This window comes from Rhinoderma darwinii, assembly GCF_050947455.1.
Source record: "Rhinoderma darwinii isolate aRhiDar2 chromosome 5 unlocalized genomic scaffold, aRhiDar2.hap1 SUPER_5_unloc_2, whole genome shotgun sequence".
Classification (NCBI taxonomy): Eukaryota; Metazoa; Chordata; class Amphibia; order Anura; family Rhinodermatidae; genus Rhinoderma; species Rhinoderma darwinii.
Genome location: NW_027461776.1, coordinates 1,180,059 through 1,435,058, shown reverse-complemented (window position 1 = coordinate 1,435,058; position 255,000 = coordinate 1,180,059). Strand labels below are relative to the sequence as shown.

General features: G+C 44.6%; 3 protein-coding genes across 10 annotated transcripts in view; 2 read left to right on the top strand and 1 right to left on the bottom strand.

Annotated features, from left to right (window-relative positions):
• Positions 1 to 31,410: 31,410 nt before the first annotated feature.
• LOC142687180 (uncharacterized) lies at positions 31,411 to 212,175 on the top strand. 8 transcript variants are annotated; one of them, XR_012856441.1, is made up of 15 exons: positions 31,411 to 31,658; positions 40,391 to 40,517; positions 46,260 to 46,361; positions 53,097 to 53,180; positions 174,930 to 175,208; positions 175,482 to 175,544; positions 177,428 to 177,673; positions 180,022 to 180,156; positions 188,501 to 188,548; positions 194,036 to 194,191; positions 203,380 to 203,460; positions 203,540 to 203,818; positions 204,097 to 204,156; positions 210,821 to 211,315; positions 211,423 to 212,175. XR_012856441.1 is itself a non-coding variant. In XM_075847543.1 (15 exons), exons 1-14 carry the CDS (start codon positions 31,641 to 31,643, stop codon positions 210,746 to 210,748), a joined length of 1,695 nt encoding a protein of 564 aa, XP_075703658.1. In that variant the 5' UTR covers positions 31,412 to 31,640; the 3' UTR covers positions 210,749 to 210,789; positions 211,423 to 212,175. The 8 variants fall into 8 exon arrangements, 5 of the variants coding, with proteins under 5 accessions (XP_075703659.1, XP_075703658.1, XP_075703656.1 ...); XR_012856440.1 differs by having other exon boundaries at positions 210,821 to 211,319; XR_012856439.1 differs by lacking the exons at positions 210,821 to 211,315; positions 211,423 to 212,175 and adding exons at positions 205,439 to 205,904; positions 205,981 to 207,351 and having other exon boundaries at positions 31,412 to 31,658.
• A 2,144-nt stretch (positions 212,176 to 214,319) lies between these two features.
• On the bottom strand, positions 214,320 to 245,539 carry LOC142687179 (uncharacterized). Its single transcript, XM_075847540.1, has 4 exons — positions 245,456 to 245,539; positions 219,322 to 219,442; positions 218,839 to 218,958; positions 214,320 to 218,347 (listed from the first exon to the last, which is right to left on the bottom strand). Exons 2-4 carry the CDS (start codon positions 219,386 to 219,388, stop codon positions 216,225 to 216,227), a joined length of 2,310 nt encoding a protein of 769 aa, XP_075703655.1. The 5' UTR covers positions 219,389 to 219,442; positions 245,456 to 245,539; the 3' UTR covers positions 214,320 to 216,224.
• A 243-nt stretch (positions 245,540 to 245,782) lies between these two features.
• LOC142687181 (uncharacterized) overlaps positions 245,783 to 255,000 on the top strand; it is a 27,541-nt gene continuing 18,323 nt past the window's right edge. The window contains exons 1-2 of the mRNA XM_075847546.1: positions 245,783 to 245,854; positions 246,109 to 246,187. Coding sequence (XP_075703661.1) covers positions 246,115 to 246,187 — 73 coding nt within the window. The 5' untranslated portion in view covers positions 245,783 to 245,854; positions 246,109 to 246,114. The remainder of the gene's footprint in view (positions 245,855 to 246,108; positions 246,188 to 255,000) is intronic.

Here is a 255,000-nt window from a genome sequence, read left to right as displayed (position 1 = left end):
TACTGTGCAGCAGATAATACAAGGACGTGTATCACGAAGAGGCAGTCTACTGTACAGCAGTGAATACAAGGACGTGCATCACGAAGAGGCAGTCTACTGTGCAGCAGATAATACAAGGACGTGCATCACGAAGAGGCAGTCTACTGTGCAGCAGATAATACAAGGACGTGCATCACGAAGAGGCAGTCTACTGTGCAGCAGATAATACAAGGACGTGCATCACGAAGAGGCAGTCTACTGTGCAGCAGATAATACAAGGACGTGCATCACAAAGAGGCAGTCTACTGTGCAGCTGATAATACAAGGACGTGTATCACGAAGAGGCAGTCTACTGTGCAGCAGATAATACAAGGACGTGCATCACGAAGAGGCAGTCTACTGTGCAGCAGATAATACAAGGACGTGCATCACGAAGAGGCAGTCTACTGTGCAGCAGATAATACAAGGACGTGTATCACGAAGAGGCAGTCTATTGTACAGCAGATAATACAAGGACGTGTATCACGAAGAGGCAGTCTACTGTACAGCAGATAATACAAGGACGTGTATCACGAAGAGGCAGTCTACTGTACAGCAGATAATACAAGGACGTGTATCACGAAGAGGCAGTCTACTGTACAGCAGATAATACAAGGACGTGTATCACGAAGAGGCAGTCTACTGTACAGCAGATAATACAAGGACGTGTATCACGAAGAGGCAGTCTACTGTACAGCAGATAATACAAGGACGTGCATCACGAAGAGGCAGTCTACTGTACAGCAGATAATACAAGGACGTGCATCACGAAGAGGCAGTCTACTGTGCAGCAGATAATACAAGGACGTGTATCACGAAGAGGCAGTCTACTGTGCAGCAGATAATACAAGGACGTGTATCACAAAGAGGCAGTCTACTGTGCAGCAGATAATGCTAGGACGTATATCACGAAGAGGCAGTCTACTGTGCAGAAGATAATACAGGGATGTGTAACAGAGGCAGCCTACTGTACAGCAGATAATGCAAGGACGTGCATCACAAAGAGGCAGTCTACTGTACAGCAGATAATACAAGGACGTGCATCACTAAGAGGCAGTCTACTGTGCAGCAGATAATACAAGGACGTGTATCACGAAGAGGCAGTCTACTGTGCAGCAGATAATACAAGGATGTGTATCACGAAGAGGCAGTCTACTGTGCAGCAGATAATACAAGGACGTGTATCACGAAGAGGCAGTGTACTGTACAGCAGATAATACAAGGACGTGCATTACGAAGAGGCAGTCTACTGTACAGCAGATAATACAAGGACGTGTATCACAAAGAGGCAGTCTACTGTACAGCAGATAATACAAGGACGTGCATCACGAAGAGGCAGTCTACTGTGCAGCAGATAATACAAGGACGTGTATCATGAAGAGGCAGTCTACTGTGCAGCAGATAATACAAGGATGTGTATCACGAAGAGGCAGTCTACTGTGCAGCAGATAATACAAGGATGTGTATCACGAAGAGGCAGTCTACTGTGCAGCAGATAATGCTAGGACGTATATCACGAAGAGGCTGTCTACCGTGCAGAAGATAATACAGGGATGTGTAGCATGAAGAGGCAGCAGATAATACAAGGACGTGTATCACGAAGAGGCAGTCTACTGTGTAGCAGATAATACAAGGACGTGTATCACGAAGAGGCAGTCTACTGTACAGCAGATAATACAGGGATGTGTAGCATGAAGAGGCAGTCTACTGTACAGCAGATAATACAGGGATGTGTGACAGAGAGGCAGTCTACTGTGCAGCAGATAATACAGGGATGTGTGACAGAGGCAGTCTACTGTATAGCAGAGAATACAGGGATGTGTAGCATGAAGAGGCAGTCTCCTATGTAACATGGATAGACAGTCTACTGTACTGTAAATAAGTCTGTGTAGCATGGAAAGGCAGTTTACTGTACAGTAGATAAAGATGAGCGCATTGACAACAGAACGGCAAACTTCACTGCATGACAGGTATATACTATGACCATATATGAGACAGGTAAGGAATGACGCTGGGAGAGAAACTGCAGAAGGGGGGGGGTGACTCTACATTGAGAACTGCACGTGTGGTGGGATTGTTGTAGAATGAGGGGGATTACAAGGGGCAATTCAATGAATGACTGTCCATTAAACTATCATGATGAACTTCAGGCATTTTGGCGCATTCTAAAACACCTTCCATGAGCTCTAAATGAGCCCTTAATGTGAGACTGTGCAGTAATGTCAGCCAGTCTATTGTATAGCATAGAAGAGAGATCGTAACCTGTATATTTAGCATGGAGAGATCGTAACCTGTATATTTAGCATGGAGAGATCGTAACCTGTATATTTAGCATGGAGAGGCAGTCCACTGTACAGCATATACAACACGTCTGGTCAGTATTGACAGGCAGTCTATTATACAGCAGACAGAACTTCCACACAAGAAGTCTAGTTGTTTTCTAGGCAGACGCTGCAGATGACATGTAGGAGAGCTGCAGGTATATAGATAAACAGTTGGGCCCAGTGGTAATTGGGCAGTGACATCATTTTTACACCTCAATGGACATGAAGCAAAGGAAGAGCAGAAAATTTAGGAGCTGCCAAATCAACAATAAAAGGAGGAACACAGCAGGAGCTCAGCGACACCAAGAGCCTGGAAGACCCCGGAGGACACTAGAGAGGAGGATCCAGAATTCCACCCCTTCAAAACATCTCGAAGGGTCAGTCACACTCTGGAGGAGGACTCCCATCATTGTCACATCTACAATCAAGAGACGTCTTCATGAATGCAAACGCAGAGGGAACATCTCAAGATGCAATAACCAGTGACACTCCAAGACAAACAAATGACTCCACTTTACTAGAAAACATCTAAAGAAGGCATCAGATCTGGAACAAGATTCTGTGGTCGTCACACATGGCGGGGGCAGGGATGTGACATCACATCTGTCACGCATGGCGGGGGCAGGGATGTGACATGGGCATCATACATCCTCTGTCACACATGGTGGAGGTAGGATTATAGGGTGGCAGCGGAGGTGGGTGACAGGTGATTTTTGATGTTGTGACTGCGGGGAGATGGAACAGTGTGATTTCTGAAGATTAAAGAACAAGAATTTCTGCTCAAACTCCGTCACCTGCTGCGTCATTGATAGAACGGAGCTTCACAGTACAGAGGACGACACGAAACATCCTGCGAGGGCACCGTCTGGCACGGACACTATACGGGGCACTGTAAGGGCACAAACACTATGCGGGGCACTGTCGGGCACTGACACTATGCGGCGCAATATCAGGTCCCCGTCACTATGTGGCGCACTGCGTGGCACTGACACTATGTGGCGTGCAGGTTATATGTGGCGCTCTGTCTGGCGCTGACAGTATGTCGCGCACTGCCTGGCACTGACACTATGTGACGCTCTGTCTGGCACTAACACTATGCAGCACACTGTTTGGCACTGACACTATGCAGGTAACTGTCTGGTACTGACACTATGTGGCGCACATCCCGGCACTGACACTATGTGGCGCGCAGGTTATGTGGTTTACTGTCGGTCACTGACACCATGCGGGGCACTGTCTGGCACAGACACCATGCGGGGCACTGTCTGGCACGGACACCATGCGGGGCACTGTCTGGCACGGACACCATGCGGGGCACTGTCTGGCACGGACACCATGCGGGGCACTGTCTGGCACGGACACCATGCGGGGCACTGTCTGGCACGGACACCATGCGGGGCACTGTCTGGCACGGACACCATGCGGGGCACTGTCTGGCACGGACACCATGCGGGGCACTGTCTGGCACGGACAACATGCGGGGCACTGTCTGGCACGGACACCATGCGGGGCACTGTCTGGCACGGACACCATGCGGGGCACTGCCTGGCACGGACACCATGCGGGGCACTGTCTGGCACGGACACCATGCGGCATACAGGTTATAGGTGGCGCACTGTCTGGGATTGACACCATCTGGCGCTCTGTCTGCCACGGACACCATGCGGGGCACTGTCTGGCACGGACACCATGCGGGGCACTGTCTGGCACGGACACCATGCGGGGCACTGTCTGGCACTGACACCATGCGGGGCACTGTCTGGCAATGACACCATGCGGGGCACTGTCTGGCACTGACACCATGCGGGGCACTGTCTGGCACTGACACCATGCGGGGCACTGTCTGGCACTGACACCATGCGGCATACAGGTTATAGGTGGCGCACTGTCTGGCATTGACACCATGTGGCGTTCTGTCTGGCACGGATACTTCATGTGACGCACTGTCTGGCACTGACATTACGTGGCGCACTGTCTGGCACTGACACTACGTGGCGCACTGTCTGGCAATGACACTACGTGGCGCACTGTCTGGCACTGACACTACGTGGCGCACTGACACTACGTGGCACACTGTCTGGCACTGACACTACGTGGCGCACTGTCTGGCACTGACACTACGTGGCGCACTGTCTGGCACTGACACTACGTGGCGCACTGTCTGGCACTGACACTATGTAGCACTCCGGTTATATGTGGCGCACTGTCTGGCGCTGACAATATAATAATAATAATAATAATAATCTTTATTTATATAGCGCCAACATATTACGCAGCACTTTACAATTTAGAGGGAACATGAAACAAACAATATCAGACATTACATAGTGACAAAGTTCATTTACAATTCAAACCTGGGGAGTGAGGACCCTGCTCGCAAGAGCTTACAATCTATGAGGACATAAGGGAGACACAAAGTGTAACAGTGTTTGTTCTGCACAATAGTCCGGCCATTTTTATACACATGCGGTGGTAACATAAAGCTGCATGAGCCGGTCACCAGCCAGTATCCGTGTATGACGGACATGAAGAGAAGGAGTGTGAGGGAATCTTATTCTGATGACTAATCTAAATGGAGGGCCATGGAAAGGAGTCAGATTAGGGAATGTTATAGGCCTGTCTAAATAGATGTGTTTTCAGGGCACGTTTAAAACTGTGGATATTGGGAATTAATCGGATTGTCTGGGGTAGCACATTCCAGAGGACGGGTGCAGCACGAGAGAAATCCTGGAGACGGTAGTGGGAGGTTCGGATTATGGAGGATTTTAATCTAAGGTCGTTGGCAGAACGTAGAGCCCGAGTAGGGTGGTAGACAGAGATGAGGGAGGAGATGTAAGGAGGTGCAGCACTGTGGAGAGCTTTGTGGGTGAGAGTAATAAGTTTGAATTTTATTCGGAAGGGGATGGGCAACCAGTGCAGTGACTGGCACAGATTAGAGGCGTTGGTGTAGCGGTTGGTCATAAAGATGAGCCTGGCTGCTGCATTGAGGATAGATTGGAGAGGGGAGAGTTTAGTGAGGGGAAGACCGACTAGTAATGAGTTACAGTAGTCAAGACGAGAGTGAATCAGAGCAACAATGAGAGTTTTGGCAGTTTCCTCCGTAAGAAAAGAGCGGATTCTGGAGATGTTTTTGAGGTGAAAATGACAGGAGCGTGAAAGTGATTGTATGTGAGGAGTAAAGGAAAGATCTGAGTCAAAAATAACCCCGAGACAGCGGGCGTGCTGCTTAGGAGTTATGATAGTGCCACACACAGAGATGGAGACATCAGGTTTAGGGAGGTTAGTAGATGGTGGGAACACAAGGAGCTCAGTTTTAGAAAGATTCAGTTTCAGATAGAGAGAGGACATGATGTTAGAGACAGCGGACAGACAATCACTGGTGTTCTGTATTAGAGCAGGGGTGATGTCACGGGAAGAGGTATATAATTGGGTGTCATCAGTGTAGAGATGGTACTGGAAGCCAAATCTGCTGATGGTTTGTCCAATAGGAGCTGTGTAGAGAGAAAAGAGGAGCGGACCTAGGACTGATCCCTGAGGAACCCCGATATCAAGGGGAAGAGGAGAAGAGGTGGAACCAGCAAATGACACACTGAATGAGCGGTCAGAGAGATAGGAGGAAAACCAAGAGAGAGCCGCGTCCTTGAGGCCAATAGAGTGGAGCATGTTAAGTAGGAGTTTGTGGTCTACAGTGTCAAAGGCTGCAGAGAGATCCAAAAGAATCAGGAGAGAGGATTTACCGTCCGATTTAGCCGCCAAGAGATCATTTGAGACTTTAGTAAGGGCAGTTTCTGTGGAGTGTAGAGTGCGGAAACCAGATTGTAAGGGGTCAAGAATGGAGTTAGCAGAGAGATAGCGGATAAGGCGAGAGTAGACCAAGCGTTCCAGGAGTTTGGAGATGAAGGGCAGATTAGAGACTGGTCGGTAGTTGGCAGCGCTGGATGGGTCAAGTGTTGGTTTTTTCAATAATGGGTTTATAATGGCATGTTTAAAAGCGGAGGGAAAGATACCAGAGGAAAGAGAGAGGTTAAATATTTTAGTGAGGTGACTAGTGACAGCTGGGGAGAGGGACTGGAGGAGGTGTGAGGGGAGAGGGACTGGAGGAGGTGTGAGGGGAGAGGGACTGGAGGAGGTGTGAGGGGATAGGATCACTAGGGCAGGTAGTAGGACGAGAAGAAGAGAGGAGCCTCGAGACTTCTTCTTCAGTTATTGGGTCAAATGCTGAGAGTGAAGAAGAGGGAGTGCGGGGGGGAAGGGGATCGATGTTACTAGGGGACTGGGAGATAATATCATGCCGGATGTTGTCAATTTTAACTTTAAAATAATTGGCCAGGTCTTCAGCACCGAGATCTGTGATTGGCGTCTGCACTTTAGGTGGCACACTGCCTGGCACTGACACTATGTGGCACGCAGGTTATATTCCTCCCATCTGCGGCTTTACTGTGCTTCCGGGGGCTCGTTTCGTGCAGGTGACATCATCGCGTGTGCTTGGCCAGCCGTGCGCCGTGTCTTCATACGGTGGGAGGGGCTATGACTATATCAGGTCGGCGTTCACTCTGCTAGTGTTCGACCAGCTGACTTGTGTCGTGCACGAGCCGGGTGAATGTCAAATCACGCAACCTGTGCTAACCGGCCTCGTGGTGTTTTAAATCAATAAACACTGTGAAACCCGATGATGTACCCTGCTAATTGGGGGTGCTGAAACGCGTTGGGGCACAGCTCTAGCCGATTTTTAGTCATTGATGTCTATAATAAAATTCAATTTTAATCGTTCATTAAGGCAGTGATATCCATGCGGCGCACTGTTTGGCACTAACACTATGTGGCACACAGGTTATAGGTGGCGCAATGTCTGGTGCTGGCACGACGTGGCGCACTGCCTGGCGCTGGCACGACGTGGCGCACTGCCTGGCGCTGACACGACGTGTCGTCACTGCCTGGCGCTGACACGACGTGTCGTCACTGCCTGGCGCTGACACGACGTGTCGTCACTGCCTGGCGCTGACACGACGTGTCGTCACTGCATGGCGCTGACACGACGTGTCGTCACTGCATGGCGCTGACACGACGTGTCGTCACTGCCTGGCGCTGACACGACGTGTCGTCACTGCCTGGCGCCGACACGACGTGTCGTCACTGCCTGGCGCCGACACGACGTGTCGTCACTGCCTGGCGCCGACACGACGTGTCGTCACTGCCTGGCGCCGACACGACGTGTCGTCACTGCCTGGCGCCGACACGACGTGTCGTCACTGCCTGGCGCCGACACGACGTGTCGTCACTGCCTGGCGCCGACACGACGTGTCGTCACTGCCTGGCGCCGACACGACGTGTCGTCACTGCCTGGCGCCGACACGACGTGTCGTCACTGCCTGGCGCCGACACGACGTGTCGTCACTGCCTGGCGCCGACACGACGTGTCGTCACTGCCTGGCGCCGACACGACGTGTCGTCACTGCCTGGCGCCGACACGACGTGTCGTCACTGTCTGGCGCTGACACGACGTGTCGTCACTGACTTAAGGTATGTTTGATGTCTTTGCCATCTATGACCTCCCACCACCAGTAACCAATAAGAGATCACAACTTGAAATTGGTGTAAAGGCCACAGCAGCCATTTATTAAATACACAACTGTATGCAATAAAATAGCAGAACCAGAACATATCAGAAAAAACACTCCATAAATGCTGCAATATTCATCACACATTCTCCAGTTACAGGATCCTGGAAGGCACTTCAGCCATTATATTTAACTCCATCCTTTCCTTGTTAGGTCTGGACTTATTGCCCTACAGCCGTGCTGCACCTGACCCGAGGGCACCAACCATCTCCAAGACCTCTCTCTCCCTTCCTGGGGACCCTGCCCATCAGGAATATATGAAAAACCAGCTGGGTAACCCCTCCCCAGCCCCTCCAATACTACCCAGGGTTAAACGCCCCGAGTTCTTTCCCAAAAATCTTCTATGTTGTTCTTCTTCCCATTACATGCCTTCAAAGACCCCTCCTCCTGCCGCCACGACAATCATGTGTGACCCCTTACACATGATTGTCCCTCCACAACGGCAGGGCTTTTTCCAGGCCGTCCTTAATGCCCAGGGTCCACATATCCAACCCTACTTCATTCAAATGGACGCCGTCCGTTCGCAGAAAGCCGACCTCATCCCCCTCCAACTCTCTATGACGCACCACAACACCACCATTGCGAGCCACAAATTTTCCAACCCCTTTGTTAACCTTCGCTCTGGCCCGATTCAAACTCTGCACTGAACGCGCGTGCCGCCAAACCCTGCGAGCAACGATATCCGACCAAATAATAATCAAGACCGGAAACTCCGAGCGACCGCTGATGCCGACAAACTCCGAGCGACCGCTGATTCAGACAAACTCCGAGCGACCGCTGATTCAGACAAACTCCGAGCGACCGCTGATTCAGACAAACTCCGAGCGACCGCTGATGCCGACAAACTCCGAGCGACCGCTGATGCCGACAAACTCCGAGCGACCGCTGATGCCGACAAACTCCGAGCGACCGCTGATGCCGACAAACTCCGAGCGACCGCTGATGCCGACAAACTCCGAGCGACCGCTGATGCCGACAAACTCCGAGCGACCGCTGATGCCGACAAACTCCGAGCGACCGCTGATGCCGACAAACTCCGAGCGACCGCTGATGCCGACAAACTCAGAGCGACCGCTGATGCCGACAAACTCAGAGCGACCGCTGATGCCGACAAACTCAGAGCGACCGCTGATGCCGACAAACTCCGAGCGACCGCTGATGCCGACAAACTCCGAGCGACCGCTTATGTAGACAAACTCTGAGCGACCGCTGATGCCGACAAACTCCGAGCGACCGCTGATGCCGACAAACTCCGAGCGACCGCTGATGCCGACAAACTCCGAGCGACCGCTGATGCCGATAAACTCAGAGCGACCGCTGATGCCGATAAACTCAGAGCGACCGCTGATGCCGATAAACTCAGAGCGACCGCTGATGCCGACAAACTCCGAGCGACTGCTTATGTAGACAAACTCCGAGCGACCGCTGATGCCGACAAACTCAGAGCGACCGCCGATGCCGACAAACTCCGAGCGACCGCTTATGTAGACAAACTCAGAGCGACCGCTGATTCAGACAAACTCCGAGCGACCGCTGATTCAGACAAACTCAGAGCGACCGCTGATTCAGACAAACTCTGAGCGACCGCTGATTCAGACAAACTCCGAGCGACCGCTGATGCCCACAAACTACGAGCGACCGCTGATGCAGAGAAACTACGAGCGGCCGCTGATGCAGAGAAACTACGAGCGACCGCTGATGCAGACACCCCCTCACTTAAGAATTCCCTATAAAGTATAACAAGCACGCCGTTCGATCCGAACTACCCACCTGCGCATCCCCTAACAAAGCCTCCCATACCCGCCATACCGCACTGTACCGATTCCACGTAAACGCACTAACTGACTTCCCAACGAGCGACATCGCCATAGTCATACCAGCTTCCAAAGATGCTCCGGGCAAGCAAGGCCATGAGTCTCCGCCCCCGGCGCCAGCAGACGAAACCTGTCCCACTGTTGACAAGAAAGGGAATCAGCCACAGAATTCAGCACCCCAGGAACATGAACTGCCACAAAATGCGAATTCAAACCCAGCCCCCTCAAAACCAAATGTCTCAACAATCGCACGACTAGCGGAGAATTGGCCGTCTGCGCATTAACGGCCTGAACCACTCCCAAGTTGTCACATACAGAGCACACTCTCCTGTCCCTCAGACAATCCCCCCACAACTCTGCCGCCACCACAATCGGGAACAATTCAAGCAAAGCAAAATAATGGACTAAACCACGTTCAAGCCATGCACTGAGCCAAACCCCCGCACACCACTGCCCCTGGAAATACGCCCCAAACCCACAAACACCTGACGCATCTGTAAACAGCTCCAAGTCCACACTAGACACCGGCTGATACATGAGCACCGACCGCCCATTGTAGCTCTGCAAAAACTCCCCCCACACCAACAAATCCGCTTTTATCTCACCCAACAACCTAATGAAATGATGGGGAGAATGAACTCCTGCGGTAGCACCAGACAACCGCCTACAAAACACCCGCCCCATGGGCATAATCCTACATGCGAAATTCAGACGTCCCAATAATGATTGCAAGTCCCGCAACTGAATCTTCTTCCTGCGCAGCGCACTCGCCACCAACTCTCTCATCTCCAGCAACTTATCATCAGGCAAGCGACATTCCATTCTGTCCGAATCAATAATTATCCCCAAAAACTTGATTACTGTTGTAGGTCCCTCAGTTTTCTCCGGCACTAGGGGTACCCCAAAGTCCATCGCCACCCTTTGCATAGTATGTAGCAACCCCGCACACACATAGGTAGCTGGCGGACCGATAAACAGAAAATCATCCAAATAATGCAGTGCCGATGACACCTGCGCCTCCCGCCGAAAACGTGCTAAACATAAGCGCAGGAAATGGAGCAGCCCATTGGGAGGCAACAATCCATGAAATACCCCTCCTGCCAATAACAACCTAACAAACAAAAACTGTCCGGGTGCACCGGCAATAGACGAAACGCGGCCTCAATGTCAGTTTTCGCTAATAGTGAGCCCTTCCCATACCTGCGGACCCAAATAACCGCCGCATCAAAGGAAGTGTAACTAACCGCGCACAGGGCCGGATCAATGCCGTCATTCACAGACTCCCCTTCCGGATAAGACAAATGATGAATAAGGCGGAATTTGTTAACCTTTTTAGGAACCAAACCCAACGGGGAAACCCGCAAACTAGAAACAGGCGGGGAGGAAAACGGGCCAGCCATGCGTCCCAACGCCACCTCCTTCATCAACTTATCAGTAACCAGATCAGGCCGCACTAAAGCAGACGACAAATTCCAAAAAACCGCTTCCCGTACCGCCGACGTACAAGGAATCCTAAAACCCTCAGAAAACCCCAGAAACAACTCAGCCACTTTCTTATTTGGATGCTCCCTTAAAAACAGAAGCCTCCTTCCCACCCTCACCGGCGTCGGCCCGCTTCTGCTCAGCATCTCCCTGCCTGCCCTTATACTTCCTGAAGCATCTGGACAAACCATGGGCGCCTCCGCAACCGGAGCACTCGTGCTTGTACTGACAGTCCGGTCCAAACTTACAATGCCCCTCGTTGTACTGCCAGCAACATCGATTCCCGGAGGAAGCTGACCGACCCGTTGCTGACCCCTGCCCGCCGGCCGCATCCCGAAAGGGCTGATACCCCTGTTTTGGAGCCGACATTAATCTTATCCACAGACTAATGTCCTTGTGATCCCATCGTAACGAAGGGCGCACCGACTTCCACTGACGAAACTGTTCGTCATACCTCAACCAAGCATTACCGCCGTATACCCTGTACGCCACCCCGACTGAATCCATGTAACAAAACAGTGCCGAACAATTCTCTGGTGCCCTTTCACCCACCACGCTAGCCAAAAAAGCGAAGGCCTGCAGCCAATTCGCAAACGTCCGAGGAATCAAGCGATAACGCCGCCGCTCCTCCTCCTCCTTCTGACTCTCATCCGGCTTCGGTCCAGGTTAAACTTTTCTAACGGCAATAAAGAAAAAATCTCCACATATTCATCCTTCCAGATCTTCTCCCTAATCTCAGCCTTCAAATGCGCCCCCAGCGGGCCCTCAAAACACACATACACCTCAACCCTATCAGCATCAGCCAAGCGCACGTCCTCCACCACTTTCTTGGATGTACCAGCGCCCGCATCCACCGCCTTATCCACCTCCACCACAGCGCCCGCAACCGGCGCCACCTCACTAGCAGCCGCAACCCCCGCCACAGCCGCAGTACCACACACCTCACTAGCAGAGCCCCACACCCTCACTGGAGACGGCCCTACATCCCCCATACCCTTAGCAAAATATTCCTGCATACCCTTAAAAAACATTTGCATATGAGACACAGAAAACAGCCCCCCCCACATCACCCCCATCCATCCCCGGCACCACATCAGTGTTAGACTCACCCGGCCGTCCCTGAGGTGACCTCCCAGCGGCCGTATCCACCGATCCAGATGCTCTCTCCCTCAATCGCGGCGTTCCAGGGAGGTGATGGTCCGGCACAACTCTCTCCCTGCAGCTCGCTGACATCCTGGCCGATGCAGTCCTAGGCCCAGCAGACCCCGGCCCGTCTAATGTACGGCTACCCGCTTCTGCCGTGGCATAACGGGAACTACAGCCCTGGCTCCCATGTAGCTCTGCAGGGCTGTCCCCCGATTCTTCTTCCTCCCATTCAGGCGGGCAAGATGGCCGCCACCCCCACCTTTCCGGAAGGGGCGCGACGTCACTACAGTACTTGGACCAGGTACTTCCAGTCCCCGCCGCACGCCTCCCTGCTCCAGCCACCCAGGACCGTGCTGCAGCACCGCGTCCCTGATCTTGGCCAACATGGACTCCATGATCAGGTGAGTGAAAAATAATTATTTTTTTAAACACTGCTCTGTAATGTACAGAAAATCTTCCTCCTGTGTCCAGCGGGAAAGAGGACGGCCCCTATCCCACCTGGACTTATATACACTATACTCCTCCCACCACATATAGATACATCCCCATACCAGCCCCCTGTACTTAACCCTTTAAATCCCTGTACACAGCCTCGCACTTAATAGCCTCGTTACAAAACATCAGTGTAAATAAAAAGGCCCAATTAATGTCAAATCACATTTCTGATAATAAAAGTTAAAAACTGACAGGCAAGTTAAAGTGTATGTTCACAAATGCCAGAAGTCTAGCAAGCAAAATGGGGGAGCTGGAGGCCTTGATACTGGAAGAAAATATAGATATAGTTGGTGTTGCTGAAACATGGCTGGACTCTTCACATGACTGGGCTGTAAATCTACAGGGTTTTACACTTTTTCGGAAAGACAGGACAAATAGGAAAGGTGGTGGTGTATGTCTGTATGTGAGAAGTGATATGAAGGTGGTGGTGTATGTCTGTATGTGAGAAGTGATATGAAGGTGGTGGTGTATGTCTGTATGTGAGAAGTGATATGAAGGTGGTGGTGTATGTCTGTATGTGAGAAGTGATATGAAGGCGGTGGTGTATGTCTGTATGTGAGAAGTGATATGAAGGTGGTGGTGTATGTCTGTATGTGAGAAATGATATGAAGGCGAGTGTGAAAGAGACAATAGTGGGTGAAGACTGTGAGGAGGTTGAAACCTTGTGGGTGGAACTAGAAAGGTAGGTAAACACTGAAAAAATTACTTTTGGTGTAATCTATAGACCCCCCAATATAACTGAGGAGATGGATGTTCAGCTATATAAACAGATGGAGCGGGCTGCACAGGCGGGTACTGTAGTGATAATGGGAGATTTTAATTTCCGGGATATTAATTGGTGTCATGGTTCGGCTTCAACTGCAAAGGGGAGACATTTCCTCAACCTGTTGCAGGAAAATTTTATGGGCCAGTTTGTGGAAGACCCGACTAGAGGTGAAGCTCTGTTGGATCTGGTCATTTCTAATAATGCAGATCTTGTTGGGAATGTCAATGTTCGTGAAAACCTCGGTAACAGTGATCATAATATAGTTAAATTTTACCTATACTGTAAAAAACAAACGCAGGCTGGGAGGGCAAAAACATTTAATTTTAAGAAAGCCAATTTCCCCAGGATGAGGCTGCAATTCAGGATATGGACTGGGAAGAACTAATGTCAAATAATGGAACAAATGATAAATGGGAGATTTTCAAATCTACTTTGGGTAATTATAGTGTAAGATTTATTCCTATAGGTAACAAGTATAAACGACTCAAATTAAACCCCACATGGCTTACACCTTCTGTGAAAGGGGCAATACATGACAAAAAAAGGGCATTTAAAAAATACAAATCTGAGGGTACAGCTGTAGCCTTTGTAAAATATAAAGAGCTTAATCAAATCTGTAAAAATGTAATAAAATTAGCAAAAATACAAAATGAAAGGCAGGTGGCCAAGGATAGTAAAACAAATCCCAAAAAATTCTTCAAGTATATAAATGCAAAAAAGCCAAGGTCTGAACATGTAGGACCCCTAGATAATGGTAATGGGGAGTTGGTCACAGGGGATCAAGAGAAGGCAGAGTTACTATATGGGTTCTTCCGCTCTGTATATACAACAGAAGGAGCAGCTGATGTAGCCGCTGCCAGTGCTGAGGAGCTGATGTAGCCGGTGCCAGTGCTGAGGAGCTGATGTAGCCGCTGCCAGTGCTGAGGAGCTGATGTAGCCGCTGCCAGTGCTGAGGAGCTGATGTAGCCGCTGCCAGTGCTGAGCAGCTGATGTAGCCGGTGCCAGTGCTGTTAATATATCAGTTGATATACTGAATTGGATGAATGTAGAGATGGTCCAAGCTAAATTAAATAAAATAAATGTGCACAAGGCCCCAGGACCAGATGGGTTACACCCTAGAATTCTTAAAGAGCTTAGTTCAGTTATTTCTGTCCCCCTTTTCATAATATTCAGAGAATCTCTAGTGACTGGTATAGTGCCAAGGGACTGGCGCAGGGCAAATGTGGTGCCTATTTTCAAAAAGGGCTCTAGGTCTTCCCCGGGTAATTATAGACCAGTAAGCTTAACATCCATCGTGGGGAAAATGTTTGAGGGGCTATTGAGGGACTATATACAGGATTATGTGACAATAAATAGCATTATAAGTGACAGCCAGCACGGTTTTACTAAGGACAGAAGTTGTCAAACTAACCTAATCTGTTTTTATGAAGAGGTAAGCAGAAGTCTAGACAGAGGGGCCGCTGTGGATGTAATGATTATATGAGGGGTGAGGAGAAGCCTAGACAGAGGGGCCGCTGTGGATATAATGATATATGAGGGGTGAGGAGAAGCCTAGACAGAGGGGCCGCTGTGGATTTAGCGATTATATGAGAGGTGAGCAGAAGTCTAGACAGAGAGGTCGCTGTGGATTTAGTGTTTTTGGACTTTGCAAAGGCATTTGACACTGTCCCCCATAGACGCCTAATGGGTAAATTAAGGACTATAGGTTTAGAAAATATAGTTTGTAATTGGATTGAGAATTGGCTCAAGGACCGTATCCAGAGAGTTGTGGTCAATGATTCCTGCTCTGAATGGTCACTGGTTATAAGTGGTGTACCCCAGGGTTCAGTGCTGGGACCACTATTATTCAACTTATTTATTAATGATATAGAGGATGGGATTAATAGCACTATTTCTATTTTTGCAGATGACACCAAGCTATGTAATATAGTTCAGTCTATGGAAGATGTTCATGAATTGCAGGCAGATTTAAACAAACTAAGTGTTTGGGCGTCCACTTGGCAGATGAAGTTTAATGTAGATAAATGTAAAGTTATGCATCTGGGTACCAACAACCTGCATGCATCATATGTCCTAGGGGGAGCTACACTGGGGGGGGGGGGGGGGGTCACTTGTTGAGAAGGATCTGGGTGTAATAATCTGCAGGCATCATATGTCCTAGGGGGCGCTACACTGGCGGATTCACTTGTTGAGAAGGATCTGGGTGTTCTTGTAAATCATAAACTAAATAACAGCATGCAGTGTCAATCAGCTGCTTCAAAGGCCAGCAAGATATTGTCGTGTATTAATAGAGGCATGGACTCGCGGGACAGGGATGTAATATTGCCACTTTACAAAGCATTAGTGAGGCCTCATCTAGAATATGCAGTTCAGTTCTGGGCTCCAGTTCATAGAAAGGATGCCCTGGAGTTGTAAAAAATACAAAGAAGAGCAACGAAGCTAATAAGGGGCGCGAAGAATCTAAGTTATGAGGAAAGATTAAAAGAATTAAACCTATTTAGCCTTGAAAAAAGACGACTAAGGGGGGACATGATTAACTTATATAAATATATAAATGGCACATACAAAAAATATGGAGAAATCCTGTTCCTTGTAAAACCCCCTCAAAAAACAAGGGGGCGCTCCCTCCGTCTGGAGAAAAAAAGGTTCAAGCTGCAGAGGCGACAAGGCTTCTTTACAGTGAGAACTGTGAATCTATGGAATAGCCACCGCAGGAGCCGTCACAGCAGGGACAGGAGACACCGCAGGAGCCGTCACAGCCGGGACAGGAGACACCGCAGGAGTCGTCACAGCAGGAACAGGAGACACCGCAGGAGCTGGTCACAGCAGGGACAGGAGACACCGCAGGAGCCGTCACAGCAGGGACAGTAGACACCGCAGGAGCTGGTCACAGCAGGGACAGGAGACACCGCAGGAGCCGTCACAGCAGGAACAGGAGACACCGCAGGAGCTGGTCACAGCAGGGACAGGAGACACCGCAGGAGCCGTCACAGCAGGGACAGTAGACACCGCAGGAGCTGGTCACAGCAGGGACAGGAGACACCGCAGGAGCTGGTCACAGCAGGGACAGGAGACACCGCAGGAGCTGGTCACAGCAGGGACAGGAGACACCGCAGGAGCCGTCACAGCAGGGACAGTAGACACCGCAGGAGCTGGTCACAGCAGGGACAGGAGACACCGCATGAGCTGGTCACAGCAGGGACAGAAGACACCGCAGGAGCTGGTCACAGCAGGGACAGGAGACACCGCAGGAGCTGGTCACAGCAGGGGCAGTAGACACCGCAGGAGCTTGTCACAGCAGGGACAGTAGACACCGCAGGAGCTGGTCACAGCAGGGACAGGAGACACCGCAGGAGCCGTCACAGCAGGGACAGTAGACACCGCAGGAGCTGGTCACAGCAGGGACAGGAGATGGCTTTAAAAAAGGGTTAGATAATTTCCTAGAACAAAATAATATCACCTCCTATGTGTAGAAATTTTTCCTTCCCCTTTCCCGTCCCTTGGTTGAACTTGATGGACATGTGTCTTTTTTCAGCCGTACTAACTATGTAACCCAAACACCTTGTCATGCGCGCTCTCTCCATTACCGCTGCGCCTACATTACGTTGTGCTTACTGGGGTGTTATATCAGGGGCAGCAGTGTCACGTGGGTCATATAAAGGACGCTGCACGTATCAGGGGTGTTATATCAGGGGAGCAGTGTCATGTGGGTCATATAAAGGACGCTGCACGTATCAGGGGTGTTATATCAGGGGCAGCAGTGTCATGTGGGTCATATAAAGGACGCTGCACGTATCAGGGGTGTTATATCAGGGGCAGCAGTGTCATGTGGGTCATATAAAGGACGCTACATGTATCAGGGGTGTTATATCAGGGGCAGCAGTGTCATGTGGGTCATATAAAGGACGCTGCATGTATCAGGGGTGTTATATCAGGGGAGAAGTCACGTGGGGTATATAAAGGACACTGCATGTATCAGGGGTGATATATCAGGGGGCAGTGTCATGTGGGTCATATAAAGGACGCTGCATGTATCAGGGGTGTTATATCAGGGGAGCAGTGTCACGTGGGTCATATAAAGGACACTGCATGTATCAGGGGTGTTATATCAGGGGGCAGTGTAATGTGGGTCATATAAAGGACGCTGCATGTATCACGGGTGTTATATCAGGGGAGCAGTGTCATGTGGGTCATATAAAGGACGCTGCATGTATCAGGGGTGTTACATCAGGGGAGCAGTGTCACGTGGGTCATATAAAGGACGCTGCATGTATCAGGGGTGTTATATCAGGGCAGCAGTGTCATGTGGGTCATATAAAGGACGCTGCATGTATCAGGGGTGTTATATCAGGGGGCAGCAGTGTCATGTGGGTCATATAAAGGACGCTGCATGTATCAGGGGTGTTATATCAGGGGAGCAGTGTCACGTGGGTCATATAAAGGACGCTGCATGTATCAGGGGTGTTATATCAGGGGAGCAGTGTCACGTGGGTCATATAAAGGACACTGCATATATCAGGGGTGTTATATCAGGGGGCAGTGTAATGTGGGTCATATAAAGGACGCTGCATGTATCACGGGTGTTATATCAGGGGAGCAGTGTCATGTGGGTCATATAAAGGACGCTGCATGTATCAGGGGTGTTACATCAGGGGAGCAGTGTCACGTGGGTCATATAAAGGACGCTGCATGTATCAGGGGTGTTATATCAGGGCAGCAGTGTCATGTGGGTCATATAAAGGACGCTGCATGTATCAGGGGTGTTATATCAGGGCAGCAGTGTCACGTGGGGTATATAAAGGACGCTGCATGTATCAGGGGTGTTATATCAGGGGAGCAGTGTCACGTGGGGTATATAAAGGACGCTGCATGTATCAGGGGTGTTTTATCAGGGGAGCAGTGTCATGTGGGTCATATAAAGGACGCTGCATGTATCAGGGGTGTTATATCAGGGGCAGCAGTGTCACGTGGGTCATATAAAGGACGCTGCATGTATCAGGGGTGTTATATCAGGGGAGCAGTGTCACGTGGGTCATATAAAGGACGCTGCATGTATCAGGGGTGTTATATCAGGGGCAGCAGTGTCACGTGGGTCATATAAAGGACGCTGCATGTATCAGGGGTGTTATATCAGGGCAGCAGTGTCACGTGGGGTATATAAAGGACGCTGCATGTATCAGGGGTGTTATATCAGGGGAGCAGTGTCACGTGGGGTATATAAAGGACGCTGCATGTATCAGGGGTGTTTTATCAGGGGAGCAGTGTCATGTGGGTCATATAAAGGACGCTGCATGTATCAGGGGTGTTATATCAGGGGCAGCAGTGTCACGTGGGTCATATAAAGGACGCTGCATGTATCAGGGGTGTTATATCAGGGGAGCAGTGTCACGTGGGTCATATAAAGGACGCTGCATGTATCAGGGGTGTTATATCAGGGGAGCAGTGTCATGTGGGTCATATAAAGGACGCTGCATGTATCACGGGTGTTATATCAGGGCAGCAGTGTCACGTGGGTCATATAAAGGACGCTGCATGTATCAGGGGTGTTATATCAGGGGCAGCAGTGTCATGTGGGTCATATAAAGGACGCTGCATGTATCAGGAGTGTTATATCAGGGGCAGCAGTGTCACGTGGGTCATATAAAGGACGCTGCATGTATCAGGGGTGTTATATCAGGGGCAGCAGTGTCACGTGGGGTATATAAAGGACGCTGCATGTATCAGGAGTGTTATATCAGGGGAGCAGTGTCACGTGGGTCATATAAAGGACGCTGCATGTATCAGGGGTGTTATATCAGGGGCAGCAGTGTCACGTGGGTCATATAAAGGACGCTGCATGTATCAGGAGTGTTATATCAGGGGCAGCAGTGTCATGTGGGTCATATAAAGGACGCTGCATGTATCAGGGGTGTTATATCAGGGGCAGCAGTGTCATGTGGGTCATATAAAGGACGCTGCATGTATCAGGGGTGTTATATCAGGGCAGCAGTGTCATGTGGGTCATATAAAGGATGCTGCATGTATCAGGGGTGTTATATCAGGGGAGAAGTCACGTGGGGTATATAAAGGATGCTGCATGTATCAGGGGTGTTATATCAGGGGCAGCAGTGTCATGTGGGTCATATAAAGGACGCTGCATGTATCAGGGGTGTTATATCAGGGGCAGCAGTGTCATGTGGGTCATATAAAGGACACTGCATGTATCAGGGGTGTTATATCAGGGGCAGCAGTGTCATGTGGGTCATATAAAGGACGCTGCATGTATCAGGGGTGTTATATCAGGGGCAGCAGTGTCATGTGGGTCATATAAAGGACGCTGCATGTATCAGGGGTGTTATATCAGGGGAGCAGTGTCATGTGGGTCATATAAAGGACACTGCATGTATCAGGGGTGTTATATCAGGGGAGCAGTGTCATGTGGGTCATATAAAGGACGCTGCATGTATCAGGGGTGTTATATCAGGGGAGCAGTGTCACGTGGGTCATATAAAGGACGCTGCATGTATCAGGGGTGTTATATCAGGGGCAGCAGTGTCATGTGGGTCATATAAAGGACGCTGCATGTATCAGGGGTGTTATATCAGGGGAGCAGTGTCATGTGGGTCATATAAAGGACACTGCATGTATCAGGGGTGTTATATCAGGGGAGCAGTGTCATGTGGGTCATATAAAGGACGCTGCATGTATCAGGGGTGTTATATCAGGGGCAGCAGTGTCATGTGGGTCATATAAAGGACGCTGCACGTATCAGGGGTGTTATATCAGGGGCAGCAGTGTCATGTGGGTCATATAAAGGACGCTGCACGTATCAGGGGTGTTATATCAGGGGCAGCAGTGTCATGTGGGTCATATAAAGGACGCTACATGTATCAGGGGTGTTATATCAGGGGCAGCAGTGTCATGTGGGTCATATAAAGGACGCTGCATGTATCAGGGGTGTTATATCAGGGGAGAAGTCACGTGGGGTATATAAAGGACACTGCATGTATCAGGGGTGATATATCAGGGGGCAGTGTCATGTGGGTCATATAAAGGACACTGCATGTATCAGGGGTGTTATATCAGGGGGCAGTGTAATGTGGGTCATATAAAGGACGCTGCATGTATCACGGGTGTTATATCAGGGGAGCAGTGTCATGTGGGTCATATAAAGGACGCTGCATGTATCAGGGGTGTTACATCAGGGGAGCAGTGTCACGTGGGTCATATAAAGGACGCTGCATGTATCAGGGGTGTTATATCAGGGCAGCAGTGTCATGTGGGTCATATAAAGGACGCTGCATGTATCAGGGGTGTTATATCAGGGGGCAGCAGTGTCATGTGGGTCATATAAAGGACGCTGCATGTATCAGGGGTGTTATATCAGGGGAGCAGTGTCACGTGGGTCATATAAAGGACGCTGCATGTATCAGGGGTGTTATATCAGGGGAGCAGTGTCACGTGGGTCATATAAAGGACACTGCATATATCAGGGGTGTTATATCAGGGGGCAGTGTAATGTGGGTCATATAAAGGACGCTGCATGTATCACGGGTGTTATATCAGGGGAGCAGTGTCATGTGGGTCATATAAAGGACGCTGCATGTATCAGGGGTGTTACATCAGGGGAGCAGTGTCACGTGGGTCATATAAAGGACGCTGCATGTATCAGGGGTGTTATATCAGGGCAGCAGTGTCATGTGGGTCATATAAAGGACGCTGCATGTATCAGGGGTGTTATATCAGGGCAGCAGTGTCACGTGGGGTATATAAAGGACGCTGCATGTATCAGGGGTGTTATATCAGGGGAGCAGTGTCACGTGGGGTATATAAAGGACGCTGCATGTATCAGGAGTGTTATATCAGGGGAGCAGTGTCACGTGGGGTATATAAAGGACGCTGCATGTATCAGGAGTGTTATATCAGGGGAGCAGTGTCACGTGGGTCATATAAAGGACGCTGCATGTATCAGGAGTGTTATATCAGGGGCAGCAGTGTCACGTGGGTCATATAAAGGACGCTGCATGTATCAGGGGTGTTATATCAGGGGAGCAGTGTCACGTGGGGTATATAAAGGACGCTGCATGTATCAGGGGTGTTTTATCAGGGGAGCAGTGTCATGTGGGTCATATAAAGGACGCTGCATGTATCAGGGGTGTTATATCAGGGGCAGCAGTGTCACGTGGGTCATATAAAGGACGCTGCATGTATCAGGGGTGTTATATCAGGGGAGCAGTGTCACGTGGGTCATATAAAGGACGCTGCATGTATCAGGGGTGTTATATCAGGGGCAGCAGTGTCACGTGGGTCATATAAAGGACGCTGCATGTATCAGGGGTGTTATATCAGGGCAGCAGTGTCACGTGGGGTATATAAAGGACGCTGCATGTATCAGGGGTGTTATATCAGGGGAGCAGTGTCACGTGGGGTATATAAAGGACGCTGCATGTATCAGGGGTGTTTTATCAGGGGAGCAGTGTCATGTGGGTCATATAAAGGACGCTGCATGTATCAGGGGTGTTATATCAGGGGCAGCAGTGTCACGTGGGTCATATAAAGGACGCTGCATGTATCAGGCGTGTTATATCAGGGGAGCAGTGTCACGTGGGTCATATAAAGGACGCTGCATGTATCAGGGGTGTTATATCAGGGGAGCAGTGTCATGTGGGTCATATAAAGGACGCTGCATGTATCACGGGTGTTATATCAGGGCAGCAGTGTCACGTGGGTCATATAAAGGACGCTGCATGTATCAGGGGTGTTATATCAGGGGCAGCAGTGTCATGTGGGTCATATAAAGGACGCTGCATGTATCAGGAGTGTTATATCAGGGGCAGCAGTGTCATGTGGGTCATATAAAGGACGCTGCATGTATCAGGAGTGTTATATCAGGGGCAGCAGTGTCACGTGGGTCATATAAAGGACGCTGCATGTATCAGGGGTGTTATATCAGGGGCAGCAGTGTCACGTGGGGTATATAAAGGACGCTGCATGTATCAGGAGTGTTATATCAGGGGAGCAGTGTCACGTGGGTCATATAAAGGACGCTGCATGTATCAGGGGTGTTATATCAGGGGCAGCAGTGTCACGTGGGTCATATAAAGGACGCTGCATGTATCAGGAGTGTTATATCAGGGGCAGCAGTGTCATGTGGGTCATATAAAGGACGCTGCATGTATCAGGGGTGTTATATCAGGGGCAGCAGTGTCATGTGGGTCATATAAAGGACGCTGCATGTATCAGGGGTGTTATATCAGGGCAGCAGTGTCATGTGGGTCATATAAAGGATGCTGCATGTATCAGGGGTGTTATATCAGGGGAGAAGTCACGTGGGGTATATAAAGGATGCTGCATGTATCAGGGGTGTTATATCAGGGGCAGCAGTGTCATGTGGGTCATATAAAGGACACTGCATGTATCAGGGGTGTTATATCAGGGGCAGCAGTGTCATGTGGGTCATATAAAGGACGCTGCATGTATCAGGGGTGTTATATCAGGGGCAGCAGTGTCATGTGGGTCATATAAAGGACGCTGCATGTATCAGGGGTGTTATATCAGGGGAGCAGTGTCATGTGGGTCATATAAAGGACACTGCATGTATCAGGGGTGTTATATCAGGGGAGCAGTGTCACGTGGGTCATATAAAGGACGCTGCATGTATCAGGGGTGTTATATCAGGGGCAGCAGTGTCATGTGGGTCATATAAAGGACGCTGCATGTATCAGGGGTGTTATATCAGGGGAGCAGTGTCATGTGGGTCATATAAAGGACGCTGCATGTATCAGGGGTGTTATATCAGGGGCAGCAGTGTCATGTGGGTCATATAAAGGACGCTGCATGTATCAGGGGTGTTATATCAGGGGCAGCAGTGTCACGTGGGTCATATAAAGGACGCTGCATGTATCAGGGGTGTTATATCAGGGGAGCAGTGTCACATGGGTCATATAAAGGACGCTGCATGTATCAGGGGTGTTATATCAGGGGCAGCAGTGTCATGTGGGTCATATAAAGGACGCTGCATGTATCAGGGGTGTTATATCAGGGGAGCAGTGTCACGTGGGGTATATAAAGGACGCTGCATGTATCAGGGGTGTTTTATCAGGGGAGCAGTGTCACGTGGGTCATATAAAGGACGCTGCATGTATCAGGAGTGTTATATCAGGGGAGCAGTGTCACGTGGGTCATATAAAGGACGCTGCATGTATCAGGAGTGTTATATCAGGGGCAGCAGTGTCATGTGGGTCATATAAAGGACGCTACATGTATCAGGGGTGTTATATCAGGGGAGCAGTGTCACGTGGGGTATATAAAGGACGCTGCATGTATCAGGAGTGTTATATCAGGGGAGCAGTGTCACGTGGGGTATATAAAGGACGCTGCATGTATCAGGAGTGTTATATCAGGGGCAGCAGTGTCATATAAAGGACGCTGCATGTATCAGGGGTGTTATATCAGGGGAGCAGTGTCATGTGGGTCATATAAAGGACACTGCATGTATCAGGGGTGTTATATCAGGGGAGCAGTGTCACGTGGGGTATATAAAGGACGCTGCATGTATCAGGAGTGTTATATCAGGGGCAGCAGTGTCATATAAAGGACGCTGCATGTATCAGGGGTGTTATATCAGGGGAGCAGTGTCATGTGGGTCATATAAAGGACGCTGCATGTATCAGGGGTGTTATATCAGGGGAGCAGTGTCACGTGGGTCATATAAAGGACACTGCATGTATCAGGGGTGTTATATCAGGGGAGCAGTGTCACGTGGGTCATATAAAGGACGTGTAATGGACGGGGGTAGGGAAACAGACAAGTGAGCCCTAATCTACCCACCACTCAGTCCCTGCCTACTTGCAACGACCCGCCCTAGGCGACGGGGGTACAACTGGGCGACGGTCCCTACGCTCAATAAGTGCACGACAAACAGACAAGGGACAGAAGCAAGGGAAATGGGGCAGTTGCCCACGGCAACACCGAGCAACAAGAGTAGAGAACGAGCCGAGTCAAACCAGGAGAGAACGAGGTACCAAACGCAGAGCAGGAGAGTAGTCAGTAAGCCAGGGTCAATATGAAGCAGGGTCAATAGTACAAGAAGCTGCAGCAGGGCCAGGAAACCAAACGAGAAGAATCACAAGCAAAGGAGGAACAGGAAAGGCAGGTATAAATAGACAGAGGGCGGGAGCTAGCTCCGTCTGGCCAGGCTGTGATAGGCTCTCCCACTCCTAAGCCTGCCATCCTGAGTGGTGGAAGATGGAGTCAGTCTCACAGACATAGAAACAGGTGCAGACTGATTGCCTATGGGCGTAGACACAGAAGCTGTGCCTGGCAGATCCTTTACAGGACGCTGCATGTATCAGGGGTGTTATATCAGGGGGCAGCAGTGTCATGTGGGGTATATAAAGGACGCTGCATGTATCAGGGGTGTTATATCAGGGGCAGCAGTGTCATGTGGATATCTGTGCTCCACCTCATAGCCTCACCACTGCGCAACACTATGCCATTACCAGAACATGGAGGTACCCTCCGCCTTCACACACGCACCGCTCCACTTACACACACGCACCGCTCCACCTACACACACGCACCGCTCCACCTACACACACGCACCGCTCCACCTACACACATGCACCGCTCCACCTACACACATGCACCGCTCCACCTACACACGCACCGCTCCACCTACACACGCACCGCTCCACCTACACACGCACCGCTCCACCTACACACGCACCGCTCCACCTACACGCACCGCTCCACCTACACGCACCGCTCCACCTACACACAAACCGCTCCATCTACAGACACACCGCTCCATCTACACACACACCGCTCCATCTACACACACACACACTGCTCCATCTACAGACACACCGCTCCATCTACACACACCCCGCTCCATCTACACACACACACACACACACACTGCTCCATCTACACACACTGCTCCATCTACACACACACACACACACACATACACTGCTCCATCTACATACCCAATGCTCCATCTACACACACACTGCTCCATCTAAACACACTGCTCCATCTACACACACACACACTGCTCCATCTACACACACCCACTGCTCTATCTACACACACACACTGCTCCATCTACACACACACACTGCTCCATCTACACATCCACTGCTCCATCTACACACACACACACACACACACACACTGCTCCATCTACACACCCACCGCTCCACCTACACACGCACCGCCCCATCTACACACGCACCGCCCCATCTACACACACACTGCTCCATCTACATACACACACTGCTCCATCTACATACACACACACTGCTCCACCTACACAGACACACTGCTCCATCTACATACACACACTGCTCCATCTACATACACACACACTGCTCCACCTACACACACACTGCTCCATCTACACACACACACTGCTCCATCTACACACACACACTGCTCCATCTACACACACACTGCTCCATCTACACACACACTGCTCCATCTACACGCACACACTGCTCCATCTACACGCACACACTGCTCCATCTACACGCACACACTGCTCCATCTACATACACACACACTGCTCCATCTACACACACACACTGCTCCATCTACACGCACACACTGCTCCACCTACACACACACACTGCTCCATCTACATACACACTGCTCCACCTACACACACACACACACTGCTCCATCTACATACACACACACTGCTCCATCTACATACACACACTGCTCCATCTACATACACTGCTCCATCTACATACACACACACACTGCTCCATCTACATACACACACTGCTCCACCTACACACACACACACACTGCTCCACCTACACACACACACACACACACACACTGCTCCATCTACATACACACACTGCTCCACCTACACACACACTGCTCCACCTACACACACTGCTCCATCTACATACACACACACTGCTCCATCTACATACACACACTGCTCCACCTACACACACACTGCTCCATCTACATACACACACTGCTCCATCTACATACACACACTGCTTCACCTACACACACACACACACACACTGCTCCACCTACACACACACACTGCTCCACCTACACACACACACTGCTCCACCTACACACACACTGCTCCATCTACATACACACACTGTTCCACCTACACACACACACACACACACACACACACACTGCTCCATCTACATACACACACTGCTCCACCTACACACACACTGCTCCATCTACACACACACTGCTCCATCTACACACACACTGCTCCACCTACACACACACACTGCTCCATCTACATACAAACTGCTCCATCTACACACACACACACACACACACACACACACACACACTGCTCCATCTACATACACACACTGCTCCACCTACAAACACACTGCTCCATCTACATACACACACTTCTCCACCTACACACACACTGCTCCATCTACACACACACTGCTCCATCTATACACACACACACACACACACACACACACACACACACACACTGCTCCATCTACATACACACACTGCTCCACCTACACACACACACACTGCTCCATCTACACACACACACACTGCTCCATCTACATACACACACTGCTCCACCTACACACACACTGCTCCACCTACACACACACTGCTCCACCTACACTGCTCCATCTACATACACACTGCTCCACCTACATACACACACTGCTCCACCTACACACTGCTCCACCTACACACACTGCTCCACCTACACACACACTGCTCCATCTACACACACACACACACACACTGCTCCACCTACACACACACTGCTCCACCTACACACACTGCTCCATCTACATACACACTGCTCCACCTACATACACACACTGCTCCACCTACACACACACTGCTCAACCTACACACACACTGCTCCATCTACATACACACACTGCTCCACCTACACACACACTGCTCCATCTACATACACACACTGCTCCACCTACACACACACACTGCTCCATCTACACACACACACTGCTCCACCTACACACACACACTGCTCCACCTACACACACACTGCTCCATCTACACACACACTGCTCCATCTACACACACACTGCTCCATCTACATACACACACTGCTCCACCTACATACACACACTGCTCCACCTACACACACACTGCTCCATCTACATACACACACTTCTCCACCTACACACACACACACTGCTCCATCTACATACACACACTGCTCCACCTACACACACACTGCTCCACCTACACACACACACTTCTCCACCTACACACACACTGCTCCATCTACACACACTGCTCCATCTACATACACACACTGCTCCACCTACACACACACTGCTCCACCTACACACACTGCTCCACCTACACACACACTGCTCCATCTACATACACACTGCTCCACCTACATACACACACTGCTCCACCTACACACTGCTCCACCTACACACACACTGCTCCATCTACACACACACACACTGCTCCACCTACACACACACACTGCTCCACCTACACACACACTGCTCCACCTACACACACACTGCTCCATCTACATACACACACTGCTCCACCTACACACACACTGCTCCATCTACATACACACACTGCTCCACCTACACACACACACTGCTCCATCTACACACACACACTGCTCCATCTACACACACACACTGCTCCATCTACACACACACACTGCTCCATCTACACACACACTGCTCCACCTACACACACTGCTCCATCTACATACAAACTGCTCCATCTACACACACACACACTGCTCCATCTACATACACACACTGCTCCACCTACATACACACACTGCTCCACCTACACACACTGCTCCACCTACACACACACACTTCACCTACACACACACTGCTCCATCTACACACACACACTGCTCCATCTACACACACACACACTGCTCCATCTACACACACACACTGCTCCATCTACACACACACACTGCTCCATCTACACACACACTGCTCCACCTACACACACTGCTCCATCTACACACACACACACTGCTCCATCTACATACACACACTGCTCCACCTACATACACACACTGCTCCACCTACACACACTGCTCCACCTACACACACACACTTCACCTACACACACACTGCTCCATCTACACACACACACTGCTCCATCTACACACACACACACACACACACTGCTCCATCTACATACACACACACTGCTCCACCTACACACACACTGCTCCATCTACATACACACACTTCTCCACCTACACACACACTGCTCCATCTACAAACACACACTGCTCCATCTACATACACACACTGCTCCACCTACACACACACTGCTCCATCTACACACACACTGGTCCATCTACACACACACTGCTCCATCTACACACACACACTGCTCCATCTACATACACACACTGCTCCACCTACACACACACTGCTCCACCTCCACACTGCTCCATCTACACACACACACACTGCTCCACCTACACACACACTGCCCCATCTACACACACACACACTGCTCCACCTACACACCTACACACACTGCTCCACCTACACACACAGCTCCACCTACACACACACACTGCCCCACCTACACTGCTCCACCTACACACACACAGCTCCACCTACACACACACTGCTCCACCTACACACACACACACACACAGCTCCATCTACATACACACTGCCCCACCTACACTTCTCCACCTACACACACTGCTCCACCTACACACACACACACACAGCTCCATCTACATACACACTGCCCCACCTACATACACACACTGCTCCATCTACATACACACTGCCCCACCTACATACACACTGCTCCACCTACACACACACACACACACACACACTGCTCCATCTACACACACTGCCCCATCTACACACACACACACACACTGTTCCACCTACACACACACTGCCCCATCTACACACACTGCCCCATCTACACACACACTGCTCCATCTACACACACACTGCTCCATCTACACACACACTGCTCCATCTACACACACACACACACACACTGCTCCATCTACATACACACACTGCTCCACCTACACACACACACTTCTCCACCTACACACACACTGCTCCATCTACACACACTGCTCCATCTACATACACACACTGCTCCACCTACACACACTGCTCCACCTACACACACACTGCTCCACCTACACACACTGCTCCACCTACACACACTGCTCCACCTACACACACACTGCTCCATCTACATACACACTGCTCCACCTACATACACACACTGCTCCACCTACACACTGCTCCACCTACACACACACTGCTCCATCTACACACACACACACTGCTCCACCTACACACACACTGCTCCACCTACACACACTGCTCCACCTACACACACACTGCTCCATCTACACACACACACACACACACACACACACTGCTCAACCTACACACACACTGCTCCATCTACATACACACACTGCTCCACCTACACACACACTGCTCCATCTACATACACACACTGCTCCACCTACACACACTGCTCCATCTACACACACACACTGCTCCATCTACACACACTGCTCCATCTACACACACACTGCTCCACCTACACACACTGCTCCATCTACACACACACTGCTCCATCTACATACACACACTGCTCCACCTACACACACACACTGCTCCACCTACATACACACACTTCTCCACCTACACACACACACACACACTGCTCCATCTACATACACACACACTGCTCCACCTACACACACACTGCTCCATCTACATACACACACTGCTCCATCTACACACACACACTGCTCCACCTACACACACACTGCTCCACCTCCACACACACACTGCTCCACCTCCACACACACTGGTCCATCTACACACACACTGCCCCATCTACACACACACACACTGCTCCACCTACACACACACACACACACAGCTCCACCTACACACACTGCTCCACCTACACACACACAGCTCCACCTACACACACACACAGCTCCACCTACACACACACACACAGCTCCACCTACACACACACACTGCCCCACCTACACTGCTCCACCTACACACACACAGCTCCACCTACACACACACACACACACACACACAGCTCCATCTACATACACACTGCCCCACCTACACACACTGCTCCACCTACACACACACACACACACACAGCTCCATCTACATACACACTGCCCCACCTACATACACACTGCTCCACCTACACACACACACACACACACACACACACACACACACACACTGCTCCATCTACACACACTGCCCCATCTACACACACACACTGCTCCACCTACACACACACTGCCCCATCTACACACACTGCCCCATCTACACACACACTGCCCCATCTACACACACACACTGCTCCACCTACACACACACTGCCCCATCTACACACACTGCCCCATCTACACACACACTGCCCCATCTACACACACTGCTCCATCTACACATACACACACTGCCCCATCTACACACACACACACTGCTCCACCTACACACACACGCAGCTCCATCTATACACACGCACACTGCCCCACCTGCACACTGCCCCACCTACACACACACACACACACACACACACACACACACACACACACACACACACACACACACACACACACACACACACACACACACACACACACACACACACACACAGCCCCATCCATCCACGCTAATGTAATGAGAGAAAGGTCATGTGATTATCTTCCGGTCATGTGATTAGCTGTTTGTCATGTGATCTGGCTGTGAGTTCGTGGGCTCGCAGGGCACAGTGCGGGAGTCAGCTGTTCAGCGCGGGTTTTCTTGGGATTTGTAGTTCCGGCTGTGTCGTCAGGGACCACAAGTTAAATAGAGTCACAGCTTTAAAAACTACGAGTCCCAGTATGCACCGCAGCGGCCGTCTGTGTGAGGGGAGCTTAAAGTTGTGTGGCTGAGTGGAGCCTGCAGGGGGCAGGATGGAAGACAGAGGACAGGTAAGAGGGGGAGGGGGGACATCAACGCTGTATACAAGACTCCGGGGATCTGTGATCTCACTGTGTCCTGCTATACATAGAGGTAGTCACTGCCCTGCCCCCTGTGTATGATGTCACTGTATCCTGCTAAATATAGAGGTAGTCACAGCCCTGCCCCTGTGTATGTCACTGTATCCTGCTATACATAGAGGTAGTCACAGCCCTGCCCCCTGTGTATGATGTCACTGTGTCCTGCTAAACAAAGAGGTAGTCAAATCCCTGCCCCCTGTGTATGAGGTCACTGTATCCTTCTATATATAGAGGTAGTCAGCCCTGCCCCTGTGTATGATGTCACTGTGTCCTGCTAAGCAGAGAGGTAGTCACATCCCTGCCCCCTGTGTATGATGTCACTGTGTCCTGCTAAGCAGAGAGGTAGTCACAGCCCTGCCCCCTGTGTATGATGTCACTGTGTCCTGCTAAGCAGAGAGGTAGTCACAGCCCTGCCCCCTGTGTATGATGTCACTGTGTCCTGCTAAGCAGAGAGGTAGTCACAGCCCTGCCCCCTGCGTATGATGTCACTATGTCCTGCTAAGCAGAGAGGTAGTCACAGCCCTGCCCCCTGTGTATGATGTCACTGTGTCCTGCTAAGCAGAGAGGTAGTCACAGCCCTGCCCCCTGTGTATGATGTCACTATGTCCTGCTAAGCAGAGAGGTAGTCACAGCCCTGCCCCCTGTGTATGATGTCACTGTGTCCTGCTAAGCAGAGAGGTAGTCACAGCCCTGCCCCCTGTGTATGATGTCACTGTGTCCTGCTAAGCAGAGAGGTAGTCACAGCCCTGCCCCCTGTGTATGATGTCACTGTGTCCTGCTAAGCAGAGAGGTAGTCACAGCCCTGCCCCTGTGTATGATGTCACTGCGTCCTGCTAAGCAGAGAGGTAGTCACAGCCCTGCCCCCTGTGTGTAATGTCACTGTGTCCTGCTAAGCAGAGAGGTAGTCACAGCCCTGCCCCCTGTGTATGATGTCACTGTGTCCTGCTAAACAAAGAGGTAGTCACAGCCCTGCCCCCTGTGTATAATGTCACTGTGTCCTGCTAAGCAGAGAGGTAGTCACAGCCCTGCCCCCTGTGTATGATGCCACTATATCCTGCTAAGCAGAGAGGTAGTCACAGCCCTGCCCCCTGTGTATGATGTCACTATGTCCTGCTATATATACAGGTAGTCACAGCCCTGCCCCCTGTGTATGATGTCACTGTGTCCTGCTAAGCAGAGAAGTATTCACAGCCCTGCCCCCTGTGTATGATGTCACTGTGTCCTGCTAAACAAAGAGGTAGTCAAAGCCCTGCCCCCTGTGTATGAGGTCACTGTATCCTGCTAAGCAGAGAGGTAGTCACAGCCCTGCCCCTGTGTATGATGTCACTGTATCCTGCTAAGCAGAGAGGTAGTCACAGCCCTGCCCCCTGTGTATGATGTCACTGTGTCGAGCTAAGCAGAGAGGTAGTCACAGCCCTGCCCCCTGTGTATGATGTCACTGTGTCCTGCTAAGCAGAGAGGTAGTCACAGCCCTGCCCCCTGTGTATGATGTCACTATATCCTGCTAAGCAGAGAGGTAGTCACAGCCCTGCCCCCTGTGTATGATGTCACTATGTCCTGCTATATATACAGGTAGTCACAGCCCTGCCCCCTGTGTATGATGTCACTGTGTCCTGCTAAGCAGAGAGGTAGTCACAGCCCTGCCCCCTGTGTATAATGTCACTGTATCCTGCTAAGCAGAGAAGTATTCACAGCCCTGCCCCCTGTGTATGATGTCACTGTATCCTGCTAAGCAGAGAAGTATTCACAGCCCTGCCCCCTGCGTATGATGTCACTGTGTCCTGCTAAGCAGAGAGGTAGTCACAGCCCTGCCCCCTGTGTGTAATGTCACTGTGTCCTGCTAAGCAGAGAGGTAGTCACAGCCCTGCCCCCTGTGTATGATGTCACTGTGTCCTGCTAAACAAAGAGGTAGTCAAAGCCCTGCCCCCTGTGTATGAGGTCACTGTATCCTTCTATATATAGAGGTAGTCAGCCCTGCCCCTGTGTATGATGTCACTGTGTCCTGCTAAGCAGAGAGGTATTCACAGCACTGCCCCCGTGTATGATGTCACTGTTTTCTGCTAAGAAGAGAGGTAGTCACAGCCCTGCCCCCTGCGTATGATGTCACTGTATCCTGCTAAGCAGAGAGGTAGTCACAGCCCTGCCCCCTGTGTATTATGTCACTGTGTCCTGCTAAGCAGAGAGAGATAGTCACAGCCCTGCCCCCTGTGTATGATGTCACTGTGTCCTGCTAAACAGAGAGGTAGTCACAGCCCTGCCCCCTGTGTATGATGTCACTGTGTCCTGCTAAGCAGAGAGGTAGTCACAGCCCTGCCCCGTGTTTGATGTCACTGTATACTGCTAAGCAGAGAGGTAGTCACAGCCCTGCGTATGATGTCACTGTATCCTGCTAAGCAGAGAGGTATTCACAGCCCTGCCCCCTGCGTATGATGTCACTGTGTCCTGCTAAGCAGAGAGAGATAGTCACAGCCCTGCCCCCTGTGTATGATGTCGCTGTGTCCTGCTAAACAGAGAGGTAGTCACAGCCCTGCCCCCTGTGTATGATGTCACTGTATCCTGCTAAGCAGAGAGGTAGTCACAGCCCTGCCCCCTGTGTTTGATGTCACTGTATCCTGCTAAGCCGAGAGGTAGTCACAGCCCTGCGTATGATGTCACTGTATCCTGCTAAGCAGAGAGGTAGTCACAGCCCTGCCCCCTGTGTATGATTTCACTGTGTCCTGCTAAGCAGAGAGATAGTCACAGCCCTGCCCCCTGTGTATGATGTCACTGTGTCCTGCTAAACAGAGAGGTAGTCACCGCCCTGCCCCCTGTGTATGATGTCACTGTGTCCTGCTAAGCAGAGAGGTAGTCACAGTCCTGCCCCCTGTGTATGATGTCACTGTGTCCTAAGCAGAGAGGTAGTCACAGCCCTGCCTCCTTTGTATGATGTCAATGTATCCTGCTATATATAGAGGTAGTCACCGCCCTGCCCCCTGTGTATGATGTCACTGTGTCCTAAGCAGAGAGGTAGTCACAGCCCTGCCTCCTTTGTATGATGTCAATGTATCCTGCTATATATAGAGGTAGTCACAGCCCTGCCCCCTGTGTATGATGTCACTGTGTCCTGCTAAGTAGAGAGGTAGTCAGAGCCATGCCCCCTGTGTATGATGTCACTGTGTCGAGCTAAGCAGAGAGGTAGTCACAGCCCTGCCCCCTGTGTATGATGTCACTGTGTCCTGCTAAGCAGAGAGGTAGTCACAGCCCTGCCCCCTGTGTATGATGTCACTGTGTCCTGCTACACAGAAAGTTAATCACAGCCCTGCCCACTGTGTGTAATGTCACTGTATTTTGCTTCAAAGAGACATAGTCACAGCTCCGCCCTTCAGATTTATGATTTCTCATGAGGACTCTATGGCCCCGGTTGGAGATTTCTCATGGGGACTCTATGGCCCCGGTTGGAGATTTCTCATGGGGACTCTATGGCCCCGGTTGGAGATTTCTCATGGGGACTCTATGGCCCCGGTTGGAGATTTCTCATGGGGACTCTATGGCCCCGGTTGGAGATTTCTCATGAGGACTCTATGGCCCCGGTTGGAGATTTCTCATGGGGACTCTATGGCCCCGGTTGGAGATTTCTCATGGGGACTCTATGGCCCCGGTTGGAAATTTCTCATGGGGACTCTATGGCCCCGGTTGGAGATTTCTCATGGGGACTCTATGGCCCCGGTTGGAGATTTCTCATGGGGACTCTATGGCCCCGGTTGGAGATTTCTCATGGGGACTCTATGGCCCCGGTTGGAGATTTGTCATGGGGATTCTGGTCCTGGTTGGAAATTTGTCATGGGGATTCTGGTCCTGGTTGGAAATTTGTCATGGGGATTCTGGTCCTGGTTGGAAATTTGTCATGGGGACTCTATGGCCCCGGTTGGAGATTTCTCATGGGGACTTAATGGCCCTGGTTGGACATCATACACAGGGGGCAGGGCTGTGAATACCACTCTGCTTAGCAGGACACAGTGACATCATACACAGGGGGCAGGGCTGTGACTACCTCTCTGCTTAGCAGGACATAGTGACATCATACACAGGGGGCAGGGCTGTGACTACATCTCTGCTTAGCAGGACACAGTGACATCATACACAGGGGGCAGGGCTGTGACTACCTCTCTGCTTAGCAGGACACAGTGACATCATACACAGGGGGCAGGGCTGTGACTACCTCTCTGCTTAGCAGGACATAGTGACATCATACACAGGGGGCAGGGCTGTGACTACATCTCTGCTTAGCAGGACACAGTGACATCATACACAGGGGGCAGGGCTGTGAATACCACTCTGCTTAGCAGGACACAGTGACATCATACACAGGGGGCAGGGCTGTGACTACCTCTCTGCTTAGCAGGACACAGTGACATCATACACAGGGGGCAGGGCTCTGACTACCTCTCTGTTTAGCAGGACATTTATCATGGGGACTCTATGGCCCTGTTTGGAGATTTCTTATGGGGACTATATGGTCCTGGTTGGAGACTTCTCATGGGGACTCTATGGCCCTGTTTGGAGATTTCTCATGGGGACTCTTTTTTGCTCTTGTTGGATATTTCTCCTGGGGACTCTATGGCTCTGGTTGGAGATTTCTCATGGGGACTCTATGGTCCTGGTTGGAGATTTCTCATGTGGACTCCATGGCCCTGGTTGGAGATTTCTCATGTGGACTCCATGGCCCTGGTTGGAGATTTCTCATGGGGACTCGATGGTCCTGGTTGGAGATTTCTCATGGGGATTCGATGGTCCTGGTTGGAGATTTCTCCTGGGGACTCTATGGCTCTGGTTGGAGATTTCTCATGGGGATTCTATGGCTCTGCTTATAGATTTCTCATGTGGACTTTATGGCTCTGGTTGGAGATTTCTCTTGTGGACTCTATGGCTCTGGTTGGAGATTTCTCATGTGGACTCCATGGCCCTGGTTGGAGATTTCTCATGGGGACTCTATGGCCCTGGTTGGAGATTTCTCATGGGGACTCTATGGTCCTGGTTGGAGATTTCTCATGTGGACTCCATGGCCCTGGTTGGAGATTTCTCATGTGGACTCCATGGCCCTGGTTGGAGATTTCTCATGGGGACTCGATGGTCCTGGTTGGAGATTTCTCATGGGGATTCGATGGTCCTGGTTGGAGATTTCTCATGGGGATTCGATGGTCCTGGTTGGAGATTTCTCATGGGGACTCTATGGCCCTGGTTGGAGATTTCTCATGGGGACTCTATGGCCCTGGTTGGTGATTTCTCATGGGGACTCTATGGCCCTGGTTGGTGATTTCTCATGGGGACTCTATGGCCCTGGTTGGAGATTTCTAATGGGGACTCTATGGCTCTGGTTGGAGATTTATCATGGGGACTCTATGGCCCCGGTTGGAGATTTCTCATGGGGACACTATGGCCCCGGTTGGAGATTTCTCATGGGGACACTATGGCCCCGGTTGGAGATTTCTCATGGGGACTCTATGGCCCCGGTTGGAGATTTCTCTTGTGGACTCCATGGCCCCGGTTGGAGATTTCTCTTGTGGACTCCATGGCCCCGGTTGGAGATTTCTCATGGGGACTCTATGGCCCCGGTTGGAGATTTCTCATGGGGACTCTATGGCCCCGGTTGGAGATTTCTCTTGTGGACTCTATGGCCCTGGTTGGAGATTTCTCTTGTGGACTCTATGGCCCTGGTTGGAGATTTTCATGGGGACTCTATGGCTCTGGTTGGAGATTTTCATGGGGACTCTATGGCTCTGGTTGGAGATTTCTCATGGGGACTCTATTGGCTCTTTCCACAAAGTACGTTTTAGAAAACCATCTATAACAAATAATTTTATTTGCTTTGTCTGCACAACATGAACAAGTTTTTTCCCTCCAAACCCTCCGGTTTACCCCCTATACACAAGTCACACCGTGTTGACCGGTTTTCTCAGGCGATCCCTTTTCTTTCAGTCTTGTCTCATCCAGTTTCTTGTTTAGTTTATATGGAGGGTCAAGACCGGCTTTTTAGTGACTCATTAAACAAACCCGTCACCCACCGGTCTGCGCAGTGAGTATAGAGATTGTTGGCGCCACCGTGTGTCCAAATATCCTCTCTCACTTTATTCATCAAAACAGTTACAAGAATATCTTCCAAAAAGGAGCGGCTGGATATCGGCCAATCATTTACAACTAAGATATGTTTGTCCTGAACCAATCATAGGCCTAGAAGACGTTTTAAATGTAAAACCGTGAAATATGCCACGTCATGAAGGCTAAAAGTCACAATGCCCCCTCCCGTACAGTAAACAGAAGCATTCATCGCGGCTCCGCTTACTGGACTCCTCCCCTCAGAATGAAACGGGAGAATATTTATCTAAAGTCTCCATAGGAAGAACCACTAAACCTGCAACCTAGGAACCAAACAGGCAATGCTGACAGAAATATTCACCTCTTAATCTCAAAATGGATCCTTCAGGCTACAAGATGGATGCCAGATATACAAGATGGATGCCAGATATACAAGATGGATGCCAGATATACAAGATGGATGCCAGATACACAAGATGGAGTCTACACAGAATGGAATCATTTAAACATCTTGGATTCGCTTTCTCAGAGGTGTTTTAGGGAGGGCTCTTCAATGTCTTCTGCCAGGTCCACACAACAGAGACATCACCAGCATCGCTCCTCCTGTCAGGAATAAAGACCAGAAATGTTTCGATTTTCTATAATCCTCCCTGTAGTAACAGAAAGATGGGGGGGGGGGGGCTTGTAACTTTGGTTTATTTGCGTTCAGTTTTCACCCTCAACCCCCTGGTTACACTTGGCCTTGTGTTGCCCGTCTGGTTCATGTCTCTGCGGTCATCAGGATTGTCCCCCCGGTTACACTTGGCCTTGTGTTGTCCGTGTGGTTCATGTCTCTACGGTCAGGATTGTCCCCTCTGGTTACACTTGGCCTTGTGTGGTTCGTGTCTCTACGGTCAAGATTGTCCCCCCTGGTTACACCTGGCCTTGTGTTGTCCGTGTGGTTCATGTCTCTACGGTCAGAATTGTCTCCTCTGTGTAAAGGATCTGCCAGGCACAACTTCTGTGTATACGCCCATAGGTAATCAGTCTGCACCTGCTTCTATGTCTGTGAGACTGACTCCATCTTCCACCACTCAGGATGGCAGGCTTAGGAGTGGGAGAGCCTATCACAGCCTGGCCAGACGGAGCTAGCTCCCGCCCTCTGTCTATTTATACCTGCCTTTCCTGTTCCTCCTTTGCTTGTGATTCCTCTCTGCTGGTTTCCTGGCCCTGCTGCAGCTTCTTGAACTTCTGATTCTCTGCTTGTGATTGACCTTGGCTTTACTGACCACTCTTCTGCTCTGCGTTTTTGTACCTCGCTCATCTCCTGGTTTGACTCTGCTCGTTCACTTCGCATGTTGCTCACGGTGTTCCCGTGGGCAACTTCCCCATTTCCCTGGCTTCTTTGTACCCTTGTTTGTCTGTCGTGCACCTATTGAGTGTATGGACCGTCGCCCAGTTGTACCCCGTCGCCTAGGGCGGGTCATTGCAAGTAGGCAGGGACTGAGTGGCGGGTAGATTAGGGCTCACCTGTCTGTCTCCCTACCCCGATATTACACTCTGGTTACACTTGGCCTTGTGTTGTCCGTGTGGTACATGTCTCTACGGTCAGGATTGTCCCCCCTGGTTACACTTGGCCTTGTGTTGTGCGTGTGGTTCATGTCTCTACGGTCAGGATTGTCCCCCCCCCCTGGTTACTCTTGGTCTTGTGTTGTCCGTGTGGTTCATGTCTCTACGGTCAGGATTGTCCCCCCCCTGGTTACTCTTGGTCTTGTGTTGTCCGTGTGGTTCATGTCTCTACGGTCAGGTTTGTCCCTCTCTGGTTACGCTTGGCCTTGTGTGGTTCATGTCTCTACGGTCAGGATTTTCCCCCCTGGTTACACTTGGCCTTGTGTTGTCCGTGTGGTACATGTCTCTACGGTCAGGATTGTCCCCCCTGGTTACTCTTGGCCTTGTGTGGTTCATGTCTCTACGGTCAGGATTGTCCCCCTCTGGTTACACTTGGCCTTGTGTGGTTCATGTCTCTACGGTCAGGATTGTCCCCCCCTGGTTACGCTTGGCCTTGTGTGGTTCATGTCTCTATGGTCAGGATTGTCCCCCCGGGTTACACTTGGCCTTGTGTTGTCCGTGTGGTACATGTCTCTACGGTCAGGATTGTCCCCCCTGGTTATACTTGGCCTTGTGTAGTTCATGTCTCTACGGTCAGGATTGTCCCCCCTGGTTATACTTGGCCTTGTGTAGTACGTGTGGTTCATGTCTCTACGGTGAGGATTGTCCCCTCTGGTTACTCTTGGCCTTGTGATGTCCGTCTGGTTCATGTCTCTACGGTCAGGATTGTCCCCCCCCCTGGTTACACTTGGCCTTGTGTTGACCGTGTGGTTCATGTCTCTACGGTCAGGATTGTCCCCCCTGGTTACACTTGGCCTTGTGTTGTCCGTGTGGTTCATGTCTCTACGGTCAGGATTGTCCCCCCTGGTTACAGTTGGCCTTGTGTTGTCCATGTGGTTCATGTCTCTACGGTCAGGATTGTCCCCCCTGGTTACCCTTGGCCTTGTGTTGGCCGTGTGGTACATGTCTCTACAGTCAGGATTGTCTCCCCTGTTTTTTTTTAGGAACCTCTGATGTTCGATGATGTGGCCGTATACTTCACCCAGGAGGAGTGGGGGAGCTTGGAAGAATGGCAGAAGGAGCTGTATAAGGAGGTGATGATGGACAATTACCACACGCTCCGGTCACTGGGTAAGAAGAGTCTTTATACTGTGTCCTGAGGGGGGTAGACAGCACACGTGACATGAAGTTCTGGGCTCCTACACGGGGCCAGGAGAAAGCTAAGCCGAGGCAACACTGCAACCGGGAAAGACCGAGCTTCACCTAAGCATGCTCCACCAGTGGTCACAATACAGCGCTCCTGTAGTTCTAGAATACCCTTCCCACCTGATAGTAGAAATGATCTGTCTATCCCCTTCTCTAGTAGTAAGGCCACATTCACATGGGGCAGAAGTGGTGCAGCATAGTCAATAGTCACAGAATCCCCCCAAAATTCTCCAGTAGACACAGCAACACTAGCCACATCCCACCCCAACTCAGTAGTCCCAGCAACACTAGCCACATCCCACCCCCTCTCAGTAGTCACAGCAAGACTAGCCTCATCCCACCCCCTCTCAGTAGTCACAGCAAGACTAGCCACATCCCACCCTCTCTCAGTAGTGACAGCAAGACTAGCCACATCCCACCCCTACTCACTTGTCACAGCAAGACTAGCCACATCCCACACAGCCACAATGCCCCCCCATCCCACCCCCTCGCAGTAGTCCCAGCAAGACTAGCCACATCCCACCCTCTCTCAGTAGTCACAGCAAGACTAGCCACATCCCATCCCCACTCAGTAGTGACAGCAAGACTAGCCACATCCCATCCCCACTCAGTAGTGACAGCAAGACTAGCCACATCCCATCCCCACTCAGTAGTGACAGCAAGACTAGCCACATCCCACCCCCACTCAGTAGTCACAGCAAGACTAGCCACATCCCACCCCCACTCAGTAGTCACAGCAAGACTAGCCACATCCCACCCCCACTCAGTAGTGACAGCAAGACTAGCCACATCCCACCCCCACTCAGTAGTCACAGCAAGACTAGCCACATCCCACCCCTACTCACTAGTCAAAGCAAGACTAGCCACATCCCATCCCCACTCAGTAGTCACAGCAAGACTAGCCACATCCCACCCCCACTCAGTAGTCACAGCAAGACTAGCCACATCCCACCCCCACTCAGTAGTCACAGCAAGACTAGCCACATCCCATCCCCACTCAGTAGTCACAGCAAGACTAGCCACATCCCACCCCCACACTAGGCACAGCAAGACTAGCCACATCCCACCCCCACTCACTAGGCACAGCAAGACTATCCACATCCCACCCCCACTCACTAGGCACAGCAAGACTAGCCACATCCCACCCCAACTCAGTAGTGACAGCAAGACTATCCACATCCCACCCCCACTCAGTAGTCAAAGCAAAACTAGCCACATCCCACCCCAACTCAGTAGTGACAGCAAGACTAGCCACATCCCATCCCCACTCAGTAGTCACAGCAAGACTAGCCACATCCCACCCCCACTCAGTAGTCACAGCCACAATGTCCCCCATCCCACCCCCTCTCAGTAGTGACAGCAAGACTAGCCACATCCCACCCCCACTCAGTAGTGACAGCAAGACTAGCCACATCCCACCCCCACTCAGTAGTGACAGCAAGACTAGCCACATCCCACCCCCACTCAGTAGTGACAGCAAGACTAGCCACATCCCACCCCCACTCAGTAGTGACAGCAAGACTAGCCACATCCCACCCCCACTCAGTAGTGACAGCAAGACTAGCCACATCCCACCCCCACTCAGTAGTGACAGCAAGACTAGCCACATCCCACCCCCACTCAGTAGTGACCGCAAGACTAGCCACATCCCACCCCCACTCACTCGGCACAGCAAGACTAGCCACATCCCACCCCCACTCACTAGGCACAGCAAGACTAGCCACATCCCACCCCCACTCACTAGGCACAGCAAGACTATCCACATCCCACCCCCACTCACTAGGCACAGCAAGACTATCCACATCCCACCCCCACTCACTAGTCAAAGCAAAACTAGCCACATCCCACCCCAACTCAGTAGTGACAGCAAGACTAGCCACATCCCATCCCCACTCAGTAGTCACAGCAAGACTAGCCACATCCCACCCCCTCTCAGTAGTCCCATCAAGACTAGCCAATTCCCACCCCTCTTAGTAGTCACAGCAAGACTAGCCACATCCCACCCCCATTCACTAGGCACAGCAAGACTAGCCACATCCGACACTCTCTCAGTAGTCACAGCAAGACTATCCACATCCCACCCCCACTCACTAGGCACAGCAAGACTAGCCACATCCCACCCCCACTCACTAGGCACAGCAAGACTAGCCACATCCCACCCCCACTCAGTAGTGACCGCAAGACTAGCCACATCCCACCCCCACTCAGTAGTGACAGCAAGACTAGCCACATCCCACCCCCACTCAGTAGTGACAGCAAGACTAGCCACATCCCATCCCCACTCAGTAGTGACAGCAAGACTAGCCACATCCCACCACCACTCACTAGGCACAGCAAGACTAGCCACATCCCACCCCCACTCACTAGGCACAGCAAGACTAGCCACATCCCACCCCAACTCAGTAGTGACAGCAAGACTAGCCACATCCCACCCCCACTCAGTAGTGACAGCAAAACTAGCCACATCCCACCCCAACTCAGTGACAGCAAGACTAGCCACATCCCATCCCCACTCACTAGGCACAGCAAGACTAGCCACATCCTACCCCCACTCACTAGGCACAGCAAGACTAGCCACATCCCACCCCCACTCACTAGGCACAGCAAGACTAGCCACATCCCACCCAGTAGTCACAGCAAGACTAGCCACATCCCACCCCCACTCAGTAGTCGCAGCAAGATTAGCCACATCCCACCCCCACTCACTAGGCACAGCAAGACTAGCCACATCCTACCCCCACTCACTAGGCACAGCAAGACTAGCCACATCCCACCCCCACTCCGTAGTCACACCCCCAGCTTTCCCCAGTCCCTTCCCCTCTCAGTAGTCACACCAAGCTCTCCACCAGTCCCACCATCTGTCTGTGGTAATAAGTGGACAGCGCTGTCTTTTATATGTCATGGTGTAACAGTCCAATAAATGGTCGGCAGTCCTGATACATGCGTGGTGCTCGTGGAAGGGAAATAATCCAAAAATACTGAATAAACGAAATCCCGGCACTCACTGGATCAGATAATCACTTTTTCAAATTTTTTTAAACCAGCCGCGTTTCGGTTTTCTTTAGAACATAGGTTATAAAACGCTCCTATCATTTATGATCACATGATCAAATTAACATATCCACAAACCGGAATCACATTTACAATTAATTCAAATGATTAACACATGATGAGCTGGTAGTAAATGTAAACGTAGTCCCTGTCAATGAAAACTGGGAATCAACAAAGAATTCAGCCATAAAACTCAGCGAGAAGGTGAAGTATCAGCAAACATAGAATATATCACTTGCTATAAGTATTCTACACCTATATGCCTCGAGCTTTACTTATTACCAGTATTCTACACCTATATACCTCGAGCTTTACTTATTACCAGTATTCTACACCTATATACCTCGAGCTTTACTTATTACCAGTGTTCTGCACCTATATACCTCGAGCTTTACTTATTACCAGTGTTCTGCACCTATATACCTCGAGCTTTACTTATTACCAGTGTTCTGCACCTATATACCTCGAGCTTTACTTATTACCAGTGTTCTGCACCTATATACCTCGAGCTTTACTTATTACCAGTATTCTGCACCTATATACCTCGAGCTTTACTTATTACCAGTATTCTACACCTATATACCTCGAGCTTTACTTATTACCAGTGTTCTGCACCTATATACCTCGAGCTTTACTTATTACCAGTATTCTGCACCTATATACCTCGAGCTTTACTTATTACCAGTATTCTACACCTATATACCTCGAGCTTTACTTATTACCAGTGTTCTGCACCTATATACCTCGAGCTTTACTTATTACCAGTGTTCTGCACCTATATACCTCGAGCTTTACTTATTACCAGTATTCTGCACCTATATACCTCGAGCTTTACTTATTACCAGTGTTCTGCACCTATATACCTCGAGCTTTACTTATTACCAGTATTCTGCACCTATATACCTCGAGCTTTACTTATTACCAGTATTCTGCACCTATATACCTCGAGCTTTACTTATTACCAGTGTTCTGCACCTATATACCTCGAGCTTTACTTATTACCAGTATTCTGCACCTATATACCTCGAGCTTTACTTATTACCAGTGTTCTGCACCTATATACCTCGAGCTTTACTTATTACCGGTATTCTGCACCTATATACCTCGAGCTTTACTTATTACCAGTATTCTGCACCTATATACCTCGAGCTTTACTTATTACCAGTATTCTACACCTATATACCTCGAGCTTTACTTATTACCAGTATTCTGCACCTATATACCTCGAGCTTTACTTATTACCAGTATTCTGCACCTATATACCTCGAGCTTTACTTATTACCAGTGTTCTGCACCTATATACCTCGAGCTTTACTTATTACCGGTATTCTGCACCTAAAGAGTTTTCTGGTAATATCTTATAATAATAATAATAAACGTTGTATTTATTTGACATTTATTTCTGTGGGTCTCGGGGTTTGCGTAGTTTTTTCGCTGAATATCATATTGAAGAGCGCAGTCATTTACGGACCTCATGGTCTAGAAAAGAAAGGAAAACTATATTTATCAAACGTTTATTGGTTATTACCTGTATATCGCCTCCTTCTGATGATATTATTAGATTATTTATCATCCGCTTGGAAGATTTGTGGTGTTTTTGAACAACATCCAATTTAGTAACGTAAAGAAAATATCGTGTATACATTAAATTTATCAAAAAGTAACCGGTGTACACAACATGAATTTAACACGCCTAACGAGATATACTGGATATTAGTGATCTCGTGGTCCGGATTTAACCCCTTCGGGTGTAATGTTTGGGGAGTGTCGGTCCAGTACGCTTCTCCACGTAACAATAGCCCCCCCTCCTGTTCCCTTTCAGTGACTTGTTAATTCAATTGTGTAATTTTGTGTCTTTTGCAAGAAGTGGCGCAGTAACGGAAGCACAAGGTTTTCTCGCCTGACCGTGGACTTTGCGTATACGATCTTTGATCCTTTGTGTTGTCTCAGCCACATATAGGAGGCCACACGGACACTTTATTAGATAAATAACATGGGAAGAGCCACAAGTGTGATATCCATGAATATTATACCGGTGGATTAGAGACTTGTGCTCCCTGGATTACATTGGAGCTGACAATTAGGACAAGGAAGGTGCCCATTCATGTTGAACGTGAGAAAGACTATGAAATAGATGGTTTGTCAGTGCCTGGATCTGCCCGAACTAATCTGCAAGCCAAAAATCTTCAAGATCACCTGGTCCGAGCAGATCTAGGCAGTGACAAACCATCTATTCCACAGTCTCTCACGTTCAACACGAATGGGAAATGACTTGATATAAAATGCTCCTTCTATTTCATGTATGCGCAACTGAGAAAGCCGAAACGCGTCTTGTTTGAAAAATAAAAAATGTGATTATCTGATCCAGTGAGTGCCGGGGTCTCGTTTATATGACATGGTATGACTGCCGCTAACACTTACTCTGCCCTACAGGAGGGGTCAGTGACTACATCCGGCTCTATGCATTCAGTACCAGATTGAAGCACCCGACCCCCAAATGTTTACAATGCAGGGTGCAAAACCCTGAAAGACAGGGGTGTCTAGTCCTGCCATTTATGTAAAGTCCTCGTGGCCTAGTGACCCTTCATCCACCATTAAATTATTATTTTTTGCCAGGGATTCCCATGGTGAAGTCGGAGCTCCTGTTTCTGACGGAAGGTGGAGCGGAAGGTCATCTTAGATGGGAAGAGCTGGGGTTGGAACCAACAACCCCGCCAGGTACATGCCGACCTGAGACTTACAATGTACTATAAAATGGTTTATTAAGGAGGGGAGCATGTGATTAGACCAGCGTGTGTCATATGATGGGACCGATAAACGGGGGACATAAAATAGGGCAGATGTGGGGGGAACATACACTATATGGAGAAAGCATGTGTCCCCTCTTAAACATGAAATTCTGGTGTTTCCGTCAGTCCCGTTCCCCCAGGTGCACAACGTCAGTCACCCGTCCTGCAGTCACGATACAGACATTAGAGATATCCCCCACATTGGTCTCAAAACGGACGGTTATTCGTGGGCTAGGAGTCCTTAAATCCAGATTGCCACCTCCCAAGTATTAAATAGAAACTCTGCACTTGTATATATACACAAAGAAAGGAGTCCTATACTATTACCAGTAGAAAAAAAATCACAATCTCATGAAATAACACTTATTAAAATATCACAAACGGGATTGGAATCAGTGACTGTATATGGGCTACATACGGTGCGAGAACACATGAAAAACGCAACAGAATCTCCCGTCCAAGAGGCCAATGCCCCATATAGAGGTTAGCTGTAATTATAGCATTTAACACAAAGTATATATATATATAGGTAGAAAACAAAGGGAGGAATCCTCCAGCTCACCTGACACAGTATGAGTGTCGCTGTCTGCGCCTGGATCCTTTTCGTGTCGGCACACGTAGCAGAAGCAGAGGTAGAAAGGAAGTTAGATCCAGCGCTTTGGTAGAGGTAAAACGGAAGGAATTTCCAAGTTTAATGAAGTTCCATTAAAAAGTCCATTGGAGTATGGTCCTGGTGTGTGGGTAATGGGAGGAATGATCCTGTAAAGCCTACGCGTTTCGGACGATAGCGACGTCCTTAGACTTGGCTGTAGTGTGATTTGAAACTGGCGCCCTGGCCCATTTATACTATATCCGGTGGTAACAGCTGGGTCCTGATTGCGTTCCACGGCTCAACACGTCACTTGGAACGCAATCCGGAAGTGGAAACATGTTGAAGTTAGATGCGCCTGTCTGGTGAGTACTAATCATGTACAATACTACATATGCAGCAAGAACATCTTATTGTCAGTTATTGGTGATGTTTGAGATTTATGTCTTGTTTGATGCAATACTGAAATGTAGGTGAGAGCTTTGTGGTATGAATCGTGATTGGTGGTCACATGTGCGTTCCAGATCTCGTGACCATATGGAACGCAAGATGCAGGACGCATATATATATATATATAAGGTGCCTGGCCAAGAAAGATTTGTATATAGCAGGTAGTTACCAAAAGAGAGAGAAACTGCATGTAAAGTAAGTCTATAGAGGAGATGACGTGGTCCTATAAGTGTAACAGATCATGGACAATAACTTGCTTGGTGGGAATCTTTATGCACTAAGTTTTTTTCTGAGAATAAATGTGTGGACAATTGTGAATAGAATAGCTTACCCATACTGTTCATGTGTCCTGTGTGCCCAGGAGGCGCCTGACGCGCGTTTCGCGTGGTAACTTTATCAAGGGGTAGACAAGTTTAAAAATGGTGTGAGATTAATCAGGTGGTGTGTAGAGAACCAATGAGATGCCTGATCAGCAGCGCATGCGTGTCATACAAAATATCGCGAGAGCAAAGCCCCAAGCCGTCCAGACCATACTGCGCACGCGCCGCTCCGGAAACCGCGCAGGCGCAGAACGGTGCAATTGATAGCCGGGGTGAAAAACTCAGAGAGAGATCACGTGAGAAACAACGCACGGCCAAAGGTACTTCATGTCATATCCCAAATATTATGTGTACCTCAGATGATGTTAAAGGTCACATGAAGCCAAACAAAGGGGGGGATATAATGCAGAAAAAGATATAATGTGTAATATTCTAACCCACAACATCTCCTCATTCATAAAAGCCGAGTCACTCAAACAATACGAGAATACAGGTTGTTTGATGCATCTACGGCTATAGCCCCTCTCCAAAAACCTCTCCAGATCCCTGGACTGATTTTCAAATTTGGCCTCGGGTGAGCAGATCTGCCTCACCCTGAGGAATTGACCCACTGGGATGGCTGTGATCGTGGGTTGGTTGTGTGCTGATGTCGCATGCAGCAAAGAGTTGACCCACGTCTTTTTCCTAAAGTCATCGGTCTGTAAAGATCTTTCCTTATCCACCTCTATGGAAACATCCAAAACGTCTATCGGAAACATAAGTTAATTTGACGTTAAGATCATTGGTATTTAATTGCTGCATAAATTGCATCAGCTGTACCTCAGTACCCTGCCAGATAATCAATATATCTCATCCAACACTGCACATGGTCAGCGGCGCAGACGCCATCGCCATGAAAATCCTGCCTCTCCCATAAACCAAGAAACAGACTTGCATACGATGGCGCGCACGCCGCACCCATGGCAGTGCCCTGTTTTTGTAAATAGAATTAATCTTTGAAAACAAAAAAATTGTGAGTCAAAATGTTCTGTAAAAGATCTAACACAAGTTCACAAATTTGGCCGTCCCAGTTGCTCATGCCCAGGAAGAAGCGAACCGCATTGATTCCTTCTGTATGTCGAATACTCGTATAGAGTGACTCCACGTCTACCGTGACTAGGATCATATCGGAGTCCAGAAAGACCCTATCCAACCTTGTCAACACATCTGTAGTGTCTTAAACAAAGGAAGGCAAACATTCTACCAGTGGCTTTAAGTAATGGTCCATAAATGTACACACTGGATCACAGTCCACCAATGCCCGACACTATGGGGCATCCCGGGGCGTCCAGCAAATTTTTGTGGACTTTCGTGAGAAAATAGATAGTGGGGATCTTAGGGTACTGGACCATTAGACCATTAAGAATATTTTTAGGGATTCTACCTTTCACATGGGCTATATTGAGTATCTTAAACAATTCCACTGAAAAAGAACCTTCCGGATTATGAGACAATTTACTGTGTGTTTGTCCCTTGTGTAACGACCTCCTTTTCATACTTCTCAATTGGCCGGATCACGATGTTCCCACCCTTGTTGCTCTTTTCATGTGTTTATCGCACCGTATTTAGCCCATATACAGTTAGGGTATGTTCACACGGCCAAATTTCAGACATATACGAGGCGTATTATGCCTCGTTTTACGTCTGAAAATACGGCTCCAATACGTCGGCAAACATCTGCCCATTCATTTGAATGGGTTTGCCGACGTACTGTCCAGACGACCTGTTATTTACGCGTCGTCGTTTGACAGCTGTCAGCGTAAAAATACAGCCTCGTCAAAAGAAGTGCAGGACACTTATATACATTATATGCAGGACACTTATATACATTATATGCGGGACACTTATATACATTATATGCGGGACACTTATATACATTATATGCGGGACACTTATATACATTATATGCGGGACACTTATATACATTATATGCGGGACACTTATATACATTATATGCGGGACACTTATATACATTATATGCGGGACACTTATATACATTATATGCGGGACACTTATATACATGATATGCGGGACACTTATATACATTATATGCAGGACACTTATATACATTATATGCGGGACACTTATATACATTATATGCGGGACACTTATATACATTATATGCGGGACACTTATATACATTATATGCGGGACACTTATATACATTATATGCGGGACACTTATATACATTATATGCGGGACACTTATATACATTATATGCGGGACACTTATATACATTATATGCGGGACACTTATATACATTATATGCAGGACACTCATATACATTATATGCGGGACACTTATATACATTATATGCGGGACACTTATATACATTATATGCGGGACACTTATATACATTATATGCGGGACACTTATATACATTATATGCGGGACACTTATATACATTATATGCGGGACACTTATATACATTATATGCGGGACACTTATATACATTATATGCGGGACACTTATATACATTATATGCGGGACACTTATATACATTATATGCGGGACACTTATATACATTATATGCGGGACACTTATATACATTATATGCGGGACACTTATATACATTATATGCGGGACACTTATATACATTATATGCGGGACACTCATATACATTATATGCGGGACACTTATATACATTATATGCGGGACACTTATATACATTATATGCGGGACACTTATATACATTATATGCGGGACACTTATATACATTATATGCGGGACACTTATATACATTATATGCGGGACACTTATATACATTATATGCGGGACACTTATATACATTATATGCGGGACACTTATATACATTATATGCGGGACACTTATATACATTATATGCGGGACACTTATATACATTATATGCGGGACACTTATATACATTATATGCGGGACACTTATATACATTATATGCGGGACACTTATATACATTATATGCGGGACACTTATATACATTATATGCGGGACACTTATATACATTATATGCGGGACACTTATATACATTATATGCGGGACACTTATATACATTATATGCGGGACACTTATATACATTATATGCGGGACACTTATATACATTATATGCGGGACACTTATATACATTATATGCGGGACACTTATATACATTATATGCGGGACACTTATATACATTATATGCGGGACACTTATATACATTATATGCGGGACACTTATATACATTATATGCGGGACACTTATATACATTATATGCGGGACACTTATATACATTATATGCGGGACACTTATATACATTATATGCGGGACACTTATATACATTATATGCGGGACACTTATATACATTATATGCGGGACACTTATATACATTATATGCGGGACACTTATATACATTATATGCGGGACACTTATATACATTATATGCGGGACACTTATATACATTATATGCGGGACACTTATATACATTATATGCGGGACACTTATATACATTATATGCGGGACACTTATATACATTATATGCGGGACACTTATATACATTATATGCGGGACACTTATATACATTATATGCGGGACACTTATATACATTATATGCGGGACACTTATATACATTATATGCGGGACACTTATATACATTATATGCGGGACACTTATATACATTATATGCAGGACACTTCTTTGGACGTTTTTGAAGCTGTTTTCTCATAGACGCCAATGAAAACAGCTCCAAAAACGGCGCGAAAAATTCAAGTTGTAAAAAAAACGTCTGAAAAGCAGGGGCTGTTTTCCCTCTGGATTTTCAGACGTTTTTGTTGACTATGTGTGAACATACCCTTACTGATTCCAATCCTGTTTGCGATATTTTAATAAGTGTTATTTAATAAAATTGTGATATTTTTTTTTCTACCAGTAATAGTATAGGACTCCTTTCTTTGTGCACAGACATTAGCGGTAGAACGGGTCGTGGTAAAGAGATCAGTGACCCCCAGCGTGGTCCTGTAATAGGACGTCACCGGGGGAACACGTCCGTTCCAGAAATATCTTTCCCCATCACCTGTGCCTGATATTATTATAAAGTGGAAGGAACCACCGCAACTCAGCCACGAAGAGCAGACCACGTGAAGTAACAGAGCGGGGGGGGGGGGGAGTGCTGAGGAGCAAGTGCAGAAAAGTCACCAACACTCCGCTGACTCCATAACTGCAGAGTACAGACCTCCCCTGGTATTAACATCCGCACAAACACTGTGCCCGGGAGCTTCATGGTACGGGGGCCGAGCAGCTTACATCACAAGCACAATGCCCAGCGTCAGATGGAGGGGGGTAAAGCCGCCTCTCTATCTGGCGTGTTCTGTGGAGTGACGCTTCTCTATGTGACGTGTTCTGTGGAGTGACGCTTCTCTATGTGACGTGTTCTGTGGAGTGACGCTTCTCTATGACGTGTTCTGTGGAGTGACGCTTCTCTATATGACGTGTTCTGTGGAGTGACGCTTCTCTATGACGTGTTCTGTGGAGTGACGCTTCTCTACGTGACGTGTTCTGTGGAGTCGGCCCCTTAGTTCCACTGAAGGGTTAATTCTTCAGCACACAAGACATTCTGGATAAATGAGGCTTCCATCTTTGTGGGAACAGTTTTGGGTTCGGTCTTTTCTGTTCATCATGACGGCGCCCGGGACACAAGGTCCATATAGACAGAGCTAGTTGGTTAGTTGGGGGAGTTTGGGGTGGAAGAACTTGATTGGCCACACAGAGTTCTGACCTCAGCCCCATCCAACGCCTTTGGGGTGATCTAGGACGGAGATTACAAGCCCGATCCCCTCCTCCGATACCCGCAGATGTTTAGATGTGTTTACCCTTAAGTTTATTTACATTTTGTGAAGTGTACATTTGATGGGACAGAGGTACGATGTGGAACGCGTGGTGGGACAGAGGTACGATGTGGAACGCGTGGTGGGACAGAGGTACGATGTGGAACGCGTGGTGGGACAGATGTTTGATGTGGAACGCGTGATGGGACAGATGTATGATGTAGAACGAGTGGTGGGACAGAGGTATGATGTGGAGCGCGTGGTGGGACAGAGGTACGATGTGGAACGCGTGGTGCGACAGATGTTTGTGGAACGCGTGATGGGACGGAGGTACGATGTGGAACGCGTGGTACGACGGAGGTAAGATGTGGAACGCGTGGCGGGACAGGTGTGTGTGTGTGTGTTACATCCATATTAAGTGTCGGGTACTTTCCTTATTAGAGCGCTGGTGTCATCATTATCATTTTCCTTCTGTCATGTGTTGATTGTAGATCGGCAGAGCAGGAGAGACGCAGAGGAACTGACTGAGTATCACAGAGAGCGGAAGGATCGGAGGCTGCTCACATACGGCAGAAGTAAGTGCAGGACGGACTGTATCTCCTCATTACATGACAGCGGGGGGTGATACCCCAGATATTACCCATGTTTTCTATTCCTTTTAAAACTTTTGTATAAATAATTTGTTATAATATCCGTTTATTGCACTAAACTAGAATAAAAGGGAAGTCAAAACCATGCCCGAGCCCCCCCTGACTGATATCTACATCATTATATCACTGCCCCCCTGATATCTACATCATTATATCACTGCCCCCCTCCTGATATCTACATCATTATATCACTGCTCCCCTGACTGATATCTACATCATTATATCACTGCCCCCCTGATATCTACATCATTATATCACTGCCCTCCTGATATCTACATCATTATATCACTGCCCCCCTGATATCTACATCATTATATCACTGCCCCCCTGATATCTACATCATTATATCACTGCTCTCCTGATATCTACATCATTATATCACTGCCCTCCTGATATCTACATCATTATATCACTGCCCCCCTGATATCTACATCATTATATCACTGCCCCCCTGATATCTACATCATTATATCACTGCTCCCCTGATATCTACATCATTATATCACTGCCCTCCTGATATCTACATCATTATATCACCGCCCCCCTGATATCTACATCATTATATCACTGCCCTCCTGATATCTACATCATTATATCACTGCCCTCCTGATATCTACATCATTATATCACTGCCCCCCTCCTGATATCTACATCATTATATCACTGCCCTCCTGATATCTACATCATTATATCACCGCCCCCCTGATATCTACATCATTATATCACCGCTCTCCTGATATCTACATCATTATATCACCGCCCCCCTGATATCTACATCATTATATCACTGCTCTCCTGATATCTACATCATTATATCACTGCCCTCCTGATATCTACATCATTATATCACTGCCCTCCTGATATCTACATCATTATATCACTGCCCTCCTGATATCTACATCATTATATCACTGCTCCCCTGATATCTACATCATTATATCACTGCTCCCCTGATATCTACATCATTATATCACCGCCCTCCTGATATCTACATCATTATATCACTGCCCCCCTCCTGATATCTACATCATTATATCACTGCCCCCTCCTGATATCTACATCATTATATCACTGCTCCCCTGATATCTACATCATTATATCACTGCTCCCCTGATATCTACATCATTATATCACTGCCCCCCTGATATCTACATCATTAGATCACTGCCCTCCTGATATCTACATCATTATATCACTGCCCTCCTGATATCTACATCATTATATCACTGCTCTCCTGATATCTACATCATTATATCACTGCCCCCCTGATATCTACATCATTATATCACCGCTCTCCTGATATCTACATCATTATATCACTGCCCCCCTGATATCTACATCATTATATCACTGCTCCCCTGATATCTACATCATTATATCACTGCCCCCCTGATATCTACATCATTATATCACTGCCCTCCTGATATCTACATCATTATATCACTGCTCTCCTGATATCTACATCATTATATCACCGCTCTCCTGATATCTACATCATTATATCACTGCCCCCCTGATATCTACATCATTATATCACTGCCCCCCTGATATCTACATCATTATATCACTGCTCCCCTGATATCTACATCATTATATCACTGCCCCCCTGATATCTACATCATTATATCACTGCCCCCCTGATATCTACATCATTATATCACTGCCCCCCTGATATCTACATCATTATATCACTGCCCTCCTGATATCTACATCATTATATCACTGCTCTCCTGATATCTACATCATTATATCACTGCCCTCCTGATATCTACATCACTATATCACTGCCCCCCTGATATCTACATCATTATATCACTGCCCTCCTGATATCTACATCATTATATCACTGCCCTCCTGATATCTACATCATTATATCACTGCCCCCCTGATATCTACATCATTATATCACTGCCCCCCTCCTGATATCTACATCATTATATCACTGCTCCCCTGATATCTACATCATTATATCACTGCCCTCCTGATATCTACATCACTATATCACTGCCCCCCTGATATCTACATCATTATATCACTGCTCTCCTGATATCTACATCATTATATCACTGCTCTCCTGATATCTACATCATTATATCACTGCCCCCCTGATATCTACATCATTATATCACTGCCCTCCTGATATCTACATCATTATATCACTGCCCTCCTGATATCTACATCATTATATCACTGCCCCCCTGATATCTACATCATTATATCACTGCTCTCCTGATATCTACATCATTATATCACTGCTCCCCTCCTGATATCTACATCATTATATCACTGCTCTCCTGATATCTACATCATTATATCACTGCTCCCCTGATATCTACATCATTATATCACTGCCCTCCTGATATCTACATCATTATATCACTGCCCTCCTGATATCTACATAATTATATCACTGCCCCCCTGATATCTACATCATTATATCACTGCCCTCCTGATATCTACATCATTATATCACTGCCCTCCTGATATCTACATCATTATATCACTGCTCTCCTGATATCTACATCATTATATCACTGCCCTCCTGATATCTACATCATTATATCACTGCCCTCCTGATATCTACATCATTATATCACTGCTCCCCTCCTGATATCTACATCATTATATCACCGCCCCCCTGATATCTACATCATTATATCACTGCCCTCCTGATATCTACATCATTATATCACTGCCCCCCTGATATCTACATCATTATATCACTGCTCCCCTCCTGATATCTACATCATTATATCACTGCCCCCCTGATATCTACATCATTATATCACTGCTCTCCTGATATCTACATCATTATATCACTGCTCCCCTGATATCTACATCATTATATCACTGCCCCCCTGATATCTACATCATTATATCACTGCCCCCCTGATATCTACATCATTATATCACCGCTCCCCTGATATCTACATCATTATATCACTGCTCTCCTGATATCTACATCATTATATCACTGCCCTCCTGATATCTACATCATTATATCACTGCCCCCCTGATATCTACATCATTATATCACTGCCCCTCTGATATCTACATCATTATATCACTGCCCTCCTGATATCTACATCATTATATCACTGCTCTCCTGATATCTACATCATTATATCACTGCCCTCCTGATATCTACATCATTATATCACTGCTCCCCTCCTGATATCTACATCATTATATCACTGCTCTCCTGATATCTACATCATTATATCACTGCCCCCCTGATATCTACATCATTATATCACTGCTCTCCTGATATCTACATCATTATATCACTGCTCCCCTGATATCTACATCATTATATCACTGCTCCCCTGATATCTACATCATTATATCACTGCCCCCCTGATATCTACATCATTATATCACTGCCCTCCTGATATCTACATCATTATATCACTGCTCTCCTGATATCTACATCATTATATCACTGCTCTCCTGATATCTACATCATTATATCACTGCCCTCCTGATATCTACATCATTATATCACTGCCCTCCTGATATCTACATCATTATATCACTGCTCCCCTGATATCTACATCATTATATCACTGCTCTCCTGATATCTACATCATTATATCACTGCCCTCCTGATATCTACATCATTATATCACTGCTCCCCTGATATCTACATCATTATATCACTGCTCTCCTGATATCTACATCATTATATCACTGCCCTCCTGATATCTACATCATTATATCACTGCCCTCCTGATATCTACATCATTATATCACTGCCCTCCTGATATCTACATCATTATATCACTGCTCCCCTGATATCTACATCATTATATCACTGCCCCCCTGATATCTACATCATTATATCACTGCCCTCCTGATATCTACATCATTATATCACTGCTCTCCTGATATCTACATCATTATATCACTGCTCCCCTGATATCTACATCATTATATCACTGCCCTCCTGATATCTACATCATTATATCACCGCCCCCCTGATATCTACATCATTATATCACTGCCCCCCTGATATCTACATCATTATATCACTGCTCCCCTGATATCTACATCATTATATCACTGCCCCCCTGATATCTACATCATTATATCACTGCCCTCCTGATATCTACATCATTATATCACTGCTCTCCTGATATCTACATCATTATATCACTGCTCCCCTGATATCTACATCATTATATCACCGCCCCCCTGATATCTACATCATTATATCACTGCTCCCCTGATATCTACATCATTATATCACCGCCCTCCTGATATCTACATCATTATATCACTGCCCTCCTGATATCTACATCATTATATCACTGCCCTCCTGATATCTACATCATTATATCACTGCCCCCCTGATATCTACATCATTATATCACCGCCCTCCTGATATCTACATCATTATATCACTGCCCTCCTGATATCTACATCATTATATCACTGCTCTCCTGATATCTACATCATTATATCACTGCTCTCCTGATATCTACATCATTATATCACTGCCCTCCTGATATCTACATCATTATATCACTGCCCCCCCTGATATCTACATCATTATATCACTGCTCTCCTGATATCTACATCATTATATCACTGCCCCCCTGATATCTACATCATTATATCACCGCCCTCCTGATATCTACATCATTATATCACTGCCCTCCTGATATCTACATCATTATATCACTGCCCCCCTGATATCTACATCATTATATCACTGCTCTCCTGATATCTACATCATTATATCACTGCCCTCCTGATATCTACATCATTATATCACTGCCCCCCCTGATATCTACATCATTATATCACTGCCCCCCTGATATCTACATCATTATATCACTGCTCTCCTCCTGATATCTACATCATTATATCACTGCTCTCCTGATATCTACATCATTATATCACTGCTCCCCTGATATCTACATCATTATATCACTGCTCTCCTGATATCTACATCATTATATCACTGCTCCCCTGATATCTACATCATTATATCACTGCCCCCCTGATATCTACATCATTATATCACTGCCCTCCTGATATCTACATCATTATATCACTGCTCCCCTGATATCTACATCATTATATCACCGCCCCCCTGATATCTACATCATTATATCACTGCTCCCCTGATATCTACATCATTATATCACCGCCCCCCTGATATCTACATCATTATATCACTGCCCCCCTGATATCTACATCATTATATCACTGCCCTCCTGATATCTACATCATTATATCACTGCCCTCCTGATATCTACATCATTATATCACTGCCCTCCTGATATCTACATCATTATATCACTGCCCCCCCTGATATCTACATCATTATATCACTGCTCTCCTGATATCTACATCATTATATCACCGCCCCCCTGATATCTACATCATTATATCACTGCCCTCCTGATATCTACATCATTATATCACTGCCCCCCTGATATCTACATCATTATATCACTGCTCCCCTCCTGATATCTACATCATTATATCACTGCTCCCCTGATATCTACATCATTATATCACCGCTCCCCTCCTGATATCTACATCATTAGATCACTGCCCCCCTGATATCTACATCATTATATCACCGCTCTCCTGATATCTACATCATTAGATCACTGCCCCCCTGATATCTACATCATTATATCACCGCCCCCTGATATCTACATCATTATATCACTGCTCTCCTGATATCTACATCATTATATCACTGCCCTCCTGATATCTACATCATTATATCACTGCCCCCCTGATATCTACATCATTATATCACTGCTCCCCTGATATCTACATCATTATATCACTGCCCTCCTGATATCTACATCATTATATCACTGCCCTCCTGATATCTACATCATTATATCACTGCTCTCCTGATATCTACATCATTATATCACTGCTCTCCTGATACCTACATCATTATATCACTGCCCTCCTGATATCTACATCATTATATCACTGCCCTCCTGATATCTATATCATTATATCACTGCCCCCCTGATATCTACATCATTATATCACTGCTCCCCTGATATCTACATCATTATATCACTGCCCCCCTGATATCTACATCATTATATCACTGCCCCCCTGATATCTACATCATTATATCACTGCCCCCCTCCTGATATCTACATCATTATATCACTGCCCCCCTGATATCTACATCATTATATCACTGCTCTCCTCCTGATATCTACATCATTATATCACTGCCCTCCTGATATCTACATCATTATATCACTGCCCTCCTGATATCTACATCATTATATCACCGCTCTCCTGATATCTACATCATTATATCACTGCCGTCCTGATATCTACATCATTATATCACTGCCCTCCTGATATCTACATCATTATATCACTGCCCCCCTGATATCTACATCATTATATCACTGCCCCCCTGATATCTACATCATTATATCACTGCCCTCCTGATATCTACATCATTATATCACTGCCCCCCTCCTGATATCTACATCATTATATCACTGCCCTCCTGATATCTACATCATTATATCACTGCTCTCCTGATATCTACATCATTATATCACTGCCCTCCTGATATCTACATCATTATATCACTGCTCCCCTGATATCTACATCATTATATCACTGCCCCCCTGATATCTACATCATTATATCACTGCCCTCCTGATATCTACATCATTATATCACTGCTCCCCTGATATCTACATCATTATATCACTGCTCTCCTGATATCTACATCATTATATCACTGCTCTCCTGATATCTACATCATTATATCACTGCTCTCCTGATATCTACATCATTATATCACTGCTCTCCTCCTGATATCTACATCATTATATCACTGCCCTCCTGATATCTACATCATTATATCACTGCCCCCCTGATATCTACATCATTATATCACTGCCCCCCTCCTGATATCTACATCATTATATCACTGCTCTCCTCCTGATATCTACATCATTATATCACTGCCCTCCTGATATCTACATCATTATATCACTGCTCTCCTGATATCTACATCATTATATCACTGCCGTCCTGATATCTACATCATTATATCACTGCCCCCCTGATATCTACATCATTATATCACCGCCCTCCTGATATCTACATCATTATATCACTGCCCCCCTCCTGATATCTACATCATTATATCACTGCCCCCCTGATATCTACATCATTATATCACTGCTCTCCTCCTGATATCTACATCATTATATCACTGCCCTCCTGATATCTACATCATTATATCACTGCCCTCCTGATATCTACATCATTATATCACCGCTCTCCTGATATCTACATCATTATATCACCGCTCCCCTGATATCTACATCATTATATCACTGCCCTCCTGATATCTACATCATTATATCACTGCTCCCCTGATATCTACATCATTATATCACTGCCCTCCTGATATCTACATCATTATATCACTGCCCTCCTGATATCTACATCATTATATCACTGCTCTCCTGATATCTACATCATTATATCACTGCCCTCCTGATATCTACATCATTATATCACTGCTCTCCTGATATCTACATCATTATATCACTGCCCCCCTGATATCTACATCATTATATCACTGCCCCCCTGATATCTACATCATTATATCACTGCTCTCCTGATATCTACATCATTATATCACTGCCCCCCTGATATCTACATCATTATATCACTGCTCTCCTCCTGATATCTACATCATTATATCACTGCTCTCCTGATATCTACATCATTATATCACTGCCCCCCCTGATATCTACATCATTATATCACTGCCCTCCTGATATCTACATCACTATATCACTGCTCTCCTGATATCTACATCACTATATCACTGCTCTCCTGATATCTACATCATTATATCACTGCTCCCCTGATATCTACATCATTATATCACTGCTCTCTTCCTGATATCTACATCATTATATCACTGCTCTCCTGATATCTACATCATTATATCACTGCCCCCCCTGATATCTACATCATTATATCACTGTCCTCCTGATATCTACATCATTATATCACTGCCCTCCTGATATCTACATCATTATATCACTGCTCTCCTCCTGATATCTACATCATTATATCACTGCTCTCCTGATATCTACATCATTATATCACTGCCCCCCTGATATCTACATCATTATATCACTGCTCTCCTCCTGATATCTACATCATTATATCACTGCCCTCCTGATATCTACATCATTATATCACCGCTCTCCTGATATCTACATCATTATATCACTGCTCTCCTGATATCTACATCATTATATCACTGCCCCCCTGATATCTACATCATTATATCACTGCCCCCCTGATATCTACATCATTATATCACTGCCCCCCTGATATCTACATCATTATATCACTGCCCCCCTGATATCTACATCATTATATCACTGCTCTCCTGATATCTACATCATTATATCACTGCCCTCCTGATATCTACATCATTATATCACTGCCCTCCTGATATCTACATCATTATATCACTGCTCCCCTGATATCTACATCATTATATCACTGCCCTCCTGATATCTACATCATTATATCACTGCTCTCCTGATATCTACATCATTATATCACTGCTCCCCTGATATCTACATCATTATATCACTGCCCTCCTGATATCTACATCATTATATCACTGCCCTCCCCTGATATCTACATCATTATATCACTGCTCTCCTGATATCTACATCATTATATCACTGCCCTCCTGATATCTACATCATTATATCACTGCCCCCCCCCTGATATCTACATCATTATATCACTGCCCTCCTGATATCTACATCATTATATCACTGCTCCCCTGATATCTACATCATTATATCACTGCCCTCCTGATATCTACATCATTATATCACCGCCCCCCTGATATCTACATCATTATATCACTGCCCCCCTGATATCTACATCATTATATCACTGCCCCCCTGATATCTACATCATTATATCACTGCTCTCCTGATATCTACATTATTATATCACCGCCCTCCTGATATCTACATCATTATATCACTGCTCCCCTGATATCTACATCATTATGTCACTGCCCCCCTGATATCTACATCATTATATCACTGCCCCCCTGATATCTACATCATTATATCACTGCCCTCCTGATATCTACATCATTATATCACTGCCCCCCTGATATCTACATCATTATATCACTGCCCTCCTGATATCTACATCATTATATCACTGCCCCCCTGATATCTACATCATTATATCACTGCCCTCCTGATATCTACATCATTATATCACTGCCCTCCTGATATCTACATCATTATATCACTGCCCCCCTGATATCTACATCATTATATCACTGCCCCCCTGATATCTACATCATTATATCACCGCTCTCCTGATATCTACATCATTATATCACCGCCCTCCTGATATCTACATCATTATATCACTGCCCTCCTGATATCTACATCATTATATCACTGCCCTCCTGATATCTACATCATTATATCACTGCCCTCCTGATATCTACATCATTATATCACTGCCCCCCTGATATCTACATCATTATATCACTGCCCTCCTGATATCTACATCATTATATCACTGCCCCCCCCTGATATCTACATCATTATATCACTGCCCCCCTGATATCTACATCATTATATCACTGCCCCCCTGATATCTACATCATTATATCACCGCTCTCCTGATATCTACATCATTATATCACCGCCCTCCTGATATCTACATCATTATATCACTGCCCTCCTGATATCTACATCATTATATCACTGCCCTCCTGATATCTACATCATTATATCACTGCCCCCCTGATATCTACATCATTATATCACTGCTCCCCTGATATCTACATCATTATATCACTGCCCCCCTGATATCTACATCATTATATCACTGCCCCCCTCCTGATATCTACATCATTATATCACTGCCCCCTCCTGATATCTACATCATTATATCACTGCTCCCCTGATATCTACATCATTATATCACTGCTCCCCTGATATCTACATCATTATATCACTGCCCCCCTCCTGATATCTACATCATTATATCACTGCCCCCCTGATATCTACATCATTATATCACTGCCCCCCTGATATCTACATCATTATATCACTGCCCTCCTGATATCTACATCATTATATCACTGCCGTCCTGATATCTACATCATTATATCACTGCCCCCCTGATATCTACATCATTATATCACTGCTCTCCTGATATCTACATCATTATATCACTGCTCTCCTGATATCTACATCATTATATCACCGCCCCCCTGATATCTACATCATTATATCACCGCCCCCCTGATATCTACATCATTATATCACTGCCCCCCTGATATCTACATCATTATATCACTGCCCCCCTGATATCTACATCATTATATCACTGCCCCCCTGATATCTACATCATTATATCACTGCCCCCCTCCTGATATCTACATCATTATATCACTGCCCCCCTGATATCTACATCATTATATCACTGCCCCCCTGATATCTACATCATTATATCACTGCCCCCCTCCTGATATCTACATCATTATATCACTTCCCCCCTGATATCTACATCATTATATCACTGCCCCCCTCCTGATATCTACATCATTATATCACTGCTCTCCTGATATCTACATCATTATATCACTGCTCTCCTGATATCTACATCATTATATCACTGCCCCCCTGATATCTACATCATTATATCACTGCCCCCCTGATATCTACATCATTATATCACTGCCCTCCTGATATCTACATCATTATATCACTGCTCCCCTGATATCTACATCATTATATCACTGCCCCCCTGATATCTACATCATTATATCACTGCCCTCCTGATATCTACATCATTATATCACTGCCCTCCTGATATCTACATCATTATATCACTGCCCCCCTGATATCTACATCATTATATCACTGCCCTCCTGATATCTACATCATTATATCACTGCTCCCCTGATATCTACATCATTATATCACTGCCCTCCTGATATCTACATCATTATATCACTGCTCCCCTGATATCTACATCATTATATCACCGCTCTCCTGATATCTACATCATTATATCACTGCTCCCCTGATATCTACATCATTATATCACTGCTCCCCTGATATCTACATCATTATATCACTGCTCTCCTGATATCTACATCATTATATCACTGCCCTCCTGATATCTACATCATTATATCACTGCCCTCCTGATATCTACATCATTATATCACTGCCCTCCTGATATCTACATCATTATATCACTGCTCCCCTCCTGATATCTACATCATTATATCACTGCCCCCCTGATATCTACATCATTATATCACTGCCCTCCTGATATCTACATCATTATATCACTGCCCCCCTGATATCTACATCATTATATCACTGCCCTCCTGATATCTACATCATTATATCACTGCCCTCCTGATATCTACATCATTATATCACCGCTCTCCTGATATCTACATCATTATATCACTGCTCTCCTGATATCTACATCATTATATCACTGCTCCCCTGATATCTACATCATTATATCACTGCCCTCCTGATATCTACATCATTATATCACTGCCCTCCTGATATCTACATCATTATATCACTGCTCCCCTGATATCTACATCATTATATCACTGCCCTCCTGATATCTACATCATTATATCACTGCCCCCCTGATATCTACATCATTATATCACTGCCCCCCTGATATCTACATCATTATATCACCGCCCCCCTGATATCTACATCATTATATCACTGCCCCCCTGATATCTACATCATTATATCACTGCCCCCCTGATATCTACATCATTATATCACTGCTCTCCTGATATCTACATTATTATATCACCGCCCCCCTCCTGATATCTACATCATTATATCACTGCCCCCCTGATATCTACATCATTATATCACTGCCCTCCTGATATCTACATCATTATATCACTGCCCCCTCCTGATATCTACATCATTATATCACTGCCCTCCTGATATCTACATCATTATATCACTGCCCTCCTGATATCTACATCATTATATCACTGCCCCCCTGATATCTACATCATTATATCACTGCCCCCCTGATATCTACATCATTATATCACCGCTCTCCTGATATCTACATCATTATATCACCGCCCTCCTGATATCTACATCATTATATCACTGCCCTCCTGATATCTACATCATTATATCACTGCCCTCCTGATATCTACATCATTATATCACTGCCCTCCTGATATCTACATCATTATATCACTGCCCTCCTGATATCTACATCATTATATCACTGCTCTCCTGATATCTACATCATTATATCACTGCCCTCCTGATATCTACATCATTATATCACTGCCCTCCTGATATCTACATCATTATATCACTGCCCCCCTGATATCTACATCATTATATCACTGCTCTCCTGATATCTACATCATTATATCACCGCTCCCCTGATATCTACATCATTATATCACTGCTCCCCTGATATCTACATCATTATATCACTGCCCCCCTGATATCTACATCATTATATCACTGCTCTCCTGATATCTACATCATTATATCACTGCCCTCCTGATATCTACATCATTATATCACTGCCCTCCTGATATCTACATCATTATATCACTGCTCCCCCTGATATCTACATCATTATATCACTGCCCTCCTGATATCTACATCATTATATCACTGCCCCCCTGATATCTACATCATTATATCACTGCTCTCCTGATATCTACATCATTATATCACTGCTCCCCTCCTGATATCTACATCATTATATCACTGCCCCCCTGATATCTACATCATTATATCACTGCCCTCCTGATATCTACATCATTATATCACTGCCCCCCCCTGATATCTACATCATTATATCACTGCCCTCCTGATATCTACATCATTATATCACTGCCCTCCTGATATCTACATCATTATATCACTGCCCTCCTGATATCTACATCATTATATCACTGCTCTCCTGATATCTACATCATTATATCACTGCCCTCCTGATATCTACATCATTATATCACTGCCCCCCCTGATATCTACATCATTATATCACTGCCCCCCTGATATCTACATCATTATATCACTGCTCCCCTGATATCTACATCATTATATCACTGCCCTCCTGATATCTACATCATTATATCACTGCCCTCCTGATATCTACATCATTATATCACTGCTCCCCCTGACTGATATCTACATCATTATATCACTGCTCCCCTGATATCTACATCATTATATCACTGCCCTCCTGATATCTACATCATTATATCACCGCCCCCCTGATATCTACATCATTATATCACTGCCCCCCTGATATCTACATCATTATATCACTGCCCTCCTGATATCTACATCATTATATCACTGCCCTCCTGATATCTACATCATTATATCACTGCCCTCCTGATATCTACATCATTATATCACTGCTCCCCTGATATCTACATCATTATATCACTGCCCTCCTGATATCTACATCATTATATCACTGCTCTCCTGATATCTACATCATTATATCACTGCCCCCCTGATATCTACATCATTATATCACTGCTCTCCTGATATCTACATCATTATATCACTGCCCCCCTGATATCTACATCATTATATCACTGCTCTCCTGATATCTACATCATTATATCACTGCTCCCCTGATATCTACATCATTATATCACTGCTCTCCTGATATCTACATCATTATATCACTGCCCCCCCCTGATATCTACATCATTATATCACTGCCCCCCCCTGATATCTACATCATTATATCACTGCCCCCCTGATATCTACATCATTATATCACTGCCCCCCTCCTGATATCTACATCATTATATCACTGCCCCCCTGATATCTACATCATTATATCACCGCCCCCCTGATATCTACATCATTATATCACTGCTCTCCTGATATCTACATCATTATATCACTGCCCCCCTGATATCTACATCATTATATCACTGCCCCCCTCCTGATATCTACATCATTATATCACTGCCCCCCTGATATCTACATCATTATATCACCGCCCCCCTGATATCTACATCATTATATCACTGCTCTCCTGATATCTACATCATTATATCACTGCTCTCCTGATATCTACATCATTATATCACTGCCCCCTCCTGATATCTACATCATTATATCACTGCCCTCCTGATATCTACATCATTATATCACTGCCCCCTCCTGATATCTACATCATTATATCACTGCCCTCCTGATATCTACATCATTATATCACTGCCCTCCTGATATCTACATCATTATATCACTGCCCTCCTGATATCTACATCATTATATCACTGCTCCCCTCCTGATATCTACATCATTATATCACTGCTCCCCTGATATCTACATCATTATATCACTGCTCCCCTGATATCTACATCATTATATCACTGCCCTCCTGATATCTACATCATTATATCACCGCCCCCCTGATATCTACATCATTATATCACTGCCGTCCTGATATCTACATCATTATATCACTGCCCCCTCCTGATATCTACATCATTATATCACTGCCCCCTCCTGATATCTACATCATTATATCACTGCCCTCCTGATATCTACATCATTATATCACTGCTCTCCTGATATCTACATCATTATATCACTGCTCTCCTGATATCTACATCATTATATCACTGCCCTCCTGATATCTACATCATTATATCACTGCCCCCCTGATATCTACATCATTATATCACTGCCCTCCTGATATCTACATCATTATATCACTGCTCTCCTGATATCTACATCATTATATCACTGCTCCCCTCCTGATATCTACATCATTATATCACTGCCCCCCTGATATCTACATCATTATATCACTGCCCTCCTGATATCTACATCATTATATCACTGCTCCCCTGATATCTACATCATTATATCACTGCCCCCCTGATATCTACATCATTATATCACTGCCCTCCTGATATCTACATCATTATATCACTGCCCCCCTGATATCTACATCATTATATCACTGCCCTCCTGATATCTACATCATTATATCACTGAACCCCTGATATCTACATCATTATATCACTGCTCTCCTGATATCTACATCATTATATCACTGCCCCCCTGATATCTACATCATTATATCACTGCCCCCCTGATATCTACATCATTATATCACTGCCCTCCTGATATCTACATCATTATATCACTGCCCTCCTGATATCTACATCATTATATCACTGCCCTCCTGATATCTACATCATTATATCACTGCCCCCCTGATATCTACATCATTATATCACTGCCCCCCTGATATCTACATCATTATATCACTGCCCCCCTGATATCTACATCATTATATCACTGCTCTCCTGATATCTACATCATTATATCACTGCCCTCCTGATATCTACATCATTATATCACTGCCCTCCTGATATCTACATCATTATATCACTGCCCTCCTGATATCTACATCATTATATCACTGCCCTCCTGATATCTACATCATTATATCACTGCCCTCCTGATATCTACATCATTATATCACTGCCCCCCTGATATCTACATCATTATATCACCGCCCTCCTGATATCTACATCATTATATCACTGCCCTCCTGATATCTACATCATTATATCACTGCCCTCCTGATATCTACATCATTATATCACTGCCCCCCTGATATCTACATCATTATATCACCGCCCTCCTGATATCTACATCATTATATCACCGCCCTCCTGATATCTACATCATTATATCACCGCCCTCCTGATATCTACATCATTATATCACTGCCCTCCTGATATCTACATCATTATATCACTGCTCTCCTGATATCTACATCATTATATCACTGCCCCCCTGATATCTACATCATTATATCACTGCCCCCCTGATATCTACATCATTATATCACTGCCCCCCTGATATCTACATCATTATATCACTGCTCTCCTGATATCTACATCACTATATCACTGCCCCCCTGATATCTACATCATTATATCACTGCCCTCCTGATATCTACATCATTATATCACTGCCCCCCTGATATCTACATCATTATATCACTGCCCTCCTGATATCTACATCATTATATCACTGCTCCCCTGATATCTACATCATTATATCACTGCCCTCCTGATATCTACATCATTATATCACTGCCCCCCTGATATCTACATCATTATATCACTGCCCTCCTGATATCTACATCATTATATCACTGCTCTCCTGATATCTACATCATTATATCACTGCCCTCCTGATATCTACATCATTATATCACTGCCCCCCTGATATCTACATCATTATATCACTGCTCTCCTGATATCTACATCATTATATCACTGCCCCCCTGATATCTACATCATTATATCACTGCTCCCCTGATATCTACATCATTATATCACTGCCCCCCCCTGATATCTACATCATTATATCACTGCCCCCCTGATATCTACATCATTATATCACTGCCCTCCTGATATCTACATCATTATATCACTGCCCCCCCTGATATCTACATCATTATATCACTGCCCCCCTGATATCTACATCATTATATCACTGCCCTCCTGATATCTACATCATTATATCACTGCCCTCCTGATATCTACATCATTATATCACTGCTCTCCTGATATCTACATCATTATATCACTGCTCCCCTGATATCTACATCATTATATCACTGCCCTCCTGATATCTACATCATTATATCACTGCTCCCCTGATATCTACATCATTATATCACCGCCCCCCTGATATCTACATCATTATATCACTGCCCTCCTGATATCTACATCATTATATCACTGCCCTCCTGATATCTACATCATTATATCACTGCCCTCCTGATATCTACATCATTATATCACTGCCCTCCTGATATCTACATCATTATATCACTGCCCTCCTGATATCTACATCATTATATCACTGCCCCCCTGATATCTACATCATTATATCACTGCCCTCCTGATATCTACATCATTATATCACTGCCCCCCTGATATCTACATCATTATATCACTGCCCCCCTGATATCTACATCATTATATCACTGCCCTCCTGATATCTACATCATTATATCACTGCCCCCCTGATATCTACATCATTATATCACTGCTCCCCTGATATCTACATCATTATATCACTGCTCCCCTGATATCTACATCATTATATCACTGCCCTCCTGATATCTACATCATTATATCACTGCCCCCCTGATATCTACATCATTATATCACTGCCCCCCTGATATCTACATCATTATATCACTGCCCTCCTGATATCTACATCATTATATCACTGCCCTCCTGATATCTACATCATTATATCACTGCCCTCCTGATATCTACATCATTATATCACTGCCCTCCTGATATCTACATCATTATATCACTGCTCCCCTGATATCTACATCATTATATCACCGCCCCCCTGATATCTACATCATTATATCACTGCCCTCCTGATATCTACATCATTATATCACTGCCCCCCTGATATCTACATCATTATATCACTGCTCTCCTGATATCTACATCATTATATCACTGCTCCCCTGATATCTACATCATTATATCACTGCCCTCCTGATATCTACATCATTATATCACTGCCCTCCTGATATCTACATCATTATATCACTGCCCCCCTGATATCTACATCATTATATCACTGCCCTCCTGATATCTACATCATTATATCACTGCCCCCCTGATATCTACATCATTATATCACTGCTCTCCTGATATCTACATCATTATATCACTGCCCCCCCTGATATCTACATCATTATATCACTGCCCCCCTGATATCTACATCATTATATCACTGCTCTCCTGATATCTACATCATTATATCACTGCCCCCCCTGATATCTACATCATTATATCACTGCCGTCCTGATATCTACATCATTATATCACTGCCCTCCTGATATCTACATCATTATATCACTGCCCTCCTGATATCTACATCATTATATCACTGCTCTCCTGATATCTACATCATTATATCACTGCCCTCCTGATATCTACATCATTATATCACTGCTCTCCTGATATCTACATCATTATATCACTGCCCTCCTGATATCTACATCATTATATCACTGCTCTCCTGATATCTACATCATTATATCACTGCCCTCCTGATATCTACATCATTATATCACTGCCCCCCTGATATCTACATCATTATATCACTGCCCTCCTGATATCTACATCATTATATCACTGCTCTCCTGATATCTACATCATTATATCACTGCTCCCCTGATATCTACATCATTATATCACTGCCCTCCTGATATCTACATCATTATATCACTGCCCTCCTGATATCTACATCATTATATCACTGCCCTCCTGATATCTACATCATTATATCACTGCTCTCCTGATATCTACATCATTATATCACTGCTCTCCTGATATCTACATCATTATATCACTGCCCTCCTGATATCTACATCATTATATCACTGCCCCCCTGATATCTACATCATTATATCACTGCCCTCCTGATATCTACATCATTATATCACTGCCCCCCTGATATCTACATCATTATATCACTGCCCTCCTGATATCTACATCATTATATCACTGCCCCCCTGATATCTACATCATTATATCACTGCCCTCCTGATATCTACATCATTATATCACTGCTCTCCTGATATCTACATCATTATATCACTGCTCTCCTGATATCTACATCATTATATCACTGCCCTCCTGATATCTACATCATTATATCACTGCCCTCCTGATATCTACATCATTATATCACTGCTCTCCTGATATCTACATCATTATATCACTGCTCCCCTGATATCTACATCATTATATCACTGCCCTCCTGATATCTACATCATTATATCACTGCCCTCCTGATATCTACATCATTATATCACTGCCCCCCTGATATCTACATCATTATATCACCGCTCTCCTGATATCTACATCATTATATCACTGCCCTCCTGATATCTACATCATTATATCACTGCCCTCCTGATATCTACATCATTATATCACTGCCCCCCTGATATCTACATCATTATATCACTGCTCCCCTGATATCTACATCATTATATCACTGCCCTCCTGATATCTACATCATTATATCACTGCTCTCCTGATATCTACATCATTATATCACTGCTCTCCTGATATCTACATCATTATATCACTGCCCTCCTGATATCTACATCATTATATCACTGCCCTCCTGATATCTACATCATTATATCACTGCTCCCCTGATATCTACATCATTATATCACTGCTCCCCTGATATCTACATCATTATATCACTGCCCTCCTGATATCTACATCATTATATCACTGCCCCCCTGATATCTACATCATTATATCACTGCCCCCCTGATATCTACATCATTATATCACTGCCCTCCTGATATCTACATCATTATATCACTGCTCTCCTGATATCTACATCATTATATCACTGCCCCCCTGATATCTACATCATTATATCACTGCCCTCCTGATATCTACATCATTATATCACTGCCCTCCTGATATCTACATCATTATATCACTGCCCCCCCCCTGATATCTACATCATTATATCACTGCTCCCCTGATATCTACATCATTATATCACTGCCCCCCCCTGATATCTACATCATTATATCACCGCTCCCCTGATATCTACATCATTATATCACCGCCCCCCTGATATCTACATCATTATATCACTGCCCCCCTGATATCTACATCATTATATCACTGCCCCCCTGATATCTACATCATTATATCACTGCCCCCCTGATATCTACATCATTATATCACTGCCCTCCTGATATCTACATCATTATATCACTGCTCCCCTGATATCTACATCATTATATCACTGCCCCCCTGATATCTACATCATTATATCACTGCCCCCCTGATATCTACATCATTATATCACTGCCCTCCTGATATCTACATCATTATATCACTGCTCTCCTGATATCTACATCATTATATCACTGCCCTCCTGATATCTACATCATTATATCACTGCCCCCCTGATATCTACATCATTATATCACTGCTCTCCTGATATCTACATCACTATATCACTGCTCTCCTGATATCTACATCACTATATCACTGCTCTCCTGATATCTACATCATTATATCACTGCCCCCCTGATATCTACATCATTATATCACTGCCCTCCTGATATCTACATCATTATATCACTGCCCCCCCCCTGATATCTACATCATTATATCACTGCTCCCCTGATATCTACATCATTATATCACTGCCCCCCCCTGATATCTACATCATTATATCACTGCTCCCCTGATATCTACATCATTATATCACTGCTCCCCTGATATCTACATCATTATATCACTGCCCCCCCCTGATATCTACATCATTATATCACTGCTCCCCTGATATCTACATCATTATATCACTGCCCTCCTGATATCTACATCATTATATCACTGCCCCCCCCCTGATATCTACATCATTATATCACTGCTCCCCTGATATCTACATCATTATATCACTGCCCCCCCCTGATATCTACATCATTATATCACTGCTCCCCTGATATCTACATCATTATATCACTGCCCCCCTGATATCTACATCATTATATCACTGCCCCCCTGATATCTACATCATTATATCACCGCCCTCCTGATATCTACATCATTATATCACCGCCCCCCTGATATCTACATCATTATATCACCGCCCTCCTGATATCTACATCATTATATCACTGCCCCCCTGATATCTACATCATTATATCACTGCCCCCCTGATATCTACATCATTATATCACTGCCCCCCTGATATCTACATCATTATATCACTGCCCCCCTGATATCTACATCATTATATCACTGCTCCCCTGATATCTACATCATTATATCACTGCTCTCCTGATATCTACATCATTATATCACTGCCCCCCTGATATCTACATCATTATATCACTGCCCTCCTGATATCTACATCATTATATCACTGCTCTCCTGATATCTACATCATTATATCACCGCCCCCCTGATATCTACATCATTATATCACTGCCCCCCTGATATCTACATCATTATATCACTGCCCTCCTGATATCTACATCATTATATCACTGCCCCCCCCCTGATATCTACATCATTATATCACTGCTCCCCTGATATCTACATCATTATATCACTGCCCCCCCCTGATATCTACATCATTATATCACTGCTCCCCTGATATCTACATCATTATATCACTGCTCCCCTGATATCTACATCATTATATCACTGCCCCCCTCCTGATATCTACATCACTATATCACTGCTCTCCTGATATCTACATCACTATATCACTGCTCTCCTGATATCTACATCATTATATCACTGCCCCCCTGATATCTACATCATTATATCACTGCCCTCCTGATATCTACATCATTATATCACTGCCCCCCCCCTGATATCTACATCATTATATCACTGCTCCCCTGATATCTACATCATTATATCACTGCCCCCCCCTGATATCTACATCATTATATCACTGCTCCCCTGATATCTACATCATTATATCACTGCTCCCCTGATATCTACATCATTATATCACTGCCCCCCTCCTGATATCTACATCATTATATCACCGCCCCCCTGATATCTACATCATTATATCACCGCCCTCCTGATATCTACATCATTATATCACTGCCCCCCTGATATCTACATCATTATATCACTGCTCCCCTGATATCTACATCATTATATCACTGCTCTCCTGATATCTACATCATTATATCACTGCCCCCCCCTGATATCTACATCATTATATCACTGCCCCCCTGATATCTACATCATTATATCACTGCTCCCCTCCTGATATCTACATCATTATATCACTGCTCCCCTCCTGATATCTACATCATTATATCACTGCCCTCCTGATATCTACATCATTATATCACTGCCCTCCTGATATCTACATCATTATATCACTGCCCTCCTGATATCTACATCATTATATCACTGCCCCCCCTGATATCTACATCATTATATCACTGCCCTCCTGATATCTACATCATTATATCACTGCTCTCCTGATATCTACATCATTATATCACTGCCCCCCTGATATCTACATCATTATATCACTGCTCCCCTCCTGATATCTACATCATTATATCACTGCTCCCCTCCTGATATCTACATCATTATATCACTGCCCTCCTGATATCTACATCATTATATCACTGCCCTCCTGATATCTACATCATTATATCACTGCCCCCCTGATATCTACATCATTATATCACTGCCCCCCTGATATCTACATCATTATATCACTGCCCCCCTGATATCTACATCATTATATCACTGCCCCCCTGATATCTACATCATTATATCACTGCCCTCCTGATATCTACATCATTATATCACTGCCCCCCTGATATCTACATCATTATATCACTGCTCTCCTGATATCTACATCATTATATCACTGCTCTCCTGATATCTACATCATTATATCACTGCCCCCCTGATATCTACATCATTAGATCACCGCTCCCCTGATATCTACATCATTATATCACTACCCTCCTGATATCTACATCATTATATCACTGCTCCCCTGATATCTACATCATTATATCACTGCCCTCCTGATATCTACATCATTATATCACTGCCCTCCTGATATCTACATCATTATATCACTGCTCCCCTCCTGATATCTACATCATTATATCACTGCCCTCCTGATATCTACATCATTATATCACTGCCCTCCTGATATCTACATCATTATATCACTGCTCTCCTGATATCTACATCATTATATCACTGCTCCCCTCCTGATATCTACATCATTATATCACTGCCCTCCTGATATCTACATCATTATATCACTGCTCTCCTGATATCTACATCATTATATCACTGCCCCCCCTGATATCTACATCATTATATCACTGCTCCCCTGATATCTACATCATTATATCACCGCTCTCCTGATATCTACATCATTATATCACTGCCCCCCTGATATCTACATCATTATATCACTGCTCTCCTGATATCTACATCATTATATCACTGCCCCCCTGATATCTACATCATTATATCACTGCTCTCCTGATATCTACATCATTATATCACTGCTCTCCTGATATCTACATCATTATATCACTGCTCTCCTGATATCTACATCATTATATCACTGCTCTCCTGATATCTACATCATTATATCACTGCTCCCCTGATATCTACATCATTATATCACTGCTCTCCTGATATCTACATCATTATATCACTGCCCCCCCTGATATCTACATCATTATATCACTGCTCCCCTGATATCTACATCATTATATCACTGCCCCCCTCCTGATATCTACATCATTATATCACTGCTCCCCTGATATCTACATCATTATATCACTGCTCCCCTCCTGATATCTACATCATTATATCACTGCCCCCCTCCTGATATCTACATCATTATATCACTGCCCTCCTGATATCTACATCATTATATCACCGCCCTCCTCCTGATATCTACATCATTATATCACTGCCCCCTGATATCTACATCATTATATCACTGCCCCCCTCCTGATATCTACATCATTATATCACTGCCCCCTGATATCTACATCATTATATCACCGCCCTCCTGATATCTACATCATTATATCACTGCCCTCCTGATATCTACATCATTATATCACTGCTCTCCTGATATCTACATCATTATATCACTGCCCTCCTGATATCTACATCATTATATCACCGCTCTCCTGATATCTACATCATTATATCACTGCCCCCCTGATATCTACATCATTATATCACTGCCCTCCTGATATCTACATCATTATATCACTGCTCCCCTGATATCTACATCATTATATCACTGCCCCCCTGATATCTACATCATTATATCACTGCTCCCCTGATATCTACATCATTATATCACTGCTCCCCTGATATCTACATCATTATATCACTGCCCCCCTGATATCTACATCATTATATCACTGCTCTCCTGATATCTACATCATTATATCACTGCCCCCCTGATATCTACATCATTATATCACTGCCCTCCTGATATCTACATCATTATATCACTGCCCTCCTGATATCTACATCATTATATCACTGCCCCCCTGATATCTACATCATTATATCACTGCCCCCCTGATATCTACATCATTATATCACTGCTCCCCTGATATCTACATCATTATATCACTGCCCTCCTGATATCTACATCATTATATCACTGCCCCCCTGATATCTACATCATTATATCACTTCCCTCCTGATATCTACATCATTATATCACTGCCCTCCTGATATCTACATCATTATATCACTGCCCCCCTGATATCTACATCATTATATCACTGCCCCCCTGATATCTACATCATTATATCACTGCTCCCCTGATATCTACATCATTATATCACTGCCCTCCTGATATCTACATCATTATATCACTGCTCTCCTGATATCTACATCATTATATCACTGCTCTCCTGATACCTACATCATTATATCACTGCCCTCCTGATATCTACATCATTATATCACTGCCCCCCTGATATCTACATCATTATATCACTGCCCCCCTGATATCTACATCATTATATCACTGCCCTCCTGATATCTACATCATTATATCACTGCTCCCCCCTGATACCTACATCATTATATCACTGCCCCCCTGATATCTACATCATTATATCACTGCCCTCCTGATATCTACATCATTATATCACTGCCCCCCTGATATCTACATCATTATATCACTGCTCTCCTGATATCTACATCATTATATCACTGCCCCCCTGATATCTACATCATTATATCACTGCTCTCCTCCTGATATCTACATCATTATATCACTGCTCCCCTCCTGATATCTACATCATTATATCACTGCCCTCCTGATATCTACATCATTATATCACTGCTCCCCTCCTGATATCTACATCATTATATCACTGCCCCCCTCCTGATATCTACATCATTATATCACTGCCCTCCTGATATCTACATCATTATATCACCGCTCTCCTGATATCTACATCATTATATCACTGCCCCCCTGATATCTACATCATTATATCACTGCCCTCCTGATATCTACATCATTATATCACTGCTCCCCTGATATCTACATCATTATATCACTGCCCCCCTGATATCTACATCATTATATCACTGCCCTCCTGATATCTACATCATTATATCACTGCCCCCCTGATATCTACATCATTATATCACTGCCCCCCTGATATCTACATCATTATATCACTGCTCTCCTGATATCTACATCATTATATCACTGCTCCCCTGATATCTACATCATTATATCACTGCCCCCCTGATATCTACATCATTATATCACTGCTCTCCTGATATCTACATCATTATATCACTGCCCTCCTGATATCTACATCATTATATCACTGCTCCCCTGATATCTACATCATTATATCACTGCCCCCCTGATATCTACATCATTATATCACTGCCCCCCTGATATCTACATCATTATATCACTGCCCCCCTGATATCTACATCATTATATCACTGCTCCCCTGATATCTACATCATTATATCACTGCCCCCCTGATATCTACATCATTATATCACTGCCCTCCTGATATCTACATCATTATATCACTGCCCCCCTGATATCTACATCATTATATCACTGCCCCCCTGATATCTACATCATTATATCACTGCCCCCCTGATATCTACATCATTATATCACTGCCCTCCTGATATCTACATCATTATATCACTGCTCTCCTGATATCTACATCATTATATCACTGCTCTCCTGATATCTACATCATTATATCACTGCTCTCCTGATATCTACATCATTATATCACTGCTCTCCTGATATCTACATCATTATATCACTGCCCTCCTGATATCTACATCATTATATCACTGCTCTCCTGATATCTACATCATTATATCACTGCTCTCCTGATATCTACATCATTATATCACTGCCCCCCTGATATCTACATCATTATATCACTGCCCCCCTGATATCTACATCATTATATCACTGCCCTCCTGATATCTACATCATTATATCACTGCTCTCCTGATATCTACATCATTATATCACTGCCCCCCTGATATCTACATCATTATATCACTGCCCCCCTGATATCTACATCATTATATCACTGCTCCCCTGATATCTACATCATTATATCACTGCCCTCCTGATATCTACATCATTATATCACTGCCCCCCTGATATCTACATCATTATATCACTGCCCCCCTGATATCTACATCATTATATCACTGCCCCCCTGATATCTACATCATTATATCACTGCCCCCCTGATATCTACATCATTATATCACTGCTCTCCTGATATCTACATCATTATATCACTGCTCCCCTGATATCTACATCATTATATCACTGCCCCCCTGATATCTACATCATTATATCACTGCCCTCCTGATATCTACATCATTATATCACTGCCCCCCTGATATCTACATCATTATATCACTGCTCTCCTGATATCTACATCATTATATCACTGCCCCCCTGATATCTACATCATTATATCACTGCTCTCCTGATATCTACATCATTATATCACTGCCCTCCTGATATCTACATCATTATATCACTGCTCTCCTGATATCTACATCATTATATCACTGCTCTCCTGATATCTACATCATTATATCACTGCTCTCCTGATATCTACATCATTATATCACTGCTCTCCTGATATCTACATCATTATATCACTGCCCTCCTGATATCTACATCATTATATCACTGCTCTCCTGATATCTACATCATTATATCACTGCTCTCCTGATATCTACATCATTATATCACTGCCCCCCTGATATCTACATCATTATATCACTGCCCCCCTGATATCTACATCATTATATCACTGCCCTCCTGATATCTACATCATTATATCACTGCTCTCCTGATATCTACATCATTATATCACTGCCCCCCTGATATCTACATCATTATATCACTGCCCCCCTGATATCTACATCATTATATCACTGCTCCCCTGATATCTACATCATTATATCACTGCCCTCCTGATATCTACATCATTATATCACTGCCCTCCTGATATCTACATCATTATATCACTGCCCCCCTGATATCTACATCATTATATCACTGCCCTCCTGATATCTACATCATTATATCACTGCCCTCCTGATATCTACATCATTATATCACTGCTCTCCTGATATCTACATCATTATATCACTGCCCCCCTGATATCTACATCATTATATCACTGCTCCCCTGATATCTACATCATTATATCACTGCCCCCCTGATATCTACATCATTATATCACTGCCCCCCTGATATCTACATCATTATATCACTGCCCCCCTGATATCTACATCATTATATCACTGCCCTCCTGATATCTACATCATTATATCACTGCCCCCCTGATATCTACATCATTATATCACTGCTCTCCTGATATCTACATCATTATATCACTGCCCCCCTGATATCTACATCATTATATCACTGCCCCCCTGATATCTACATCATTATATCACTGCCCTCCTGATATCTACATCATTATATCACTGCTCCCCTGATATCTACATCATTATATCACTGCCCCCCTGATATCTACATCATTATATCACTGCCCTCCTGATATCTACATCATTATATCACCGCTCTCCTGATATCTACATCATTATATCACTGCCCTCCTGATATCTACATCATTATATCACTGCCCTCCTGATATCTACATCATTATATCACTGCCCCCCTGATATCTACATCATTATATCACTGCCCCCCTGATATCTACATCATTATATCACTGCCCTCCTGATATCTACATCATTATATCACTGCTCCCCTGATATCTACATCATTATATCACTGCCCCCCTGATATCTACATCATTATATCACTGCCCTCCTGATATCTACATCATTATATCACCGCTCTCCTGATATCTACATCATTATATCACTGCCCCCCTGATATCTACATCATTATATCACTGCCCTCCTGATATCTACATCATTATATCACTGCTCCCCTGATATCTACATCATTATATCACTGCCCCCCTGATATCTACATCATTATATCACTGCCCTCCTGATATCTACATCATTATATCACTGCTCCCCTGATATCTACATCATTATATCACTGCCCCCCTGATATCTACATCATTATATCACTGCCCTCCTGATATCTACATCATTATATCACTGCCCCCCTGATATCTACATCATTATATCACTGCTCCCCTGATATCTACATCATTATATCACTGCTCTCCTCCTGATATCTACATCATTATATCACTGCCCCCCTGATATCTACATCATTATATCACCGCTCTCCTGATATCTACATCATTATATCACTGCCCTCCTGATATCTACATCATTATATCACCGCTCTCCTGATATCTACATCATTATATCACTGCCCCCCTGATATCTACATCATTATATCACCGCTCTCCTGATATCTACATCATTATATCACTGCTCTCCTGATACCTACATCATTATATCACTGCCCTCCTGATATCTACATCATTATATCACTGCCCCCCTGATATCTACATCATTATATCACTGCCCCCCTGATATCTACATCATTATATCACTGCCCCCCTGATATCTACATCATTATATCACTGCCCTCCTGATATCTACATCATTATATCACTGCCCTCCTGATATCTACATCATTATATCACTGCCCTCCTGATATCTACATCATTATATCACCGCCCCCCTGATATCTACATCATTATATCACTGCCCCCCTGATATCTACATCATTATATCACTGCTCTCCTGATATCTACATCATTATATCACTGCCCTCCTGATATCTACATCATTATATCACTGCTCCCCTCCTGATATCTACATCATTATATCACTGCTCCCCTGATATCTACATCATTATATCACTGCCCCCCTGATATCTACATCATTATATCACTGCTCCCCTGATATCTACATCATTATATCACTGCCCTCCTGATATCTACATCATTATATCACTGCTCCCCTGATATCTACATCATTATATCACTGCTCCCCTGATATCTACATCATTATATCACTGCCCCCCTGATATCTACATCATTATATCACTGCCCCCCTGATATCTACATCATTATATCACTGCCCTCCTGATATCTACATCATTATATCACTGCCCCCCCTGATATCTACATCATTATATCACTGCCCTCCTGATATCTACATCATTATATCACTGCCCCCCTGATATCTACATCATTATATCACTGCCCTCCTGATATCTACATCATTATATCACTGCCCCCCTGATATCTACATCATTATATCACTGCTCTCCTGATATCTACATCATTATATCACTGCCCCCCTGATATCTACATCATTATATCACCGCTCTCCTGATATCTACATCATTATATCACTGCCCCCCTGATATCTACATCATTATATCACTGCCCTCCTGATATCTACATCATTATATCACTGCCCCCCTGATATCTACATCATTATATCACTGCTCTCCTGATATCTACATCATTATATCACTGCCCCCCTGATATCTACATCATTATATCACTGCTCTCCTGATATCTACATCATTATATCACTGCTCCCCTCCTGATATCTACATCATTATATCACTGCCCTCCTGATATCTACATCATTATATCACTGCTCCCCTCCTGATATCTACATCATTATATCACTGCCCCCCTGATATCTACATCATTATATCACTGCTCCCCTGATATCTACATCATTATATCACTGCTCTCCTGATATCTACATCATTATATCACTGCTCTCCTGATATCTACATCATTATATCACTGCTCTCCTGATATCTACATCATTATATCACTGCCCCCCTGATATCTACATCATTATATCACTGCTCCCCTGATATCTACATCATTATATCACTGCCCCCCTGATATCTACATCATTATATCACTGCCCCCCTGATATCTACATCATTATATCACTGCCCCCCCTGATACCTACATCATTATATCACTGCCCTCCTGATATCTACATCATTATATCACTGCCCCCCTGATATCTACATCATTATATCACTGCCCCCCTGATATCTACATCATTATATCACTGCCCTCCTGATATCTACATCATTATATCACTGCTCCCCCCTGATATCTACATCATTATATCACTGCCCCCCTGATATCTACATCATTATATCACTGCCCTCCTGATATCTACATCATTATATCACTGCCCCCCCTGATATCTACATCATTATATCACTGCCCTCCTGATATCTACATCATTATATCACTGCCCCCCTGATATCTACATCATTATATCACTGCCCTCCTGATATCTACATCATTATATCACTGCCCTCCTGATATCTACATCATTATATCACTGCCCCCCCTGATATCTACATCATTATATCACTGCCCTCCTGATATCTACATCATTATATCACTGCCCCCCTGATATCTACATCATTATATCACTGCCCTCCTGATATCTACATCATTATATCACTGCCCTCCTGATATCTACATCATTATATCACTGCCCCCCTGATATCTACATCATTATATCACTGCCCTCCTGATATCTACATCATTATATCACTGCTCCCCCCTGATATCTACATCATTATATCACTGCCCCCCTGATATCTACATCATTATATCACTGCCCTCCTGATATCTACATCATTATATCACTGCTCCCCCCTGATATCTACATCATTATATCACTGCTCCCCCCTGATATCTACATCATTATATCACTGCCCCCCTGATATCTACATCATTATATCACTGCCCCCCCTGATATCTACATCATTATATCACTGCCCCCCTGATATCTACATCATTATATCACTGCCCTCCTGATATCTACATCATTATATCACTGCCCTCCTGATATCTACATCATTATATCACCGCCCCCCTGATATCTACATCATTATATCACTGCTCCCCTGATATCTACATCATTATATCACTGCCCTCCTGATATCTACATCATTATATCACTGCCCTCCTGATATCTACATCATTATATCACTGCCCCCCTGATATCTACATCATTATATCACTGCCCTCCTGATATCTACATCATTATATCACTGCCCTCCTGATATCTACATCATTATATCACTGCCCCCCTGATATCTACATCATTATATCACTGCCCCCCTGATATCTACATCATTATATCACTGCTCCCCTGATATCTACATCATTATATCACTGCCCTCCTCCTGATATCTACATCATTATATCACTGCCCCCCTGATATCTACATCATTATATCACTGCTCTCCTGATATCTACATCATTATATCACTGCCCTCCTGATATCTACATCATTATATCACTGCCCTCCTGATATCTACATCATTATATCACTGCCCTCCTGATATCTACATCATTATATCACTGCCCTCCTGATATCTACATCATTATATCACTGCTCCCCTGATATCTACATCATTATATCACTGCTCTCCTGATATCTACATCATTATATCACTGCTCTCCTGATATCTACATCATTATATCACTGCCCTCCTGATATCTACATCATTATATCACTGCTCCCCTGATATCTACATCATTATATCACTGCCCTCCTCCTGATATCTACATCATTATATCACTGCTCCCCTGATATCTACATCATTATATCACTGCCCTCCTGATATCTACATCATTATATCACTGCCCTCCTGATATCTACATCATTATATCACTGCCCTCCTGATATCTACATCATTATATCACTGCTCTCCTGATATCTACATCATTATATCACTGCTCCCCCCTGATATCTACATCATTATATCACTGCCCCCCTGATATCTACATCATTATATCACTGCCCCCCTGATATCTACATCATTATATCACTGCTCCCCTGATATCTACATCATTATATCACTGCTCCCCTGATATCTACATCATTATATCACTGCTCTCCTGATATCTACATCATTATATCACTGCTCTCCTGATATCTACATCATTATATCACTGCTCCCCCTGACTGATATCTACATCATTATATCACTGCCCTCCTGATATCTACATCATTATATCACTGCTCCCCTCCTGATATCTACATCATTATATCACTGCCCTCCTGATATCTACATCATTATATCACTGCTCCCCTGATATCTACATCATTATATCACTGCTCTCCTGATATCTACATCATTATATCACTGCTCTCCTGATATCTACATCATTATATCACTGCCCCCCTGATATCTACATCATTATATCACTGCTCCCCTGATATCTACATCATTATATCACTGCTCCCCTGATATCTACATCATTATATCACTGCTCCCCTCCTGATATCTACATCATTATATCACTGCCCTCCTGATATCTACATCATTATATCACTGCCCCCCCCTGATATCTACATCATTATATCACTGCTCCCCTGATATCTACATCATTATATCACTGCCCCCCTGATATCTACATCATTATATCACTGCCCCCCTGATATCTACATCATTATATCACTGCTCTCCTGATATCTACATCATTATATCACTGCCCCCCTGATATCTACATCATTATATCACTGCTCTCCTGATACCTACATCATTATATCACTGCCCTCCTGATATCTACATCATTATATCACTGCCCCCCTGATATCTACATCATTATATCACTGCTCCCCTGATATCTACATCATTATATCACTGCTCCCCTGATATCTACATCATTATATCACTGCCCTCCTGATATCTACATCATTATATCACTGCCCCCCTGATATCTACATCATTATATCACTGCCCTCCTGATATCTACATCATTATATCACTGCCCTCCTGATATCTACATCATTATATCACTGCCCTCCCCTGATATCTACATCATTATATCACTGCCCTCCCCTGATATCTACATCATTATATCACTGCTCCCCTCCTGATATCTACATCATTATATCACTGCTCTCCTGATATCTACATCATTATATCACTGCCCCCCTGATATCTACATCATTATATCACTGCTCTCCTGATATCTACATCATTATATCACTGCCCTCCTGATATCTACATCATTATATCACTGCTCCCCTGATATCTACATCATTATATCACTGCCCTCCTGATATCTACATCATTATATCACTGCTCCCCTGATATCTACATCATTATATCACTGCCCTCCTGATATCTACATCATTATATCACTGCCCTCCTGATATCTACATCATTATATCACTGCCCTCCTGATATCTACATCATTATATCACTGCTCCCCTCCTGATATCTACATCATTATATCACTGCCCCCCTGATATCTACATCATTATATCACTGCTCTCCTGATATCTACATCATTATATCACTGCCCCCCTGATATCTACATCATTATATCACTGCTCTCCTGATATCTACATCATTATATCACTGCCCCCCTGATATCTACATCATTATATCACTGCTCCCCTGATATCTACATCATTATATCACTGCTCCCCTGATATCTACATCATTATATCACTGCTCCCCTCCTGATATCTACATCATTATATCACTGCCCTCCTGATATCTACATCATTATATCACTGCCCTCCTGATATCTACATCATTATATCACTGCCCTCCTGATATCTACATCATTATATCACTGCTCCCCTCCTGATATCTACATCATTATATCACTGCTCCCCTCCTGATATCTACATCATTATATCACTGCTCCCCCTGACTGATATCTACATCATTATATCACTGCTCCCCCTGACTGATATCTACATCATTATATCACTGCTCCCCTGATATCTACATCATTATATCACTGCCCCCCTGATATCTACATCATTATATCACTGCCCTCCTGATATCTACATCATTATATCACTGCCCTCCTGATATCTACATCATTATATCACTGCCCCCCTGATATCTACATCATTATATCACTGCTCCCCTGATATCTACATCATTATATCACTGCCGTCCTGATATCTACATCATTATATCACTGCTCCCCTGATATCTACATCATTATATCACTGCCCTCCTGATATCTACATCATTATATCACTGCCCCCCTGATATCTACATCATTATATCACCGCCCCCCTGATATCTACATCATTATATCACCGCTCTCCTGATATCTACATCATTATATCACTGCCCTCCTGATATCTACATCATTATATCACTGCTCCCCTGATATCTACATCATTATATCACCGCCCCCCTGATATCTACATCATTATATCACTGCCCTCCCCTGATATCTACATCATTATATCACTGCTCCCCTCCTGATATCTACATCATTATATCACTGCTCTCCTGATATCTACATCATTATATCACTGCCCCCCTGATATCTACATCATTATATCACTGCTCTCCTGATATCTACATCATTATATCACTGCCCTCCTGATATCTACATCATTATATCACTGCCCCCTCCTGATATCTACATCATTATATCACTGCCCTCCTGATATCTACATCATTATATCACTGCTCTCCTGATATCTACATCATTATATCACCGCTCCCCTGATATCTACATCATTATATCACTGCTCTCCTGATATCTACATCATTATATCACTGCTCCCCTGATATCTACATCATTATATCACTGCCCTCCTGATATCTACATCATTATATCACTGCCCCCCTGATATCTACATCATTATATCACTGCCCCCCTGATATCTACATCATTATATCACTGCCCTCCTGATATCTACATCATTATATCACCGCCCCCCTGATATCTACATCATTATATCACCGCCCCCCTGATATCTACATCATTATATCACCGCCCCCCTGATATCTACATCATTATATCACTGCCCCCCTGATATCTACATCATTATATCACCGCCCCCCTGATATCTACATCATTATATCACTGCCCCCCTGATATCTACATCATTATATCACTGCCCTCCTGATATCTACATCATTATATCACTGCCCTCCTGATATCTACATCATTATATCACTGCCCTCCTGATATCTACATCATTATATCACTGCCCCCCTGATATCTACATCATTATATCACTGCTCTCCTGATATCTACATCATTATATCACCGCCCTCCTGATATCTACATCATTATATCACTGCCCTCCTGATATCTACATCATTATATCACTGCCCCCCTGATATCTACATCATTATATCACTGCCCTCCTGATATCTACATCATTATATCACTGCTCTCCTGATATCTACATCATTATATCACTGCTCCCCTGATATCTACATCATTATATCACTGCCCTCCTGATATCTACATCATTATATCACTGCCCCCCCTGATATCTACATCATTATATCACTGCTCTCCTGATATCTACATCATTATATCACTGCTCCCCTGATATCTACATCATTATATCACTGCTCTCCTGATATCTACATCATTATATCACTGCCCTCCTGATATCTACATCATTATATCACTGCCCTCCTGATATCTACATCATTATATCACTGCCCCCCTGATATCTACATCATTATATCACTGCCCCCCTGATATCTACATCATTATATCACTGCCCTCCTGATATCTACATCATTATATCACTGCCCTCCTGATATCTACATCATTATATCACTGCTCTCCTGATATCTACATCATTATATCACTGCCCTCCTGATATCTACATCATTATATCACTGCCCCCCTGATATCTACATCATTATATCACTGCCCTCCTGATATCTACATCATTATATCACTGCCCTCCTGATATCTACATCATTATATCACTGCCCCCCTGATATCTACATCATTATATCACTGCCCCCCCCCTGATATCTACATCATTATATCACTGCTCCCCCTGACTGATATCTACATCATTATATCACTGCCCTCCTGATATCTACATCATTATATCACTGCCCCCCTGATATCTACATCATTATATCACTGCTCTCCTGATATCTACATCATTATATCACTGCCCCCCTGATATCTACATCATTATATCACTGCCCTCCTGATATCTACATCATTATATCACTGCCCTCCTGATATCTACATCATTATATCACTGCCCTCCTGATATCTACATCATTATATCACTGCCCTCCTGATATCTACATCATTATATCACTGCCCTCCTGATATCTACATCATTATATCACTGCCCTCCTGATATCTACATCATTATATCACTGCCCCCCCTGATATCTACATCATTATATCACTGCCCTCCTGATATCTACATCATTATATCACTGCCCCCCTGATATCTACATCATTATATCACTGCCCTCCTGATATCTACATCATTATATCACTGCCCTCCTGATATCTACATCATTATATCACTGCCCCCCTGATATCTACATCATTATATCACTGCCCTCCTGATATCTACATCATTATATCACTGCTCCCCCCTGATATCTACATCATTATATCACTGCCCCCCTGATATCTACATCATTATATCACTGCCCTCCTGATATCTACATCATTATATCACTGCTCCCCCCTGATATCTACATCATTATATCACTGCTCCCCCCTGATATCTACATCATTATATCACTGCCCCCCTGATATCTACATCATTATATCACTGCCCTCCTGATATCTACATCATTATATCACTGCCCCCCCTGATATCTACATCATTATATCACTGCCCTCCTGATATCTACATCATTATATCACTGCTCCCCCTGACTGATATCTACATCATTATATCACTGCCCCCCTCCTGATATCTACATCATTATATCACTGCCCCCCTGATATCTACATCATTATATCACCGCCCCCTGATATCTACATAATTATATCACTGCCCCCTCCTGATATCTACATCATTATATCACTGCCCTCCTGATATCTACATCATTATATCACTGCCCCCTCCTGATATCTACATCATTATATCACTGCTCCCCTGATATCTACATCATTATATCACCGCCCCCCTGATATCTACATCATTATATCACTGCCCTCCTGATATCTACATCATTATATCACTGCCCTCCTGATATCTACATCATTATATCACTGCCCTCCTGATATCTACATCATTATATCACTGCTCTCCTGATATCTACATCATTATATCACTGCCCTCCTGATATCTACATCATTATATCACTGCCCCCCTGATATCTACATCATTATATCACTGCCCTCCTGATATCTACATCATTATATCACTGCCCTCCTGATATCTACATCATTATATCACTGCCCTCCTGATATCTACATCATTATATCACTGCTCCCCCTGACTGATATCTACATCATTATATCACTGCCCTCCTGATATCTACATCATTATATCACTGCCCCCTCCTGATATCTACATCATTATATCACTGCCCTCCTGATATCTACATCATTATATCACTGCTCCCCTGATATCTACATCATTATATCACTGCCCCCTCCTGATATCTACATCATTATATCACTGCTCTCCTGATATCTACATCATTATATCACTGCCGTCCTGATATCTACATCATTATATCACTGCCCTCCTGATATCTACATCATTATATCACTGCCCTCCTGATATCTACATCATTATATCACTGCTCTCCTGATATCTACATCACTATATCACTGCCCCCCTGATATCTACATCATTATATCACTGCCCCCCTGATATCTACATCATTATATCACTGCCCCCCTGATATCTACATCATTATATCACTGCCCTCCTGATATCTACATCACTATATCACTGCCCTCCTGATATCTACATCATTATATCACTGCTCCCCTGATATCTACATCATTATATCACTGCTCCCCTGATATCTACATCATTATATCACTGCCCTCCTGATATCTACATCATTATATCACTGCCCTCCTGATATCTACATCATTATATCACTGCCCTCCTGATATCTACATCATTATATCACTGCCCTCCTGATATCTACATCATTATATCACTGCTCTCCTGATATCTACATCATTATATCACTGCCCCCCTGATATCTACATCATTATATCACTGCCCCCCTGATATCTACATCATTATATCACTGCTCCCCTCCTGATATCTACATCATTATATCACTGCCCTCCTGATATCTACATCATTATATCACTGCCCTCCTGATATCTACATCACTATATCACTGCCCCCCTGATATCTACATCATTATATCACTGCCCCCCTGATATCTACATCATTATATCACTGCCCTCCTGATATCTACATCATTATATCACCGCTCTCCTGATATCTACATCATTATATCACTGCTCTCCTGATATCTACATCACTATATCACTGCCCCCCTGATATCTACATCATTATATCACTGCCCTCCTGATATCTACATCATTATATCACTGCCCTCCTGATATCTACATCATTATATCACTGCTCTCCTGATATCTACATCATTATATCACTGCTCTCCTGATATCTACATCATTATATCACTGCTCTCCTGATATCTACATCATTATATCACTGCTCTCCTGATATCTACATCATTATATCACTGCTCCCCTGATATCTACATCATTATATCACTGCTCTCCTGATATCTACATCATTATATCACTGCTCCCCTGATATCTACATCATGATATCACTGCCCTCCTGATATCTACATCATTATATCACTGCCCTCCTGATATCTACATCATTATATCACTGCCCTCCTGATATCTACATCATTATATCACTGCTCTCCTGATATCTACATCATTATATCACTGCTCTCCTGATATCTACATCATTATATCACTGCCCCCCTGATATCTACATCATTATATCACTGCTCTCCTGATATCTACATCATTATATCACTGCCCCCCTGATATCTACATCATTATATCACTGCCCTCCTGATATCTACATCATTATATCACTGCCCTCCTGATATCTACATCATTATATCACTGCCCTCCTGATATCTACATCATTATATCACTGCCCTCCTGATATCTACATCATTATATCACTGCCCCCCTGATATCTACATCATTATATCACTGCCCCCCTGATATCTACATCATTATATCACTGCTCCCCTGATATCTACATCATTATATCACTGCCCCCCTGATATCTACATCATTATATCACTGCTCCCCTGATATCTACATCATTATATCACTGCTCCCCTGATATCTACATCATTATATCACTGCTCTCCTGATATCTACATCATTATATCACTGCCCTCCTGATATCTACATCATTATATCACTGCCCTCCTGATATCTACATCATTATATCACTGCCCCCCTGATATCTACATCATTATATCACTGCTCTCCTGATATCTACATCATTATATCACTGCTCTCCTGATATCTACATCATTATATCACTGCTCCCCCTGACTGATATCTACATCATTATATCACTGCTCTCCTGATATCTACATCATTATATCACTGCCCCCCTGATATCTACATCATTATATCACTGCCCCCCTGATATCTACATCATTATATCACTGCCCTCCTGATATCTACATCATTATATCACTGCCCTCCTGATATCTACATCATTATATCACTGCCCTCCTGATATCTATATCATTATATCACTGCCCTCCTGATATCTACATCATTATATCACTGCTCCCCTCCTGATATCTATATCATTATATCACTGCCCCCCTGATATCTACATCATTATATCACTGCTCTCCTGATATCTACATCATTATATCACTGCCCTCCTGATATCTACATCATTATATCACTGCTCTCCTGATATCTACATCATTATATCACTGCCCCCCTGATATCTACATCATTATATCACTGCCCTCCTGATATCTACATCATTATATCACTGCCCCCCTGATATCTACATCATTATATCACTGCCCTCCTGATATCTACATCATTATATCACTGCCCTCCTGATATCTACATCATTATATCACTGCCGTCCTGATATCTACATCATTATATCACTGCCCCCTCCTGATATCTACATCATTATATCACTGCTCCCCTGATATCTACATCATTATATCACTGCCCCCCTGATATCTACATCATTATATCACTGCCCCCTCCTGATATCTACATCATTATATCACTGCCCCCCTGATATCTACATCATTATATCACTGCTCCCCTGATATCTACATCATTATATCACTGCCCCCCTGATATCTACATCATTATATCACTGCCCCCCTGATATCTACATCATTATATCACTGCTCCCCTGATATCTACATCATTATATCACTGCTCTCCTGATATCTACATCATTATATCACTGCCCCCTCCTGATATCTACATCATTATATCACTGCCCTCCTGATATCTACATCATTATATCACTGCTCCCCTGATATCTACATCATTATATCACTGCCCCCCTGATATCTACATCATTATATCACTGCCCTCCTGATATCTACATCATTATATCACTGCCCTCCTGATATCTACATCATTATATCACTGCCCCCCTGATATCTACATCATTATATCACTGCTCCCCTCCTGATATCTACATCATTATATCACTGCCCCCCTGATATCTACATCATTATATCACTGCCCCCCTGATATCTACATCATTATATCACTGCTCTCCTGATATCTACATCATTATATCACTGCCCCCCTGATATCTACATCATTATATCACTGCCCTCCTGATATCTACATCATTATATCACTGCCCTCCTGATATCTACATCATTATATCACTGCTCTCCTGATATCTACATCATTATATCACTGCCCCCCTGATATCTACATCATTATATCACTGCTCCCCTGATATCTACATCATTATATCACTGCCCCCCCCTGATATCTACATCATTATATCACTGCCCTCCTGATATCTACATCATTATATCACTGCCCTCCTGATATCTACATCATTATATCACTGCCCCCCTGATATCTACATCATTATATCACTGCTCCCCTGATATCTACATCATTATATCACTGCCCTCCTGATATCTACATCATTATATCACTGCTCTCCTGATATCTACATCATTATATCACTGCCCCCCTGATATCTACATCATTATATCACTGCTCCCCTGATATCTACATCATTATATCACTGCCCTCCTGATATCTACATCATTATATCACTGCCCCCCTCCTGATATCTACATCATTATATCACTGCCCCCCCCCTGATATCTACATCATTATATCACTGCCCTCCTGATATCTACATCATTATATCACTGCTCCCCTGATATCTACATCATTATATCACCGCTCTCCTGATATCTACATCATTATATCACTGCCCTCCTGATATCTACATCATTATATCACTGCCCCCCTGATATCTACATCATTATATCACTGCCCCCCTGATATCTACATCATTATATCACTGCCCCCCTGATATCTACATCATTATATCACTGCCCCCCTGATATCTACATCATTATATCACTGCCCTCCTGATATCTACATCATTATATCACTGCCCTCCTGATATCTACATCATTATATCACTGCCCCCCTGATATCTACATCATTATATCACTGCCCTCCCCTGATATCTACATCATTATATCACTGCCCTCCTGATATCTACATCATTATATCACTGCCCTCCTGATATCTACATCATTATATCACTGCTCTCCTGATATCTACATCATTATATCACTGCTCTCCTGATATCTACATCATTATATCACTGCCCCCCTGATATCTACATCATTATATCACTGCTCCCCTGATATCTACATCATTATATCACTGCTCCCCTCCTGATATCTACATCATTATATCACCGCCCTCCTGATATCTACATCATTATATCACTGCCCCCTCCTGATATCTACATCATTATATCACTGCTCCCCTCCTGATATCTACATCATTATATCACTGCCCCCCTGATATCTACATCATTATATCACTGCTCCCCCCTGATATCTACATCATTATATCACTGCCCCCCTGATATCTACATCATTATATCACTGCCCTCCTGATATCTACATCATTATATCACTGCCCCCTCCTGATATCTACATCATTATATCACTGCTCTCCTGATATCTACATCATTATATCACCGCCCTCCTGATATCTACATCATTATATCACTGCCCCCCTCCTGATATCTACATCATTATATCACTGCCCCCCTGATATCTACATCATTATATCACTGCCCCCCTGATATCTACATCATTATATCACTGCCCCCCTCCTGATATCTACATCATTATATCACTGCCCCCCTCCTGATATCTACATCATTATATCACCGCCCCCCTGATATCTACATCATTATATCACCGCCCTCCTGATATCTACATCATTATATCACCGCCCTCCTGATATCTACATCATTATATCACTGCCCCCCTGATATCTACATCATTATATCACTGCCCCCCTGATATCTACATCATTATATCACTGCCCTCCTGATATCTACATCATTATATCACTGCTCCCCTCCTGATATCTACATCATTATATCACTGCCCCCCTGATATCTACATCATTATATCACTGCCCCCCTGATATCTACATCATTATATCACCGCCCTCCTGATATCTACATCATTATATCACTGCCCCCTCCTGATATCTACATCATTATATCACTGCTCTCCTGATATCTACATCATTATATCACCGCCCTCCTGATATCTACATCATTATATCACTGCCCTCCTGATATCTACATCATTATATCACTGCCCCCCTGATATCTACATCATTATATCACTGCCCCCCTGATATCTACATCATTATATCACCGCCCTCCTGATATCTACATCATTATATCACTGCCCTCCTGATATCTACATCATTATATCACTGCTCCCCTGATATCTACATCATTATATCACTGCCCCCCTGATATCTACATCATTATATCACTGCTCTCCTGATATCTACATCATTATATCACTGCTCTCCTGATATCTACATCATTATATCACTGCTCTCCTGATATCTACATCATTATATCACCGCCCTCCTGATATCTACATCATTATATCACTGCTCCCCTGATATCTACATCATTATATCACTGCCCCCTCCTGATATCTACATCATTATATCACTGCTCCTCTCCTGATATCTACATCATTATATCACTGCCCCCCTGATATCTACATCATTATATCACTGCCCTCCTGATATCTACATCATTATATCACTGCCCCCCTCCTGATATCTACATCATTATATCACTGCCCCCCTGATATCTACATCATTATATCACTGCCCCCCTGATATCTACATCATTATATCACTGCTCTCCTGATATCTACATCATTATATCACTGCCCCCCTGATATCTACATCATTATATCACTGCCCCCCTGATATCTACATCATTATATCACTGCTCCCCTGATATCTACATCATTATATCACTGCCCCCCTGATATCTACATCATTATATCACTGCTCCCCTGATATCTACATCATTATATCACTGCCCCCTCCTGATATCTACATCATTATATCACTGCTCCCCTCCTGATATCTACATCATTATATCACTGCCCCCCTGATATCTACATCATTATATCACTGCCCTCCTGATATCTACATCATTATATCACTGCCCCCCTCCTGATATCTACATCATTATATCACTGCCCCCCTGATATCTACATCATTATATCACTGCCCCCCTGATATCTACATCATTATATCACTGCTCTCCTGATATCTACATCATTATATCACTGCCCCCCTGATATCTACATCATTATATCACTGCCCCCCTGATATCTACATCATTATATCACTGCTCCCCTGATATCTACATCATTATATCACTGCCCCCCTGATATCTACATCATTATATCACTGCTCCCCTGATATCTACATCATTATATCACTGCCCCCCTGATATCTACATCATTATATCACTGCCCTCCTGATATCTACATCATTATATCACTGCCCTCCTGATATCTACATCATTATATCACTGCCCTCCTGATATCTACATCATTATATCACTGCCCTCCTGATATCTACATCATTATATCACCGCTCTCCTGATATCTACATCATTATATCACTGCCCCCTCCTGATATCTACATCATTATATCACTGCCCCCCTGATATCTACATCATTATATCACTGCTCCCCTGATATCTACATCATTATATCACTGCCCTCCTGATATCTACATCATTATATCACTGCCCCCCCCTGATATCTACATCATTATATCACTGCCCCCCTGATATCTACATCATTATATCACTGCCCCCCTGATATCTACATCATTATATCACCGCCCTCCTGATATCTACATCATTATATCACTGCCCTCCTGATATCTACATCATTATATCACTGCTCTCCTGATATCTACATCATTATATCACTGCTCTCCTGATATCTACATCATTATATCACTGCCCCCCCCTGATATCTACATCATTATATCACTGCCCTCCTGATATCTACATCATTATATCACCGCCCCCCTGATATCTACATCATTATATCACTGCTCTCCTGATATCTACATCATTATATCACTGCCCTCCTGATATCTACATCATTATATCACTGCCCTCCTGATATCTACATCATTATATCACTGCCCTCCTGATATCTACATCATTATATCACTGCTCTCCTGATATCTACATCATTATATCACTGCCCTCCTGATATCTACATCATTATATCACTGCTCCCCTCCTGATATCTACATCATTATATCACTGCTCTCCTGATATCTACATCATTATATCACTGCTCCCCTCCTGATATCTACATCATTATATCACTGCCCCCTCCTGATATCTACATCATTATATCACTGCCCCCCTGATATCTACATCATTATATCACTGCTCCCCTGATATCTACATCATTATATCACTGCCCTCCTGATATCTACATCATTATATCACTGCCCTCCTGATATCTACATCATTATATCACTGCCCTCCTGATATCTACATCATTATATCACTGCCCTCCTGATATCTACATCATTATATCACTGCCCTCCTGATATCTACATCATTATATCACTGCCCTCCTGATATCTACATCATTATATCACTGCCCCCTCCTGATATCTACATCATTATATCACTGCCCTCCTGATATCTACATCATTATATCACTGCTCTCCTGATATCTACATCATTATATCACTGCTCTCCTGATATCTACATCATTATATCACTGCCCCCCTGATATCTACATCATTATATCACCGCCCCCCTGATATCTACATCATTATATCACTGCCCCCCTGATATCTACATCATTATATCACTGCTCCCCTGATATCTACATCATTATATCACTGCCCTCCTGATATCTACATCATTATATCACTGCCCCCTCCTGATATCTACATCATTATATCACTGCCCTCCTGATATCTACATCATTATATCACTGCTCTCCTGATATCTACATCATTATATCACTGCTCTCCTGATATCTACATCATTATATCACTGCCCCCCTGATATCTACATCATTATATCACCGCCCCCCTGATATCTACATCATTATATCACTGCCCCCCTGATATCTACATCATTATATCACTGCTCCCCTGATATCTACATCATTATATCACTGCCCTCCTGATATCTACATCATTATATCACTGCCCTCCTGATATCTACTTCATTATATCACTGCCCCCCTGATATCTACATCATTATATCACTGCTCCCCTCCTGATATCTACATCATTATATCACTGCCCTCCTGATATCTACATCATTATATCACTGCTCTCCTGATATCTACATCATTATATCACTGCCCTCCTGATATCTACATCATTATATCACTGCCCTCCTGATATCTACATCATTATATCACTGCTCCCCTGATATCTACATCATTATATCACTGCCCCCTGATATCTACATCATTATATCACTGCCCTCCTGATATCTACATCATTATATCACTGCTCCCCTGATATCTACATCATTATATCACTGCCCCCCTGATATCTACATCATTATATCACTGCTCCCCTGATATCTACATCATTATATCACTGCCCCCCTGATATCTACATCATTATATCACTGCCCCCCTGATATCTACATCATTATATCACTGCTCCCCTGATATCTACATCATTATATCACTGCTCTCCTCCTGATATCTACATCATTATATCACTGCCCCCCTGATATCTACATCATTATATCACTGCTCTCCTGATATCTACATCATTATATCACTGCTCCCCTGATATCTACATCATTATATCACTGCCCCCCTGATATCTACATCATTATATCACTGCCCCCCTCCTGATATCTACATCATTATATCACTGCCCTCCTGATATCTACATCATTATATCACTGCTCCCCTGATATCTACATCATTATATCACCGCCCCCCTGATATCTACATCATTATATCACTGCCCCCCTGATATCTACATCATTATATCACTGCCCCCCTGATATCTACATCATTATATCACTGCCCCCCTGATATCTACATCATTATATCACTGCCCCCCTGATATCTACATCATTATATCACTGCCCTCCTGATATCTACATCATTATATCACCGCCCCCCTGATATCTACATCATTATATCACTGCCCTCCTGATATCTACATCATTATATCACTGCCCTCCTGATATCTACATCATTATATCACTGCCCCCCCTGATATCTACATCATTATATCACTGCCCTCCTGATATCTACATCATTATATCACTGCCCTCCTGATATCTACATCATTATATCACCGCTCTCCTGATATCTACATCATTATATCACCGCCCTCCTGATATCTACATCATTATATCACTGCTCTCCTGATATCGACATCATTATATCACTGCCCTCCTGATATCTACATCATTATATCACCGCCCCCCTGATATCTACATCATTATATCACCGCCCCCCTGATATCTACATCATTATATCACCGCCCTCCTGATATCTACATCATTATATCACTGCTCTCCTGATATCTACATCATTATATCACTGCCCCCTCCTGATATCTACATCATTATATCACTGCCCCCCTGATATCTACATCATTATATCACCGCCCCCCTGATATCTACATCATTATATCACTGCCCTCCTGATATCTACATCATTATATCACTGCCCTCCTGATATCTACATCATTATATCACTGCCCTCCTGATATCTACATCATTATATCACTGCCCCCCTGATATCTACATCATTATATCACTGCCCCCCTCCTGATATCTACATCATTATATCACTGCCCCCCTCCTGATATCTACATCATTATATCACTGCCCCCCTCCTGATATCTACATCATTATATCACTGCCCTCCTGATATCTACATCATTATATCACTGCTCTCCTGATATCTACATCATTATATCACTGCCCCCCTGATATCTACATCATTATATCACTGCCCCCTCCTGATATCTACATCATTATATCACTGCCCTCCTGATATCTACATCATTATATCACTGCTCTCCTGATATCTACATCATTATATCACTGCCCCCCTGATATCTACATCATTATATCACTGCCCTCCTGATATCTACATCATTATATCACTGCTCCCCTGATATCTACATCATTATATCACTGCTCCCCTGATATCTACATCATTATATCACTGCCCTCCTGATATCTACATCATTATATCACCGCCCTCCTGATATCTACATCATTATATCACTGCCCTCCTGATATCTACATCATTATATCACTGCCCTCCTGATATCTACATCATTATATCACCGCCCTCCTGATATCTACATCATTATATCACTGCCCCCCTGATATCTACATCATTATATCACTGCCCTCCTGATATCTACATCATTATATCACCGCCCTCCTGATATCTACATCATTATATCACTGCTCCCCTGATATCTACATCATTATATCACTGCCCTCCTGATATCTACATCATTATATCACCGCCCTCCTGATATCTACATCATTATATCACTGCCCTCCTGATATCTACATCATTATATCACTGCCCCCCTGATATCTACATCATTATATCACTGCTCTCCTGATATCTACATCATTATATTACCGCTCTCCTGATATCTACATCATTATATCACTGCCCCCCTGATATCTACATCATTATATCACTGCCCCCCTGATATCTACATCATTATGTCACTGCTCCCCTGATATCTACATCATTATATCACTGCCCTCCTGATATCTACATCATTATATCACTGCCCCCCTGATATCTACATCATTATATCACTGCCCTCCTGATATCTACATCATTATATCACTGCCCTCCTGATATCTACATCATTATATCACTGCCCCCCTGATATCTACATCATTATATCACTGCCCCCCTGATATCTACATCATTATATCACTGCCCCCCCTGATATCTACATCATTATATCACCGCCCTCCTGATATCTACATCATTATATCACTGCCCCCCTGATATCTACATCATTATATCACTGCCCCCCCTGATATCTACATCATTATATCACCGCCCTACTGATATCTACATCATTATATCACTGCCCTCCTGATATCTACATCATTATATCACTGCTCCCCTGATATCTACATCATTATATCACCGCCCTCCTGATATCTACATCATTATATCACTGCCCCCCTGATATCTACATCATTATATCACTGCCCCCCCTGATATCTACATCATTATATCACCGCTCTCCTGATATCTACATCATTATATCACCGCCCTCCTGATATCTACATCATTATATCACTGCCCCCCCTGATATCTACATCATTATATCACTGCTCTCCTGATATCTACATCATTATATCACTGCCCTCCTGATATCTACATCATTATATCACTGCCCCCCTGATATCTACATCATTATATCACTGCCCCCCTGATATCTACATCATTATATCACTGCCCTCCTGATATCTACATCATTATATCACTGCTCCCCTGATATCTACATCATTATATCACTGCCCCCCTGATATCTACATCATTATATCACTGCTCTCCTGATATCTACATCATTATATCACCGCCCTCCTGATATCTACATCATTATATCACTGCTCCCCTGATATCTACATCATTATATCACTGCCCCCTCCTGATATCTACATCATTATATCACTGCCCTCCTGATATCTACATCATTATATCACTGCCCCCCTGATATCTACATCATTATATCACTGCCCTCCTGATATCTACATCATTATATCACTGCCCCCCTGATATCTACATCATTATATCACTGCCCCCCTGATATCTACATCATTATATCACTGCCGTCCTGATATCTACATCATTATATCACTGCCCCCCTGATATCTACATCATTATATCACCGCCCTCCTGATATCTACATCATTATATCACTGCCCTCCTGATATCTACATCATTATATCACTGCCCTCCTGATATCTACATCATTATATCACTGCTCTCCTGATATCTACATCATTATATCACTGCTCTCCTGATATCTACATCATTATATCACTGCCCTCCTGATATCTACATCATTATATCACTGCCCTCCTGATATCTACATCATTATATCACCGCCCTCCTGATATCTACATCATTATATCACTGCCCCCCTGATATCTACATCATTATATCACTGCCCTCCTGATATCTACATCATTATATCACTGCCCTCCTGATATCTACATCATTATATCACCGCCCTCCTGATATCTACATCATTATATCACTGCCCTCCTGATATCTACATCATTATATCACTGCTCCCCTGATATCTACATCATTATATCACTGCTCCCCTGATATCTACATCATTATATCACTGCCCCCCTGATATCTACATCATTATATCACTGCCCCCCTGATATCTACATCATTATATCACTGCCCCCCTGATATCTACATCATTATATCACTGCCCTCCTGATATCTACATCATTATATCACTGCTCCCCTGATATCTACATCATTATATCACTGCCCTCCTGATATCTACATCATTATATCACTGCCCTCCTGATATCTACATCATTATATCACTGCCCCCCTGATATCTACATCATTATATCACTGCCCCCCTGATATCTACATCATTATATCACTGCCCCCCTGATATCTACATCATTATATCACTGCTCTCCTGATATCTACATCATTATATCACCGCCCTCCTGATATCTACATCATTATATCACTGCTCCCCTGATATCTACATCATTATATCACTGCTCCCCTGATATCTACATCATTATATCACTGCCCCCCTGATATCTACATCATTATATCACTGCTCCCCTGATATCTACATCATTATATCACTGCCCTCCTGATATCTACATCATTATATCACTGCCCCCCTGATATCTACATCATTATATCACTGCCCTCCTGATATCTACATCATTATATCACCGCCCCCCTGATATCTACATCATTATATCACTGCCCCCCTGATATCTACATCATTATATCACTGCCCCCCTGATATCTACATCATTATATCACTGCCCTCCTGATATCTACATCATTATATCACTGCTCCCCTGATATCTACATCATTATATCACTGCCCTCCTGATATCTACATCATTATATCACTGCCCTCCTGATATCTACATCATTATATCACTGCTCTCCTGATATCTACATCATTATATCACTGCCCTCCTGATATCTACATCATTATATCACTGCTCCCCTGATATCTACATCATTATATCACTGCCCTCCTGATATCTACATCATTATATCACTGCTCCCCTGATATCTACATCATTATATCACTGCTCCCCTGATATCTACATCATTATATCACTGCTCCCCTGATATCTACATCATTATATCACTGCTCCCCTGATATCTACATCATTATATCACTGCTCCCCTGATATCTACATCATTATATCACTGCCCTCCTGATATCTACATCATTATATCACCGCCCTCCTGATATCTACATCATTATATCACTGCTCCCCTGATATCTACATCATTATATCACTGCCCTCCTGATATCTACATCATTATATCACTGCTCCCCTGATATCTACATCATTATATCACTGCTCCCCTGATATCTACATCATTATATCACTGCTCCCCTGATATCTACATCATTATATCACTGCCCTCCTGATATCTACATCATTATATCACTGCTCCCCTGATATCTACATCATTATATCACTGCCCTCCTGATATCTACATCATTATATCACTGCCCCCCTGATATCTACATCATTATATCACTGCCCTCCTGATATCTACATCATTATATCACTGCTCCCCTGATATCTACATCATTATATCACTGCTCTCCTGATATCTACATCATTATATCACTGCTCTCCTGATATCTACATCATTATATCACTGCCCCCCTGATATCTACATCATTATATCACTGCCCCCCTGATATCTACATCATTATATCACCGCCCCCCTGATATCTACATCATTATATCACTGCCCCCCTGATATCTACATCATTATATCACTGCCCTCCTGATATCTACATCATTATATCACTGCCGTCCTGATATCTACATCATTATATCACTGCTCCCCTCCTGATATCTACATCATTATATCACTGCCCCCCTGATATCTACATCATTATATCACTGCCCTCCTGATATCTACATCATTATATCACTGCTCCCCTCCTGATATCTACATCATTATATCACTGCCCTCCTGATATCTACATCATTATATCACTGCCCCCCTGATATCTACATCATTATATCACTGCCCCCCTGATATCTACATCATTATATCACTGCCCTCCTGATATCTACATCATTATATCACTGCCGTCCTGATATCTACATCATTATATCACTGCTCCCCTCCTGATATCTACATCATTATATCACTGCCCCCCTGATATCTACATCATTATATCACTGCCCTCCTGATATCTACATCATTATATCACTGCTCCCCTCCTGATATCTACATCATTATATCACTGCCCCCCTGATATCTACATCATTATATCACTGCCCTCCTGATATCTACATCATTATATCACTGCCCTCCTGATATCTACATCATTATATCACCGCTCCCCTGATATCTACATCATTATATCACTGCTCTCCTGATATCTACATCATTATATCACTGCTCTCCTGATATCTACATCATTATATCACTGCCCTCCTGATATCTACATCATTATATCACTGCCCCCCTGATATCTACATCATTATATCACTGCCCCCCTGATATCTACATCATTATATCACTGCCCCCCTGATATCTACATCATTATATCACTGCCGTCCTGATATCTACATCACTATATCACTGCCCCCCTGATATCTACATCATTATATCACTGCTCCCCTGATATCTACATCATTATATCACTGCTCCCCTGATATCTACATCATTATATCACCGCCCTCCTGATATCTACATCATTATATCACTGCCCCCCTGATATCTACATCATTATATCACTGCCCTCCTGATATCTACATCATTATATCACTGCTCTCCTGATATCTACATCATTATATCACTGCCCCCCTGATATCTACATCATTATATCACTGCTCCCCTGATATCTACATCATTATATCACTGCCCTCCTGATATCTACATCATTATATCACCGCTCTCCTGATATCTACATCATTATATCACTGCCCCCCTGATATCTACATCATTATATCACTGCCCCCCCCTGATATCTACATCATTATATCACTGCCCCCCTGATATCTACATCATTATATCACTGCCCCCCTGATATCTACATCATTATATCACTGCTCTCCTGATATCTACATCATTATATCACTGCTCTCCTGATATCTACATCATTATATCACTGCCCCCCTGATATCTACATCATTATATCACTGCCCCCCTGATATCTACATCATTATATCACTGCCCTCCTGATATCTACATCATTATATCACTGCCCTCCTGATATCTACATCATTATATCACTGCTCCCCTGATATCTACATCATTATATCACTGCCCTCCTGATATCTACATCATTATATCACTGCCCTCCTGATATCTACATCATTATATCACTGCCCTCCTGATATCTACATCATTATATCACTGCTCCCCTGATATCTACATCATTATATCACTGCTCTCCTGATATCTACATCATTATATCACTGCCCCCCTCCTGATATCTACATCATTATATCACTGCTCTCCTGATATCTACATCATTATATCACTGCCCCCCCCCTGATATCTACATCATTATATCACTGCCCTCCTGATATCTACATCATTATATCACTGCCCCCCTGATATCTACATCATTATATCACTGCCCTCCTGATATCTACATCATTATATCACTGCCCTCCTGATATCTACATCATTATATCACTGCTCCCCTGATATCTACATCATTATATCACTGCCCCCCTCCTGATATCTACATCATTATATCACTGCTCTCCTGATATCTACATCATTATATCACTGCCCCCCTGATATCTACATCATTATATCACTGCCCCCCTGATATCTACATCATTATATCACTGCCCTCCTGATATCTACATCATTATATCACTGCCCCCCTGATATCTACATCATTATATCACCGCCCCCCTGATATCTACATCATTATATCACCGCTCTCCTGATATCTACATCATTATATCACTGCCCTCCTGATATCTACATCATTATATCACTGCCCTCCTGATATCTACATCATTATATCACTGCCCCCCTGATATCTACATCATTATATCACTGCCCCCCTCCTGATATCTACATCATTATATCACTGCCCCCCTCCTGATATCTACATCATTATATCACTGCCCCCCTCCTGATATCTACATCATTATATCACTGCCCTCCTGATATCTACATCATTATATCACTGCTCTCCTGATATCTACATCATTATATCACTGCCCCCCTGATATCTACATCATTATATCACTGCCCCCTCCTGATATCTACATCATTATATCACTGCCCTCCTGATATCTACATCATTATATCACTGCTCTCCTGATATCTACATCATTATATCACTGCCCCCCTGATATCTACATCATTATATCACTGCCCTCCTGATATCTACATCATTATATCACTGCTCCCCTGATATCTACATCATTATATCACTGCTCCCCTGATATCTACATCATTATATCACTGCCCTCCTGATATCTACATCATTATATCACCGCCCTCCTGATATCTACATCATTATATCACTGCCCTCCTGATATCTACATCATTATATCACTGCCCTCCTGATATCTACATCATTATATCACCGCCCTCCTGATATCTACATCATTATATCACTGCCCCCCTGATATCTACATCATTATATCACTGCTCTCCTGATATCTACATCATTATATCACCGCCCTCCTGATATCTACATCATTATATCACTGCCCCCCTGATATCTACATCATTATATCACTGCCCTCCTGATATCTACATCATTATATCACCGCCCTCCTGATATCTACATCATTATATCACTGCTCCCCTGATATCTACATCATTATATCACTGCCCTCCTGATATCTACATCATTATATCACCGCCCTCCTGATATCTACATCATTATATCACTGCCCTCCTGATATCTACATCATTATATCACTGCCCCCCTGATATCTACATCATTATATCACTGCTCTCCTGATATCTACATCATTATATTACCGCTCTCCTGATATCTACATCATTATATCACTGCCCCCCTGATATCTACATCATTATATCACTGCCCCCCTGATATCTACATCATTATGTCACTGCTCCCCTGATATCTACATCATTATATCACTGCCCTCCTGATATCTACATCATTATATCACTGCCCCCCTGATATCTACATCATTATATCACTGCCCTCCTGATATCTACATCATTATATCACTGCCCTCCTGATATCTACATCATTATATCACTGCCCCCCTGATATCTACATCATTATATCACTGCCCCCCTGATATCTACATCATTATATCACTGCCCCCCTGATATCTACATCATTATATCACTGCCCCCCCTGATATCTACATCATTATATCACCGCCCTCCTGATATCTACATCATTATATCACTGCCCCCCTGATATCTACATCATTATATCACTGCCCCCCCTGATATCTACATCATTATATCACCGCCCTACTGATATCTACATCATTATATCACTGCCCTCCTGATATCTACATCATTATATCACTGCTCCCCTGATATCTACATCATTATATCACCGCCCTCCTGATATCTACATCATTATATCACTGCCCCCCTGATATCTACATCATTATATCACTGCCCCCCCTGATATCTACATCATTATATCACCGCTCTCCTGATATCTACATCATTATATCACCGCCCTCCTGATATCTACATCATTATATCACTGCCCCCCCTGATATCTACATCATTATATCACTGCTCTCCTGATATCTACATCATTATATCACTGCCCTCCTGATATCTACATCATTATATCACTGCCCCCCTGATATCTACATCATTATATCACTGCCCCCCTGATATCTACATCATTATATCACTGCCCTCCTGATATCTACATCATTATATCACTGCTCCCCTGATATCTACATCATTATATCACTGCCCCCCTGATATCTACATCATTATATCACTGCCCTCCTGATATCTACATCATTATATCACTGCTCTCCTGATATCTACATCATTATATCACCGCCCTCCTGATATCTACATCATTATATCACTGCCCCCCTGATATCTACATCATTATATCACTGCTCCCCTGATATCTACATCATTATATCACTGCCCCCTCCTGATATCTACATCATTATATCACTGCCCTCCTGATATCTACATCATTATATCACTGCCCCCCTGATATCTACATCATTATATCACTGCCCTCCTGATATCTACATCATTATATCACTGCCCCCCTGATATCTACATCATTATATCACTGCCCCCCTGATATCTACATCATTATATCACTGCCGTCCTGATATCTACATCATTATATCACTGCCCCCCTGATATCTACATCATTATATCACCGCCCTCCTGATATCTACATCATTATATCACTGCCCTCCTGATATCTACATCATTATATCACTGCCCTCCTGATATCTACATCATTATATCACTGCTCTCCTGATATCTACATCATTATATCACTGCTCTCCTGATATCTACATCATTATATCACTGCCCTCCTGATATCTACATCATTATATCACTGCCCTCCTGATATCTACATCATTATATCACCGCCCTCCTGATATCTACATCATTATATCACTGCCCCCCTGATATCTACATCATTATATCACTGCCCTCCTGATATCTACATCATTATATCACTGCCCTCCTGATATCTACATCATTATATCACCGCCCTCCTGATATCTACATCATTATATCACTGCCCTCCTGATATCTACATCATTATATCACTGCTCCCCTGATATCTACATCATTATATCACTGCTCCCCTGATATCTACATCATTATATCACTGCCCCCCTGATATCTACATCATTATATCACTGCCCCCCTGATATCTACATCATTATATCACTGCCCCCCTGATATCTACATCATTATATCACTGCCCTCCTGATATCTACATCATTATATCACTGCTCCCCTGATATCTACATCATTATATCACTGCCCTCCTGATATCTACATCATTATATCACTGCCCTCCTGATATCTACATCATTATATCACTGCCCCCCTGATATCTACATCATTATATCACTGCCCCCCTGATATCTACATCATTATATCACTGCCCCCCTGATATCTACATCATTATATCACTGCTCTCCTGATATCTACATCATTATATCACCGCCCTCCTGATATCTACATCATTATATCACTGCTCCCCTGATATCTACATCATTATATCACTGCTCCCCTGATATCTACATCATTATATCACTGCCCCCCTGATATCTACATCATTATATCACTGCTCCCCTGATATCTACATCATTATATCACTGCCCTCCTGATATCTACATCATTATATCACTGCCCCCCTGATATCTACATCATTATATCACTGCCCTCCTGATATCTACATCATTATATCACTGCCCTCCTGATATCTACATCATTATATCACTGCTCTCCTGATATCTACATCATTATATCACTGCCCTCCTGATATCTACATCATTATATCACTGCTCCCCTGATATCTACATCATTATATCACTGCCCTCCTGATATCTACATCATTATATCACTGCTCCCCTGATATCTACATCATTATATCACTGCTCCCCTGATATCTACATCATTATATCACTGCTCCCCTGATATCTACATCATTATATCACTGCTCCCCTGATATCTACATCATTATATCACTGCTCCCCTGATATCTACATCATTATATCACTGCCCTCCTGATATCTACATCATTATATCACCGCCCTCCTGATATCTACATCATTATATCACTGCTCCCCTGATATCTACATCATTATATCACTGCCCTCCTGATATCTACATCATTATATCACTGCTCCCCTGATATCTACATCATTATATCACTGCTCCCCTGATATCTACATCATTATATCACTGCTCCCCTGATATCTACATCATTATATCACTGCCCTCCTGATATCTACATCATTATATCACTGCTCCCCTGATATCTACATCATTATATCACTGCTCTCCTGATATCTACATCATTATATCACTGCTCTCCTGATATCTACATCATTATATCACTGCCCCCCTGATATCTACATCATTATATCACTGCCCCCCTGATATCTACATCATTATATCACCGCCCCCCTGATATCTACATCATTATATCACTGCCCCCCTGATATCTACATCATTATATCACTGCCCTCCTGATATCTACATCATTATATCACTGCCGTCCTGATATCTACATCATTATATCACTGCTCCCCTCCTGATATCTACATCATTATATCACTGCCCCCCTGATATCTACATCATTATATCACTGCCCTCCTGATATCTACATCATTATATCACTGCTCCCCTCCTGATATCTACATCATTATATCACTGCCCTCCTGATATCTACATCATTATATCACTGCCCCCCTGATATCTACATCATTATATCACTGCCCCCCTGATATCTACATCATTATATCACTGCCCTCCTGATATCTACATCATTATATCACTGCCGTCCTGATATCTACATCATTATATCACTGCTCCCCTCCTGATATCTACATCATTATATCACTGCCCCCCTGATATCTACATCATTATATCACTGCCCTCCTGATATCTACATCATTATATCACTGCTCCCCTCCTGATATCTACATCATTATATCACTGCCCCCCTGATATCTACATCATTATATCACTGCCCTCCTGATATCTACATCATTATATCACTGCCCTCCTGATATCTACATCATTATATCACCGCTCCCCTGATATCTACATCATTATATCACTGCTCTCCTGATATCTACATCATTATATCACTGCTCTCCTGATATCTACATCATTATATCACTGCCCTCCTGATATCTACATCATTATATCACTGCCCCCCTGATATCTACATCATTATATCACTGCCCCCCTGATATCTACATCATTATATCACTGCCCCCCTGATATCTACATCATTATATCACTGCCGTCCTGATATCTACATCACTATATCACTGCCCCCCTGATATCTACATCATTATATCACTGCTCCCCTGATATCTACATCATTATATCACTGCTCCCCTGATATCTACATCATTATATCACCGCCCTCCTGATATCTACATCATTATATCACTGCCCCCCTGATATCTACATCATTATATCACTGCCCTCCTGATATCTACATCATTATATCACTGCTCTCCTGATATCTACATCATTATATCACTGCCCCCCTGATATCTACATCATTATATCACTGCTCCCCTGATATCTACATCATTATATCACTGCCCTCCTGATATCTACATCATTATATCACCGCTCTCCTGATATCTACATCATTATATCACTGCCCCCCTGATATCTACATCATTATATCACTGCCCCCCCCTGATATCTACATCATTATATCACTGCCCCCCTGATATCTACATCATTATATCACTGCCCCCCTGATATCTACATCATTATATCACTGCTCTCCTGATATCTACATCATTATATCACTGCTCTCCTGATATCTACATCATTATATCACTGCCCCCCTGATATCTACATCATTATATCACTGCCCCCCTGATATCTACATCATTATATCACTGCCCTCCTGATATCTACATCATTATATCACTGCCCTCCTGATATCTACATCATTATATCACTGCTCCCCTGATATCTACATCATTATATCACTGCCCTCCTGATATCTACATCATTATATCACTGCCCTCCTGATATCTACATCATTATATCACTGCCCTCCTGATATCTACATCATTATATCACTGCTCCCCTGATATCTACATCATTATATCACTGCTCTCCTGATATCTACATCATTATATCACTGCCCCCCTCCTGATATCTACATCATTATATCACTGCTCTCCTGATATCTACATCATTATATCACTGCCCCCCCCCTGATATCTACATCATTATATCACTGCCCTCCTGATATCTACATCATTATATCACTGCCCCCCTGATATCTACATCATTATATCACTGCCCTCCTGATATCTACATCATTATATCACTGCCCTCCTGATATCTACATCATTATATCACTGCCCCCCTGATATCTACATCATTATATCACCGCCCCCCTGATATCTACATCATTATATCACTGCTCTCCTGATATCTACATCATTATATCACTGCCCCCCTGATATCTACATCATTATATCACTGCCCCCCTGATATCTACATCATTATATCACTGCCCTCCTGATATCTACATCATTATATCACTGCCCCCCTGATATCTACATCATTATATCACCGCCCCCCTGATATCTACATCATTATATCACCGCTCTCCTGATATCTACATCATTATATCACTGCCCTCCTGATATCTACATCATTATATCACTGCCCTCCTGATATCTACATCATTATATCACTGCTCTCCTGATATCTACATCATTATATCACTGCTCTCCTGATATCTACATCATTATATCACTGCTCCCCTGATATCTACATCATTATATCACTGCCCTCCTGATATCTACATCATTATATCACTGCCCCCCTGATATCTACATCATTATATCACTGCCCCCCTGATATCTACATCATTATATCACTGCTCCCCTGATATCTACATCATTATATCACTGCCCTCCTGATATCTACATCATTATATCACTGCCCTCCTGATATCTACATCATTATATCACTGCCCTCCTGATATCTACATCATTATATCACCGCCCCCCTGATATCTACATCATTATATCACCGCTCTCCTGATATCTACATCATTATATCACTGCTCTCCTGATATCTACATCATTATATCACTGCCCTCCTGATATCTACATCATTATATCACTGCCCTCCTGATATCTACATCATTATATCACTGCCCTCCTGATATCTACATCATTATATCACTGCCCCCCTGATATCTACATCATTATATCACTGCCCCCCTGATATCTACATCATTATATCACTGCCCCCTCCTGATATCTACATCATTATATCACTGCCCTCCTGATATCTACATCATTATATCACCGCTCCCCTGATATCTACATCATTATATCACCGCCCCCCTGATATCTACATCATTATATCACTGCCCTCCTGATATCTACATCATTATATCACTGCCCTCCTGATATCTACATCATTATATCACTGCCCCCCTGATATCTACATCATTATATCACCGCCCCCCTGATATCTACATCATTATATCACTGCCCCCCTGATATCTACATCATTATATCACTGCCCCCCTGATATCTACATCATTATATCACTGCCCCCCTGATATCTACATCATTATATCACTGCCCTCCTGATATCTACATCATTATATCACTGCCCCCCTGATATCTACATCATTATATCACCGCCCCCCTGATATCTACATCATTATATCACCGCCCCCCTGATATCTACATCATTATATCACTGCCCTCCTGATATCTACATCATTATATCACTGCTCTCCTGATATCTACATCATTATATCACTGCTCCCCTGATATCTACATCATTATATCACTGCCCCCCTGATATCTACATCATTATATCACTGCCCCCCTGATATCTACATCATTATATCACTGCCCCCCTGATATCTACATCATTATATCACTGCCCTCCTGATATCTACATCATTATATCACTGCCCCCCTGATATCTACATCATTATATCACTGCCCCCCTGATATCTACATCATTATATCACTGCCCCCCTGATATCTACATCATTATATCACTGCCCTCCTGATATCTACATCATTATATCACTGCCCTCCTGATATCTACATCATTATATCACTGCCCTCCTGATATCTACATCATTATATCACTGCCCTCCTGATATCTACATCATTATATCACCGCTCTCCTGATATCTACATCATTATATCACTGCCCTCCTGATATCTACATCATTATATCACTGCCCTCCTGATATCTACATCATTATATCACCGCTCCCCTGATATCTACATCATTATATCACCGCCCCCCTGATATCTACATCATTATATCACTGCCCTCCTGATATCTACATCATTATATCACTGCCCTCCTGATATCTACATCATTATATCACTGCCCCCCTGATATCTACATCATTATATCACCGCCCCCCTGATATCTACATCATTATATCACCGCCCCCCTGATATCTACATCATTATATCACTGCCCTCCTGATATCTACATCATTATATCACTGCCCTCCTGATATCTACATCATTATATCACTGCCCCCCTGATATCTACATCATTATATCACTGCCCCCCTGATATCTACATCATTATATCACTGCTCTCCTGATATCTACATCATTATATCACTGCCCCCCTGATATCTACATCATTATATCACTGCCCCCCTGATATCTACATCATTATATCACTGCCCCCCTGATATCTACATCATTATATCACTGCCCTCCTGATATCTACATCATTATATCACTGCTCTCCTGATATCTACATCATTATATCACTGCCCCCCTGATATCTACATCATTATATCACTGCCCTCCTGATATCTACATCATTATATCACTGCTCTCCTGATATCTACATCATTATATCACTGCCCCCCTGATATCTACATCATTATATCACTGCTCTCCTGATATCTACATCATTATATCACTGCTCCCCTGATATCTACATCATTATATCACTGCCCCCCTGATATCTACATCATTATATCACTGCCCCCCTGATATCTACATCATTATATCACTGCCCCCCTGATATCTACATCATTATATCACTGCCCTCCTGATATCTACATCATTATATCACTGCCCCCCTGATATCTACATCATTATATCACTGCCCCCCTGATATCTACATCATTATATCACTGCCCCCCTGATATCTACATCATTATATCACTGCCCCCCTGATATCTACATCATTATATCACTGCCCCCCTGATATCTACATCATTATATCACTGCTCTCCTGATATCTACATCATTATATCACTGCCCTCCTGATATCTACATCATTATATCACCGCCCTCCTGATATCTACATCATTATATCACTGCCCTCCTGATATCTACATCATTATATCACTGCTCTCCTGATATCTACATCATTATATCACTGCTCCCCTGATATCTACATCATTATATCACCGCTCTCCTGATATCTACATCATTATATCACTGCCCTCCTGATATCTACATCATTATATCACTGCCCTCCTGATATCTACATCATTATATCACTGCCCCCCTGATATCTACATCATTATATCACTGCCCCCCTGATATCTACATCATTATATCACTGCTCCCCTGATATCTACATCATTATATCACTGCCCCCCTGATATCTACATCATTATATCACTGCCCCCCTGATATCTACATCATTATATCACTGCTCTCCTGATATCTACATCATTATATCACTGCTCTCCTGATATCTACATCATTATATCACTGCCCCCCTGATATCTACATCATTATATCACTGCTCCCCTGATATCTACATCATTATATCACTGCCCTCCTGATATCTACATCATTATATCACTGCCCCCCTGATATCTACATCATTATATCACTGCTCCCCTGATATCTACATCATTATATCACTGCTCTCCTGATATCTACATCATTATATCACTGCTCTCCTGATATCTACATCATTATATCACTGCCCCCCTGATATCTACATCATTATATCACTGCTCCCCTGATATCTACATCATTATATCACTGCCCTCCTGATATCTACATCATTATATCACTGCCCCCCTGATATCTACATCATTATATCACTGCCCCCCTGATATCTACATCATTATATCACTGCCCTCCTGATATCTACATCATTATATCACTGCCCTCCTGATATCTACATCATTATATCACTGCCCTCCTGATATCTACATCATTATATCACTGCCCTCCTGATATCTACATCATTATATCACTGCCCTCCTGATATCTACATCATTATATCACTGCCCTCCCTGATATCTACATCATTATATCACTGCCCCCCTGATATCTACATCATTATATCACTGCTCCCCTGATATCTACATCATTATATCACTGCCCTCCTGATATCTACATCATTATATCACTGCTCCCCTCCTGATATCTACATCATTATATCACTGCCCTCCTGATATCTACATCATTATATCACCGCCCCCCTGATATCTACATCATTATATCACTGCCCCCCTGATATCTACATCATTATATCACTGCCCTCCTGATATCTACATCATTATATCACTGCCCTCCTGATATCTACATCATTATATCACCGCCCCCCTGATATCTACATCATTATATCACTGCCCTCCTGATATCTACATCATTATATCACTGCCCTCCTGATATCTACATCATTATATCACTGCCCTCCTGACTGATATCTACATCATTATATCACTGCTCTCCTGATATCTACATCATTATATCACTGCCCCCCTGATATCTACATCATTATATCACTGCCCTCCTGATATCTACATCATTATATCACTGCTCCCCCTGACTGATATCTACATCATTATATCACTGCCCCCCTCCTGATATCTACATCATTATATCACTGCCCCCCTGATATCTACATCATTATATCACCGCCCCCTGATATCTACATCATTATATCACTGCCCCCCTGATATCTACATCATTATATCACTGCCCCCTCCTGATATCTACATCATTATATCACTGCCCTCCTGATATCTACATCATTATATCACTGCCCCCTCCTGATATCTACATCATTATATCACTGCTCCCCTGATATCTACATCATTATATCACTGCTCCCCCTGATATCTACATCATTATATCACTGCCCCCTCCTGATATCTACATCATTATATCACTGCCCCCCTGATATCTACATCATTATATCACTGCCCTCCTGATATCTACATCATTATATCACTGCCCCCCTGATATCTACATCATTATATCACTGCCCCCCTGATATCTACATCATTATATCACTGCCCCCCTGATATCTACATCATTATATCACTGCCCTCCTGATATCTACATCACTATATCACTGCCCCCCTGATATCTACATCATTATATCACTGCTCTCCTGATATCTACATCATTATATCACTGCTCCCCTGATATCTACATCATTATATCACTGCTCTCCTGATATCTACATCATTATATCACTGCCCTCCTGATATCTACATCATTATATCACTGCTCCCCTCCTGATATCTACATCATTATATCACTGCCCTCCTGATATCTACATCACTATATCACTGCCCCCCTGATATCTACATCATTATATCACTGCCCTCCTGATATCTACATCATTATATCACTGCTCCCCCTGATATCTACATCATTATATCACTGCCCCCCTGATATCTACATCATTATATCACTGCCCTCCTGATATCTACATCATTATATCACTGCTCCCCCTGATATCTACATCATTATATCACTGCCCTCCTGATATCTACATCATTATATCACTGCCCCCTCCTGATATCTACATCATTATATCACTGCCCCCCTGATATCTACATCATTATATCACTGCCCTCCTGATATCTACATCATTATATCACTGCTCTCCTGATATCTACATCATTATATCACTGCCCCCCTGATATCTACATCATTATATCACTGCCCCCCCTGATATCTACATCATTATATCACTGCCCCCCTGATATCTACATCATTATATCACTGCCCCCCTGATATCTACATCATTATATCACTGCCCCCCTGATATCTACATCATTATATCACTGCTCCCCCTGATATCTACATCATTATATCACTGCTCCCCCTGATATCTACATCATTATATCACTGCCCCCCTGATATCTACATCATTATATCACTGCTCCCCTGATATCTACATCATTATATCACTGCTCCCCCTGATATCTACATCATTATATCACTGCCCCCTCCTGATATCTACATCATTATATCACTGCCCCCCTGATATCTACATCATTATATCACTGCCCTCCTGATATCTACATCATTATATCACTGCCCCCCTGATATCTACATCATTATATCACTGCCCCCCTGATATCTACATCATTATATCACTGCCCCCCTGATATCTACATCATTATATCACTGCCCTCCTGATATCTACATCACTATATCACTGCCCCCCTGATATCTACATCATTATATCACTGCTCTCCTGATATCTACATCATTATATCACTGCTCTCCTGATATCTACATCATTATATCACTGCTCCCCTCCTGATATCTACATCATTATATCACTGCCCTCCTGATATCTACATCATTATATCACTGCTCCCCTGATATCTACATCATTATATCACTGCCCTCCTGATATCTACATCATTATATCACCGCCCCCCTGATATCTACATCATTATATCACTGCTCTCCTGATATCTACATCATTATATCACTGCCCTCCTGATATCTACATCATTATATCACTGCTCCCCTCCTGATATCTACATCATTATATCACTGCCCTCCTGATATCTACATCATTATATCACTGCTCCCCTGATATCTACATCATTATATCACTGCTCTCCTGATATCTACATCATTATATCACTGCTCCCCTGATATCTACATCATTATATCACTGCCCCCCTGATATCTACATCATTATATCACTGCCCTCCTGATATCTACATCATTATATCACTGCTCCCCTCCTGATATCTACATCATTATATCACTGCCCTCCTGATATCTACATCATTATATCACTGCCCTCCTGATATCTACATCACTATATCACTGCCCCCCTGATATCTACATCATTATATCACTGCCCCCCTGATATCTACATCATTATATCACTGCCCTCCTGATATCTACATCATTATATCACTGCCCTCCTGATATCTACATCATTATATCACTGCTCCCCTGATATCTACATCATTATATCACTGCCCCCCTCCTGATATCTACATCATTATATCACTGCCCTCCTGATATCTACATCATTATATCACCGCCCCCCTGATATCTACATCATTATATCACCGCTCTCCTGATATCTACATCATTATATCACTGCTCTCCTGATATCTACATCACTATATCACTGCCCCCCTGATATCTACATCATTATATCACTGCCCTCCTGATATCTACATCATTATATCACTGCCCTCCTGATATCTACATCATTATATCACTGCCCTCCTGATATCTACATCATTATATCACTGCCCCCCTGATATCTACATCATTATATCACTGCCCCCCTGATATCTACATCATTATATCACTGCCCTCCTGATATCTACATCATTATATCACTGCTCTCCTGATATCTACATCATTATATCACTGCTCTCCTGATATCTACATCATTATATCACTGCTCTCCTGATATCTACATCATTATATCACTGCCCCCCTGATATCTACATCATTATATCACTGCTCTCCTGATATCTACATCATTATATCACTGCCCCCCTGATATCTACATCATTATATCACTGCCCTCCTGATATCTACATCATTATATCACTGCCCCCCTGATATCTACATCATTATATCACTGCCCTCCCCTGATATCTACATCATTATATCACCGCCCTCCTGATATCTACATCATTATATCACTGCTCCCCCTGACTGATATCTACATCATTATATCACTGCTCTCCTGATATCTACATCATTATATCACTGCCCCCCTGATATCTACATCATTATATCACTGCCCTCCTGATATCTACATCATTATATCACCGCCCTCCTGATATCTACATCATTATATCACTGCCCCCCTGATATCTACATCATTATATCACCGCCCCCCTGATATCTACATCATTATATCACTGCCCTCCTGATATCTACATCATTATATCACTGCCCCCCTGATATCTACATCATTATATCACTGCCCCCCTGATATCTACATCATTATATCACTGCCCTCCTGATATCTACATCATTATATCACTGCCCCCCTGATATCTACATCATTATATCACTGCCCTCCTGATATCTACATCATTATATCACTGCCCCCCTGATATCTACATCATTATATCACTGCTCCCCTGATATCTACATCATTATATCACTGCCCCCCTGATATCTACATCATTATATCACTGCTCCCCTGATATCTACATCATTATATCACTGCCCTCCTGATATCTACATCATTATATCACTGCCCTCCTGATATCTACATCATTATATCACTGCCCCCCTGATATCTACATCATTATATCACTGCCCCCCTGATATCTACATCATTATATCACTGCTCCCCTGATATCTACATCATTATATCACTGCCCTCCTGATATCTACATCATTATATCACTGCCCCCCTGATATCTACATCATTATATCACTGCCCCCCTGATATCTACATCATTATATCACTGCCCTCCTGATATCTACATCATTATATCACTGCTCTCCTGATATCTACATCATTATATCACTGCCCCCCTGATATCTACATCATTATATCACCGCCCTCCTGATATCTACATCATTATATCACTGCCCCCCTGATATCTACATCATTATATCACCGCCCCCCTGATATCTACATCATTATATCACTGCCCTCCTGATATCTACATCATTATATCACTGCCCCCCTGATATCTACATCATTATATCACTGCCCCCCTGATATCTACATCATTATATCACTGCCCCCCTGATATCTACATCATTATATCACTGCCCTCCTGATATCTACATCATTATATCACTGCTCCCCTCCTGATATCTACATCATTATATCACTGCCCCCCTGATATCTACATCATTATATCACTGCTCCCCTCCTGATATCTACATCATTATATCACTGCCCTCCTGATATCTACATCATTATATCACTGCCCTCCTGATATCTACATCATTATATCACTGCCCCCCCTGATATCTACATCATTATATCACCGCCCCCCTGATATCTACATCATTATATCACTGCTCCCCTGATATCTACATCATTATATCACTGCCCCCCTGATATCTACATCATTATATCACTGCTCCCCCTGACTGATATCTACATCATTATATCACTGCCCTCCTGATATCTACATCATTATATCACTGCCCCCCTGATATCTACATCATTATATCACTGCCCTCCTGATATCTACATCATTATATCACTGCCCCCCTGATATCTACATCATTATATCACCGCCCCCCTGATATCTACATCATTATATCACCGCTCTCCTGATATCTACATCATTATATCACCGCCCCCTGATATCTACATCATTATATCACCGCCCCCCTGATATCTACATCATTATATCAATGCCCTCCTGATATCTACATCATTATATCACTGCCCTCCTGATATCTACATCATTATATCACTGCCCTCCTGATATCTACATCATTATATCACTGCCCTCCTGATATCTACATCATTATATCACTGCCCCCCTGATATCTACATCATTATATCACTGCCCTCCTGATATCTACATCATTATATCACTGCCCTCCTGATATCTACATCATTATATCACTGCTCCCCTGATATCTACATCATTATATCACTGCCCTCCTGATATCTACATCATTATATCACTGCCCTCCTGATATCTACATCATTATATCACTGCCCTCCTGATATCTACATCATTATATCACTGCCCCCCTGATATCTACATCATTATATCACTGCCCCCCTGATATCTACATCATTATATCACTGCCCTCCTGATATCTACATCATTATATCACTGCCCTCCTGATATCTACATCATTATATCACTGCCCTCCTGATATCTACATCATTATATCACTGCCCTCCTGATATCTACATCATTATATCACTGCCCTCCTGATATCTACATCATTATATCACTGCCCTCCTGATATCTACATCATTATATCACTGCTCCCCTGATATCTACATCATTATATCACTGCCCCCCTGATATCTACATCATTATATCACTGCCCTCCTGATATCTACATCATTATATCACTGCCCTCCTGATATCTACATCATTATATCACTGCTCCCCTGATATCTACATCATTATATCACTGCCCTCCTGATATCTACATCATTATATCACTGCCCTCCTGATATCTACATCATTATATCACTGCCCTCCTGATATCTACATCATTATATCACTGCCCCCCTGATATCTACATCATTATATCACTGCCCCCCTGATATCTACATCATTATATCACTGCTCTCCTGATATCTACATCATTATATCACTGCCCCCCTGATATCTACATCATTATATCACTGCCCCCCTGATATCTACATCATTATATCACTGCCCCCCTGATATCTACATCATTATATCACTGCCCTCCTGATATCTACATCATTATATCACTGCCCTCCTGATATCTACATCATTATATCACTGCCCTCCTGATATCTACATCATTATATCACTGCTCCCCCTGACTGATATCTACATCATTATATCACTGCTCTCCTGATATCTACATCATTATATCACTGCCCCCCTGATATCTACATCATTATATCACTGCCCTCCTGATATCTACATCATTATATCACTGCCCTCCCCTGATATCTACATCATTATATCACCGCCCCCCTGATATCTACATCATTATATCACTGCCCCCCCTGATATCTACATCATTATATCACTGCTCCCCCTGACTGATATCTACATCATTATATCACTGCCCCCCTGATATCTACATCATTATATCACTGCCCTCCTGATATCTACATCATTATATCACTGCCCTCCTGATATCTACATCATTATATCACTGCCCTCCTGATATCTACATCATTATATCACTGCTCCCCTGATATCTACATCATTATATCACTGCTCCCCTGATATCTACATCATTATATCACTGCTCCCCTGATATCTACATCATTATATCACTGCCCCCCTGATATCTACATCATTATATCACTGCTCCCCTGATATCTACATCATTATATCACCGCTCCCCCTGACTGATATCTACATCATTATATCACTGCCCCCCTGATATCTACATCATTATATCACCGCCCCCTGATATCTACATCATTATATCACCGCCCCCTGATATCTACATCATTATATCACTGCCCCCCTGATATCTACATCATTATATCACTGCCCCCTCCTGATATCTACATCATTATATCACTGCCCTCCTGATATCTACATCATTATATCACTGCCCCCTCCTGATATCTACATCATTATATCACTGCTCCCCTGATATCTACATCATTATATCACTGCTCCCCCTGATATCTACATCATTATATCACTGCCCCCTCCTGATATCTACATCATTATATCACTGCCCTCCTGATATCTACATCATTATATCACCGCTCTCCTGATATCTACATCATTATATCACTGCTCTCCTGATATCTACATCATTATATCACTGCCCCCCTGATATCTACATCATTATATCACTGCCCTCCTGATATCTACATCATTATATCACTGCCCCCCTGATATCTACATCATTATATCACTGCCCTCCTGATATCTACATCATTATATCACCGCTCCCCTGATATCTACATCATTATATCACCGCCCCCCTGATATCTACATCATTATATCACCGCCCCCCTGATATCTACATCATTATATCACTGCTCTCCTGATATCTACATCATTATATCACTGCTCCCCCTGACTGATATCTACATCATTATATCACTGCTCTCCTGATATCTACATCATTATATCACTGCCCCCCTGATATCTACATCATTATATCACTGCCCCCCTGATATCTACATCATTATATCACTGCCCCCCTGATATCTACATCATTATATCACTGCCCTCCTGATATCTACATCATTATATCACTGCTCCCCTGATATCTACATCATTATATCACTGCCCCCCTGATATCTACATCATTATATCACTGCCCTCCTGATATCTACATCATTATATCACCGCCCCCCTGATATCTACATCATTATATCACTGCCCCCCTGATATCTACATCATTATATCACTGCCCCCCTGATATCTACATCATTATATCACTGCCCCCCTGATATCTACATCATTATATCACTGCTCTCCTGATATCTACATCATTATATCACTGCTCTCCTGATATCTACATCATTATATCACTGCCCCCCTGATATCTACATCATTATATCACTGCCCTCCTGATATCTACATCATTATATCACTGCCCCCCTGATATCTACATCATCATTATATCACTGCCCCCCTGATATCTACATCATTATATCACTGCCCCCCTGATATCTACATCATCATTATATCACTGCCCACCTGATATCTACATCATCATTATATCACCGCCCTCCTGATATCTACATCATTATATCACCGCTCTCCTGATATCTACATCATTATATCACCGCCCCCCTGATATCTACATCATTATATCACTGCCCCCCTGATATCTACATCATTATATCACCGCCCTCCTGATATCTACATCATTATATCACTGCCCCCTCCTGATATCTACATCATTATATCACTGCCCCCTCCTGATATCTACATCATTATATCACTGCCCCCCTGATATCTACATCATTATATCACCGCTCTCCTGATATCTACATCATTATATCACTGCCCTCCTGATATCTACATCATTATATCACTGCCCTCCTGATATCTACATCATTATATCACTGCCCCCCTGATATCTACATCATTATATCACTGCTCTCCTGATATCTACATCATTATATCACTGCTCTCCTGATATCTACATCATTATATCACTGCTCTCCTGATATCTACATCATTATATCACTGCCCCCCTGATATCTACATCATTATATCACCGCTCTCCTGATATCTACATCATTATATCACTGCTCTCCTGATATCTACATCATTATATCACTGCTCTCCTGATATCTACATCATTATATCACTGCCCCCCTGATATCTACATCATTATATCACTGCCCTCCTGATATCTACATCATTATATCACTGCCCCCCTGATATCTACATCATTATATCACTGCCCTCCCCTGATATCTACATCATTATATCACTGCCCTCCTGATATCTACATCATTATATCACTGCCCCCCTGATATCTACATCATTATATCACTGCCCCCCTGATATCTACATCATTATATCACTGCCCCCCTGATATCTACATCATTATATCACTGCCCCCCTGATATCTACATCATTATATCACTGCTCTCCTGATATCTACATCATTATATCACTGCCCTCCTGATATCTACATCATTATATCACTGCTCTCCTGATATCTACATCATTATATCACTGCTCTCCTGATATCTACATCATTATATCACTGCCCCCCTGATATCTACATCATTATATCACTGCTCCCCTGATATCTACATCATTATATCACTGCTCTCCTGATATCTACATCATTATATCACTGCCCCCCTGATATCTACATCATTATATCACTGCTCCCCTGATATCTACATCATTATATCACTGCTCTCCTGATATCTACATCATTATATCACTGCTCTCCTGATATCTACATCATTATATCACTGCTCTCCTGATATCTACATCATTATATCACTGCCCCCCTGATATCTACATCATTATATCACTGCTCCCCTGATATCTACATCATTATATCACTGCCCCCCCCTGATATCTACATCATTATATCACTGCCCTCCTGATATCTACATCATTATATCACTGCCCTCCTGATATCTACATCATTATATCACTGCCCCCCTGATATCTACATCATTATATCACTGCCCTCCTGATATCTACATCATTATATCACTGCTCCCCTGATATCTACATCATTATATCACTGCCCTCCTGATATCTACATCATTATATCACTGCTCTCCTGATATCTACATCATTATATCACTGCCCCCCTGATATCTACATCATTATATCACTGCTCCCCTGATATCTACATCATTATATCACTGCCCTCCTGATATCTACATCATTATATCACTGCTCTCCTGATATCTACATCATTATATCACTGCCCCCCCCTGATATCTACATCATTATATCACTGCCCCCCCCTGATATCTACATCATTATATCACTGCCCTCCTGATATCTACATCATTATATCACTGCCCCCCTGATATCTACATCATTATATCACTGCTCCCCTGATATCTACATCATTATATCACTGCTCCCCTGATATCTACATCATTATATCACTGCCCTCCTGATATCTACATCATTATATCACTGCCCCCCTGATATCTACATCATTATATCACTGCCCTCCTGATATCTACATCATTATATCACTGCCCCCCTGATATCTACATCATTATATCACTGCCCTCCTGATATCTACATCATTATATCACTGCTCCCCTGATATCTACATCATTATATCACTGCCCTCCTGATATCTACATCATTATATCACTGCCCCCCTGATATCTACATCATTATATCACTGCCCCCCTGATATCTACATCATTATATCACTGCCCTCCTGATATCTACATCATTATATCACTGCTCTCCTGATATCTACATCATTATATCACTGCCCCCCCCTGATATCTACATCATTATATCACTGCCCTCCTGATATCTACATCATTATATCACTGCCCTCCTGATATCTACATCATTATATCACTGCCCTCCTGATATCTACATCATTATATCACTGCTCCCCTGATATCTACATCATTATATCACTGCCCTCCTGATATCTACATCATTATATCACTGCCCCCCTGATATCTACATCATTATATCACTGCTCCCCTGATATCTACATCATTATATCACTGCCCTCCTGATATCTACATCATTATATCACTGCTCTCCTGATATCTACATCATTATATCACTGCCCTCCTGATATCTACATCATTATATCACTGCTCTCCTGATATCTACATCATTATATCACTGCCCCCCTGATATCTACATCATTATATCACTGCTCCCCTGATATCTACATCATTATATCACTGCCCTCCTGATATCTACATCATTATATCACTGCCCTCCTGATATCTACATCATTATATCACTGCCCCCCTCCTGATATCTACATCATTATATCACTGCCCCCCCCCTGATATCTACATCATTATATCACTGCCCTCCTGATATCTACATCATTATATCACTGCTCCCCTGATATCTACATCATTATATCACCGCTCTCCTGATATCTACATCATTATATCACTGCCCTCCTGATATCTACATCATTATATCACCGCTCTCCTGATATCTACATCATTATATCACTGCCCCCCTGATATCTACATCATTATATCACTGCCCCCCTGATATCTACATCATTATATCACTGCCCCCCCCCTGATATCTACATCATTATATCACTGCCCTCCTGATATCTACATCATTATATCACCGCCCCCCTGATATCTACATCATTATATCACTGCCCCCCTGATATCTACATCATTATATCACTGCCCCCCTGATATCTACATCATTATATCACTGCTCTCCTGATATCTACATCATTATATCACTGCCCCCCTGATATCTACATCATTATATCACTGCCCCCCTGATATCTACATCATTATATCACTGCTCTCCTGATATCTACATCATTATATCACTGCTCTCCTGATATCTACATCATTATATCACCGCTCTCCTGATATCTACATCATTATATCACTGCTCTCCTGATATCTACATCATTATATCACTGCCCTCCTGATATCTACATCATTATATCACTGCCCCCCTGATATCTACATCATTATATCACCGCCCTCCTGATATCTACATCATTATATCACTGCCCCCTCCTGATATCTACATCATTATATCACTGCTCTCCTGATATCTACATCATTATATCACTGCCCCCTCCTGATATCTACATCATTATATCACTGCTCCCCTCCTGATATCTACATCATTATATCACTGCTCTCCTGATATCTACATCATTATATCACCGCCCTCCTGATATCTACATCATTATATCACTGCTCTCCTGATATCTACATCATTATATCACTGCCCTCCCCTGATATCTACATCATTATATCACTGCCCCCCTCCTGATATCTACATCATTATATCACTGCTCTCCTGATATCTACATCATTATATCACTGCTCTCCTGATATCTACATCATTATATCACTGCCCTCCCCTGATATCTACATCATTATATCACTGCCCCCCTCCTGATATCTACATCATTATATCACTGCTCTCCTGATATCTACATCATTATATCACTGCTCCCCTCCTGATATCTACATCATTATATCACTGCCCCCCTGATATCTACATCATTATATCACTGCTCTCCTGATATCTACATCATTATATCACTGCCCCACTGATATCTACATCATTATATCACTGCCCTCCTGATATCTACATCATTATATCACTGCCCCCCTGATATCTACATCATTATATCACTGCCCTCCTGATATCTACATCATTATATCACTGCTCTCCTGATATCTACATCATCATTATATCACTGCCCTCCTGATATCTACATCATTATATCACTGCCCCCCTGATATCTACATCATTATATCACCGCCCTCCTGATATCTACATCATTATATCACTGCCCCCTCCTGATATCTACATCATTATATCACTGCCCCCCTGATATCTACATCATTATATCACTGCCCTCCTGATATCTACATCATTATATCACTGCTCTCCTGATATCTACATCATTATATCACTGCCCCCCTGATATCTACATCATTATATCACCGCCCTCCTGATATCTACATCATTATATCACTGCCCCCCTGATATCTACATCATTATATCACTGCTCCCCTGATATCTACATCATTATATCACTGCCCTCCTGATATCTACATCATTATATCACTGCCCCCCTGATATCTACATCATTATATCACTGCTCCCCTGATATCTACATCATTATATCACTGCTCCCCTGATATCTACATCATTATATCACTGCCCTCCTGATATCTACATCATTATATCACTGCCCCCCTGATATCTACATCATTATATCACTGCCCCCCTGATATCTACATCATTATATCACTGCCCCCCTGATATCTACATCATTATATCACTGCTCTCCTGATATCTACATCATTATATCACTGCCCCCTCCTGATATCTACATCATTATATCACTGCCCCCCTGATATCTACATCATTATATCACTGCCCTCCTGATATCTACATCATTATATCACTGCTCCCCTGATATCTACATCATTATATCACTGCCCCCCTGATATCTACATCATTATATCACTGCTCTCCTGATATCTACATCATTATATCACTGCTCTCCTGATATCTACATCATTATATCACTGCTCTCCTGATATCTACATCATTATATCACTGCTCTCCTGATATCTACATCATTATATCACTGCTCCCCTCCTGATATCTACATCATTATATCACTGCTCCCCTCCTGATATCTACATCATTATATCACTGCCCCCCCCTGATATCTACATCATTATATCACTGCTCTCCTGATATCTACATCATTATATCACCGCCCTCCTGATATCTACATCATTATATCACTGCCCTCCTGATATCTACATCATTATATCACTGCCCCCCTGATATCTACATCATTATATCACTGCCCTCCTGATATCTACATCATTATATCACTGCCCCCCTGATATCTACATCATTATATCACTGCCCTCCTGATATCTACATCATTATATCACTGCTCCCCTGATATCTACATCATTATATCACTGCTCTCCTGATATCTACATCATTATATCACCGCCCTCCCCTGATATCTACATCATTATATCACTGCTCTCCTGATATCTACATCATTATATCACTGCTCCCCTGATATCTACATCATTATATCACTGCTCCCCTGATATCTACATCATTATATCACTGCTCCCCTGATATCTACATCATTATATCACTGCCCTCCTGATATCTACATCATTATATCACTGCCCTCCTGATATCTACATCATTATATCACTGCCCCCCTGATATCTACATCATTATATCACTGCCCCCCTGATATCTACATCATTATATCACTGCTCTCCTGATATCTACATCATTATATCACCGCCCTCCTGATATCTACATCATTATATCACTGCCCTCCTGATATCTACATCATTATATCACTGCTCCCCTGATATCTACATCATTATATCACTGCTCCCCTGATATCTACATCATTATATCACTGCTCCCCTGATATCTACATCATTATATCACTGCCCTCCTGATATCTACATCATTATATCACTGCCCTCCTGATATCTACATCATTATATCACTGCCCCCCTGATATCTACATCATTATATCACCGCCCTCCTGATATCTACATCATTATATCACTGCCCCCCTGATATCTACATCATTATATCACTGCCCCCCTGATATCTACATCATTATATCACTGCCCCCCTGATATCTACATCATTATATCACTGCCCTCCTGATATCTACATCATTATATCACTGCCCCCCTGATATCTACATCATTATATCACCGCCCTCCTGATATCTACATCATTATATCACCGCCCTCCTGATATCTACATCATTATATCACTGCCCCCCTGATATCTACATCATTATATCACTGCCCCCCCTGATATCTACATCATTATATCACTGCTCTCCTGATATCTACATCATTATATCACTGCCCTCCTGATATCTACATCATTATATCACTGCCCCCCCTGATATCTACATCATTATATCACTGCTCTCCTGATATCTACATCATTATATCACTGCCCTCCTGATATCTACATCATTATATCACTGCCCTCCTGATATCTACATCATTATATCACTGCTCTCCTGATATCTACATCATTATATCACTGCCCTCCTGATATCTACATCATTATATCACTGCCCCCCTGATATCTACATCATTATATCACTGCTCCCCCCCTGATATCTACATCATTATATCACTGCTCCCCTGATATCTACATCATTATATCACCGCCCTCCTGATATCTACATCATTATATCACCGCTCTCCTGATATCTACATCATTATATCACCGCCCTCCTGATATCTACATCATTATATCACTGCCCCCCCTGATATCTACATCATTATATCACTGCTCTCCTGATATCTACATCATTATATCACTGCCCTCCTGATATCTACATCATTATATCACTGCCCCCCTGATATCTACATCATTATATCACTGCCCCCCTGATATCTACATCATTATATCACTGCTCCCCTGATATCTACATCATTATATCACTGCTCCCCTGATATCTACATCATTATATCACTGCCCCCCTGATATCTACATCATTATATCACTGCCCCCCTGATATCTACATCATTATATCACTGCCCCCCTGATATCTACATCATTATATCACTGCTCCCCTGATATCTACATCATTATATCACCGCCCTCCTGATATCTACATCATTATATCACTGCCCTCCTGATATCTACATCATTATATCACTGCTCCCCTGATATCTACATCATTATATCACTGCTCCCCTGATATCTACATCATTATATCACTGCTCCCCTGATATCTACATCATTATATCACCGCCCTCCTGATATCTACATCATTATATCACTGCCCTCCTGATATCTACATCATTATATCACTGCTCTCCTGATATCTACATCATTATATCACCGCTCCCCTGATATCTACATCATTATATCACTGCTCCCCTGATATCTACATCATTATATCACTGCTCCCCTGATATCTACATCATTATATCACTGCCCTCCTGATATCTACATCATTATATCACTGCCCCCCTGATATCTACATCATTATATCACTGCTCTCCTGATATCTACATCATTATATCACTGCTCTCGTGATATCTACATCATTATATCACTGCCCCCCTGATATCTACATCATTATATCACTGCCCCCCTGATATCTACATCATTATATCACTGCCCCCCTGATATCTACATCATTATATCACTGCTCTCCTGATATCTACATCATTATATCACCGCCCTCCTGATATCTACATCATTATATCACTGCTCTCCTGATATCTACATCATTATATCACTGCTCTCCTGATATCTACATCATTATATCACTGCCCCCCTGATATCTACATCATTATATCACTGCTCCCCTGATATCTACATCATTATATCACTGCTCCCCTGATATCTACATCATTATATCACTGCCCCCTCCTGATATCTACATCATTATATCACTGCCCCCTCCTGATATCTACATCATTATATCACTGCCCTCCTGATATCTACATCATTATATCACCGCCCTCCTGATATCTACATCATTATATCACTGCCCTCCTGATATCTACATCATTATATCACTGCTCCCCTGATATCTACATCATTATATCACTGCTCCCCTGATATCTACATCATTATATCACCGCCCTCCTGATATCTACATCATTATATCACTGCTCCCCTGATATCTACATCATTATATCACTGCTCCCCTGATATCTACATCATTATATCACTGCTCCCCTGATATCTACATCATTATATCACCGCCCTCCTGATATCTACATCATTATATCACTGCCCTCCTGATATCTACATCATTATATCACTGCTCCCCTGATATCTACATCATTATATCACTGCTCCCCTGATATCTACATCATTATATCACTGCCCCCTCCTGATATCTACATCATTATATCACTGCCCCCTCCTGATATCTACATCATTATATCACTGCCCTCCTGATATCTACATCATTATATCACTGCCCTCCTGATATCTACATCATTATATCACTGCCCCCCTCCTGATATCTACATCATTATATCACTGCCCCCCTCCTGATATCTACATCATTATATCACTGCCCCCCTGATATCTACATCATTATATCACTGCCCCCCTGATATCTACATCATTATATCACTGCTCTCCTGATATCTACATCATTATATCACTGCCCCCTCCTGATATCTACATCATTATATCACTGCTCCCCTCCTGATATCTACATCATTATATCACTGCCCTCCTGATATCTACATCATTATATCACTGCCCCCTCCTGATATCTACATCATTATATCACTGCCCCCTCCTGATATCTACATCATTATATCACTGCCCCCCTGATATCTACATCATTATATCACCGCCCTCCTGATATCTACATCATTATATCACTGCTCTCCTGATATCTACATCATTATATCACTGCTCTCCTGATATCTACATCATTATATCACTGCTCTCCTGATATCTACATCATTATATCACTGCTCTCCTGATATCTACATCATTATATCACCGCCCTCCTGATATCTACATCATTATATCACTGCTCTCCTGATATCTACATCATTATATCACTGCCCCCCCCTGATATCTACATCATTATATCACTGCCCCCCTGATATCTACATCATTATATCACTGCCCTCCTGATATCTACATCATTATATCACTGCCCCCCCCTGATATCTACATCATTATATCACTGCCCCCCTGATATCTACATCATTATATCACTGCTCCCCTGATATCTACATCATTATATCACTGCCCTCCTGATATCTACATCATTATATCACTGCCCTCCTGATATCTACATCATTATATCACTGCCCTCCTGATATCTACATCATTATATCACTGCCCTCCTGATATCTACATCATTATATCACTGCTCCCCTGATATCTACATCATTATATCACCGCTCTCCTGATATCTACATCATTATATCACCGCCCCCCTGATATCTACATCATTATATCACTGCCCCCCTGATATCTACATCATTATATCACTGCTCCCCTGATATCTACATCATTATATCACCGCCCTCCTGATATCTACATCATTATATCACTGCCCCCCTGATATCTACATCATTATATCACTGCCCTCCTGATATCTACATCATTATATCACTGCCCTCCTGATATCTACATCATTATATCACTGCCCCCCTCCTGATATCTACATCATTATATCACTGCCCCCTCCTGATATCTACATCATTATATCACTGCCCCCCTGATATCTACATCATTATATCACTGCCCCCCTGATATCTACATCATTATATCACTGCTCTCCTGATATCTACATCATTATATCACTGCCCTCCTGATATCTACATCATTATATCACTGCCCTCCTGATATCTACATCATTATATCACCGCTCTCCTGATATCTACATCATTATATCACTGCTCTCCTGATATCTACATCATTATATCACTGCCCCCCTGATATCTACATCATTATATCACTGCCCTCCTGATATCTACATCATTATATCACTGCCCCCCTGATATCTACATCATTATATCACTGCCCCCCTGATATCTACATCATTATATCACTGCCCTCCTGATATCTACATCATTATATCACCGCCCCCCTGATATCTACATCATTATATCACCGCCCCCCTGATATCTACATCATTATATCACCGCCCCCCTGATATCTACATCATTATATCACCGCCCCCTGATATCTACATCATTATATCACTGCCCCCCTGATATCTACATCATTATATCACTGCCCCCTCCTGATATCTACATCATTATATCACTGCCCTCCTGATATCTACATCATTATATCACTGCCCTCCTGATATCTACATCATTATATCACTGCCCCCCCCTGATATCTACATCATTATATCACTGCCCCCCTGATATCTACATCATTATATCACTGCTCCCCTGATATCTACATCATTATATCACTGCCCTCCTGATATCTACATCATTATATCACTGCCCTCCTGATATCTACATCATTATATCACTGCCCTCCTGATATCTACATCATTATATCACTGCCCTCCTGATATCTACATCATTATATCACTGCCCTCCTGATATCTACATCATTATATCACCGCTCTCCTGATATCTACATCATTATATCACTGCCCCCCTGATATCTACATCATTATATCACTGCTCCCCTGATATCTACATCATTATATCACTGCCCTCCTGATATCTACATCATTATATCACTGCCCTCCTGATATCTACATCATTATATCACTGCCCTCCTGATATCTACATCATTATATCACTGCCCTCCTGATATCTACATCATTATATCACTGCTCCCCTGATATCTACATCATTATATCACTGCTCCCCTGATATCTACATCATTATATCACTGCTCCCCTGATATCTACATCATTATATCACTGCCCTCCTGATATCTACATCATTATATCACTGCCCTCCTGATATCTACATCATTATATCACCGCCCTCCTGATATCTACATCATTATATCACTGCCCCCCTGATATCTACATCATTATATCACTGCTCCCCTGATATCTACATCATTATATCACTGCTCCCCTGATATCTACATCATTATATCACTGCTCTCCTGATATCTACATCATTATATCACTGCCCTCCTGATATCTACATCATTATATCACCGCCCTCCTGATATCTACATCATTATATCACTGCCCCCCTGATATCTACATCATTATATCACTGCTCTCCTGATATCTACATCATTATATCACTGCCCCCCTGATATCTACATCATTATATCACTGCCCTCCTGATATCTACATCATTATATCACTGCCCCCCCGATATCTACATCATTATATCACTGCTCCCCTGATATCTACATCATTATATCACTGCCCTCCTGATATCTACATCATTATATCACTGCCCTCCTGATATCTACATCATTATATCACTGCCCTCCTGATATCTACATCATTATATCACTGCTCCCCTGATATCTACATCATTATATCACTGCTCTCCTGATATCTACATCATTATATCACTGCTCTCCTGATATCTACATCATTATATCACTGCCCCCCTGATATCTACATCATTATATCACCGCCCCCCTGATATCTACATCATTATATCACCGCCCCCCTGATATCTACATCATTATATCACTGCCCCCCTGATATCTACATCATTATATCACTGCCCTCCTGATATCTACATCATTATATCACTGCCCTCCTGATATCTACATCATTATATCACTGCCCTCCTGATATCTATATCATTATATCACTGCCCCCCTGATATCTACATCATTATATCACCGCCCCCCTGATATCTACATCATTATATCACCGCCCCCCTGATATCTACATCATTATATCACTGCCCCCCTGATATCTACATCATTATATCACTGCCCTCCTGATATCTACATCATTATATCACTGCCCTCCTGATATCTACATCATTATATCACTGCTCTCCTGATATCTACATCATTATATCACTGCCCTCCTGATATCTACATCATTATATCACTGCCCTCCTGATATCTACATCATTATATCACTGCCCTCCTGATATCTACATCATTATATCACTGCCCTCCTGATATCTACATCATTATATCACTGCCCCCCTGATATCTACATCATTATATCACTGCCCCCCTGATATCTACATCATTATATCACTGCCCTCCTGATATCTACATCATTATATCACTGCCCTCCTGATATCTACATCATTATATCACTGCCCCCCTGATATCTACATCATTATATCACTGCTCTCCTGATATCTACATCATTATATCACTGCCCTCCTGATATCTACATCATTATATCACTGCCCCCCTGATATCTACATCATTATATCACTGCCCCCCTGATATCTACATCATTATATCACTGCTCTCCTGATATCTACATCATTATATCACTGCCCTCCTGATATCTACATCATTATATCACTGCCCTCCTGATATCTACATCATTATATCACTGCTCTCCTGATATCTACATCATTATATCACTGCTCCCCCCCTGATATCTACATCATTATATCACTGCTCCCCTCCTGATATCTACATCATTATATCACTGCTCTCCTCCTGATATCTACATCATTATATCACTGCCCTCCTGATATCTACATCATTATATCACTGCCCTCCTGATATCTACATCATTATATCACTGCCCCCCTGATATCTACATCATTATATCACTGCCCTCCTGATATCTACATCATTATATCACTGCCCTCCTGATATCTACATCATTATATCACTGCTCCCCTGATATCTACATCATTATATCACTGCTCCCCTGATATCTACATCATTATATCACTGCTCCCCTGATATCTACATCATTATATCACTGCTCCCCTGATATCTACATCATTATATCACTGCCCCCCTGATATCTACATCATTATATCACTGCTCCCCTGATATCTACATCATTATATCACCGCTCCCCTGATATCTACATCATTATATCACTGCCCTCCTGATATCTACATCATTATATCACTGCTCCCCTGATATCTACATCATTATATCACTGCCCCCCTGATATCTACATCATTATATCACTGCCCCCCTGATATCTACATCATTATATCACTGCCCTCCTGATATCTACATCATTATATCACTGCCCTCCTGATATCTACATCATTATATCACTGCTCCCCTCCTGATATCTACATCATTATATCACTGCCCTCCTGATATCTACATCATTATATCACCGCCCCCCTGATATCTACATCATTATATCACTGCCCTCCTGATATCTACATCATTATATCACTGCCCCCCTGATATCTACATCATTATATCACCGCCCCCCTCCTGATATCTACATCATTATATCACTGCCCTCCTGATATCTACATCATTATATCACTGCCCCCCTGATATCTACATCATTATATCACTGCTCCCCTCCTGATATCTACATCATTATATCACTGCCCTCCTGATATCTACATCATTATATCACTGCCCCCCTGATATCTACATCATTATATCACTGCCCTCCTGATATCTACATCATTATATCACTGCCCTCCTGATATCTACATCATTATATCACTGCTCCCCTGATATCTACATCATTATATCACTGCCCTCCTGATATCTACATCATTATATCACTGCCCTCCTGATATCTACATCATTATATCACCGCCCCCCTGATATCTACATCATTATATCACTGCCCTCCTGATATCTACATCATTATATCACTGCCCCCCTGATATCTACATCATTATATCACCGCCCCCCTCCTGATATCTACATCATTATATCACTGCCCCCCTGATATCTACATCATTATATCACTGCCCCCCTGATATCTACATCATTATATCACTGCCCCCCTGATATCTACATCATTATATCACTGCCCCCCTGATATCTACATCATTATATCACTGCCCTCCTGATATCTACATCATTATATCACTGCCCTCCTGATATCTACATCATTATATCACTGCCCTCCTGATATCTACATCATTATATCACCGCCCTCCTGATATCTACATCATTATATCACTGCTCTCCTGATATCTACATCATTATATCACTGCCCCCCTGATATCTACATCATTATATCACCGCCCCCCTCCTGATATCTACATCATTATATCACTGCCCTCCTGATATCTACATCATTATATCACTGCCCCCCTGATATCTACATCATTATATCACTGCCCCCCTGATATCTACATCATTATATCACTGCTCCCCTGATATCTACATCATTATATCACTGCCCTCCTGATATCTACATCATTATATCACCGCCCCCCTGATATCTACATCATTATATCACCGCCCCCCTGATATCTACATCATTATATCACTGCCCCCTCCTGATATCTACATCATTATATCACTGCCCCCCTCCTGATATCTACATCATTATATCACTGCCCCCTCCTGATATCTACATCATTATATCACTGCCCCCCTGATATCTACATCATTATATCACTGCCCTCCTGATATCTACATCATTATATCACTGCTCTCCTGATATCTACATCATTATATCACTGCCCCCCTCCTGATATCTACATCATTATATCACTGCTCTCCTGATATCTACATCATTATATCACTGCCCCCCTCCTGATATCTACATCATTATATCACTGCCCCCCTGATATCTACATCATTATATCACTGCCCTCCTGATATCTATATCATTATATCACCGCTCCCCTGATATCTACATCATTATATCACTGCCCTCCTGATATCTACATCATTATATCACCGCTCTCCTGATATCTACATCATTATATCACTGCCCTCCTGATATCTACATCATTATATCACTGCCCCCCTGATATCTACATCATTATATCACTGCCCCCCTGATATCTACATCATTATATCACTGCCCTCCTGATATCTACATCATTATATCACTGCTCTCCTGATATCTACATCATTATATCACTGCCCCCCTGATATCTACATCATTATATCACTGCTCCCCTGATATCTACATCATTATATCACTGCTCCCCTGATATCTACATCATTATATCACCGCCCTCCTGATATCTACATCATTATATCACTGCCCCCCTGATATCTACATCATTATATCACTGCCCTCCTGATATCTACATCATTATATCACTGCCCTCCTGATATCTACATCATTATATCACTGCCCCCCTCCTGATATCTACATCATTATATCACTGCCCCCTCCTGATATCTACATCATTATATCACTGCCCCCCTGATATCTACATCATTATATCACTGCCCCCCTGATATCTACATCATTATATCACTGCCCTCCTGATATCTACATCATTATATCACTGCCCCCCTGATATCTACATCATTATATCACCGCCCCCCTGATATCTACATCATTATATCACTGCCCCCCTGATATCTACATCATTATATCACTGCCCCCCTGATATCTACATCATTATATCACTGCCCTCCTGATATCTACATCATTATATCACTGCCCCCCTGATATCTACATCATTATATCACTGCCCCCCTGATATCTACATCATTATATCACTGCCCCCCTGATATCTACATCATTATATCACTGCCCTCCTGATATCTACATCATTATATCACTGCCCCCCCCCTGATATCTACATCATTATATCACTGCCCCCCTGATATCTACATCATTATATCACTGCCCCCCTCCTGATATCTACATCATTATATCACTGCTCTCCTGATATCTACATCATTATATCACTGCCCCCCTCCTGATATCTACATCATTATATCACTGCCCCCCTGATATCTACATCATTATATCACTGCCCTCCTGATATCTACATCATTATATCACTGCCCCCCTGATATCTACATCATTATATCACCGCCCCCCTGATATCTACATCATTATATCACTGCCCCCCTGATATCTACATCATTATATCACTGCCCCCCTGATATCTACATCATTATATCACTGCCCCCCTGATATCTACATCATTATATCACTGCCCTCCTGATATCTACATCATTATATCACCGCCCCCCTGATATCTACATCATTATATCACCGCCCCCCTGATATCTACATCATTATATCACTGCCCCCCTGATATCTACATCATTATATCACTGCCCCCCTGATATCTACATCATTATATCACTGCCCCCCTGATATCTACATCATTATATCACTGCTCCCCTCCTGATATCTACATCATTATATCACTGCCCCCCTGATATCTACATCATTATATCACTGCTCTCCTGATATCTACATCATTATATCACTGCCCCCCTGATATCTACATCATTATATCACTGCCCTCCTGATATCTACATCATTATATCACTGCCCCCCTGATATCTACATCATTATATCACTGCCCCCCTGATATCTACATCATTATATCACTGCTCCCCTGATATCTACATCATTATATCACTGCCCTCCTGATATCTACATCATTATATCACCGCCCCCCTGATATCTACATCATTATATCACCGCCCCCCTGATATCTACATCATTATATCACTGCCCCCTCCTGATATCTACATCATTATATCACTGCCCCCCTCCTGATATCTACATCATTATATCACTGCCCCCTCCTGATATCTACATCATTATATCACTGCCCCCCTGATATCTACATCATTATATCACTGCCCTCCTGATATCTACATCATTATATCACTGCTCTCCTGATATCTACATCATTATATCACTGCTCCCCTCCTGATATCTACATCATTATATCACTGCTCTCCTGATATCTACATCATTATATCACTGCCCCCCTCCTGATATCTACATCATTATATCACTGCCCTCCTGATATCTACATCATTATATCACTGCCCCCTCCTGATATCTACATCATTATATCACTGCTCCCCTGATATCTACATCATTATATCACTGCCCCCCTCCTGATATCTACATCATTATATCACTGCTCTCCTGATATCTACATCATTATATCACTGCCCCCCTGATATCTACATCATTATATCACTGCTCCCCCCCTGATATCTACATCATTATATCACTGCTCTCCTGATATCTACATCATTATATCACTGCCCCCCTGATATCTACATCATTATATCACTGCCCCCCTGATATCTACATCATTATATCACCGCTCTCCTGATATCTACATCATTATATCACTGCCCTCCTGATATCTACATCATTATATCACTGCCCTCCTGATATCTACATCATTATATCACTGCCCCCCTGATATCTACATCATTATATCACTGCTCCCCTGATATCTACATCATTATATCACTGCTCCCCTGATATCTACATCATTATATCACCGCCCTCCTGATATCTACATCATTATATCACTGCCCCCCTGATATCTACATCATTATATCACTGCCCTCCTGATATCTACATCATTATATCACTGCCCTCCTGATATCTACATCATTATATCACTGCCCCCCTCCTGATATCTACATCATTATATCACTGCCCCCTCCTGATATCTACATCATTATATCACTGCCCCCCTGATATCTACATCATTATATCACTGCCCTCCTGATATCTACATCATTATATCACTGCTCTCCTGATATCTACATCATTATATCACTGCCCCCTCCTGATATCTACATCATTATATCACTGCCCCCCTGATATCTACATCATTATATCACTGCCCTCCTGATATCTACATCATTATATCACTGCTCCCCTGATATCTACATCATTATATCACTGCTCTCCTGATATCTACATCATTATATCACTGCTCTCCTGATATCTACATCATTATATCACTGCTCTCCTGATATCTACATCATTATATCACTGCCCTCCTGATATCTACATCATTATATCACTGCCCTCCTGATATCTACATCATTATATCACTGCCCTCCTGATATCTATATCATTATATCACTGCCCCCCTGATATCTACATCATTATATCACTGCCCTCCTGATATCTACATCATTATATCACTGCCCTCCTGATATCTATATCATTATATCACTGCTCCCCTGATATCTACATCATTATATCACTGCCCCCCTGATATCTACATCATTATATCACTGCCCTCCTGATATCTACATCATTATATCACTGCCCTCCTGATATCTATATCATTATATCACTGCCCCCCTGATATCTACATCATTATATCACTGCCCTCCTGATATCTACATCATTATATCACTGCCCTCCTGATATCTACATCATTATATCACTGCTCCCCCTGATATCTACATCATTATATCACTGCTCCCCTGATATCTACATCATTATATCACTGCCCTCCTGATATCTATATCATTATATCACTGCCCCCCTGATATCTACATCATTATATCACTGCTCCCCTGATATCTACATCATTATATCACTGCCCTCCTGATATCTACATCATTATATCACTGCCCTCCTGATATCTATATCATTATATCACTGCCCCCCTGATATCTACATCATTATATCACTGCCCTCCTGATATCTACATCATTATATCACTGCCCCCCCTGATATCTACATCATTATATCACTGCTCTCCTGATATCTACATCATTATATCACTGCCCTCCTGATATCTACATCATTATATCACTGCCCTCCTGATATCTACATCATTATATCACTGCCCTCCTGATATCTACATCATTATATCACTGCCCCCCTGATATCTACATCATTATATCACTGCTCTCCTGATATCTACATCATTATATCACTGCCCCCCTGATATCTACATCATTATATCACTGCCCTCCTGATATCTACATCATTATATCACTGCCCTCCTGATATCTACATCATTATATCACTGCTCCCCTGATATCTACATCATTATATCACTGCCCTCCTGATATCTACATCATTATATCACTGCCCTCCTGATATCTACATCATTATATCACTGCCCCCCTGATATCTACATCATTATATCACTGCCCTCCTGATATCTACATCATTATATCACTGCCCTCCTGATATCTATATCATTATATCACTGCCCCCCTGATATCTACATCATTATATCACCGCCCCCCTGATATCTACATCATTATATCACCGCCCCCCTGATATCTACATCATTATATCACTGCCCCCCTGATATCTACATCATTATATCACTGCCCTCCTGATATCTACATCATTATATCACTGCCCTCCTGATATCTACATCATTATATCACTGCTCTCCTGATATCTACATCATTATATCACTGCCCTCCTGATATCTATATCATTATATCACTGCCCCCCTGATATCTACATCATTATATCACCGCCCCCCTGATATCTACATCATTATATCACCGCCCCCCTGATATCTACATCATTATATCACTGCCCTCCTGATATCTATATCATTATATCACTGCCCCCCTGATATCTACATCATTATATCACCGCCCCCCTGATATCTACATCATTATATCACCGCCCCCCTGATATCTACATCATTATATCACTGCCCCCCTGATATCTACATCATTATATCACTGCCCTCCTGATATCTACATCATTATATCACTGCCCTCCTGATATCTACATCATTATATCACTGCTCTCCTGATATCTACATCATTATATCACTGCTCTCCTGATATCTACATCATTATATCACTGCCCTCCTGATATCTACATCATTATATCACTGCCCCCCTGATATCTACATCATTATATCACTGCCCTCCTGATATCTACATCATTATATCACTGCCCCCCTGATATCTACATCATTATATCACTGCCCTCCTGATATCTACATCATTATATCACTGCCCTCCTGATATCTACATCATTATATCACTGCCCCCCTGATATCTACATCATTATATCACTGCCCCCCTGATATCTACATCATTATATCACTGCCCCCCTGATATCTACATCATTATATCACTGCTCCCCTGATATCTACATCATTATATCACTGCCCCCCTGATATCTACATCATTATATCACTGCTCCCCTGATATCTACATCATTATATCACTGCCCTCCTGATATCTACATCATTATATCACTGCCCCCCTGATATCTACATCATTATATCACTGCTCTCCTCCTGATATCTACATCATTATATCACTGCTCTCCTCCTGATATCTACATCATTATATCACTGCCCTCCTGATATCTACATCATTATATCACTGCCCTCCTGATATCTACATCATTATATCACTGCCCCCCTGATATCTACATCATTATATCACTGCTCTCCTGATATCTACATCATTATATCACTGCTCCCCTGATATCTACATCATTATATCACTGCCCTCCTGATATCTACATCATTATATCACTGCTCCCCTGATATCTACATCATTATATCACTGCCCTCCTGATATCTACATCATTATATCACTGCTCTCCTGATATCTACATCATTATATCACTGCTCCCCTGATATCTACATCATTATATCACTGCCCCCCTGATATCTACATCATTATATCACTGCTCCCCTGATATCTACATCATTATATCACTGCTCTCCTGATATCTACATCATTATATCACTGCCCTCCTGATATCTACATCATTATATCACTGCCCCCCTGATATCTACATCATTATATCACTGCTCCCCTCCTGATATCTACATCATTATATCACTGCCCCCCTGATATCTACATCATTATATCACTGCTCTCCTGATATCTACATCATTATATCACTGCCCCCCTGATATCTACATCATTATATCACTGCTCCCCTGATATCTACATCATTATATCACTGCCCCCCTGATATCTACATCATTATATCACTGCTCCCCTGATATCTACATCATTATATCACTGCCCTCCTGATATCTACATCATTATATCACTGCCCTCCTGATATCTACATCATTATATCACTGCCCTCCTGATATCTACATCATTATATCACTGCTCCCCTGATATCTACATCATTATATCACTGCCCTCCTGATATCTACATCATTATATCACTGCCCTCCTGATATCTACATCATTATATCACTGCCCTCCTGATATCTACATCATTATATCACTGCCCTCCTGATATCTACATCATTATATCACCGCTCCCCTGATATCTACATCATTATATCACCGCCCCCCTGATATCTACATCATTATATCACTGCTCTCCTGATATCTACATCATTATATCACTGCTCTCCTGATATCTACATCATTATATCACTGCCCTCCTGATATCTACATCATTATATCACTGCTCTCCTGATATCTACATCATTATATCGCTGCTCCCCTGATATCTACATCATTATATCACTGCTCCCCTGATATCTACATCATTATATCACTGCTCCCCTGATATCTACATCATTATATCACTGCCCCCCTGATATCTACATCATTATATCACTGCCCCCCTCCTGATATCTACATCATTATATCACTGCCCTCCTGATATCTACATCATTATATCACTGCTCTCCTGATATCTACATCATTATATCACTGCCCTCCTGATATCTACATCATTATATCACTGCCCTCCTGATATCTACATCATTATATCACTGCTCCCCTCCTGATATCTACATCATTATATCACTGCTCCCCTCCTGATATCTACATCATTATATCACTGCCCCCCTGATATCTACATCATTATATCACTGCCCTCCTGATATCTACATCATTATATCACCGCCCCCCTGATATCTACATCATTATATCACTGCCCTCCTGATATCTACATCATTATATCACTGCCCCCCTGATATCTACATCATTATATCACCGCCCCCCTCCTGATATCTACATCATTATATCACTGCCCTCCTGATATCTACATCATTATATCACTGCCCCCCTGATATCTACATCATTATATCACTGCCCTCCTGATATCTACATCATTATATCACTGCTCCCCTGATATCTACATCATTATATCACTGCCCCCCTGATATCTACATCATTATATCACCGCCCCCCTGATATCTACATCATTATATCACTGCCCTCCTGATATCTACATCATTATATCACTGCCCTCCTGATATCTACATCATTATATCACCGCCCTCCTGATATCTACATCATTATATCACCGCCCCCCTGATATCTACATCATTATATCACTGCCCTCCTGATATCTACATCATTATATCACTGCCCTCCTGATATCTACATCATTATATCACCGCCCCCTGATATCTACATCATTATATCACTGCTCCCCTGATATCTACATCATTATATCACTGCCCTCCTGATATCTACATCATTATATCACTGCTCTCCTGATATCTACATCATTATATCACTGCCCCCCTGATATCTACATCATTATATCACCGCCCCCCTCCTGATATCTACATCATTATATCACCGCCCTCCTGATATCTACATCATTATATCACCGCCCCCCTGATATCTACATCATTATATCACTGCCCTCCTGATATCTACATCATTATATCACTGCTCTCCTGATATCTACATCATTATATCACTGCCCCCCTGATATCTACATCATTATATCACTGCCCTCCTGATATCTACATCATTATATCACTGCCCCCCTGATATCTACATCATTATATCACTGCCCCCCTGATATCTACATCATTATATCACTGCCCCCCTGATATCTACATCATTATATCACTGCCCCCCTTATATGTACATCATTATATCACTGCTCCCCTGATATCTACATCATTATATCACTGCCCTCCTGATATCTACATCATTATATCACCGCCCCCCTGATATCTACATCATTATATCACCGCCCCCCTGATATCTACATCATTATATCACTGCCCCCTCCTGATATCTACATCATTATATCACTGCCCCCCTCCTGATATCTACATCATTATATCACTGCCCCCTCCTGATATCTACATCATTATATCACTGCCCCCCTGATATCTACATCATTATATCACTGCCCTCCTGATATCTACATCATTATATCACTGCCCCCCTGATATCTACATCATTATATCACTGCCCTCCTGATATCTACATCATTATATCACTGCTCTCCTGATATCTACATCATTATATCACTGCCCTCCTGATATCTACATCATTATATCACTGCTCTCCTGATATCTACATCATTATATCACTGCTCTCCTGATATCTACATCATTATATCACTGCTCCCCTGATATCTACATCATTATATCACTGCCCCCCTGATATCTACATCATTATGTCACTGCTCCCCTGATATCTACATCATTATATCACTGCCCCCCTCCTGATATCTACATCATTATATCACTGCTCCCCTCCTGATATCTACATCATTATATCACTGCTCTCCTGATATCTACATCATTATATCACTGCCCCCCTCCTGATATCTACATCATTATATCACCGCTCTCCTGATATCTACATCATTATATCACTGCTCCCCTCCTGATATCTACATCATTATATCACTGCCCTCCTGATATCTACATCATTATATCACTGCTCCCCTCCTGATATCTACATCATTATATCACTGCCCCCCTGATATCTACATCATTATATCACTGCCCTCCTGATATCTACATCATTATATCACTGCTCCCCTGATATCTACATCATTATATCACTGCCCCCCTGATATCTACATCATTATATCACTGCTCTCCTGATATCTACATCATTATATCACTGCCCCCCTGATATCTACATCATTATATCACTGCCCCCCTGATATCTACATCATTATATCACTGCCCTCCTGATATCTACATCATTATATCACCGCTCTCCTGATATCTACATCATTATATCACCGCCCCCCTGATATCTACATCATTATATCACTGCCCCCCTGATATCTACATCATTATATCACTGCTCCCCTGATATCTACATCATTATATCACTGCCCCCCTGATATCTACATCATTATATCACTGCTCTCCTGATATCTACATCATTATATCACTGCCCCCCTGATATCTACATCATTATATCACTGCCCTCCTGATATCTACATCATTATATCACTGCTCCCCTCCTGATATCTACATCATTATATCACTGCCCTCCTGATATCTACATCATTATATCACTGCCCCCCTGATATCTACATCATTATATCACTGCCCCCCTGATATCTACATCATTATATCACTGCCCTCCTGATATCTACATCATTATATCACTGCCCCCCTGATATCTACATCATTATATCACTGCTCTCCTGATATCTACATCATTATATCACTGCCCCCCTGATATCTACATCATTATATCACTGCCCCCCTGATATCTACATCATTATATCACTGCCCCCCTGATATCTACATCATTATATCACTGCTCTCCTGATATCTACATCATTATATCACTGCCCCCCTGATATCTACATCATTATATCACTGCTCCCCTGATATCTACATCATTATATCACTGCTCTCCTGATATCTACATCATTATATCACTGCTCTCCTGATATCTACATCATTATATCACTGCTCTCCTGATATCTACATCATTATATCACTGCCCCCCTGATATCTACATCATTATATCACTGCTCTCCTGATATCTACATCATTATATCACTGCTCCCCTGATATCTACATCATTATATCACTGCTCTCCTGATATCTACATCATTATATCACTGCTCCCCTGATATCTACATCATTATATCACTGCCCCCCTGATATCTACATCATTATGTCACTGCTCCCCTGATATCTACATCATTATATTACCGCTCTCCTGATATCTACATCATTATATCACTGCTCTCCTGATATCTACATCATTATATCACCGCCCTCCTGATATCTACATCATTATATCACTGCTCTCCTGATATCTACATCATTATATCACTGCTCTCCTGATATCTACATCATTATATCACTGCCCCCCTGATATCTACATCATTATATCACTGCTCTCCTGATATCTACATCATTATATCACTGCCCCCCTGATATCTACATCATTATATCACTGCTCTCCTGATATCTACATCATTATATCACCGCCCTCCTGATATCTACATCATTATATCACTGCTCTCCTGATATCTACATCATTATATCACTGCCCCCCTGATATCTACATCATTATATCACTGCTCCCCTGATATCTACATCATTATATCACTGCTCTCCTGATATCTACATCATTATATCACTGCTCCCCTGATATCTACATCATTATATCACTGCCCCCCTGATATCTACATCATTATATCACTGCTCTCCTGATATCTACATCATTATATCACTGCTCTCCTGATATCTACATCATTATATCACTGCCCCCCTGATATCTACATCATTATATCACTGCTCCCCTCCTGATATCTACATCATTATATCACTGCTCCCCTCCTGATATCTACATCATTATATCACTGCTCTCCTGATATCTACATCATTATATCACTGCTCCCCTCCTGATATCTACATCATTATATCACTGCTCCCCTCCTGATATCTACATCATTATATCACTGCTCTCCTGATATCTACATCATTATATCACTGCCCTCCTGATATCTACATCATTATATCACTGCCCCCCTGATATCTACATCATTATATCACTGCCCTCCTGATATCTATATCATTATATCACCGCTCCCCTGATATCTACATCATTATATCACTGCCCTCCTGATATCTACATCATTATATCACTGCCCTCCTGATATCTACATCATTATATCACTGCCCCCCTCCTGATATCTACATCATTATATCACTGCTCTCCTGATATCTACATCATTATATCACTGCCCTCCTGATATCTACATCATTATATCACTGCCCTCCTGATATCTACATCATTATATCACTGCCCCCCTGATATCTACATCATTATATCACTGCCCTCCTGATATCTACATCATTATATCACTGCCCTCCTGATATCTACATCATTATATCACTGCCCTCCTGATATCTACATCATTATATCACTGCCCCCCTGATATCTACATCATTATATCACTGCTCCCCTGATATCTACATCATTATATCACTGCCCCCCTGATATCTACATCATTATATCACTGCTCTCCTGATATCTACATCATTATATCACTGCCCTCCTGATATCTACATCATTATATCACTGCCCCCCTGATATCTACATCATTATATCACTGCCCCCCTGATATCTACATCATTATATCACTGCCCCCCTGATATCTACATCATTATATCACTGCTCCCCTGATATCTACATCATTATATCACTGCCCTCCTGATATCTACATCATTATATCACTGCTCCCCTGATATCTACATCATTATATCACCGCCCTCCTGATATCTACATCATTATATCACTGCTCTCCTGATATCTACATCATTATATCACTGCTCCCCTGATATCTACATCATTATATCACTGCCCTCCTGATATCTACATCATTATATCACTGCCCTCCTGATATCTACATCATTATATCACTGCTCCCCTGATATCTACATCATTATATCACTGCTCCCCTCCTGATATCTACATCATTATATCACTGCTCCCCTCCTGATATCTACATCATTATATCACCGCCCCCCTGATATCTACATCATTATATCACTGCCCTCCTGATATCTACATCATTATATCACTGCTCCCCTCCTGATATCTACATCATTATATCACTGCTCCCCTCCTGATATCTACATCATTATATCACTGCCCCCCTGATATCTACATCATTATATCACTGCTCCCCTGATATCTACATCATTATATCACTGCCCCCCTGATATCTACATCATTATATCACTGCCCTCCTGATATCTACATCATTATATCACTGCCCCCCTGATATCTACATCATTATATCACTGCCCTCCTGATATCTACATCATTATATCACTGCCCCCCTGATATCTACATCATTATATCACTGCCCCCCTGATATCTACATCATTATATCACTGCTCCCCTCCTGATATCTACATCATTATATCACCGCCCCCCCTGATATCTACATCATTATATCACTGCCCCCCTGATATCTACATCATTATATCACTGCCCTCCTGATATCTACATCATTATATCACTGCCCCCCTGATATCTACATCATTATATCACTGCCCCCCTGATATCTACATCATTATATCACTGCCCTCCTGATATCTACATCATTATATCACTGCCCCCCTGATATCTACATCATTATATCACTGCCCTCCTGATATCTACATCATTATATCACTGCCCTCCTGATATCTACATCATTATATCACTGCCCCCCTGATATCTACATCATTATATCACTGCCCTCCTGATATCTACATCATTATATCACTGCCCCCCTGATATCTACATCATTATATCACTGCCCTCCTGATATCTACATCATTATATCACTGCCCCCCTGATATCTACATCATTATATCACTGCCCTCCTGATATCTACATCATTATATCACTGCTCCCCTCCTGATATCTACATCATTATATCACCGCCCCCCTGATATCTACATCATTATATCACTGCCCTCCTGATATCTACATCATTATATCACTGCTCCCCTGATATCTACATCATTATATCACTGCCCTCCTGATATCTACATCATTATATCACTGCCCCCCTGATATCTACATCATTATATCACTGCTCCCCCCCTGATATCTACATCATTATATCACTGCTCCCCTGATATCTACATCATTATATCACTGCTCTCCTGATATCTACATCATTATATCACTGCCCCCCCCTGATATCTACATCATTATATCACTGCTCCCCTGATATCTACATCATTATATCACTGCTCCCCTGATATCTACATCATTATATCACTGCCCTCCTGATATCTACATCATTATATCACTGCCCCCCTGATATCTACATCATTATATCACTGCCCCCCTGATATCTACATCATTATATCACTGCTCCCCCCCTGATATCTACATCATTATATCACTGCTCCCCTCCTGATATCTACATCATTATATCACCGCCCCCCTGATATCTACATCATTATATCACTGCTCTCCTGATATCTACATCATTATATCACTGCCCTCCTGATATCTACATCATTATATCACTGCCCTCCTGATATCTACATCATTATATCACTGCTCCCCTGATATCTACATCATTATATCACTGCCCTCCTGATATCTACATCATTATATCACTGCCCCCCTGATATCTACATCATTATATCACTGCCCCCCTGATATCTACATCATTATATCACTGCTCCCCCCCTGATATCTACATCATTATATCACTGCCCTCCTGATATCTACATCATTATATCACTGCCCCCCTGATATCTACATCATTATATCACTGCCCTCCTGATATCTACATCATTATATCACTGCTCTCCTGATATCTACATCATTATATCACTGCCCCCCTGATATCTACATCATTATATCACTGCCCTCCTGATATCTACATCATTATATCACTGCTCCCCTCCTGATATCTACATCATTATATCACTGCCCCCCTGATATCTACATCATTATATCACTGCTCCCCTGATATCTACATCATTATATCACTGCTCTCCTGATATCTACATCATTATATCACTGCTCCCCTCCTGATATCTACATCATTATATCACTGCCCCCCTGATATCTACATCATTATATCACCGCTCCCCTGATATCTACATCATTATATCACCGCCCCCCTGATATCTACATCATTATATCACTGCTCTCCTGATATCTACATCATTATATCACTGCCCTCCTGATATCTACATCATTATATCACTGCCCCCCCCTGATATCTACATCATTATATCACTGCCCTCCTGATATCTACATCATTATATCACTGCCCCCCTGATATCTACATCATTATATCACTGCTCCCCTGATATCTACATCATTATATCACTGCCCTCCTGATATCTACATCATTATATCACTGCCCTCCTGATATCTACATCATTATATCACCGCCCCCCTGATATCTACATCATTATATCACTGCCCTCCTGATATCTACATCATTATATCACCGCCCCCCTGATATCTACATCATTATATCACTGCTCTCCTGATATCTACATCATTATATCACTGCCCTCCTGATATCTACATCATTATATCACTGCCCTCCTGATATCTACATCATTATATCACTGCCCCCCTGATATCTACATCATTATATCACTGCCCTCCTGATATCTACATCATTATATCACTGCCCCCCTGATATCTACATCATTATATCACTGCCCCCCTGATATCTACATCATTATATCACTGCCCTCCTGATATCTACATCATTATATCACTGCTCTCCTGATATCTACATCATTATATCACTGCTCTCCTGATATCTACATCATTATATCACTGCCCTCCTGATATCTACATCATTATATCACTGCTCTCCTGATATCTACATCATTATATCACTGCCCCCCTGATATCTACATCATTATATCACTGCCCTCCTGATATCTACATCATTATATCACTGCTCCCCTCCTGATATCTACATCATTATATCACTGCCCCCCTGATATCTACATCATTATATCACTGCTCCCCTGATATCTACATCATTATATCACTGCTCTCCTGATATCTACATCATTATATCACTGCTCCCCTCCTGATATCTACATCATTATATCACTGCCCCCCTGATATCTACATCATTATATCACTGCTCCCCTGATATCTACATCATTATATCACTGCCCTCCTGATATCTACATCATTATATCACTGCCCCCCCCTGATATCTACATCATTATATCACTGCCCCCCTGATATCTACATCATTATATCACTGCCCCCCTGATATCTACATCATTATATCACTGCTCCCCTGATATCTACATCATTATATCACCGCCCCCCTGATATCTACATCATTATATCACCGCCCCCCTGATATCTACATCATTATATCACTGCCCTCCTGATATCTACATCATTATATCACTGCCCCCCTGATATCTACATCATTATATCACCGCCCCCCTGATATCTACATCATTATATCACTGCTCTCCTGATATCTACATCATTATATCACTGCCCTCCTGATATCTACATCATTATATCACTGCCCTCCTGATATCTACATCATTATATCACTGCTCTCCTGATATCTACATCATTATATCACTGCCCCCCTGATATCTACATCATTATATCACTGCCCTCCTGATATCTACATCATTATATCACTGCCCCCCTGATATCTACATCATTATATCACTGCCCTCCTGATATCTACATCATTATATCACTGCTCCCCTGATATCTACATCATTATATCACTGCCGTCCTGATATCTACATCATTATATCACTGCCCCCCTGATATCTACATCATTATATCACTGCTCTCCTGATATCTACATCATTATATCACTGCCCTCCTGATATCTACATCATTATATCACTGCCCTCCTGATATCTACATCATTATATCACTGCCCTCCTGATATCTACATCATTATATCACTGCCCCCCTGATATCTACATCATTATATCACTGCCCTCCTGATATCTACATCATTATATCACTGCTCCCCTGATATCTACATCATTATATCACTGCCGTCCTGATATCTACATCATTATATCACTGCCCTCCTGATATCTACATCATTATATCACTGCCCCCCTGATATCTACATCATTATATCACTGCTCTCCTGATATCTACATCATTATATCACTGCCCTCCTGATATCTACATCATTATATCACTGCCCTCCTGATATCTACATCATTATATCACTGCCCCCCTGATATCTACATCATTATATCACCGCTCTCCTGATATCTACATCATTATATCACTGCCCTCCTGATATCTACATCATTATATCACTGCCCCCCTCCTGATATCTACATCATTATATCACTGCCCCCCTCCTGATATCTACATCATTATATCACTGCTCTCCTGATATCTACATCATTATATCACTGCCCCCTCCTGATATCTACATCATTATATCACTGCCCCCCTGATATCTACATCATTATATCACTGCCCCCCTGATATCTACATCATTATATCACTGCTCCCCTGATATCTACATCATTATATCACTGCCCTCCTGATATCTACATCATTATATCACTGCTCCCCTGATATCTACATCATTATATCACTGCCCTCCTGATATCTACATCATTATATCACTGCTCCCCTGATATCTACATCATTATATCACTGCCCCCTCCTGATATCTACATCATTATATCACTGCCCTCCTGATATCTACATCATTATATCACTGCTCCCCTGATATCTACATCATTATATCACCGCCCCCCTGATATCTACATCATTATATCACCGCCCCCCTGATATCTACATCATTATATCACTGCCCTCCTGATATCTACATCATTATATCACCGCCCCCCTGATATCTACATCATTATATCACTGCTCTCCTGATATCTACATCATTATATCACCGCCCCCCTGATATCTACATCATTATATCACTGCTCCCCCCTGATATCTACATCATTATATCACTGCCCCCCCCTGATATCTACATCATTATATCACTGCCCTCCTGATATCTACATCATTATATCACTGCCCTCCTGATATCTACATCATTATATCACTGCCCCCCTGATATCTACATCATTATATCACTGCCCCCCTGATATCTACATCATTATATCACTGCCCCCCTGATATCTACATCATTATATCACTGCTCCCCTCCTGATATCTACATCATTATATCACCGCCCCCCCTGATATCTACATCATTATATCACTGCCCCCCTGATATCTACATCATTATATCACTGCCCTCCTGATATCTACATCATTATATCACTGCCCTCCTGATATCTACATCATTATATCACTGCCCCCCTGATATCTACATCATTATATCACTGCCCTCCTGATATCTACATCATTATATCACTGCCCCCCTGATATCTACATCATTATATCACTGCCCTCCTGATATCTACATCATTATATCACTGCCCCCCTGATATCTACATCATTATATCACTGCCCTCCTGATATCTACATCATTATATCACTGCCCTCCTGATATCTACATCATTATATCACTGCCCCCCTGATATCTACATCATTATATCACTGCCCTCCTGATATCTACATCATTATATCACTGCCCCCCTGATATCTACATCATTATATCACTGCCCTCCTGATATCTACATCATTATATCACTGCCCCCCTGATATCTACATCATTATATCACTGCTCCCCCCCTGATATCTACATCATTATATCACTGCTCCCCTCCTGATATCTACATCATTATATCACCGCCCCCCTGATATCTACATCATTATATCACTGCTCTCCTGATATCTACATCATTATATCACTGCCCTCCTGATATCTACATCATTATATCACTGCCCTCCTGATATCTACATCATTATATCACTGCCCTCCTGATATCTACATCATTATATCACTGCCCCCCTGATATCTACATCATTATATCACTGCTCCCCTGATATCTACATCATTATATCACTGCTCTCCTGATATCTACATCATTATATCACTGCTCCCCTCCTGATATCTACATCATTATATCACTGCCCCCCTGATATCTACATCATTATATCACTGCCCCCCTGATATCTACATCATTATATCACTGCTCCCCTGATATCTACATCATTATATCACCGCCCCCCTGATATCTACATCATTATATCACCGCCCCCCTGATATCTACATCATTATATCACTGCCCTCCTGATATCTACATCATTATATCACCGCCCCCCTGATATCTACATCATTATATCACTGCTCTCCTGATATCTACATCATTATATCACTGCCCTCCTGATATCTACATCATTATATCACTGCCCTCCTGATATCTACATCATTATATCACTGCCCCCCTGATATCTACATCATTATATCACTGCCCTCCTGATATCTACATCATTATATCACTGCCCCCCTGATATCTACATCATTATATCACTGCCCCCCTGATATCTACATCATTATATCACTGCCCTCCTGATATCTACATCATTATATCACTGCCCTCCTGATATCTACATCATTATATCACTGCTCTCCTGATATCTACATCATTATATCACTGCCCCCCTGATATCTACATCATTATATCACTGCCCCCCTGATATCTACATCATTATATCACTGCCCTCCTGATATCTACATCATTATATCACTGCCCTCCTGATATCTACATCATTATATCACTGCCCTCCTGATATCTACATCATTATATCACTGCCCCCCTGATATCTACATCATTATATCACTGCCCTCCTGATATCTACATCATTATATCACTGCCCTCCTGATATCTACATCATTATATCACTGCCCTCCTGATATCTACATCATTATATCACTGCTCTCCTGATATCTACATCATTATATCACTGCCCCCCTGATATCTACATCATTATATCACTGCCCCCCTGATATCTACATCATTATATCACTGCCCCCCTGATATCTACATCATTATATCACTGCCCCCCTGATATCTACATCATTATATCACTGCCCTCCTGATATCTACATCATTATATCACTGCCCCCCTGATATCTACATCATTATATCACTGCCCCCCTGATATCTACATCATTATATCACTGCCCTCCTGATATCTACATCATTATATCACTGCCCTCCTGATATCTACATCATTATATCACTGCCCTCCTGATATCTACATCATTATATCACTGCCCTCCTGATATCTACATCATTATATCACTGCCCCCCTGATATCTACATCATTATATCACTGCCCCCCTGATATCTACATCATTATATCACTGCCCCCCTGATATCTACATCATTATATCACTGCCCCCCTGATATCTACATCATTATATCACTGCCCTCCTGATATCTACATCATTATATCACTGCCCTCCTGATATCTACATCATTATATCACTGCCCTCCTGATATCTACATCATTATATCACTGCCCCCCTGATATCTACATCATTATATCACTGCCCCCCTGATATCTACATCATTATATCACTGCCCTCCTGATATCTACATCATTATATCACTGCCCTCCTGATATCTACATCATTATATCACTGCCCTCCTGATATCTACATCATTATATCACTGCCCTCCTGATATCTACATCATTATATCACTGCTCTCCTGATATCTACATCATTATATCACTGCCCCCCTGATATCTACATCATTATATCACTGCCCCCCTGATATCTACATCATTATATCACTGCCCCCCTGATATCTACATCATTATATCACTGCTCCCCTGATATCTACATCATTATATCACTGCCCTCCTGATATCTACATCATTATATCACTGCTCCCCTCCTGATATCTACATCATTATATCACTGCTCCCCTGATATCTACATCATTATATCACTGCCCTCCTGATATCTACATCATTATATCACTGCTCCCCTCCTGATATCTACATCATTATATCACTGCTCCCCTGATATCTACATCATTATATCACTGCCCTCCTGATATCTACATCATTATATCACTGCTCCCCTCCTGATATCTACATCATTATATCACTGCTCCCCTGATATCTACATCATTATATCACTGCTCTCCTGATATCTACATCATTATATCACTGCTCCCCTCCTGATATCTACATCATTATATCACTGCCCCCCTGATATCTACATCATTATATCACTGCTCCCCTGATATCTACATCATTATATCACTGCCCTCCTGATATCTACATCATTATATCACTGCCCCCCCCTGATATCTACATCATTATATCACTGCCCTCCTGATATCTACATCATTATATCACTGCCCCCCTGATATCTACATCATTATATCACTGCTCCCCTGATATCTACATCATTATATCACTGCCCCCCTGATATCTACATCATTATATCACCGCCCCCCTGATATCTACATCATTATATCACTGCCCTCCTGATATCTACATCATTATATCACCGCCCCCCTGATATCTACATCATTATATCACCGCCCCCCTGATATCTACATCATTATATCACTGCTCTCCTGATATCTACATCATTATATCACTGCCCTCCTGATATCTACATCATTATATCACTGCCCTCCTGATATCTACATCATTATATCACTGCTCTCCTGATATCTACATCATTATATCACTGCCCCCCTGATATCTACATCATTATATCACTGCCGTCCTGATATCTACATCATTATATCACTGCCCTCCTGATATCTACATCATTATATCACTGCCCCCCTGATATCTACATCATTATATCACTGCTCTCCTGATATCTACATCATTATATCACTGCCCCCCTGATATCTACATCATTATATCACTGCCCCCCTGATATCTACATCATTATATCACTGCCCCCCTGATATCTACATCATTATATCACTGCCCTCCTGATATCTACATCATTATATCACTGCCCTCCTGATATCTACATCATTATATCACTGCCCCCCTCCTGATATCTACATCATTATATCACTGCCCCCCTCCTGATATCTACATCATTATATCACTGCCCTCCTGACTGATATCTACATCATTATATCACTGCTCTCCTGATATCTACATCATTATATCACTGCCCCCCTGATATCTACATCATTATATCACTGCCCCCCTGATATCTACATCATTATATCACCGCCCTCCTGATATCTACATCATTATATCACTGCCCCCCCCGATATCTACATCATTATATCACTGCCCTCCTGATATCTACATCATTATATCACTGCCCTCCTGATATCTACATCATTATATCACTGCCCTCCTGATATCTACATCATTATATCACTGCCCTCCTGATATCTACATCATTATATCACTGCCCTCCTGATATCTACATCATTATATCACTGCCCTCCTGATATCTACATCATTATATCACTGCCCTCCTGATATCTACATCATTATATCACTGCCCTCCTGATATCTACATCATTATATCACTGCCCTCCTGATATCTACATCATTATATCACTGCCCTCCCCTGATATCTACATCATTATATCACTGCCCTCCCCTGATATCTACATCATTATATCACTGCTCCCCTCCTGATATCTACATCATTATATCACTGCCCCCCCCCTGATATCTACATCATTATATCACTGCCCCCCTCCTGATATCTACATCATTATATCACTGCCCCCCTGATATCTACATCATTATATCACTGCTCTCCTGATATCTACATCATTATATCACTGCCCCCCTGATATCTACATCATTATATCACTGCCCCCCTGATATCTACATCATTATATCACTGCCCCCCTGATATCTACATCATTATATCACCGCCCTCCTGATATCTACATCATTATATCACTGCTCCCCTCCTGATATCTACATCATTATATCACTGCCCCCCTGATATCTACATCATTATATCACTGCCCCCCCCTGATATCTACATCATTATATCACTGCCCCCCTCCTGATATCTACATCATTATATCACTGCCCTCCTGATATCTACATCATTATATCACTGCCCTCCTGATATCTACATCATTATATCACTGCCCTCCCCTGATATCTACATCATTATATCACTGCCCTCCCCTGATATCTACATCATTATATCACCGCCCCCCTGATATCTACATCATTATATCACTGCTCCCCCCCTGATATCTACATCATTATATCACTGCCCCCCTCCTGATATCTACATCATTATATCACTGCCCCCCTGATATCTACATCATTATATCACTGCTCTCCTGATATCTACATCATTATATCACTGCCCTCCTGATATCTACATCATTATATCACTGCCCCCCTCCTGATATCTACATCATTATATCACTGCCCTCCTGATATCTACATCATTATATCACTGCCCCCCTGATATCTACATCATTATATCACTGCCCCCCTGATATCTACATCATTATATCACTGCTCTCCTGATATCTACATCATTATATCACTGCCCCCCTGATATCTACATCATTATATCACTGCCCCCCTGATATCTACATCATTATATCACCGCCCTCCTGATATCTACATCATTATATCACTGCTCCCCTCCTGATATCTACATCATTATATCACTGCTCCCCTCCTGATATCTACATCATTATATCACTGCCCCCCTGATATCTACATCATTATATCACTGCCCCCCTGATATCTACATCATTATATCACTGCTCTCCTGATATCTACATCATTATATCACTGCCCCCCTGATATCTACATCATTATATCACTGCCCCCCTGATATCTACATCATTATATCACCGCCCTCCTGATATCTACATCATTATATCACTGCTCCCCTCCTGATATCTACATCATTATATCACTGCCCCCCTGATATCTACATCATTATATCACTGCCCCCCTGATATCTACATCATTATATCACTGCTCTCCTGATATCTACATCATTATATCACTGCCCCCCTGATATCTACATCATTATATCACTGCCCCCCTGATATCTACATCATTATATCACCGCCCTCCTGATATCTACATCATTATATCACTGCTCCCCTCCTGATATCTACATCATTATATCACTGCCCCCCTGATATCTACATCATTATATCACTGCCCCCCTGATATCTACATCATTATATCACTGCTCTCCTGATATCTACATCATTATATCACTGCCCCCCTGATATCTACATCATTATATCACTGCTCTCCTGATATCTACATCATTATATCACTGCCGTCCTGATATCTACATCATTATATCACTGCCCTCCTGATATCTACATCATTATATCACTGCCCTCCTGATATCTACATCATTATATCACTGCCCTCCTGATATCTACATCATTATATCACTGCCCCCCTGATATCTACATCATTATATCACTGCTCCCCTGATATCTACATCATTATATCACTGCCCCCCTGATATCTACATCATTATATCACTGCCCCCCTGATATCTACATCATTATATCACTGCCCCCCTCCTGATATCTACATCATTATATCACTGCCCCCCTGATATCTACATCATTATATCACTGCCCCCCTGATATCTACATCATTATATCACTGCCCCCCTCCTGATATCTACATCATTATATCACTTCCCCCCTGATATCTACATCATTATATCACTGCCCCCCTCCTGATATCTACATCATTATATCACTGCTCTCCTGATATCTACATCATTATATCACTGCTCTCCTGATATCTACATCATTATATCACTGCCCCCCTGATATCTACATCATTATATCACTGCCCCCCTGATATCTACATCATTATATCACTGCCCTCCTGATATCTACATCATTATATCACTGCCCTCCTGATATCTACATCATTATATCACTGCCCTCCTGATATCTACATCATTATATCACTGCCCTCCTGATATCTACATCATTATATCACTGCCCCCCTGATATCTACATCATTATATCACTGCCCCCCTGATATCTACATCATTATATCACTGCCCCCCTGATATCTACATCATTATATCACTGCTCTCCTGATATCTACATCATTATATCACTGCTCCCCTGATATCTACATCATTATATCACTGCCCTCCTGATATCTACATCATTATATCACTGCCCTCCTGATATCTACATCATTATATCACTGCCCCCCTGATATCTACATCATTATATCACTGCCCCCCTGATATCTACATCATTATATCACTGCTCTCCTGATATCTACATCATTATATCACTGCTCCCCTGATATCTACATCATTATATCACTGCCCTCCTGATATCTACATCATTATATCACTGCCCTCCTGATATCTACATCATTATATCACTGCCCTCCTGATATCTACATCATTATATCACTGCCCTCCTGATATCTACATCATTATATCACTGCCCTCCTGATATCTACATCATTATATCACTGCCCTCCTGATATCTACATCATTATATCACTGCCCTCCTGATATCTACATCATTATATCACTGCCCCCCTGATATCTACATCATTATATCACTGCCCCCCTGATATCTACATCATTATATCACTGCTCTCCTGATATCTACATCATTATATCACTGCTCCCCTGATATCTACATCATTATATCACTGCCCTCCTGATATCTACATCATTATATCACTGCCCTCCTGATATCTACATCATTATATCACTGCTCTCCTGATATCTACATCATTATATCACTGCTCTCCTGATATCTACATCATTATATCACTGCCCCCCTGATATCTACATCATTATATCACTGCTCCCCTGATATCTACATCATTATATCACTGCCCCCCTGATATCTACATCATTATATCACTGCCCCCCTGATATCTACATCATTATATCACTGCCCCCCTGATATCTACATCATTATATCACTGCTCTCCTGATATCTACATCATTATATCACTGCCCCCCTGATATCTACATCATTATATCACCGCTCTCCTGATATCTACATCATTATATCACTGCCCCCCTGATATCTACATCATTATATCACTGCCCCCCTCCTGATATCTACATCATTATATCACTGCCCCCCTCCTGATATCTACATCATTATATCACTGCTCCCCTGATATCTACATCATTATATCACTGCTCCCCTGATATCTACATCATTATATCACTGCTCCCCTGATATCTACATCATTATATCACTGCCCCCCTCCTGATATCTACATCATTATATCACTGCCCCCCTCCTGATATCTACATCATTATATCACTGCCCCCCTGATATCTACATCATTATATCACTGCCCTCCCCTGATATCTACATCATTATATCACTGCCCTCCCCTGATATCTACATCATTATATCACTGCTCCCCTCCTGATATCTACATCATTATATCACTGCTCCCCCCCTGATATCTACATCATTATATCACTGCCCCCCTCCTGATATCTACATCATTATATCACTGCCCCCCTGATATCTACATCATTATATCACTGCCCTCCTGATATCTACATCATTATATCACCGCCCCCCTCCTGATATCTACATCATTATATCACTGCCCTCCTGATATCTACATCATTATATCACTGCCCCCCTGATATCTACATCATTATATCACTGCCCTCCTGATATCTACATCATTATATCACTGCTCCCCTGATATCTACATCATTATATCACTGCTCCCCTGATATCTACATCATTATATCACTGCCCCCCTGATATCTACATCATTATATCACTGCTCTCCTAATATCTACATCATTATATCACTGCCCCCCTGATATCTACATCATTATATCACTGCTCTCCTGATATCTACATCATTATATCACTGCCCCCCTGATATCTACATCATTATATCACTGCTCCCCTGATATCTACATCATTATATCACTGCTCTCCTGATATCTACATCATTATATCACTGCCCCCCTGATATCTACATCATTATATCACTGCCCCCCCCCTGATATCTACATCATTATATCACTGCTCCCCTGATATCTACATCATTATATCACTGCCCTCCTGATATCTACATCATTATATCACTGCTCCCCTGATATCTACATCATTATATCACTGCCCTCCTGATATCTACATCATTATATCACTGCCCTCCTGATATCTACATCATTATATCACTGCCCCCCTGATATCTACATCATTATATCACTGCCCTCCTGATATCTACATCATTATATCACTGCCCCCCTGATATCTACATCATTATATCACTGCCCTCCTGATATCTACATCATTATATCACTGCTCCCCTGATATCTACATCATTATATCACTGCCCCCCTGATATCTACATCATTATATCACTGCCCCCCTGATATCTACATCATTATATCACTGCTCCCCTGATATCTACATCATTATATCACTGCTCTCCTGATATCTACATCATTATATCACTGCCCCCTCCTGATATCTACATCATTATATCACTGCCCTCCTGATATCTACATCATTATATCACTGCCCCCCTGATATCTACATCATTATATCACTGCTCCCCTGATATCTACATCATTATATCACTGCCCTCCTGATATCTACATCATTATATCACTGCCCTCCTGATATCTACATCATTATATCACCGCCCCCTGATATCTACATCATTATATCACTGCTCCCCTGATATCTACATCATTATATCACTGCCCCCCTGATATCTACATCATTATATCACTGCTCCCCTGATATCTACATCATTATATCACTGCCCCCCTGATATCTACATCATTATATCACTGCTCCCCTGATATCTACATCATTATATCACTGCCCCCCTGATATCTACATCATTATATCACTGCCCTCCTGATATCTACATCATTATATCACTGCCCTCCTGATATCTACATCATTATATCACTGCCCTCCTGATATCTACATCATTATATCACTGCTCCCCTGATATCTACATCATTATATCACTGCCCTCCTGATATCTACATCATTATATCACTGCTCTCCTGATATCTACATCATTATATCACTGCTCCCCTGATATCTACATCATTATATCACTGCCCTCCTGATATCTACATCATTATATCACTGCTCCCCTGATATCTACATCATTATATCACTGCCCCCTCCTGATATCTACATCATTATATCACTGCCCTCCTGATATCTACATCATTATATCACTGCCCCCCTGATATCTACATCATTATATCACTGCTCTCCTGATATCTACATCATTATATCACTGCTCCCCTGATATCTACATCATTATATCACTGCCCTCCTGATATCTACATCATTATATCACTGCCCTCCTGATATCTACATCATTATATCACTGCCCTCCTGATATCTACATCATTATATCACTGCCCCCCTGATATCTACATCATTATATCACTGCTCCCCTGATATCTACATCATTATGTCACTGCCCCCCTGATATCTACATCATTATATCACTGCCCTCCTGATATCTACATCATTATATCACTGCCCCCCCCTGATATCTACATCATTATATCACTGCTCTCCTGATATCTACATCATTATATCACTGCCCCCCTGATATCTACATCATTATATCACTGCCCCCCTCCTGATATCTACATCATTATATCACTGCCCTCCTGATATCTACATCATTATATCACTGCCCCCCTGATATCTACATCATTATATCACTGCCCTCCTGATATCTACATCATTATATCACTGCTCCCCTGATATCTACATCATTATATCACTGCCCTCCCCTGATATCTACATCATTATATCACTGCTCCCCTCCTGATATCTACATCATTATATCACTGCCCTCCTGATATCTACATCATTATATCACTGCCCTCCTGATATCTACATCATTATATCACTGCTCCCCTCCTGATATCTACATCATTATATCACTGCTCCCCTGATATCTACATCATTATATCACTGCCCCCCTGATATCTACATCATTATATCACTGCTCCCCTGATATCTACATCATTATATCACTGCCCTCCTGATATCTACATCATTATATCACTGCTCCCCTCCTGATATCTACATCATTATATCACTGCTCCCCTCCTGATATCTACATCATTATATCACTGCTCCCCTGATATCTACATCATTATATCACTGCCCCCCTGATATCTACATCATTATATCACTGCTCCCCTGATATCTACATCATTATATCACTGCCCTCCTGATATCTACATCATTATATCACTGCTCCCCTGATATCTACATCATTATATCACCGCTCTCCTGATATCTACATCATTATATCACTGCCCTCCTGATATCTACATCATTATATCACCGCTCTCCTGATATCTACATCATTATATCACTGCTCTCCTGATATCTACATCATTATATCACTGCTCTCCTGATATCTACATCATTATATCACTGCTCTCCTGATATCTACATCATTATATCACTGCCCCCCTCCTGATATCTACATCATTATATCACTGCCCTCCTGATATCTACATCATTATATCACTGCCCCCCTGATATCTACATCATTATATCACTGCCCCCCTGATATCTACATCATTATATCACTGCCCTCCTGATATCTACATCATTATATCACTGCTCCCCTGATATCTACATCATTATATCACTGCCCCCCTCCTGATATCTACATCATTATATCACTGCCCTCCTGATATCTACATCATTATATCACTGCCCCCCTGATATCTACATCATTATATCACTGCTCCCCTGATATCTACATCATTATATCACTGCCCTCCTGATATCTACATCATTATATCACTGCTCCCCTGATATCTACATCATTATATCACTGCCCCCCTCCTGATATCTACATCATTATATCACCGCCCCCCTGATATCTACATCATTATATCACTGCCCCCCTGATATCTACATCATTATATCACTGCCCCCCTCCTGATATCTACATCACCCCCTTCTCACCCTTCTTGTCCCCCATTTCTCCCACCCCCCCCTCACCCAGTACATTGATCCCCCCTTTCCTATGTTCTCGCCCTACTTCACGTTGATCTTCATCTTCGCACCTTTCTTATTGGCTCTATTGATAATTGGTTCGTGGCTGATGATGTTATTTTCGGAGTTCTTGACCCCTCAGTGTTGGACAATTATTAGTTAATGGACCACAAGGAAGAGTTTATAAGAATTGCTGGATTTTATCTCCTGTCCACGTCTCCTTTTACCGTCACTCTCAGAACATTTCATTGCAGAATCTCCTGACTTTTCTGTAATCCACCAGATCTGCCTTCTCCTGAGAACATCGCGGGGTTTCCCCGTTAAGCCGTGAAATAAAAGCGATCCACTAGGATCGGGACGATGTCTGATGGGAGATTGAGATTTTACACTGGAGTTATAAATATTTTTCACCATTTTTCCCAATTCCCCCCCCCTCCCCCTTTAGTTCGAGCGTCTGTGACATTTGCCCCTCGAGGGATTAGACATATCGGGAATTAGTTTTCCATCATTGTCCGCACTCTCATTCTATCGCACCGATCCTTGTGTTTCATCTTCAGAAAGTGATCACCCTGTTTAACCCTTCAGCCTGCCAATATGTGAGATCAGGACTGGATGAGGGACTTTGGGGTGTAATGGGGAGCCCTCTTCTTCCCATATCTTTCTGACCGCCTGCCAGACTCCGACCCTGGTACTCCTCACCCGTCTCCTCTTATCTTTATCACCTGGATATATTTCTAATAGCTGAATTACGTTTCCCGTCTTCTTAGAGTCCATGGATTTCCACTTCGCCGGTTGAGCCGGATTTGCTGCGCGGCGCGCTGACCCCCCTCGCTCTCCTGCCGCGTCTCCTGCTTTTCCACCCTTTGTCGATTCCACATCATTCATAAACCTTCAACTTCCTGAATTATTTTTTCTCATTTCCAATCGGTGACAACATAAAGTAGCTGCGGAAGCGCGGACATTTTATTAACCCTATGTCTTCCGCCTTGCAGACTGGTCACTTATACGTGAGTAGATTTTCCTTCTATTACTGGGATGATATTCACGTCTGTATAATATTCTGGATCAGCAAATTACTTTATACCCAGTTATATTGATCTTCCATATTGATCAGATTCAGAACCGGCTCTAAAGACGGGATCGCAGATTTACTCCAATTTATGTCCGAGACGGAAAAAGACACAAATTCCTTTATGACCTTAAAATTATTCTGCGCGGTTCTTCTCTGTAACAACATCAGGTCATCCGCATAGAAGGATCTGTCCTCCTCCCCCACTCACTCCATAACCCACCATCTCAGGGTCTTCTTGATTGTCAATGGTTCCATGGCTGAAGTAACGAGTTCGGGGGAGGGGAACAGCCCTGCGAGTCGCCTCTGTAATTCCAATACTTTATTTATACAGATCGTGCCGGGGTTTTATGTATAACAGATTCAATCACTTCATAAACTCCTCGCCAATGCCAAACTCTTCATCGTTTCCCAAAGATCTCACCGTCATCCACTCTTACAGTGTCCAATGCAGGGGTGGACATATCGCCAATGCAGCCGATTTGGGTGCAGAGGGGGCTGGAAGTGGTGGGTGCCCACTCAGCCTAAACGCTTTGCCCATTGATCGGCACATAGATTGGCACGACCGTGCAGCAGACGGAGGGGGCCCTCTACCTTCACATATGTTATTGAGGCCGGTAATAATATATGTTAAGGGCAGTTCTAATCTCTTGACAGCCTCTTTATTACTACGACCACTGTTATCTATATTACAGCACTGATCACATTATGTAGGAGACAGGACACTTATAATCTGGTGCCAGCCTCTTTATTACTAGGACCACTGTTATCTACATTACAGCACTGATCACATTATGTAGGAGACAGGACACTTATAATCTGGTGACAGCCTCTTTATTACTACGACCACTGTTATCTATATTACAGCACTGATCACATTATGTAGGAGACAGGACACTTATAATCTGGTGCCAGCCTCTTTATTACTAGGACCACTGTTATCTACATTACAGCACTGATCACATTATGTAGGAGACAGGACACTTATAATCTGGTGACAGCCTCTTTATTACTAGGACCACTGTTATCTACATTACAGCACTGATCACATTATGTAGGAGACAGGACACTTATAATCTGGTGACAGCCTCTTTATTACTACGACCACTGTTATCTACATTACAGCACTGATCACGTTATGTAGGAGACAGGACACTTATAATCTGGTGCCAGCCTCTTTATTACTAGGACCACTGTTATCTACATTACAGCACTGATCACATTATGTAGGAGACAGGGCACTTATAATCTGGTGACCGCTTCTTTATTACTAGGACCACTGTTATCTACTTTACAGCACTGATCACATTATGTAGGAGACAGGGCACTTATAATCTGGTGACAGCCTCTTTATTACTAGGACCACTGTTATTTACATTACACCGCTGATAACATTATGTAGGAGACAGGGCACTTATAATCTGGTGACAGCCTCTTTATTACTAGGACCACTGTTCTCTACATTACAGCACTGATCACATTATGTAGGAGACAGGGCACTTATAATCTGGTGACCGCTTCTTTATTACTAGGACCACTGTTATCTACTTTACAGCACTGATCACATTATGTAGGAGACAGGGCACTTATAATCTGGTGACAGCCTCTTTATTACTAGGACCACTGTTATTTACATTACACCGCTGATAACATTATGTAGGAGACAGGGCACTTATAATCTGGTGACAGCCTCTTTATTACTAGGACCACTGTTCTCTACATTACACTGCTGATCACATTATGTAAGCACTTATAATCTGGTGACAGCCTCTTTAAGCCTAATACTGGTGGGCTGAGCCTCTCAGCCAATCAGTGTTAGGGTTCTTCTTGCTCCGCCCCCTGAGCCTGCCGGTGCTTTAATGCCTCATGCACACGACTGTATTTTCATCTATCCCGAAATACTGTCCGTAAATACAGATCAGAAAGTATCCGTGAAAAAAAGAGGGAGGCTGCAAATGATGTCATCAACATGTTGCCTAGCGATGCTTCAGTAAATATGGACGGTATATGGATGCACATCAGTAGCGGTCTCTATTTACAGAAGCTTCTATGGGAGAGTCCTTGCTGTAATTACTGACAAGAACAGGACGGGTTCTATCATTTTTTCAGCATGGACACCTATCGTGTGCAGGGGCCTCAGTTTGGGGTGAGTGCTGAGCGTCGTGAAGGGACTGACTGAAAATAAAAGAACGAGGAGGTGGTGGTGCCGCCCGGCCTGTAGAAGATGTCTGGAGTGGAGCGCACTGGACAGGTAGAGGGTTCGCACTGCTTTAACATTTATGACACATCCGCAGGATCAATAGGAAATGTCATAAATGTCCGATAGATGCGGGTCTCACCTCTGGGGTCCGATCTCCAGAACGGGGCCCCCTAAACCCCACTCTGCCTTTCTCGGCTCCTGCTGCTTCCCGGCCCCTTCCCGATTAGTTGGTCGGGAGTTATAAATGGCTGATCCTATGGATGGATAAACCCCGTTAAAGTTGTCGCTCACTGTGGGGGCTCCTCCGGCGCTGTATGGGGGGCCACCGGCACATATCCTCGTCTTTTATTATTGGTTTACTCCTTTTGGTTTAGTATTTTGCTGTACGGGTTTTCTTAGACTCGTGGATCGGTTGTTAGAATTACAAGTATTTATATAAAACGTTGTCCCTTTTCTGTCCTCTGTTCCTCTGCTCCGCGCTGTACGTTCCTATAGGTGAAGCTTCGCACGTTGGTGCTGCTGGATAACTGACAATTCGCAGGGGAAAGTCGTTACATGTTACACCAGCACCAGGGATTTGTGTTCTACTCAGAGGTTAAATATGGAAATTCTTGTCATTATTTGTTTGTTACTTGTGTTCTTGTAATAAAATGTGTCATATAGAATTGTACAGTTTTATATGTGTGCGGGGGTGGTGAGGTTATGGGGACCCTCTGGTCTATTTTCAGTACGGAGAGGTGGCCCCGGATTTCCCTCCTGGGCATTGGTCTTTACCCACCATGTGTCAGTGGTTGTGACCGTAGCTGGTGGAATAATCCGCCAGTGCTGACACCACCTCGGAGACACGTCTGCTTTCACAATAATCATCTCTCAATATCCACCTTTATAGGAAGGGTTACAGCCTCGTCCTCTCCCGTCCCCGGTCATACGTCAATCCGCTGACATTTTTGCGCATTTACGTAAGCCTCCACCTTTCTCTCTCCATCGATCTTATTCCTCATTACGCAATTGAAGTCGCCAAATATATACACATAGTTGTTCTGATATATTCCAGAGAGATTTCTTATAATTACAACAATTCTGAAAGAAGAGAAAGGTGGTGAAATGTAAAGACGTGTAAGAAGCCCGCGCATGCTCACAAACCGGAAATACTAAATTTTTCGACTTTTCCATTTTACACTACCATGTATTAATACTATTAACCCTTTCATATAACTAGAGAATGACGAGAGGAATTAATGTGAAAAGGATTCAGCAGAAATCGTGGAAATTCTGCCTTCAAAAGGCGAGTTCCCAATGGACAGGTTATGGCAGGTATATATCGCTGACACCCGATGTGCTGATCCAAACACAGAAGAGATCACAGTCTGACTGGTCCTGTATCCAGTCCTGAATATTTGCTGTGCAGCGTCCTCGGGAGGCCGATACGTCTCTGTTGTCGCTGCGGATTCTGTACTCCGTGTCAGCCACCTTTTTGTTGGACTTGTCATCCGTCGTTCTAATATCTCTTAACTCTTTCATGACCGCTTCTCTTCACTAATTCTCTGTCTCCGATTCCCTCTCGAGTTTTCTTCATTTCACGGCATATTATGGAAATGTCACTTTTTATTTCTCCGATTTGTGGCCGGAGCGTCGTCACTTCTCTTCACAGCATTTCATGTTTTATCTCCTGTGGAACCACCGATATGATCTGGGGTGTTACTGGCGGATTCTTTCCGGGTAACTGTATCTCCCTGCTCTGCATGCTCCATCCTTTTCCCTTTCTGGCTTTGTCTTGGAGGGTCCTTTTTGGGGGCTGGGGGGCTCCTGTATTACTGGTGTTTATCTGGCTTTATGTTTTTACGCTCCTCCTGTGGGGAAGCTGAGACTTCACCTTGTTTTTGTGCCGGTGCCTCCTCGCTTTTCCTCACCACGTTGCCACGGGAGTTATACGGCAGCTGTGAAGCGTCCGCTCGGGAGACCCAGCCAAATAATCGCTCTGCCCCTCCTTTATAGACAAGGACTAAAGGTTCAACCGCTGCGCACGGAGATTCACCAAGTTTGTTCATTCACCTCCAATAAGAGCTGTGAACAATACACGTGCGATCTGTATATTAGAAATCGGCGGCAGAGCATCATTGTTGTATCCATGCAATCATAGAGGCAAGCGTCACCAAATCCAGCCTCCCCAAATCCAGCCTCCCCAAATCCAGCCTCCCCAAATCCAGCCTCCCCAAATCCAGCCTCATCCGATCCAGCCTCATCCGATCCAGCTTCTCCCGATTCAGCCCCTCGATCCAGCATCACCAAATCCAGCCTCACCTGATCCAGCCTCACCCAATGTGGTCTTACCCGATCCAGTCTCACCTGATCCTGATCTGCTGCACTGCGTCCTTTTTTTCACCTCCACTTGTGGCAGCTTTAGAATTCTGTAATTTGTGGCCGGCCCGTATGGGATCAGCTCTGCTGCTCTTCCCTCTTGTGTCCCAGGTATTTCTCCGCCCTCGCTGCGTCTTGGGTGCTCTGAGCTCTTTACCTACCATGACTTAAAGTTCAAGTGACACAAACAGATATCTGTCCCCCACCGGAGTTCCTTCTGTCTTCTGCTCTGCACGAGAGCTGCCTGATTCCTGTCCCCTCCAGGTCTCCACCCTCAGCCGCTCTCGTCTACTCATGCGGGTCACCCTGGTAAGTAGACACGTCCTTCTCTACAGCCAAGTCAGCGACATTTACACATGCAGCTTCCCTGCTGCTTCATAGCAGGACCGGTCGGGAGGCCGGCGCGGCGGCGAGTGTGTGCATGTTATCACGTTGTTTGCTTTCACCCCCCAAATAAAGTCTCTCTTCCCTTATTTACATTTTAGGAATAGTCAGGAAGCGCTGCAGCCGCAGGTCCCCCAACTTCTCCCGCGTAGAACTGGAGTGTTTTGTCTCTTTAATGGATCGTTATCTGCCGGATGAGCTACAGAGAACAGGAGCCGTCCCCCTGCGGCAGCGCAGATCCATCCTTATGGAGATCGCACGCTGCCTGGAACCCATGTCTGGCTGCCTCCGCACCCCCCGCCAGCTGCTCCACCGATGGGCAGATTTCAACAACAGAGACTTTGAGCGGCTGATGGAGATAAGGATGCGACTCCACTTTGGTAAGCCGTGCTGCTGGGCGGGGGATGGGTGGAATGTGGTTAGGGACGATGAATAAGTAATCACGTACGTGTAGGATGACATTGGTCACACACAAGGGGGTGCCAGTTACTGCACGTGATGTGTGACAAGGTGGAATGACAAAGCTGCCCCTATCTTGGGGGGGGGGCGAGGAGTGTAAGCAAATCCATAAATATGGCGGCGTCCCGGCCATGTACTCTGACAGATACAAGAGCCCAGTGATTGGTCGCCTCTGATGTTGTCTCTTGTTGCAGCCGCCAGTCGTGACCAGAGCTGCGATTCGTCAGATGAGCAGAACAGAGCCGCGTCCTCTTTGGGTATGTCCTCGCTTCCTCCAGCTTTTGTGGTGTTAAATATTACCCCAGTGCTGGATTCAAAGCTACACTGCTCATTAATGCTGCATAATGTCCTCCATGCTTCTGCTGCTTCTAGTAAGTGTTCTATCTCACCCAGTGCTGGCTTCACAGCTACACTGCTCAGTACTGCTGCATAATGTTCTCCATGCTGCTGCTGCTTCTAGTAAGGGTTCTAGCTCACCCCAGTGCTGGATTCACAGCTAAACTGCTCAGTACTGCTGTATAATGTCCTCCATGCTGCTGCTGCTGCTAGTTTGTGTTCTATCTCACCCCAGTTATAGAATCTAGTATAGCTCTTACTAGAAAATGCAGCAGTGTCTCTCACTGGTTCCCCCCCCCCCTCTATAGACTTCTATGGGCAGCACTGATCTCTCAGTGAGCTAATAATCTGTCATTATCTCTGCCTAACGGAATGTGGATTTTAGCAGTGAATTGAGAGTGAGTGATCAGTGCAGGAGGGAGTAGAGGAATCTGATACGTGAAGAAAGAGGCATTTTCTGTAATAAGATTTGTTACAAAGGTTTTATTATTGCGTGTTCTAATGATTTATGGGAGGGGGTTTGAAACGACGGTTACAATAAAGTAAAACAATGGGTAACTACGACATTGAAACGGGCAGGGGATATGAATGGAAAACAACTCTAGAAACCAGTGTCAGGCAGCTGCTGCCAAGCCAAATAAAATCATGGCATGCTTCAAAAGAGGCCTAGATGTATGTGACATAGTGTGACTGCTCTACTGTAAGAGCGGTCACACTATGGAACCTCTACTGTAAGAGCAGTCACACTATGGAGCCTCTACTGTAAGAACAGTCACACTATGGAGCCTCTACTGTAAGAGCAGTCACACTATGGAGCCTCTACTGTAAGAGCGGTCACACTATGGAACCTCTACTGTAAGAGCAGTCACACTATGGAGCCTCTACTGTAAGAGCAGTCACACTATGGAGCCTCTACTGTAAGAGCGGTCACACTATGGAACCTCTACTGTAAGAGGGTCACACTATGGAGCCTCTACTGTAAGATCAGTCACACTATGGAAGCCTCTACTGTAAGAACAGTCACATTATGGAACCTCTACTGTAAGAGCGGTCACACTATGGAACCTCTACTGTAAGAGCGGTCACACTATGGAACCTCTACTGTAAGAGCAGTCACACTATGGAACCTCTACTGTAAGAGCAGTCACACTATGGAACCTCTACTGTAAGAGCAGTCACACTATGGAGCCTCTACTGTAAGAGCAGTCACACTATGGAACCTCTACTGTAAGAGCAGTCACACTATGGAACCTCTACTGTAAGAGCGGTCACACTATGGAACCTCTACTGTAAGAGCGGTCACACTATGGAACCTCTACTGTAAGATCAGTCACACTATGGAACCTCTACTGTAAGAGCAGTCACACTATGGAACCTCTACTGTAAGAGCAGTCACACTATGGAACCTCTACTGTAAGATCAGTCACACTATGGACCCTCTACTGTAAGATCGGTCACACTATGGAACCTCTACTGTAAGAGCAGTCACACTATGGAAGCCTCTACTGTAAGAACAGTCACATTATGGAAATTTGCCACAAGATGTTGGTTGATTTATTATGGTTAGCAGTACTAGATTCTGGAGATGGGATGTTGATCCAGGGATTTATTCTAATTGCCACAAATGGAGTACATAACACATTTTTCTCGCTAATATGAGGCAATTTGCATCCACCTGATTGGGTTTTGCCTTCCTTTGGATCAGCACTGTAGGTTTATAGGTTGGACTTGATGGCCGTTGCCTTATGAAAACCTTATCAACTATTTAATTATAATTTTATCTTTCTAAATGTTTTCACAACAGGAAGGAGGTGGAGACGGAGCATTTCTCGCCCTCTGTCGTCGTCATCATCATCATCCTACTATTCTTCCTCTGAGGAAGGAGAGGAGACTCAGGGGGACCCTCTAAGTTTGGTATGGGATGAGGGGCTCCAGGAATCCTGCAGTCATCATTTCCCTGTTTTGCCGGACCGTCCTCCACAGACACTATTAACCCCCCACATTGATGCACAGGGGCGCTACATTGTGCCACCGCTGCTCCCTAAATCAGGTGAGTTCCACCGTTCTTTTGTCAAACTAGAAGATGGTGAACCATCTGGAAATGCTGAGGTAGACTAATCTGATGTCAGCAATGAGGAGTGTGAGCGTTCTCAAGGTGGGAAGTATGGGGGCTAAGGAGAGACATGATCAAGAAACTGATTGTCAGAGCCAGACATGTACAGAGAATGAATGGTGAGGAAGGTAGAGAATGAATGGTGAGGAATGGAGGATGAGGGATGGAGGATGTGGGACGGAGAGAATGGAGGGTGAGGGACGGAGAGAATGGAGGGTGAGGGACGGAGAGAATGGAGGGTGAGGGACGGAGAGAATGGAGGGTGAGGGACGGAGAGAATGGAGGATGGGGGACGGAGAGAATGGAGGATGGGGGACGGAGAGAATGGAGGATGGGGGACGGAGAGAATGGAGGATGGGGGACGGAGAGAATGGAGGATGGGGGACGGAGAGAATGGAGGGTGGGGGACGGAGAGAAGGGAGGGTGAGGGACGGAGAGAAGGGAGGGTGAGGGACGGAGAGAAGGGAGGGTGAGGGACGGAGAGAAGGGAGGGTGAGGGACGGAGAGAAGGGAGGGTGAGGGACGGAGAGAAGGGAGGGTGAGGGACGGAGAGAAGGGAGGGTGAGGGACGGAGAGAAGGGAGGGTGAGGGACGGAGAGAAGGGAGGGTGAGAGGATGAGGGAGGGTGAGGGACGGAGAGAAGGGAGGATGAGGGAGGGTGAGGGACGGAGAGAAGGGAGGATGAGGGAGGGTGAGGGACGGAGAGAAGGGAGGATGAGGGAGGGTGAGGGACGGAGAGAAGGGAGGATGAGGGAGGGTGAGGGACGGAGAGAAGGGAGGATGAGGGAGGGTGAGGGACGGAGAGAAGGGAGGATGAGGGAGGGTGAGGGACGGAGAAAATGGATGATGAGACGCTAATAATCGTGTCTGGTGAATTTATAGACTATAGAGTGTTCTGATCCCGGACAGGTACCTGGCGGCACATTGATGGTCCGGTTGTGTTTTTGTGCTCGTTTAGTGTATAATATTGGTCGTTCTTGGGCTTTGTTGGTCAGCATTGAATGACTCGTTGGGCTTAACAGACTGCTGGGCTTACAACTCTTTTGGTGCTGACCAATCCTTGGAGACCTCACATATGAAGCGGTCAGATCAAGCAGATCACAATGGTCCGCAGCAATCTGGTATGTTCCTGGCGGGTCCGCTCAACAACCAGTCAAAAGGTGGCCAATTAAAATAGCCAATAGCCAACAGCAGTACAAGGAAACAGGACGCTGCCCCAAGGTCGGCATTCTGAAGTTAGTGGTGCACATGAGAAGGAATAGTACAAATATAATGCACAGTCCAATGTGAACAGAGGACAGAGAAGTATATAACAGAAGATAATTGTAATGATGGGGTAGGGAGACAGACAGGTGAGCCCCAATCTACCCGCCACTCAGTCCCTGCCTACTTGCACGGCCTGTCCTAGGTGACGGCGTACAACTGGGCGACGGTCCCCACGCTCAATAAGTGCACGACAGACAAACAGACAAGGGTACACAGAAGCTAAGGGAAATGGGGCAGTTACCCACGGCAACACAGCGAGCAACAAGCGTAGTGAACGAGCCGAGTCAAACCAGGAGTGCACGAGGTACAAATCGCAGAGCAGGAGTGTAGTCAGTAAAGCCAGGGTCAAAAATGAAGCAAGGTCAATAATCATAGCAGGAGCAGCAGAGCCAGGAAACCGAAAAGAATCACAGGCAAAGTAGTAGCAGGAAATGCAGGTATAAATAGACAGAGGGCGGGAGCTAGCTCCGTCTGGCCAGGCTGTGATAGGCTCTCCCACTCCTCAGCCTCCCAGCCTGACACAGAGAGTGACACGATCTTCTACCAGACTTAGGAGCAGGTGCAGACTGATTACCCACGGGCGTCGACACAGAAGCTGTGTCTGTCAGATCCTTTACAATAATAGTTTGTGATACATAGCGGCTTCAGTCACCCGGACCGCAACTCTATGAAAGAAGAAGAGGGAATAATGTAACTTACAGGAGACCCAGCAGAGGAACGTTAAACCCGCTGATGTTCACCATTATCCTGTGCTACCCGAAGAACTAGACAGACCATGGGGGAATTAGGAGAATTGACTAAGTAAAAACTGTTGAGACAGAACTTTTGAGCTTACAGCTATCATGTGACCATCTTAAGCGGTTGGAGACTATTCCCAGTTCTGGGGTGTGGCTGACTTGCAGTTGGGGTATCCATCTCTCAGCCAGGACTGGAGAGTTTATTGTATGATGGACACACATCGGAGATCCGTGTGATGGAGGTGACCTCTCTTAATATTGATGATTGATGTTGTTTCTTAGGTAAGAGGTGGTGGCAGCGCTGTGCTGGAGAGTGGAATGAGAGGCAGGGTGGTCTGCAGGGATCCCCACAATCCACTGAGAGATCTTCAGGGAAAGCCACTTCTGCGACATTATATTCACCTCTACATAAACAAGGTAAATCCACTCTGTGTCTAAGGTCCTCCACCTTCTCCGAGGTGTCTCCTATTACAGACAGCTACCAGATCCCACCACATGTGCGCTATTAAGGTCCCTTCACATTTAGGATACAGACTCTAGCAGAGGGTATGAAGATGTGGCGGGCCACATGTCCAGTACTGTACAAGATCACTTCTATCTGATCCCTGGGTCATGTGTAATCAGTCATGGATTTGTTGTATATACACAGTGTTCCAAATTATTCTGCACATTGGATTTAAGTGTCATAAACATTTAATTATTCGTTTTTCAATGAAACTCATGGATGGTCTTGTGTCTTAGGGCTCTTTGTATCATTGTAATAAATCTCAGACACCTGTGATAATTAGTTTGCCAGGTGTGCCCAATCAAAGGAAAACTACTTAAGAAGGACGTTCCACATTATTATGCAGCCACAGGTTTCAAGCAATATGGGAAAGAACAAGGATCTCTCTGCTGCCGAAAAGCGTGAAATAGTGCAATACCTTGGACAAGGTATGAAAACATTGGATATTTCAAGAAAACTTGGCGTGATCATCATACTGTGCAAAGATTTGTGGCTGATTCAGAGCACAGACGGGTTCGTTCAGATAAAGGCATAATGAGGAAGGTTTCTGCCAGACAAATTAATAGGATTAGGAGAGCAGCTGCTAAAAAGCCATTGCAAAGCAGCAAACCGGTATTTGAAGCCGCTGGTGCCTCTGGAGTCCCGCGAACCTCAAGGTGTAGGATCCTCCAGAGGTTTGCCAGTGTGCATAAAGCTATTATTCGGCCACCCGTAAACAATGCTCACAAGCAGAATTGGTTGCAGTGGGCTCAGAAATACATGAAGACTCATTTTCAAACCGTGTTTACTGATGAGTGCCGTGCAACCCTGGATGGTCCAGATGGATGGAGTAGTGGATGGTTGGTGAATGGCCACCATGTCCCAACAAGGCTGCGACGTCAGCAAGGAGGTGGCGGAGTCTTGTTTTGGGCTGGAATCATGGGGAGAGAGCTGGTAGGCCCCTTTAGGGTCCCTGACGGTGTGAAAATGACCTCTGCAAAGTATGTAGAGTTTATGATTGGCCACTTTCTTCCGTGGTACAAAAAGAAGAACCGTGCCTTCCGTAGCAAAATTATCTTCATGCACGACAATGCACCATCTCATGCTGCAAGGAATACCTCTGTGTCATTGGCTGCTATGGGCATAAAAGGAAAGAAACTCATGGTGTGGCCCCTGTGGCTAAACCGGGTCAGTGGGGGTCGGTTTACGCCAAGAGAATGTGGGCGATAGATTCAGGCGACACAGATTAACAGGGGACAAGCCACAGCAGCGCGTTTATTAACTGGGACAGACACCCATAGAAACAATGTACCGCTGCTTCTCCCCTCTGGGCTGGATGGGACAGGCTACCTCACTATGGCGTCTCTCCACTGTACCTTTCATCCTTTGGGGTGTCTCCAGATCCTCCTTAGTTAGATGGGACTCCAGCACTTGTCCTCTATTACTGTCCCTAGGTCAGGTACCATCTCTGAGGTAGACAGCCCCTGCCTGCAGCTCACACTGCTATCTCATCCTCTCCTGGGCAGCAACTAACTGAGAACTCATCCAGCACCACTATATCCCTCACTCACCCCTCCCTTTTTCTTATTTACATTAGATAAGTTCCCGCTCTCAGCCTGTGACTCATTCTCCTTCAGTATAAGATTAACCCTAGAGGGGGAGGACAGTGAAGCAGCACTGAATACAATACAATACAATACAAATCAACTGGTTATCAAACATAACGTAATGCAGTTTGAGGGGACATATCCACATCTAGCACCGGGCGCCATCTAAGCTATGGCACCCGGATGGCGGGAGCGCGACCGTTTGCGGCAGGCTTAACCTGTATTTGGGTACAATGCCTGTAACCGTCACCCGTTCCGCCACAGACCTCCCCCAGCTTAGATCCAGAATCAGTCCTGCTGACCCTCTGTTGTGTCAGTGATGAGATCTGGGCCCGGTGCTGTCAGTCTCCGCCCATCAGTGTCCTGCTGCCGAGAGAGTCCATCAGCATTCCCGTGGTCCCGGCCCTTTTTATGAGAGATGGTAACGTTTTATAGGATTGTAAGGCCAGGCTCCACCGTAGTAAACGCCCATTGTCCCCGGCGGTTCGGTTCAACCAACTGAGAGGACTGTGGTATGTGACTATTGTGAACTCCCTCCCATAAACGTAGGGCTGGAGCTTCTTTAGAGCCCACACGACAGCCAGGCACTCCTTCTCAATGGTTGCGTATGCCCTCTCTCGGTCCAGCAACTTCCGGGAGAGGTACGCGACCGGGTGTTCGTGGCCCGCCTGGTCCACTTGGCTCAGTACCGCTCCCAGCCCTACGTCTGAGGCATCAGTTTGGACTATGAACCGCCGGTGGAAGTCAGGGGCAGCCAGGACAGGGGAGGTGGAGAGGGCAGTCTTAAGGCTCCCGAAGGCCGCCTCACAGTCAAGGGGCCAGGGCATCAGTCGACTGAACATTTTGGACGTCAAGTCGGTCAAGGGCTTGGCCAGGGTACTATACTGCGGGATGAATTTTCGGTAGTACCCTGTGACTCCCAGAAAGGCCCTAACCTGCTTCTGGTTGGCCGGCCGGGGCCAATGGAGAATGGCCTCCACCTTGGCCGGCTCGGGGCGGATCTGTCCGCTGCCCACTCGGTGCCCCAGGTAGGCGACTTCTGCCATACCCATCTGGCACTTGTCGGGGCGGTTGGTGAGGCCGGCGTACCGGATGCGCTCCAGGATCTGCACCACGTGCCCCAAGTGTTCCTCCCAAGTCTCGCTAAAGATAGCGATATCGTCCAGGTAGGCCTGGGCAAACTCCTGACACCCCACGAGGATCCGGTCGACCACCCTTTGGAAGGTCGCGGGGGCGTTCTTCATCCCGAACGGCATGCACGTAAATTCAAACAGGCCGAACGGGGTGATGAACGCCGAGCGCTCTTGGGCTTCCTTGGTCAGAGGAATCTGCCAGTAGCCCTTGCTGAGATCCAGAGTGGACACGAAGCGTGCCCCTCCCAGCACACGAAGCGTGCCCCTCCCAGCCTATCGAGCAGCTCATCAAGCCGGGGCATCGGATAGGCATCCGTAACGGTTACCTCGTTCAGCCGCCGGTAGTCTACACAGAACCTCGTGGTTTTGTCCTTCTTGGGGACCAACACAACGCCGGCGGCCCAAGGACTGTGAGATGGTATAATGACCCCCATCTCCAGCATTTCTTCTACTTCTTTTCTCAGGCTCCTCCAGTGTCGACCTCGTGAGCGACTAGGGAGGTACGTCCGGGGGACGCGGTGAACAGGGCCTCCTGGGCTGCTAACACCTCCCCCATCTCCCTACTCTGCAAGCGCGATAGCTGGACTTCAAGCTGCACATCTGCCAGCCCTGTCGGGCCTCTGCCAGTAGGTCAGGGATGCGGCCCACGTCAGGGTTGTCCATGGGCGGGCAGCATATCGCGACCGCTCCTACCTCCCTTACCACATATGCCTTGAGCCGGTTTATGTGGTAGTTCCGTACCCGCTTTTCTGCCTTGTCGTGGGCTACTAGGTAGTTCGTCGTCCCCTGTCGCCCCACTACAGTGTACGGTCCAGCCCAATTGGCCTGCAACTTGTTGCCTCGTACTGGCGCGAGGACCATTACCTTCTCCCCCCACCCCCAGCTCTCGGGGTCGGGCGCTACGGTTGTACTCGTCCCGTTGACGGCTTCGAGCTACTTCCAATCGCTGATGGGCCAAATCCATCAGCCGTGCTAGGCGCTCCCGCATTTGGCTCACATACTCTACTACTGGGATCTCCGGGCTTGCAAACTTCCCTTCCCAACCTTCCCGGACTAAGTCCAAGGGTCCCCGGACCCGCCTCGCGAACAGCAACTCGAATGGGGAGTGCCCGGTAGACTCCTGCGGCACCTCTCGATAGGCAAAGAGAAGCTGCTGCAAGGAGCGGTCCCAGTCTCTCCCCTCCGAGTGGACGTATCGGAGTAGCAACTGCTTGAGGGTACCGTTGAACCTTTCACACAGTCCGTTCGTTTGGGGGTGGTAGGCGGGGGTTCTTAGAGAACTCACCCCGTGCCGATTCCAGAAGTCCTGCATGAGTTCTCCCTGGAATTGAGATCCCTGGTCTGTGAGTACCTCACGCGGGAACCCCACCCGGCTGAAGATGTCCATGAGTCCCTGGGCGACGTGCTCGGCATCTATGGAGGACAGAGCCACTGCGTCCGGGTATCTGGTAGCGAAGTCTACCAGGGTTAGGATGTAACGCTTTCCCCCTCGGCTGGGGGGATTAATGGGGCCAACCAGATCTATGGCCACCCGCTGGAAGGGCTCTCGGATGAGAGGCAGCTGCTTGAGCGGCACCTTGCGCGGGGCCCCCGCCACCCGTTGGCAGACAGGGCACGAAGCTCGGTACCGCCGCACGTCCTCAGTCAGCCCTGGCCAAAAGAAAGCCTTCGAGAGCCGGGCACTGGTGGACCTGGTCCCAGTGTGACCCGCCGCGGGTATATCGTGGGCCAGGGCTAACGGTCGTGCACGGTAGGCTTTGGGAACAAGCAGCTGTTTGGAGGCGATCCAGGGCGACTCGGGCTTGGTCGGGGCTTCGACCCGGTACAACAGCCCGTTGTCCCACTGGAACCCTGCCTGGGCCCCTCCACTGGGTGGTCGATCGGCCAGGCTACGGGCAGAGGACAGGGAAGGATCCGTATGCTGGGCCTCCCTAAAAGCGACCCTATCCACCTCCCCCAGGTCTGTCGGGGGGTTCGTCGGGTCGGTCACTTGTGAGGCGTCAGGGGCTTGGGTACTTACCACCGGCGGTTCGGGGGGCGGGGCTTCCGGGAGAGGAGCCTCGGTGGTTACACGGGTCGGTGGTGGAGGCCGGTAAAGGTTCTCCCGGGCTTGGCTGCGGGTCACGGCCCCCGCGAACTGACTTGTGAGACCGTTCCCAAGGTCGTTCCCCAATAAGACATCGGCGGGGAGATCCGGCATGAGCCCGACTTCGACCTCCCCTTTTCCGGGGCCCCAGTCCAGGTAGACTCTGGCGCGGGGAATGGACCGCTGCTGTCCGTCCGCCAGGGCAATCCGGGCTAATCGCTGGGGAAGAACCTTCGCCTGGGGAACCAGGTCCGCTCTTACCAGGGTGAGGGATGCCCCCGAGTCACGGAGTCCTTGGACGGTGCGGCGTCCCAGCACCACGGGCTGTCGGTGGCCCTGCATGTTGGAAGGGACCTGGTTCATCACGAGGCTCGCAAGCTCTACGTGGTAGACCACCTCCTCCACCTTTGGTGCATCTAGGAGGTGGTCACACTCATCAGGGTCGCCCGCCTCCGGGCAAAAGACGACCCGGGTTGGGGTTGGTCTGGGAAAGGGCACCGTTGATTGGGCCAGGGGGCAGTCCCGGCTGGTGGCACCCATAATACTGGCGGGAGTCCGTAGGGCCGCGGACCCTTGGAGGGATCGGGGCAGCCGTAGGCTGCGGCTGGGGTCTCATCGAAGTTGGCCGGGGTGGTTCCGCTATTTTGGTAGGGGCTCGGAGCTCTCGGCGTTGGTCCTGGCGCGGAAGGCTTCTCCACTGGGGTCGGTGGGCCAAGAACTCGTCGGCCAGGGTGGCGGCATCTTCAGGGGTGCTGGGGTGGCGGTCCGCGACCCAGGCACAAACGGGGACCTCCATCCTGGAGAGGAGTTGCTCCAAAATGACGAGGTCCTCCAGGGCCTCCCGACTGAAGGCCTTCTTCCCCTCGGCCCACCTGGAGCAGTTTAAGCGGAGCTGGGCTGCCAGTTCCACATGAGTACCCTGGCCGGCGAGCGTCAAATTACGGAACCGCTCTCTGTAAGTCTCTGGGGTGATCGCATACCTCTTCAGCAGGGCGTCCCGGAGGCAACCGTAGTCCCGTCCGTCCTCTGGACCTAGGCTCCGGTAGACTTCAAGGGCCCTCCCTTGCAGGCTGGGCCCCACGTAGCGAGCCCATTCGGTGGTGGGGATGTCATGCACCTGTAGCTGTGTCTCCAGCATGGTTAGGTGCGCATCGATATCCGTGGACGAAGGATCCAACTTGGGGAGGTCGTTGAATCGTAGTTGGGGTCTTCGGGGCCCGGCAGGGATTGGGGTTGTTGGTTCTGGGGGTGCCACTGCACGGGCCACGGCCCCAACGATGATCAGGCGCTCGGCCTCGGAGCTTTGAGGCCCCAGAGCGGTCAGCAGATCCCCCATCCGCAGGGCCTGGGCGTCTGAGATGGTTCTACGGCCGGTTCCCTGGCGACTGGCCGGTTCTTCGGGGCAGTAGTCAACGTCACCCTCGGCCATCTCTCCCATCTCGGCTGGGTTCGCCAGGTCCCAGGCTTGGAGCTTCTCAATCAGCCGATCCTTGATGTCGCGGGACGAGAAGGCAATGCGCCGGAACCGGCACAGCTCTTGGAGTGTAATTCGGAGGTAGCTGCCATAGGGGACAGCCTCTGCTCCGCCGGGAGGATCCATAGAGTCAGGCTCCATGACTGGGGATTTAGGTGCCTGTGGTCCCCCTGTACTGCAGCACATGTGGCAGTCCGCCCTTGAGGTCTGGCCGCGAAGCGCCGGATGGTACCAGGGTACCTATCCCCTGCCGCTTCCCCTAGAACGGGCTGAATCTATCCCACCGCTGCTACCAAATGTGGCGAAACCGGGTCAGTGGGGATCGGTTTACGCCAAGAGAATGTGGGCGATAGATTCAGGCGACACAGATTAACAGGGGACAAGCCACAGCGGCGCGTTTATTAACGGGGACAGACACCCATAGAAACAATGTACCGCTGCTTCTCCCCTCTGGGCTGGATGGGACAGGCTACCTCACTATGGGGTCTCTCCACTGTACCTTTCATCCTTTGGGGTGTCTCCAGATCCTCCTTAGTTAGATGGGACTCCAGCACTTGTCCTCTATTACTGTCCCTAGGTCAGGTACCATCTCTGAGGTAGACAGCCCCTGCCTGCAGCTCACACTGCTATCTCATCCTCTCCTGGGCAGCAACTAACTGAGAACTCATCCAGCACCACTATATCCCTCACTCACCCCTCCCTTTTTCTTATTTACATTAGATAAGTTCCCGCACTCAGCCTGTGACTCATTCTCCTTCAGTATAAGATTAACCCTAGAGGGGGAGGACAGTGAAGCAGCACTCAATACAATACAAATCAACTGGTTATCAAACATAACGTAATGCAGTTTGAGGGGACATATCCACATCTAGCACCGGGCGCCATCTAAGCTATGGCACCCGGATGGCGGGAGCGCGACGGTTTGCGGCAGGCTTAACCTGTATTTGGGTACAATGCCTGTAACCGTCACCCGTTCCGCCACAGCCCCCATGTTCCCCTGACCTCAACCCTATTGAGAACCTTTGGAGCATCCTCAAGCAAAATATCTATGAGGGTGGGAGGCAGTTCATATCAAAACAGAAGCTCTGGGAGGCGATTCTGACATCCTGCAAAGATATTCAAGCAGAAACTGTCCAAATACTCACAAATTCAATGGATGCAAGAATTGTGAAGGTGATATCAGAGAAGGGGTCCTATGTAACATGTAACTTGGCCTGGTAAGTGTTTTTGGATTGAAAGAGCTTTTGATTTCTGTAAATTACCGTTTTAGTTCTTTACAGCCTTTAAAATGTTTTGATCTCTGTTGTGCATAATAATGTGAAACAAAAAAATCCTGTTCTCATTAGGAGGTTTGTTCAATAAAATTTGCATTATACTCCAACGGTTGATGGCTTGAAGATTATACTGACCGTCATTTGCATCGACTATTTAGGAAAATCAGCAAAAAATAACATTTGCATAATAATTTGGAATGCGGTGTAGACCCTTATGATTTGTAGCCTTTTACCTGAGACAGGTAAATCTGTGATGGACCGGGACCCAGAGAGACATACAGTCTCGGGATATCAGTGTTGTGATCGGGAGGTCAGTGATGTGATCGGGAGGTCGGTGTAGTGATCGGGAGGTCGGTGTAGTGATCGGGAGGTCGGTGTAGTGATCGGGAGGTCGGTGTAGTGATCGGGAGGTCGGTGTAGTGATCGGGAGGTCGGTGTCGTGATCGGGAGGTCGGTGTCGTGATCGGGAGGTCGGTGTCGTGATCGGGGTCATGGTGTCGTGATCGGGGTCATGGTGTTGTGATCGGTGTCATGGTGTTGTGATCGAAATGTTGAGGTTATGAGCTGGAGAATTTTCTCCGGTTTTTGTTGTGTCATGCGCATTGTTGATGTTCACCAGTCCCCAGAAGGGTTAATTACACTTCTGCAACTATTTTTTTTTTTCTAGTTTGCTGACTCTTTCCCCTTTTTGATTTACTTCCAGGACCGCTAACGATAAAATCCGAGCCAAGCAGTGAAGAAGAGGACGGAGGTGAGAAGTGTTTCCTTTCCTGGGGTTCTGAATTGTTTGTTAAATTCTCCATCCCCCTCCTGTCAATGTCAGTCATACGGGAACCCCGAGATATGAAAAACGATTCTGATTAATGATCCGATTAATTGTTCTTTATTTGGTACTGAAGTGGAAATCTCACTAATGGTCATCCACTCGTCCAAGAGAAGTGCATGTGAGGTAAAACAGGAACCTAATGGTCCCAGCGTAGACCGTCCATGGGGGGAATCCGTCTTATGTTCTGAGATATCGGTTCATGTCTGACCAGAGTCTAAATCACAAAAATATCAGAGCGCTCATCCAATCAGGGAGGATGTTAATGTCTCTGACTAGAATCACTGTCCAGAAACTATATTTATGGTGGACATGATGACATCAGATAACAATAGCTGTCCCACCACACAGCCAGAACTGTCTTCTATTCTATAAACCCCCTCCACATATGCGTAGGCACAATCGCACAATCACATGTTGTACAATAACCTAAAGCATCCCATATGTACCATACAAAAATCCACATGACAATGTCACAAGTTTCACAATCACCGGGACTATATCCGGGACAGAAGGTTCCACTCAGTGAGTCACTAGGTCAAGTCCAGCATCCAGAAGACACAAGCAGCGCATGCGTCATCACGTAAAGCCGGGCCAGGAGAAAAGGGCGTGCGCGATCCTGGTCTCCCGGCCCGGCTTTACATGATGATGAATGTGTGATCCTGGTCTCCCGGCCTGGCTTTACATGATGATGATGAATGCGTGATCCTGGTCTCCTGGCCCGGCTTTACATGATGATGAATGTGTGATCCTGGTCTCCCGGCCTGGCTTTACATGATGATGAATGTGTGATCCTGGTCTCCCGACCCGGCTTTACATGATGATGAATGCGTGATCCTGGTCTCCCGGCCTGGCTTTACTTTATGATGAATGTGTGATCCTGGTCTCCCGGCCAAGCTTTTCATGATGAATGCGTGATCCTGGTCTCCTGGCCTGGCTTTACATGATGATGAATGCGTGATCCTCGTCTCCTGGCCTGGCTTTATATGATGATGAATACGTGATCCTGGTCTCCCGGCCCTGCTTTACATGATGATGAATGCGTGATCCTGGTCTCCTGGCTTGGCTTTATATGATGATGAATGCGTGATCCTGGTCTCCCGGTCTGGCTTTACATGATGATGAATGTGTGATCCTGGTCTCCCGGCCCGGCTTTACATGATGATGAATGTGTGATCCTGGTCTCCCGGCCTGGCTTTACATGATGATGAATGTGTGATCCTGGTCTCCTGGCCCGGCTTTACATGATGATGAATGTGTGATCCTGGTCTCCCGGCCTGGCTTTACATGATGAATGTGTGATCCTGGTCTCCCGGCCTGGCTTTACATGATGATGATGAATGCGTGATCCTGGTCTCCTGGCCCGGCTTTACATGATGATGAATGTGTGATCCTGGTCTCCCGGCCCGGCTTTACATGATGATGAATGTGTGATCCTGGTCTCCCGGCCTGGTTTATATGATGATGAATGTGTGATCCTGGTCTCCCGGCCTGGTTTACATGATGATGAATGTGTGATCCTGGTCTCCCGGTCTGGCTTTACATGATGATGAATGTGTGATCCTGGTCTCCCGGCCTGGCTTTACATGATGATGAATGTGTGATCCTGGTCTCCCGGCCTGGCTTTACATGATGATGAATGTGTGATCCTGGTCTACCGGCCTGGCTTTACATGATGATGAATGTGTGATCCTGGTCTCCCGGCCTGGCTTTACATGATGATGAATGTGTGATCCTGGTCTACCGGCCTGGCTTTACTTTATGATGAATGTGTGATCCTGGTCTCCCGGCCAGGATTTTCATGATGAATGCGTGATCCTGGTCTCCCGGCCCAGCTTTACATGATGATGAATGCGTGATCCTGGTCTCCTGGCTTGGCTTTATATGATGATGAATGCGTGATCCTGGTCTCCCGGTCTGGCTTTACATGATGATGAATGTGTGATCCCGGTCTCCCGACCCGGCTTTACATGATGATGAATGCGTGATCCTGGTCTCCCGGCCTGGCTTTACATGATGATGAATGTGTGATCCTGGTCTCCCGGCCCGGCTTTACATGATGATGAATGTGTGATCCTGGTCTCCCGGCCTGGCTTTACATGATGATGATGAATGCGTGATCCTGGTCTCCTGGCCCGGCTTTACATGATGATGAATGTGTGATCCTGGTCTCCCGGCCCGGCTTTACATGATGATGAATGTGTGATCCTGGTCTCCCGGCCTGGTTTATATGATGATGAATGTGTGATCCTGGTCTCCCGGCCTGGTTTACATGATGATGAATGTGTGATCCTGGTCTCCCGGTCTGGCTTTACATGATGATGAATGTGTGATCCTGGTCTCCCGGCCTGGCTTTACATGATGATGAATGTGTGATCCTGGTCTCCCGGCCTGGCTTTACATGATGATGAATGTGTGATCCTGGTCTACCGGCCTGGCTTTACATGATGATGAATTTGTGATCCTGGTCTCCCGGCCTGGCTTTACATGATGATGAATGTGTGATCCTGGTCTCCCGGCCTGGCTTTACTTTATGATGAATGTGTGATCCTGGTCTCCCGGCCAGGATTTTCATGATGAATGCGTGATCCTGGTCTCCCGGCCCAGCTTTACATGATGATGAATGCGTGATCCTGGTCTCCTGGCTTGGCTTTATATGATGATGAATGCGTGATCCTGGTCTCCCGGTCTGGCTTTACATGATGATGAATGTGTGATCCCGGTCTCCCGACCCGGCTTTACATGATGATGAATGCGTGATCCTGGTCTCCCGGCCTGGCTTTACATGATGATGAATGTGTGATCCTGGTCTCCCGGCCCGGCTTTACATGATGATGAATGTGTGATCCTGGTCTCCTGGCCCGGCTTTACATGATGATGAATGTGTGATCCTGGTCTCCCGGCCTGGCTTTACATGATGATGAATGCGTGATCCTGGTCTCCCGGCCTGGCTTTACATGATGATGATGAATGCGTGATCCTGGTCTCCTGGCCCGGCTTTACATGATGATGAATGTGTGATCCTGGTCTCCCGGCCCGGCTTTACATGATGATGAATGTGTGATCCTGGTCTCCCGGCCTGGTTTATATGATGATGAATGTGTGATCCTGGTCTCCCGGCCTGGTTTACATGATGATGAATGTGTGAGCCTGGTCTCCCGGTCTGGCTTTACATGATGATGAATGTGTGATCCTGGTCTCCCGGCCTGGCTTTACATGATGATGAATGTGTGATCCTGGTCTCCCGGCCTGGCTTTACATGATGATGAATGTGTGATCCTGGTCTACCGGCCTGGCTTTACATGATGATGAATGTGTGATCCTGGTCTCCCGGCCTGGCTTTACATGATGATGAATGTGTGATCCTGGTCTCCCGGCCTGGCTTTACTTTATGATGAATGTGTGATCCTGGTCTCCCGGCCTGGATTTTCATGATGAATGCGTGATCCTGGTCTCCCGGCCCAGCTTTACATGATGATGAATGCGTGATCCTGGTCTCCTGGCTTGGCTTTATATGATGATGAATGCGTGATCCTGGTCTCCCGGTCTGGCTTTACATGATGATGAATGTGTGATCCCGGTCTCCCGACCCGGCTTTACATGATGATGAATGCGTGATCCTGGTCTCCCGGCCTAGCTTTACATGATGATGAATGTGTGATCCTGGTCTCCCGGCCCGGCTTTACATGATGATGAATGTGTAATCCCGGTCTCCCGGCCCAGCTTTACATGATGATGAATGCGTGATCCTCGTCTCCTGGCCTGGCTTTATATGATCATGAATACGTGATCCTGGTCTCCCGGCCCTGCTTTACATGATGATGAATGTGTGATCCTGGTCTCCCGGCCCTGCTTTACATGATGATGATGAATGTGTGATCCTGGTCTCCTGGCCCAGCTTTACATGATGATGATGATGAATGTGTGATCCTGGTCTCCCGGCCCTGCTTTACATGATGATGAATGTGTGATCCTGGTCTCCCGGCCTGGCTTTACATGATGATGATGAATGTGTGATCCTGGTCTCCTGGCCCAGCTTTACATGATGATGAATGTGTGATCCTGGTCTCCCGGCCTGGCTTTACATGATGATGATGAATGTGTGATCCTGGTCTCCCGGCCTGGCTTTACATGATGATGAATGTGTGATCCTGGTCTCCCGGCCCAGCTTTACATGATGATGAATGTGTGATCTTGGTCTCCCGGCCTGGTTTATATGATGATGAATGTGTGATCCTGGTCTACCGGCCTGGTTTATATGGTGATGAATGTGTGATCCTGGTCTCCCGGCCTGGTTTACATGATGATGAATGTGTGATCCTGGTCTCCCGGCCTGGTTTACATGATGATGAATGTGTGATCCTGGTCTCCCGGCCTGGTTTATATGATGATGAATGTGTGATCCTGGTCTCCCGGCCTGGTTTATATGATGATGAATGTGTGATCCTGGTCTCCCGGCCTGGCTTTACATGATGATGAATGTGTGATCCTGGTCTCCCGACCCGGCTTTACATGATGATGAATGCGTGATCCTGGTCTCCCGGCCTGGCTTTACTTTATGATGAATGTGTGATCCTGGTCTCCCGGCCAAGCTTTTCATGATGAATGCGTGATCCTGGTCTCCTGGCCTGGCTTTACATGATGATGAATGCGTGATCCTCGTCTCCTGGCCTGGCTTTATATGATGATGAATGTGTGATCCTGGTCTCCCGGCCTGGTTTATATGATGATGAATGTGTGATCCTGGTCTCCCGGCCTGGTTTATATGATGATGAATGCGCTGCTTGTATCTTCCAAACACTGGACTGTGGATTCCGGGACACACATGGTGGCCGGGCACATGCACCATATTATGAAGGGCGCTCCTTCAATAGCTCGGGTGGATTTACAGTCCCCAATGTATTAATTACTAAACACATTATAATGTTGTAATATTGACCAGGATGACACTGGTTTTACTAACCGTGATTGGATGATGTGTGAGGCTTCTTCCCACAATTTACCCATAAAAGAGGGGTCCATCTCACCATCCAGATCCCCTTGAAAAAGCTGACGGCGTAACATGCATCGGGGCTTTGTGGTGGTCTATGGTGTAACGGGGGCACATTATACAACGGACCGCGTGGTAATAGTTTATTGTCCATTGCAGATATTGAGTGTCCCAGATATATTCCCTGTGATTGTGAGACTTGTGACTTTGTTATGTGGATTGACCACCACGGTGTTTGCTTTTTCTTAGGCCTTCAGGTATTACTGTTTTATAATCTGTGCGCTCCCTCTCAGGAGTGTTCATTGATATGACGCTGTAATCTGCCGGTCTTTTAGTTCCCGTTCCCCCGAGACGCTCCCCTTTCTCAGCCGTCTCTCAGGTCTGAGTCTTTATCACCTTTCTAAATATCTGGCTTGGCCTCTTAGGAGGAAGTTGGGGAAGTGACATTCCCTCCCCGGAGTCAGCGGTGTCCAGCCGGAGTCACAGGAGGAACGTGAGTGAGGGGCCGAGCACTGAGCACCCATCCCCCGCTCTCGTGTCACACGAGGATACTTATCACTTGAGGGAGCCCCCTGCTGGAGGTGAGGAGGGTGACATCATATACACTGTGTGCACCATTATTAGGAAAGTTGTACTATTCAGGATCATTTTATTATTGAACATCTACAGAGCGGTTGGTCAATCCAAAATGTTAATAAACCTCAAACCTGAATATTTAAAAATGTAAAATGAGGTTTTGGTTTTCTTAGGAGAACATCTGTGTGCAGAATTAATGGGCAGCTTTTAGTGTTCACTCAATAAACAATAAATACGCACGGGGCTTGTTGTGCTTCAATATTAAATTTATAAAAAGCTTCAAAAAAATCCAATTGCAATGTATTGATATATAATTGTCCCACAGGGCTGATTTATTGTAGACAGACAGGGAGTGTAATGGTGGAAGCCGGGACTCGCTATCAATGGGGACTAAGTGGACCACCGAGCTACTGAGAAGAGGCCGTCACAGGCGATCATAGAGGAAGACGTCAAATCAAACGGGTCAAATATACATAAATATTGGGATTGACAGGAAATAAAACGAAACTATGAATAAATATTTATTTAAAAACCTTCTAAAAAAATACAAAAACAAAGTTTCGTGTTAAGTCTGAATAACCTGCGTCCGTGTAACGTGCGCAATATCAATACATTGGAACTGGATTTTTTAAAGTCTTTTTATAAATTTAATATTGAAATACAAAAATGCCCATGGGTTTGTGTTCAGTGAAAAATGTATGAAAAATTCCCAAGAGAAACTTCTCTGAACCATAAAAACAGTGAAAAAACTATCAGGCCATGTTCACACGCTTAACAAAAAACGGCTGTAAAATACGGAGCTTTCCAGGGTGACGGCCTCTGATTTTTAGCCGTTTTTTATGCATCAGGTGTTTTTTGATGCGTTTTTTACGGTTGTTTTTGGAGCTGTTTTTCTATTGACCCAATGAAAACCGGCTCCAAAAACAGCTCAAATAGTGACATGCGCTTCTTTTTTACTGGGCGTTTCTTTACACACCATTTTTTTTAAACGGCCGCTTAAAGAAACGCCCTGTGGTAACGGTACGCCACTTTTCCTATTGAAATCAATGGGCAGTTGTTTGGGGGCATTCAGCCCCCGCATTTTCAGCCGTTTTTCGGTGGTTTACAGTCATGTGAACAGACCCTCAGTGTGCAGAATTATTATGTAACTAAATGAAAGGAAAATGTTCCCATGTCTCTTGTTTATTTTCATAAATTGTTAGTGAGAATAACGAAGAAACAATTCAGAATTTACAAATAAACATTTCTGACATTTCCCCAAAAAAAAAAGACCCAATCTAGCGCTGCCTTCTTCTCAATAACCGTCATAAGCCGTCCGTCCGTGGAGTCTGTCAGTTTCTTCATCTGTTGACGATCGGCTTTTAGTGCAGCAGAATCCACAGCCCCCGGACACCGATCAGAGGGGTGGACTGTTCTTCATCACTGTAAATCTGCTGTTCAAGAAGGGCCCACAAGTTCTCAATAGGGTTTAGGTCCGGTGAGGAAGGGGCCAGGTCATTATTCTTTCACCTTTTAAGGCCTTTACTAGCTGGCCATGCAGTGGAGTATTGCGATGCATGCGATGGAGCATTGTCCTGCATAATGTTACGTCCATGGCCGGGGATCGCCGTTCTAACTCACCCCCTGACGATCCCGGCCATGGACACCTCTCTGCTCGGCGTCCTCCTCCTTCTGGCAGACGCCGGCACTGTCTTCCGGGTCCTCGCTCCATTTACCGCAGGGCGCCCGCGCGTGCACGGCCTTAAAGGGCCAGAACGCGTCCAGTTGCCAGTACCAGTTATCAGCCCAAATGGCTGCTGGACTATAAAATGGGGCTCTGCCCACTGGTTCCTTGCCTGAGCATTGTTGTATACCCTAGTCTGTCTTGCTAAAGGTCTCCCAGTGTTTTCCAGTTCCCAGTGTTGCCCGTTCCTGCTGCCTATACCCTGTATCCCGTGCTATCGTTACCTGCTGTAAAAGCCATGTCGTGGCATCCGCTGGTGTCTCCTGCTGTGAAAGCCAAGTCGTGTCTTCCGCCGCATCCGCGGCGTCACCTACTGTGAAAGCCAAGTCGTGTCTTCCCGCTGCATCCGCGGCGTCGCCTGCTGTGAAAGCCAAGTCGTGCCTTTCCGCGGCGTCACCTGCTGTGAAAGCCAAGTCGTGCCTTCCCGCTGCATCCGCGGCGTCACCTGCTGTGAAAGCCAAGTCGTGCCTTCCCGCTGCATCCGCGGCGTCACCTGCTGTGAAAGCCAAGTCGTGCCTTCCCGCTGCATCCGCGGCGTCACCTGCTGTGAAAGCCAAGTCGTGATCCCGCTACTGTCTACATTGCCTCAAGTACTCGTTTTGAACTATAGACATTGTTTTGTACCTAGTTGGCCAGCTGCTACCCCGCTACGCGGTACGGCCCAGTGGGTCCACACCCCACGTCGTGACAGTACGCTCAGGCCATGGACGCCGCTGGCCAAGTCAAGAGCCTGTCATCCTCCCAAGCCATGCAGGCAGACCATCAGGATCTGCAAGCGCGACAGGATCAACTCATTGTGGCAGTAGACTCCATGGCGCAGCATCTTGGTGCACTAGTTTCTTCCGTCATCGCCCCTAGTGAGACTCCTCCGATCGACCCTCCAGCTATACCTCCTGGCAGCTCCAGTTCGGACTCTCGGTTCTCGCTGCCATTGCCACCACGGTTTCATGGAGATGCAAGTTCGTGCAGGGGGTTCCTGAACCAATGCCAAATCCACTTCACTCTGCACACCCAAGCATTTCCTTCGGACGGAGCCAGGATCGCCTTTATTGTATCCCTACTCGCCAGCAAGGCCCTGGCGTGGGCGAATCCAATCTGGGAACGACAGGGACCTGTGACCAGAGACTTCCTGGGGTTTGTGTGGTTGTTCCGTTCCGTATTTGAGGAGCCTGGACGAGCCTCATCGACTGCCACTGCTATTTTTAACCTGCGTCAGGAGGACGCCTCCGTGGGCGAATACACCATCCAGTTCCGGACTCTGGCAGGAGAATTGTCTTGGAACAATGAGGCCTTGGTAGCATCCTTCTGGCATGGCCTATCGCCTGAGATCAAAGACGAACTGGCTGCTCGAGATCTCCCAGCCTCCCTGGATGATCTGATTCAGCTGGCTAGCCGCGTGGACATAAGGCTCAGAGAGAGATCCCAAGAGATACTTCAGGAGAGACGGCTTCCTAGACTGGCACCCAACTTCCAGCAACCCCTCTTGCCCTGTTCTTCTGCTGCGCCCGAGGTCCAGATGCAGGTGGATCGGCTTAGACTGTCTGATCAGGAGAAACAGCGCAGGCGCACCTCTGGACTCTGTCTGTATTGCCGCCTCGCTGGCCATGTCGTGCGTCTGTGTCCCCAGTATTGTCTGTGACCAAGCCGTTAAGACTCCAGGTGTGAGCTCTTCATTCCGAGCTGATCTCTCTGTATGTCCTGTCCAAGGCCGTCAACCCCGTGCTGCTGGGCTTGCCTTGGCTCCGTCTTCACGCCCCAGTCCTGAATTGGAACTCTGGAGAGGTTCTTCAGTGGGGTCCCAAGTGTCTAGACCGCTGTCTGGGCCATGTCCGTCCATCCCAGCCTTCTTCGCCTCAGTCATTGTCTGGGCTACCTCCTTGTTACTCTCAGTTCGCTGATATCTTCGACAAAAAGGAGGCAGAGATATTGCCACCACATCGAGAATACGACTGTCCTATCGACTTGGTTCCTGACTCTTCTCCTCCTCGCGGTAGAGTATACACTCTTTCCTTGCCAGAGACCCAGTCTATGTCGGCCTACATTAAAGAGAATCTAGAGAGCGGCTTCATACGAAAGTCTTCATCCCCGGCCGGAGCCGGGTTTTTCTTTGTCAAAAAGAAGGATGGATCCCTTCGACCCTGCATTGACTACCGGGGTCTCAATCAGATCACGGTAAAGAACAGGTACCCCTTGCCGTTGATTTCTGAGCTCTTTGATCGTATACGGGGGGGGGGGGAAATTTTCCAAGCTTGACCTGCGGGGGGCCTACAATCTAATCCGGATCCGTCAGGGAGGCAAGTGGAAGACTGCCTTTAACACACGTGATGGACACTACGAATATTTGGTCATGCCCTTCGGCCTGTGTAACGCTCCCGCAGTATTTCAAGAATTTGTGAATGACATATTTCGTGACCTCTTCTATGTCTGTGTTGTGGTGTACCTCGATGATATCTTGATTTTTTTCCCCAGATCTTGTGACTCATCAGGGCCATGTCCGCCAGGTGTTGCTTAGATTAAGAGAGAATCACGCCAAGTTGGAGAAGTGTGTGTTCCAAGAAAAGTCTCTACCCTTCCTGAGCTACATTATCTCTGATCAGGGTCTCAAGATGGATCCTGAGAAGGTCAAGGCTGTCCTGGAGTGGCCACGTCCCCAAGGCTTAAGGGCCATACAACGCTTCCTGGGATTCGCCAACTTCTACAGACTATTCATCCCCAACTTCTCTTCTCTGACAGCTCCCATCTCCACCCTTACTAAAAAGGGTATGAATGCCAAAGTATGGACTCCAGAGGCGGAGATCGAATTTGAAACCTTAAAGAAAGCCTTCACGTCTGCCTCCATTCTGCACCATCCTGATGTGTCTCTGCAGTTTTCGTTAGAGGTGGACGCCTCCTCTATTGGTGCCGGGGCTCTATTGTGGCAGAGGGGTACGAAAGGCAAGACGGTGGTATGTGGTTACTACTCCAAGCTGTTTTCTTCTGCAGAGCGCAACTACTCCATTGGGGACCGGGAGTTACTGGCCATCAAGCTGGCTCTGCAGGAATGGAGACACTTACTGGAAGGCGCAGCTCATCCTATCCTGGTCTTCACGGACCACAAGAACTTGACCTACCTACAGACGGCTCAACGACTGAACCCTCGTCAAGCCAGATGGTCATTGTTTTTTGCACAGTTGCGGTTCGAACTCCACTACCGACCTGCCGACAAGAATGTGAGGGCTGATGCCTTGTCCAGGTCTTTTGAAACAGAGGACACTGTGGAGTCCCCACAGAATATTATCGATCCCTCCTGCATCTACTCTGTCAACCCTCTGCAGGTTAGAGGCATTCCCCCAGGAAAAACTTTCGTACGGCTGGCAGACACAGGAAGAATCCTTCGCTGGGGTCACTTTTCCAAGCTGGCAGGACATGCGGGTGCCCGTAAGACCCGAGACCTGATTGCCCGTCAGTTCTGGTGGCCCACGCTGCCCAAAGACGTCATAGACTTTGTCTCCTCCTGTACGGTGTGTGCAGCCAACAAGGGTGCCAACTCCAGACCAGCCGGTCTGCTCCAACCACTGCCGGTGCCCGAGGCCCCCTGGCGGCATATTGCTATGGATTTTGTTACGGATCTGCCTCCCTCTGCAGGATGCAGTGTGATCTGGGTGGTGGTGGATCGTTTTTCAAAGATGGCTCATTTTGTTCCCCTGACTGGCCTGCCTTCTGCCGCTCGACTGGCTGACCTCTTCATGCAACACATCTTCCGTCTGCATGGATTACCTCTGCATATTGTCTCGGATCGAGGGGTCCAGTTCACCTCTAAGTTCTGGAGAGCACTCTGCGGCCTACTCGGGGTAAAGTCGGACTTCTCCTCAGCTTATCACCCTCAGTCCAATGGGCAAGTTGAGAGGATTAATCAAATTATGGAGAACTACATACGGCACTTTGTTTCCAGAAGACATGATGACTGGGTGCAGCTGCTTCCGTGGGCGGAGTTCTCTTATAATAACCATACCAGTGAGTCCACCACTTCCAGTCCGTTCTTTATAGTCTATGGCCAACATCCTCGAATACCGCTGCCCGGCTCTACTATGTCTCAGGTGCCTGCAGCCGATTCTACCTTCAGGAACTTTCTGCAAATATAGCAGCAGACCCGGTCTTCTATTCTGCTGGCGGTGGACCGCATGAAGAGAAAGGCAGACACTAGAAGACGAGAACCTCCCCAGTTTCTTCCAGGTACAAAAGTCTGGCTGTCTTCCAGGAATATCCGGCTGAGGGTGCCATCTTGCAAGTTTGCCCCCAGGTTCCTTGGACCCTTCGAGATTCTGCTGCAGATCAATCCTGTGTCGTACAAGCTTCGACTGCCTCCTACCCTCAAGATCCCTAACTCCTTCCACGTCTCGTTGCTAAAACCCGTGGTTCTAAACCGCTACTCCAGGACTCCTAGTTCCGCAGTGGCTCCTGGCAGTTCATCCGGAACTTTCGAAGTGAGGGAGATCCTGGCCACCAAGAAAGTAGGAGGCAGAGGAGAATATTGATGCCCCTGTCCTCGTGAAGAAATTTCTTTCCCGCTCTGGTCCCTAGAGGAGGGGGCGTAAGAGGGGGGATACTGTTACGTCCATGGCCGGGGATCGCCGTTCTGACTCACCCCCTGACGATCCCGGCCATGGACACCTCTCTGTTCGGCGTCGTCCTCCCTCTGGCAGACGCCGGCACTGTCTTCCGGGTCCTCACGTCGTTCCCGCAGGGCGCGCGCGCGCGTGCACGGCCTTAAAGGGCCAGTATGCGTCCAGCTGCCTGTAATCAGTTATCAGCCCAAATTGCTGCTGGAGTATAAAATGGGGCTCTGCCCACTGGTTCCTTGCCTGAGCGTTGTTGTATACCCTAGTCTGTCTTGCTAAAGGTCTCCCAGTGTTTTCCAGTTCCCAGTGTTGCCCGTTCCTGCTGCCTATACCTTGTATCCCGTGCTATCGTTACCTGCTGTAAAAGCCATGTCGTGTCTTCCGCCACATCCGCGGCGTCTCCTGCTGTAAAAGCCAAGTCGTGTCATCCGCGGCGTCACCTGCTGTGAAAGCCAAGTCGTGTCTTCCCGCTGCATCCACGGCGTCACCTGCTGTGAAAGCCAAGTCGTGCCTTCCAGCTGCATCAGCGGCGTCACCTGCTGTGAAAGCCAAGTCGTGATCCCGCCACTGTCTACATTGCCTCAGGTACCCGTTTTGAACTATAGACATTGTTTTGTACTTAGTTGGCCAGCTGCTACCCCGCTACGCGGTACGGCCCAGTGGGTCCACACCCTGCATCGTGACTCATAACAATCATGGTTTGCTTGAGATACAGACTCCTGTACCGCTGCCTGATGAAAGGGTCTTTTAAAAACTGGCAATAGGTTTGGAAGTTGATTTTTACTTTATCTTCAACACGAAAAGGTCAACTAGCTCATCTTTAATAATACCAGCCCATAGCAGTGCCCACCACCGTGCTGGCGTCTGAGTCGAAGTGGATCTCTGTGCCCGTTACTGATCCAGCCACAGGCCCATCCATCTCGTCCAAGAAAAGCCACTCTCATCTCATCAGTCCTTAAACCTTCTGTCTTTAGGTATTTCTTGGCCCAGTCTTGAGGTCTTGTTCAGTGGTGGTCGGGTTTCAGGCTTCCTCACCCCGGCCATGTCTCTGAGCACTGAACACCTTGTACTTCTGTGTTTTGTTGAGTGATGTTCGGGTTTCAGGCTTCCTTACCTCGGCCATGTCTCTGAGCACCTTGTACTTCTCTGTCTTGGTTAGTGGTGGTCGGGTTTCAGGCTTCCTTACCTCGGCCATGTCTCTGAGCACTGATCACCTTGTACTTCTCTATCTTGTTCAGTGGTGGTCGGGTTTTAGGCTTCCTTACCTCGGCCAAGTCTCTGAGCACTGATCACCTTGTACTTCTCTATCTTGTTGAGTGGTGGTCGGGTTTCGGGCTTCCTTACCTCGGCCACGTCTCTGAGTACTGATCACCTTGTACTTCTCTGTCTTGTTCAGTGGTGGTCGTGTTTCAGGCTTCCTTACCTTGGCCGTATCTCTGAGCACTGAACACCTTGTACTTCTCAGTCTTTTTGAGTGGTGGTCGTGTTTTAGGCTTCCTTACCTTGGCCATGTCTTTGAGCACTGAACACCTTGTACTTCTGTGTCTTGTTCAATGGTGGTCGTGTTTTAGGCATCCTTACATTGGCCATGTCTCTGAGCACTGAACACCTTGTACTTCTTTGCCTTGTTGAGTGGTGGTCTGGTTTCGGGCTTCCTTACCTCAGCCATGTCTCTGAGCACTGAACACCTTGTACTTCTGGCCACTCCAGGGAGGTTGCAGTTCTGGAATATGACCGCACTAGAGGATAATGGCTTCCTGGTTGCTTCACGTTTCATTTTTCTCAAATCTTTGGCTGTTCATTGTTTTTGCTCCACACGTTTCTTGTGACCCAGTTGACTATTTGTAACAAAAAGTTTGATGGTTCTGTGATCACGCCCCAGTATCTTAATAATTTCAGGAGTGCTGCGTCCCTCTGAAAGATGGATAACGGCTCCAAAAACGTCCCAAGAAGTGTCCTGCACTTCTTCTTTTTTTACGGCCATTTTTTTATGCGTAAAAAAACGCCATGAAAAATGCTCCGTCGAACAAAACGCCGTTTTCCCATTGAAATCAATGGCCAAATGTTTGGAGGTGTTCTGCTTCCGATTTTTCAGCCGTTTTTCGGGCATTTACAGCCCGAAAAACGGCCGAAAATAAATCGTGTGAACATACCCTTACCCTCCCTCATTACACAAATACACGTCACCTGATATACTCCCTCCAATAAGCAGTCAAGTTTATACAGCTTGGAGTTGGAAAATATGTATAAAAGTGATGATATGCTGAAAATACTCACTGGCCTAATATTTGTGCACACTGTGTGTAGAGGTGCGAGTTTTATGTGTGATGCTATAAGTAGTGATCAGGCTCAAACATGGCAGCTGCACATAGTTATATGATCAGAAGAATCATGGATCCATCCACTTGTGCTCTGCACTCCCCGGAGGTGGTGGAGACTCTGTGTGAACATAGCGCTATCCCGTCTTCCCCGTCCCATGTATTCAGCTGTAGGTGCACTGGGTCAGAGATCCCTCCATGCTCCTAGACATCTTATGTAATTCTTAAGCCACTTCTCATTTCTAATGATTTAGTATTTTCCTTATACTATGTACGGAGGGTTCCTCCATAATTTTCATTCGAGTTTGAGTGTAGCAAGATGTATATACTGGGCACACATGATACCACCCCACCCGGGTGTAGGTCAGAGTATCCGATGTTCCCTCTACTCCCCCCAGAGCTGACGTTCCACTGGTCAAGGCGGAAGTGTTTATACTGATATTGATGAACCCCATTATCCAGCTCCCTGCTGTCCACCTAGAGTATTACAGTAATGGGAGTATTATTTCTGCACTGTCTTACTATAGTTTAATGTTTATAAACGCCCTTTATAGGTCACACTGGTGTGAAGCTGGAGTATGATCTTCTCTCAGAACCATCAAAACTGGACCCCCAAACGTGTACAGAACAGAAAGGTGGGGTGGCTTCCGCGTGTTCTCCTGTAATCAGTCCCTGTCAGCCGCTCTCATGCTCATATCACTTCTACTCTGACAGAACCCCCAGAATCAAGATCCATCAAGAGGTCCCCCAACTTCTCCCCGGCGGAGTTGGAGTGTTTTGTGGCGTTAATGGATCACTTCCTACCGGATAATCTCATTAGAGCCGGGGCCATCCCCATCAGAAAGCGTAAAGCCATCCTACTGGAGATTGCCCGACGCCTGGAGCCTCTTTCTGGCTGTTTGCGCACCCCCCGGCAGCTGCGACACCGATGGACCGACTTCAACAACCGGGACTCAGACCGCCTGGAAGAGATAAGAAGCCGGCTGAGGAGAGGTAACTGGCTGGTGGATCCCATCATGTTAGTGAATGAGAAGTTGGCCAATAATTTCATGTTAATGGTGTCATGGTGGCTCTTACAGAGTGTCCACATTATTGTACAGAACGGGCAGATATCTATGTGCACCAGCAGACCCTGTAGAGAGTCCCGAGCAGGTTCTAGACTGAAACTTGTTCTAGATCCAGGTTGTGGTGGTGGATTTCAGACTGATCATATGATTGTCTTGTAAGCACAGTAATTACTGGTGACTTGTTTATGTCTCTCCGGTTTACAGCTGCCCGGCAGGAATGCTACAAGAAGCCCAGTAAAGCTGCAGAGTCGGCTCCCACAGCAGGTAACCCCATCATAAAGTAGCAGAAGATTCCACTTTGATAAAATGAAGACTTTTTGTGTGAATTATGGGGCGTCTGGGATGGTGTAGGGCACGCTGCCCTTTCATAAAGGCTCCACCTATCTGTATCAGTCATATCTCAGTCTGTTTCATGGCCTTTCAGGGTTAATGATTCTTTATCATTAGAACTAGCGATGAGTGAATTTTTTTGCCTGTTTTGCCACCGATTCAGATGCATTGGGTGAAAATAATGGGCAACGGGAACAACTCATCACTTGCCTCAAAGATGAATTGTGCACATGGTAGAGTCCGAGATCTGAATGGTGTACATGGTAGAGTCCGAGATCTGAATGGTGCACATGGTAGAGTCCGAGATCTGAATGGTGCACATGGTAGAGTCCGAGATCTGAATGGTGCACATGGTAAAGTCTGAGATCTGAATGGCGTACATGGTAAAGTCTGAGATCTGAATGGCGTACATGGTAAAGTCTGAGATCTGAATGGCGTACATGGTAAAGTCTGAGATCTGAATGGCGTACATGGTAAAGTCTGAGATCTGAATGGCGTACATGGTAGAGTCCGAGATCTGAATGGCGTACATGGTAGAGTGCGAGATCTGGTCAGCTGACAAATAAAAGTCAATTAGAATTATTAGTCTGGGGTCTGGTCGTGTCTAGTATGTCTTCTTCGTCCTACAGGCAGCACCACTGGGTTAAGCTCCATCCCCCACTCGGGACAGAACCACACAATTCGATAGCAGTAAAATAGAAACTATTAGAACAATTAGGCGACCACCGGACATGCAATAAAATCTAGATACTAAATCTACGTGGCCAGTTTTGTATCTTCTGCTTAGGACAGAAGCTTTTTTTCTTCATGGAATATTTTGCCCGGCCCGTGCGTGGCAGCTTCTCCCCGCATCTCTGGCCAGAGGTGTTCAGGATAAAGACGTGTTGAGGTTAATAGTGCCCCTATCTGTGCCCCTGGGTACCCGGTGTTCTCTTCAACTTTGAGCCTCGTTGGAATTTTCCGCTCTTCTGTGGGGACAGGCCAACAGCATTTTTTCGTTTCCGCTATTCCGGGACCGGAAGTGTCATGATTGCTTGGCAAATCCAGGGTTGGAAGGACGACTGGCGTTCCCGGCATCACTTCCGGCACAGGGTTTAAATGGTGTTCCGGAAGTTTTTGCTTTGCCTCCTTTTTTATCGTGGGAGAACTTGGTCTCTTGTTGGGTCCCTTGGGAGTTTTTACCAGTATTTTCACTGCGTGTTTTTCTCTCTCCTAGTATATCTAGCTGTTCCTCGTCAGTAGAAGGGAAATCTAAGAGAAAGTCGAGACACAGAATATGTTCAAGTTGCCAACATCCCCTCCCTGACGATGCCCCCTCCGACCAGTGTCCTGGGTATTGTGCTTAAGTGGTCTTCCCTAGAGAGATCGCTCTCCTCCACCCTTAAGAGCGATCAGTTTGGCGTTGTTCCAGCCTCACCTGGAGAACAATCCTGTCTGAACCCTGACCGACAACACCCTGTAGTTTCCACTTTCTACATAAACAAGCAAGGGGCCCCCTGGAGGAAGCTTCTCAAGAGGGAGTGTGATCGTCTCCTGGAGTGGGCCAAGAGTCCTCTCTTGAGTTGATCAGCAGCCCATATTTGGAATCAGTTCAATTTTCCCTTGGACTATCTCCGCAGGATGTTTTTGCTGCCAAGGGAATGGTTGTTGAAGAAGGAAGTTTTTCTCCAGCTTACCATGAGGTGGGCCACTCCGCAGATCAACCCTTATGGCCTCTAGGCAGAATGCAAAACTTCTCCTCTTCTGTTTTCTCAACAGGTTCAACCATCCTTTAAAGATAGATGCCATGTCGTTGAGCTGGTCCCACAAAATGGTGTATGTCTTCCCTCTTCCGGCACTATAGAGAGCTCTGGCCAAGATCAAGGTGGAGAAACGCGTAACTATATCTATTGGTACCGTTCGGCTTGGTTCCCGCTACTGTTACACCACAGAGGGCACATTTGAAGCTTCCTCTTTAGAAGGAACTCATCTCAGGAAGTTTTTCCATCCGTGAATGGAGAAATTGCATCTTATGGCATGATAGTTGAAAAGAAGATATTAAGAAAGGAAGGCATTCCTGAATCTGTTATGCATACAATGTTTTCTGCAGCTACCATGGCGTCTTATTCTAGGATCTGCAAGTCTAAGCACTGGTCTAACCCCTCTCTTCCCGATATTCTGCTATTTCTGTAGGACGGCTTTGACAAGGGGTTAAAATTTAACTCCAATGGTTCACCAAGCGGCCTTCAATGTCCTTCTCCAAGTTCAGTTTTCGGGTCATCCATTGGTAAACCAGTTCTCAGGGCCATTAAGGTTAGGGATCCCTGTCCTGCATGAAATCTCTCCTTAGTACTGCAGCAACTCATCAAGAATCCCTGAGCCAAAGAAGGAAATTCTGTAAAAATTCCTTTCCTTCGAAGCTTTGATTGTGGTGGCGATCTCCTCTGCAAAGAGCGTTTGGGAGCTGCATTCTCTTCCCTGTGAGGATCCAGATATGAGAATTCTACACGTTACACTTTACAGGAGCTTTTATGACATCCAATCGACCTCCATATACTTTGATATGGAGATGGTTCTCCCTCTGCAGTAAAATATTTTCCACTCTTCTGGGGCTTTCTACAAGATTTTGGGGTCCGTTGGAATTTTTGCCCATTCATCCAAAAGATCATTTGTGAGGTCAGACGCTGATGTTGGGGGAGGGGCCGGGCTCATAATCTCCGTTCTAGTTCATTATAAAGTTGTTGCATGTCGTGAGGCCACTCAAGTTCTTCCACCCCAAACTACCCCAACCAGCCGACCAACCAACCAGCCAACGACCAGCCGACCAACCAACCAGCTGTCTTTATGGACTTTGTGCACTACGGTACAGTCACTGGAACAGAAAAGGGCCGATCCCCAAACTGTTCCAACAAAGTTGGAAGCTACAATTGTCCAGAACGTCTCGTGTGCTGAAGAATTAGGATTTCCGTTCACTGCAACTAAGGGGCTGACTCCACAGAACACGTCATATAGAGAAGCGTCACTCCACAGAACACGCCACATAGAGAAGCATCACTCCACAGAACACCACATAGAGAAGCGTCACTCCACAGAACACGTCATATAGAGAAGCGTCACTCCACAGAACACGTCATATAGAGAAGCGTCACTCCACAGAACACGCCACATAGAGAAGCGTCACTCCACAGAACACGCCACATAGAGAAGCGTCACTCCACAGAACACGCCACATAGAGAAGCGTCACTCCACAGAACACGCCACATAGAGAAGCGTCACTCCACAGAACACGCCACATAGAGAAGCGTCACTCCGCAGAACACGTCCTATAGAGAAGCGTCACTCCGCAGAACACGTCACATAGAGAAGCGTCACTCCGCAGAACACGTCGCATAGAGAAGCGTCACTCCGCAGAACACGCCGCATAGAGAAGCGTCACTCCACAGAACACGCCGCATAGAGAAGCGTCACTCCACAGAACACGTCGCATAGACAAGCGTCACTCCACAGAACACGTCGCATAGAGAAGCGTCACTCCACAGAACACGTCGCATAGAGAAGCGTCACTCCACAGAACACGTCGCATAGAGAAGCGTCACTCCACAGAACACGTCGCATAGAGAAGCGTCACTCCACAGAACACGTCGCATAGAGAAGCGTCACTCCACAGAACACGTCGCATAGAGAAGCGTCACTCCACAGAACACGTCGCATAGAGAAGCGTCACTCCACAGAACACGTCGCATAGAGAAGCGTCACTCCACAGAACACGTCGCATAGAGAAGCGTCACTCCACAGAACACGTCACATAGAGAAGCGTCACTCCACAGAACACGTCGCATAGAGAAGCGTCACTCCACAGAACACGCCATATAGAGAAGCGTCACTCCACAGAACACGTCACATAGAGAAGCGTCACTCCACAGAACACGCCAGATAGAGAAGCGTCACTCCACAGAACACGTCACATAGAGAAGCGTCACTCCACAGAACACGTCGCATAGAGAAGCGTCACTCCACAGAACACGCTGCTCCAGAGTCCAGTGGCGGTGGCTTTACCCCCCTCCATCTGACGCTAGGCAATGTTCGGCCCCCGTGCCATGAAGCTCCCGGGCACAGGGTGGATGTTAATACCAGGGGAGGTCTGTACTCTGCAGTTATGGAGTCAGCGGAGTGTTGGTGACTTTTCTGCACTTGCTCCTCAGCACTCCTCCCCCCCCCACCCGCTCTGTAACTTTACGTGGTCTGTGCTGCGGTTCCTTCCACTGGAGGTCACTGATCTCTTTACACCGACCCGTTCTATCACATGATGTAAAGTGACTGCAGGGCAAGTGCCCGGACGTTGTACACCGGGGGTAATCGACTGAGGGAAACCCCAAAATTGAATGATTAAGAGGGGGCACATACTTTTGTCTATATAGTGTATCGCTCAATGACCTCTCTAGATTCTGTTCTGGACAGAGGTTCCGAGGCCACTCGTCCTTCTACGTATGGGAACAAAGCACTTCTAGTTGTTGAGGAGAGTTCACTATATAGAGGGGTAATATTACTGTAACGTCACATCTTTAATATGGGATTCTGGTTTTGGCTCTATATTGTAAAAAGGACCTAGAACTGGAGAGAGTTTATGGGAGGTGTCGCTTACAATGCAAGGCTGGAGGAAAAAAAAAGGCATCGAAGTAACGTCATTAACATGTATATGAGGTCAATACAGAGAACCAGCACATGATCTGCTCCTTCCAAGGACTCTACAAAGGACCACGGGACACCCATTGTGTGTGGACGTTTCAGACATAAATATAGGAAAGGATTCTTTACAGTTAGTGGTCACTCCCCAAGAGGTAGTGATGGCAGATAACATGTCAGCATTTATAAAGAGGCGAGATGATTATTTACTGACGAATGACGTTGAGGATTATAAATGAGCCAGTAGTGAATGACGTGTAATCGAGTGGGAGGTTGAACTTAATGGACCGGGGTCTTTTTTTAACCTGTGTAACGGCACTTACGCCCATGAAATGTGGGGAGTTTTTATGTAATTTAGTTACTGCTCCTGCATTAGGTGAATTCCATTTTTCTCGAGTTTCGCCCGTTTGTCCCTCTATTTGCTTCGGCCCCATGCAGACGACCGTAGATTGTATCTGTAATTATGGACCCATTCATTTCTATGGCAAACGGACACCTTTCCGTATATATTTACGGGAAGGTGTTGGTGCCATAGAAACCTTCCATAAAAAATAGGACATGTCCTATTTTTTTTATTTTACGGACCATGCTCCCATACTTTATAATGGAAGCACGATCCGCTAATGCTGATAAATGTCCACAGCCGTCTGTGCCTGTAATCATAGACCGCGATTACGTGAACGGTCGTGTGGATGAGGCTTTGTTCTTGGGGGGTCTGTTGCTGCGCAGATGTTACTTTCTCCAGTAAGTAAATATAATCAGAGATTTCCACTAGGTTTCAAACTCACTCACAGCAACAGGGTCATTCACGGGGAGCTACAGTTCCACTACAGGATCACATATCTTGTTGCTGGTAGAGAAAGCTCAGCCCAGGCAGATCACATATATTTAAACTAAATGCTCCTTTAATAGCAATGAAATTCAGTCATTCCACTGAGGGTAGAGAACAATGCAAGACGAGCCGGAGGAGACCACAGACAAAAAGGCTCCAATCCCGCGAGTTCAATGCCTCCTTGTAAGCAACGTCTCGGGGTTATCTCTAATGGAAAGATACTGGTAGTGATGACTATCGTCCTGGTACCCGTAGAAGCCGCAGTATGTGAAGACTCAAACAAATGGATTATATATTCCTGTAGTAGTAAAATCACCCAACGAGACTATATATAAATGAGCGGGAGGGAATGAGCCCGAGACCACCGCTTGTACTCCCAGATAAGAATGAGCTTTATGTTCCTACTAGAAAGATATTGTTAGGAAAACTCAATATAAATCATGTGCTCTGGGACAATCATACCCTCAATCCAAGGCTGTCCCATAGTATGACCCGGATCACTAAAATATTAAATGTCCTGTCATACAACCACTTACCACCAATTTCCAGAACGGTTATGTAATCCCTCTGAGGTATCGAAGCGCATAGACATCCATGTAAACAGCTCCCAACTTCAAGCTGACCGCCACCTGCCCTCCACGGACACCGCTCAGAGGCATCTTTCCCCTTATGAGGACAACGCCGCCTAATCTGATCAGCTGCTCAGGCCTGGCACCGTGAATACAACAATGGTGGATCCAGAGCTCAAACCAACCTCACCGCAACCAAGCGAGGGGGAGGAGCAGGATGTATGTCCGCTCACATGATCGCTAGGGCCGCCTCTACTTCTTGGGTGGAGTTTGGATACCTTTGCCAGGCATTAGTCTAGACATCCTCTCTGCGGGCTCGACCTTTGCATTGGGTGTGCTTTCTAAAGCTGCTGTTCTTTCCGTCCCCTCCTTTGCTACTGAAGTCCCAGTGGTGCCGCCTGTTGGAAGAAGAATCAATGTGACTTTTTTGTGCTTCTGTCCTCAGTAAGACGTGGAGCTTAACCGTGTGGTGCTGCTTTGGACTCGAGGAAAATATATTTTTGGTAAGTGAAATTTATTTATCTGATTTTATAGGATCTAATGGGAAGGCAAGAAATTGACATCCACCTGCCTTACCCAAATGGACGCAGCAGTGTTGGTGCCCCACCAGCGGACTACCACCCTGGTGTAACATAAGGTCACGACAGATGCACTTCATCAGAAGTGAATGGCGAGCTTGGTGACTCACTTGGTCAGAAATGTTGGAGCGTTTAGGACACACTAGTTGAGGAGGAATGACTAGGCTCAAGTTGTCCATGGACCCAGGGATATGTGAGGGCTCCTTCAATATTCATTTTAAGTTGTATTCAAGATGGCAGAGAGGTGGGAATCAGATGTCAAAGCCAATGACTAGGAGTCTATACTGAAACTTGCAATGTTCACTTGTATATTATTTCCTATGTATTGAACCCTCGGCCTGTGATGATGAGATAACTGTGGCCCCTGCTCCTGGTGTACGCAGCATAGACTGAAAAGTGGGAAGAATGGGCAGATTATAGTGAGCGCAGCGACCAGTGTGAAAGATTTTATGTAGGTAATGAAATACACAAAAACCATAAAAACGCGCTGTAAAAAATGTGTCATTTTGTGACAGATTCCGGGTGTCTGTTCCTGACGATGATATTTGTTGTCTCTAGATCATTATTGTTCGTTGAGCCGGATCCGTTGATGTCTAGTGCTGATCGGCTGGTAGGAGATGAGGATCCTCCATCTTTCATGTCACGTGTTCTACCGTCATTTACACAGAGAACAAGTGGAGACTTTCTCATCCACCATACCCAGAATACTTTGGCACTACCTCGGGCTTCCAAAAATCCTTCCCTATGGTATGATTTTAAAAAAAAGAAAGTCATCTGGCGCTTCACATCTTACATACAGAGAGGTGACTCGGACCGGTATCCAGCGGCAGACGCTGCTCTTACCAAGAGACCGTTTCCGCGCAGAGAAGCACGACTGAGTCAGGCTGAAGACATCACACGGCCAATGACGTTTCTGAGACCAAGAACCTGGACATCCAGATTCTCCTGTAAGAAGAAAGCTTAATATTCGGTCTACTCATATCCCCGCAGTCATAGATGTCACAAATAATCTAGAAAACTCAGATTTTCTCCAGGACTCCGACTCTAGAGTGCAGAGTCTTCTGGGACGCTGTAATCTGAAGTGTGGGTCACATCTGAGGAAAGACTCATCCCTTGAAACTTTTGGGTCCTGGCTTAATATCGGTTGTCTAAGACATCGCCCTGAACACACGATTATATTATGATGTATTTGTCTGTACTGTGGGATCGCCGTGCCCAGGGCAATGACAGAATTTTACTCTTAGCATGATATCTTCTTGCATCCCTCCTGATTCCTGTTCTCATCACTTCTAATAAAATATTCCTTGGTCACTGGCTGGGATCTGATTTACCAAAGTCTCCAGTAAAAAAACCTTTCCGGCTAATTATTAGTGGAGCTTCCATCAGGGTCCAGCGTAATTGATGGCTCAGGGTTTAGTCTGGTCTTACAGCACTAGGGTCTTGGGTTTGGATCAGACGAGAGGCCACATCTACATGAAGTTGTAGGTTCTTCCCATATTCTTGAGGGTTTCCTCAGGTCCTGAGTATTCTTCTCACACCTCCAAACACATATAGAGGGGTTCGTCATCTTCAGTGTAAGACGTCAGCCTCCGAGGTAGTGGGAATAGGCACTGATGGGATTATAATCTACATGTAGCTCTATAGAAGATCCAGCACCCCTGCAGCTCACAATCCAGAATAAATTCATGTTGTTGACTTTGTGGCAATTAAAGTCCGGTCATTGCATTAGAGTGCAGCCAGGTTCGGGAATGGACTAATGTCACGCTGCTACATGGTTCAGGGACTCAATGTTCCCTTCTTCTGTCCCAAGTTTTCAGTCTTTTATCTGCAGGAGGAGGCAGTGGTTATTGAATCATGCAGCAGCGTAGATCAGAGAGAGGTCTTATTACATCACAGCAGGAAAATCCATTCCTAAGCCAGAAAATCCATACCTAAGCCAGACTTTGCACGAACATGGCAGCGAGTTCAGTGTCCACAATGACCTCTGGGATGTTTGAAATGGGAATTGCAGCCATTAAATCTGCAGCAACTGCGTGATAATGCCAACGTGGCGCAAGATCTCTAGGAAAGGTCTCAAGCCCCTGGTGGCATCTCTGCAGCTGGTCCGAGCTCCCTCTGCAGTTCTAGAGAAGCCATTTTCACCCTTCCAGATGCCCCCCAATAATTACATATTTGTCACATAGGAAGTTTTCTGGCCGCTAAGATTTTACTAGTTGCATCTCCTTCACCTTCACTTCCTTCATCTGTTCTCCGTCTTTCTCATTGATGTTGAGGTTTTGTCTCCCGCTTTTCTCCTTTATGAAGTTTAGACACGTTCCGGTCATCTCTAATGGACATATAATGTTCTGCGCTTGTGCAGAATTCATGATTCCTTCAATAATACCCGGTCCCAGCAGAGTCCCACCACCACTTGTCTGTAGTATGGTGGTCTTACTGGCCAAATATTGGGACGAGTGTTATTCCTAGATCTTCCCTTCTGACCCCTCCATCCACAGAACATTCTCCACACCGCTTGGGATCCTCCAGGGGTTTATTACAGATGAGAGCTGATCATTGATGTTCCTCTTGGATAGCCGTGGTCTCTTTCTGCCATGAATCTCATTACGCTCTGCTCTCTCTCAGGCCGTTTTCACACAGCTGTACGATGACCACATTTTAGCCTCCATATTACAGCACAATCCTCAAACCACAAGAGGTTCAAGTGAAGTTAGTTCACCACAGTGCTGTTTATTGTGATCCAAGTCCAGTTCAGTAGAACCACAGGAGGTTTGGATATTGTGCTGTAATACAGAGGCTACAATGCAAGAGCTGTACAGCCTCGTGGATGCGGCGTTATTGTGGAGTCCTGAGCAGGGACCTCGGCGGAGGCGGCTGCAGGTCTCTGGATGTTCTTCTGGGAGGTTCTGAGTTGGCTCCGGCTTCTTGCAGTTATTTTCACAGGGAAGATTCATCACTCGACAACCTTTTCGTATGGAGATAACGGCTCTCGCTGTGGATGTCCAGATCCTCGTGGGTGCACCGCATTGTTATATATCAAACGGCAGAAATGACTGCGAGAGTAGCTGTAACCAGCTATTACGTGTATGGGGCCATTACTTTGTTGTCCTCAGACCAGAATTCAATCAGTAGAAGAGGGCGGCGGTAGGTACGACCCACAAGTCCTCCCAGGCTGTTCAGGATCCGCAGGGCACCACAACCAGTTCGGTCTTCAGATTCAGCATTATGAATTTCAAGGTCAATAGCGTTTAGACAATTCTGTTCCCCTCCTGACCTGCCCCGTCGAGGTCTCACATCTTCTGTAACCTCCTGAAGACCATGGTAATCGCTGCAGAACAATCCGATAAAACATCTCATCACATGAAAGGACAATCCAAGATAAGAAATATATATTAGGATTTTATTCTTCAGTAACTCTGGAAGACAGACCAGCAATGTGTTATAAAGTAAAGCTCCATCTGTGTCAGAGACCACATGAAAATAAAAGCGTGTGCGCTCAAAGAAGTCTCCCCCCCCCCCCCCCCCCATAGTTACTGCTTACCTGTTGAGCAATTTATTTTTTCCCAGTTCTGCTCTATTAGGACCCAGCTATGGATCTGCTGGATTGTATTTGGAAATCTATGCGCTGCTCTAGCAGAGGCTGAGGCTGCCGTTCTGTCTCTCCCCGATGCTTTACACTACAGCCACGCTCTATCACAGTGACTGCTTTATATAAGCATAAGCTCAGCAGGAAGTCAGTACACAAAGAGGACACAATGAGCAGAAGCGCAACTAAAGCAGCCGCTCATGGCACAAACTCTTACATAGACAGTGAAGGAGCAGACAGACCTCAATGTGATCTGCTGGGACCAGATGCGGGGACTGGGACTGCGCTGGTGAATGACCATAGAACAACTGGACATTGTAACACTGAGAACAAGGACCAGACCTCCGTCCTTCCTCCACCAGAAAACCCCTAGCAATGTCCTTATACACAGTAAGCGACTTCCTTTCTGCCGTGGCTACATAGTCAGAGCTTCAATGTGTTACCTAGCAAGCAGTTGTTGACGTGTCTGGGTGACCACCATTTCATTACATGTAGCTGCAAGTGCAGAAGTAGGACGTGAGGAACAGGACCATGAAAGACTAAGATATGAGCTCCGTCATGTTGAGGAAGAGGCTGGGGACTCGAGGTTTAATCATATAACATCACCTAATATTTCAGATCTACGCGCCCTCATCTCAGAACAACGGCGCGGAGACAAATCGTTTTATAACCAGGTATTTCCACTTGTGTTACATTTTACAGGAATATCATTGAAATAAACGGAGAAGTGGTGCGCAGCGCTCTACATCATGTCTGCGGAGGCTACGGCAGTGCCACTCAGCTCCAGTCCTCAACACAGGTCCAGACATGGTAATGGCAGATACCCTGACCAGGATGATGTCACCTGTCCTGAGAACATGACCGGGTGGGGGGACTGGAGCGGAGAAACGCTGAGATGGAAGAGGGTGGCAAAAAGGACAGAACATAAAGAGAAACTGTGTAATGGAGGCTCCAGCCATCAGCACGAAATGAGAGAAGATGGTTTTTATGGTACACTCTGCTCGCACCCCACGCTTTACACAAATAGAAAGGGGAAATTTACCGATCAAAAAGACCACAAAAATGGGGTACATGAGGTGCACTCAATTTTTTCGGTTTTGCCTAAAAGATGGGGCGCATTTAAGAGTCATAAAATGCACCAAATTTAAGAACAGCAAATTATTGGTGTAAACCTAAAACTCCCACGCGGTGGCGGGAGGAAAAGTGTCCAACAAGCCCCACGTATATTGACACATGCGCCATTTTCAGAATTGTAAATTCATGCATCTTCAGACACTATTGGTAAATCTCACCCAGGGCCTCAGTATCTAGTTTGGACTTTGCAGATAGAAACAAAGAGCTGAATACATGGGAATGACATGAGGTTCAGTTTAGAAAGTTACTAGAGAAATAACATCCCAATGACTGGATCAGACTAAATGTCCGCATTCTGATTATACAGCGACCAGGGTAAAGATACTGCAAATGCCAATGCAGGATCATATGGCGATCCTGGCACCATCTGCACCAATGAATTGGTCATGCCCGTGGAAGACATTGCTGTGATTATAGCAGAACACTGAAGTATGGGGTTTAGAGTAGCTTTACACAGTATATGAAATAACAAATGGGACAAGCGAAGGAGCAGCAGATATTCATGACAAGAACAGTTCATGTGGTCAGAACCTCAGCACCAGCAGCGCTGGTTCTGCCATTATGGGTCAAGTGTAGACCAAGCAGCAATGCCACCGTCTAGAGCCCATTCCTCCCTGTAGTTCAGCATCTTCTGGTAGCTGGTTCAGGCTTTTCTAGATGAACCCTCGGACCTCGGCTTGGTGGACCTTTGTGCGTTAATCTCTCCACTTGGAATAGTCCTCCTACTGTGGGAATTCTGGTGTTTAACAAGTGTTGAGCTGCGACTAAATCTTTTCCCACACTCAAAACAAGAGTATGGCTTCTCTCCACTGTGGATGCGCTGGTGGATAGCAAGGTGCGAGTGCTGGATGAAGCTTTTGCCACAGTCTGTACAAGTGTAAGGCTTCTCTTTGGTGTGGGTTCTACAGTGGGTCACCAGGTACGTGCTCCGACTAAAGCTCTTCCCGCACTCCGCACAGGTGTAGGGTTTCTCTCCCGTGTGGGACCTGATGTGGTTGTTATAGTCAGACACCTGGATAAAGCTCTTGCCGCAGTCGGCACAGGAATAAGGCTTCTCTCCGGTGTGAATCCTCTGGTGGCGGATGAAAGCTGATTTACATGGACAGCTCTTCTCACAGTAACTGCAGATAAACAAGGATCCTTTATGAGGTTTCTGTGAAGTGTTGATAATAGACATATTGTCAGAGGGCGTGAATACATTATTGTATGTGGATTCCACAATGTCATTACTAGGATAGGAATCCATCTCCTCAAACTTGGTGATCTTTCCATTTACTGAACAGTAAGGTGCCTCAGTGTCATCTAATGGCGTGTCCCTCACGTTGTCTGGCTGTGGTAACAAGCATGGGCCCTCTGGGTTTAGGTTCTCACTGTTCTCACTCATCCCATTCACTTCCTGAGATGGTGAGTAGTTGTATTCGGTCTTGGGACTGTTCACCCTTTTGATTTCAATGGCTGTTTTGGACATACAGTTGGCAGATGTGTCTATTTTTCCTAATTCGGGGTCTTCTTCACTTTCCTTGCATGGTTGCTGTGACTTCTTCCATATAAACTTCTTAGGATGTGGAAATGGCAGATGATGATCTTCTCCTGTTGTCCCCTCAGAGATCAGGTATTTTTCCAGGGTGATTCGTATAGGTTTGTGGGCAGTTTTCTTACTCTGTTTGTGAGCTTTTCTACAGTTTGCCGTTTGTTGGTCACACCCTGCTGCCTCATCTTTTTCCAATTTGACATGTGGGGTATCAGTTCTTAGAGAGGACTCGGCTGGTTCTGTCTGGCCTCTGACTGTTCCCCAGGTGGGTGGGTTGTTCTGTGTGAAGTTTTGAGGAATATCGTCCTCATTTTTTTTCTTACTTAAGTGCAGATTCTTCCTCCTATGGGACTTTTTATGTTTTACCAAGGTCGAACTGCGACTGAAGCTGTTTCCACACTCTATACAGATGTAGGGCTTCTCTCCACTGTGGATGCGTAGATGCAATGAGAGGTGTGAGTGTTGGATGAAGCTTTTGTCGCAAACATTGCAAGTGTAAGGCTTCTCTTTGGTGTGGGTTCTAGAGTGCGTCACCAGGTACGTGCTCCGACTGAAGCTCTTCCCGCACTCCGCACAGGTGTAGGGTTTCTCTCCCGTGTGGGACCTGACATGATTGTTATAATCGGACACCTGGATAAAGCTCTTGCCGCAGTCGGCACAGGCATAGGGCTTCTCTCCAGTGTGAATTCTCTGGTGTCGGATGTATGCAGACTGACAAGCACAAGTTTTACCACATTCTGAACAGATATAAATCTTAGCATTTGATTTCTTCTTACAGTTTGATCCCACAGTTTCAAGTGGACATTGCTTGCCAACAATATCCGCAGTAAAATTTGCCTGGAAATTCATCCGATTATCTTTTAAACTGCACTCGGAGGACTCCATGTTTTGTGGGCTGCACAATCTATCAGAGGCACTGGAGCTCTCAGTCTCTGTACTGGTTTTTGAACCCGATTTCTCTGCTTCAGCCTTGGAACAATTATTTGAGGTTTCCGTTGCAAGACTCCGGAGATGTGCAATAATACTGGTTATGTCACTAGGACCACGTTCCTCCAGGCTGACTTTGTCATTTGAGTTGCTTGTTTGAGCTTGGGGAAGATTATTGGAGCTGCACACTTCCCAAGATGAATCTCTGGTAAAGCATGAGGAGAGGTCATTATTCATCAGTGGAACAGCATGGGACATCAACTGAGAAGATCCCAGACCCGGGTGACTAGAGCTCGTGGTGCCGCCCCCTGGAAGAGACAACAAGACACCCTATAAATATTCTGGTCATAACTCAAGAAAGTAACATCACATTGATAGAAGACTCGTATCTGAAATAGTGCTGCAACTTCCATTCTCCTCTAATAGTAACTTTACATCTGTAAAACCACCGAACCGAAGACTGAAGAGTCTTTAAGATTAAAGGATATTAGTAATAAATCTGATAACCTTGAAAAAGCTTCTGCCCTCATCCTAAGACTTTAAATAAGTTGAGGACGTGGTCACATCTGAGAGGAGATCCCAGCCACGTCCCATGTTGCTGCTGCCAGGACAGAACTGGTTTATGTTGAGCTGGGAGAAGGGGGCACAGATGACCCCAACGGTGTGGTGGTTAACGGAAAACCTGACCCCAGACCATGAGATGCTTTTTCTTATTTCTACTCCTGCATTTCGCCAACACAAACTTTCTCCTGTAATAAAACGCAGGACTTGGTCATCATGGTAGTCATCTCCCACTCACCATGTGCCACATGTACGGTCACTCCACCAGTTGTCTGCATGTTGCTGGCACAGGACACAACTCCTCTTTCTAACACGGCACCTGGAGTCATCTCAGGCTGGACCACTGGAGCCTCGGTTCCTGGAAAATAAATAATAACCGGAGGCTTTAAGAAAGGTGTTATCTGAGAGGTCAGGTTAGAGTATAGAAATGGGCAAGTCTTGGCGACCCTTTGAAACTGCTTGAGGTGAAAGACCAGCACAACGTAGGAACCCTCCGGCTATAAGGGTTTGTGCACACACACTAATTACGTCGGGACAGTTGTCCTGCAGCGAGGCAGGGACTCCTAGCATCGTACATAAGTATGATGCTAGGAGCCCGGCTCCCTGCACTGTGTTCGGTCCGGTACTTGCGGCCGAAATACGTCCGTAAATTACGGACGTAATTAGTGTGTGTGCACATACCCTTAGACTAGTCAGTGCAGGGGCAACATTACCAACGTACCAAAGAAGGAGAACAAATCAAGATCAAATCCGCCATCATCCCGTCCCTGTAGAACGCCCTCGGCCATTGTTCGTAGCGTCCATGCAAACTCTTCTAAGGTTCCCACGCAGGTACAGGAGACCTGTGGGGACAATTAATGGTCAGGTTCTGAATTCAGAAGTTATCGCAGGTGGAGACATCACAATAAAAATACAACCTTCACAGAAGGAAACAATAACATCCAAACAGTGCACCAAAGCCGAGCCACCAAGTGCGAGGAGCTCTCAGACCGATGAGGAGGCCGGAGCACGACATTAAGGAAAATACATCATTATGCATAAACGGACTCAATAAATGGGAAGAAGTCCTAGTAATGGAAGGGTCACTATACCATAAAGGCCATATCAAAACAGCAGACGCCTCACCCGACACCCCCTTTAATACCCATTAGTTGTGTGGATCCATCCTCTGCAGAGGCATTAATGAGTCAGGCTCACGTCCTCGTCATCATTCAAAACATCCTCAGTAATTAGTCCTGGATCGCACATTTACGATCTGCCACCCAGTCCTTCTGTTGGAAATCGAGGTCTGTCTATCACAGTGTAGACTCCTGCAGAACCATCTACTCGGAAAGTTCTATTCTACGGTCCTTCTAGAAGGTCTAAGAACTTGTTTATTGCTTCCTCCAGTGAACAGAACTGCCCAGATCATTGAAGGCGACTTTGGTTTGAGGTTGATATAACCTGGAGAACGGGCTGGCACCCGCACAGTTACGGCCATTAATAAATACGCCCTCTAAGGCCTCAAGATTTTGCATGTAAACAGACATTTTACCCATAAGAACGTGCAGCCATTAACCAGCAATCTGATAACCGCGCCAAAGAGTACCAGCGCGGCAGTTGTAAGCGTCAATGCAGCTCCGTGGGGCCTTGCCCTGGGCGGATCTCAATTTCGACTTCCTGAACTTCCACTGCTTATTAACCCTTTCACGAAGCACACAAATTTTTCCTTCTTTTTTTTTTGTGTCTATGGAAATTCTTATCGCCAGTCACTAAAATAAATCCTACTGGCTCCTGCATTGGTGAGACTGGCTCCTGAGTCATTTGTCTGCCCCTGGTGTAAGGGCTTATTACGGACGTCAGCGAGGGCTGTATATATCTGTATCAGAAACTCGCTCTAGTGACGGCTCAAGGCAGAAGTTTATTAATTAAAGTACACTGCAATTGTAGCTGCAATTTTTCCTTTTATATTGGGAGTCTCCCCTTTCCCGATGTATCTGAATAGTAGATTAGGATTACAGTCAGAAAACAAACGCGCATCCAAAAAATACTGTCACACAATGATCAAATTCGTCCACATTGCTCATATAATACCGCCATATAATACCACCATATACTGACCAAATAATACCACCATATGCTGCTCATATAATACCGACATACACTGCTCACACAACACCACCGTACACTGCTCACATAACACCACCGTACACTGCTCACATAACACCACCGTACACTGCTCACATAATACCACCACACACTGCTCACATAATACCACCATACACTGCTCACATAATACCACCATACACAGCTCACATAATACCACCATACACAGCTCATATAATACCACCGTACACAGCTCATATAATACCACCATACATAGCTCATATAATACCACCATACACAGCTCATATAATACCACCGTACACAGCTCATATAATACCACCGTACACAGCTCATATAATACCACCATACATAGCTCATATAATACCACCATACACAGCTCATATAATACCACCATACACAGCTCATATAATACCACCATACACAGCTCATATAATACCACCATACACAGCTCATATAATACCACCGTACACAGCTCATATAATACCACCGTACACAGCTCATATAATACCACCGTACACAGCTCATATAATACCACCATACACAGCTCATATAATACCACCATACACAGCTCATATAATACCACCATACACAGCTCATATAATACCACCATACACAGCTCATATAATACCACCATACACAGCTCATATAATACCACCATACACAGCTCATATAATACCACCATACACAGCTCATATAATACCACCATACATAGCTCATATAATACCACCGTACACTGCTCATATAATACCACCATACACAGCTCATATAATACCACCATACACAGCTCATATAATACCACCATACACTGCTCATATAACACCACCATACACAGCTCATATAATACCATACACAGCTCATATAATACCACCATACACAGCTCATATAATACCACCATACACTGCTCATATATTACCATCATACACAGCTCATATAATACCATACACAGCTCATATAATACCACCATACACAGCTCATATAATACCACCATACACAGCTCATATAATACTACCATACACAGCTCATATAACACCACCATACACAGCTCATATAATACCATACACAGCTCATATAATACCACCATACACAGCTCATATAATACCACCATACACTGCTCATATATTACCATCATACACAGCTCATATAAAGCACCATACACTGCTCATATACCACCATACACTGCTCATATAATACCACCATACACTGCTCATATATTACCATCATACACAGCTCATATAAAGCACCATACACTGCTCATATAATACCACCATCCAGAGCTCATATAATACCACCATACACAGCTCATATAATACTACCATACACAGCTCATATAATACCACCATACACTGCTCATATATTACCATCATACACAGCTCATATAAAGCACCATACACTGCTCATATACCACCATACACAGCTCATATAATACCATACACAGCTCATATAATACCACCATACACAGCTCATATAATACCACCATACACTGCTCATATATTACCATCATACACAGCTCATATAAAGCACCATACACTGCTCATATACCACCATACACTGCTCATATAATACCACCATACACTGCTCATATATTACCATCATACACAGCTCATATAAAGCACCATACACTGCTCATATAATACCACCATCCAGAGCTCATATAATACCACCATACACAGCTCATATAATACTACCATACACAGCTCATATAATACCACCATACACTGCTCATATATTACCATCATACACAGCTCATATAAAGCACCATACACTGCTCATATACCACCATACACAGCTCATATAATACCACCATACACTGCTCATATAATACCACCATACACTGCTCATATAATACCACCATACACAGCTCATCATATAATATCACCATACAGAGCTCATATAATACCACCATACACAGCTCATATTATACCACCATACACTGCTCATATAATACCACCATACACTGCTCATATAATACCACCATACACAGCTCATATAATACCACCATACACAGCTCATCATATAATATCACCATACAGAGCTCATATAATACCACCATACACAGCTCATATAATACCACCATACACTGCTCATATAATACCATACACTGCTCATATAATACCACCATCCAGAGCTCATATAATACCACCATACACAGCTCATATAATACCATCATACACCGCTCATATACCACCACCATACACTGCTCATGTAATATCACCATACACTGCTCATGTAATATCACCATACACTGCTCATGTAATACCAGCATACACTGCTCATATAATACCACCATACGAGCTAATATAATACCACCATACACTGCTCATATAATACCACCATACACAGCTCAAATAATACCACCATTCACAGCTCATATACCACCATACACAGCTCATATAATACCGCCATATACTGACCAAATAATACCACCATATACTGCTCATATACCACCATATACTGACCAAATAATACCACCATATACTGCTCATATAATTACGCCATATGCTGCTCATAAAATACTGTCATACAGTGCTCATATACCATATACTGACCAAATAATACGACCATATACTGCTCATATAATACCGCCATATACTGACCAAATAATACTGCCATATACTGCTCATATTATAGCGCCATACGCGCTCATATAATACCGTCATACAGTGCTCATATAACCACCATACGCCGCTCATATAATACCACCATACAGTGCTCATATAACCACCATACACCGCTCATATAATACTGCCATACGCCGCTCATATAATACCGCCATACAGTGCTCATATAACCACCATATACTGCTCATATAATACCGCCATACGCCGCTCATATAATACCGCCATACACCGCTCATCTAATACTGCCATACAGGGCTCATCTAATACCGCCATACAGTGCTCATATAATACCGCCATACGCCGCTCATATAATACAGACATACACAGCTTATATAATACCACCATACACTGCTCATATAATACCACCATACACAGCTCATATACCGCCATACAGGGCTCATATAATACCGCCATACGCCGCTCATATAATACAGACATACAGTGCTCATATAATACCGCCATACGCCGCTCATAATACAGACATACGCCACTCATATAATACCGCCATACAGGGCTCATATAATACCGCCATACAGGGCTCATATAATACCACCATACACAGCTTATATACCACCCTACAGAGCTCATATAATACAGACATACAGTGCTCATATAATACCACCATACGCCGCTCATAATACAGACATACAGTGCTCATATAATACCGCCATACGCCGCTCATTATACAGACATACAGTGCTCATATAATACCGCCATATGCCGCTCATAATAGACATACGCCGCTCATAATACAGACATACGCCGCTCATAATACAGACATACGCCGCTTATATAATACAGACATACGCCGCTCATATAATACCGCCATACAGGGCTCATATAATACCGCCATACAGGGCTCATATAATACCACCATACACTGCTCATATAATACTACCATACACAGCTCATATAATACCATCATACACAGCTCATATAATACCACCATACACTGCTCATGTAATATCACCATACACTGCTCATGTAATATCAGCATACACTGCTCATGTAATACCAGCATACACTGCTCATATACCACCATACGAGCTAATATAATACCACCATACACTGCTCAAATAATACCACCATACACAGCTCATATACCACCATACACAGCTCATATAATACCGCCATATACTGACCAAATAATACCACCATATACTGCTCATACAATACCACCATACGGTGCTCATATACCACCATATACTGACCAAATAATACCACCATATACTGCTCATATAATTACGCCATATGCTGCTAATATAATACCGACATATACTGCTCATAAAATACTGTCATACAGTGCTCATATACCATATACTGACCAAATAATACGACCATATACTGCTCATATAATACCGCCATATACTGACCAAATAATACTGCCATATACTGCTCATATTATAGCGCCATACACGCTCATATAATACCGTCATACAGTGCTCATATAACCACCATACGCCGCTCATATAATACCACCATACAGTGCTCATATAACCACCATACACCGCTCATATAATACTGCCATACGCCGCTCATATAATACCGCCATACAGTGCTCATATAACCACCATATACTGCTCATATAATACCGCCATACGCCGCTCATATAATACCGCCATACAGGGCTCATCTAATACCGCCATACAGGGCTCATCTAATACCGCCATACAGGGCTCATATAATATAGACATACAGTGCTCATATAATACCGCCATACGCCGCTCATATAATACAGACATACAGTGCTCATATAATACCGCCATACGCCGCTCATAATACAGACATACGCCACTCATATAATACCGCCATATAGTGCTCATATAATACCGCCATACAGGGCTCATATAATACCACCATACACAGCTTATATACCACCCTACAGAGCTCATATAATACAGACATACAGTGCTCATATAATACCACCATACGCCGCTCATAATACAGACATACAGTGCTCATATAATACCGCCATACGCCGCTCATAATACAGACATACAGTGCTCATATAATACCGCCATACGCCGCTCATAATACAGACATACAGTGCTCATATAATACCGCCATATGCCGCTCATAATACAGACATACAGTGCTCATATAATACCGCCATACGCCGCTCATAATACAGACATACAGTGCTCATATAATACCGCCATACGCCGCTCATAATACAGACATACAGTGCTCATATAATACCGCCATATGCCGCTCATAATAGACATACGCCGCTCATAATACAGACATACACCGCTCATAATACAGACATACGCCGCTTATATAATACAGACATACGCCGCTCATATAATACAGACATACGCCGCTCATATAATACCGCCATACAGGGCTCATATAATACCGCCATACAGGGCTCATATAATACCGCCATACAGGGCTCATATAATACAGACTTACACGACTCATATAATACCACCATAAAGCGTGTGAATAATCCTAGCATAATATCAGCGTACAGGAAATGAAAACATTCTTAGTTTGCAACCCGTCCTGACCCAGTCCTGCTGTGAAGCTGTGGGTTTGTTACAATTATATCAGTGTAGGTAAGAGCCATCAGTCAGGAAAGAAGAGAGCTGTGCTTAGCGCAGAAGATTGTCTTCACTGACACATTGTAACAGAAGGCAGTGTGGAAAAAAAAAAAAGTGTGTGGATGTGGCAAATGTAGAATCTCATTTACTTTCTTATAATGGTCCAGCAGGGCATCTTTTCAGGGGTCGCCATTTAGCGGTGACCTTCAATGTCTAAAAATAGAATTAAATAAAGAGTTGTATAACGCGCTCGTCGTAAAACACGTAGCGACCCTGAGGAGAAGCACTATGGGTATTCTAATGTGACCCCTTATAACATCTACCCGAGTACTACACAGATTGCAGGAGTATGATACGTTATAAGTCACAAGTGAATAGCAAGAGTCGTGCCTCTGGTCCCACGGCCGTAGATCTGATCATTCTGGAACGGCCCACGGTTTGTGTTGCGCTCAATGTTCCGGTTTGTTCTGATCACAATTCCCAGTTCTTCCTGTAACTTCTCTCATCCCGGATGGTTGGAAAACGCCGCACATTGAGGAGGATTTTAAATGGCCTCCTAAGCAATAATTTGACTTTAGTTCTTCTCAGAATGCTCGGGCTTTGCAGAACTTACGATGGTCCCTGCTTTGGGTGGCAATGGACGGTTTGGCTGTCCCGCACTGCAGTGCCCTGCCACCTCCACTGCAGTGCCTGCGCCCCGCCACCCCCACTGCAGTGCGCTGCACCCAGTCACCCCCACTGCAGTGCCCCGCCACCCCCACTGCTGTGCCCTGCAGCCCGCCTCCCCCACCGCAGTGCCCTGCACACCGCCACCCCCACTGCAGTGTCCTGCGCCCCGCCACCCCCACTGCAGTGCGCTGCACCCAGTCACCCCCACTGCTGTGCCCTGCAGCCCGCCACCCCCACTGCAGTGTCCTGCGCCCCGCCACCCCCACTGCAGTGTCCTGCAGCCCGCCACCCCCACCGCAGTGTCCTGCAGCCCGCCACCCCCACCGCAGTGCCCTGCACCAGCATGACCCCCATCCTTCGCTCTTCACTCTTGGTCTAACCAAATATTGCATTTGCCAGTGAGATTTTCTATACCAGAGACAATTACAAGAGTCCATCGTGTATCATTGAGTCATCCTCCCCCAAAGTGGCTCATAGCATTGTGTATCGGGGAGTGGTCTCTTTGCTTCTTGTAACGATTTTCTTTTTTTTGGCAAAATACTTGGTTGCCGGCTTTGTCAAATTGCTTAACCCCTTCCTGCCGCAGCCATTTTTCAGATATTCACTCTAGTTTTTTGCTCCCCACATTCCAAAAGCCGGAGCTTCTTTATTTTCCGTGGATACGGTCGTATGAGAGATCGTTTTTTGCTAGAGGAGTTTTCACGGCACCATTTGTGGGGTGGAATAGGAAAAAACAGCGACTCCTCAATATTTTTGGGGATTTTATTTTTACGGGGTTCACTGTGCGGTAAAAACGACACTTTAACTTTATTCTGCGGGTCAATACGGCGACACCAAATTTATTGATTTTATTTATGTTTTATTACTTTTACATGGGAATAACGAATTGTTAAAAATAAAACGTGTGTTTTGTCGCCACATTCTGAGCCAGGACTTTTTTTCCCATCTATTGAGCGGTGTGAGGGCTTGTTTTTTTGCGGGGCGAGATGTAGTTTCTATTGGTATCATTTTGGGGTACATGGGACTTTTTGATCACTTTTTTTGTGGGAGATGGAGGGACCAAAAAAAAATTGTGATTCCAGCGGTTTTAATGAATTCTTTTTCTTTGCGGCGTTCACTGTGCGGGATAAATGATGTTATACGGTTATAGTCTGGACGATACCAGTTATGTGAATATATATATATATTTTTTTACATTGTGCTTGGGGGAAAATGAAAAAAGGGTTGTTGTTGTTTGTTTTTTTTTTTTACTTTTATTATTTTTTTATATATTATAAAAAAAAATATTATTATTTTTTTTTTTTTACTAGTCCCCCTAGAGGACTTGAATCAGCGATCATTGGACTAATATATTGCAGTATATCGTTCTTCTGAGTCTCTTATTAGCAAGGCTTCATAGCAGAACAAAGATAGCGGACCTGGGGGCTTCATTATGCCCCAGGCTGCCACGCCAACCATCGGCCGATGCAACTTTACAGGGGGGACCCCCCTGTTTCTGACCACTTAGACGCCGCGATTGCTTTTGACCGCGGCATCTAGGGGGTTAAATAAGCGGGATCTTACTCGTTACACTGAAGTGTTGGCTGTTACACATTACAAATTACAGCCCATGCATTTGTTCTATGGAGGGGGCTCAGCTTGTGAACCCGCTCCATGCTCCCCCACATGACCCGAGCCACATATGTACAGGGGATATCAGGAAGGGGTTAAAAACGACACCATTCCACAACTGGAGTTCCGTCAGCGCTGGACGTTCTTCCGCAGATACATTATCCTGCATTTTAAATTAATCATTTCTGTTCTGATCCCGTTTCTGAAGACGATCACTGCCGGGCACGTGTCTAACAGGTTGACTTGGGATTCAAATTCAGTCTTATATTGCTCCGCGGTCGTGAGCCTGATTACCTTGAGAGATGTCACTCAAAACGTAGCTTTTCTACATCTGTGATGTCCCCCCCCCAAAAGGGTCAGTTCCCGCGTAGCATGAACCGGCAGCAGAATACAGTAGCAGCAGAGCGGAACAAATGTCACCACACGCTGCCTAACTGATAAGCGCAAAAAAACACTCAAATTGTGCGTTTTTAAGTCCGCAGGATGTCAATTGTATTTGCGTAAACGCTGCTTATTTGTTGCGGGTTTTCCCCATTGAAGTAAATCTGGAGGTAAAACCCACAACAAATAGCAGATGTTGCGTTTTTTTTTTGCAGGAGAAAAGCTGCGATTCTACCACAAAAAACGCAACTCAGAGAAAAAAATGTAAAATCTTATACTTACCCCGAATTCTGTGTTTTTTCCTCCAGTCCGGCCTCTCGGGACGACGTTTCATCCTATGTGATCGTGTGATTGGCTACAGCGGTCACATGGGATGAAAAGTCATCCCAGGGCCGCAGAACGTCAGAGGGAGGCGTCGCCATGGTAAGTATCGTTTTTTTTTTTCTGTGCAGTTTTCCGCAGCGGACATTCGGGCCGAAAAACTGCACCCCAATTCAGTGCGGTTTTTCAGCCGGAATTCCCTGTGACGCACAGGGCGGATATGCGGTGTGCTTTTATGCAGCGTATCCGCCCTGTGTGAACATACCCTAAAATGTGTAGTTCTTCATATTCTGAAGGGATTAGGGTCTCTCGATATGAGAAAATCTAGGCTTATATGGGAAGCCAAAAGGGTGAGACCAATGCAAGGAATCCAGAGAGGAAGGAATCCAGAGAAGCTAGACAAGAGATTCCGCAGTGGAGCTGTCCAGCGTTTCAGATGGCTCAGTGAGAGGAACTGCTGCCCGGGACACCACAGTCTCGGGTTAAGTCCTGACAGTACTCTCCTTCTTCCTGTACGTCCCCGGGGGTCCTAGGCGCTGGTTTGTTAGGATATCTCTGATTAAATTATTTTGTAAGCCAAGGAGCATGAACATTTTCTTCTAGTGATAACCTTCCACTGGATCACGGACCGCAGTGGATTCTGATAGATTCTGGAGGTCAAGATCTTTTCAACAAGATCCTATTCTTCACCCTGCACATTCACTGGTGGTGGAGGAGGCAAATGGGGTATCCTCAAATGGCTTAAAAATAGAGCAGCGAAAAACAGGAGGCACCTTCATAGTCTCAGGACCTTTTAAATGAAAAGTTACTTCATTCATTTGAGCAGAAATTTGAAGTGATTTAATATATTTCTGGCCCAATTTTGGAGAAGGTTTTTCAGCTTGAAGTTTTTGATGGCGTTTATTAGCAGCTGTATAAATAGTTTTTTTAACATCGTAAAAACTCTCAACAATCTTTTAATGTCATCAACGCTCCGTCACTGCTGGAAGAGAAGTATCAGGAATGAAGACCGGGTGAAGGCCTCTGTTCACATGGAAAGGACTCTGATGTTGAGCTCTGCTCGGAGTTATTATACGTAAAATCCGCTGTGGGGGAGTAATCCAACAAATCATCCCGTGATAACTAACATGGCATCGAGGGTTCTGTCCAGGAGTTTCACCGGTTCATTCCGTTTATCCTTTTTATTGGGGATGAAAGGCAGAAGACAAATTTACTCTTATCCCAGGAGAAGAGCAAAAACCTTTCCAGAATTTGGCAGTGAATTGTTCCCCTCGGTCGGAGACCACGTTATCTGGAATTCCATGTCATTTGAACACTTCCCGAATCCCAAATTCAGTAGTTTGTTCCGCAGGGAGTATTCCAGTGATTGAGATACAATGGGACCCCTCTGTAAAACGTCTACAACAACCAGAATCACGTTCATTCCTTTGGAAGGAGGGAGGTCAACCACAATATCCCTAGAAACGGAGCCCCATGGGTAAGATGGAATCGGGAGCGGCTGTAGCAAACCTAAAAGGAGAAGAGCGGGGAGTTTAATCTTTAGCACAAATCACACATGAAGAAGCAGATTTTCTGATGTTCTCCTTATAGTTCGGCCGCCAAAATGAACGGGGAAGATCTTGAGTGTTTTTGATGCCTAAATGTTCATCTCAGAATTATGGAATAATTTTAGAACATCAAGTCCTACTGTTTCGGGTTCAGAGAATAAAGTCACATCCAGGATCTATCGATGAAGAGGAGCTTGACATTTCTTGGAGGATGACTGAGTAATGAGTCATTTTCACATCCATTTGGAAGTAGAGTCATGAGCTCTTCTGAATAACTAGATCTTACAAAGTTCTTTGTCACAGCACAATTTTATCTGCACTTATTTTCCTGTCTGGACTCATCCTGGAAAAGGCGTCAGATTTATTATTGATCGGGTCAATAATGATTTACAAAATTCAAATAATAAACTCTGTCTTGAATGTCTGGCGGATGATCTTTTGGCATCACGGATGAATCCCAGATTTCTATGACCAGTAGATTGAGTTACAGGATAAGCAGTTCCCTTCATGGGACGTCTCCTGTATTATCGCTAGCAGTTCATTATTTCCAATATCACAGCTCTTTTCAGATGAGGACGTTTGATGAGAAGAAGCACAAGGGTAAAACAACGTCATCTCCTGACCGCGGAGCCCCCACTGCAGAATCAGATGCATCAACCGAGAGAGTCAAAGGCAACTCTGGATTTGAATGAACACGGGCGCTGATGTAGAGAATCGAGAATTTTATAAAAGCATCCGGAGCCTCCGGTGTCCAAGTGAAGAGCACATTCTTCTCTGTGAGTGGAGTGATTGACCGTCTGATCTCGGACAAGTATTCAATAAACTTCCTGAAGAAGTTAGAAAAACCAATAACTCTGAACTTTTTCATTTTTTGGGGTTGGCCTTGATTTTACCAACATTCAGACCTTCTGGAGATAACACGTCCAAGAAATAAACGGTTCAGACGCACATCTCTGAAGTTTAGTGTATAAGCAATATTCCTGTAGTGGATCTAGTCCGGTGCCGACATGTTGGCAATGCTCCTTGGGATAAGCCTACCCGGATGGTAATCAGACAATTACACATTAACCCAATAAAGTGCCTGAAACCATCATTGATAGAACATTGGAAAGTGGTTTGGTTATTACAAATTCCAATAGACATTACAAGATACTCCGTGTCCATGTTCGGAGGGTCTTCCGGTCACCCACAGGACGGAGATGAACAAGGTTACGTGCTCCTCTTATTAGATCAACTTGAGTAAATATTTTAGCTGTACAAAGCCTTTCAAGTGATTATACAACTAAAGGGAGAGGATATTGGGTTAATAACGGACGGATTTAAGCTCTTTATAGTCAATGCCGAAGCTCCAGAGGAGATGGAGACGGCCGGATAAAGCCTTCTCTGAAAGTCTCATCCAAATAGAGAGCATGAGAGCAGAGGGTCTCATCTCCAGGTATCAGTTCTATTAGTCGATCACACGTACGATGTGGAGGAAGTCGATCTGCGTTCTTTTGATCTCCGACATCCTGAAATTCTTCGTATTGTGATAGTAAAGATTCTACAACAGAAAATTCAGAGATTGATGTCCTCTCAGGCAGTGAAGACGAAGGTTTATCCAGAAAATGTATTGGACAATATTCAGAGGGGCACGTATACAAGGTGTTTCTGTTAACAAGGCGATATTACTGGATAAACATGAGCAAAGGCTCCAGCGCAGCAGAACTAGAAATCTCACGCGTTTTACTGCAGGTGTGAACTGTCACTATACAATGAGACTCTGGTACCAACAACTTGTCTTCACCCTGCACCAGAGGAGTGATTCACCCTGCACCGTGAGTCCAGCAGAGGTCTCCAGTTTCATCTGCTCCGTGATCGTCCAGCAGATCTTATATGGGTAATAATCCGCATAGTGCCCTGAACCCCCGCAATAAAGGCAAAGTGTTTCTGTGCGTCTCTTTTTCTGCTGACGTAAGAGATTATTAAATATCATCAATGTCAATCGGTTCAGATGTAGATTCAGTATTTTGCTGGGTCTTCAGCGCTGATTGACAGATGGAGAAGACGGAATTATTTCCAACGTCCGCAGTCTTCCCGTTCTTCTTTCAGTCTCTGATCACTTTGGGTATGTTCACACGATGAGAGGCATTTACGTGTGAAAAGACAGACTGTTTACAGCTGCCTCGTTTCACACGTAAATGCTCCTCGTAATTTACGAGGCGTCTGAGACGCTCGTAAATCTTGAGCTGTGCTTCATTGAGTTCAATGAAGAACAGCTCAAATTACGTGGCAAAGAAGTGCCCTGCATATAATGTATATAAGTGTCCCGCATGTAATGTATATAAGTGTCCCGCATGTAATGTATATAAGTGTCCCGCATGTAATGTATATAAGTGTCCTGCACTTCTTTGCCGAGGCAGTCCATTTACGCGTCGTCGTTTGACAGCTGTCAAACGACGACGCGTAAATTACAGGTTGTCTGCATAGTACGTCGGCAAACCCATTCAAATGAATGGGCAGATGTTTGCCGACGTATTGCAGCCCTATTTTCAGACGTAAAACGAGGCATAATACGCCTCGTTTACGTCTGAAAATAGGTCGTGTGAACCCAGCCTTAGAATGCACCATTGACTTAAAGGGTAACTAAATGTTTGACAAACTTCTGACAGGTCATAGTGATTTCAGAAGTTTGGATTGGTGGGGGTCCGAAGACTGAGACCCCCACCAATCGCTAGAACGAAGCAGCTGAAGGTCTCGTGTGAGCGCTCGGCCGCTTCGTGTCTGTTCGGCTAGTTCCGGAAATAAACGTATCTGTGTACGGACTCAATAGAAAGTCTATGAGCCGTCCTCCGATACATCAGCATTCCGGAAAAAGCTGAACAGACACGAAGCAGCCGAGCGCTCACACGAGAACTTCAGCTGCTTCGTTCTAGCGATTGGTGGGGGTCTCAGTCCTCGGACCCCACCAATCCAAACTTCTGACATGTCACCATTATATCTCACTATGACCGGGCAGAAGATTGTCAAACGTTTAGCTGCACTTTAAATTCTCTGACTCCACTGGTTTCCACTCTGAAAAGTTCGTCCTTTACTTGCTCTGAAAGCCCTCGCCAATATTGTCTCCTCTGCCCGTTATATTCCACGACAGCAGCTGCTCAGCGATGTATTCAGTAACCGAGCGTTTTACAGCCGCAGATTATAATCACTACCACAAATTACCAGCAACAGTTTGTAGAGAGTTATCAAGAAACTAAACTGAAGAAGGTTAAAAGGGTGAAACGAATAAGACAAGACCAGAAATCCAACGAGTCAAAACAACAGTTATAGCAGTGAAGCCGTCCAACATCCCGAATAACTCAAGGACAAGAGAAACTGGATTCAAATCCTGACACCTAATCTGATAGCTCCCCACATGTAATCTCCTGTCCACAACCTGTCCTCTCCATACATCTCTACCCTAATCTCCTGATACCTCCTCACATGTAATCTCCTGTCCACAACCTGTCCCCTCCATACATCTCTACCCTAATCTCCTGATACCTCCACACATGTAATCTCCTGTCCACAACCTGTCCTCTCCATACATCTCTACCCTAATCTCCTGATACCTCCTCACATGTAATCTCCTGTCCACAACCTGTCCTCTCCATACATCTCTACCCTAATCTCCTGATACCTCCCCACATGTAATATCCTGTCCACACATCTCTACCCTAATCTCCTGATACCTCCTCACATGTAATCTCCTGTCCACAACCTGTCCTCTCCATACATCTCTACCCTAATCTCCTGATACCTCCTCACATGTAATCTCCTGTCCACAACCTGTCCTCTCCATACATCTCTACCCTAATCTCCTGATACCCCCTCACATGTAATCTCCTGTCCACAACCTGTCCCCTCCATACATCTCTACCCTAATCTCCTGATACCTCCTCACATGTAATCTCCTGTCCTCTCCATACACCTCTACCCTAATCTCCTGATACCTCCTCACATGTAATCTCCTGTCCTCTCCATACATCTCTACCCTAATCTCCTGATACCTCCTCACATGTAATCTCCTGTCCACAACCTGTCCTCTCCATACATCTCTACCCTAATCTCCTGATACCCCCACATGTAATCTCCTGTCCACAACCTGTCCCCTCCATACATCTCTACCCTAATCTCCTGATACCTCCCCACATGTAATCTCCTGTCCACAACCTGTCCTCTCCATACATCTCTACCCTAATCTCCTGATACCTCCTCACATGTAATCTCCTGTCCACAACCTGTCCTCTCCATACATCTCTACCCTAATCTCCTGATACCCCTCACATGTAATCTCCTGTCCACAACCTGTCCTCTCCATACATCTCTACCCTAATCTCCTAATACCTCCTCACATGTAATCTCCTGTCCACAACCTGTCCTCTCCATACATCTCTACCCTAATCTCCTGATACCTCCTCACATGTAATCTCCTGTCCACAACCTGTCCCCTCCATACATCTCTACCCTAATCTCCTGATACCTCCCCACATGTAATCTCCTGTCCACAACCTGTCCTCTCCATACATCTCTACCCTAATCTCCTGATACCTCCCCACATGTAATCTCCTGTCCACAACCTGTCCTCTCCATACATCTCCACCCTAATCTCCTGATACCTCCTCACATGTAATCTCCTGTCCACAACCTGTCCTCTCCATACATCTCTACCCTAATGTCCTGATACCTCCTCACATGTAATCTCCTGTCCACAACCTGTCCTCTCCATACATCTCTACCCTAATCTCCTAATACCTCCTCACATGTAATCTCCTGTCCACAACCTGTCCCCTCCATACATCTCTACCCTAATCTCCTGATACCTCCACACATGTAATCTCCTGTCCACAACCTGTCCCCTCCATACATCTCTACCCTAATCTCCTGATACCCCCCACATGTAATCTCCTGTCCACAACCTGTCCTCTCCATACATCTCTACCCTAATCTCCTGATACCTCCCCACATGTAATCTCCTGTCTACAACCTGTCCCCTCCATACATCTCTACCCTAATCTCCTGATACCTCCCACATGTAATCTCCTGTCCACAACCTGTCCTCTCCGTACATCTCTACCCTAATCTCCTGATACCTCCCCACATGTAATCTCCTGTCCACAACCTGTCCTCTCCATACATCTCTACCCTAATCTCCTGATACCTCCCCACATGTAATCTCCTGTCTACAACCTGTCCCCTCCATACATCTCTACCCTAATCTCCTGATACCTCCCACATGTAATCTCCTGTCCACAACCTGTCCTCTCCGTACATCTCTACCCTAATCTCCTGATACCCCCCCCACATGTAATCTCCTGTCCCCTCCATACATCTCTACACTAATCTCCTGATACCCCCCACATGTAATCTCCTGTCCACAACCTGTCCCCTCCATACATCTCTACCCTAATCTCCTGATACCCCCTCACATGTAATCTCCTGTCCACAACCTGTCCTCTCCATACATCTCTACCCTAATCTCCTGATACCTCCTCACATGTAATCTCCTGTCCACAACCTGTCCTCTCCATACATCTCTACCCTAATCTCCTGATACCTCCCACATGTAATCTCCTGTCCACATCCTGTCCTCTCCATACATCTCTACCCTAATCTCCTGATACCTCCACACATGTAATCTCCTGTCCACAACCTGTCCTCTCCATACATCTCTACCCTAATCTCCTGATACCCCTCACATGTAATCTCCTGTCCACAACCTGTCCTCTCCATACATCTCTACCCTAATCTCCTGATACCACCACATGTAATCTCCTGTCCACAACCTGTCCTCTCCATACATCTCTACCCTAATCTCCTGATACCCCCTCACATGTAATCTCCTGTCCACAACCTGTCCCCTCCATACATCTCTACCCTAATCTCCTGATACCTCCTCACATGTAATCTCCTGTCCTCTCCATACACCTCTACCCTAATCTCCTGATACCTCCTCACATGTAATCTCCTGTCCTCTCCATACATCTCTACCCTAATCTCCTGATACCTCCTCACATGTAATCTCCTGTCCACAACCTGTCCTCTCCATACATCTCTACCCTAATCTCCTGATACCCCCACATGTAATCTCCTGTCCACAACCTGTCCCCTCCATACATCTCTACCCTAATCTCCTGATACCTCCCCACATGTAATCTCCTGTCCACAACCTGTCCTCTCCATACATCTCTACCCTAATCTCCTGATACCTCCTCACATGTAATCTCCTGTCCACAACCTGTCCTCTCCATACATCTCTACCCTAATCTCCTGATACCCCTCACATGTAATCTCCTGTCCACAACCTGTCCTCTCCATACATCTCTACCCTAATCTCCTAATACCTCCTCACATGTAATCTCCTGTCCACAACCTGTCCTCTCCATACATCTCTACCCTAATCTCCTGATACCTCCTCACATGTAATCTCCTGTCCACAACCTGTCCCCTCCATACATCTCTACCCTAATCTCCTGATACCTCCCCACATGTAATCTCCTGTCCACAACCTGTCCTCTCCATACATCTCTACCCTAATCTCCTGATACCTCCCCACATGTAATCTCCTGTCCACAACCTGTCCTCTCCATACATCTCCACCCTAATCTCCTGATACCTCCTCACATGTAATCTCCTGTCCACAACCTGTCCTCTCCATACATCTCTACCCTAATGTCCTGATACCTCCTCACATGTAATCTCCTGTCCACAACCTGTCCTCTCCATACATCTCTACCCTAATCTCCTAATACCTCCTCACATGTAATCTCCTGTCCACAACCTGTCCCCTCCATACATCTCTACCCTAATCTCCTGATACCTCCACACATGTAATCTCCTGTCCACAACCTGTCCCCTCCATACATCTCTACCCTAATCTCCTGATACCCCCCACATGTAATCTCCTGTCCACAACCTGTCCTCTCCATACATCTCTACCCTAATCTCCTGATACCTCCCCACATGTAATCTCCTGTCTACAACCTGTCCCCTCCATACATCTCTACCCTAATCTCCTGATACCTCCCACATGTAATCTCCTGTCCACAACCTGTCCTCTCCGTACATCTCTACCCTAATCTCCTGATACCTCCCCACATGTAATCTCCTGTCCACAACCTGTCCTCTCCATACATCTCTACCCTAATCTCCTGATACCTCCCCACATGTAATCTCCTGTCTACAACCTGTCCCCTCCATACATCTCTACCCTAATCTCCTGATACCTCCCACATGTAATCTCCTGTCCACAACCTGTCCTCTCCGTACATCTCTACCCTAATCTCCTGATACCCCCCCCACATGTAATCTCCTGTCCCCTCCATACATCTCTACACTAATCTCCTGATACCCCCCACATGTAATCTCCTGTCCACAACCTGTCCCCTCCATACATCTCTACCCTAATCTCCTGATACCCCCTCACATGTAATCTCCTGTCCACAACCTGTCCTCTCCATACATCTCTACCCTAATCTCCTGATACCTCCTCACATGTAATCTCCTGTCCACAACCTGTCCTCTCCATACATCTCTACCCTAATCTCCTGATACCTCCCACATGTAATCTCCTGTCCACATCCTGTCCTCTCCATACATCTCTACCCTAATCTCCTGATACCTCCACACATGTAATCTCCTGTCCACAACCTGTCCTCTCCATACATCTCTACCCTAATCTCCTGATACCCCTCACATGTAATCTCCTGTCCACAACCTGTCCTCTCCATACATCTCTACCCTAATCTCCTGATACCACCACATGTAATCTCCTGTCCACAACCTGTCCTCTCCATACATCTCTACCCTAATCTCCTGATACCCCCCACATGTAATCTCCTGTCCACAACCTGTCCTCTCCATACATCTCTACCCTAATCTCCTGATACCACCCCACATGTAATTTCCTGTCCACAACCTGTCCTCTCCATACATCTCTACCCTAATCTCCTGATACCTCCTCACATGTAATCTCCTGTCCACAACCTGTCCTCTCCATACATCTCTACCCTAATCTCCTGATACCTCCTCACATGTAATCTACTGTCCACAACCTGTCCCCTCCATACATCTCTACCCTAATCTCCTGATACCCCCACATGTAATCTCCTGTCCACAACCTGTCCTCTCCATACATCTCTACCCTAATCTCCTGATACCCCCCACATGTAATCTCCTGTCCTCTCCATACATCTCTACCCTAATCTCCTGATACCTCCTCACATGTAATCTCCTGTCCACAACCTGTCCTCTCCATACATCTCTACCCTAATCTCCTGATACCTCCTCACATGTAATCTCCTGTCCACAACCTGTCCTCTCCATACATCTCTACCCTAATCTCCTGATACCTCCTCACATGTAATCTCCTGTCCACAACCTGTCCTCTCCATACATCTCTACCCTAATCTCCTGATACCTCCTCACATGTAATCTACTGTCCACAACCTGTCCCCTCCATACATCTCTACCCTAATCTCCTGATACCCCCACATGTAATCTCCTGTCCACAACCTGTCCTCTCCATACATCTCTACCCTAATCTCCTGATACCTCCTCACATGTAATCTCCTGTCCACAACCTGTCCCCTCCATACATCTCTACCCTAATCTCCTGATACCTCCTCACATGTGATCTCCTGTCCACAACCTGTCCTCTCCATACATCTCTACCCTAATCTCCTGATACCTCCTCACATGTAATCTCCTGTCCACAACCTGTCCTCTCCATACATCTCTACCCTAATCTCCTGATACCCCCCACATGTAATATCCTGTCCACACATCTCTACCCTAATCTCCTGATACCTCCCCACATGTAATCTCCTGTCCACAACCTGTCCTCTCCATACATCTCTACCCTAATCTCCTGATACCCTCACATGTAATCTCCTGTCCACAACCTGTCCTCTCCATACATCTCTACCCTAATCTCCTGATATCTCCACACATGTAATCTCCTGTCCACAACCTGTCCTCTCCATACATCTCTACCCTAATCTCCTGATACCTCCCCACATGTAATCTCCTGTCCACAACCTGTCCCCTCCATACATCTCTACCCTAATCTCCTGATACCTCCACATGTAATCTCCTGTCCACAACCTGTCCCCTCCATACATCTCTACCCTAATCTCCTGATACCTCCTCACATGTAATCTCCTGTCCACAACCTGTCCTCTCCATACATCTCTACCCTAATCTCCTGATACCCCTCACATGTAATCTCCTGTCCACAACCTGTCCTCTCCATACATCTCTACCCTAATCTCCTGATACCTCCTCACATGTAATCTCCTGTCCACAACCTGTCCTCTCCATACATCTCTACCCTAATCTCCTGATACCTCCTCACATGTAATCTCCTGTCCACAACCTGTCCTCTCCATACATCTCTACCCTAATCTCCTGATACCTCCACACATGTAATCTCCTGTCCACAACCTGTCCTCTCCATACATCTCTACCCTAATCTCCTGATACCTCCTCACATGTAATCTCCTGTCCACAACCTGTCCCCTCCATACATCTCTACCCTAATCTCCTGATACCTCCTCACATGTAATCTCCTGTCCACAACCTGTCCTCTCCATACATCTCTACCCTAATCTCCTGATACCTCCTCACATGTAATCTCCTGTCCACAACCTGTCCTCTCCATACATCTCTACCCTAATCTCCTGATACCTCCACACATGTAATCTCCTGTCCACAACCTGTCCTCTCCATACATCTCTACCCTAATCTCCTGATACCCCCCACATGTAATCTCCTGTCCACAACCTGTCCTCTCCATACATCTCTACCCTAATCTCCTGATACCTCCACACATGTAATCTCCTGTCCACAACCTGTCCTCTCCATACATCTCTACCCTAATCTCCTGATACCCCTCACATGTAATCTCCTGTCCACAACCTGTCCTCTCCATACATCTCTACCCTAATCTCCTGATACCTCCTCACATGTAATCTAATGTCCACAACCTGTCCTCTCCATACATCTCTACCCTAATCTCCTGATACCCTCACATGTAATCTCCTGTCCACAACCTGTCCCCTCCATACATCTCTACCCTAATCTCCTGATACCTCCTCACATGTAATCTCCTGTCCACAACCTGTCCTCTCCATACATCTCTAACCTAATCTCCTGATACCTCTCACATGTAATCTCCTGTCCACAACCTGTCCTCTCCATACATCTCTACCCTAATCTCCTGATACCTCCCCACATGTAATCTTCTGTCCACACCCTGTCCCCTCCATACATCTCTACCCTAATCTCCTGATACCCCCACATGTAATCTCCTGTCCACAACCTGTCCTCTCCATACATCTCTACCCTAATCTCCTGATACCTCCCACATGTAATCTCCTGTCCACAACCTGTCCTCTCCATACATCTCTACCCTAATCTCCTGATACCTCCTCACATGTAATCTCCTGTCCACAACCTGTCCTCTCCATACATCTCTACCCTAATCTCCTGATACCTCCTCACATGTAATCTCCTGTCCACAACCTGTCCTCTCCATACATCTCTACCCTAATCTCCTGATACCTCCTCACATGTAATCTCCTGTCCACAACCTGTCCCCTCCATACATCTCTACCCTAATCTCCTGATACCCCCCCCACATGTAATCTCCTGTCCACAACCTGTCCTCCCCATACATCTCTACCCTAATCTCCTGATACCTCCACACATGTAATCTCCTGTCCACAACCTGTCCTCTCCATACATCTCTACCCTAATCTCCTGATACCTCCTCACATGTAATCTCCTGTCCACAACCTGTCCTCTCCATACATCTCTACCCTAATCTCCTGATACCTCCTCACATGTAATCTCCTGTCTACAACCTGTCCTCTCCATACATCCCTACCCTAATCTCCTGATACCTCCTCACATGTAATCTCCTGTCCACAACCTGTCCTCTCCATACATCTCTACCCTAATCTCCTGATACCTCCTCACATGTAATCTCCTGTCCACAACCTGTCCTCTCCATACATCTCTACCCTAATCTCCTGATACCTCCTCACATGTAATCTCCTGTCCACAACCTGTACCCTCCATACATCTCTACCCTAATCTCCTGATACCTCCTCACATGTAATCTCCTGTCCACAACCTGTCCTCTCCATACATCTCTACCCTAATCTCCTGATACCTCCTCACATGTAATCTCCTGTCCACAACCTGTCCTCTCCATACATCTCTACCCTAATCTCCTGATACCTCCTCACATGTAATCTCCTGTCCACAACCTGTCCTCTCCATACATCTCTACCCTAATCTCCTGATACCTCCTCACATGTAATCTCCTGTCCACAACCTGTCCTCTCCATACATCTCTACCCTAATCTCCTGATACCTCCACACATGTAATCTCCTGTCCACAACCTGTCCTCTCCATACATCTCTACCCTAATCTCCTGATACCTCCTCACATGTAATCTCCTGTCCACAACCTGTCCCCTCCATACATCTATACCCTAATCTCCTGACACCTCCTCACATGTAATCTCCTGTCCACAACCTGTCCTCTCCATACATCTCTACCCTAATCTCCTGACACCTCCTCACATGTAATCTCCTGTCCACACCCTGTCCTCTCCATACATCTCTACCCTAATCTCCTGATACCTCCCACATGTAATCTCCTGTCCACACCCTGTCCTCTCCATACATCTCTACCCTAATCTCCTGATACCTCCTCACATGTAATCTCCTGTCCACAACCTGTCCTCTCCATACATCTCTACCCTAATCTCCTGATACCTCCTCACATGTAATCTCCTGTCTACAACCTGTCCTCTCCATACATCCCTACCCTAATCTCCTGATACCTCCTCACATGTAATCTCCTGTCCACAACCTGTCCTCTCCATACATCTCTACCCTAATCTCCTGATACCTCCTCACATGTAATCTCCTGTCCACAACCTGTCCCCTCCATACATCTCTACCCTAATCTCCTGATACCTCCTCACATGTAATCTCCTGTCCACAACCTGTCCTCTCCATACATCTCTACCCTAATCTCCTGATACCTCCTCACATGTAATCTCCTGTCCACAACCTGTCCTCTCCATACATCTCTACCCTAATCTCCTGATACCTCCTCACATGTAATCTCCTGTCCACAACCTGTCCTCTCCATACATCTCTACCCTAATCTCCTGATACCTCCTCACATGTAATCTCCTGTCTACAACCTGTCCTCTCCATACATCTCTACCCTAATCTCCTGATACCTCCACACATGTAATCTCCTGTCCACAACCTGTCCTCTCCATACATCTCTACCCTAATCTCCTGATACCTCCACACATGTAATCTCCTGTCCACAACCTGTCCTCTCCATACATCTCTACCCTAATCTCCTGATACCTCCTCACATGTAATCTCCTGTCCACAACCTGTCCTCTCCATACATCTCTACCCTAATCTCCTGATACCTCCTCACATGTAATCTCCTGTCTACAACCTGTCCTCTCCATACATCTCTACCCTAATCTCCTGATACCTCCTCACATGTAATCTCCTGTCCACAACCTGTCCTCTCCATACATCTCTACCCTAATCTCCTGATACCTCCTCACATGTAATCTCCTGTCTACAACCTGTCCTCTCCATACATCTCTACCCTAATCTCCTGATACCTCCACACATGTAATCTCCTGTCCACAACCTGTCCTCTCCATACATCCCTACCCTAATCTCCTGATACCTCCTCACATGTAATCTCCTGTCCACAACCTGTCCTCTCCATACATCCCTACCCTAATCTCCTGATACCTCCTCACATGTAATCTCCTGTCCACACCCTGTCCTCTCCATACATCTCTACCCTAATCTCCTGATACCCCCACATGTAATCTACTGTCCACAACCTGTCCTCCCCATACATCTCTACCCTAATCTCCTGATACCTCCTCACATGTAATCTCCTGTCCACAACCTGTCCTCTCCATACATCTCTACCCTAATCTCCTGATACCACCACACATGTAATCTCCTGTCCACAACCTGTCCTCTCCATACATCTCTACCCTAATCTCCTGATACCTCCTCACATGTAATCTCCTGTCCACAACCTGTCCTCTCCATACATCTCTACCCTAATCTCCTGATACCACCACACATGTAATCTCCTGTCCACAACCTGTCCTCTCCATACATCTCTACCCTAATCTCCTGATACCTCCTCACATGTAATCTCCTGTCCACAACCTGTCCTCTCCATACATCTCTACCCTAATCTCCTGATACCACCACACATGTAATCTCCTGTCCACAACCTGTCCTCTCCATACATCTCTACCCTAATCTCCTGATACCTCCTCACATGTAATCTCCTGTCCTCTCCATACATCTCTACCCTAATCTCCTGATACCTCCTCACATGTAATCTCCTGTCCACAACCTGTCCTCTCCATACATCTCTACCCTAATCTCCTGATACCTCCACACATGTAATCTCCTGTCCACAACCTGTCCCCTCCATACATCTCTACCCTAATCTCCTGATACCTCCTCACATGTAATCTCCTGTCCACAACCTGTCCTCTCCATACATCTCTACCCTAATCTCCTGATACCTCCTCACATGTAATCTCCTGTCCACAACCTGTCCTCTCCATACATCTCTACCCTAATCTCCTGATACCTCCTCACATGTAATCTCCTGTCCACAACCTGTCCTCTCCATACATCTCCACCCTAATCTCCTGATATCTCTTCACATGTAATCTCCTGCCCACACCCTGTCCCCTCCATACATCTCTACCCTAATCTCCTGATACCTCCTCACATGTAATCTCCTGTCCACAACCTGTCCTCTCCATACATCTCTACCCTAATCTCCTGATACCTCCTTACATGTAATCTCCTGTCCACAACCTGTCCTCTCCATACATCTCTACCCTAATCTCCTGATACCTCCCCACATGTAATCTCCTGTCCACAACCTGTCCTCTCCATACACCTCTACCCTAATCTCCTGATACCCCTCACATGTAATCTCCTGTCCACAACCTGTCCTCTCCATACATCTCTACCCTAATCTCCTGATACCCCTCACATGTAATCTCCTGTCCACAACCTGTCCTCTCCATACATCTATACCCTAATCTCCTGATACCTCCCCACATGTAATCTCCTGTCCACAACCTGTCCTCTCCATACATCTCTACCCTAATCTCCTGATACCTCCACACATGTAATCTCCTGTCCACAACCTGTCCTCTCCATACATCTCTACCCTAATCTCCTGATACCTCTCCACATGTAATCTCCTGTCCACAACCAGTCCTCTCCATACATCTCTACCCTAATCTCCTGATACCTCCTCACATGTAATCTCCTGTCCACAACCTGTCCTCTCCATACATCTCTACCCTAATCTCCTGATACCCCCTCACATGTAATCTCCTGTAATCTGTAATAATCTCTTGATAATCTCCGGATTTCTTGCACTTTCTTCTTCGCTGGTAGATTTTCGTTATTCATGGACAGAGTCGTCTTCGGTCGGACCCGTGCAGGTTCCGGGGCCACTACACTTGGGGGGGCCACTCGGCCGCTGACGCTCTTGTTGGGGATTCCGCTTGTACCGGTTCCCCCGTCTAGGAGCGGATCCCCCCCTGCAGCCTTTGGGGCCCCTCTAGGAGTTAAATCCCCAGCGACCCTTCTCTGGCCGGAGATTCCGCTCCTGACGTCTCGGTCCGTATTTTAGGGCACAAAGTGACGTTTTCTGCCATTTTACTGCCGCCGTGACTTCCCCGCGAAGGGGCCACATAAACCTGGAGCCGGCCCTGCTGGGCCCCCCGTGTATTATATATAATGGAAGGTCAGCGACATTCCTGACTTACAATCACCCAGCTTTCCTGAGACCCTGAACAGCACATCGTCCTGACTGCTATAGAACAGCACAAGCAGCCACACAGGAGCCCTGGAAAGATGTGACCTGTGGCCCCCAGTATCAGCCAGTCCTGAGCCCCTCATCCCTCTCCCACCTCCGGGGCCCCTCTCACCTCACACTCCAGAATTACAGCTCAGCTGAGTGCCCGCACAGAACATAGGGAGTTGCGCTGATTTATGGGACGTGTAGTCCACCTTCAGTCTGTTATTTTAGAAATCGTATAATTGTGACTACAACTCCCAGAAAGAACCGCGCGGAGCGTTCTGACAGGCTGGCTTGCGCCGCAGTGGCTGCCGGGAGCAATAGTTTGTGGAACATTAAACGAAGTTACTAAAACGGCGTATATGACTACAAGACCCACAATGCAACTAGACAGAGCTCAACACCGGCCTCTAAAAGAATAACGGGACAAGAGGAGGGGCGGGGCTAGTGAAACGGAAGAGGCGGGGCGCGGGAGCTGTTTCCGGTGAATGGAGCCTCCCTGACCAAATCCCATCAAGGTAACAGTCAGGTAATAACAATGACCCGCAGCCCCCGATCCCTGAGCTGCCCGGGACCCTGTGTGCAGGGAGGATTAACCCTGTGCGTGCTGGGGCGGCCATAGTGCGCGGACACGGAGTGCAGGGTCCTGGTCCTGCAATGAATTGTTCTTGTAATGACCAGTACTGAGCGCTCTCGTCTCTGCTGCATCCTCTATAGATGGTCTTGTGCGGCAGCTGCCTGGTACTGAGTGCCCAATAATGTCTCTAATCCCTCTCCTTGCAGGAGGCCATGAGCGAGCAGACCCCGGACGTGTGGGACCCCCCAGCCTCCGAGGACGACGACTGCCCCATACCTTATACAGGTAGAGATACAGAAAAAGATGAGAGATGTGTAAGTGAGAAGACGGGAGCCGTGCTGCAGCTGCGGGGGAACTACAGCCTATCATCTGTACAGTGTGCGGATCCCTGTACTGACACACAGCTCCAAAACCCCTGCACGCAATATACATACACGTACCACCAGGGGGAGCTCACTACATACAGATATATACAGTCACCACCAGGGGGAGCTCACTACATACAGATATATACAGTCACCACCAGGGGGAGCTCACTACATGCAGATATATACAGACACCACCAGGGGGAGCGCACTACATACAGATATATACAGTCACCACCAGGGGGAGCTCACTACATACATATATATACAGTCACCACCAGGGGGAGCTCACTACATACATATATATATACAGACACCACCAGGGGGAGCTCACTACTTACATATATATACAGTCACCACCAGGGGGAGCTCACTACATACATATATATACAGTCACCACCAAGGGGAGCTCACTACATGCAGATATATACAGTCACCACCAGGGGGAGCGCACTACATACATATATATACAGTCACCACCAGGGGGAGCTCACTACATGCAGATATATATACAGTCACCACCAGGGGGAGCGCACTACTTACATATATATACAGTCACCACCAGGGGGAGCTCACTACATGCAGATATATACAGTCACCACCAGGGGGAGCTCACTACATACAGATATATATAGTCACCACCAGGGGGAGCTCACTACATGCAGATATATACAGTCACCACCAGGGGGAGCTCACTACTTACATATATATACAGTCACCACCAGGGGGAGCTCACTACATACAGATATATACAGTCACCACCAGGGGGAGCTCACTACATACATATATATACAGTCACCACCAGGGGGAGCTCACTACATACATATATATATATACAGTCACCACTAGAGGGAGCTCACTACATACAGATATATACAGTCACCACCAGGGGGAGCTCACTACATATATATATATATACAGTCACCACCAGGGGGAGCTCACTACATACAGATATATACAGTCACCACCAGGGGGAGCTCACTACATACATATATATACAGTCACCATTAGGGGGAGCTCACTACATACATATATATACAGCCACCACCAGGGGGAGCTCACTACATACATATATATACAGTCACCACCAGGGGGAGCTCACTACATACAGATATATACAGTCACCACCAGGGGGAGCTCACTACATACATATATATATACAGTCACCATTAGGGGGAGCGCACTACATACATATATATACAGTCACCATTAGGGGGAGCTCACTACATACAGATATATACAGCCACCACCAGGGGGAGCGCACTACATACATATATATATACAGTCACCATTAGGGGGAGCGCACTACATACATATATATACAGTCACCATTAGGGGGAGCTCACTACATACAGATATATACAGCCACCACCAGGGGGAGCTCACTGCATACATATATATACAGTCACCATTAGGGGGAGCTCACTACATACATATATATACAGTCACCATTAGGGGGAGCTCACTACATACATATATATACAGCCACCACCAGGGGGAGCTCACTGCATACATATATATACAGCCACCACCAGGGGGAGCTCACTACATACATATATATACAGTCACCATTAGGGGGAGCTCACTACATACATATATATACAGCCACCACCAGGGGGAGCTCACTACATACATATATATACAGTCACCACCAGGGGGAGCTCACTACATGCAGATATATACAGCCACCACCAGGGGGAGCTCACTACATATATATACAGTCACCACCAGGGGGAGCTCACTACATACAGATATATACAGTCACCACCAGGGGGAGCTCACTACATACATATATATACAGTCACCATTAGGGGGAGCTCACTACATACATATATATATATACAGACACCACCAGGGGGAGCTCACTACATACATATATATACAGTCACCACCAGGGGGAGCTCACTACATGCAGATATATACAGCCACCACCAGGGGGAGCTCACTACATATATATACAGTCACCACCAGGGGGAGCTCACTACATACAGATATATACAGTCACCACCAGGGGGAGCTCACTACATACAGATATATACAGTCACCACCAGGGGGAGCTCACTACATACATATATATACAGTCACCATTAGGGGGAGCTCACTACATACATATATATATACAGACACCACCAGGGAGAGCTCCCTACATACATATATATACAGTCACCACCAGGGGGAGCTCACTACATGCAGATATATACAGTCACCACCAGGGGGAGGTCACTACATACATATATATATATATACAGTCACCACCAGGGGGAGCTCACTACATACAGATATATACAGCCACCACTAGAGGGAGCTCACTACATACAGATATATACAGTCACCACCAGGGGGAGCTCACTACATGCAGATATATGCAGCCACCACCAGGGGGAGCTCACTACATATATATACAGTCACCACCAGGGGGAGCTCACTACATACAGATATATACAGTCACCACCAGGGGGAGCTCACTACATACATATATATACAGTCACCATTAGGGGGAGCTCACTACATACATATATATATACAGTGACCACCAGGGAGAGCTCCCTACATACATATATATACAGTCACCACCAGGGGGAGCTCACTACATACATATATATACAGCCACCACCAGGGGGAGCTCACTACATACATATATATACAGCCACCACCAGGGGGAGCTCACTACATACATATATATACAGTCACCACCAGGGGGAGCTCACTACATGCAGATATATACAGTCACCACCAGGGGAAGCTCACTACATACAAATATATATACAGACACCACCAGGGGGAGCTCACTGCATACATATATATATACAGTCACCACCAGGGGAGCGCACTACATACATATATATATACAGACACCACCAGGGGGAGCTCACTGCATACAGATATATACAGTCACCGCCAGGGGGAGCTCACTACATACAGATATATACAGTCACCACCAGGGGGAGCTCACTACATACATATATATACATTCACCACCAGGGGAGCTCACTACATACAGATATATACAGTCACCACCAGGGGGAGCTCACTACATACAGATATATACAGCCACCACCAGGGGGATCTCACTACATGCAGATATATACAGCCACCACCAGGGGGAGCGCACTACATACAGATATATACAGTCACCACCAGGGGGAGCTCACTACATACAAATATATATACAGTCACCACCAGGGGGAGCTCACTACATACAGATATATACAGTCACCACCAGGGAGAGCTCACTACATGCAGATATATATATACAGTCACCACCAGGGGGAGCTCACTGCATACATATATATACAGTCACCAACCGGGGGGAGCTCACTACATACATATATATACAGTCACCATTAGGGGGAGCTCACTACATACATATATATACAGCCACCACCAGGGGGAGCTCACTACATACATATATATACAGTCACCACCAGGGGGAGCTCACTACATACATATATATACAGTCACCACCAGGGGGAGCTCACTGCATACAGATATATACAGCCACCACCAGGGGGAGCTCACTACATATATATACAGTCACCACCAGGGGGAGCGCACTACATACATATATATATACAGACACCACCAGGGGGAGCTCACTGCATACAGATATATACAGTCACCACCAGGGGGAGCTCACTACATACAGATATATACAGCCACCACCAGGGGGAGCTCACTACATACATATATATATATATATATATACAGTCACCACCAGGGGGAGCTCACTACATACAGATATATACAGTCACCACCAGGGGGAGCTCACTACATGCAGATATATACAGTCACCACCAGGGGGAGCTCACTACATACATATATATATACAGTCACCACCAGGGGGAGCTCACTACATACATATATATACACAGTCACCACCAGGGGGAGCTCACTGCATACAGATATATACAGTCACCACCAGGGGGAGCTCACTACATACAGATATATACAGCCACCACTAGAGGGAGCTCACTACATACATATATATACAGCCACCACTAGAGGGAACTCACTACATGCAGATATATACAGCCACCACCAGGGGGAGCGCACTACATGCAGATATATACAGTCACCACCAGGGGGAGCTCACTACATACATATATATACAGCCACCACCAGGGGGAGCTCACTACATACATATATATACAGCCACCACCAGGGGGAGCTCACTACATACATATATATACAGTCACCACCAGGGGGAGCTCACTACATACATATATATACAGCCACCACCAGGGGGAGCTCACTACATACATATATATACACAGTCACCACCAGGGGGAGCTCACTGCATACAGATATATACAGTCACCACCAGGGGGAGCTCACTACATACAGATATATACAGCCACCACTAGAGGGAGCTCACTACATACATATATATACAGCCACCACTAGAGGGAACTCACTACATGCAGATATATACAGCCACCACCAGGGGGAGCGCACTACATGCAGATATATACAGTCACCACCAGGGGGAGCTCACTACATACATATATATACAGCCACCACCAGGGGGAGCTCACTACATACATATATATATACAGACACCACCAGGGGGAGCTCACTACATACATATATATACAGCCACCACCAGGGGGAGCTCACTACATACATATATATACAGTCACCACCAGGGGGAGCTCACTACATACATATATATACAGCCACCACCAGGGGGAGCTCACTACATACATATATATACAGTCACCACCAGGGGGAGCTCACTACATGCAGATATATACAGTCACCACCAGGGGAAGCGCACTACATACAGATATATATACAGACACCACCAGGGGGAGCTCACTGCATACAGATATATACAGTCACCACCAGGGGGAGCTCACTACATACAGATATATACAGCCACCACTAGAGGGAGCTCACTACATACAGATATATACAGTCACCACCAGGGGGAGCGCACTACATACAGATATATACAGTCACCACCAGGGGGAGCTCACTACATGCAGATATATACAGCCACCACCAGGGGGAGCGCACTACATACAGATATATACAGTCACCACCAGGGGGAGCTCACTACATGCAGATATATACAGCCACCACCAGGGGGAGCTCACTACATACATATATATATATATATATATATATATATATATATACACAGCCACCACCAGGGGGAGCTCACTACATACAGATATATACAGCCACCACCAGGGGGATCTCACTACATACATATATATACAGTCACCACCAGGGGGAGCTCACTACATGCAGATATATACAGCCACCACCAAGGGGAGCTCACTACATATATATATATATATATATATATAGTCACCACCAGGGGGAGCTCACTGCCTACAGATATATATAGTCACCACCAGGGGGAGCTCCCTACATACAGATATATACAGTCACCACCAGGGGGAGCTCACTACATGCAGATATATACAGCCACCACCAGGGGGAGCTCACTACATACAGATATATACAGTCACCACCAGGGGAAGCTCACTACATACATATATATACAGACACCACCAGGGGGAGCGCACTACATACATATATATACAGTCACCACTAGGGGGAGCTCACTACATACATATATATACATTCACCACCAGGGGGAGCTCACTACATGCAGATATATACAGCCACCACCAACAAGGGGAGCTCACTACATACATATATATATATATATATAGTCACCACCAGGGGGAGCTCACTGCCTACAGATATATATAGTCACCACCAGGGGGAGCTCCCTACATACAGATATATACAGTCACCACCAGGGGGAGCTCACTACATGCAGATATATACAGCCACCACCAGGGGGAGCTCACTACATATATATACAGTCACCACCAGGGGGAGCGCACTACATACAGATATATATACAGACACCACCAGGGGGAGCGCACTACATACAGATATATATACAGACACCACCAGGGGGAGCGCACTACATACAGATATATACAGTCACCACCAGGGGGAGCTCACTACATACATATATATACAGTCACCACCAGGGGGAGCTCACTACATGCAGATATATACAGCCACCACCAGGGGGAGCTCACTACATACAGATATATACAGTCACCACCAGGGGAAGCTCACTACATACATATATATACAGACACCACCAGGGGGAGCGCACTACATACATATATATACAGTCACCACTAGGGGGAGCTCACTACATACATATATATACATTCACCACCAGGGGGAGCTCACTACATACATATATATACAGCCACCACCAGGGGGAGCTCACTGCATACAGATATATACAGCCACCACCAGGGGGAGCTCACTACATATATATACAGTCACCACCAGGGGGAGCGCACTGCATACATATATATACAGACACCACCAGGTGGAGCTCCCTACATACAGATATATACAGTCACCACCAGGGGAAGCTCACTACATACATATATATATACAGACACCACCAGGGGGAGCGCACTACATACAGATATATACATTCACCACCAGGGGGAGCTCACTACATACATATATATACAGTCACCACCAGGGGGAGCTCACTGCATACAGATATATACAGTCACCACCAGGGGGAGCTCACTGCATGCAGATATATACAGCCACCACCAGGGGGAGCGCACTACATACATATATATATATACAGTCACCACCAGGGGGAGCTCACTACACACAGATATATACAGTCACCACCAGGGGGATCTCACTACATGCAGATATATACAGCCACCACCAGGGGGAGCGCACTACATGCAGATATATACAGTCACCACCAGGGGGAGCGCACTACATGCAGATATATACAGTCACCACCAGGGGGAGCTCACTACATGCAGATATATACAGCCACCACCAGGGGGAGCGCACTACATACAGATATATACAGTCACCACCAGGGGGAGCTCACTACATGCAGATATATACAGCCACCACCAGGGGGAGCGCACTACATACATATATATACAGTCACCACCAGGGGAAGCTCACTACATACAGATATATACAGTCACCACCAGGGGGAGCTAACTACATGCAGATATATACAGCCACCACCAGGGGGAGCTCACTACATACATATATATACAGTCACCACCAGGGGAAGCTCACTGCATACAGATATATACAGTCACCAACAGGCGAAGCTCACTGCATACATATATATACAGTAACCACCAGGGGGAGCTCACTGCATACAGATATATATACAGTCACCACCAGGGGGAGCTCACTGCATACAGATATATATACAGTCACCACCAGGGGAGCTCACTACATACAGATATATATACAGTCACCACCAGGGGGAGCTCACTGCATACAGATATATATACAGTCACCACCAGGGGAGCTCACTACATACAGATATATATATATACAGTCACCACCAGGGGGAGCGCACTACATACAGATATATACAGTCAACACCAGGGGGAGCTCACTACATACATATATATACATTCACCACCAGGGGGAGCTCACTACATACAGATATATACAGTCACCACCAGGGGGAGCTCACTACATACATATATATACATTCACCACCAGGGGGAGCTCACTACATACAGATATATACAGCCACCACCAGGGGGATCTCACTACATGCAGATATATACAGCCACCACCAGGGGGAGCGCACTACATACAGATATATACAATCACCACCAGGGGAGCTCACTACATACATATATATACAGTCACCACCAGGGGGAGCTCACTACATACATATATTTACAGTCACCATTAGGGGGAGCTCACTACATACATATATATACAGTCACCACCAGGGGGAGCTCACTACATACATATATATATATACAGACACCACCAGGGGGAGCTCACTACATACAGATATATACAGCCACCACCAGGGGGAGCGCACTACATACATATATATATACAGACACCACCAGGGGGAGCTCACTGCATACAGATATATACAGCCACCACCAGGGGGAGCGCACTACATACAGATATATACAATCACCACCAGGGGAGCTCACTACATACATATATATACAGACACCACCAGGGGGAGCTCACTACATACATATATATACAGTCACCACCAGGGGGAGCTCACTGCATACATATATATACAGTCACCACCAGGGGGAGCTCACTACATACATACAGATATATACAGTCACCACCAGGGGGAGCTCACTACATACATACAGATATATACAGTCACCACCAGGGGGAGCTCCCTGCATACAGATATATACAGATATATACAGTCACCACCAGGGGGAGCTCCCTGCATACAGATATATACAGTCACCACCAGGGGAGCTCACTACATACATATATATACAGTCACCACCAGGGGGAGCTCACTACATACAGATATATACAGTCACCACCAGGGGGAGCTCACTGCATACAAATATATATATATATACAGTCACCACCAGGGGGAGCTCACTACATGCAGATATATACAGTCACCACCAGGGGGAGCTCACTGCATACAGATATATATACAGTCACCACCAGGGGAGCTCACTACATACAGATATATATACAGTCACCACCAGGGGGAGCTCACTACATACATATATATACAGTCACCACCAGGGGGAGCTCACTGCATACAGATATATACAGTCACCACCAAGGGGAGCTCACTACATACATATATATACAGTCACCACCAGGGGGAGCTCACTACATGCATATATATACAGTCACCACCAGGGGGAGCTCACTACATGCAGATATATACAG

Excerpts from the sequence above, each read along its gene's own strand:
- LOC142687179 (XM_075847540.1), bottom strand. The coding sequence starts at position 219,388 with ATGGCCGAGGGCGTTCTACAGGGACGGGATGATGGCGGATTTGATCTT. Across the intron at positions 218,959-219,321 it reads TGATTTGTTCTCCTTCTTTG|GAACCGAGGCTCCAGTGGTC; the intron begins GTACGTTGGTAA and ends TTTATTTTCCAG. Across the intron at positions 218,348-218,838 it reads GACCGTACATGTGGCACATG|GGGGCGGCACCACGAGCTCT; the intron begins GTGAGTGGGAGA and ends TGTCTCTTCCAG.
- LOC142687180 (XM_075847541.1), top strand. Across the intron at positions 175,209-175,481 it reads AAGGATGCGACTCCACTTTG|CCGCCAGTCGTGACCAGAGC; the intron begins GTAAGCCGTGCT and ends CTCTTGTTGCAG. Across the intron at positions 204,157-211,422 it reads AGAGTCGGCTCCCACAGCAG|ATCATTATTGTTCGTTGAGC; the intron begins GTAACCCCATCA and ends TGTTGTCTCTAG.